Source organism: Dipodomys merriami, unplaced genomic scaffold, assembly GCF_024711535.1.
Source record: "Dipodomys merriami isolate MVZ:Mamm:240054 unplaced genomic scaffold, mDipMer1.0.p SCAF_70, whole genome shotgun sequence".
Taxonomy (NCBI): Eukaryota; Metazoa; Chordata; class Mammalia; order Rodentia; family Heteromyidae; genus Dipodomys; species Dipodomys merriami.
Genome location: NW_027206291.1, coordinates 5,589,315 through 5,829,864, shown reverse-complemented (window position 1 = coordinate 5,829,864; position 240,550 = coordinate 5,589,315). Strand labels below are relative to the sequence as shown.

Genomic DNA, 240,550 nt, shown 5'->3' with positions numbered 1-240,550 from the left:
CGACCGACAGGACTCGGAAAGTTGCGAGTTCAAATCCAACCGATGTACAGCTAACAAAACCATAAATCCCTGAGTGTAAGGTCCTTCTCCAGATTAGACATAATACTCGTTCATAATAAATAATACTGCTTATAGAGCATCTCTACGCACCAACTACTGGACACACAGTTCTGGCTCAGCAAATAGATGGTCCTTCCCATAAAGAGCTTTCTGTTTTATGAATTTATATATTTTGCAGTTCTGAGATGAAACCAACCCAGGGTCTCTCCCGGCTCTACCAGTAAGCCCCACTCCCAGTTCCAGTTCCAGTTTCATTTTAAGGAGAATCTTCCATTTGTTTGTTTGCTGATCATGAGGCTTAAGTTCTGGGCCTGGGCACTCTCCCAGAGTTTCTTTTTGTTCAAGGTGAGCACTCGTCCACTTAGGCTACAGCACCATTTCTGCCCTTTTTTTTGGGGGGGGGGGGAGTTGGTCATGGGACTTGAACTCTTGGCCTGGGCGCTGTCCCTACCCTCTTCAACTCAAGCCACAGTGCCACTTCCGGTTTTCTAGTGGTTTATTAGAGGTAAGAGTCTCCCGGACTTTCCTGCCCAGGCTGGCTTCCAACTACGATCCTCAGATCTCAGTCTCCTGAATTGCTATGATTACTAGCTTAAATCACTGCCAGGCCTCTTCCTTTCATTTTAGGTGGAATAGTCGAGATAATTGTCACAACATGAATGATTTAAAGCCAGGTGCAGGTGGCTCACACCTGTAATCCTAGCTACTCAAGAGGCTGAGAGCTGAGGATCACAGTTCAAAGCCTGCCCAAGGAGCAAAGTCCATGAGACTCTTATCTCCAATAAACCACCAGAAAACCAGAAGTAGCACTGTGGCTCAAGTGGTAGGGCACTCACCTGACCTAAAGAGCTGAGGGACAGCGCCCAGGCCCAGAGTTCAAGTCCAGTCTGACAAAAAAAAAAAAAGGAATGGTTAAAAAATATATATCAATGTCGTCAATGTCCCCTGAGTAGAGCATTATCAAATTGCATCTCAAAGCAAGGTCTTGAAACTGAGAGCTTGGGACCAAGGATTAGCTTAGATGTCTGAATGTATTTTTATTAAATTAACATTTAAATCACTGGGATTGGAGTAAATTGGTAAATAGTTAACTCAAAACCACAGGGGAGTCAGGCGCTAGCTACTCTGAAAGCTGACATCTGAAGATCTCAGTTGAAGTCAGCAAGAGTCCTTGAGACTCTTTATCTCCAATTAACCACCAGAAAACCAGAAATGGAGCTGAGGCTCAAAGTGGTAGAGCTCTAGCTCTAGCTCTGAGCAAAAAAAGCTCAAGGACAGTGCCTAGTTTCTGAGTTCAAGCCCCATGACAGACCAAAAACAAACAAACAAAGGAGGCTCCAGTGGCTCAAGCCTATAATCTTAGTTACTCAGGAGGTTGAGATCTGAGGACCACAGTTTAAGGCCAGTTTGGGAAGGAAAGTCCTTAAGATGAGACTCTCATCTCCAGTTAACTAGCAAAAAGCCAGAAGTGGAACTGTGTCTTACATGGGGACAGGGGCTGGGAAGGTAGCTTAGTGGTAGAGTGCATGAGGCCCTGGGTTCAATTCCTCAGCACCACATTAGCAGAAAAAGCCAAAAGTGATGCTGTGGCTCAAGTGGTAGAGGGCTAGCCTTGAGCTGAAGTGCTGAGGGACAGCACCCAGGCCCAGAGTTCAGGCCCCACAACCAACAAAAAATCCTAAGGGACAGTGCCCAACCCAAATCCCAGGACAGGTACACACGTGCACATGCATGTGCGCTTGCGCACGGGCGTGCGCGCATGCGCGCGCGCACACACACACGAGGAACCAAATGTTAGTGGCTCATACCTGTAATTCTAGGTACTCAGAAAGCTGAGATCCTCACATCTCACCAGTCCTGACAGGAAAATCCTTGAGGTGAGACTCTTGTTTCCAGAAAAAAGCAAGAACTAGAGTGAATCAAGTGATAGAGCACCAACCCAGAGCAAAAGCGCTAAAGGACAACACCCAAACCCTGAGTTCAAATCCCAGTACTGGCTTGCACACAAAAACTAAAACACAGGAGGGCCCTTGTTTTATAGTAGGATCCTGCCCTGGGTCCTCTACAGACAAGGCTAAAAATAAAGATGGATTCTAGATACTCAGGAGGCTGAGATCTGAGGATCACAGTTCAAAGCCAGCCAAGGCAGGAAAGTACATGAGACTCTTGTAAGCGCTTGGACAGGTAAAACTAACTCTCTCTCTCTCTCTCTCTCTCTCTCTCTCTCTCTCTCTCTCTCTCTCTCTCTCTCTCTCTCTCTCTCTCTCTCTCTTTCTCTCTCTCTCTCTCCTCTTTCTCTCTCTCTCCCCCTCCCCCCTCTTTCCCTCTCCTCCTCTCTCCCTCCCCCTCCCCCTTTCCCTTCCAACTGAAGGTAAAAGTATGAATGAGTTTAAGTTTAAACTCCTCCCCTGCGAGACCCTCCTGCTACCTAGATAGTGGACATGACCAAGTGCTCTCTCTGGGGGTAGGAAGTGAGGTAGATGGCAGTCCAGGTAGGTCTGGGTGGAGAGAGGGAGGGGCCAGCTGTAAGGCAGGAATTCCCCAGGCAGGGAGGAACTCAGGTCTGGACAGAGCTATGGACCAAAGGTGGGCATAATGCTTACAACTCTTATCTTTTTGGTTGGTCGTGGGGCTTGAACTCTGGGCCTGGGTGCTGTCCCTCAGCTCTTTAGCTCAAGGCTAGAGCTCTACCACTTGAGCCATAGCACCACTTCCAGTTTTTCTGGTGGTTTATTGGAGATTAGAGTCTCACTGACTTTGCTGCTGGGGTTGGCATTAAACTGCGATCCTCAGATCTCAGCCTCCCAAGTAGCTAGGATTATAGGCGTGAGCCACCAGTGCCCGGCTGCTTACAATTCTTATCTCCAAAATAAAAAAATCAGGATGGATTCACTTGCTGTAAAGTCAACGAAACTCAAACTATTACCTGATCTTACCAAAAATTAGAAGAGGTAACAGTCAATTTTACCCTCCCCCCAATTCCAAATGGAGAGAAACAAAAGTGGTAATGAAGTGCCCTCCCTCAATCACTACAGGAAAAAGTTAACTGTACAAAGATATGTTAATTTTTCTATAGTTCTGTTTCTCCTTTGCAAAGGGAAGTAACTTTTGTTCTTGTGTTGGCTTGACTGAACTCTCTCTGTTCTGGAGTTTCTTTTGCTCAAGACTAGACCTCTACCACCTGAGCCACAGCTCCACTGTGGCTTTTCTGGTAGTTTAGTAGAGTTAAGAGTCTCATGGACTTTCCTGCCCAGGCTGGCTTTGAACGAAGATACTCAGATCTCAGCCTCCTGAGTAAGAATGACAGGTATGGAGCTACCAGCACTTGGCTTTTTCTCTTTTCTTTTTTAACCTGTTGGTTCTGGGATTTGGACTTAGGGCCTGGGCACTGTCCCTTACCTTTTTCTTTTTTTTTTTTTTTTTTTTTTTTTTTTTGTCGGTCATGGGGCTTGAACTCTGGGCCTGGGCGCTGGCCCTTAGCTCTTCAGCTCAAGGCAAGCGCTCTACCACTTGAGCTACAGCGCCACTTCCGGTTTTCTAGTGGTTTATTGGAGATAGGAGTCTCACGGTCTTTCCTGCCCGGGCTGGCTTTGAACCGCGATCCTCAGATCTCAGCCTCCTGAGTAGCTAGGATTACAGGCGTGAGCCACCAGCGCCCGGCGTTCCCTTACCTTTTTCCATTCAAGGCTGGCCCTGTACCACTTGAGCTACAGCTCCACTTCCAGCTTTTTACTGGTTATTTTGCAAATGTAATCTATCAAACCATTCTTTTCTGTTATGGCTTCAAACTAAGAGTCTCTGAATTTTAGCCTCCTAAATAGCTAGAATTATAGACCTGAGCCCACATACCTATTAGATCTTAACTCTGTTTGGTTGGTTAATTTTAGGCGGGCCTGGGGCTTAAACTCAGAGCCTGGGTATTGTCCAGGAACATTTTTGCTCAATGCTATGGCTTGAGCCATACCTCTGCTTACCACTTGAGACACCCCTCTACTTCTGGCTTTTGGGTGGTTAATTGGTGATAAGAGTTTCAAGGAGGGCTGGGAAGGTGGCTCAGTGGTACAATACTTGCCTTGCATGTATGAGGCCCTGGGTTCAATTCCTCAGCACCACATAAGCAGAAAAAGCCAGAAGTGGTATTATGGCTCAAGTGATAGAGTGGTAGCCTTGAGCTGAAGAGCTGAGGGACAGCACCCAAGCCCAGAGTTCAGGCCCCAGGACCGACAAATAAGACTTTCAAGGACTATTACTGCTATAGCTGGTTTCTAACTGCAGTTCTCAGATCTCAACCTCCTGAGTAGCTAGGATTAGCCACCAGCATCCAGCTTAACTCCTTTTTTTGTTTGTTTTTTTGGTACCAGTACTGGGGGCTTGGACTCAGGCCCTGGGTACTGTCCCTTAGCTTTTTCATTTTTTTTTTTTTTAAGTTGGTCGTGGGGCCTGAACTCTGGGCCTGGGCACTGTCCCATAGCTCTTCAGCTCAAGGCTAGTACTCTACCACTTGAGCCATAGCGCCACTTCCAGCTTTTTCTGCTTATGTGGTACTGAGGAATCGAACCCAGGGCCTCATGCTTGCGAAACAAGCACTCTACCACTGAGCCACCTTCCCAGCCCATGTTCCTTAGCTTTTTCTGAACAAGGCTAGCACTGTGCCAGCTCTACTTCTACATTTTTAACTGTTAACTGGACATAAGACTCTCATGGACTTTCCTTTTAGAGCTGACTTTGAATCATGATCCTCAGATCTCAGCCTCTTTAGCTTCAACCAACAGGTGAATGGTCAGCACCAGGGCTAGATCCCTAACATTTTTTTTTCTTTTTCTTTTTCTTTTTTTTTGTCAGTGGGGAGCTTGAACTCTGGGCCTGGGCGCTGTCCCTTTGCTCTTCCGCTCAAGGCTAGCACTCTATCACTTGACCTATAGTACCACTTTGGGCTTTTTTCGTTTATGTGGCGCTGAGGAATTGAACCCAGGGCCTCATGCATGCAAGGCAAGCACTCTACCACTGAACCACCTTCCCAGCCCTAGATCACTAACTTTTGCTCTTCCTGCTTCTACCTAGGAAAGGCTGAGTTTTGCAGGTAAAACTCTCGGCTATACTTTCACTTTGTGTTCAGAAACCTCATCCAATCAGTTGAAGACCTTAAGAAAACAAAAGGAGATTTCCCCAGGAAGAGGAAATTCTGCCCTCACACTGTCTTTGGAAATGAGCTGCAATTTCAATTCTGGGTCTTCAGGCTGCTGGCCTACTCTGCTGAATTTGGACTTGCAGCTTACACAATCCAATGAGTCAGTTCCTTAAAATAAATTTCCCTATTTATTATGTGCGCACTCAGATCTATTTCTGGAGCTCTGAATAATAGCAGGGGAGCCAAGGCTTTACTTTCAATTACCTAACTTCCTTGGGCTTTGTGGTACACTCTGTAATCCCTGCATTTGTGAGGCAGAGGATCCAGAGTTCAAGGTTACTTATGAAGACCTTGTCAAAAAAAAAAAAAAAAAAAAAAAAGCTGGGGAGAGGAGATTGTTGGGAAGGTGGCTTAGTGGTAGAGTGCTTTGCCTAGCATGCATGAAGCCCTGGATTTGATTCCTCAATACCACATAAACAGAAAAAGCTGGAAATAGAGCTGTGGCTCAAGTAGTAAAGTGCTAGCCTTGAGCAAAAGATGTTCAGAGACAGTGCCCAGGCCCTAAGGTCAAGCCCCAGGACTAGCAAAAAAAAAAAAAAAGGTGATGCAGGTGACAGGTGAGGAGGCTGAGATATTTGGGTCTTGGTAGAATTATTTTATGGTTGTTGTTGATTCCAGAGTTGAACTCATGTCCTCATATTTTCCCTTGGCTTGTTTGCTGCCACTTGAGCCAATCCTCTAGTCTAGCTTTTTGCTGGTTATTTTGGAGTCTGATGTGTTCTCTGTGTGTGTGTGTGTGTGTGTGTGTGTGTGTGTGTGTGTGTGTGTGTGTGTGTGTGTGTGTGCCAGTACATGGGCTTGAAATCAGAGCCTAGGTGCTGTGCTTTAGCTTTTTTGTTCAATGCTACTCCTCTACCATTTGCCTGGATTGGTTTTGAACCCCAACCCTCAGATCCTCAGCCTCCTAATCATGGTTCAAAGCCATCTTGGGCAGAAAAGTCCATGAGACTCCTATCTCTAACTAACCAGCCAAAAGCCAGATATGGAGGGTTGGCTCAAGTGGTAGAACCCTGAGTTCAAGCACCAGTACTGGTACATTTTTTTTTGAGAGCTGGGAATGAGGTTTAGTGGTAGAGTGCTTGCCTGGCATGCATGAAAACCTGGGTTCAATACCTCAGTACCACATAAACAGAAAAAGCCAATCCAGGATTGAACTTATGTCCTCATGTTCTCTCTTGGCTTGTTGCTGTCACTTGAACCAAGCCTCTAGTTTAGCTTTTTTTTTTTTTTTTTTTGGGGGGGGGGGTCCGGTCGTGGGGCCTGAACTCTGGGCCTGGGCGCTGTCCCTCAGCTCTTCAGCTCAAGGCTAGCGCTCTACCACTTGAGCTACAACACCATTTCTGGCTTTTTTCTTTTTGCTTATATGGTGCTAAGGAATCGAACCCAGGGCTTCATACATGCAAGGCAAGCACTCCACCACTGAGCCACCTTCCCAGCCCCTAGCTTTTTTTTTTTTTTGTCCGTCATGGGGCCTGAACTCTGGGCCTAGGTGCTGTCCTTAAGCTCTTCAGCTCAAGGCTAGCACTCTACCACTTGACCCACAGTGCCACTTCTGGCTTTTTTCTATTCATGTAGTACTGAGGAATCGAACCCAGGGCCTCATGCATGCAAAGCAAGCACTCTACCACTGAGCCACCTTCCCAGCCCCTAGCCTAGCTTTTTGCTGGTTATTTTGGAGTCTGATGGGCTTTTTTTGTGTGTGTGTATGCCAGTACTTGAGCTTGAAATCAAAGCCTGAGTGTTGTGCTTTAGCTTTTTGTTCAACGCTGGCCCTCTACATTTGAACCTTGCCTCTACTTCCTGCTTTTTTTCTTTTTCTTTTTGGTGCTTAATTGGAGATGAGAAAGAGTCTCACAGATTCTCCCACATAGGCTGACTTAAAATCACAATCCTCAGGGCTGGGAAGGCTCAGTGGTAGAGTGCTTGCCTTGCATGAATGAGGCCCTGGGTTCAATTCCTCAGCACCACATAAGCAGAAAAAGCTGCAAGTGGCACTGTGGGTCAAATGGTAGAGCACTAGCCTTGAGCTGAAGCGCTGAGGGACAGTGCCCAGGCCCAGAGTTCAGGCCCCACAACCAACAAAAAATAAATAAATAAATAAAATAAATCACAATCCTCAAATCTCAGCTTTCCAAGTAGCTAGGATTACAGCATAAGCCAAGGAGGCCCAGTTATCATGGACTTTTCTGCTCAGGCTGTCTTTAAATCCCAATCTTGCAGATTCCAGCCTCCTGAGTAGCCAGAATTACAAGCATGAGCTACTACTGCTTGGTTTCCAAGAGGGATTATACTTGTAGTCTGTTCTCATCCACAGGTCCAGCTAAGTCCTCCTCCTGCCAGAGGTGTTCATGAACCACAATATGAACCCAGCTTTCATCTGTTCATTCTGCTCACCCCTCATCTACTCATCTGTTCCTTCACATAGCCCCCTACCTGTCCAGAACCAGCTCAGAACCCGGTCCAGAAGGCCTGATAGCTAAGTGCTTATCAGCAGTCAAGGCCTGGAAACCCGAGAAGAAACAGGTAGTTGGTCTGCATTTCTTTGGAGGAAGGGTCAGAGAACCTACTGTCCACTGAGAGGATGAGGCATCCCTAGTTTATTGGGAGAACCAGCAGGAGAAGGAATCTCTAGCTTGTCCCTTCAAAAGCCCAAATTAGCTGAGTGCCAGTGGCTCGCTCCTATAATCCTAACTATTCAGCCGGCTAAGATCTGAGGATCATAGTTCAAAGCTAGCGGGAACAGGAAAGTCCCTGAGACTCTTTTTTTTTTTTTTGTGGATGTTCGTGGGGCTTAAATTCTGGGCCTAGGCGCTGTCCCTGAGCTCTTCAGCTCAAGGCTAGCGCTCTACCACTTAAGCCACAGCACCACTTCCAGTTTTCTGGTGGTGAATTGGCTTTGAACCGTGATCCTCAGATTTCAGGCTCCTGAGCAGCTAGGATTACAGGCGTGAGCCACCAGCACCCAGCTTTCCCTGAGACTCTCATTTCTAATAAATTACCAAAAAAGCTGCAAGTGGAGCTGTGGTAGAGTGCTATCCTTGAGCAAAAGAAGCTTAGGGACAATACCGAGGACCTGAGTTCAAGCCCCAGGAATAGCAAAAAAAAAAAAAAAAAAAAAAAAAAATTCACTTTGTATAAAGGTCTTCAGTATCCAGAACCCCTTGGTGATATGCAAATCCACATTCACTTAAGGAAGTAAGGAAGTCTGTCCTCTAAAATCGCATGTGTGAACAGTTGAGCAGGATTCTATGGGAAAAAAATTATCTATCTATCTATCTATGTCTATCTATATATCTATCTCTGTCTATATATATATGTCTATATATATACATATATCTCTGTATATATATCTGTCTCTCTATTTATACATATATCTCTGTCTATATATATGCATCTATCTCTATATGCATATATCTCTGTCTAAAAATATACATATATACATATATCGCTCTGTGTGTGTGTGTGTGTGTGTGTATATATATATATATATATATATATATATATACTATTGCCATATTTTCTAAAAAAAATATTTTTGCCAGACCTGGGGCTTGAACGCAGGGCCTGGGCATTGTCCCTGAGCTTTTTTTGCTCAAGGCTAACACTCTACCATTTGAGTCACAGCACCACTTCCAGTTTTCTAGTGGTTTATTGGAGATAAGAGTTTCATAGATTTTCCTGCCCAGGATGGCTTTGTACCCTAATTCCTCAGATCTCAGCCTCCTGAGTAGCTAGGATTATAGGAGTGAGCCACCAGCACCAGGCTACAGCACCACTTCTGACTTTTTTCGTTTATGTGGTACTGAGGTACCAAATCCAGGGTTTCATGCTTGCTAGGTAAGCACTCTACCACTAAGCCACATTCTCAGCTCTCAAAAAACAATTTTTTTTTTTTTTTTTTTTTTTTTTTTTTTTTTTTTGTCAGTCGTGGGGCTTGAACTCTGGGCTGGGGCACTGTCCCTGCGCTCTTCAGCTCAAGGCGATCACTCTACCGCTTGAACAAGGGTGCCATTTCCGGTTTTCTAGTGGTTTGTTGGAGATAAGAATCTCACGGACTTTCCTGCCTGGGCAGACATTGAACTGTGATTCTCAGATCTCAGCATCCTGAGTAGCTAAAATTACAGGTATGAGCCACCAGCACCCGGCAAAAAACAATTTTTGTACTAGTACTGGTGCTTGGACTCAGGGCTCTACCACTTGAGCCAACCCTCCGTTTCTGGCTTTTTGCTAGCTAATTAGAGATAGCAGTCTCATGGGCTTTTCTACCTAAGATGGTTTTGAACCATGATCAGGAGGCTGAGGATCTGAGGATTGGGGTTCAAAGCCAACCCAAGAGGTAAAATCCTTAAGATTCTTATCTCCAGTTAACCACCAAAAATTCAGAAGTGGAGCTGTGGTTCCAGTGGTAGAGTGCTAGGCTTGAATGAAAAAGCATAGGGACAGTACCCAGGCTCTGAGTTCAAGCCCCAGTACTGTTACCAAAAAAAAAAAAATAGCCGGACACTGGTAGCTCATGCCTATAATCATAGTTACTCAGGAGGCTGAGATCTAAGGATCACAGTTCAAAGCCATCTTGGGCAGGAAAGTCTGTGAGACTCTTATCTCCAACAAGCCACTAGAAAACCAGAAGTGGCGCCCTGGTTCAAGCGGTAGAGTACTTGCCTTGAGCTGAAGAGCTGAGGGATACTGTCTAAGCTCCGATTTCAGACCCATGACCGACAAAAACAAAAACAAAAAAATAAAACTAAATGCATGTCTGTACCCCTGAATGTGGATGAAGATTTACTGTGTTATCTTCCCATGACTACCACATAATAAATTTCCTTTTTTTACCCTTCACTATGTCTCTATTTGTTATGTAGAGACAAGTGGCCTGACATAGAATTCCAGAAGTTTGGACCTACGAATTCAGTTTCTTCCTGCATATCTCAGAACCAGGCAGTGGCCTGAAGACAGAATCTCAGAGCTCAGAATGGGGATTGCCTCGTTGTAGAGCACTGCTGATCAAGTTCTGTTTCCTGGCTGGTGCTAGTTACCCATCATGCCTTTTTTTTTTTTTAAGTCTATCATAGCGCTTGAACTCAGGGCCTGGGGTCATAAGGCTTTAACTCTGGGCCTGGGTACTGTCTCTCAGCTCTTCAACTCAAGGCTAGCACACTACCACTTGAGCCACAGCATCACTTTAAGTTTTCTGGTGGTTTATTGGAGATAAGAGTCTCACTGACTTTGCTGCCTGGCTGGCTTTAAACTGTGATTCTCAGATCTCAGCCTCCTGAGTAGCTAGGATTACAGGCTTGAACAACTATCCACTTACAGTTTTTAAGTGATTAATTGGAGATAAGAGTCTCTCCTGGGGCTGGGAAAGTGGCTCAGTGGTAGAGTGCTTGCCTTGCATGCATGAGGCCCTGGGTTCGATTCCTCAGCACCACATAAGCAGAAAAAGCTGGAAGTGGCACTGTGGCTCAAGTGGTAGACCACTATCCTTGAGCTGAAGAGCTGAGGGACAGTGCCCAGGCCCAGAGTTCAGGCCCCATGACCAGCAAAAAAAAAAAAAAAAAAAAGAGTCTCTCCTGGCCTTTCCTGCCTAGGCTGGCTTTAAACTGCAAACCTCAAATCTCAGCCTCCTGAGTAGTTAGGATTACAGGTGAGAGCCACCAATACCTGTCTCTAAGCATGACTACTTTGTAAAGATGTCTCTGTCATGAACTTTGTGTTAATAAAACCTTTCTTATTTGTTTTTGTTTTGTGCTAGTACTGGGGGCTTGAACTCAGGGCTCTGCCTGTTGCTTAGCTTTTTTGATCAAGGCTGGTACTCTACCACTTGAGCGGGGCTTTTACTTCCTGCTTTTTGGTGATTAATTGGAACTTAGAGTCAGTGTCATGGACTTATTCTTCTGGGCTGGTTTGGAACTGTGATCCTCAGATTTCAGCTACCTGAGTATCTGGGCAAGAGTCACCTGCCTCCAGCAACAAAACATTTTTAAAACATATGTTTGGTGTTAAAGGTATGGCTCAGTTGGTAGAGCACTAACCAGTGAGTGAAGTAGCTACAGGTATGGACTTGGAGTCCCAGTCTCCTACCAAGAAAAAAAAAAAAAAGAAAAGTAATAAATCTTCCCTGAAAAACAACAACAACACTACAGACATATACAGAAAGTTGAGAAGGGGTGGAAGAAAAAAGGAGTACGGTGGGGGTTATCCTGGTAATGGACAGGAAGGCTCAGATGGGAGACAGGACTGCACCAAGGTACAGTGACAGCCGTGGCCTGATTTAGTCCCTCCAGTGTAGAGACGGCTATAAGCTTGCCTTGGAAACTAGGAGCCAGGGCTGCCCTGCCTAGCCTACTGCAGGAAGGAAATGCTGGCAGCTATTTTAAGCTTACATCTCTTAGGATTCATGCCAGAGCGGTATCCCAGGAAACAGACTCTCTCTCTCTTTCTCTCTCTGTCTCTCTGTCTCTCTTTGTTGTTTTTCTCTTTCCCTCCCTCCCCACCCTCCCTCCTTCCTACTTGCTCTCTCTGACTTTACCTTACCCAGTTCTACCCTCCTCCATCTTTCTGTCTGTCTCTCCCTCTTCTTCTTCTTCTGTGTGTGTGTCTGTCTGTGTTTGTGTGTCTCTTTGTGTGTTTGTTTTTGTTTTTACCAGTCCTAGGGCTTGAACTCTGGGCCTGGGTACTGCCCCTGAGCTTCTTTTTGCTCAAGGCTAGCACTCTACCACTTGAGCTACAGCACCACTTCCGGCTTTTTCTGTTTATGTGGTACTGAGGAATCAAACCCAGGGCTTCATGCATGCTAGGCAATCACTCTACCACTAAGCCACATTCCCAGCCCCTCTCCCTCTTCTTACTTGTCTCCCCCACCTTTACTGAACACACACACACACACACACACACACACACACACACACACACACACACACACACACACACACACACACACACACAAATACCCTGAGACCCTGAAGATGCTCAACAGCCAGGGACTGGCTCACAGACCCCTTCCCAGTGCATCCCGACCACTTTCATCACAGGAGAGACTGTTAAGCCATGTTCTACCCTGGTATGACCTTGGGCCCAGTACTCCTGGATCCTTTCCCAATCCAGTTCTCTGGGCCTCAATTTACAGCCTCGTGGCCTCCAGGCACCACCCTCCCTTGGGGTTTCCTCTACTCAGTGGTTAAGGGATGAATTTGTCTCCTGTTTAGCAACTGGCAACCACAGATAAACATTCATTAAGCTGTTCACTGCAAATTAGCATGTTGGAATCTGCTTTCTATGTATGTTAAACCTCAAGTCAAACAGAAAGAAGAAAATAAAATGAGCTGGAGCCAGACACTGGTGGCTTACGCCTATAATCCTAGTAACTAAAGAGGCTGAAATCTGATGATCCTGGTTGGAAGCCAACCAAGGCAGGAAAGTCTGTGAGACTCTGGAGGGTTTTTTTGTTTGTTTGTTTTTGTTTTGTTGTTGTTGTTTTGCCAGTCCTGGGGCTTGAACTCAGGGCCTAGATACTGTCCCTGAGCTTCTTTGGCTCAAGTCTAGCATTCTAATATAAGGGGGAAGGGTCTCCTAGACTGTCAAGGCCCTAGACTGTGTGAGAAAACTAAGCCAGATAATTGACCCTTCACTAAAAACAAAGAGATGCCCTAAAGGGAGACCTTAAAATGTATTTCACAACTACTTAGGCCCTATCTCCTCCTGCCTAATTAGAATGGCTCTTGCAGTACCATGTTGTGCATTCCAGTGATTACCTTCTGCGTGATTGATTGCCTCCTGCTTCAAGGGTGTAGCGCCTCAGAGTGCACATTGTGTATCCTTCTGTGGCTATCTTTATAATAATTCACCTGTAGCTATCTTTGTAATAATTCTCCTATAACTATCTTTGTAACAAGAATAGGGGCATAAGTCATTATGTTTCTGAAATGTACAACCCTCACTTGCTTCATAGTTCATGTCTTTATAAACTAAGCCCTATCACTGGTTCAGGGACACAGTTACAGCTCCCAAGTCTGCGCTATGTCCCTGGCTGGTCAGTTTGCTACACTCTAATAAAGCTCCCTGCTCCCAACTTTGGTCTCCATGATGGATTCTTTCTGCACCACCACCCCTCCACCCCCCAATTACACTACCACTTGAGCCACAGCACCATTTCCAGCTTTTTCTGTTTATGTGGTACTGGGGAATCAAATCCCAGGCTTCATGCATATGAGTCAAGCACTCTACCACTAGCCACATTCCCATCCCCTGTGAGACTTTTTTTCTTTTTTGTCAGTCATGGGTCTTGAACTCTGGGCCTAGGCACTGTCCCTGCGGCTCAAGACAAGCACTCTACCACTTGAGACACAGTTCCATTTTCAGTTTTCTTGTGGTTAATTGGAGATCAGAGTCTCAGGGACGTTCCTGCCAGGGCTGGCTTTGAACCACAATCCTCAGATCTCAGTCTCCTGAGTAGCTAGGATTATAGGTGAAAGCCACCAGTGCCTGCCCTTTAACAGTCTTGTAATAGAATGCAACAAAGGGAGGTTTTGTGTTCATTTGTTTGTTTGTTTTTCATTAGTTTTTGTGCTGGTGCTAGGAGCTGTCACTGGCTTTCATCCCCCCCCCCCCAAAATAGCGCTTGAACTCAGGGCGTAGTTGCTGCCCCTGAGCTTCTTTTGCTAAAGGCTAGCACTCTACCACTTGAGCCACAGTGCCACTTCTGGAATATTGGTGATTAATTAGAGATATATATCTCACGGACATTCCTGCATGAATAGCTTCTAACTGGATCCCCACATCTCAGCCTCTTCAATAACTGGGATTACAGGTTTAAGCCACCAGCATTGGCTGTCACTTTGCTTGTGTGCATGTGTGTTCATGCATGCCAGTACTAGAACTTGAATTCAGGCTGGGCACTGTCTGAACTCTTGCCCCAAAGGCTAGCCATAGCGCCACTTCTGGCTTTTTACTGGTTAGTTGGAGATAAAAGAGTCCCTTGGACTTTCCTGCCCAGGCTGGCTTCAAACCTCGCTTCTCAGATCTCAGCCTCCTGAGCAGCTAAAATTACAGGCATGAGCCCCTGGCTCTTGGCTCCCTGAGCTTTTTTGCTCAAAGTTAGTGCTCTGCTACTTGAGCTACAGCTCTGTTTTCAGCTTTTTGGTGATTAATTGGAGATAGTCTCATATACTTTCCTGCCGTGGCTGGTTATTGTCAGATCTCAGTCTCCTCAGTAGCTAGGATCACAGATGTGAGCCATTGGAGCTTTGTTTAAGTAACCTCCCCCCACCATTTTAGGATTAATGGAAGGCCTCATTATGGCTTTAGTTTACCTACTCAGGCCTGGAGCAAGAACTGTCCTGGGAAGGGACAACACGTCAAGCCCCTCACACTTCTATAAAACTTGGGCTCACAGAAAAAATCATTGTCAAGCTCAGTCTAGAGATGATCCATTTTCATTTTTATCAGTTGAACTCACCATATATGAGTGTCAGGAATAGTGATTCACACAGTTATCTCACCACTGAAGAGGCTGAGGCAAACGGCACTGGTGGCTCATGCTTGTGATGGTAGCTACTCAGGAGGATGAGTTCTGAGGATATCCTTTCAAGGCTAAGGTTTCCTTCAAGGCACAAAAGTATAAGAGACTCTTATCTTCAGTTAAGCACAAAAACAACCAAAAAACCTTGGAAATGCAACTGTGTCTCCAGTGGTAGAGTGCTAACCTTGAGCAAAAACAGCTTAGGGACAGTGCCCAGGATCTGAGTTCAAGCCCCAGGCTTGGCACCAACAAAACAAAACAAAAACAAACACCTGGTGCTGGTGGCTCACACCTGTAATCCTGGCTACTCAGGAGGCTGAGATATGAGGATTATGGTTCAAAACCAGCCTGGGCATGAAAGTCCATGAGACTCTTGTCTCCAATGAACTAGTAGAAAGCTGGAAGTAGCACTGTGGCTCAAGTAGTAGAGTGCTTCCTTGAGCTGAAGAGTTCAGGGACAGTGCCCAGGACCAGAGTTCAAGCCCCAGGGCAAAAAAAAAAAAGAGGCTGAGGCTGGAGGATCTCAAATTCAAAGCCAGCCTGGGCTATATAGCATGACTGTATCTAAAGAAAAAGCTTGGGGCTGGGAAGGTGGCTCAGTGGTAGAGCGCTTGCCTTGCATGCCTGAGGCCCTGGGTTCGATTCCTCAGCACCATATAAGCAGAAAAAAAGCCGGAAGTGGTGCTGTGGCTCAAGTGGTAGAGCGCTAGCCTTGAGCTGAAGAGCTGAGGGATAGCGCCCAGGCCCAGAGTTCAGGCCCATGACAGGACCCCCCCCCAAAAAAAAAAAGAAAAAGAAAAAGCTTAAGTGAAACAGACAAAACAGAAAATATAGACTGAGCCATACATCTAACACTGTCCTTCACTACTTATTTTCAAGATAAGATCTTGCTTCTGCTTGGACACTCTTGAGCAGTGATTCCCCTACTTGAAGCTTCCTGTAATTGCTAGGATCAGATGTGTGTGCTATTACGTGTAGCTTTGCTCAGTAGAGGTAAAGTCTCTGGCTTTTCTGCCTAATCTAGCCTAGGTCCAGGACCCTTTCAAAATCAGCTTTCCTCGGCTTACAGGCATGAGTCACCATTGTCCCAGCTTTGAAAGTGGGTTCTTTTCTTTTTATTTTTGGTCATAGGGTCTGAACTCAGGACCTGGATAATGTCCCTGAGCTTTTGTGCTCAAGACTAGAGCTCTACCAGTTTGGGACACAGCTCCACTTCCGGTGTTCTAGTGGTTAAATGGAAATAAGAGGTTGGGAATATGGCTTATTGGTAAAGTATTTGCCTAGCATGCATGCAGCTCTGGGTTTGATTCCCAGTACCACAAAAACAGAAAAAGCTGGAAGTGGCGCTGTGGCTCAAGCGGTAGAGTGCTATCCTTGAGCTGAAGAGCCCAAGGACAGCGTTCAAGCAAGCCCACAGTTCAAGCCCCATTACCAACACACACACACAAAAAGACCAAGATGGGAGGATCTCAAGTTCAAAGGGAGTCTTGGCTACATTGCAAAACCCTATCTAAAGAGAAAAACTTAAGTGAAACAGTAAGGAAAACAAACAAACAACAAGGACATTTACTTCAGGATTTTACTCACAAAAGTTTCATAAAGCCAGGCACCAGTGGCTCACGCCTGTAATCCTAGTTACTCAGGAGGCTGAGATCTGAGGATTGCGGTTGAAAGCCAGCCCAAGCAGGAAAGTCTGAGAGACTCTTATCTCCAATAAACCACTCAGAAAACCAGTGGCACTGGGACTCAAGTGGCAGAGTACTGGCCTTGAGCTGAAGAGCTGAGGGATAGCACCCAGACCCAGAGTTCAAGCCTCACGCCGGCAAAAAACAAAAACAAAAGCAAAAACCTCATAGAGTAGTCAGGTCCATAGAGACAAGAAGTAGAATGTGGGTACCAGAGAATGAGAGGGGAAGGGAATTCGTGTTTAATGGGGACAGAGTTTTAGCTTTAATTTAGGGAGAGAGAACATTGCCAAGATGGGTGGCAGGAAAAGGGGAACCAAAGTGTTCATGTGAACTAGGAGAGACTGAGGGAAGGTGTGACATTGTCCAAAAAGAAATGTACTTGTAGCCCTGTGCCAGTGGCTCACGCCTGTAATCCTAGCTACTCAGGAGGCTGAGATCTGAGATCAAAACCAGCCTGGGCAGGAAACTCTGAGAGACTCTTATGTCCAATAAACCACTAGAAAACCAGAAGTGGTGCTGTGGCTCAAGCAGTAGAGTGCTCGCCTTAAGCTAAAGAGCACAAGGAAAGCGCCCAGGCCCAGAGTTCAAGCCCCATGATTGACAAAAAAAAAAAAAAAAAAAGAAATGTACTCTTTTTTTCCCCTGTTAGTTGTGGGCCTTGAACTCAGGGCGTAAACAATGTCCCTGAGCCTCTTTGTGCCCAAGGATAGCACTCTACCCCTTGAGCCACAGTTCCACTTCTGGTTTTTGAGTGGTTGATTGGAGATAAGAGTCTCACTGGAACTTTTCTGCCTGGGTTGGCTTCCAACCAAAATCCTCAGATCTCAGCCTCCTGAGTATCTAGGATTACAAGCATGAGCCACTGGAGCCCAGCAAGAAATGTTCTCTTTACCTGACTTACCTAACTGTAGCCCCTCTGTATATCATCTTTATAATAACAATAATATTTTTTCAAGTATTCATGTGTTTGAGCCACCCAAGCATGTATTGCAAAATGAATAAAGTAGGAGGTGGTAAGGTAGCTCAGTGGTAGAGTGCTTGCCTTGCATGCATGAAGCCCTGGGTTCAATTCCTCAGCACCACATAAGCAGGAAAGGCTGGAAGTGGCGCTGTGGCTCAACTGGTAGAGCACAGCCTTGAGCAAACACACACACACACACACACACACACACACACACACACACACACACACACACACACACACACACACACACACACACACACACACACACACACACACACACACACACACACACACACACACACACAGATTCCAGGAAGGATTCAAGCTCTAAAGTTGTCAGAACTGGGCCTTTGATTAGCAAAGCAAAACAAATTTAAATTAGCAAAACAAAACGAAAGTGTAGCTGGGAAGGAGGCTCAGTGGTAGAGTGCTTGCCTTGCATGCTTGAGGCCCTGGGTTTGATTCCTCAGCACCACATAAAGAGAAAAAGCCGAAGTGGTGCTGTGCCTCAAGAGGTAGCCTTGAGCTAAAGAGTTCAGGGACAGCGCCCAGAGTTCAAGCTCCATGACAAAAAAAAAAAAAGGGCTGGGAAGTTGGCTCAGTGGTAGAGCGCTTGCCTTGCATGCCTGAGGCCCTGGGTTCGATTCCTCAGCATCACATAAGCAAAAAGAAAAAAGCCGGAAGTGGCGTTGTGGCTCAAGTGGTAGAGCACTGGCCTTGAGCTGAAGAGCTGAGGGACAGTGCTCAGGCCCAGAGTTCAGGCCCCACAACCGGACCAAAAAAAAAAAAAAAAAGCAAATCAAGATTTTAGTGGGGCACCACTGGCTCATGCCTGTAATCCTAGCTATTAAGGAGGCTGAGATCTGAGGATTGCCATACAAAGCTAGCCCGGGCAGGAAAGTCTGTGAAACTCTTATCTCCAATAAACCACCAGAAAACTGGAAGTGGTGCTGTGGCTCAAGAGGTAGAGCACTTGCCTTGAGCTGAAGAGCTGAGGGACAGCATCTAGGCCCAAAGTTCAAGTCCCTTGACCAGCCAAAAAAAAAAAAAAAAACCCACAAGTGGAATCCCAAAGGCTCAAGCACCAGGGAAGAGAAGCCTCTATAAAATTATATATATATATATATATATATATATATATTCATATATAATTTTTATAACTTAAAAAATAATTTTGTCAATCCTGGGGCTTGAACTCAGTGCCTAGGGACAATCCCCTAGCCTTTTGTTCAAGGCTAGCCACAGCGCCACTTCCAGCTTTTTCTGTTTATGTGGTACTGAGGAATTGAACCCAGGGCTTCATGCATGCTAGGCAAGCACCCTACCGCTAAGCCACATTCCCAGCCCTTGGGGAATGTTTTAGCACCATGGAGAGTTCCAAAGTGCTTAGAGTAAAACCACAGTCTGGATCCTTTGCCTGGGGGATGCAAAGATATTAAGAGGTGAAGCAGATGCTACAACCTCAGACTCTAGGGACTTTGTTGGGTACAGGAATTTGGTATGCCCTAAAATACCTCTTGACTCTGTGTGTGTGTATGTGTGTGTGCTCGCACACACACACACACCCGCTGTTACTGGGGCTTGAACTCAGGGCCTCATGTTCTCCCTTAGCTTTTTCCGTGAAGTCTGGTGCTCTACCACTCGAGCCACTCTATTTCGGCTTTTTGGTGATTAATTGGAGTCAAGAGTCTGCCCATATCAGGCACTGGTGACTTAGAACTGAAATAGAAACTCAGGAGGCTGAGATCTGAGGATGGTGGTTCAAAGCCATCCCAGTCAAGAAAGTCCATGAGACTGTGATCTCCAATTAACCACAAGAAAATGGAAGTGGCACTGTGGCTCTAAATGATAGAGAGCTAGCCTTGAGAGAAAAAGCTCAGGGACAGGCTGTAGGTCCTGAGTTCAAGCCCCACAACCAACCACGACCACCACCACAAACATAAAAGTCTGCCCTGGCTGGCTTTGAACCTCAGTCTCCACATCTTAGTTTCCTGAGTTAACTATTATTCGAGGTGTGAGCCACCAGCACCTGGCTCTTTCTTCCTCTCTCTCTTCCCTTATTTATTTTTATATTTTGCCATCCTGGGGCTTGAACTCAGGGTCCGGACACTGTTATTGAGCTTCTTTTTACTCAAGGCTAGCACTCTACCACTAATACCACAACTCTACTTAATGGCTTTTTCCTTTATGTGGTACTGAGGAGTCTAACTTCATGCATGCTAGGCAAGCACTCTTCCACTAAGCCATATTCCCAGTGCCTGCGAGACTTTTGTTGTTGGTGGTGGTGGTGCTCATGGGGCTTGAACTCTGGGCCTGGGCACTATCTCTTAGCTTTTCAGCTCAAGGCAAGCGTTTTACACTTGAACCACAGCACCACTTCCAGTTTTTCTGGTGGTTTTTATTGGAGATTAGAGTCTCAGGGACTTTCCTGCCCAGCTTGGCTTTGAAATTCGACCCTCAGATCTCCTGAGTAACTAGGATTACAGGCATGAGCTCTCTCTTCCTCTTGCTTTCTCTCTCTCTCTCTCTCTCTCTCTCTCTCTCTCTCTCTCTCTCTCTCTCTCTCTCTCTCTCTCTCTCTCTCTCTCTCTCTCTCTCTCTCTGCCAGTCCTAAGGCTTGAACTCAGGGCCTGGGCACTGTCCCTGAGTTTCATTTGCTCAAGGCTAGCACTCTACCACTTGGGCCATAGCACCACTTTTGGCTTTTTTCTGTTTATGTGGTACTGAAGAATCAAATCCAGGGCTTCACGTATGCTAGGCAAGGACTCTACCACTAGGCCACATTCCCAGTCCCTTTATTGATTGATTGATTGATTTTTGACATACTATATGTAGCCTCAAACTCATCATCTTCCTGCATCCACAGTCCTGGGATTATAGAGGTATGCCATCACAGAATCATTTTTATCAGGCTGGGAAGGTGACTTAGTGGTAGAGTGTTTGCCTAGCATGCATGAAGCTCTGAGTTTGATTCCTCAGTACCACATAAACAGAAAAAGCCAGAGTGGTGCTGTGGCTCAAGTGGTAGAGTGCTAGCCTTGAGCAAAAAGAAGCTCAGAGTGCCCTGGCCCTGAGTTCAAGCCCCAGGACTGGCAACAACAACAACAATAACAACAACAACAACAACAAAGAATACCCTTTAATCACACAAAACTGTAACTTTGTCCCTATTAAACACTGAATCTAGGGCTGGGAAGGTGGCTCAGTGGTAGACTGCTTGCCTCTCATGCATGAGGTCTTTGGTTCAATTCCTCACACTAGCAGAAAAAAGCCAGAAGTGGCGCTGTGGCTCAAGTGGTAGAGCCACCGGTGGCATGAGCCACCAGTGCCTAGCTTCTCATGAACTTTTCCTGCCTTGGCTATTTTTGAATCCAGAGCCTCAGATCTTAGCCTTCTGAGTACCTAGGATTACAGGCCTGAGCCACCAGTGCCAGGTGAATATCTTTGTTTCTTTTTATATGGGGTGGGGTAGTTTTGGTACTGGGTATTGAATTAAAATCTTCTCACATGCTTCCTATGTAGCTATACTCCCATCTACTATGTAGTTGAATATAGCAGAAATGCCCAACTCTGCACATAGCAAACTCTCAATGGTGGCTTGAATCAACCTCAATGGAAGTACTAAGATAATACAGAAACAAGAGCCAGTTGTTATACATGTAGTAGCTCATCCTGCAAGAAATATGCCTGTGATAATGCAAAGCTTAGAATTAAGAACAATTGGGCCAGGCACTGGTGGCTCAGGCCTGTAATCCTAGCTACTCAGGAGGCTGAGATCTGAGGATGGTTGTTCAAAGCCAGGCCAAGAAGGCAACTCTGTGATACCCTTATCTTTAATTAACCACCAGAAAACTGGAAATAGATCTGTGGCTCAAAGTGATAGAGCATTAGTCTTAGGCAGAAAATCTCAAGAACAGTGCCCAGGCCCTGAGTTCAAGCAAGCCCCATAACTGACCAAAAAAAAAAAAAGAACAATCAAGCCAAAAACATATCCATATTACATAGTAGCCAAAGACCTATAGGTGATCAGAGTTTAAGCTATTGAACTTTGGTGTAGCTTTCTTCCTCTTTCTTTCTTTCTTTCTTTCTTTCTTTCTTTCTTTCTTTCTTTCTTTCTTTCTTTCCTTCTTTCTTTCTTTCTTTCTTTTTGCCAGTCCTAGGGCTTGAACTCAGGGCCTGGGCACTGTCTCTGAGCTGCTTTTGCTCAAGGCTAGCACTCTACCACTTGAGCCACAGTGCCACTTCTGGCTTTTTCTTTTTGTTTTCTTTTTTTTTTTTTTTGGGGGGGGGGAGGTCTGGTCGTGGGGCCTGAACTCTGGGCCTGGGTGCTGTCCCTCAGCTCTTCAGCTCAAGGCTAGCACTCTATCACTTGAGCCACAGCACCACTTCCGGCTTTTTTCTTTTAGCTTATGTGGTGCTGAGGAATCGAACCCAGGGCCTCATGCATGCAAGGCAAGCGCTCTACTACTGAGCCACCTTCCCAGCCCACTTCTGGCTTTTTCTGCATTATGTAGTAATGAGTAATTGAACCTAGGGCTTTGTGCATACTAGGCAAGCACACTATCACTAAGCCACCTTCCCAACCCTGATGTAGCATTTGTTACACAGCATTTTTACAACTCTTGCTAACACAGAAGATACTTACCTCATTTCCCTGGCTGACTACAACGTTGTGCACTTGAGAAACGCAGTAAAGCCTAGTGGAGTTGAGAGAATCTGTTCAGGATGACAGAGTTGGATTCACAGGTAGCCTGCAAAAGTAGAAAAGTCTAGGGGCTGGGAAGGTGGCTCAGTGGTAGAGCGCTTGCCTTGCATGCATGAGGCCCTGGGTTCAATTCCTCAGCACCACATAAGCAAAAAGAAAAAAAGCCAGAAGTGGCGCTGTAGCTCAAGAGGTAGTGCGCTAGCTTTGAGCTGAAGAGCTCAGGGACAGCCCCCAGGCCCAGAATTTAAGCCCCACGAACATCCACAAAAAAAAAAAAAAAAAAAAAAAAAAAAAGAGTCTCAGGGACTTTGCTGTTCCCGCTAGCTTTGAACTATGATCCTCAGATCTTAGCTTGCTGAGTAGTTAGGATTATAGGAGCGAGCCACTGGCACTCAGCTAATTTTGGCTTTTGAAGGGACAAGCTCCCCCTCCCCCAAAAAAGCTCAAGGATAGTGCCCAGGCCTGAGTTCCAGCCCCAGGATGGATGCAAATATCAAAATAAATGAACAACATTGATGAAAGTGAACTAAGCAACTCAAGGGCGGTGATGGGAGGGAGGGAATGAGAGAGAGAGAACAGCTGATACTAAGCAAAAGGAAAGATATATATATAATATATATATATATCACTTGATTTGTAAAAAAAATAGTTTTATTGTTAAAGTTCAAAGAGTTTATTAGCAATGTAGACTAAGATAATGATGACTGTCATTGTGAAAATTAAAAGGTGTTTGTGACTTTAAAAAATTAATTACGCCGGGTGCTGGTGGCTCACGCCTGTAATCCTAGCTACTCAGGAGGCTGAGATCTGAGGATCATGGTTCAAAGCCAGCCCGGGCAAGAAAGACTGTGAGACTCCTATCTCCAATAAACCACCAGAAAACCGGAAGTGGCGCTGTAGCTCAAGTGGTAGAGTGCTCACCTTGAGCTGAAGAGCTGAGGGACAACGCCCAGGCCCAGAGTTCAAGCCCCACGACCGACAAAAAAAAAAAAAAATTAATTAATTAAAATATATATAAGTGAGCATATGGGGGTATAATGCAGTGACTCAGTGAATGCTCCTATAAAATGATGGCTGATCTGGTCCTTATTAAGCCCACTAAGCTCTCCGGTTTCTGATCTCCTCCAGCTCCACCAGCCTCTTTTTCTGTTCCTCCAAATGTTTAGCTAGCCCTTCATTTTATCTTGGTGTCTGCCTGGACATTTTCTAAACCTTCTCCTGGCTATGGTTTCTCCTTCATCTCTGGTCACTGCCAAGGATGGCATACAGTAGATATTCAGTATTTAGTTTTTGAATGACTGGGCAGGTGAGTAGAGGAAAGGATGGGTGGATATATGGATGAGTGGATGGATGGATTAATAGAGGGGAATTGATAGATGGGAATTGATTCCATGGTGGATCAAATATTGATAGATATATGAACTTCAGACAAAGTTCTGCAGCTCAAGGCACTTGTCTAAATCATTCTAGAGGAGCATCCCCTCTTTTGAGCCTGGCTAGCACTGCCCCCTGCTGGTTGCTTTGAAGGTTGCAGTCATCCCACCAACTTTTTTTTTTTTTTTTTTTGGCCAGTCCTGGGGCTTGAACTCAGGGCCTAGGCACTGTCCCTGAGTTTCTTTTGCCTAAGGTTAGTCCTCTACCACTTGAGCCACAGCACCACTTCGAGATTTTTCTGTTTATGAGGTGCTGAGGAATCAAACCTAAGGCTTCATACATGCTAAGAGAGCACTTAACTACTAAGCCATATTTCCAGCCCCCCACCAGCTTCTTCTTCCTTTTTTGGGGGGGGGGGTCCAGTCGTGGGGCTTGAACTCTGGGCCTGAGCGCTGTCCCTCAGCTCTTCAGCTCAAGGCTAGTACTCTATCACTTGAGTCACAGCGCCACTTCCGGCTTTTTTCTTTTTTCTTATGTGGTGCTGAGAAATCAAACCCAGGGCCTCAGACATGCAAGGCAAGCGCTCTACCACTGAGCCACCTTCCCAGCTTCTTTAGGGCTGCAATAATTGGCTCTTGTCCAAAGCCTTCTTGAGTCTTCAGAAACTTAAAATATTTCACTATAGCATATTCATATCCCAAGCAAGATAAAGATCTTTCTCATAGAACTTGTAAATGAGAGGAACTGGTAGAGACTTATTAAAAATTAAATAATGGGCTGGGAGCAGTTGGCTCAGCTATTCAGGAGGATGAGATGCAAAGATTGCAGTTCAAAGCCAGCCTGGGCAAGAAAGTCCATTATACTCTTATCTCCAATTAACCAGTAAAAAGATGGAAGTAAAGGTGTGATTCAAAATGGTAGAATGGGGTGAGAAAGTGGCTCAGTGGTATAGTGCTTGCCTTGCATGCATGATGCCTTGGGTTCAATTCCTCAGCACCACATAAACAGAAAGGGCTGGAAGTGACACTGTGTGGCTCAAGTGGTAGAGCTCTAGTCTTGAGCTGAAGAGCTGAGGGACAGTGCCCAGGACCAGAGTTCAGGACCCACCACCTACAAAAAAAAAAAAAAGGTAGAATGCCAATCTTGAGCAGAAAAAGCCAAGTAAAAGCAAGAGATTCTTTTTTTTTTTTTTTTTTGGGTCCGGTCGTGGGCCTGAACTCTGGGCCTGGGCGCTGTCCCTCAGCTCTTCAGCTCAAGGCTAGCGCTCTACACTTGAGCCACAGTGCCACTTCCGGCTTTTTTTCTTTTTGCTTATGTGGTGCTGAGGAATCAAACCCAGGGCCTCATGCATACAAGGCAAGCACTCTACTACTGAGCCACCTTCCCAGCCCAGCAAGAGATTCTTAGTTCAAGGTGGGCACTAGTGGCTCATGCCTGTAATCCTCGCTAATTAAGAGGCTGAGAATTGAGAATTGCAATTTGAAGTCAGTTGGGGAAAGCAAGTCTGGAAGGCTCTTATCTCCACTCTGTATGGTATTTCCATAATTTTAAAAAACATTAAAAAAAAAGACTCATCTCAAATTAAGCACCAAAAGAGCCAGATATGGAGCTATGGCTGAAGTGGTAAAGTGCTAGCCTTGAGCAAAAGAAACTCAGAGAAGATCCCCAACTCTGAGTTCAAGCCCCAAAACTGGTGCACGTGAGCACACGTGCGTGTGCACACACACACCCATACACACACCCACACATCCTGAGTTTAAGTGGTAGTTCAGAAACATAAACAAAACAGAATTCAGATAGAACATGTTTGTTTTGTTGGTATTCTTATGCCTATACTTGGGCTTGAACTCAGGGCCTCGTGTTCTTCATTGGCTTTTTTGCTCAAGGCTAGTGCTCTACCATTTATACGATACCCTTACTTTCAGCTTTTTGGTAGTTAATCGAAAATAAGAGTCTCACTGGATACTGATGGCTCACTCCTTTAATCCTAACTATTCAGGAGGCTGAGATCTGAGGATCGCCATACAAAGCCAGCCTAAACAGGAAGTACATGAGACTCTTATCTCCAATTAACCAACAGAAACCCAGAAGTGGTCAAGTGGTAGAGCACTTGCCTTGAGCTGAAGAGCTGAGGAACAGCACCCAGGCCCAGATTTCAAAAACCACGACTGACCTAAATAAATAAATAAATGAAAATAAGAGTCTCATAGGCTTTTCTGCCTAGGTTGGCTTGAAACTGTGATCCTTTGGTCTGAGCTTCCTGAGTAGCTAGAAATACAGGCATAAGCCTCCGTGGCCAACATTTGATCAGTTTTGATATATGTACATATACCCACAGGAAACCATCAATTAAATGAAGTCAGTGTATATGTGTGTGTGCCAATACTAGGGCTTGAACACAGGGCTTTGCCACTGTCCCTTAGTATTTCTCCTCAATGCTGGAGTTCTGTAAGAAAAGAAAAAAGAACAGAAAGGGAGACTGAATAGTCTAACCAGTTTTATCCAGGAGGAAAACCTTAGAAGGGCAACCAAATCGCCTTTAGTTCAACTGAAGGGGAAATGGCACATCTTCCTTACAACTAGGGGTTCTTTAAATATTAGGCAGAAAGAGTGAAGTCAGACCAGGCAGTTGGAACAAAGTAAGATGGAAGAGGGGTAGGTGAGCAATGTTTTGTGGTTGTTTTTTTTTTTTAATTTTTTATTTTGCCGGTCATGGGGCCTGAACTCTGGGCTTGGGCACTGTCTCTCAGCTCTTCAGCTAAAGGCAAGCACTCTACCACTTGAGCCATAGTGCCACTTTTGGCTTTTTCTGCTTATGTGGTACTAAGGAGTCGAACCCATGGCCTCATGCAGGCAAGGCAAGCACTCTACCACTGAGCCACTTTCCCAGCCCAGCAATGTTATTTTGACTGAGAAGTTTCAAAGTATCAACAGTATCTATGTTTTCTATGGGTGTCAGCATATTTTCTAAGACCCCCCAGGGTGTATTTTTCAGGGGAATTGAAGGGGAGATGTTTTAGAGGGGTCAGCAGCAAGGACAGTTCTAAGATATGGCTGTCAGGGGAAAAGTGAGTGCTTTCAGTTCAAGTCATTCTCCATCATGCTCTCCCATGTGAACCACAGCTCTGCTTCCAGTTTTGCTGGTTAATTGGAGATAAGAATTTCTTGGATTTCCTTGCCCAGGCCGGTTTGGTATCCAGATCCTCAGATCTCAGCCTTCTAAATAGCAAGGATTATAGATGTAATCCATGGGTCCCAGGATCCCAGGACTTACTCTTGGGCACCAATGGCTCACGCCTGTAATCCTAGCTCCAGAGGCTGAGATCTGAGGATTGTGCTTAGAAGCCAGCCCAGGCAGAAGGCCCTTGAGACTCTTATCTCCAATTAATTACCAAAAAAACCCAGAAGTGGAACTGAGGTTCAAGTGAGGTTCAAGTACTAGCCCTAAACAAAAAAAAGCTCAGGGATAGTGACTAGGCCCTGAAGTCAAGCCCCAGAACTGGTATGTGCACGCACGCACACAAACGTCTTACTTTTATGCCTTGACTGGCTTCACACCTTGATCCTCAGATAGCAGCCTTCTGAGTAGCTAGGATTATAGGTGAGCCACTATTACCCAGCCTCACAGACTTTTCTGCCCAGCCTGACTCCAAACCTCCATCCTCAGATCTCAGCCTTCTGAATAGATAGGATTACAGGTGTGAGCCACTAGTGCCCGGTTTAGACTGTCATTCTTAAGAATGAGGTGTCAGGGAAGGGGAATTCTAAGCACTACAAGGGTGCTGGGCAGTTTCCTGGCCTCCATCCACTCTGACTAGAACTTCTCTAGGTATGACAACCACACATCAGACACAGTTGTCACACACAGTTGAGACCCAGAAAATAATACTTGGTTTCCCCCTATAATACAGATAAGCAAGCAGAAATTCCAATGACATATGTTTAAAACCTATTGAGATCTTTCTGCAGAGTCAAGTCACAGCAAGATGTGCCTGGGCACTGTTCCTGAGTGTTTTTTTGTTTTTGTTTTTGTTTTTGTCGGTTGTGGGGCCTGAGCACTGTCCCTCAGCAATTTAGCTCAAGGCTAGTTAATGCTCTACCACTTGAACCACAACGCCACGTCCAGCTTTTTCTGCTTATGTGGTGCTGAGGAATCGAACTCAGGGCCTCATGCATGCAAAGCAAGCACTCTACTACTGAGCCACCTTCCCAGACTCAATCCCTGGGCTTCTCAAGACTAGCACTCTACCACTTGAGCCACAGAGCCACTTCCAGCTTTTTCTAAAGTTTGTGTGGTACTGAGGAATTGAATCAAGGGCTTCATGCTTGCTAAGCAAGCACTCTATCACTAAGCCACATTCCCAGTCCTGGAGTCCTTTTTTTTTTTTTTTTTTTCTTTCAGTCATGGGGCTTAAACTCTGGGCTGAGCACTGTCCCTGAGCTCTTCAGCTCAAGGCAAGCATCTACCACTTGAGTACAGCACCACTTCTGGTTTTGTTTTGTTTTTTTAATTGTGAAAATACTGTACAGAGGGGGTTACAATTACATGGGCAAGATAATGAGTACATTTCCTATCAAGAATTGTAGCCGCCTCCTTTGTTTCCCCTTCCCATCCCATCCTCCCCCCCCCCCCGCCACGCCCACTTCTGGTTTTCTAGCGGTTTATTGGAGATAGGAGTCTCATGGTCTTTCCTGCCTGGGCTGGCTTTGAACCATGATCCTCAGATCTCAGCCTCCTGAGTAGCTAGGATTACAGGCATGAGCTACCAGCGCCTGGCATGGCGTACTTTTTTAAAATGTGTGCTGTACTGGGACTGGAACTCAGGGCTTCATGTTCTCACTTAGCTTTATTGCTAAAGGCGATACTTGAGCCACAGCTTCAAATAACCAGCTTTTTGCCGGTTAATTGGAGATTAGAACTTCATGGGCTTTCCTGACTGAGCTAACTTCAAACCACAATCCTCAGATCTTAGTCTCCTGGGGAATTAGGATTATAGGCATCAGCCACCTGCTGCTGGCTCCCAGTGTCCTAACATCAGAATATTTCACCTCTCTCTCTCTCTCTCTCTCTCTCTCTCTCTCTCTCTCTCTCTCTCTCTCTCTCTCTCTCTCTCTCTCTCTCTCTCTCTCTTTCTCTCTCTCTCTTTGCCCAGGCTGGCCTCAAACTTTCATTCTCACAGACAACCTCTCAAATGCTGGGATTATAAGTGTATACCACCACACCTGACTCTGTATCAAATTTTGAGAAACTGATTGCTTTCTATAGCAGCTGCTCCATGCTACTTTCCTACCAGCAGTACACCCAGCTTCCAGTTTCTTCACATCTTTGCCAAGTGTTACATTTTCTGTTTCTAATAATGCCATATTCAATTTTAAATGAAGTTTTGAATTCAGTTACTCAGTATCACTGCCCACAGTTCAAATGCTGAAGAGGCACTGTGGCCAGCAGCTTCCATATTGAACCGTACCCTTTCAGACTGTAGAGTTGTGAATTAATTATTCACTCATCTGAGTTCCCATTCACTTAGGCCCAAGCTGTAAGTGGCTTTCTCTCTAGCAGCCCCTTGAGTCCTTGAGCCTTCAGGATTCATTCTTTTTTGTCCCCCTCCAAATATTTCTTTATTGAGATTGTTTACATAAATTTCATAATACTGGGGCATAGCTATACTTAGCTAAAGTCAAAAACACAGTTTAACCTTCACAATAATAATCATCATTATCTTACTCTACAAAGCTTATGAACTCTTTGAACTTTAACAATAAAACTATTTTTATTTTTTATTTATTTTTTTGTCAGTCGTGGGGCTTGAACTCTGGGCTTGGGCGCTGTCCTTGTGCTCTTCAGCTCAAGGTGAGTGCTCTACCGCTTGAGCCACAGCACCACTTCTGGCTTTCTAGTGGTTTATTGGAGATGAGAGTATCATGAACTTTCCTGCCTGGGCTGGCTTTGAACCGTGATCCTCAGATCTCAGCTTCCTGAGTAGCTAGGATTACAGGCGTGAGCCATCGGCGCCTGGCTAAACCAATTCTTTTTTTTTTTTTTTTTCCTTTCTTTTTTTGGTTGTTTTTGTCAGTCGTGGTACTTGAACTCTGGGCCCAGGTGCTGTCCTTCAGCTCTTCAGCTCAAGGCTAGCGCTCTACCACTTGAGCCACAGTGCCACTTCCGGCCTTTTCTGCTTGTGTGGTGCTAAGGAATTGAACCCAGGGCCTCATGCATGCAAGGCAAAACAATAAAACTATTTCTTCCAAATAATTTCTTTAGTTTTGCTTAGTATCAGCTGTATCCTCTTTCCTTCTCCTTCCCTCCCTCCCATCACCACCCTTGAGTTACTTAGTTCACTTTCATCAATGTCCAGTGCAGCTTATGGGGCCCTCTGGTGTATTTTTTTCACCTGCTTTCCACGGATTCTGTGCCCTCCTCCCAGCTTCCCTCAGATGTACACATGTATATACCATATATGAAGTAAAGAATATAGAGTAATCTAAAAATGATAAGACAAATTGAGAAGAAGTCCTTTGTTTCCTTGTCTTTGGGGTTCTTTTCAGTCTGCATATTGTTTTACGCACATACAAAGAGGTGCTTGGGTATTACAGTTTGGAGTTATTCTTCCAAGACTGACATTTTTTGGTTTCACGGTGTATGGGTAACTTGAGTCCTGTTTACTTTATTGTACTTCATTGCATTTTGAATCTAACTTCTGCATATCAAGGAGACCATGTGCAATTTGTCTCTCTGTTCTTGGCTTATCTTGCTCAACATGATTTGTTCTAATTCCATTCATTTCCCTGGGAATGCCATTGTTTTATCCTTTCTTATGGCTGTGTAAAATTCCATTGTATATAGGTACCACGATTTTTAGATCTATTCATCTGTAGTGGGGCAACTGGGTTGTTTCCATATCTTGGCTATTGTGAGCAATGCAGCAATGAACATGGAGGTGCAGGTGTCCTTGTCATATCCTGGTTCCTGTTGCTCAGGGTAGATGCCTAGGAGTGGTGTGGCTGGGTCGTAGGGTATGTCTATGTTTAGTTTTCTGAGGAAACTCCAGACTGCCTTCCAGAGTGGTTTATTAGTTTACATTCCCACCAGAAGTGCAGTAATGTTCCTCTTTCTCCACATCCCTACTAGCATTTGTCATCTGAATTCAGGATACACGAGTACGGTGGTAACTCAGGGTTGTAGGATTCATTCTTTTTGTTGTTTTTGTGAAACCTGGACTCAAACTCACTATCTGATACTTTGCTCATTGGCTGGTGCTCAACTGACTGAGCCATGCCTCCAACCCCATCATTCTGTTCTTTTGTTGTTGTTGTTTTACCAGTCCTGAGGCTTGAACTCATGGTCTGGGTGCTGTCCCTGAGCTGCTTCTGCTCAAGGCTAGCATTCTATCACTTGAGCCACAGTGATACTTCTGATTTTTCTATTTATGTGGTCCTGAGGAACTGAACCCAAGGCTTCATGTATACTAGGCAAGCATTCACCACTAAGCCACATTCCCAGCTCCTATCATTCTGTTCTTTTTTTTTTGGGGGGGGGGGTCATGGGGCCTGAACTCTGGGCCTGCGTGCTGTCCCTCAGCTCTTCAGTTCAAGGCTAGAGCTCTACCACTTTAGCCACAGTGACACCTCCGGCTTTTTCTGCTTACGTGGTGCTCAGGAATTGAACCCAGTGCCTCATGCATGCAAGGCAAGCACTCTACCACTGGGCCACCTTCCCAGCCCAATCATTCTGTTCTTTTTAATGCTGGTTCTGTAGTTTGAACTCAGGGCCTGGGTGCTGTCTCAAGTTTTTTTGCTCAATGCTAGCACTCTACCACTTGAGACACAGCTCCACTTCCAGCTTGTTTAGTGGTTAACTCGAGATAAGTATCTCCTGTACTTTCCTGCCCAGGCTGCCTTTGAACCAAGATCCTTAAGATTTCAATCTCCTGATTACTAGGATTACAAGCACAAGCCACCAACAACCAGCAAGACTCAGTTTTTTTTTTATATGTGTGTGTGCTGGTACTGGAACTTGAACTCAGGGCTTTGTGCCCTTGTTTAGCTTTTTTGCTCCAGGCTGGTGCTCTACCACTTGAGCCTCACCTCCATTTTGTTGGTTAATTGAAAATAAGATTCTCTTGGATTTGCATGCCCAGGTTGGCTTGAAATCCAGATACTCAAACTTCAGCCTTCTGAGTAACTATGATTATAGTTGTGAGCCATGAGTATCAGGAGACCAGAACTCACACTTGGCCCCAAACCTCCCCCCTCCCCGAAAACCAAGACTGGCAATGCATTTCAAGTTGGCCTTGAACTGGAGATCCTTCTGCCTCAGTTTTCCCCTTTCTGGATTTGATGATAATACTGGGATTTGAACTCAGGGCCTTGTGTTTACTTAGGCTGGCACATACTAGGCTAGGCTTCTGCCATGCTTCCAGCCTCCAGGTGCTGAGATTACATGTATGTTCCATCATGTCCTGTTTCAGATATTTTTTGTTTGAGGCAAGGTTTCCCAATGTAACCAGGCTATCCTTGATTCATAATTCTGCCTCAGTTTCCTGAGTGATGGAATTGTAGATATATACTACTATTTTCAATCTGTTTCAATTATTTTAAAGATAGGGTCTGGTGGGGATAGTGGGATGGGGAATGCCTGAATGCAATCTCAGTCAAAAATCTGAGGTAAGCCGGGCACCGGTGGCTCAAGCCTGTAATCCTAGCTACTCAGGAGGCTGAGATCTGAGGCCCATGGTTCAAAGCCAGCCCAGGCAGAAAAGTCCATGAGACTCTGATCTCCAATAAACCACTAGAAAACCAGAAGTGGCGCTGTGGCTCAAGCCGTAGAGCACTCGCCTTGAGCTGAAGAGTTGAGGGACAGCGCCCAGGCCCAGAGTTCAAGCCCCACAACCGCCCCCCCCCCCCAAAAAAAAAACTGAGGTAGGAGGATCACAAATCAGAGACCATCCTGAATAATACGAGATCCTGTCTCAAAAAAAAAAAAAAAAGGAAAAAAAATAGCAGGATGCTGCTGCTCACATCTTAATCCTAGTTACTCAGAAGGCTGAGATCTGAGAATCACAATTCAAAGCCAGACTAGTCAGGAAACTCCATGAGATTTTTTGTTTTGTTTTGTTTTGTTTTTTTGCCAGTCCTGGAGCTTGAACTCAAGGCCAGGGCACCGTCCCTGAGCTTCTTTTGCTCAAGGCTAGCACTCTACCACTTGAGCCACAGCACCATTTCTGGCTTTTTCTGTTTATGTGGTACTGAGGAATTGAACCCAGGCATGCTAGGCAAGCACTCTACCACCAACCACATTCCCAGCCTCCATGAGAATCTCATCTCCATTTACCACCAGAAAATTGGAAGTGGTGTTATAGCTTGAAGTGGCAAGAGCACTAACCTTGAACAAGCCCCACAACCGACAAAAGAAAGATTTCTGGGTGTTGTTCAAGGCTGGACCCAAATTCCTGGGATCAAACAATCCTACTGTGGGGCTGGGAAGATGGCTCAGTGGTAGAGTGCTTGCCTTGCATGCATGAGGCCCTGGGTTCTATTGCTCAGCACCACATAAGCAAAAAGAAAAAAGCCGGAAGTGGTGCTGTGGCTCAAGTGGTAGAGTACTAGCCTTGAGCTGAAGAGCTGAGGGACAGCGTCCAGGCCCAGAGTTTGGGCCCCACGACCGGACCCCCCAAAGAAATTAAAAAAGAAAACAAAACAAAACAATCCTACTGTTTCAGCTAACCAACTAGCTGAGACAACCAGAGTACTTCATCTTTGGCTAGTTAATTTTGTCGGTCGTAGGTCTTGAACTCTGGGCCTGGGCGCTGTCCCCCAGCTCTTCAGCTCAAGCTAGCGCTTTACCACTTGTGCCACAGCGCCTCTTCTGGTTTTCTGAGTGGTTAATTGGAGAAAAGAGTCTCAGACTTTCCTGCCCTGGGTGGCTTTGAACTGTGAATCTCAGATCTCAGCCTTCTGAGTAGTTAGGATTACAGGCGTGAACCACCGGCCTTTGGCAGGTTATTTTACTGTATTTTGTGGTAGGGAATCAAACTCAGGTCCTTGGTAGGCAAGCACTCTACCACTGAGCTACCTCCCCTACTTGTTTCTTTTTTCTTTTTGGGTCCTATCGTGGGGCCTGAACTCTGGGCCTGGGCGCTGTCCCTCAGCTCTTCAGCTCAAGACTAGCACTCTACCACTTGAGCCACACCGCCACTTCCGGCTTTTTTTCTTTTTGCTTATGTGGTGCTGGGGAATCGAACCCAGGGCCTCATGCATGCAAGGCAAGTGCTCTACCACTGAGCCACCTTCCCAGCCCCCCCTACTTGTTTCTATATTTAAAGTGGAGGACACATAGTTGAAACTTCTTTTTGAAATCAATTCTGATCATTCGTGTGTGTGTGTGTGTGTGTGTGTGTATTTTGTGAAACTGAAAGGGGCCAGATTGGTTCGCAGCAGCGTGGGTTTGGAGGTTCTCAGGTAGCGTCATCTTTTAGATTTAGAAAAGGCGGAGCTGGATTCTTCAGGAACCTGAGGGATGAGCGCCACGTGGAGCCACGCCCACAACTAGCTCCGCCCACACGAAAACTCTCCTATTAATGTCACCTAGCCAAGGGGCGGAACAGGCCTGCCAGCACTCAGGGGCGTGGTTAGAACCCGGAATAAGGAAGTCGATGGAGTTCCATAAGATACTGACCAATGAAAGAACAGGACTCCGAAAAGGAAGAGGAGGAACGGAGTAGTCAAAAGGGCGGTGTCCGCCTTGATATTGGGTTGCCTGTCGTCGTCAAGGAAACCGAATTTGAAGGGCGGGGATTCTAGGGAGGCGGGGCTTCCGGGGGCGGGCCGGCTAAGACCTGACGGCCGCTGTCAGCTGACCTGCCGCCATCTTGTCCGCCATTTGCGAGCGGCCGGGAGTGGGAGCGCGGGCCCTTGTCCAGCGGGTGGCCGCCCCTGCCGCTGCCGCTCCCAGACCCCGCCGCCGCTCTGGCCTGGGCGTCTGCTCCACCGCGGTGGCCGGCAGCACTGCGTTCCGCCGGCGGTAGGCGCGGCCTCCGGGCTTCCTTACTGCTCCCGGCCGGGGTTCTCCGGGGACCACAGCCCGTGGGCCGCCGCGATGGCCCTCAAGATGGTAAAGGGCAGCATCGACCGCATGTTCGACAAGAACCTCCAGGACCTGGTCCGCGGCATTCGTAACCACAAGGAGGACGAGGTGAGCCGCGCTGATCGGGGCTGCCTGATCTGGTTCCTGCCTGGGCCCTGCCTGCCTGGCCCACTCGGCCTCCAACCAGCCCCTGGGTCGCTCGCGAGGTGCTTCTCTGGTCTCGGGTCCGGCCCTGGCTGCCTGCCCCCAGGGGCTGTAGCCCGGCATATTCTCTCCTTTACCTTAGCGTCAATTCACCCTTGAGCAGCAGTTGTCTGTCCACTTGGGGGGCAAGTGTGTACATAGGCGGGGTGTCGGGCCCCGATGCTGGGTGCTGTTCTCAAAGCCTCAGTTTACTCGGAGCGAGTTTCAGGTCTGCTCTCACACCTCCACCAGGGACCCCACCCTCACCCAGCGCGACCTCGCAGGTGCCGTCTCACCTTAATGCATTTCTGAACCGGGGGTGCCTGTCCGGATCTCTAGTAGAGATCCCCCCCTTGACAAGCCAAACCAAGGGTCCACAGGTTCCTGCTGAAGGAAAGTCTTTTCCTTCGGCCGTTTTCTGGGGCCTGACAGTAAATCCCACTGGGGTTTCAGGCTCTAGACTCTGGGTCCTAGCTCCCAGGAAGGTAGGGCTGCTTATGGTTGCAGCCTAGGACACAAAAAGGAGTGGTTGGGGGGTAGGGGTGGGGGAGATCCTGGGATGAGGAAGCCAGCTTCAAACAACCTGAAAACCAGGGCTGGGAAACGGTTTTCCAGAAGTAAAATTGTTGCTGTGAGCTTCATTTCCTTACTCTCCATTCCCTTCCCCCAACTTGTGACCTAGATTAAGGAGAACAGAGATCGTGGCCACTTGCCTCTGGCTTCATTGAAGGATACCATTTAGGCTGTACAAGTAGTAAAGTCTTTCTACTGAACAGAGGAAAAAGTCCTGAAACAGGGCAGCTGTCTGATGCCTTTTAATGCCAGGTTGTTGGCTGAACCACTCACTGTGAGGGGTCATCATAAGAGGCGGAGAACCTGGTTCTCTGGTTCCATTCCAACCATTCCCTGGTTGGGGGATGGGGGAGTTCTGCTTTGTGGCCACATTGTTGCACTTTTCCTGATCGTGTGACTTCTGACATTGGTAAGGCTATTTTTTGCTCTGCCTTCCACTCCCCTTCTCTCCTGCCTACTGGTATGTTTCCTTACCTGGCTGCTTCAGTTACAATATATAACTAACCTGAGTGTCTTCTTTAGTTTCTAATGGAATGGAGGGAATAAGCTGATTGGCTATTACATGCTGATTGGAAATGCTGTTTTCTCCCCTAGGAGAAATTCATTATTTAGTGGGTAACTTGGACAACTTGTTTGGGTACTGTGAGTGAGGACAAATGACACACACTTTTTTTTTTTTTTTTGTCAGTTATGGGGCTTGAACATATCCTGGGCACTGTCCCTCAGCTCTTCAGGTCAGGGCAGGTGCTCTACCACTTGAGCCAGAGCCACAGTGCCACTTCTGGTTTGGTGGTTTATTGGAGATAAGAGTCTCATGAACTTTCCTGCCCTGGTTGGCTTTGAACTGCAATTTTCAGATCTCAGCCTCCTGAGTAGCTAGGATTACATGTGTGAGCCACTGCACCCTTCACACACACACAGGAGTTGTTGTTTTTTTTTTAATTTTTTTTTTAGTCCGGTCGTGGGGCCTGAACTCTGGGCCTGGGCGCTGTCCCTCAGCTCTTCAGCTCAAGGCTAGCACTCTACCACTTGAGCCACCTCGCCACTTCCGGCTTTTTTCTTCTTGCTTATGTGGTGCTGAGGAATAGAACCCAGGGCCTCATGCATGCAAGGCAAGCGCTCTACCACTGAGCCACCTTCTCAGCCCCACACATAGGAATTTTGACATGCTGCGTTACCTACCTGAGCTCCTCATCTCTCTCCTTAGGCAACCCTGGAACACAAAATAGTTGTATTTATTTATTTGTTTATTTAGTCAGTCATGGGGCCTGAACCCTGGGCCTGGGCTCTATTCCTCAGCTCTTCAGCTCAAAGCTAGTGCTCTACCACTTGAGCCACAGTGCCACTTCTGGCTTTTTCTGCTTATTTGGTGCTGAGGAATTGAACCCAGTGTCTCATGAATGCAAAGCAAGCACTCTACCACTGAGCCACCTTCCCAGCCCAAGGAACACACCATGGTTAGGATATTGTTCTGCCCCCTCTATACTAGGGTTTGAAATCAGGATCTTACTTCTTTTTTGTTTTTCTTTTCTTTTCTTTTCTTTTCTTTCGTGTGTGTGTGTGTGTGTGTGTGTGTGTGTGTGTGTGTGTGTGTGCGTGTGCGTGCGTGCGTGCGTGCGTGCGTGTGTGTGTGTGTGTGTGTGTGTGTGTGTGTGTGTTTTGGGTCCGGTCGTGGGGCCTGAACTCTGGGCCTGGGCGCTGTCCCTCAGCTCTTCAGTTCAAGGCTAGCGCTCTACCTCTTGAGCCACAGTGCCACTTCCGGCTTTTTTCTTTTTGCTTATGTGGTGCTGAGGAATCGAACCCAGGGCCTCATGCATGCAAGGCAAGCACTCTACCACTGAGCCACCTTCGCAGCCCATCTTTTTTCTTTTTTTTTTTTGTGGGAGACTTAAACTCAATATCAAACTCAGTATCTGATACTCTCTCATTGGAGGGTACTCTACCACCCATGCCTCCAACTCCTTGCCTTTTTATTTTTATTTATTTACTTTTTATTTTTGCCAGCCTCTCTGTGCTCAAGGTTAGCACTCTACCACTTAAGCCACTTCAAGACCCATGACTGACCCCCTCCCCCCCAAAAAGCACTGTGGCTCAAAGCAGTAGAGCACTACCATTTAGCAAAAAGAGCTCAGGGACAGCTGCCAGGCCCTGAGTTCAAGCCTTAAGACCCCTCCCCCCAAAAAAAAATGCTTCATAGAGTTTTCTTGCTACCCAAGACACCTGAACAAATATTTCCAGTAGTATGTTTTCCATAGCAGCATAATTTCCCCGAAATGTGTTCCCCCCACACACACCTTTTTTTTTTTTTTTTTGCCAGTCCTGGGGCTTGAACTCTGGGCCTGGGCACTGTCCTTGAGCTTCTTTTGCTAAAGGCTAGCACTCTACCACTTGAGCCACAGTGCCACTTCTGGCTTTTTCTGCATATGTGGTACTGAGGAATCAAACTCAGGGCTTCATGCATGCTATGCAAGCACTCTATCACTAAGCCACATTCCCAGCCCCCCAGCCTTGTACTTTTTTGTGTGTTTGTGCAAGTATAGGATGATCTGACTTGTGTTTCTGAACCTTCCTAGTGCAGCTGTCTAGGTTTTTAGCTGTTCCCTTTTGACAGGAACCTCAATGGGTCAGGCGTTGCTACATTTATCCTGCAGCATAGTCTGCAGATCTGGGGGATGAAGTTCACAGAGGACACCAGGAAGGACACTTAGCCCCATTGCCTGGTGCCTGGCTTTTAGAAGCTTCTGAAGATATCACCAGATTGAGTGTGACCCAGTGTGGGTCTCCCAGACCTCTAGTCTTGGGGAAGGGGAATTGAGGCTGGCTCACTTGTGCTTTATCTGCCAAAGAGCACACTGCACAGCTGCTCCAGCAATGTTTGAGTACAAAGGAACACCAGGAGGTCCTCTTGGCCTTGATGGACTTTGTAATAATCCCAGGGCCAACTGCGTAAGATGATTTTGACCAGTCTCATAGACATGCTTCTGGGGTCTGGAATTGAGCTTTAACGTGATACATACTGGCTAACTCCTCTTTTTCCCATGTAGCTGGGATGACAGGCATGGACCATCACACTCAGCTATTTGTGTGTGGTACTGGGGCTTGAACACAGATCCTGAGTGCTAACCCTTAGCTTTTTCACTCCAGGCTGGCACTCTGCCACATGAGCCACAGCTCTACTTCCACCTTTTTTAGTGTTTAATTGGAGATACGCGTCTCTTAGCCTTTCCTTCCCAGGCTGGCTTTGAATGGCGATCCTCAGATCTCAGCCTCCTGAGTACTTAGGATTCAGATGTGAGCCATCAGCACCTGGCCATTTCTGGCTTTTGGTAGTTCATTGAAGATAAAAGTTGCATAGACTTTCCTGCTCAGGTTGGCTTTTTTTTTTTTTCTTTTTCCCCTGTCAGTTATGGGGCTTGAACTCTGGACCTGGATGCTGTCCCTCAGCTCTTCAGCTCAAGGCAAGCACTCTACCACTTCAGCCACAGCATCATTTCCAGTTTTCTGAGGGTTAATTGGAGATAAGAGTCTCACAGACTTTCCTGCCCGAGCTGGCTTGGAACCGAGATCCTCAGATCTCAGCCTCCTGAGTAGCTAGGATTATAGGCATGAACCACTGGTGCTCAGCTTTTCAGCTATATATATATATGTAATTTTTGTCGGTCGTGGGGCCTTTAACTCTGGGTCTGAACACTGTCCCTCAGCTCTTCAGCTCAAGCCTAGTGCTCTACCACTTAAGCCACAGGACCACTTCTGGCTTTTTCTGCTTATGTGGTACCAAGGAATCGAACCCACCACCTCATGCATTCAAGGCAAGCACTCTACCACCGAGTCACCTTCCCAGCCTCTCCAGCTATCTTTTTGAGATAGAGATCTTAATAACTTTCTGCCTGAGTTGGCTTCCAGCTGTTACTCTCCTGATCTCTACCTCCTAAGTAGCTCTGAGATAGCAGATGTGAGCCACTGCTGCCTGGCTTTTTTTTTTTTTTTTGGTCGATTGTGGTACTTGAACTCAGGGCGTGGGGTGCTGTTTCTGAGCTCTTTTGCTCTAGGCTAGTGCTGTACCACTTGAGCCACTGCACCATTGCAGTTTTCTGAATGGTTTATTGGTGATAAGAGTCTCTCCGGCTTTCCTGCCCAGGCAGGCTTTCAAACGCAGTCCTCAGATCTCAGCCTCCTGAGTAGCTAGGATTACAGACATGAGCCACCGGCTCCTGGCCTTTTTTTGGGTGGGGGGGTGGTCAGTCATGGGGCTTGAACTCTGGTCCTGAGCACTGTCCCTCAGCTCTTCAGCTCAAGGCTCTACCATTTGAACTACAGCGCCACTTCCAGTTTTCTGGTGGTTTATTGGAGATAAGAGTTTCACAGACATTCCTGCCCAGGCTAGCTTTTTTTTTTTTTGCCAGTCGTGGGGCTTGAACTCTGGGCTTGGGCGCTGTCCCTGTGTTCTTCAGCTCAAGGCGAGCGCTCTACCACTTGAGCCACAGCGCCATTTCTGGTTTTCTAGAGGTTTATTGGAGATAAGAGTCTCACAGACTTTCCTGTCCAGGCTGGCTTTGAACCACGATCCTCAGATCCAGCCTCCTGAGTAGCTAGGATTAGAGGTGTATGCCACCAGGCTGGTGGCTTTTTTTTTTTTTTTAGACAAGATCTCATCACAAGCCAGGCACTGGTAGCTCATGCCTGTAATCCTAGCTACTAAGGGTTGAAATCTGAGGGTCATGGTTCAAAGCCAGCAGGGACAAAAAAGTTCCCGGGAATCTCTTATCTCTAATTAACCACTCAAAAACTAGAAGTGGTGCTGTGGCTCAAGTGGTAGAGTACTAGCCTTGAGCACAAAGAGGCTCAAGAACAGCACCCAGGCCTGGAGTTTATGCCACACAACTGACCAAACAAAACAAACGAAAACCTCATCATTGTGTAGCACTGGCTACACACTTGTTCCAGCCTACACTTTTGTTCCTTCTGCCTCAGCTTCCCAAATACTGGGATTATGAACACTTGCCCCTATATCTAGCGAAGGCCCATCCTCTTTGCTCTATCCATTTCCAGCACAAACTTAAAGATTTTTTTTTCTTTTTTTCCAAAATAAGGTCTGGCAGTGTTGGCTAGGCTGGCTTTCAATTCCTGGACTCAAGTAATTCTCACATCCCACTCTTCTGAGTAGCTATTTGAATCCCTTTTTGAGTCTTTTTTTCAGTGATTTCATTGACTTGATCTGGCCAGTCACCTGCTCCGCAGGTGCTGTCCATTGTTCAGGCAGGCTCTGTTTTCCTGCCAGTTCCCCTCCAGACAGGACCTTCTTCCCCAGAGGCCCTAACTTCTAGGTTTCTGCTGCAGCTATAGGAACTGCTTCCTCCTTTCAAATAATCTTACTGTTTTCCAGCCCTGTGTGATATAGAGACTTGAGGGTGACTTTATTGTGCTTAGGTAGATACTGGGCACCATAGATACCTGTCTGGGGATCATCCTCGATCATACAGACCTACTGTCACCACAGTGTAAGACGCAGGCAGAAGCCAGGCTGAGATCTGAGTGGATCATGATTTGAAACCAGCTCAGCCAGTAAAGTCCATAAGTTATCACAAATTAAGCGCCCCAAAACCAGAAGGGGGGCTTTGGCTCAACGTGGTAGAGTGCTAGCTTTGAGCACAAAAGCTCAGGGACAGCACCAGGCCCTGAGTTCAAGCCCCAGCATTGCTCCCCACTCCACATTAAAACAAGCAGGCAGGAAGATCATAGAGCAAGATGGGAGATGCTACTACTATGAAGAGGGAAGAGGGGGCCTTGAGCAGAAGGATTTGGGGCCTCTGGAAGCTGGAGCAGGTGGAACCCAAATCCTCTGGGAAGGACCACCAGCCCTACCTGGACCTTAGCCTAGTAAGGATTGTTTGACCCCTCCTTTTTTTTTTAATTGGTAGGTCATGGGGCTTGAACTCTTGGCTTGGGCGCTGTCCCTGTGCTCTTAAGCTCAAGGCGAGCGCTTTACCACTTAAGCCACAGCGCCACTTCTGGTTTTCTGAGTGGTTTATTGGAGATAAGATAAGTCTCACGGACTTTCCTGCCCCAGCTGGCTTTGAACTGCAGTCTTCAGATCTCAGCCTCCTGAGTAGTTAGGATTACAGGTGTGAGCCACTGGTGCCTGGCTGATTGACCCTTGTATTACGAAAGGTCTGCTGTTTCAACAACCATACTTTTTTGAGTATGTACCTAGATCAGTCCCTGGCTTTGCAGTCCCCCTTCTTCCCTGTGACCTTTCTCCTATGCCATGCCAAAAACTATGGCTCTGCCCCCTCCCATCCCAAGAACCTGATCCATCCTGGCTATTTGCCTCTACATTGTCCTGTATCATGGATGCCACATGTCTGACTTGGCTTATGCTCAGCAGCCCTTTTAGTAATACATTGTTCTTGTACAGGTGCCTGTTGCAGTGTGCTCCTTGGGGGCACTTGGGCTCTTGCTGCATTTTTCTGTAATATACTACCCCTGGCTTCACTGTTGCTTCTGCAGTTAGGCTCAACTGAACATCTAGGACTTTCAGCACCCAGACCTGTGAGAATAGGCAGGACTTGCAGCCACCTACCCAGTCCTTTCATCCCACTTCTCTGCTACCTCATCCTTATCACCATATTAACTAACTTGGTTCATGCCAAAGAAACTACCTGGAAGGGGTTAGTCTGGACCTGACTTCCTTGGGAACACACAGCACAGAAGTCCGTCGTGACTGAGGAGGAATGGGCAGGGGGTAGAAGGCAGGGAAAGGAGAAACATTCCTGTCCTGAGTGGGCCACCATCATCCCTGCAAGATGAGATGATGGGGATTCCAGTGCTCCCCAGTGTAGCCCAACATTGCATGTGTGGCTCTGGCCCCTGCTGCCCATCGGTGCTCTCTGGCATTCAGGACCACCGCTGACTACAAATAGTGCTGTCCCATAGAAACAATAACAACCACGGATGGTTTAAATCTCCCATTTAAAGCAATGAGAAAGAGCTGGGTGCTGGTGGCTCACACCTGTAATCCTAGCTACCTCAGGAGGATGAAATCTGAGGACTGCAGTTTGAAGCCAGCCTGGGTAGGAAAGTCTGTGAGACTCTTACCTACAATTAGTCACAGAAAAGCCAGAAATAGTGCTGTGGCTTAAGTGGTAGAGTGCTAGTCTTGAGCAAAAGAAGCTCAGGGACAGCACCCAGATCCAGAGTTCAAGCCCCAGGACTGTCAAAAAAAATTGAAAAAAATACATAGTGGTTTATTGGTACATACTTATAATCTTAGCACTTGCCTCAGGAGACTGAGGTGGGAGAATGGGGAGTTTGAGTTCAGTTAAGGCAACATTGCAAGACTTGGTCTCAAAAGAAGTCTGTGAAGCTCAAGTGGTAGAGTACCAGCCTCTAGAGCTAGAATTTAAACTCTAGTATTACTCCCCCCCCCAAAAAAAAGCCATAAGATACAGTTAATTATAAAAATACATTTGATCTAACACAATGTATCTCAGATCTTGGTATTTCATGACAATGTAGAGAGGCCATCTGACATGCTTGTTTGCCTGTTAAGTCTTGAGACATAGCATGTGATTGGCTCTCACACTTGGTTCTGATTAGCCACATTGCTATATGGGAGGCTGGGAGCTTCCTTAAGAAACTTGTAGCTCTGATGTCATGACACTCACTATCTGTCTGTCTGTCTGTCTGTCTCTCTCTCTCAGCCCCTGCTTGAATCCCAAGCATCTCAGCAGGACCTGGAAGTACAGACAGGACCTGAGTGCCACAGGAACTCAGAGGCTCCTTTGGACTCAGTCTCTGTCCCTTTTCTATCCTGTTTTCTTTTTTTTTTTTTTTTTTGGGTCCGGTCGTGGGGCCTGAACTCTGGGCCTGGGCGCTGTCCCTCAGCTCTTCAGCTCACGGCTAGCACTCTACCACTTGAGCCACAGCGCCACTTCCGGCTTTTTTCTTATGTGGTGCTGAGGAATCCAACCCAGGGCCTCGAGCATGCAAGGCAAGTGCTCTACCACTGAGCCACCTTCCCAGCCCTATCCTGTTTTCTTAGGACTTGCCCCTCCTATCATGACACATGAAGCTCTTACTTCACTGCCAACTTGTAGCTAACCCCACTTGCTGCCTCCTTTAGTGGCCTCTAGGCCTTCGCATACCTGGCCTGCCCATCCTCAGTTCTTCATGCTTGGTTGCTGGTATGGCCTCTGGCATATGCAGGACTCAGAAATACTTTTAGAACAATTATGAAAACACAGTATTACCTTGCAGCATCTGTTAGGTGTCCTGTCCTTGGGTGGCTGAAGAATACCGGTATTAGTGTGTAGATCTGTAAATGGAGCTTGTCACCACATGAACAGGACAATATTTCTGGGTTGCTGCATTTTTCTAGCCTTAACTTAGTTAGCATCACAGTATCTGCAGTTGGCTCACCTACTAGAGCCCTGCCCAGCAAACATGAGGCCTTCATTTCAAACCCCAGTATAGTCAAATAAATACAATACAATACCATACGATGGAATTTGTGTAAACACACATTTCACAATTGGAGCTTGATTGATCTCAGGGCTAGAGCACTGTCCCTGAGCTATTTTTGCTTAAAGCTAGCACTCTACCATTTTGGCCACAGCTCTACTTCTGGCTTTTGGGTAGGCTAATTGGAGATAAGAGTCTCATAGACTTTCCTGTGCAGGCAAGAAACCACAATCCTCATATCTCAACCTCCTCTGTAACTAGGCTTACAGGCTTCAGCCACCAGCACCTGGATCAGCTGAGTTATTTTAAGAGCAAGGTAGCCTAGGATAGCCTTGAGCTCTGGATCCTTTCGTCTCAGATTCTAGTGGCAGAATGACAGTTGTGTGCTGCCACCCCAGGCTCCTTTCTTTTTTCTTGCTGTGCTTAGAATAGAATCCAGGGGCTCGTATGCTAGGTAAGCACCCACTACTGAGCCATAGCTGAGATTTGATCTCAGGGCTGGACTCTGTCCTTGAGCTCTTGTGCTCAAGGCTAGCACTCTACTACTTGAGCCACAGCTCTGTATCTGGCTTTTAGGTGGGTTAATTGGAGAGGAGAGTCTCATGAACTTCCCTGCCCAGGATGGCTTTGAACCATGATCCTCAGATCTCAGTCTCCTGAATAGCTGGGGATTAGGCATGAGCCATTAGTGCCAGCTCGAGAAATTCTTGACTCCTGTTAACTAGCAAAAAGCCAAAACTGGAAGTGTGGCTCAAGTGGTAGAGTGCCAGCCTTTAGCAAAAAAGCTAAGCAAGAGAGCATGGCCCTGTGTTCAAGCCCCAGTACTGGTACAAAACAAAAACTCAGTCTTTGAAAAAAGTTGTTACACTATCCTCTTTAGTGAATCATAACAAAATTCTGTACCGTTCAGCACCAGAGATGCAGTGATGTTATTTGTTTGTGTATAATGGTTCTGGGGTTTAAACTCAGGACCTTGAGCTTCCTAGTGAGGCAAAAATTTTCAACCCAAGGTTGGTTGCAATTTGGGATATAGAACCTGAGAATACAGAGGGTGACTATGATCTTTTTATTCTAGATCATTTCTGTACTATCATCAGGTAATTATTTTCCTCTGCTTTTCTGGTAGAAGTGTTGTATGGAAAGAAATTTGAATGCCACCCTTTTTACAGCATTGCTTACTTTCATTGTAAATTGTATTCTGTCTGTTACCAGAAATGAGGGCTGTCAGGTCCTTCTAAAGGTCAAGAGGGAACCCCAGGAAGGCTTTGCATGTCCACCTATGTTCTGTTCCAACACCCATACACGTGGCATACATATGGGCTGAAATTGGTGTTCCAGTGATAGCGTATTTCATCTTGGAAAGAGCCTCCAGCCTGTTTCCATACAGGCTTACCCTGTGTCAGTCCCACTTACCAAATAAGAGAGGGACAGTTCCTTCACATGGGGTTGTCCTCTGATGTTTGCTTTTTAAATCACTGGCAGTGATGTCCTTTCTGGGAACAAGAACTGAGGGTCCTGGAATGGGATTTAGTAACTGGAAGCACATTGGAAGGATATGATGGCGCTTGTTCTATTGTGCCAAGTCTCAATCATAAACTATTCAAAAGGATATTCTGTGACTGGGAGGACACTGAGCTACTGTGCCCCCCCCTTTTTTTTTTGGTGTTATGCTCATGGTGAAGATCTCAGGTTGGGTCAAAGTGTGGTCCTGGGGTGACAATTATGACCCCAGAGAGCAGCCTGGAAAGGTATGAGGTCAGATCCCCAGGCTCTTTGGAATCAGGGCCTGACATCTGTGCCTTTCGAACTGGCCTTGGGAAGCAGTAGCTCTGTAGATGGTATGTTGGAGCAGGCAGCAGGACAGGAATCCAGTAATTGTGGCTCTTGGTCCCACTGTCAGATAACACAGTCAGATCTCATACATACTCATGGGCCAGATTTGCTGTCATGCATCGCTTGATCTGTGGAATCCTGGTGTGGGGTCCTCATATCCTATAGCTACCTCTTCTTCTCTCATTGGGATCTTCAGTTTCTCCACAGGGCTGACATTGGGATGTCTGCCTGTGTCATAGTGTGGTATGAGCCACTCCCAGAGGAGCATGTTCAATCACTTGGACTTTAGCATCCATCCTGTTCTAGTCAGCTTGTCTTGAGTAGTGTCTAGTTAGAGCTGATGAATTAGCATCTAGGAGCCTAAAAGAACCAAAGGTACGGGGGCAGGGAGTGTAGTTGTGGAGGTGGAGAGAAGGGATGGTAGGGGAAAAACAAAGGAGGAGGCAACAATGCTTGATAAGAACTGTACTCATTACCTTGCTCATGTAACTCTGTACAGTATTTTCACAATAAAAAACTTATTAAAAAAAAAAGAACCAAAGGTACAGGATACTGTACTTGGAAATCCTGCTGGCTTGCTCAGCAGCTACTCAGTACAACTAAGAAGTAGAATGTATGTCTGTCCACCATGGAATTGATAATCCAGTGTGCTGTCTGTGTGTATGATGGGATGTCATTACTGTCTAGGTCCAGAATGTTCAGTCACCTCTAAAGCACCATATTGTCATAAGCAGTCACCTCATCCTTTCTCTAGCCCTTGGCACTTACAACATTGACTTCCTATTTCGGGATGTTTCCTATCAATGGAACTGTACATTGTAGGGTCTTTGGTGTCTGACTTTCTGAAATGGTTATTATTTATTTTTTTAGTCATGGGGCTTGAACTCAGGGCCTGGGTGGTGTCCATGAGCTCTTCTGCTCAAGGCTAGCGCTCTACCACTTGAGCCACAGTTCCACTTTTAGCTTTTGTCGTTAATTAGAGATAAGAATTTCACAGACAAATGGGGCTGGGAAGGTGGCTCAGTGGTAGAGTGCTTGCCTTGCATGCATGAGGCCCTGGGTTCAGGCCCCACAACTGACCAAAAAAAAAAAAAAAATTCGCAGACAAGCTGGGCGTAGTGGCTCACGCCTGTAATCCTAGCTACTCTGGAGGGTGAGATTTGAGGATTAGGTTTCAAAGCCAGCCCGGGCAGGTAAGGCTGTGAGCCTCTTATCTCCAATAAACCACTCAGAAAACCAGAAGTGGCGCTGTGGCTCCAGTGGTAGAGTGCTCGCCTTGAGCTGAAGAGTGCAAGGACAGCACCCAAGCACAGAGCTCAAGCCCTACGAACAACAACGAAAAGAATTTCATAGACTTTCTTGCCCACATTGGCTTCAAACTGTGATACTAAGATCTCCTGAGTAGCTAGGATTATAGGTATGAACCATTGGTGCCCGCTTCCCTCCCCCCTAATTCTGGGGCTTGAACTCAAGGCCTGGGCGCTGTCCCTGAGCTTCTTTTGCTCAAGGCTAGCACTCTACCACTTGAGCCACAGCACCACTTCCGGCTTTTTCTGTTTATGTGGTACTGAGGAATCAAACCCAGGGCCTCATGCATGCAAGGCAAGCACTCTGTAAGAGCCACCTTCCCAGCCCCAGCTTTTTTATTTTTTTGAGACAGAGTCTCACTATGTATTCCAGGTTGGCTTCAAACTTGAGATCCTCCTGCTTTAGCCTCCCAAGTGCTGGGATTATAGACATCACCACTATGCCCTGCTTGAAATGATTAGACTGTTAGACATTTGTGACTTATTTTTTTCCCTCTTTTTAGGCAAAGTACATCTCTCAGTGCATTGATGAGATCAAGCAAGAGCTGAAACAAGACAACATTGCTGTGAAGGCTAATGCAGTCTGCAAGCTGACATATGTAAGTATCCCTCCGACTGCCTCTCGCTTGTACCCCTGATGTTGCCAGGCTTCCGAACTGTTCCACCATCCGTGCACCCATCACCTGTCCAATATTGACTGCTGCTATTCACCCTGCAGGGCTAACTCAGCCACATGTGATTATCACATGTCTAGTATGGTCAGGGGCACAGGCATGGCTGGCATAGGAGAAGCCCTTTCTTTAGCCTCCACTCTTCTCAGGATGTGCCAGGGAGCCTGGTGGGTGGCACAGATCTGGGGTCCCATTCTAGTTGTAGGTCAACAAATACCTGACTTCCCGTAGAGGTAGGGTAGTGAAGGGCAGTGTTCTAGGAGTCCCCCATGAAGGTCTTACATTATTATAGCTATAACAATGAGCCAATTGGCCCATCATTGATAGGAGCATTTTGGGGGGGGGAGAGTGATCGATCGTGGGGCTTGAACTCTGGGCCTAGGAGCTGTCCTTCAGCTCAAAGCTAGTGCTCTACCACTTGAGCCACAGCACCACTTCTAGTTTTCTAGAAGTTTATTGGCGATCAGAGTCTCATGGACTTTCCTGCTCTGGTTGGCTTTGAACCCCAATCCTCAGATCTCAGCCTCCTGATAGCTAGGATTACAGGAGTGAGCCACCAGCGCCCAGCTGAGCATTTTGTTTATTTGGGGTTATTTGAGATGAAGTTTTGTTACAGATCCCAGGGTGGCCTTAAACTTGGAATCCTCCTGCCTGTGCCTCCCTAAGTGTTGGGATTGCAGGTGTGGACACAGTAATGATCATGGTGGGAGAACTTTTAACTACAAATGCCATTATTTTCAGTTACAGATATTTATTGTCTTCTAGTGTTCATTGTTTATCTGTCTGTGGAGATTTATTTTTATTTTTATTTTTTACTTTTTTTTTGTCAGTTGTGGGGCTTGGACTCTGGGCTTGGTTGCTGCCTTTGCGCTCTTTAGCTCAAGGCAAGCACTCTACCACTTGAGCCACAGTGCTACTTCCGGTTTTCTAGTGGTTTATGGAAGATAAGAGTCTCACAGCCTTTCCTACCCAGGCTGGCTTTGAACTGCATTCCTCAGATCTCAGCCTCTTGAGAAGCTAGGATTACAGGCATGAGCCACTGGTGCCTGGCGTCCTTGTAGATTTTAAAAGCTTTTTCTTTAATGTGTAAGGCTGGAGGTGAACCTAGGGCCTTGTACATGCTCACTGAGCTACATCCTAACCTTCAGAGTCATTTTTTTTCTTTTTCTTTTTCTTTCTTTTTTTTTTTTTTTGCCAGTCCTGGGACTTAAACTCAGGACCTGGGCACTGTTCCTGAGCTTCTGTTTGCTCAAGACTAGCACTCTACCACTTGAGCCAATATCACTTCTGGCTTTTTCTGTTTATGTGGTACTGAAGAATCGAACCCAGGGCTTCAAGCATGCTAGGCAAGCATTCTACCACTAAGCCACATTCTCAGCCCTGTCAGAGTCATTTCTCAGGAAAAGAAATGAAAAGTCCCAGGTTGTGTCTCTGGTGATATTTGTGTGTTAAGACTGTGCATGGAGTTTGTCTTCCCTGTGCTTGGAGCAAATGTTCCATGTTACAGCTTAAACCTTTTGTCTCGCTTTGGCTTGTGAGTAAAAGTCACCGTGCCTCCCTTTTTAACAGTTACAAATGTTAGGGTACGACATCAGCTGGGCTGCCTTCAACATCATCGAGGTGATGAGCGCCTCCAAATTCACATTCAAGGTGAGGCTGGGGACAATGAGGGACTGTGGGTGTTGGGGTATGAGATCCCTGGGGGGAGAGGAGGGATCCCTCTACACTGAGCATCCCTGAAGGTCTCTCTGTGGTCAGAGGCACCACTGTGCGGGGTAGTGGGGGCTCACCCTTCTAGATAGTGTCCTTCACCCTTCCTGCTAATGGCTAGGGTATGTGATATATTATTACCATCCTTTCTGAGGGGGCATAACATCAGCATACTGAGCCCCATTCTAGCCACCACTTCTTAGATGGTGAGCCCATATCCAAGATGAATTTACCTGCTTTTAAACACACTCAGATGGGGTGGTTCAGTGTCCTGAGCATCAAAAATCAAACTATATTTTTGAAGTAGTGGTAATTCTGGGGCTTGAACTCAGGGCCTGGGTGCTATCCCTTAGCTTTGTTGTTCAAGGCTGGTTTTCTACCACTTGAGCCATAGCTCTATTGCTTTATTTATTTATTTATTTTTTATTTTTTTATTGTGAAAATACTGTACAGAGGGGTTACAATTACATGGGCAAGATAATGAGTACATTTCTTATCAAGCATTATAGCCGCCTCCTTTGTTTCCCCTTCCCATCCCTTCCCATCCTCCCCTCTATTGCTTTTTTGGTGGTTAATTGGAGATTAAAGTCTCATAAATTGTGTGTGCATGCGTGTGCGTGCGTGCCTGTGCGCACGCACATACATGTGCCACTTCTGGGGCTTGAACTCTGAGCCTGGGCACTGTTCCTGAGCTTTTGTTCAAGGCTAGTGCGCTACCACTTGAGCCACAGCTTTTTTTGGTGGTTAATTAGAGATGAGGCTCTCATGGACTTGTTTTTCTGCTTGGGCTAGCTTTGAACCTCAATCTTCAAATGTCAGCTTCCTGAGTAGCTAATAGCTAGGATTTAGTTGTGAGCCTCCTCCTAACACTTGGGTCAAACTTTTTTTGATTTTTTATTTTTGTTCAGGTCCTGGGGCTTGAACTTGGAGCCTTGGCACTATCTCCAAGCTTTTTGTTCAATGCACTTTTTGCTCACTATACCACTTAAGCTACTTCTCTCCTTCTAGCATTTTTGTGGTAAAGTGGAAATAGTCTCACAGACTTTCCTGCCCATGCTGGCTTCCAGCCATGATCCTTAACCAATGTGTTCAGCACACTTAGTTTGTTTTCTGTTTTTGGTTGTTTGTGGGGGCTTTTTGTGTTTTTGTTTTGTTTTTGTTTTTGTTTTGCTGGTCGTGGAGCTTGAACTCTGGGCCTGGGTACTGTCCTGAGCTCTTCAGCTCAAGGCTAGCATTCTATCACTTGAGCCATAGCACCCACTTCCAGCTTTTTCTGTGTATGTGGTGCTGAGGAATCGAACCCAGGGTCTCATGTATGCAAGGCAAGCACTCTACCCCTGAGCCACATTCCCAGCCCCTGTTGTTTTGTTTTTAATCTCTGACTTCTGAGTACCTGGATAACAGGTATGTCTTTTTTTTTTTTTTTTTTTTTTTTTTTGAGACGAGGGTCTCAGTAAATTGCCCAGGCTGGCTTTGAACTTTATTTACTTATTTATTTATTTTTGCCAGTCCTTATGCTTGAACTCAGGGCCCTGTGCACTGTCCCTGAGCTTCTTTTGCTCAAGGCTAACACTCTACCACTTGAGCCACAGTGCTGCCACTTCTGGCTTCATGCATCTAGGCAAGCTCTTTACCATTAAGCCAATTTTCAACCCAATTTGAACTTTTGATTCTCTTGTGCCAGTCTCCTTTAGCAACCCAAATTATAAGTATGTACTACCATGACTGGCTTAGACTTTCTTTTCTTTTATCTTCCTTTCTATTCTGTGCTGATACCAGGGCTTGAACCTTTCTTGCTTACAGCTGGCACTCTACCATTTGAGCCATGCCTACAGTCCAGCTTTTTGTTGGTTCATTGGAGATGGAGTCTTGTACGTTTTTCTGCCTGAGCTGGCTTCAAACCTTGATCCTTAGATCTCAGCCTCCTGAATAGCTTGATTTATAGTTGTGATCCACCAGCACCCAGCTATTATTTTCTTTTCAAGTGTAATATAAGCTTGTCTTTTTTTTGGTGGGGCTTGAAATCAGGGCCTAGGTATTATCCCTGAGCTTCTTTGTGCTCAAGGCTCTAGCGTTCTACCACTTGAGCCACAATACCACTTCTGGTTTTTGAGTGGTTAATTGGAAATCAAGAGTCTCATGAGGACTTTTCTGCCCAGGCCTGCTTCAAACCACAATCCTCATATCTTAAGCCTCCTGAGTAGCTAGGATGACAGGCATGAGCCACTGGCACCTAAGCTTGTTTTTTTGTTTGTTTGTTTGTTTGTTTGGGTCCGGTCGTGGGGCCTGAACTCTGGGCCTGGGCGCTGTCCCTCAGCTCTTCAGCACAAGGCTAGCGCTCTACCACTTGAGCCACAGCGCCACTTCCGGCTTTTTTCTTTTTCTTTTTTCTTTTTTTTTTTTGGGTCCGGTCGTGGGGCCTGAACTCTGGGCCTGGGCACTGTCCCTCAGCTCTTCAGCTCAAGGCTAGTGCTCTACCACTTGAGCCACAGCGCCACTTGCGGCTTTTTTTCTTTTTGCTTATGTGGTGCTGAGGAATCGAACCCAGGGCCTCATGCATGCAAGGCAAGCACTCTACCACTGAGCCATCTTCCCAGCCCCTGTAAGCTTGTTTTATGCCAGTAAATTTCTCAAAAATGACCTTGTATACATGGATGGTCTTTCATATATTTTCTTAGTCCAGGTGGCCAACGCTGACCAATATTTTCTGTCTTAAAGGCTCTATCTGCATGTCATTATCATGGTCACGTCATGTCTCATTCTACCTTAGGTGATATCCACCAGTGGTATCCACTGAACACTTGTCTTTTTTCTTTTTTCGGTCAGTCAAGGGGCTTGAACTCGGGGCCTGAGCACTGTACCTGAAGTCTGTTTTTGGTCAGTTGTGGGGCTTGAACTCAAGACTTGGGCACACACTGTCCCTGAGCTCTTTGCTCAAGGCTGGCGCTCTACCATTTTGAGCCACAGCACCACTTCCATTTTTTGAGTAACTAATTGGAGATAAGAGTCTTATGGGGACTTTTCTGCCTGGGCTGGCTTTGAATCATAATCTTCAGGTCTCAGTCTCCTAAGTAGTTAGGGTTCCAGACATGAGCCACCATCTCCTGACCTATCCCTGAGCTCTTCTGCTCAAGACTAGCACTCTACCACTTTGAGCCTCAACTCCACTTTTGGCTTACTGGAGGTTAATTGGAGATAAGAGTCTCATGGACTTTCTTGCCAGGACTGACTTTGAACCACAATCCTCAGATCTCAGCCTCCTGAGTAGCTAGAATTATAGCCACTGGCACCTGGCTTGCTTGCTTCCTTTCTTTGTTTCTTTCCTTGTTTGTTTGTTTCTTTCTTTCTTTCTGTCTCTGTCTCCCTCTCCCTCTCCCTCCCCCTCCCCCTCCCTCTTCCCTCCCTCCTTCCCTCCCTCCCTTCCCCCTCTCTCTTTCTCTCTCTCTTCCCTCCCTCCCTCCCTCCCTCCCTCTCTCTCCTTTCTTTCTTTCTTTCTTTCTTTCTTTCTTTCTTTCTTTCTTTCTTTCTTTCTTTCTTTCTTTCTTTCTTTCTTTCTTCCCTACCCCCCACTCCTGGGGCTTGAACTCAGGGCCTGGGCACTGTCCCTGAGCTTCTTTTTTGCTAAAGGCTAGCATTCTACCACTTGAGCCACAGTGCCACTTCCACCTTTTTTTGTTTATGTGGTACTGAAGATTCGAACCCAGGGCTTCATGCATGCTATGCAAGCACTCTACCACTAAGCCATATTCTCAGCTTTCTTTTTTTTAGTTAACATATATCAGTTGTACATATTATTGGAGATCAGTGTAATATTTGTAAGCATTCATATTGCAAGCACTGATGGAATCTAGTCTCTTTCTTCATACCAGTCATGATGCAGAAATGAAATACTATCGCTGTCAAGTAGGGCAGCTGCCTATACACAAGTATCTTAGAGCTTGGTATGCATTTCTTTTTTCTTTTTTTTTTTTCCTTTTTTGTTGGTCCTGGGGTCTGAACTCTGGGCCTGGGTGCGCTGTCCTTAGCTCTTCAGCTCAAGGCTAGTGCTCTACAAATTGAGCCACAGTGCCACTTCTGGCTTTTTCTGATTATGTGGTGCTGAGGAATCAAACCCAGGGCCTCATGCATGCAAGGCAAGCACTCTACCACTGAGCCACCTTCCCAGCCAGCTCTACCACTTTTGACTCACAGCTCCACTTAAGCTTTTTTGAGTGGTTAATTGGAGGTAAGAGACTTATGGGGCTGGGAATGTGGCTTAGTGGTAGAGTGCTTGCCTAGCATGCATGAAGCCTTGGGTTCAGTTCCTCAGTACCACATAAACAAATGGCCAGAAGTAGTGCTATGTCTCAAGTGGTAGAGTGTTAGCCTTGAACAGAAAAAGCTCAGGGACAGTTCCCAGGCCCTGAGTTCTAGCCCCAGGACTGGCTCCTCAAAAAAGAGTCTCATGGGACTTTTCTGCCCGGGCTGGCTTCGAACACCAATCCTCAGATCTCAACCTCCTGAGTAGCTAGGATTGTGAGCCACCAGTGCCTGGCTTGGGCCTGGCCTCTTCTGACGCAGCATCTGTTGGCTCCACAGCGAATCGGCTACCTTGCAGCCTCCCAGTGCTTTCATGAAGGCACCGATGTCATCATGCTGACCACAAATCAGATCCGAAAGGTAGGTACCCCAAAAACCTGCGCCCTGGAGTGTCTGACCCCCAGGGATGATCTTCTTGTCACTCCTGTAACATGGAGAAAACCTGAGAGCCTGTGGTTTGCTTAGCAAACTGATAGGGGTTCCCTGGAGCTGTTTTCTTCTCAGCAGTCATGATGACATGGTTCTTAGTAGGGCCAGTCTTTTGTGCTCTGTGGGTTTGTGAGGCTGACGTCTTGTTAACACAGCATCCTCCTCAGCTTGCTTTTCTTATTTCCTCTACCTGGTGCTTGTAGACTGGCTGTGACTGCTCCAGGTGTCCTCACTGGGGCTGGCTTTATGATCCTTTTCTTTTTCCCATTCTCCTCTTGTGGCAGTATTTGCCCTGCTAGAGTTGCATTCTCTTCCCTGCTACAACTGCTTTCTGCCCCTGATTTTAGGTGCATGTTGTTTTTTCTTAACCTTTTGAAATGGTTTTTGAGACGATAGAATAAATGTTTCCCCTTTGGCCTGCTATGTTGAGCATGTTTTCTTTCCCCCCTCATGATGGAATCAGTCATCACGAAGTGTCAGAGCATCAGAAGCCCACTTTTGCAGTGGGCAGCTGACCTCTTTTTATTTCCTAAAGGTCATAGCCCTGTGCTCACAAATCATGGGGAAAAGGGCCTAGGCTGGGGGATTTGGGGGCATACTGTAGAGAAGGGGTGTGTGGTGCCATTCTGAGCCACAGTGGTCTGGCAGGGTTCATGGTGCTGGTGAAGCTGGCTCTCAGCTGGTGGTTTAGGGTAAGACTGCAGGACTGCATCCTGCCAGAGCCACATGCCAGATTTGATGCCTCAGAATCAGGTGCTCAGTTGTAGGTGTGGGGCTCTAACGAGGCTCAGCCAAGTGTATCCCTGCCCACCCCTCTGTAGACTCAGACCACCTCCCTGACCAGGAAGTCTGCTTAAACTCAGTTGTGACTGAGGTGCTCCAGACCCTTCCAGCTTCCTTCATGGCAGAGTATACAAAGTGTCAACTTCACCAAGGAAGATTTGGAGATTTACCACTTCCCCTGTGCCATTTCCACCTTTGCCTCTTGCCACCCTGCCTTAGACAAATTCCTGTCATCACAGGCCCACAACCCACAGTAGTCTCTGTGTCCATTTACTTATTTTTATTTTGAGATGGGGATCTTGGCATGTAACATAGGCTGGCCTGGAGCTTGCCTTGGAACTCACCATCTTCCAGCCTGTGCTCTCCAGCTTCTGGTGTGCATCACTCCATGTAGCCCTGTGCAGATTTAAATAAAGCTGGGCACAAGTTGATCACTTCAGAAAGGCTGTCTAACTGGGCACTGGTGGCTCATGCCTGTAATCCTTGCTACTCAGGAAGCTGAGATTTGAGGAGTGCAGTTGAAAGCCACCCCGGGGAACAAAGTCCGTAAGACTTATCTCTAATTAACCACCAGAAAATCAGAAGTGGAGATACAGCTTAAAGTAGTAGAGCACCAGCCCTGAGCAAAAAGAACTTAGGGACAGCACTCAAGCCCTGAGTTCAAGCCCCACCACCAACCAAAAAAAAAAGAGAAGATGAAGAAAGAGAGTTTGCCCAAGGACCAAGCAAATAAGTAGTTGCCCACACAACAAGAAAAGGCCTTTGCTATACACAGGTGGTTAGTAAGGGCTGGGGTTCAAGGTGATAGGAAGAGGATCAGTGGAGGCTGCCTGCTTCTCATCTCTCAGTTTATCTCCTGTTGGGCTAAAAAAATAAGCTTAGCCTTATGTGAAGCTTCCCAGTATTTGGAAAGTAGGCAGAGTATTTGTTCCTGATTGTCAAAGGGAAAAAGGCCCCAATGGAAGTAAGAGTCCCTGGATCCCATCTTATAGGGCTCCTTGCGTCCCTCATCTGTGTGGACGCACACGGCTATGTAGGGGGTAGGCAGTCCTTGCCTAAAACTCTTGAGCCAGCATCTCTGTCAGTAAGGAACCCAGAGACTAGTTGGCTTTTTTTTTTTTTTTTTTTTGTCAGTCATGGGGCTTGAACTCTGGGCCTGGGCACTGTCCCTGTGCTCTTCAGCTCAAGATGAGCATTCTATTGCTTGAGCCACAGTGCCACTTCTGGTTTTGTGGTGATATATTGGAGATAAGAGTCTCACGGAAGCTGGGCGCTGGTGGCTCACGCCTGTAATCCTAGCTACTCAGGAGGCTGAGATCTGAGGATCGCGGTTCAAAGCCAGCCCGGGCAGTAGAGACCGTGAGACTCCTATCTCCAATAAACCACCAGAAAACCGGAAGTGGCGCTGTAGCTCAAGTGGTAGAGCGCTCGCCTTGAGCTGAAGAGCTGAGGGACAGCGCCCAGGCCCAGAGTTCAAGCCCCACGGCTGACCAAAAAAAAAAAAAAAAAAAAAAGAGTCTCACGGAGTTTCCTGCCCAAGCTGGCTTTGAACCATGATCCTCAGATCTCAGCCTCCTGAGCAGCTAGAATTACAGGCATGAGCCACCTGCTCCCGGCTGACTAGTTGACTGTAGAGTTTTCTGGTTCTCCACCTCAGACCTTACTTGTTCCTAGCTCTTATAGAAATGGCTATGAATCATTTTGCCTTGGTAACAAGGACCCAGAACACCGTGTGTAATAGATAGCCTGAGGGCACCTCTCTAACCTTTCTCCTTTCCTCTTACAGGACTTGAGCAGCCCCAGCCAGTATGACACTGGAGTTGCACTGACTGGTCTGTCCTGTTTTGTTACCCCAGATCTTGCTAGAGACCTGGCAAATGACATCATGACGCTGGTGAGTTTGCCAGTGGGCCCCCCACTGCTTTATCTTTGCCCCACAGATCTATGCCTGAAACCAGGGTTAAAATGTTACATCAAGTAAGTATAGCAAGTGAGACTGCCAGTGTGGGACTTTTCTGCCTGGGCTGGCTGTTGGTGTGGGACTTTTCTACCTGGGCTGGCTTTGAACTGTGACCCTCAGATCTCAGCATCTTGACTAGCTAGGATTACAGGCGTGCCACCAGTATCCAGTCCTCCCTCCATTGCCAAAATACTTTCCACAGGTTTCATTGTTATCTTCTATTTTCTTTTTCTTCTTCTTTTTTTTGCCAGTCCTGGGGCTTGAACTCAGGGCCTGGGCACTGTCTCTGAGCTTCTTTTGCTCAAGGCTAGCACTCTACCACTTGAGCCACAGCACCATTTCTGGCTTTTTCTGTTTATTGGTACTGAGGAATCAAACCCAGGGCTTCATGCATGGTAGGCAAGTACTCTACCACTAAGCCACATTCCCAGCTCTCTAGTCTCTGTTCTGTTTTCTCCCTTTCTCACTTCTTCCCTAACTTCCCTTCCTCTCCCTCACCTCTACCTCCTGCTCTCCTTCCCCCTCTCTATCAGGATGTAAATTAAGGGCCTCACACTTTCTGGGTTGGTGCTCTACCACTTGAGCCACATCTCCACACTGGCTTTTGTTGGTGAATCTCACAGGAACTTTTCTGTCCAGGCTGACTTCAAACTGTGGTCCTCAGATCTCAGCTTCCTGAGTAGCTAGGATTGTAGGTATGATCTGTTGAACCCCACCTTCTTTATTTATTTATTTTGCGTGTCCTAGGGCTTGAACTCATTACTGGGCCCTATCTGTGAGCCCCTCTGTGCTCAAGGCTAATGCTCTACCACTTGAGCCACAGGGCCACTTCCAGCTTTTTATGTTTATGTGGTACTGAGTGGTAGAGTGCTTGCTAGGCAAGTACTCTACTACTAAGACACATTGCCAGCCCCTCTTTTATTTACATTTATTTATTTATTTATTTATTTATTTTTGTTGGTCATGGGTCTTGAACTCTGGGCCTGGGAGCTGTCCCTGAGCTCTTCAGCTTAAGGTGAGCGCTCTACCTCTTGAGCCACTGTGCCACTTCTAGTTTTCTGGTGGTTAATTGGAGATAAGAGTCTCACAGACTTTCCTGCCCGGGCTGGCTTTGAAGAGCAATCCTCAGATCTCAGCTACATAAGTAGGTAGGATTACAGGCCTGAGCCACTGGTGCTGGCTTTGAACCTTGATCCTCCAGATTTCAGTCTCTTTGAATCACTATTATTATAAGAATTAGTGATCAGCTCATTGTTTTATTTTCCATTATTCCAGATCATTGCTGTATTTTCATGTATGTAAATACTTTAACTATATTCCACAGCATTACTGAGACAGGAAGGCAGGAGGGAGGCTATTCTTGGCCACTAGAAGATGGCTAGGACACAGGGAGGCAGGGTCAGTGCTAGTCTGTGGTCTTGGGGCTGGCAGGCAGCATGGGAGGCTGACTGGTCAAGAGCTTGAGGTTCTAGGTGGAGGAGATGAATTAGGGCCAAGGGAAGTGGGACTAAGGGTGATGTGAGGAGGTGAGCTGAGGCGATATGGGCAGGGCCACATGGCAGACCAGGTGCACCAGATGGAGAGTCATAAGTGCCTGTACTAATGTCCTCACTCTTTCTGCAGATGTCACACACGAAGCCATACATTAGGAAGAAGGCTGTGCTCATCATGTACAAAGTCTTCCTCAAGTACCCTGAGTCACTGCGCCCTGCCTTCCCCCGGCTGAAGGAGAAGCTAGAGGATCCTGATCCTGGTTAGTGGATAAAGACTTAGGGACTTGACCAGTGTCAAAAGGTTGTCAGGGAGTCCTGTGGTCAGGGACGGGTTAGGGCATTGAATATGGAAGTCACTGGAAGTCTCTATTGGAGCATTCTTCTGGCACTCTGTACTGGTAATCAGGAGACATGGCAGATTGACATGAGGCTTTACATGGCCTACTGGCAGCCCAGGGTCCTCCTTAGCCTGGATAACAGCATATGGTCCAGTACAGCCAACCCATGGCAAAGGCAGCAGAGCTCTGAATGCTTCTGTTCCATCCCTTTCCTGCCCCACCTCTGCCACCAGCATGGTGGCTATGCAGTTCAGGGGCAGTATAGAGCTTGAATCGTATGTGGGAGCTTTGCATAGCTGGTAGGTATTTGTAATGTGGCAACTGAGGTGCTATTTTAACATTTTCTTTCACCAAAGTTGTAATCTAGGATTGTAGTGTAGACAGCACCCTCCCAGTGATTGAGTGATACAGGCAGAAGGATTGATTGTCATTCAAACGTCCTAGATGTGCTGTGCCTCTGGAGTCCCACAGAAAGGTCAAGGAAGGGCATGGAAGGGAGGGCACACATCTTCCTTTGGCCCAAGAGCAAAGCAGTAAGCTGCATGGGCATCATGGCCTCTGTGTAGTCCACATGAGGGTGGCCAATAGGAGCCAAGTAGGCTGTAGCTGGCTGTCTCATAGAGAGAGAAAGTTGCCAGGAGGCAATGGGCAGAAGTCTGAGTAGTATACTGGAGGAACTAGGGCAAGTCAAGAACTGAACTGGCTGAAACAGTTGCTGGCCTGAGATACCTAAGACTATCTCTAGAAATGACAGTAAGGTAGCCAGAAATTAGTCACTCTAGAAAATACCTTCTGTTTATACAGTGCCTGTGTCCAAAGCCTGTATGTGACAGCATTGAATACAGCTTGACATAGGCCTGCAGAAGGCAAATTCCTGAGGTCCCTGGTCAGGAAAGAAGATGCTAACCCCAAGTATCATATGATATGGACTCTCTGGAATGTTGGCCAGTTAGAGCAGGAGACTCATCCTGATACCCATTCCCCTTTCCCCTCCCTCTCCTGTCAGATTGATGGCTGGCAGCCTGAGAAGCCATGCTCCTTTCCTTGCCTCCGGAGGAGTAGGTGAGGCGAGAGCCCTCAGTGGAACGTTCCCAGCATATGCTTCTGCTAAGGCTAGCTCCTGAAAAAAGAGCCTCACAGACTTTTCTGCCCACTCTGGCTTTGAACTGTGATATTCAGATCTCTCTTTTTTGAGTTGTTTGGTTTGTTTTGTTTTTGGGTCTGGTCATGGGCCTGAACTCTGGGCCTGGGTGCTGTCCCTCAGTTCTTCACCTCAAGGCTAGCGCTCTACCACTTGAGCCACAGCGCTACTTCTGGCTTTTTTTTTCTGCTTATGTGGTGCTGATCAAACCCAGGGCCTCATGCATGCAAGGCGAACACTCTACTGCTTAGCTACCTTCCCAGCCCCCTCCTTTATTTTTTGACGATATGGAGACTTGGACTTGGGCTTAGCCTTGTGCTTGTTAAGCAAGTGCTATACCACGCCACACACTCCAGCCTTTTTTGTTCTACTTATTTTTAGGTAGTATCTGAATAACAGGAGTGATAGACCCAATCAGTATACCCAGCTTTTTTTTTTTCTTTTTTGTCGGTTGTGGGGCTTGAACTCTGGGCTTGGGTGCTATCCTTGCCCTCTTCAGCTCAAGGCAAGCACTCTACCGCTTGAGCCACAGTGCCACTTCCAGTTTTCAAGTGGTTTATTGGAGATAAGAGTTTCAGAGACTTTCCTGCACAGGCTGGCTTTGAACCGTGATTCTCAGATCTCAGTCTCCTAAGTAGCTGGGATTACAGGCATGAGCCACCAGCACCTGGGTGTACCCAGCTTTTTATTGGTTGAAATAAGGGGTTTTTTTTTGTTTTGTTTTGTTTTTATGCCAGTACTGAGGCTTGAACTCAAAGCCTGGGTACTGCACCTTAGCCTTTTTGCTCAGGGCTGACACTTCCATTTAAGCCACCACTGTACTTCTAATTTTTTGTTTTGTTTTTTGTCATTGTGGGGCTCGAACTCTGGGCCTGGGCACTGTCCTTGAGCTCTTCAGCTCAAGGGAAGTGCTCTACCACTTGAGCTACAGCACCACTTCCAGTTTTCTGGTGGTTTATTGGAGATGAGTCTTTTTGCTGGTTGATTAGAGATCAGTCTTTCAGATTTGTCTACTTAGGCTGGCTTCAAACCTTGACTCTCATATAGAGATCAGTCTTTCAGATTTGTCTACTTAGGCTGGCTTCAAACCTTGACTCTCATATCTCGAGCTACTGATATAGCTAGAATTACAGGCAGTGAGCCACCAGCATCCAGCAGGATTGTGGTTTTTAGACAAGCCTAGACAAAAGTTCATGAGTCTTCAACAGATGCATGATGAGATGCATTTATTATTACTGCAACATGGGAAATGTAAATGGGACCATGTGTATATAGTCTAGGCTAGCCCAGGAAGAAAAATAACAGGCAACAAGGGCTAAGGGTGTGGCTCAAGTAGTAGTGCCTGCCTAGCAATTGGAAGGCCCTGTGTTTAAACCCTAGTACCACAAACACAATAGGAATTACGTTTACCCTAAACAGATGCAGATTTTTTTTCCTTTATGCTCTGAATAGTGTAGTATAACAACTATTTGCCAACCTACCATATGTGTTGTGTCGTAGCGCATATAAATCATCTAGTGGTAATTTAAAATCTTTGAGAGCTCCACACAGTGGTGCAATTACTAGAGTAATCCAGTACCCAGGAGGCTAAAGCAGGAGAATTGAGAGTTCAAGAGAGCTTGGGCTACATGAAATAACTCTTGTCTCTAAATAAGTAGGGAGGGAGGGTGATGTACACAGTTTCTGTTCAGTACCACATCATTGTGTATAAGGGAGTTGAACACCTGTGCATTTTGGTATCTGGTGGGGAATGATCTTGGAACTAATCCTCTGTGGATCTGGGGGATAACTGTATCTTGTGGGTGATACTTTGAAACTGTAAGTTTGCTTTTTCCTGTTAAATTTAGCAAATGTGGGGCTGGGAAGGTGGCTCAGTGGTGAAGAGTGCTTGCCTTGCATGCATTAGGCCCTGGGTTCAATTCCTCAGCACCACGTAAGCAAAAAGAAAAAAGCCGGAAGTGGCGCTGTGGCTCAAGTGGTAGAGCGCTTGCCTTGAGCTGCAGAGCTGAGGGACAGCACCCAGGCCCAGAGTTCAAGCCCCACGACTGGACCCAAAAAAAAAAAATTTAACAAATTTGATGACTCTGGTGATTAGCACTAACTGGATATGAAAGTGGTACTCTTCTGTTCTCTGCTCTATCTCCAATAATAGCTAGGAACCCTTTTCCTTTCCTCATTTCTTCTCTTATTTGAATCACCATGGACTCTAAATATATCTCCATTCTGTGGGCCATGATCTGTATAGTATTTGTGCCCAACTTGTTAAACATTGGCTGAGGGCTGCCCCTTTGTGTGGGTTCCTAAAAAATACCTCCTTTCAATTTTAAATTAAAATTTTTTGTGTGCCAAAACTAAGACTTGAACTCAGGACCTTGTGCCTATTGGTCAGCATTCTTTTTTTTCTTCTCTCTCTCTTTTTTCCCCCTTGGTCATGGACTTGAACTCTGGGCCTTGGCACTGTCCTTCAGCTCTTCAGCTCAACGTTAGCACTCTACCACTTGAGACACAGCACCATTTCTAGTTTTCTGGTGCTTAATTGGAGATGAGTCTCACTGACTTTGCTGCCCAGGCTGGCTTTGAACTGAGATCCTCAAATCTCAGCCTTCTGAGTAGCTAGGATTACAGGCCTGAGCCACTGGCACCCAGCTTGGTCATCTTTCTTGCTGACAGCTTGTGTCAGCTGGTTTTTTACACTTGAGCCATACCTCCAGACTGGCATTTTGCTGGTTAATTGTAGACAGAGTCTCAATGGCTTTTCTGTCCAAATTGGCTTTAAACCACGATCCTCCAGGTCTCAGTCTCTCAGCTACTTTCCTGATTGGCTGAAATTAAGGTATGAGATACTGGTGCTCACTTTATTGTATGACATTAGGAAGAATCTATTTCTCACAGTAGCCCTGGTTCCTTTGTTGGTAAATAATATTTGAGACTAGACCTGAGGGGTTTCAGTGTCATCAGTTCTGGGCCACTTGGCAGACAGAGCTAGAAGTATGTGTATGCTTACTTGTACACAGTTGTGTTAGTTTTTTTGTTGTTGGTGTTGGTGTTGCCAGTCCTGGGGCTTGAACTCAGGGCCTGGGCACTGTCCCTAAGCTTTTTGCTCAAGGCTAGTGCTCTATCACTTGAGCCACAGCACCATTTTCATCATTTTCTGTTTTTTTGTCAACTAGGATACCTAGTATTGATACCTTGCCCCTTGTTTGTGTGGACGTTTGTTCCATTGATGTGGATGTCCCACTCTTGATCTTCAGGGGTCCAGTCAGCAGCTGTCAATGTCATTTGTGAGTTGGCCAGACGCAACCCCAAGAACTACTTGTCCCTAGCTCCACTCTTCTTCAAGCTGATGACATCATCCACTAACAACTGGGTCCTCATCAAAATCATCAAATTGGCAAGTACTACCCTGTGCTGCTACCCTTCCCTGGGAGACATGATCCTACCTATGTGGTACCTGCTGCAGGCAGTGACTATGCTCTTCCCCCACTTTTTGGTGGTACTGGGATTTGGCCCGGTCCTTACCCTACTATCCCTGCAGTTCGGTGCCCTGACCCCTCTGGAGCCCAGGCTGGGGAAGAAGCTGATTGAGCCTCTCACCAACCTGATTCACAGGTAGGTTGTTTTTCAATTGCTCAGCCATCTCTGGGCAGTGATGCCTTGGAGATGAAACCCTATCTCCATTTCCCATCCCCTCCCTATCCTTGGGAATGTCACAGAGTCACTGAGCCAGATTCCCACTAAAAGAGAAGGCAAGCCCTGTTTAATTTTGACACAGGTACTGAGCAGCATCCTGGGGGCAGAGCTTTTATTCCTTGGAATTCCCCTTCTAAAAGCAGCAGTGAAAAGGAGACTGCTGGCAACACTCATATTGATTGGGCATTTGACAAGAGTTGGGGGAAGCTGTGTCCAGGTGTGAGCAGGTTTGGCTTTAAACAAATTGCCAAATTTGTGGAGAGGCTGCAGCCCTCAGAGAACACTACCAGGTAGCCCTGGGGTCCCAAGACTGTGGCACTGAACTACCACTGGTAGGCATTTACCACTCGTGGGCATCTACTACTTGTTGACATTCGTTGGGGGGGGCGGGCCTTGAAATCAGGGCCTGGGTGCTGTCCCTGAGCTTTTTTACTTAAGGCTGGTGCTCTACCATTTTAAGTCTCAGTGCCACTTCCAGCTTTCTGGTGGTTAATTGGAGATGAGTCCCACAGACTTGCCTGCCCAGGCTGGCTTCAAACTGTGATTCTCAGATCTCAACTTCCTGAGTAGCTAGGATTACAGATATGAGCCAGCCTGGTGGGCATTCTTGTCCTTCAGCCTTCTTTTGGGGTTCAGTGACTTGGGGTAGGAATCTCACCCCACGAGGATGTCACAGTGGGGCAGGCTCACCCATGCCTCTTCCTGGGTCTATTCTAGTTGTCAAAGTTATGGCTGCTATGCTGGCAATGTCCTCCTGTTCTTTCTAGAAGTGTCAATCACATGGGGTTCTAGGCTGCTGGAGATGTTGAAGGAGTTGAAAAGGCTGAGAATTGAGTCCTGGAACCTCTCAGAGTATCTGTCTTTGGTTATTAGAAAGAAGATTCTTTTTTGTCCTTTTTTTTTTTTTGTCGTGGGGCTTGAATTCTGGGCTTGGGCATTGTCCCTCAGCCCTTCAGCTGAAGACAAGCACTCTTATCACTTGAGCCACAGCACCACTTCTGGTTTTCTGGTGGTTTATTGGAGATTAGTGTCATGGACTTTCTTGCTTGGGCTGGCTTTGAACTGCAATCTTCAGATCTCAGCCTCCTGAGTAGCTAGGATTACAACTGTGAGCCACCAGTGTCAGGCCTTTTTTGTCCTTTGGACAAAGAATGCTGCAAAGTAGCTATGCTGATGCTATGGAGCAAAGGGTAGAAGACCTAGGACAGGTGTCTGGGGATGTAAGCGGAAGTTCAAGAGCCTGTGGACAAGATGTGGGAGGAGCCAGGGTCCTGGCATGGCCCCTGCCACCCAAGGAAATAGGAAGGCAGGCTGTGCCATGGAGTGAGAAAGGAGGGCAGGCTGATGTCAGATAAGGAGGGTCTATTATGCTCTCTCTCCCCCAGAAGACAAGTTAGTCTTGGACTCACTATGTGGCCAGGCTTGGAAGAGGGGCAATAGTGATGCTTTCTCTATGAGCCTCTAAGAGCATCTGATGCAGCTCTTGGGCTTGGGTCCTCAAATACTGCTTTCCTTCCTTTTTCCAGCACATCTGCAATGTCCCTTCTCTACGAATGTGTAAACACCGTGATTGCAGGTGAGCCCAGACTGACCACAGCTCCTGCCAGGCGGGTGGCTGTGTTAGTGAGAGGCCACCAGGCTGGATGATAAGGGTTATGGAGCTGGGGAAGTGAGGAGCTGGGGAAGGGATGGAGCTGTCCAGGCCTTTGTGGCCTCCCCTGGAGTCAGATGGCCCACCCCTCTTCAAACTTCCCATTGCCCCTCATGATATAGCCACAGCCTAATACCATCCTGTGTTTCTTTGCAAATGTAAGAGGTTTCCCATCTACCTGGAGCCAGAGTCCAGCAGCCCAGCACTCTCCTTTCCTGGTGGTTAGTACCCTACTGCTACCAATTTCTTCAGGCCCCTCCCACAGACTGGTTTTCTCTCAGTTAAAGCACAGCTGAGAATTTGTATGTTGCCACTATGTAATTAAGTGTTGGGCTCTGACACACTTGTGGCTTGACTCAGCCCTTGGCCTAAATGATTGAACTTTCTCACCCCCTGGGACCTAATCTGGCAGCATTGGAAGGTGGTCAAGCAGATCTGGAAGTTCAGGCAGGACTCATCTCAGGGCCATTCTCAAAGCTGCTCTTTACAGCAAATGGAAGCTGGGGAGACGAGGCATCTAGAATCCTCTCCCTGGGAGTCATACAGGACACATTACATCCCCAGCAATGAGCTGTTCCTCAGGAGCTCACAGAGACTAATGTTTTGAGGGAAATGTGGCCCCTCTGTATCATTTGTAACAGCAGCTTAGGCCCTGGAGCCTCTTCTCCCAGGGAAGGTAGAGCCCCTAGGCCAGGTCTCCAGACATCTTGAGGGCCAGGGCAGCCGCCTTCTGAACACAGGAAAACAATTAGGCTGAACAGTTTCCAGCCTGGTGGCATTGCCTCTTGAGTCAGTTCCCTGGGCAGGGGTGATGCCACATGCATGTGGGAGTCAGGTGTGTGGCTCAGGTGGCTGATCTGGGACCGTCCGTTCCAGTGCTCATCTCGCTGTCCTCCGGCATGCCCAACCACAGCGCCAGCATCCAGGTGTGTCCCAAGACCGACCAGGACCTGCATGGAGTCTGCAGTGGGCTGGAGGTCCTACAGGACTGCCAGGCCAAGCCATCTGTGCTTCTCCATGGGCTGAGCATTCTGCTTGAACCTCTTCCCTCCTCCAAGCTCACCTTAACACTGTCCAGTTCCACTATCCACTCCATTCCCACCACACTGCTGTCCTGTGCAGGGCATGTGCCCTGGCCCCAATTCAGATTCTCTGCACCTGTGGGGAAATGAAGCACTGAGGGAGTGAACATACCATGTGGGTCTTGATCTGGTGCTAATGTTGACTGCACTGCCCCTGGTGACCAGGGCTCTTCCCAGTCAGCTCAGCAAGCCGAGCTCCTTACAGCTCCATCCCCACAGCAGCCTCATGTCTGTCTCTTCTCTGTGTAAGGACAGCATCTCTGTCCATGAGTTGCACCTGTTGCTGGCCCTTGTGCAATGCTTCCTCCACTGTGGAGTGTAGCTCAGGAGCTAGCCTTGGGACCATTGCGATGGTCAGAGCCAAGTTTATTTTAATTGTACAGCACTTGTAAAAAAAGTCCCTGTGTGGTAGCCCTCTCCAGAGGGCGCCACTGTACCAGTGCACCTCCACTTGCCCCTCATGGGTCCTGCACATGGCCTATAGTGGAGGTTTGTTGGACTTACTGTCCAGTCTTCTCACTGGCATTTGTTGACCCACTGCTCTCCTGTGGCCCCAGTCACCAGTCCTCCTTGTTTCCAGACCCATGGCACCCATGTTGCTGTAGTGCCTCTCTCTGCATAGGGTTGTGTAGTTGGGGACAGAGGGGGGTGATGGGCCAGGGACAGCATCAGCTGAGTTCACTCTTACTTTTGGAAAGTGTAACCAGGTGGTTTTCCTCTTCTCAGCTTTGTGTTCAGAAGCTGAGGATATTGATAGAAGACTCCGATCAGAACTGTAAGTCATTCCCCCCTCTGTCACAAGCCTATGGGTACTTTCAGCTCTGGAGCATCAGAACAAAAAGGATAGGATAGAGTGTTATAGATGCTAGAGGTCCTTCTGCACAGACAGCACAAAAAGTCTAACACTAACTTCAGAAGTAAATCTCCTCCTCGCACATCCATACACAGTGGGCAATCCTTCTTGTGTCTCAGCCAGGTTTTCTCATGACTTCCTGGGCTGAGCTGTAGACTTTTATTCATGGGGAAGTTACTTTAGCAGCCCCATTCTAAGGAAACATGGAAGGTCTGCATCAAGTGTAACAAAGACATATAAAAAGATGGTAGCAGATGGTCAGAGCCACACCAAGGCCACTGCCAAAGGTCTGGTTCCAGTTAAACATGTGACTAGCACACGCATCCTTGGTTTTCAGGAAGGCACACAGCTGCACGACTGGTTTGCTTATAGAGCTGTGCCTTTGCCTTTTCTGTGGATTGTTCTAGTGAAGGATCTAGACTGGTACCATCCATCTGGCACCCGTGAAGTTTCAGATGACCGATTTGAAGGGAGGGGTTTGGTGAGTGCCTGGACCCAGCAGGGCTCAGTCATTCTGCTTAGAGCCCAAAAGGCTCATGAAGAGTGTGTCTCCTGCTTTGTGGACCACAACTGCTTATGCCTGCATGGTTTCTCAAAATCCCATGTGGCTGATCCACAATCTGTGGATGGGCAGCATAGCCTTTCTCAGTAAAACCCCATCAGAGAACCAGCTTCAGGTTCCTGAGCCTTAAACTCATTTGTAGCTCTTGGTGTAGATAACTGTTCTTGCCTAGATGCCTTCAGGCTTGGCTGCTGTCTTCTCTGCAGAATCAAAATGTGGGCTGACAAGGTGGGGACTGGTAAGCCCTACGGACATGAGACTCTGTATTGGGCCCACAATTACTTGCCATGTGCAAGCCAGGAGACCCTCCCATCTATGCTCAGGTTCTCAGGCCCACAGAACAGTTAAAAGTGGTAGACCCCCACCCACCCACTCTGTACTTCATGCCAGCAACACTCCTCTGTTCCATGCTGATGGCTGCTTGATCTCCCTACAGTGAAGTATCTGGGGCTGCTGGCCATGTCCAAGATCCTGAAGACACACCCAAAGTCTGTGCAGTCACACAAGGACCTGATCCTACAGTGCCTAGATGACAAGGATGAATCCATCCGCCTTCGGGCCCTCGACTTGCTCTATGGCATGGTGTGTGTCTTACTTGCCACAGCTCTGTTCTTTGTACCTCAAATGTGTGGTCTCAATGCCATTAGTTTCTGGGGTCAGCAGAGGGTACACACACATGGGAATAAGCCCATCTAGGGCCTGTGGATTTTGATTAGAGGGCAGAGGTGAGGGCAGGTGCACCTGCATGTGGGTGAGGTTCTACCTGTGGCCTCTGCCCTTGTGGGGACATGACCTTTTGTGTATGGATTTGTGAAAATGCTGCTCAACAATGACTGCCTCCTCAGGTATCTAAGAAGAACTTGATGGAGATTGTGAAGAAGCTAATGACCCACGTGGACAAGGCTGAGGGTACCACCTACCGTGATGAGCTGCTCACCAAGATCATTGATATATGTAGCCAGTCCAACTACCAGTATATCACCAACTTTGAGTGGTCTGTTCCCCATTGGCCTTTGCTTAGGGGGGGCCTGGTGTTGTGGTATACCTTGGTGCCTCTCACAGTCTCCTTGCCTGCAGGTACATCAGCATCCTGGTAGAGCTGACACGGCTGGAGGGCACTCGCCATGGCCACCTCATTGCTGCCCAGATGCTGGATGTGGCCATCCGCGTGAAGGCCATTCGCAGGTTCGCTGTGTCCCAGATGTCCTCACTGCTTGACAGCGCCCATCTGGTGACCAGCAGCACACAACGCAATGGAATCTGCGAGGTGCTCTATGCAGCTGCCTGGATCTGTGGGGAGTTTTCAGAGTAAGTGGCATGGGACCCAGTGATGGCAACCTGGTATGCCAAGGGTGAGAGAGGAGGACACAGGGACATGTCCAGGGTCCCTCATAGTCCGAAGCATACTAGCTTCCTGGACAGGTATTGTTCTAATGACCACTTGCCTCCCTCCACAGATCTGACTTTGCTGTCTACTGTTTCCTCTGACTTAAGAATAGAGTCACTTAGAGATTGTAGGACCCTCATAGTTGGCTTTGCCTGGGAGCTCTCCCCAGATGAGCAAGTTGCAGCCCCTCCTTAGGTCTAACCTCACCTTCTTGTGGGTAACAGAGAAACTTCTCCATTTACCCAGCTCCGGGATGGCTTGTTGAAATGAGGCTTCTCATGACAGCAGGCTGTGCTGGTGAGGCGCTGATACCATCCTGTCTCCTACCAGGTCCTGCTAGGAGCCCAAGGTCTCATACCAGGTTCCAGGTAGGACAGGTACATGGACCACATGGTCCTGAAAGTAGTACCCCTGCCATCATGGGAAACATAACCTTCTCTGAGAATACAAACTGGCCCTAGAGGTCAGGTGACAGGTATTGACCAAGGTGTAAACTTGGATCATTGACCTTGTTGAAGTATGGGGCTAGGAATGTGGCTTAGTGGTAGAGTGGTGGCCTAGCATGCATGAAGCCCTGGGTTTGATTCCTCAGTACCAAATAAAGTCCAGAAGTGGCTCAAGTGGTAGGATGCTAGCCTTGAGCAAAAGGAGCTAAGGGGCAGTGCCCAGGCCCCGAGTTTAAGCCCCAGGATCAGCAATAAAAAGAAAAAAAGAAAAGTGTAAACCGCTGGCTCACACTTTTAATCCTAGCCACTTAGGAGGCTGTGATCTGAAGATCCCAATTTGAAGCCAGCCCAGGCAGGAAAGTCTCTGAGACTATTATCTCCAGCTAGCCAGTAAACAACCAGAAGTGGAGCTGTGGCTTAAGTGATAGAATGCCATTCTTGAAAAAGCTAAGCAAAAGTGAGAGGCCCTGAGTCTAAGCGCCAGTACCAACACACAAACACAAAAACAGTGAATTTATTGTTACATCTTAAACTTAGGAGTTACCACACACAAATCTAGATACCTAATTTCTGGAAAGCAGCATAGGCCAGGCTCCATGTCCTGTCTTCACCACCCCTGACTTTCCTACCCCGTTCCCCACATCAGTTCAGTGTCTGCTTTGATGGACCCACCAGGAGTCAAGTGTAGGCACCTTACCTCTGGAACTCCAAGGGGCCTAGCCGAACTACAGATGTGTGCTTCTTCTGCTGTTAGTTTCATTTGCTTATTGGTTTGGTTTGTTTTTCCTCCTCCTGTTACTGAGATTTCAACTTAGGAGCTCACATTCATTCAACTTGCTTGGTCTGGACTGGAACTCTTTGTAGTGTTTTTCTGTTTAATTTTTGTTTTTCCAGTCCTGGGGCTTGAACTCAGGGCCTAGGTGCTGTCTCTGAACTTCTTTGTGCTCAAGGCTAGTGTTCTACCACTTAGGTTGTAGCGTTACTTAAGGCCTTTTGAGTGCTGTAAGAATCTTACAGACTTTCCTGCCTGGACTGGCTTCCAACCGTGATCCTCAGATCTCAGCCTCCTGAGTAGCTAGGATTATAGGCATGAGCCACCAGCACCCAACCAGCCCATCCTTTTTTGATAATTGTTTTGGAGATGAGTATAGCAGACTTCGCTGCTTAGGCTGGCTTCAAATCACAATCCTTTGGATCTCAATCCTCTGAATAGTTAGGATTACAAGTGTGAGCCAGTGATGCCCAGCTGCCATTATCTTGCCAGGAGAAATTTAACAATGATCTTTTTTTTCCTTTTCTTTTTTTTCTTTTTTTTTGGTCAGTCGTGGGGCTTGAACTCTGGGCCTGGGCGCTGTCCCTCAGTTCTTCAGCTCAAGGCTAGCACCCTGCTATTGAGCACAGTACCACTTCCAGTTTTCTGAGTGATTTATTGGAGATAAGAGTCTCAGACTTTCCTGCCCCGGCTGCCTTTGAACCATGATCCTCAGATCTCAAGCTCCTGAGTAGCTAGGATTACAGGTGTGAGCTGCTGGTACCTGGCTAACAATGAACAATTTTTGGTCACAGAAAAGAAAAAACAAAAAAATCACATGACATTGAGTCATGCCAGACAGATCTTCTGTGCTCTGTAATTGCCAGGTCTTTCCCCAGGCTCCCTTATCCCCACTTCTGGTACCTAGGCTATGATTGTTACACCTTTGTTGTTGTTTTTTCAGCTGTGTCCCCTTACATGCCATTATGGTTCCTGACCTTCCCCATCCCACCTCTCAGCCCTGGCACTTGCTTAGGGAACAAGAGCTCCCCAAGGTTGCCCATTGGGTAAGAAGCCCTGGGCTCTCTCTCCCTATCCCTGCCTGCTTGCAAGGTTCTGTGGGCAGGTGTACACAGCTGTCTCATGCGGCCGTTGTCCCCCAGGCACCTTCAGGAGCCCCATCAAACCCTTGAAGCCATGCTACGCCCCAAAGTCACCACCCTGCCTGGCCACATCCAGGCAGTGTACGTGCAGAATGTGGTCAAGTTGTACGCATCCATCCTGCAGCAGCAGGAACAGGCAGCAGAGGCCGAGGCAGCCCAGGAGGTGACCCAGCTCATGGTGGAGCGGCTGCCCCAATTTGTGCAAAGTGCAGACTTGGAGGTCCAGGAGCGGGTAAGGAACCTGTATATGGAAAACCTCACTCTGGAAGAGCTTGGCCAATTTCTAAGGCTCTGTCCCTAGCAGCAGCCAGTTATAGGGCTTTTTGTCCCTTTCCCAAAGTGGGTTGATAAAATACTTGTGTCACAACCTGTGCTCCAGCTGGTTAGCTTGGGGGTGATGGACCTAAGAGGCAGCCTTATACGTAGCTGCAGGGTCTAGGAGGTGGGGCCTTGCTTCCTGTCAGCTGTGCACAGCAGGAAGGTGAGGGCCCAGTAGCCTGATTTCTCCTGGTTTCTCCGAGGGTGCTATAGGTTCTTAATGAACCAGTCCACATACAGAGGTCCCTTTGCCTCCAGAAAGAAGTAAGTGTGTGGTTGGTTGAACCTAGAGATGCATAAAAGGCAGCCATGTACAGTTTGCTGCCTGTGATCCCTGCACTCTGAGGAGCTGGGTCTGTTAGTCCTGCCATGTTCCTGCTGAGCCAGTAGGGAGCCAAGTATCCAGAGGCAGCCTCCACAAGGCAGCACTGCTGGCTTGGTACAGATCTGGTGTGGGATATTTGCACTTAAGGAGCTAAGCTCCTTCTTCTTTTTTTTTTTTTGTCGGTCATGGGGCTTGAACTCTGGGCCTGGGCGCTGTCCCTCAGCTCTTCAGCTCAAGGCGAGCGCTCTACCACTTGAGCTACAGCGCCACTTCCAGTTTTCTAGTGGTTTATTGGAGATAGGAGTCTCATGGTCTTTTCTGCCCGGGCTGGCTTTGAACCGCAATTCTCAGATCTCAGCCTCCTGAGTAGCTAGGATTACAGGCGTGAGCCACCAGCGCCCGGCTTACTTCTTTTTTTTGCGGGGGGGGGGGGGGGGTTGGTGGTCGGTGGTGGGGCTTGAACTCTAGGCCTGGGCACTGACTGTGAGCTCTTCAGCTCAAGGCTAGTGCTCTACTACTTGAGCCACAGTGCCACTTCCATCCTTTCTGTTTATGTGGTGCTGAGGAATCAAACCCAAGGCCTTATGCATGCAAGGCAAGGACTCTGCTGCTCCACCTACCCAGCCCCCTAAGCTCCTTCTTGTCATGATCATTCTTTGTGGAATATTAGAAATAACTGTGGACATGGGTGGGTATATGGCCTTCACATGGAGTGGCCAGATAGAGCAGGCCCAGAGACCTGGCCCCTAAGCCCCCTGGGTGACTAAGCGGCCTCAGATTGAGCATCTGTCTATGAATTCCTGTCCCCTAGGCGTCCTGCATCTTGCAGCTGGTCAAGCATGTCCAGAAGCTGCAGGCCAAAGGTGTGCCTGTGGCAGAGGAAGTGAGTGCTCTCTTTGCTGGGGAGCTGAACCCAGTGGCCCCCAAGGCCCAGAAGAAAGTCCCAGTTCCTGAAGGGTAAGGACCCAGAGAGCCCAGGACTAAGAACGTGTGGCCATAACTGGATATTGCCATCCCCAATGCTGGGAAGAGACTGGGGTGTGGTTCAGGGGTGGGTGTCTGACTACATCCTGGGACCTGATATCAGCCAGAAAGAATCAGGATGGTAAGGGGATAGCCCCATGGATCAGGTCCTCAGGCACTTACATAGAGCCACACAGGGCCTGGTGCTGCCCTTCCTCCTTACCCCAGACCTCTGGGGAGTGGCTTGATCTTCCTTGGGTTTCCAGAACACATAGTTAGCACCAGTCTCCAGGGTCACTAGAGCTGCACATGACCCTGCTGTGTCCTCACCAGCCATCAGTCTTCCCACATCTCCATGTATTCTTAAGGGGGTAGAAATGTCCCCAGTCAGGATAGTCTGCAATTATGGTAGGGCAGGCCAGCTGACATGACCTTGTTTGGTGCAGCCTGGACCTGGATGCCTGGATCAATGAGCCACCCTCAGATAGCGAGTCTGAGGATGAGAAACCCAAGGCCATCTTCCATGACGAGGAGCAGAGGCATGTCCGGCATCGGCAGCCTGAGGTGGATGAGGAGGAACTGGCCCGGGTGAGTGGCCCCCATAACCTCATTCCCTTCCCCTCACCTGGATCCCTTTAAGACTGGGCCTCATGGCAGAGCACAGGTTCCTAATAGCACTATAGGAGTAGTGTAGGCTGACAGGAGTGTCTGTCCTGCTGTCCTCTTGGAAGCACTGGGGATATTTGACAGTTGGGTTAGAGCTACCTGCCACACAGAGGTCCATAGGTGCTGTCACCTCAGTCTGAGTTTGGTACTAAATAGCACAAGGTAGCTCCAAGACAAGAGGAAGAGCTTGAATCCCACCGTGTATCCCCATCTCCTGACCCCTGGATTCTTCTCTGCTGAAACTTTTGGTCCCCCCACTTGTCGTTGTTAGGAGAAAGGAGTACCACTTCCCACAAGCCCCCTCTACTTGGCCCTGCAAGTGGGGACCCAGAGGAGATACCCTCATGTTGAGCCATCTAGAGCAAGAGTTGATGATTAGGATCCCTGGTTCAGGATGGATAGATCCAAGGCCCTGTCTTGGCTCCTTTGGATAGGAGGCACTTCTCCTATACTTTTGGAACTGTTCCCGAGTTGGGGCATCATCATCATCCCTGGACATCAGTACTTGTTTCTTTCTTTCTTTTGTTTTGTTTTTGTTTTGTTTTTTGAACTCTGGGCTTGGGCCCTATCTGTGCGCTCTTCAGCTCAAGGCAAGTGCTCTACTGCTTGAGCCATAGCACCACTTCCTGTTTTTTAGTAGTTTATTGGAGATAAGAGTCTCACGGAGTTTCCTGCCCAGGCTGGCTTTGATCCTCAGATCTCAGCCTCTTAGTAGCTAGGATTACAGGCGTGAGCCACCAGCACCCAGCTTTTCTTTCTTTTGTTATGGGGCCTGAAACTCAGGACCTGGGAGCTGTCCCTGAGCTCTTTTGCTCAAGGCTAGCACACTACCACCTTGAGCTCCACTTCCAGTTTCCTGTTGGTTAAGTACACTACCACCTTGAGCTCCACTTCCAGTTTCCTGTTGGTTAATTAGAGATAAGAGTTTCATGGAGTTTTTCTGTCCCAGCTGACTTTGAACCACAATCCTCAGAGATCAGTCTCCTGAATAGCTAGGATTGCAGGCCTGAGCCACCAGTGCCCAGCATCAGCACTTCTTTCACTTGACATCTGCTTTTTCCCATGTAGGCCTTGGTTTCCTTGTTAGTAAAAGCCCAGTTGTAAAAATAACCAGACCCTCCCCTCCCCATCTGAGTCTTGGGGAACTGTTGGATGGTGGCCTGGGCACCCCATATTGTTCCACATGGGTTCACATTCAGGTCCTATCCTTGTAGCGTCGAGAAGCCCGGAAGTTGGAGCAAGCCAACAATCCTTTCTACATTAAGAGCTCTCCATCTCCGCAGAAGGTGAGATAGTCTCCTCTTGTCCTTGAGCTGGTACCATCTAGCCTCCCCTGACCCCAGCAACATGCTCTTTCTGCCCATCCAAGAAAGAGTGACATACTGTCCTCATGGACCCACTCAGCAGAGAGGCCACAGGGTCTTGCATTGGTGATTAGAGCCATCAGGATAGTACATGTCCTCCTGTGCCATGCCAGGTCCAAGCTGAGATGGTGCCTCCACCTAGATAGAGAGCCTACAGAGGGGGGACTTCCCCACTGCTCAAATGTCCTGTCTGGGTCCAAGGGTGGCACCCATCCCCTTCAGGCACAACATCCACCCAGCTGTCCCAAGAAGCACCGGCCTCACACAGGCAGGTGTCCTAGCCATTCTGCACTTTCTAGCCCATCAGGTCTCTGGAGTTTTCAGCTTTGTGGGCAGATGGAGTATAGTTAGGGACCACAGGTAATTGTGATGAACCAAAGGAGGCTTCTTGTCACCCTGAAAGATGTGGGGTTGCCTTGCTCTGGTGTTAAGCCAGTGTTACTTCAACAAAAAGTTACTCAAAGTTACAAAAAGGTTACTTGTCCTTCTGTAGTAGTTTTGTATCATTTCATTTCAGTGACAGAATTTCCCTGTCTTTACAAAACATAACACAGAGATGAGCTGTGTTCATTTGTCCATGGGCAACAAGCAAGACCCTTACTCCCCAGGGCATCAGGGATGTGCTCATGCAGGTGCATCCATGTCCCCAAGGCTTGTCCCCTATGTGTACATAGCCCCTTCGGGTGCTGTATTGCCCTGGAATTGCTCTTCTAGAGGTACCAAGATGCGCCAGGTGTGGAACACATTCCTGTGGTACAGATTGACCTCTCTGTACCTCTGAAAGTTCCAGGTAAGTACCTGCTGACTTCAGGTGGCATGTGGCACATGGGCTGTATCCAACCCCTGTACCTACCCCACCCAGTTCCCTGTACATTGCTCCCTGTGAGGGCTACCTGCAGGCTTTGGTTGAGCATCCTGCCCCATAGGAATGCCCATGTCAGACCAGTATGTGAAGTTGGAGGAGGAACGCAGGCACCGGCAGAGGCTGGAGAAGGACAAAAAGAAAAGGAAGAAGAAAGAGAAGGAGAAGAAGGGCAAGCACCGCCGCCATAGCTCATTGCCTACGGAGAGTGACGAGGACATTGCCCCTGCCCAGCAGGTGGACATTGTCACCGAGGAGATGCCTGAGGTCAGCTCTGCAACCTAGTTATATAAATGGGGGAGAAGTTCCCACATCCCTGTGTGGGTGGGGCTATTGGCCCTGGTAGAGATGGTCTTGCCTACATTACTCCAGTGGATAGGGACATTTGAGCCTTGCTGCCTTCCCTAGCCAGTGAGCAGGCCTGTCTTGGCATCTCACAGAGCAGAAAGAAAGGGGGCTGGCTTACTGTGAACAGACCCCCCCCCCCCAGTGTCTAATCTAGCAGTCTTGGTATGTGTGACACTGAGTGACATCCTCCCAGGCAGAGTCATGCATTGACCTCCCAGGCAGTTCTGTCATTTGACAGAGGGAAACCAGAGATTTCTTTAAAATCTGGTGGTTGCTGGTTAACTAGACCCTGAGTTCCTCTGTCTCCTCAGAATGCTCTGCCCAGTGATGAGGATGACAAAGACCCCAACGACCCCTACAGGGCTCTGGACATTGATCTGGATAAGTAAGTAAAAGGTGGGCAGGAATTCTGGTGTCCTACAGAATCCACAGACAGATGGGCTATGTACTGGACTAGGGCTACATGTGGACATGATTGGTGGCCAGTGGCCTTGTGCCATTGGAGAACTCAGGTCTTCCAGAAGTACTGAGGAGTTCCTAGGCCTGGATTAAGAAACATATGAGCCTGTAATCCTAGCTACTTAGAAGGCTGAGATCTGAGGATCACGGTTCAAAGCCAGCCTGGGCAGGAAAGTCCGTGAGACTCTTACCTCATATAAACCACCAGAAAACCAGAAGTGGTGCTGTAGCTCAAGTGGTAGAGCTCTAGCCTTGAGCTGAAGAGCTGAGGGACAGCGCCCACTCCCAGAGTTCAAGCCCCACGACTGACAAAAAAAAAAAAAAAAGAATGACCATCAGAGACTTGAGCAGAAATACCCTCATAGGCCATAATCAACTTTGGACTGTTTCTAGGTGTTCGGGATGTTCAAGCCGGAGGGGTATGTTCTGAGCTCCTGTGACCTTTTACCTCTTAGAGCATATAGGAACCTTGTAAATGCACAAAGGGCCAGGCAGTCGTGACAGCAGGGCCATGGCTGTGCATAGTGACCCCAAGTCTCTTTCCTCTCCCAAGGCCCTTAGCTGATAGTGAGAAGCTGCCTATCCAGAAACACAGAGATGCTGAGACCTCCAAGTCCCCAGAAAAAGAGGATGTTCCAGTGGCAGAAAAGAAGAGCAAGAAACCCAAGAAGAAAGAAAAGAAACACAAAGAAAAAGAAAGAGACAAAGAAAAGAAAAAAGAAAAGAAGAAGGTTTGCTGTGCTGGGTCAGGCAGGGCATGCTCTCAGCCTTTTGTCCCATGCTTCTTAGTACAATACAGCTGGTCTCTTGGTGACTCAGGTTGGGGATAATGAGGATAGAGACCCAGAGCAGGACTCCAGCAAATACCCTGGTATCCCACAGTATTTGGTGGGGGTTTCAGAGCCACAAAGAAGCTTTTTACTCCTTAGCCACACCTCTATCCAGAAAGGGTTTTTTTTTTTTTTGAGAAAACTACTTGAATGGCACATGCCTACATCAGCCTCGTGTAGCCATATTTTGGCTGTTGCTGGCATTTGGTGGTTGGAAGATCTATGGACATCCCTTTAGTACAGTAGCCAGGACTGGATGTTGTCCCTGCCACTTGGTTCAGATGTTATGCAGAGCAGTCACTCTGAGGCCTAATGGGAAAAGTCATAGCCAGGCACCAGTGGCTTATACCTGTAATCCTGGCTACTTAAGAGGCTGAGATAAGAAGATTGCACTTCAAAGCCAGCTGAGGCAGGAAAATGTAAGACTCTCACCCTCCAGTTAGCCACCAAAAATTGAAGCTGTGGTAGAGTACTAGTGTTGATCAAAAAAGCTTAGGAACAGTACCCAGGCCCAGAACTTGCATAGAAAGGGGTGGGGGAGCCAATAGGCAGCCATGCCATTCACCTTACCTTCCCCATCCACCTCCTGCACTGGACTCTTTCTGCTTTGACTAAAAGTCATTTTTCCATGGCTGCAGGGTGAGGACTTAGACTTCTGGCTGTCTACCACCCCACCACCTGCCACTACCGTCCCTGCACCATCCACAGTAAGCACCTGGTGGGTGGCTTGTGCTGGCCCCAGTATGTCCTCAAAGCTCTTGACTGGGCACTTTCTGCAGGAGCAAGTAGGGGGAATGCTGCTCCCTTCTCACCCTGGGTACAAGCTGGAGCCATAGATGAAGTATTAGCAACAGAGAAAGCGTGAAGCCTGATGCATATAGTCCTCAGCCAGGCCCCATGCCTTCCTACCCATGGCCAACACTTGGGTAGGGCCACTTTCTACAGGCTCCAGATAATTTGGAGGTGGAGGGTGTCTCAGATGGGAATAGGACTGGCAGAGAGGCCACCCAAATACCTCTTCCTTCTGTCTTAAGCCATGAGCTCTCCCAGCATCCTAGGATCCCCATGAGCCCCCAGCTTTCCTTTCCTGGCTCCCTGCAGGAAGAGATTGGTGTACATGCTGTCACCACCCCCAAAGATGAATGTGAGGGATCCAAGAGGGAGGAACCAGAAGATGAGGATGATGACGTGGAACATGACCAGGAGAGGGTGAGGCACCATGAGTGGGTGACTGGGTCATGGGGAGGGTCTGCAGTCACCCCAGAGGTTCTTTTTTTTTTTTAATAATTGAAGTTTCATTAATAATTTTTAAACTTCAACCCTTTAAAGTGTATAATGTATTTAAAGTACAATCTTAGTTGCACAGGACCTATGAAGGTCCAGAACATTCTATCAACCTAAGGAAGCTCTGTCCCATTGCAATTTTCTGGGCCCTTGTGACCTACATATCCACTTCCGGTCTCTGAATTTTCCTATTCTGGACATTTGCTAGAGCCACATACTAGGGGGCCTTTCCAGTCTCGTTCTCTGGTTTAGAGATGTGTATAAGTCCCTCTAAGTAGCATGCCTCACAGTCTCGTCCTGTTCATGCCTATGTGATGCCCAGTTTTTCCCCATAACAGAAATCCTCCAGGCATAAGAAGAAGAAACACAAGAAGGAGAAGGAGGAAAGATCCAAAGACAAGAAGAAGACCAAGAAGAAGCAGTCTGAGCAAGAGGAGGCGACAGCTGTGGAGCCAGTAGAGAACGGTGCAGCTGAGGAAGAGCCCATTCCAGTGAGGACACTTCTGCCACCCTCTTGCACCAGGGCTACTGCTCATGTAGCCCTTTGGGTCTTTGATTTGATTTGGGGAGAGTGCTGCAGATTCTGGGAACTCATCCTCTTGCAGACCAATAGTGGGACCCTCAGGGATTGGTGAGGCAGACCTTATGTTTTGGTCTGGGAGCCTGGGAGCCCAGAGTCTAGCACCTTGAGGGCCTGGTACCATGTAGTTCCACTTGTTCATAGGGAGCATGTTATACCTGGGCACTGGGTATTGCCACATCCCTGAAGTCCTTATCACCCACACCTTACACATTTCTTCTTCTTCAGCCCATGTCCAGTTACTGCCTCCTTGCTGAGAACTCATACATTAAGATGGTGAGTGATGGGTATGTTCCTGCAGGGACAGGGCTATCTTTTGTTGAAGCAAAGGGCTGTAGGGAAGGTTAAGGGGCTGCAGCAACTACAGGGCACATAAGAGGCTCCCACCATCAGCCCAGGTGTATCAGCACACATGCAGGGCCCTGTTCCCAGGGGAGGTATCGCTGGCAGAATCCAGACCCCAGATGTACTTCTGATTTTGTGACAGTACAGAGAGCACAGCTGCCTGAGAGTCAGTACTTTTTTGTTTTTGTTTTGTCTCCTTAACAACAAAAGACAGGAAAGCTGAGAGAGTGTGTCTGTATTGGTCTGTTACCTCACTATTTGAGAGACAGGCAGGAGGATCTTGAGTTTTAGGCCATCCTGGATTACATAATGAGGTCCTGTCACAATTTTTTTTTTTTTTTGGTCTGTCGTGGGGCTTGAACTCTGGGCCTCAGCTCTTCAGCTCAAGGCTAGCACTCTACCTCTTGAGCCACAGCACCACTTCCAGTTTTCTGACTGGTTTATTGGAGATAAGAGTCTCATGGTCTTTTCTGCCCTGGCTGACTTTGAACCGAGATCCTCAGATCTCTGCCTCCTGAGTAGCTAGGATTACAGGTGTGAACCACCGGCACCCGGCCTGTCACAAAATTTTAATTAATGAAGGCTGTGAGTATGGCTAGAGTGCTTGCTTAGCTTGTGCAAGAACTTGGGTTCAAACCCTAGTATAGCTCCAAACTTAAAATGAGTTCAGGCTACACCCAGACTTCCATCCAGGATGGGATGGGCAAGGAGCCTTCACAGGTGTTGAATGCAGATCACTTTCTTTTTTGGGTGGGGTGGGGGGGTGGGGGGGTTGGGCAGGGGGGTCTGGTCATGGGGCCTGAACTCTGGGCCTGGGCACTGTCCCTCAGCTCTTCAGCTCAAGGCTAGCACTCTACCACTTGAGCCACAGCGCCACTTCCGGCTTTTTTTTTTTTTTTTTGCTTATGTGGTGCTGAGGAATCAAACCCAGGGCCTCATGCATGCAAGGCAAGTGCTCTACCACTGAGCCACCTTCCCAGCCCATGCAGATCACTTTCAATCAGTACAGGAGCAGTTGTCATGGTCCTGGTGATGAATTCACACTCTTTGGCCTGTCACTGGGGTTCACACTCTCCCTTCACCCCACCCTTATCTCGTGCAGACGTATGACATCCAGGCTAGCCTGCAGAAGGACAGCCAGGTCACTGTGTCCATCATCCTGGAGAACCAGAGCAGCAGCTTCCTGAAGAACATGGAGCTTAATGTGCTGGACTCACTCAACACCAAGATGGCCCGGCCAGAGGGCTCCTCTGTTCATGATGGTGTCCCAGTGCCTTTCCAGCTGCCCCCGGGTGAGCCAACCTGCCCCTTCTGTGGCTTATACTGAGCGTGGTGAACTGAAGGAGGCCAGTAGTTTCTTCCCCACTCCACCCCCACCCCCCAGTCTTGGGGCTTGAACTCGGGGCCTGGGCTGAGTTCTGTCCTTGAGCCTCTCAGATCTCAAGGCCTAGTGCTCTACCATTTGAGCCACAGCACCACTTCTGGCTTTTTCTGAGGATTTTATTGAGAAGTAAGAGTCTCATGAACTTTCCTGCCCTGGCTGGCCTTGAACTGTGATCTTCAGATCTTAGCCTCCTAGGATTACAGGTGTGAGCCACCAGTGCCCAGCTTGAGGCCAGTGGTTTCTGATAACATCTAACTCCTGCTGCTTGCCCCCTTCATCCTTTGTCCATGTATAAGCAGGTCCTGACTCTTGAGGGCCATTGGAGGCCACGGGCCGTGAGGTCCTTGAGTATCTGGAACACGGTGACCCTTGGGCGGGTTATGATGGAGTCCCCAGGTTAGCATAACATTTGTAGGCTTTCCTTGTCTAGTGACAAAGGTTGTTACTTGTGGCATGGGGCCAGGACAGGTCTAGGCCAGATTTGAGGACATTGGTAGTTTTTTGTTCCTTTTATTTCTGCCCCATGTCCATGGTACTTCTCCGATTTCCAACCCACAGGGACCCTAGAGCCACTGCTAGGGACAGACCCTAGGGGCCCCAGCTGAGCCCCACAGGATCTCAGGCCCACTATCTCTCATCCCCACCAGGCGTCTCAAACGAAGCCCAGTTTGTGTTCACCATTCAGAGCATCGTCATGGCCCAGAAGCTCAAGGGCACACTGTCCTTCATCGCTAAGGTATATGCTGTGAACCCTACTCTCAAGGGACTCCTGTTGGCATGTCCTCTACAGGCTGGCAGCACCCAGAGCCCCACCAGCTCTGTGTCTCCTTCGCCCTGTCCCAGTGGGTGTTGGGCATACCCAGGAGAAGAAAGCACCTGCCTGGGGAGCCCCTGGCTCTCCACTCAGCTGCTGCCTTCCCTCCGCGCAGGATGACAACGGAGCCACCCATGAGAAGCTGGACTTCAGGCTGCTCTTCAGCTGCAGCTCCTACCTGATCACCACACCGTGCTATAGGTGTGTGCAACCCCCTTGGTTAATCCAAGCAGTTTTTTTTGTTTTTTTGTTTTTTTGTTTTTTTTTGTCGGTCGTGAGGCTTGAACTCTGGGCTTGGGCGCTATCCCTGCACTTTTCAGTTGAAGGTGAGCGCTCTACCGCTTGAGCCATAGCGCCACTTCCAGTTTTCTAGTGGTTAATTGGAGATAAGAGTCTCACGGACTTTTCTGCCTGGGCTAGCTTTGAACCGTGAGCCTCAGATCTCAGCTTCTTCAGTAGGATTACAAGCATGAGCCACCAGCACCTGGCTAATCCAAGCAGTTCTTTGGCCCTCCAGTTTGGCAAGCAGAAGGGCAGAGGCCCTGGGAATCTGCTGGGATTGTCTTCAGGCACCACAGAGCTGAGACTTCAGACTGTACTTGTATTCCCCCAATCCTGGAGGCTGGGGTTGCAGGGCTGATTCCTTCTGAGGCTGCCCATCTTGGCTCTTGATATGTGGCTCAGGTAGGCCTTAAGATCCCTACTTCAGCCTCTCCAGTTCTGGGTCATGGTCACCACACCTATCTTGTGTGTCTCTGTCTCTTTTTCTTTTCTTTTTTATTGGTCAGTCATGGGTTTTGAACTCTGGGCCTTGGCACTGTTCCTGAGCTCCTCAGCTCAAGGTGAGCACTGTACCACTTGAGCCACAGTACCACTTCTAGTTTTCTGTTGGTTAATTGGAGTCTCACAGACTTTCCTGCCTGGGCTGGCCTTGAACCGTGATCCTCAGATCTCAGCCTCCTGAGTAGCTAGGATTACAGGTGTGAGCCACTGGCACCCAGCTCTTGTGTCTTTTTTAAATACTTTTACTAGCATATATTTTTACAAAGGTAAATCACTGTGTGTGTGTGTGTGTGTGTGTGTGTGTGTGTAAAACTGCTAGTACTCTAGTATTCTACCATAGATTAAGGAATACCTCTCATCCATCCATCATCATCTCCCCCCCCCCCCCCCCCCCCCCCCCCCCCGTTAACTGGAGATGATGGATTTGTCTACTGGGGCTGGCTTTCACTGTTATTTTCTTTTCTTTTTTTTTTTCTGTCTGTCGGTTGTGGGGCTTGAACTCGGCTGGGCCTGGGTGCTGTCCCTCAGCTCTTCAGCTCAGGAGTAGCACTTTATCACTTGAGCCATAGAGCCACTTCCGGTTTTCTGGTAGTTCATTGGAGATAAGAGTCTCACAGAGTCACAGAGTTTCCTACCCGGGCTGGCTTTGAACCTCCATCCTCAGATCTCTCCCTCCTGAGTAGCTAAGATTACAGGCCTGAGCTACCAGCACCCAGCCAGTGTGTTATTTTCATACATGATCACTCCCATTATTACTCTTCATACTTCTTTTCTCCCACTTTGGTGTTTTTCTTTTTTTTAGTCTTTACTGGTATTTTTACAAAGTAGTCTTTACTATATGTATGCTATTTTACTATTTTCAGTATGTAAGAAAATATTACCCGGATCACTTTTCCCTTTTCCCCTCTTCTACTGGTGTCCCCCTAAAAAGTCTCCCTTTTACTTTTTTTTTTTTTTTTTGTCATTCATGGGGCTTGAACTCTGGTCCTGAGCACTTTCCCTCAGCTCTTCAGCTCAAGGTGAGCACTCTACCATTTGAGCCACAGCAACACTTCTAGTTTTCTGGTGGTTTATTGGAGATAAGAATCTCATGGCCTTACCTGCCCAGGCTGGCTCTGAATCATGATCCTCAGATCTCAGCCACCTGAATAGCTAGGAATACAGGCATGAGCCACCAGTGCCCGGCTTCCCTTTTACTTTTATGTCATGGTTTTTTTTTTTTTTTTTTTGGTCCGGTTGTGGGGCCTAGGCGCTGTCCCTTAGCTCTTCAGCTCAAGGCTAGCACTCTACCACTTGAGCCACAGCGCCACTTCCGGCTTTTTTTTTCTGCTTATGTGGTGCTGAGGAATCGAACTCAGGGCCTTGTGCATGCAAGGCAAGCGCTCTACTACTGAGCCACCTTCCCAGCCCTTTTTTGTTGTTTTTTTTTGTTTTGTTTTGTTTTTTGTCCGTCATGGGGCTTGAACTCTGGGCCTGGGCAGTATCCCTCAGCTTTTCAGCTCAAGCTGAGTGCTCTACCACTTGAGCCATAGCACCACTACCAGTTTTTGAATGGTTAACTGGAGATAAGAGACTCACAGATGTTCCTGCCCGGGCCTTGAACCACAGTCCTCATATCTTGGCCTCCTGAGTAGCTAGGATTATAGATGTGAGCCACTGGCACCTGGCAATGCTACTGTTTTTAGGTACATGTGTGACACTTTTTTGGGGGGGTGGGTGGTCCTGGGGCTTGAACTCTGGGCCTACGTGCTGCCCCTGAGCTTCTTTTGCTCAAGGCTCTTGCTCTACCACTTGAGCCACAGCACCACTTCCAGCTTTTTTGAATAGTTTATTGGAGATAAAGAGTCTCACAGGACTGGCCTTGATCCACAGTCCTCAGATCTCAGTCTCCAGAGTAGCTAGGATTATAGTACCAGCACCTGGGTATGGGTGTGTCTTGATCTCATCTTGTTATTAAGACACTAGTCAGATTGGAACAGGCCCCACCTCGATGATGCACTTTTGCCCTAAATGCCCTATTTCCAGTCAAACCTTGAGTTATCAGTCATTGGGTGCCAGCATTGAGCGTGTGGCTTTCTTTAGAAGAGGACGGAGCTCAACCAGAACATCTTCCTCACCCTGGAGATCTCCCAGGCCTCAAGTACAGCAAGGATGCCAGATGTTATCTATATCTTGTATCTTGCTGGATAGAAGCCCCAGCACCCAGACTACACACCTGTCATCACCTTGCCTGTATCCTTCCCACAGTGATGCCTTTGCCAAGTTGCTAGAATCTGGGGACCTGTGTATGAACTCAATCAAAGTCGATGGCACTAGTATGTCTTTCCACAACCTTCTGGCAAAGATCTGTTTTCACCACCATTTTTCAGGTAAGGATACAACATGGCTGTTTCAGAGTTTGTAGCATTTACCCACGTTTTCCTCATGGGGCCTGGTCCCACCTGTACTGCAGACCCCACCCTGACCCAGAATAGCTCATGTGTGTTCAGTTCTGAACCTCAAGGACTTGACAGAATACAGTGACTCCTGTCTCGGCCACCTACTGCTCTTCTTGGTCCCTTGGAACTGTGGCTGAGGTACCTCCTGGGTGGGGTCTTGTGCATGCAGGCAGGTAGGTGGACCTCATCTGGTGCTCTGTTACAGTTGTGGAGCGAGTGGACTCCTGCGCCTCTATGTACAGCCGGTCCATCCAGGGCCACCATGTCTGCCTCCTGGTAAAGAAGGTGAGTATAGGACATGGCCACAACACCATGCCAGGGAGCTGTCAGGCTTTTCCCAGTCCAACTGACACTGGAGAGAAATGTTTTCCCCATATATCTCTCTGTCAAGGAGGCTCTTTCTTGAGAGGCCCCCTGCTTGAGAGTAGGGGCTTTGCTGAGTGCTGGAGGCTCATTCCTGTAATCCTAGCTACTCAGGAGGCTGACATTTGAGGATTGTATGTAGTTTCAAACCCACTAGGCAGAAAAGTCTATGAGACTCCAATTAACCGCCAAAAAGCCAAAGCTGAGGTGTGGCTTGAATGGCAGAGCACTATCCTTGAGTATAAAAGCTCAGGGACAGCACAGTTCAAGCCCCAGGACTGGCACAAAAAGAATATAAATTTTAGTACAAGGTGGGTGTAGCCCCATGGCAGAGTTCTCACCCAACATGCACAGGCCCTCTAATTCCTCCCACACAGAGAGGCAGTGTCTCCTCATAGCTTTCTCCTCTCAGGGTGAGAACTCGGTGTCGGTGGACGGGAAGTGCAGTGATGCAACACTGCTCAGCAGCCTGCTGGAGGAGATGAAGGCCACACTAGCCCAATGCTGAGTACTGCCTGGAGCCCAGCCTGTGGAGGACACCCTGTCAATGGACACCAGATCTGACGTCTTGCCTCTCTCTCTTTTGTGGTGTACTGTCCTCACACCCAAGCATTAATTTAACTCCACTGTCCACTGTGTGACTTTTGAGACCCTATGTTGCATTGATTTATTATCCTTTTTTGACTCTACGTCCCTTTGGCAAGAAGTCCTATCCCAGTCCCCAAACTACCAAGGGGCTCCCTGGTTCTGCTTGCCACTGTATACTAGGGCCTGAGCTCCTTACAGTGTGGCCACAGGCCACTTACCAGGTGGTGGGACTTCCTGGGTCAGTGCCCAGTGGGCACCCCGATAAAGCCTGCCTCCAACAGGAAGGGTGGAGCTGACCTTCCTATGTCCTGTACCTAGGAAGCCCGACAGCTGCTTTTGTCCCCAAACATCCTGACTGGCTCTGAGGAGATGAACAGCTAGCCACCACCATGCTTCACTCTGCCAAACTCACAAGGAGAAAAGACCTGTTGCCACTGCCTGCTGTTTTCGTTGCTTGTGAGCTGACAGCAAGGCACTGAAGCCATAGGCTGGGCCATGGACAGAACCACTGATACCATGGACTGGCCTTTTTCTTGTTGGGACAGTATCTGGTCTCCTTGGGGGTGAGTGGTGGTGGCAGTGGCATGCAGTTTCATGACCATCTGCTTGTCACTACATACCACAAGGCTTATCCCTACATTATATCCATGGCTGTCTGGAGGGCCCTGGTAGAACTGGAAGCTCCATGTCTGGGTGGCTCATAGTGGAGGACACGGGTCCTGGATGCCCTTTACTTCCTGCTCAGTTGAATGAATGGGCTGCCCTTAGGCCGGGTCTCCTGGAAGGCGGCCTTCTGGGCAAAGCAGAGTGAGACCCTAGGTGGCTCCTCTGCATAGCCAGGCAGCCTGGTCACGTGCTGTACCTCCCTCAGGTGACAGTTCTCCATGACATTTTAACTGTCCTTTGATGAAACTGTCACTGTAGCATGTAGCGTAATCTATTACAGAATCCCGTGCCGTGATTCTAGAACTTTGAGATTGTATGATGTGTTACATAACAATTTATTTGCTATCGACATTCCCATATAAAAAAGACATATCACGCTGCTGTAATGATTTTTGTGTCAAGATGATCAATAAAATTGCAAAGCAGACATTCACGAGGTAACTGTCCTGCTAGTACCAGTGAGTACCCTCACCTTGTGTCAGTCCCCCACTTGGCCCTACAGGCTCCTGGGGCTTAGGTGGTACATGGGTGAGCAAGCCCCTGACCCCCACCTGTACACATTACCATCCTCCCTGCCATGGGAAAGCCATTGCTATGGGGCAGTGAGGCGAGGAATCTGGAGCTAAAAAGGCCAGCAGGAGAGTGACTAGCCTTGCCTCTGTGTTAAGTAGCCACAGTTCTACTGGCCTTATGGCTAGTGTAGACAGGGGACAAAGTCATGCTCAGAGGAAAAGAATGTGTCAAGTCAAACTTGATACCCAGATGCTGCCATGGCTGACCAGGCTCAATGGGAGGGGTAGAGCACTGACCCCAGGGTGCCAGGGCTGCCCTACCCTATTGTGCACCAGTGCCCTTTCTCAGACATGAAGCTGTCCCAAAAGATTACCCCCATCAGCCTTTTTCCATTCTCAATATCTAAGGCAGCCCTTGCTACATGAACATTGATGGTGTAGTTGGTGACCATCCACCTGGGGTAGGGTCCACTCACCACCATCACTACTATTCTCAACATCCCCATTATTGTTAGCCTTTTGGTTTTGTTTTAGTCTGTTAAGGGGCTTGAACTCCGGGCCTGTGTGCCACAGCTCCACTTCTGTTTTTCTGGTGATTTACTTGGAGATAAGAGTCTCACAGACTTTCTTGCCTAGACTGGCTTTGAACCTCTGTCCTCAGATCTCAGCTCCCTGAGTAGCTAGGATTATAAGCAGTACCCAGCCTGTTAACCCATTTTGTGTGGCTTTGACCTCCCAATATTGTGTCAAGGGTATCTACCCTGAAAGGATAGAGGTGTACTGTGTATTGCTCCCACACAGAGGTAGCAATAGGCCCTTAACTTTCCTTCTTGTGTCAGCAAGCACCCAGCCCAGGCAACTAGCTCTGCTCTTGGACTGCTAGGTGTATCATGTGACAGGATCCATAGATCCTGGGTCCCACTTAAATGACAAAAACTAAAATGCACTAAAACTAGCCTGGCTTTCACACAAGTCATTGTGTCATTGAAAGAACACACTTATTTCCTTCGCCCCCCCCCCAAAAAAAAAAAAACACTTAGACATGCTCAGGTGTGTCATGGTCCTGGAGCCCTAAGTAGGGCTTACTGGGCTTCATCAAGTCCTATTTGTGGGTCAGAGGCCTGAACCTACCTACTGCACTCAAGTGAGGATCTTCAAGCCTCCCAGTTTCTTTCTCCTGAACCAACAAAGCTGTTCTTCAGTAGTGCATGAGTGGCTCATGCCTGTAATCCTAACTACTCTGGAGGCTGAGATTTGAGGACCAACCTAGGCAGAGACATCCATGAGAACAATTACTTAAAATTAACTGCCAGAAAGCTAGAAGTAGAGCTGTGACTCGAGATAGAATGCCCATCCTTGAATGAAAAAGCTAAGGGATAGTGCTCAAGGTCCTGTGTTCAACCCTTAGTACTGACATGAGAGAAAAAAAAAAAAAAAAACAGTTCAATAAGAAATTAGGACGCTTTAATGGCCCCATCCAACTGTTCTATGGCCCTGCCTGGGGCCAATGCTATCAATACACAAACCCATCTCCCTCCCACAACCCCCAACCCAGGCTGAGCTCCACAAGAATAGAGGGGGAAATTCAATATGGCAGCCAGCTTGTTCCCAGTCTGGGATAGCTGAGCTGAGTCCTGACCCCTGTTGTAGCCTGAGGCAGGTCCTTGTCAGTGCTGGGTCAGACATTCAGAGACATTTTCCAAAGTCAGGTTGGCCAATTGCTGGGGCTCCAGACAAGTGAAGCTTGGTGATGTCAGGCTGTGCGGAACAAAGTGCCCTCAGTCCTTCCTTGCCTGCTGTTGCCTCCTTCCTTTATCTCTGCTGGGAGCCCTGTGCCTCCTCTTAGCCTGTTCCTGGGTCCCCAAAAGAGTCCCCGGAGGGTCCACCCACTGTCCCTGATACACATATGATGGGCCGTATTAGGACATAGGAGTGCTTGGTGGAAAACTCACTGTGGGGTTTGGATTTCTAGTTTAGGACATTCCCACCTCCAGAGTCCCCTGCTTCCCTCCAGCCTCCCTCTAGCCTCCCCTTCAGGAATACTCACAAGGCTGGGGTGGTTCTGCACATCCCAGGTGAAGCGATGAGGAAGACCACATGAGTGTGGCTGTACAGCAGAGGTCCAGCACATCCAGGCACAGAGTCCTGCTTATGGTGTCTACCCATCCAGCACCCCCATGGACCCAGAGGACCCCAGAGCACTCAGTTCTTCCCTCTTCCCTCCCCGTTCTTCCCTTGCAGAGGGCCCAGCCTTACCTCACACTGGTATTCTGGCTGAAAGATAGGATAGGGCTCCAGTTAAACCTTATTTTCTATTCTGGGGCTGCAGCTATATCCATGGCCCTTAGGTATCACTTCTGGGGCTCTGCCACCAGACTATGGGGACCCTTCAGCTAGGATGATCTGTCTCCCTCCTCCAGCTGAACTCAAGAAACTCTCAAGGGAGTTGAGAACTGAGTGGTCCCAGCCCCCTCCTTTATAGGCTCAGATGGGTGACATTCTGCCTCCTGGTGGCCCCTGTGTAGGTCCTGGGAGCCACCCTCTGCATATCACCCCCAAAGGTACTCACATACCCACACTGCCTCTGAAAAACTGATGTTGCATTCGAGGAGAGGGACTTACTTGTGCCAATTATTTCTGCAATGAAAATGAGTTTGGAGTTAGGGAGTCCTATAGTAACTTTGATCAGTGTCCCCCTCCTTGAGCCTAGGCCTGTGGGCAACCAAAACCCATCAACTCACAAGTAACTCAGAAGACCCTTTACAGCTGATTCCCACTGTGCTGATGACCTGTGGGGGACATAGGACTTGGAGGTAGGGTACTCCCCCAGCCCCAGGCCCCACCCTACCCAGGAGGTGATAAACCTGGGACCCCACAGATAGTAGGGTCCTCCATAGGTGGGGCTAACAGCTGAGCCCTACTCGCAGTTGTAGCCAAAGCAGACGACATGTGAGTCTGTGCAATTGGTGCAGGAGATGGTCTGATATTGGAAGATGCCTGTAATACAGGAGAGTTGGCCAAGAGCTCCCCTTAGGCCTTCCAACTTGAACACCCTGTTGCTGGGCCCCTCAGCCTGAACCCACTTACCACAATGACGCTGACAATCGATGCGGCCTGTGGGGGCAAAGAATAGCTCAGTGCCTGTCCTTGCGCCACCTGGGGCAGAGTCATATACGGGTTTCATGTGTGTCCATAGCCCAGAAGAAAGGGGCCCTTGAAATGGCCCTCAGAGTAAGATAGGGGGAAAAACACCTCAAGGGAGGATGATTTCAGTGCTCTTATTAGCATATTTGAGGGACTAATTTTAAAAGGTGCTGGTGACTCATGCTTGTAATTCTAGCTACTCAGGATCACAGTTTGAAGCCAGCCAAGGCAGGAAAGTCTGTGAGACTATTATCTCCAATAAACTACTTGGAAATAGCCGGAATTGGCTGTGGCTCAAGTGGTAGAGTGCTAGCCTTGAGCACACAGAAGCTCAGGGACAGCGACCAGGTGCTGAGTTCAAGCCCAGGATTGGTAAAAAAAAAAAAAAAAGGTGCTGGGGGGTGACATTTATCCTGGTGACCATATGATGAAAAAGATCCCACCTGGGAAGCTGCCTCAGTCTCACTTTTCCCTGGGTGACTGGGACTCCCAAATCCTCATCCCCAAAAGTCCTCAGTTCTGGAGGAATTCGCGTCCCTGGGCATCATCACCCCTTCCCCGAGCCGTCCTGTACTCACTTTCGATGATGGCATTCTGGATGAGGTGCACTTGGTCCCGGAAAATGGCTCGCAGCTCATTGGGAAAATACCCTAATGTGAGAGGCAGAGCGAGGAGGTCAGGCTTAGGAGGCGGTCAATGTGGGTGGGTCTTGCCTCGATTTCCCCACTCCTTACCTGGGAAGTACATTTTCCCCTGGTACAGCTGGTCCATCCTCTGGTACACGGCTTGGGCTACTTGGTCCAGCTTCTCCCGGGCTGCGAAGGGGGTTTTCGGGGGCAGGTAAGCGGGCCTGGGGCGGGGGTTCTCGAGGTATGTGGGTGGGGCCGACCCCGGGGATGGGTTCTGCACTCACTGATCTCCGCTGGGATGGCCAAGTGTAGTTCCTTCATCGTGTCCTGACTCCACTCGGTGAGCAGCGCCCCAGACACGGGGATGTCACCCACCCACCAAGACTTGAGGTTCACGTGGTGGCGGTAGAAGGAGAACTTCTCCGAGAAGTTGCCGTTGCAGTGCAGGCAGCCTTGGGCCAGCGCTGTGGCCATCCCCAGGCACAACAGCAGGGCCATGGCCCGCCGCTGCCCACCAACCAACGGCGCCGCCAGGGCCACGCCCTCCAGCCGCGCACCAACCAACGGCGTCATCAGTACCCTCCTCTCCACATACCCAACCAACGGCGCGCGCTCGGGCCGTAACTTCACTCCCACCCCCGGGCTCAGGCCCCGCCTCCAGACAAGGCCCCGCCCCCGGTCTCCACTGGGAAGTGACTAGCCAGTTCCGCCTCCAGAACCTCGGTCACTTAGATGTCAGTCATAGATCAGGCTCCGCCCTCGACTTGACCTCTCCTCCCCTTTACAGAGCCTAGCTCCAGGGCCATCAACACGCTACATCTCCTCTTCCTGGGCCGGCCTCTGCTTGAGGATCCGCCACACGCTAACAACTACGATATAAACTCCGCCCACAAGTCTCGGCCAATGGCGGCAGAGGCCAGTTCTAGTTGCTAGACAACGAGGAGCGCGACCTAGCGCTTTGTCAGAATCCACGCTTCCATCCGGGGCACCCCGGACCCTTGACGAAGTGTTTCTCCATCCGGGCCTGGCGGGGGAGGGGGGGAGTGAGGGGGGGAGGTCCTGTATAGGAAGTAGGTCCGGCCCGCGGGTGCGGCAGGGGCGGGGCTTTCGACTTGTCCTTCCGCAGGCGTGTCCCTCCGCAGGGCGATGGCCAAGGAGGGTGACGGGAAACTGGCAAGGCGGGAATCCGGGGTGCCAGGATCAAGGCGGGGGCTGTGAGGCGGTCAGGTGAGTCTCCAGGAGGATGGAGGTGGCGACGTGCCCAAGTCGAGAGCGCTAACCTGTCAGGGAGGGGCCAGAGCGGGCGGCAGGACAGGGCTGGGTGGGGTGAAGTGGCGACGAAGCCGAGGAGGGCGCTGAGTCAAACTGAACTGTGCTTTGGGGACCGGTGCCTCAGCCCTCCCTCCCCGGCTGGCTGGCCCAGCCCCGCAGGATGTGCCAGAAATTTCTTCCAGGAATTCCAAGCTCCCCCAAACCCATAGAGAGGTAGGGCGGTGCGCAGAACTGGTCCCTGTTGGTTGCTCTGGGTTACAGAGCAACTGAGCAGGTGGCCGGGTGGGTGAGGAGGTGTGGGGAGATGTCTGCATCACTACTTCCAGGACTTTAAAAGCCCTTCCCTGTCGGGGGCTAGTGGGAGGCTGCGATCTGAGGATCGCGGTTCAAAGCCAGTCCCCACAGATTCCAGAGGCTCTTTGGCCCGTTAACCGCCCAAAAGCCGGAAGTGGAGCATTAGCATTAGCCTTGCGCAAAATGCTAAGGGACAGCGCCCTGGCCCGAGTTCAGGCCCCAGGACACACACACACTCACTCTCACTCTCTATTTCTCTCTCTCACACACACACACCCCTACCTTCCTTGTGCACACACACACACACACACCCCTGCCTTCCTTGTGCTGAACTGCTAGGCTTGGATTTGTTTTAAAGGACCACGTTTCTTGTGCTGGGGATGGAATCAAGGGCTTTTTTGCGTAGTGGGCAAGCGCTTTTACAAACACTGCGCCACACGAAGCCCAAAGAACCATATTTCTTGTTTTTTGTTGTTGTTTTAAGTCCTTGAAGTCCCTGCACTGGTCTCTCCTATAATCGTTGCTACTCAAGAAGCTGAGATCTGAGGATCATGGTTCAAAGCCAGCCTGGACAGAAAGTCCCTGAAACTTTTCGGTCGTGGGGCCTGAACTCTGGGCCTGGACGCTGTCCCTGAGCTCTTCAGCTCAAGGCTAGCACTCTACCATTTGAGCCACAGCGCCTTTTTGTTTATGTGGTGCTGAGGAATCGAACCCAGGGCCTCAGGCATGCAAGGCAAGCGCTCTACCACTGAGCCAACTTCCCAGCCCAGTTTCTGAAACTTTTATCTCCAATAAACTACCAAAGAGCTGGAAATGGAGCTGTGGCTCAAGTGGTACAATGCCAGCATTATGCAAAAAGAGCTCAGGCCGGGCTGGGAAGGTGGCTCAGTGGTAGAGCGCTTGCCTTGCAAGCCTGAGGCCCTGGGTTCGATTCCTCAGCACCATATAAGCAAAAAGAAAAAAGCAGGAAGTGGCGCTGTGGCTCAAGTGGTAGAGGGCTAGCCTTGAGCTGAAGAGCTGAGGGACAGCGCCCAGGCCCAGAGTTCAGGCCCCACAACCGGACCCAAAAAAAAAAAAGAGCTCAGGCCACGTTTACCTCCCAGGACTGACCAAAAAAAAAAAAAAAAAAAAGCCTTTAAACTAGGAGGCCTGGGGGAGATTGGAAAATGGAGTTACAAAGCAGAAAATAGATTTTCAGAGAGAGACAGTGTTAATGTGAGGGATAAAATTTCTGTTCTTTATCAATGCTATTTTCTCATTTCTTTTTCCATGTGTTTCTTTCCTTGAACTGAGGCTTGAATTCTGTGTTCTTGCTTAGCTTTTTCCCCTCAAAGCTGGTGTTCTTAACACATGAGCCATACCTCTACTTCCTTCTTTTTTCTGGTTAAGTGGAGATAAGTGTCTGGTTTTTCTGCTCAGGAAGGCTTAGAACCTAGATCCTCAGATCTCAGACTCCTAAGTAGCTAGGATTGTTCCCCACATTTTTATATTGATATAACTGTCATAAAAATAAACTACCCACCCAGGCGCTGTTGGTGCATGCCTGTAATCCTAGCTACTCAGGAGGCTGAGATCTGAGGATCACAGTTCAAAGTCAGCTCGGGCAGGAAAGTCCATGAGATTCTTATCTCCAATAAACCACCAGAAAACCAGAAGTGGTGCTGTGGCTCAAGTGGTAGAGCACTTGCCTTGAGCTGAAGAGCTGAGGGACAGCACCCAGGCCCAGAGTTCAAAAATAATAAATAAACTATCCAGATTCAAAGCTCAAGATTGGTAAATTGTGAGGCACAGTTCACATGTGCTTTTGCGTATTTCCCAGCCCACATTTCTATTAGTATCTTCTAGTGAGACCTCTTTCCTATTACTTCATAAATTTGCAGAGGCTTTCAGTCGAATTTTCAGGCCTCTCCTGAAAATTCTCTGTCTTTCAAGACAGTCATGTGGATAGGCACCTTGGCTCATGCCTGTAATCCTATCTACTCAGCTTGGGCAGGAAAGTCCATGGGACTATTATCTCCAATTAACCACAAAAAAGGCGGAAGTAGAGCTGTGATTCAAGTCATAGAACACCATCACTGAGTGGAAAAAGCTAAGGGACAGAGGCTCAGGCCCTGAGTTCAATCCCTACTGCTGGTACACGTGCATCCTCATACACACAGACTTGTATACACACAGTCATGTTGCCTTGCTTGATATGCTCTAGGTTTTCTTTATTTTTTGTTTTGTTTTGTTTAACAATACCCAGGTTTGAACTAAGGGCTTCACCCTTGTTAGTTTAGTCTTGCTTGCTCTTTGATTTTGCTCGTTATTTGCACTGAACTTCCATTGACTGAACCTCAATCCTCCAATTCTCAGGCTCCTGGATTATAGGGATGGTCCACCTATAATGGCAGCAGTGCTCTAGGTTTTGACTGTGACCTCAAACTCATGTTATTTTACTGGGAGAAGGAAGGGGATCGTGTGTGTGTGTGTGTGTGTGTGTGTGTGTGTGTGTGTGTGTGTGTGTGTGTGTGTGTGTGTGTGTGTGTGTGTGTGTGTGTGTGTGTGTGTGTGTGTGTGTGTGTAACTTTAAGGAAGGGGATCGTGTATGTGTGTGTGTGTGTGTGTGTGACTTTAAAGGCCAGATCATAGGTGAAGCCTGAAGCTTAGTTATTGGATCATTTGGTTGTTTTAGAAGTATATAGGAGTATATAGGAAAGCCGGGCACTGGTGGCTCACGCCTGTAATCCTAGCTAATCAGGAGGCTGAGATCTGAAGACCTCGGTTCCAAATCAGCCCAGGCAGGAAAGTCCATGAGACTCTTATCTCCAATAAACCACCAGGAAACCAGAAGTGGCGCTGTAGCTCAAGTGGTAGAGCGCTCACCTTGAGCGCAGTGATGGCACCCAAGCCCAGCGTTCAAGCCCCACGATCGACAAAAAAAAAAAAAAAGGTATATAGGAGGCTCACTATCTGGTAATTCTAAGGAGGCTGAAACCTGGAAGATCCATTTTTGAAGGTTTGAAGCCTCAGGCAGAAAAGTCCATGAAACTGTCTTCCAGTTAACCAGCTGAATGTGAGAGTGGCTCAAATGGAAGAGTGCTTTTCATATCCAAGCAATTTAAGAGCGTGTGGTCCTGAGATAAGTCCCAGTACTAGCACTTGCACACATGCACACACATATAGATTTGAAAAAGTGACAGCTGGTGATAGCAGGCAGCATCTCAGAGGCACTCTGAAGTCAAGTGTCTGAGCACTTCTAGAATCCAGGTTCTTTTTTTTTTTTTTTTGGCCAGTCCTGGGGCTTGAACTCAAGGCCTAGACACTGCCTCTGAGCTTCTTTTGCTCAAGGCTAGCACTCTACCACTCTACATCCAGTATGTGGTACTGAGGACTTGAACCCAGGGCTTCATGCATGCTAGGCAAGCACTCTACCACTAAGCCACACTCCCAGTCCGAGATCTAATTATTTTATCTGTTCTTTTCCTTTTTTTTTTTTTTTTTTTTTTGGATGTGGCTGCTAGGAAATTTGGAACTACGTGTTTCTGGAGCTTTCCATAGCATTTATGCTTCAGCAAGTTTGTTTTGAATCTCTTCTTTCATGAAGTTTGTCGTTTTCTACTTTTGTTTACTCTTATGGTGATGAGGTTAGGGACTCATACATACTAGGCAAGTGCCCTACCACTCAGCTAATAATAATCCCCATCCCTTTTATTGTTATTATTATTTTGTGCCAGTATTGGGGCTTAAACTCAAAACCTCATCTCTCCCTTACCTTTTTCTGATCAATGCTGGTACTTTTGAGCCACATTTCTACTTCTGCTTTTTTTTTTGGGGGGGGGTCTGGTTATGGGGCCTGAACTCTGGGCCTGGGTGCTGTCCCTCAGCTCTTCAGCTCAAGGCTAACACTCTACCACTTGAGCCACAGCGCCACTTCGGGCTTTTTTTTTTCTGCTTATATGGTGCTGAGGAATCAAACCCAGGGCCTCATGCATGCAAGGCATGCACTCTACCACTGAGCCACCTTCCCAGCCCCTACTTCTGCTTTTTGATGGTTAATTGAAGATAAGAATCTTTTGGGGCTGGGAATGTGTCTTAATGATAGAGTGCATGTCTAGTATGTATGAAGCCCTGGGTTCTATTCCTCAGTACCACATAAACAGAAAAAGCCAGAAGTGGTGCTGTTGCTCAAGTGGTAGTTTGCTAGCTTTGAGTAAAAGAAGCTGAGGGACAGTGCCCAGGCCCTGAGTTCAAGCCCCCAGGACTGGCAAAAAAAAAAAAAAAAAAAAAAAACCTGGGCCATCAGAACTCAGCCTCCCTAGTAGCTAAGATTACAGTCATGAACCACAGCACCCAGCGTGTTTATTATTACAGTTTTTGTTGCGGGGGGGGGGGGGGGAGGGGGGAGGAGGGAGCAGATAGGGTCCTGGGGCTTGAACTTAGGGCTTGGGTGCTGTCCCTTAGCTTTTTGCTCAAAGGTCTGCCACTGAGCCACAACTCTACTTTCTGCTTTTTGATGGTGGTTAATTGGAGATAAGAGTCTCACAGACTTTCCTGCCTTGGCAAATTTTGAAACTATCCTCAGAGCTAGAATTACAGACATGTGCCAGCAGCACCTGCCATGTTTATTATTATTATTATTTTTTTTTTTGGTTTTTGTTTTTGTCGGTCATGGGGCTTGAACTCTGGGCCTGGGCGCTGTCCCTGAGCTCTTCAGCTAGCACTCTACCACTTGAGCCACAGCACTGCTTCTGGTTTTCTGGTGGTTTATTGGAGATAAGAGTCTCACAGATTTTCCTGCCCAGGCTGGCTTTGAACTGCAATCCTCAGATGTCAGTCTCTTGAGTAGCTAGGATTATAGACATGAGACATGGCACCCAGCCCAGGCTGGTCCAGAACTCCTGGTCAATAATGATCTTCCTCCTTCAGTTTCCTCAGTGGGTGTAATCACAGGTGTACACTACTTCCCGTAGCATAATGGAGCTTATCTTTAGAGTTGCTTTATTTAGCTTAATATCATAATTGAATTTATAGCACAAAGTTGCCACATACCCTGTGCAGGCACCTACAGGTGCATGACTCACCTCCCCCAGCATAATATGGTGGTACCTTTGCCAGTCACTGTTGAGCCACTGTCCTGTCACCCAAGTCCATAGGTGACATTAGGGCTCACTGTGGGTGTTGGGTATTGTTCAGGTTTGGACAATAGACAATCACATGCATCCACCATGGTACTGTCAGTACGAGGGTGCTCCTCCTCTTCATCCTCCTGGCACAGACTGGCCTTTTGTTTTTTGTTTTTGTTTTTGCCGGTTGTGGGGCCTGAACTCTGGGCCTGGGCTCAGTCCCTCAGCTCTTCAGCTCAAGGCAAGCACTCTACCACTTTAGTCACAGTGCCACTTCTGGCTTTTTCTGCTTATGTGGTGCTGAGGAATCGAACCCAGAGCCTCATGCATGCAAGGCAAGCTCTCTACCACTGAGCCACCTTCCCAGCCCATCCACTGGTCTTTTGTCATCCCTATGCTTTGGCCTTTTCTAGAATGCCATGTAGTTGGAGCCACAGGATGCCACTTGTTTACACTGGCCCCTTTCTTGAGTGACAGGCATCAGGACTCCAGCATTACCCATAACTCAGGATCTTTCCACCTGGGCCTTGCTGTGGAAAGGGGCCAGTTTTGTTTGTTGTTTATTTATTTTTGTGCCAGTACTGGGGCTTGAACTCAGGCCTTGGGTACTGTCCCTTAGCTTTCTCTACTCAAGGCTGGTGCTCTACCATTTGATCCACACTTTCAGTTCTGGATTTTTGTTGGTTAATTGGAGTTAATAGTCTCACAGTCTTTTCTGCCCATATTGGCTTTAACCCATCACCCTCAGATCACAGCCCCCTGAGTAGCTAGGATTATGGGTGTGAGCCACTGTCTCCCAGTTAAAAGGGGTCATTCTAATATCTTCCAGCTCTTGCCAGGCCTGCCATGGTGGCCTCTCAGAGTAAGGAGCTTTGTAACTGTTTCACGCTAAATTCTAATCTTCCCTCTCTCCTTCACAGACACCATCAAGATTGTTTTTTGGTTTAGTTTTTGTTTTTTTGGGGGGTCCAGTCGTGGGGCCTGAACTCTGGGCCTGGGCGCTGTCCCTCAGCTCTTCAGCTCAAGGCTAGCGCTCTACCACTTGAGCCACAGAGCCACTTCCAGCTTTTTTTTTCTTTTTGCTTATGTGGTGCTGGGGAATCGAACCCAGGGCCTCAGGCATGCAAGGCATGCACTCTACCACTGAGCCACCTTCCCAGCCCCTTTGGTTTAGTTTTAATGTTTTGATTTTGAGAAAGGGTCTTGCTAGGTAGCCCAGAAGATCCTCAATTCTGCTTCTAATTCACAGGTCCTGGGATTGTGGATATCACCATCATGTCTTCTTGCAAATTGTGGTGGGTTTTGATTTGGTTTGGTTTAGTTAATTATTTATTTATTTATTTTTGGATGGTTGTGGGCCTGAACTCTGGGCCTGGGCGCTGGTCCCTGAGCTCTTTAGCACTCTACCACTTGAGCCACAGCACCACTTCTGGCTTTCTCTGCTTATATGGTGCTGAGGAATCAAACCCAGGGCCTCATGCATGCAAGGCAAGCACTCTACCACTGAGCCACCTTCCCAGCCTATTTTAGTTTTGTTTGTTTGTTTGTTTTAAATGTGTTACTGAGAATAGAACTCAAGGGACTGATATTTTCATCTCTAGAAGATTTTTCAAAGTACCATTTCATTTCCTGGACTTGTTGTACCTCTCATATTTTCATCAAGTGTGTTGTATAAAACCCACATAGGCCCCAGGTTCTCTGAAAAGTTTGACATTTCTCATGTTTCAGGAGCCAGTGGTCTAGGAAGCACCTTAGTGTAAAATTCCCTCACCAGCCAGAATGAGCTGTACTGTGGGAAGTTTTAGGATATTCCCTGCTAGTGGGCGTAGCTTCTGTTTTCCTGGAATTCTGATTCAGATGCTTTAACCCAAAAAGGCAAAGCCCACTTCAGAAATCAGCTTCCGGGCTGGGAATGTGGCTTAGTGGTAGAGTGATTGCCTAGCATGTATGAAGTCCTGGGTTTGATTCCTTAGAACCACATAAACAGAAAAGGCCAGAAGTGGCACTGTGGCTCAAGTGGTAGAGTGCTAACCTTGAGTAAAAGAAGCTCAACGACAGTGTCCAGGCCCTGAGTTCAAGCCCCAGAACTAGCCAAAAAAAAAAAAAAAATCACCTTAATCTCTTTTTGGTTTTTGATTTTGTCTTACTTTTATTATTTATTTATTTTGTGCCAGTCCTTGAGACTTGAACTAGGAACTGTCCCCTAACGTTTTTACTCAGGGATAGTGTTCTATCATTTGAGCTACAACTCTACCTGTCTCTTTTTGTAGTTAAATGGAGATAAGAGTCTCATGGACTTTCCTGTCTGGCCTGGTTTTGAATAGTGATCCTCAGATCTCAGCTTCCTGAGTAACTAGAATTACAGACAGGAGCCACCAGCCGTGGCTGATCATTTTATCATTTTTAAATTGTTTTATTGTTATTATAAAGGTGATATACAAAGGGGCTTCAGTTACATAAGTCAGATAAAAAGGACATTTCTTTTTGGACAATGTCACCCCTTCCCTTGCTCTCTCCCTGTCCTCACCCACAAGTTGTCATTCTCAACATAATGTCTAGTGAGTACCACTGCTTCATTTGTTTACCTTTTGTTCCTCCATTTGTGTCCCTACACCCCTTATCCTTCCAAGACAGATAAACCAGACAAAAAGAAAACATAAACAACAAAGTAAAACCTCTTGTTTCCATTTCCTGGGGTTCATTTCAATAATTTTTTTTTTGTCATGAGACCTGAACTCATGACACGCTGTCCCCTCAGCTCTTCAGCTCAAGGCTAGCGCTCTACCACTTGAGCCCAGTACCACTTCCAGCTTTCTCTACTTATGTGCTGCTAAGGAATAGATCCCAGGGCCTCATGCATGCAAGGCAAGCACTCTACCACTGAGCCACCTTCCCAGCCCCTCATTTCAATAAATACTATCTTAATGATCAGAGGAACATAGCATTTGTCTTACTTTTAAACAGGGTCTTGCTTTATAGTCTAGGCTGACCCAGAACTGTCGATCATCCTCTGCCTCCACCTTCTCATGGCTGCGGTTATGCACTCATCATGTCCAGCTAATCTTAACTTGGGGGCAGAGCTCACTGTATGTTATATAGTATGTGTTTTTCTTGTCCCATTTTATGTGCCATTAAGAGCTGCCCTGTCTCATGGGGGCGCTAACAAAGCTTCCCCTCTGCATTGTGCACACTGGGGTTGGATTGTTCTCTAGGAGAGCATCCTGAGCAATGTCCTTGGCCTTCATCCAACTCCATGCCAGGTGTCCCTCAGTCGTTATAGTCACACAAATCCCCACACATGACCCATGGTCCCAGGGGGGAATGGTAGGAATGGCCACTGCTCCCATGTTGGGGGGAGGGCAGCACTCACTGGGCTACCTGGTAGGGCTGGAAGAAGGAAATGGGTGTGAAAAGCTCAAAGCAGGACTCTCCCATCCTTCTGTGGCAATGAAAGGTTTATTTGCCTCCCTCCCCCCCCCACACCCCACTCAAAACAATATGAGTCAGGCTGCCAGCTCTGTCTGGCTATGTTTCTGGTTTTAGAATTGTCCAGGTAACTGGTTGCACCCAGGGCTGAGTCCTCCAGGGACCTAAGCTAGGCTGAGCCCAGATGGGTCATGTATCAGGAACCCGCAGAAGCTTTCTGGGAAGTCCCTTATACAGCAAAAGAGGAACTGGAAAGCTACTGATCCGATGTAGAGGCACTGGGCCTTATCCGGAGACATATGTGGCTGTCACAAGTGGGGAGCCCCTAGCATGGAGTGGGTGGAGGGCAGAAATACTACTCAGCACTGTGTAGGGCCAGGACACCCCCACAGAGAATCGGCAGACCTAGTGTCCATGGTACCCCAGAGGAACCATGGTCTAGTGGAAAATGCACTGGATTTGGAAACCTTTTTTTTCTTTTTCTTTTTTTTTTTGTCAGTCGTGGGACTTGAACTCTGGGCTTGGGCACTGTCCCTCAGCTCTTCAGCTCAAGGTGAGCACTCTCCTGCTTGAGCCAGACCGACACTTCCAGTTTTTCTAACTGTTTATTGGAGATAAGAGTCTCTTGGAAGCCGGGCGCCGGTGGCTCACGCCTGTAATCCTAGCTACTCAGGAGGCTGAGATCTGAGGATCGCGGTTCAAAGCCAGCCCGGGCAGGAAAGACCGTGAGACTCCTATCTCCAATAAACCACCAGAAAACCGGAAGTGGCGCTGTAGCTTAAGTGGTAGAGTGCTCGCCTTGAGCTGAAGAGCTGAGGGACAGCGCCCAGGCCCAGAGTTCAAGCCCCAAGACCGACAAAAAAAAAAAAAAAAAGAGTCTCTTGGACTTTCCTGCCCTAGGTAGCGCTGAACTGTGATCCTCAGATCTCAGCCTCCTGAGTAGCTAGGATTACAGGCGTGAGCCACCAGGGCCCAGCTGGATTTGGAATCTTAAGGATTAAGGTTCAAGCACCACCTCAGACCCTTATCTATTTGCACTCAAGAAAGCAGTGACTTCAGCTTCCTAATCTGCAGAATGCTAGTTCTCTGCCTACCGGAAGTGCTAAATGTCATGGAGATCTTCCCAGTGTACATTATTATTGGCAGCTCTCAAAATGGGAGTTAAAAGTTGGGCATGGTGGCTCATGCTTGTAATCCTAGCAACTCAGGAGGCTGAGATCTGAGGATCGCAGTTCAAAGCCAGCCCAGGTAGGAAAGGCTGAGAGGCTCTTATCTCCAATAAACCAGAAAACCAGAACTGGCACTGTGGCTCAAGTGGTAGAGCACTCACCTTGAGCTGAAGAGCTGAGGTACAGTGCTCAGGCCCAGAGTTCAAGCCCCATGACCAACAACAACAAAAGAGAGTTAAGAATTGTCACCTTGGGGCTGGGAAGGTGGCTAAGCAGTAGAACGTTTGCCTCACATACATGAGGCCCTGGGTTCAATTCCTGCGTACCACATAAACAGAAAAGGCCAGAAGGGGCACTCTGGCTCAAGTGGTAGAGGGCTAGCCTTGAGCTGAAGAGCTGAGGGACAGTGCCCAGGCCCAGAGTTCAGGCCCCACGACTGGACAAAAAAGAAAGAAAGAAAAGAATTGTCACCTTTGCCCAAGGTGTTGGTGGCTCATACCTGCAATCCTAGCTATTCAGGGGACTGAGATCTAAGGATCATGGTTCAAAGCCAGCTTGGGCAGAAAAGTCTGTAAGACTCTTATCTCTAATTAATCACTAAAAAGCCAGGAGCTGTGGCTTAAATGGTAGAACTCTAGCCTTGATTCAAAAGCACAGGGACTGTGCCTGTTTTCTAGAGCCAGGCAAAACAGATTGACTTTCAGTGGCCAAGAAGAAATAAAGGTGTGCTTTCTACCTGGTCTGCCAGACACTTTACACCAGGGGTCTTATCCCTGCTATATGGTACTCATATAAAAGAAAGAGAAAGAAGAAATAGTGTCCCAAAGAACAAAGCATTATTTCTGCACCTCTGCATGTATGTGTGTATCTGTCCAGGCTTTCTGAAATCCTCAGATCTCAGCCTCCTGAATAGCTATGATTACAAACATGAGCCAACAGGCTCAGTTACTTTTTTGTTTGTGTTTGCAATGCTAGGTATGAACTCAAGGCCTCAAGCATGCCAGACTAGTGCTCACCAGTAAGCCATACCCCAGCCCCAGGATTAAGGTTTTCATGCAGAGGGGGCTCTAGATCCCTCACTGCCTTAGTCAGTCACAGGACAAATTCTAGGCTTTGAGCATATTCCAGCCAAGTATTGGGCTTCCAGGCTGGGAGGTTAGTGTTGCACACTGATCAAGTACATGGAGCTAACCTCTAAGCTTAGGCCCTGTTCCCCACGATGGTGACAGGATGTGAAAGACTCCGGAAGGAAGTGGGTGACTGTGGGTTTGTGAGCTGCCTGCCACACCTCAGCCAGGGAAGGGTCATGACAGTTGGTTGTCTGTATTGTTGTGCTTTACTTTCAGAAAAAGAAAGGGGTGGGGGAAGGAAAAGGATTTATGCAGGGGGAGCTTGTCATATTATCTTTTTTCTTCTTGAAGTTTCCAAGTGTCTTCTGTCTCATCTATCCTAGGGAAGACCAGCAGAAGAAGAGATTTTGAGAAGCTGTTGTAAGTACACTAAGAAGATTGAAGAGGAAAGGAACCCCAAAAAGGTGACAACTGAGACTTGGGGGGGCAGTGATGGGGAGATTGTCATTCAGGCCCAGCCTGGCCTCCTATCACAGTCTGTGGGCAAAAGCAACTTCCCATAGCCAGAGACCGCCCCTTGGGGTCGTAGAAGCCATGTTTATTTCTGACAGAAACCTTTGACTTTCAAAGGGCTTATTCCCTTTCAGGAAATTTCTAGGAAAAAAAAAATACTTTCACCTAAAAAAAAAAAAAAATTCTCCCATTTTGTAAAAGTAGCCAAGAGTGGCAGCACTTTACCCATTCTAGAACATTTTCTAGAACAATCCTGATAGATGGGCATAATGTTGTAGAGAAGGCCTATGGAGATCCTTGGTGGTTTGGTAGGGACATGACCAGAGGGATTGGTCATCTTCTCCCTGAGGCCCAGCCTGGGAGACATCTCCAGAGACTATGATAGTGCCACAGGGGCTGTGGAGGCCCCATAAGATGCCACATCTGGTGACAGACTTCTTTCAACCTGTTCTATTCAGGTGACACTAGTGGAAGGAACTCCCAAAACTATCCCCCAGAAAAGCCCCAAAATAAACAAGAGGGCTGCCCCTGGCCAGTGGCAAGTCAGGACAAATGAGGAACCCAGAGACAAAAGAGGAACATTGGACCCTGCTAATTTCTCCTTAGTGGAAAGAGGCTAATAGCCATATCCTGTGAACAGCGGGATGACGTAGCTGGACCTCCAGTAGACAGTCTAGGGCTTCCTTAGTGGCAGATCACCTAGACAGGAGTAGATCACTGGAAAGGTTGGCAGCCACAGCTGAGGAATACCAGGAAGGCTTGGCCACCCTGATAAAGCTGGAGAATAGCCAAGGCTATACTGATGGGGCGCCTCAAACATGGAGAAGCATGTTACCATACGTTGGACGAGATGGAGGAATATTGGAATCTCTGGCAGTTAAAGTGCCAGGGAGGCATGTGGCACCTCCACCCATGCAGTCAGGGTCTGTGCCCTGTCCCTCTATCCATCAGCTATGTGAACTGAGGTGCTGGCTGCCATCTAACATGGAGGGTTCACCGGGTGATGCTGCCCTTAAGGGCAGTGATATCTGAAGAGATATCTGAAACCATACGTGGTTGTCATGATTGGAGAACCCCTGGCAAAGAATCTTGCTCAGCCCCCTACAAGGCTCAGAGAACAACCTGGCTGGGTGCCCACTGTACCCACGGGAGATCAGGCCTCAACTGAATCCTATGTAAAAAGGAAGAAAGCATTTTCTTAGAAAAATATGAAGTGCACTGGATGCTGGTAGCTCATGCCTGTAATCTTAGCTTCAAAGAAAGCTGAGATCTGAGGATCATGATTTGAAGCTAGCTCAGACAAAAATCCATGAGTCTCTCATCTCCAATTAACCACAAAATCCTGGAGGTAGAGCTGTAGCCCAAGTGGTGGAGCACCATCCTTGAGTAAAAAAAGTTCAGGGAGCCGGGCGCCAGTGGCTCACGCCTGTAATATTAGCTACTCAAGAGTCTGAGATCTGAGGATTGTGGTTCAAAGCCAGCCCGGGCAGGAAAGTCCATGAGACTCTTATCTCCAATAATCCACTAGAAAACCAGAAGTGGCGCTGTGGCTCAAGTGGTAGAGCTGAAAGAGCACAGGGACAACGCCCAAGCCCAGAGTTCAAGCCCACAACCGACCATAAAAAGAAAGTTCAAGGACAGTGCGCCAGAGCCTGAGTTCAAGTCCCAGCACAGCACAGAAAGAAAAAGCATGAGAGAGAGAGAGAGAGAGAGAGAGAGAGAGAGAGAGAGAGAGAGAGAGAGAGAGAGAGAGAGAGAGAGAGAGAGAGAGAGAGAGAGAGAGAGGAAGAAAGGAAGGAAGAGAGGGAGGGAGGGAGGGAAGGAGGGACCAAGGGATCAAGGAAGGAAAGGACGGTTCTAAAAGCTGGAGTCTGACTAGGGGTGCTTTCAGATGCCCACAGTGTCTAGGGACTCCCTGCACTAAAGTAGAAGAAAATCGGTTGGGAAAGGATTTTGATATGGACCATCTAGGATCATTTGGGGCCCACGATCACTACAGGATCTTCAGAAGAAAGAGTCTGGAGGGGAAAGACTAAGAGGCCTCACATTGCTGGCTTTGAAAAGGAAGCAAGCAAGCAAGCAATCAAACTGGGCCACACCTGTAATCCTGGTATTAGGAGGCTGAAGCAAGAGGATTGTGAGTTCATGGCCAAACTGTACTTCATAGTGAGATCCTGTCTCAAAACAGCTGACAAGGCTAGGGGCTGGTGGCTCATGCCCCTAAGCTGCTCAGCTGCTCAGGAGGCTGAAATCTGAGGTTCCTGGTTTGAAACCAGCTTAGGCTGACAATTTCAAGATTTCCATCTCTAACCCACAAAAAGCCAGAAGTAGAGGCATGGTTCAAGTGGTAGAGCAACAGCTGTGAGTAGAAATAGCTAAGTGAATAAGAGTGTGAGTCTTTTTTTAAGCCCAGTACTGGGGGAGGGGGGGGGTTGAACGTGCACACGCACACACACACGTTTATATAGCAATGGAACCCTCAATCCATGATTGGTAGGAATGTAGCATGGCACAGCTGCCATGGAAAGTGGAAGTTCCTCCATAGGAGAAACAGAATCCCCCAATTCCATTCTAAGGTACATCCAAAAGAATTGCTCAGGGACAACACCTAAGCCCTAAGTTCAACCACCACCACCACCACCACCAACAACAACAACAACAAAAAAGCTGTGCTAACAATTGAGGTGACCTCTGCTACGGGGGCATGAAAGAACTACAGAACTGTAGGAGTGGCATAGGGAGCCTGAATACTGAATCAAGGGAGATGGTGGCCTCTAGAAGCTGCAAGAAATGGAGGGCAGATCCTCCCTGAAACCTGCATAGGGTGCAGCCCTGCCACACTGGAGCTACCATACCCTTGGAACCACAAAAAGGAAGGGGTTACATATATTTATTCTTAGGTACCTGGTCTGTGGCACACTGTAGGAGACAGTGCACAGGACAGGACCAGTTAGTTACATAGTTACAAGTGACAAAAACTTGACTCCAGCAACATAAAAGAAAAAAGCCAGGTACTGTGGCTCAAGCCTATAGTTATAGGCTGGGATCTGAGGATCACAGTTTGATGCCAGTCCAGACAAGAAAGTTTGTGAGACTCTTACCTCCAATTAACCACCAAAAAGCTAGAAGTAGCCGGGTGCCAGTGACTTACACCTGTAATCCTACCTACTCAGGAGGCTGGGATCTGAGGATAGCGGTTCAAAGCCAGCTGGGGCAGGTAAGTCCATGAGACTCTTATCTCCAATAAACCACCAGGAAACTGGAAGTGGTGCTGTGGCTCATGTGGTAGAGTGCTAGCCTTGAGCTGAAGAGAGGAGGGACCACCCAAAGTTAAAGCCCCATGACTAACCAAAAAAAAAAAAAAATGTACTCTTTACCTGACTCAATAATTTTTTTTTTGACAGTCCTGGGGCTTGAACTCAGGGCCTGGGCACTGTCCCTCAGCTTCTTTTGCTCAAGGCTAGCACTCTACCACTTGAGCCACAGCACTACTTCCAGCTTTTTCTGTTTATGTGGTACTGAGAAATTGAACCCAGGGCTTCATGCATGCTAGGCAAGCACTACCACTAAGCCACCTTCCCAGCCCCTGTACATCACCTTTATAACAATTTAATTTTAAAAAAAGGAAGTAGATCTGTGACTCAAGTGGTAGCATGCCCCACCTTGAGTGAAAAAGCTTAAGGGACCCCACTCAGACCCTAAGTTTAAGCCCCAGGACACACACAAGAAAGAGAGAGAAAAAAAGAAAACAAGTGTCAGGGATTAATTATAATATTGCATGTGGTTATTTATGACCAGCTGACTTTGCTACTCTCCATCATTACCCTTTCTACTGCTTCCTCTTTGGAGCTCCCCAGAGTCCCCATTTTGTGACCTACCTTCCCTAAGGCCCCAGGTGCCACATTCAAGCCTTATCTGCCTTCCCAAGTGGGCATAGCCCGTGGACAGGGCTATGTAGGAAGATGACAAACGGGTATTGTCAAGGGACAGGGGCAGTAGCAAACATGAGGCTAGTGATAAACACATTCTGTATATCCTGACAAGCTCATGGTGTATCATACGAGGTATCCACTGCTGGATGGAGTCACCTACTGTGATTGCCAGAAAGGTATTGTGGGGAGAAGAGGTGGCTAGGTGATCTCAAGCATGGACTCAGGGAGACAGGTAACCAGATAAGTCCTTGCTTACAATCATCTCATCTCTCTAGTGCCAGCAGGCATCCAACAGGTTACCACTGAGACATAAACAAGTTCCCTGGGGTCTCACTATTGAGTTCATGTCCCCCAAATTGAGGTCCACATGGGATCGTTCAGTGCTGCCATATTTGGAAGGACAGTCTTTGAAGATGTAATTTAGATAATGTCAAACTGGAAAAGGACAGGTCCTTGCAGTGGCTGGTAATTTGGACAATCACCAGGGAAAGAGCACAGAGAGAGCAGGAATTCCATTCTTGAGGCTGGAAGCCTAAGGTCAATGTGTGGACAGGGCTGGTTCCTTCTGAGGCTGCCAGGGAGAATTTACCTCTGCCTCAGGCCTCTCCTACCTCGCATCTGATGGTAGCTAGTGAGCCATAATGCTCCCTGGTTTGAAGTCATGTCACTGCAGTGTCTGAGTGATTTATCTTCTCTGTTCTCTCTCTTCTGTGAATTGAGGACCTGGAGATGAGGGTCTCAGAGGCTTTTCTGTCCAGATTGGCTTCAAACCATAATCCTCAAATCTCACCCCTCCTGAGAAATTAGGATTACAGGTGTGATCTACCATGCCCAGCTCACCTCTGCATTATTTTGGATTTAGGGCACTCAACTAATGCAACTTCACCTTTTTTTTTTTGTCATGGGGCTTGAACCCTAGGCCTGGGTACTGTCCCTCACCTTTTCAGCTCAATGCTAGCGCTCTGCCACTTAAGCCACTGCGCCACTTCTGGTTTTCTGGTGGTTAATTGGAGATAAGAGTCTCATGGACTTTCCTGCCCGGGCTGGCTTTGAACCGTGATCCTCAGATCTCAGCCTTCTGAGTAGCTAGGATTTACAGGTGCGAGCTACTGGCGCCTGGCTCTCATGGTTAATTGAAGATGAGAATCTTGCTGACTTTCCTGCCCCAGGCTAGCTTTGAACCGTGATCCTCAGATCTCAGCCTCTTCAGTAGCTAGAAGTATAAGCATAAGCCATTAATGCCCAGCATAACTTCATCTTTAGATTTTCAACTTTCTCACATCTGCAAAGACCCCTTTTCAATAGATGATTGAGTCCAGGGGTTTTATGCATCATCAGGATGTGGGCACTGACAGCCCTCTGCATCCCCCCAGCACAATAGAAGCTCAGTTTCCTCCCCCATATTGTTACCATATTGTCAGAAGACATGCCTGGAGCAGTGAGTCCAGATGCAACTGCTCTAGGTTGGGGCCATGGTTATTAGTGTTGTAAGCATTCAGGGTTCTGGACTGTGCCACATAGCTACTTATTCTAGGAAACCAGCCCTAGGGAAGGTCCTCATTTTGTTTGTATCCTAAATATCCCTCTGTGTGTTTCAGATCCCAGGAGAGAGAACAGGTCCAGTGCTATTCTCAAGGCCTTGGGAGTGACTCAACACAGGCCTCCATCCTGCCCTTAAGGTGACTCCAACAGTAGGTGCTACCAAAATGTCCAACCCCTTCCTCAAGCAAGTTTTCAACAAGGACAAGACATTCCGGCCCAAGCGCAAGTTTGAGCCTGGCACTCAGCGCTTTGAGCTGCACAAGAAGGCACAGGCATCATTGAATGCGGGGCTGGACCTGCGGCTGGCCGTGCAGCTGCCCCCAGGTGAGGAGCTTAATGACTGGGTAGCCGTGCATGTGGTGGACTTCTTCAACCGTGTCAACCTCATCTATGGCACCATCAGTGATGGATGCACTGAGCAGTCCTGCCCCATCATGTCTGGGGGCCCTAAGTATGAGTACCGCTGGCAGGATGAGCAAAGGTTCCGGAAGCCCACTGCGTTGTCAGCACCCCGGTACATGGACCTGCTCATGGACTGGATCGAGGTACAGATCAACAACGAGGACATCTTCCCCACCAACGTTGGTGAGTTGGGTGGCTCTCAGGATCTTGATTTCTTCCTCATGCTGGTGCTGCTTGCATGTGGTCCCAGTGACCTCAGAGCCTGAGCAGACATCACAAAGACCAACCAGCTGGGTGCTGGTGGCTCCTGCCTATAATCCTAGCTATGCAGGAGGCTGAGATCTTCGGATCATAGTTCAAAGCCAATGAGACTCTTACTTTCAATTAATCACCAGAAAGTTGAAAATGGAGCTATAGCTTAAAGTGGTAGAATGCTAGCCTTGAGCAAAAGAAACTTAGAGAAGTGCCCAGGACCTGAGTTCAATCCTGAGTTCAGGACTGGCAAAAATAAAGAAAAGAAAGGGGGCAAAAAAAGAAAAGAAAAAAGGAAGGACCAACCAGTCTCTACTTCCTATTCTCTTTTTTTTTTTTGCGGGGGGGGGGGGATGTCGGGGGGGGGGATGTCAGTCATGGAGCTTGTCTTTTTTTTTTTTTTTTTTTTTTTGGTCTGGTCATGGGGCCTGAACTCTGGGCCTGGGCGTGCTACCACTTGCCATAGCACCACTTTCGGCTTTTTTTTTCTGCTTAAGTGGTGCTAAGGAATTGAACCCAGGGCCTCATGCATATAAGGTAAGGCAAGTGCTCTACCACTGAGCCACCTTCCCAGCCCTGGAGCTTGAACTCTTGAGCCTGGGTGCTATCCTTCAGCTCTTCAGCTCAGGGTGAGCCCTCTACTACTTGAGCCACAGCGCCACTTCCTGTTTTCTGAGTGGTTTATTGGCGATAAGAGTCTCACGGACTTTCCTTGCCCAGCCTGGCTTTGAACCGTGATCCTCAGATCTTAGCTGGCATGAGCCCCCAGCACCCAGCCTATGAGACTCTTATCTCTAATTAACCACCAGAAAACCAGAAGTGGTGCTGTGGCTCAAGTGGTAGACCACTTACCTTGAGCTGAAGAGCTCAGGGACAGCTCCCAGGCTAAGGTCAAGCCCCATGACCAACAAAAGAAAAAGGCTCATGGACTTTCCTGCCCAAGCTAACTTTGAACTGCAGTCCTCAGATCTCAGCCTCCTCAGTAGTTAGACTTATAGATGTGAGGGGCTGGGAATGTAGCTTAGTGGTAGAGTGCTTGCCTAACATGCATGAAGCACTGGGTTCAGTTCCTCAGTACCACATACACAGAAAAAGCTGGAAGTGGCACTGTGGCTCAAGTGATAAGAGTGCTAGCTTTGAGCAAAAAGAAGCTCAGGGACAGTGCCCAGGCGCTGAGCTCAAGCCCCACAACCAGCAAAAAAAAAAAAAAAAAAAAAAGAATTATAGATGTGAGCCACAGGTACCTGACTGGAATGCCACTTTCTTTCCCCCTTTCATTTTGTTTAAGGATGGAGCCCAGGGCTTTGCATGTGCTAGACAAGCACTTAACCACTGAGGCACAGCCCAGCCCCGTTCACTGAAAGTATCAGTTGAGGATTCACATTACATTAACACTCAGCTTTCACCTCTGTCAATTCCAGAACATTCCTGATTCCTGGTTCTGGTCCAAATATTGTCCCATAGTTCCCAACACTTGTTGCAGTGTCAGTTGCATACAAGAGCCCACATGCCTCCCAGGGCACCAAGGGAAAAGACTGGTCACTCAGGGCTTATCCCCTTCTAAGAGACATTGGCTCAAGGTGGTGGACAGAAGTCCTCATGGGCAAGCAACCTTGTATCTCTGAGAAAATCCTGACACACAGCCAAGGAAAGGACAGTGTGTAAGGAAAGTATCAGAGCTGGGTGCCAGTAGCTTGGAATCCTAGCTACTTAAGAGGCAAGAGATCTGAGGATCACAATTCAAAACCAGCCCAGGCAGAAAATCTGTGAGACTCCTCAGTTTACCAAAAAAGCCAGTAGAGCTGGCTGTGGCTCAAAGTGTTAGAGTGCTAGCCTTGAGCATAAAAGCTCAGGGAGCCAGGTACTGATGGCTCATGCCTGTAATACCAGCTACTCAGGAGGCTGAGACATGGGGCTAGGAAGGTGGCTCAGTGGTAGAGTGCTTGCTTTGCATGCGTGAGGCCCTGGGTTTGATTCCTCAGTACCACATAAGCAGAAAAAGCTGGAAGTGGTGCTGTGGCTCAGCTGGTAGAGCACTAACCTTGAGTTGAAGAGCTGAGGGACAGTTCCCAGGCCCAGAGTTCAGGTACCATGACTGGCAAAAAAAAAAAAGGAGGCTGAGGGGCTGGGAAGGTAGCTCAGTGGTAGAGTGCTTGCCTTGCATGCATGTGGCCCTGGGTTTGATTCCCCAGCACCACATAAGCAAAAAGCTGGAAGTGGTGCTGTGGCTCAAGTGGTAGAGCTCTAACCTTGAGCTGAAGAGCTGAGGGACAGCACCCAGGCCCAGAGTTCAGGCCCTATGACCGGACCCAAAAAAAAAAAAAAAAAAAAAGGAGACTGAGACATGAGTATTGCAGTTCAAAGCAGCTGGGGCAGGAAAGTCCCTGAGAATCTTTTTTTTTTTTTTTTTTTTGCCGGTTGTGGGGCTTGAACTCTGGGCCTGGGCACCGTCCCTCAGCTCTTCAGCTCAAGGCTAATGCCCTACCACTTGAGCCACAGTGCCACTTCCAGATTTTTTTTCTGCTTATGTGGTACTGAGGAATCGAACCCAGGGCCTCATGCATGCAAGCAAGCACTCTACCACCTTCCCAGCCCCCTGAGAATCTTATCATCAATTAACCAGAAAACTAGAAGTGGTACTGTGGCTCAAATGGTAGAGTGCTCACCCTGAGCTGAAGAGCTTAGGGACAGCGCCCAGGCCCAGAGTTCAGGCCCCATGACTGACAAAAAAAAAAAAACCCTCCAGGATGGCACCCAGGCCCTGAGTTAAAGCCAGGACTAACACACACACACAAAAGGAACAACTAGGAATAAATCCTGGGCAGCATGAAAGAGGTCTTGAGATGAAGGAAAACATATCTTTGGTCTCATTCTTCTAGAGTGATGCAAACCAGGGAAGGATGCACAAAAGCTATATTTCAGGGAAATGAACCTAAAGTCTGTGTGGTCAGACAAGGGGGTGGATAGTGCCTGTGACCTGCCTCCACATTCCCTCACTCGCCAGATCCTCTGGGCCCAAGTCTTTGGGGTGTCCCAGCACTTGGCCTGTCCTGCTGTGGCCCCAGGAACAGCCACTGTGGCGCTCCAGTTAGAGAGGTTTTTCCTCTTCTCCTTGTGGGAACTTGGTGCAGCACAACATAGACATGAATAGAGTTTTTCAGCCTTCCCCCCTACCCCCCACCCAGTCCTGGGGCTTGAACTCTGGGCCTGGGCACTGTCCCTGAGCTGCTTTTGATCAAGGCTAGCACTCTACCACTTCCTGAATACTTTATTGGAGATAAGAGTCTCACAGACTCCTTCCCTGGGCTGGCTGTGAACCACGATCCTCAGATCTCAGCCTTCTAAGTAGCTAGGATTATAGGTATGAGCCACTGGCGCCTGGCCTCCAACCTTTTTTTATTGGTTGTTACTAATACAATAGAGTATCACTATGTCACCCTGGTTGGCTTCAAACTCACAATCCTCCTGGCTCAGCCTCTTACATGCTGGGATTATAGGCCCACACTCCTCTGCTATAAAAGGAAAAACAGAGGCCTACATTGGTTATACTTCCTTGGGTGCAGTTCAGAGTTGTGCTCAGATCATAGACTTAAATGGAGACCTGGCCAGGTGCTGGTGGCTTATGCTTGTAATCGTAGCTACTCTGGAGTTGGAGATCTAAGGATAAAGGTTCAAAGCTAGCCCAGGCAGGAGAGCCCATGAGACTCTTACTTCCAATTAACTACCAAAAAAGCCAGAAGTAGAGCTGTGACTCAAGTGATAGAGCACTAGCCTTAAGCACAAAAGCTCAGAGAAAGTGCCCAGGCCCTGAGTTCAAGCTGCAGGACCAGCACGCGCACACACATACACACACACAAGAGAGAGACCTAGTTTCAGAGAGGATTTGCATTTCACAGCTTCCAGAGGTCCTGCATCCCTTGGCTCTGGACCCCTTCCTCAGAGAAGTCCCATAGCATCCTGTCTCTTAATCTCTTTGCCTTTGACTTCCTGTTTCCTGCCTCTTTTGGGGCTCAGACCATCCAGGACAATTTCCATCTTAAATTCCTTAACTTGATCCCATCTACATAGTTTCTCTGCCACAGGTAGCAGGTCTGAAAACTCAGGATTAGCTTGTGGATATCTCTGGGCCTTAACTACCAATCCAATGGCTGGAGAAGCACAGTGCTCTTCAGCTGCATCTCTAGAAGATGTGGTCTAGGTACCCATGGGTAATTTATGTCTGTCTATTCACCAGTGGGCACTTGGTGATGTTGGCTGGATTAGATGATCCACAGCTACCCCTATCCTGGGAGAAATGCTTAGCTTATACATTTGTAAACCAGTGCTCAGTACCCTGAGAGGTTTGTAGTTTCCTGGACTGAGTAGGACAGGAAGCCATGGTGGGCAAGGAAGCAGCCAAGACTTTAAGGGAGTTCCCTGAAATCTCTGCAAGAAGATGTGAGCTGGGCACTTGTGACTCACACCTGTAATTCTAGCTACTCAGGAGGCTGAGATCTTGGTTCAAAGTTAGCCGAGCAAGAAAATCTATGAGACTTTTATCTCCAGTTCATCTCCAGAAAGCTGGAAGTAGAGTTCTGGCTTAAGTGATTGAGCACCAGCCTTGAGCAAAAAAGCTGAATAAGAATGAGGCCCTAGGAGGCTGGGAAGGTGGCTCAGTGGTAGAGTGCATGCCTTGCATGCCAGAGGCCCTGGGTTCAATTCCTCAGCACCACATAAGCAAAAAGAAAAAAGCCAGAAGTGGCGCTGTAGCTCAAGTGGTAGAGCGCTAGCCTTGAGCTGAAGAGCTGAGGAACAGCGCCCAGGCCCAGAGTTCAGGCCCCATGACCGGACCCAAAAAAAAAAAGAGGTTCTACCGGCAACAGTGGCTCATGCCTGTAATCCTAGCTACTCAGGAGGCTGAGATCTAAGGATCGTGGCTCAAAGCCAGCTCCGATAAGAAAGTCCCTGAGACTATCTCCAGTAAACCACTAGAAAACCGGAAGTGGCACTGTGGCTCAAGTGGTAGAGCACTTGCCTTGAGCTGAAGAGCACAGGGATAGCGCCCAAGCCCAGAGTTCAAGGCTCAAGACCGACCAAAAAAAAAAAAAAAAAAGAATGAGGCCCCGTTTAAGATCCAGTACTAGCACAAAAGAAGACCAAGGAGGGGCTGGGCCACAAGGGGACACAGGCAGGCTGCTGTTCTTGTCCTGGATAAAGAAGCTCCTTTCCAGGGATGATAGGACTCAACACTTGGCTTCAGGAAGAAAGTCATCTTGGGCCGTAGGACATAAGTTTTGTAACCCCAAACAAGTAAGTGCCATACTGACTCTGAGCCTCATGGGTTCATATATTTGTGGTTCAAAGAAGTAGCATGGGCCAAGTATCGGTGGCACACAACACCTGTAATCTTAACTACTCAGGAGGCTGAAATCTATAGATCGCAATTCAAAGCCAGCCCAGGCAGGAAAGTCCATGAGACTATTATCTCCAAGTAATCACAGAAAAAGCCAGAAGTAGAGCTGTGGCTCAAGTGGTAGAATGCTAGTCTTGAACAAAAGAGCTCAGGGACCATATCCAGGTCCAGAGTTCAAGTCCCAGGACTGGCAAAAACAAAAAAAAAGAAGGAACATGGAGCCAGGCGTCCGGGGCTCATGCCTGTAATCCTAGCTACTCAGGAGGCTGAGATCTGAGGATTGCAGTTCAAAGCCAGCCTGGGCAGCCTGGGTCCGGTCGTGGGGCCTGAACTCTGGGCCTGGGGCGCTGTCCCTCAGCTCTTCAGCTCAAGGCTAGCGCTCTACCACTTGAGCTACAGCGCCACTTCTGGCTTTTTTCTTTTTGCTTATGTGGTGCTGAGGAATCGAACCCAGGGCCTCAGGCATGCAAGGCAAGCGTTCTACCACTGAGCTACCTTCCCAGCCCCTCTGTGAAACTCTTATGTCCAATAAAGTAATAGAAAACCGGAAGTTCTGCTATGGCTCAAGCAGTAGAGTGCTCACCTTGAGCTACAGAGCACAGGGACAGCACTCAAGTCCAGAGGTCAAGTCCCAGGACTGAAAAAAAGAAGAAGAAGAAGAAGGAACATGGTCTCAGGGCTGGTCCCTCTCTCCACCCATTCAGGCACACCGTTCCCCAAGAACTTCCTGCAGGCCGTGAGGAAGATCTTGTCTCGGCTCTTTCGTGTCTTTGTGCATGTCTACATCCACCACTTTGACCGCATCGCCCAAATGGGCTCTGAGGCCCATGTGAACACCTGCTACAAGCACTTCTACTACTTTGTCACCGAGTTCAACCTTATCGACACCAAGGAGCTGGAGCCCCTGGTGAGTGGCAGAGTGCAGGCTGTGGGTGGAGGGGAGCCTCCACGGTGCCCTATCTTCTGGGTCAGCCCCTAGGCTTGAGATTTGGAGTAGAAGCATTGCAGATAGGGCATCCAGGAGGTGGCCTAGAGCCTGCGTCTTCAGCAGGAGGGGTTCTACCCTTATGTTTTTGGATAGCTGTGGAAGGGGTAACAATGTATACCTCAGGTGCCTAGCCTAGATGTTCTCAGATTGTTGAATATCTAGTCTTTTCTGAGAGTCTTGTGTGTGTGTGTGTGTGTGTGTGTGTGTGTGTGTGTGTGTGTGTGTGTGTGTGTACACATACGTACGTACGTATGTGCTTGCGTGTGTGCATGCGCACACACCCAAGCTAGGATTTAAACCCAAAGCCTGGGTATTGTCCCTTATTAGCTGTTTTGCCCAAGGCTAGCACTCAACACTGTGTCACAACTCACTCTCAGTTTTTTCTGCTGATTAATTGAAGATAAGGATCTCATAGGCTTTCCTGCCTAATCTGGCTTCAAACTATGATCCTCAGATCTCAGCCTCCTCAGCAGCTTGTATTCTAAGTGTAAGCCCAGATTTTCTGGGTTTTATGGATATAAAACTCACATAAGCTGGGTGCCGCAGTGGCTCATGCCTGTCTCAGAAGGCTGAGATCTGAGGATCATGGTTCAAAGCCAGCTTAGGCAGGAAAGTCTGTGAGACTCTTTTTTTTTTTTTTTTGGGTCCGGTCGTGGGTCCTGAACTCTGGGCCTGGGCGCTGTCCCTCAGCTCTTTAGCTCAAGGCTAGCACTCTACCTCTGTGAGACTCTTATCGCCAATTAACCACCAGAAAACCAGAAGTGGTACTGTGGCTCAAGTGGTAGAGCGCTTGCCTTGAGCTGAAGAGCTCAGGGACAGTGCCCAGGCCCAGAGTTCAAGTCCACGACCAACAAAAACAAAACAAAACATAATTCAGCCACTTTAGAATATGACTCATCACCACTTACCACATTGTGCTATGCACCCACCACCTCTGTGGAGTTCCAGAACAAATGTCTCTAAAAGTAGCCTTCCCCAGAAGCATTTACTCCACCCCCTCCCTAGAGAACTGTTGTGAGGAAAAGAGTCCACCTCTCAGAGACAGCCCATGTAAAAAGATGACTTTATTGGGGAAATGGAAGCTGACTGGCCAGGGACGCAGGACAGACTCGAGAGCTGAAACTGTAACCCTGAACAGCCCACAAGCTAGGGTTTTTTTGTTTTGTTTTGTTTTGTTTTCAATCGTGGGGCTTGAACTCTGGGCTTGGGCGCTGTCCTTGCACTCTTCAGCTCAAGGCAAGCGTTCTACCACTTGAGCCACAGCACCACTTTGGTTTTTGAGTGGTTTTATTGGAGATAAGAGTCCTGACCAGGCTGGCTTTGAACCGAGATCCTCAGATCTCAGCCTCCTGAATAGCTAGGATTATACAGGCATGAGCCACTGGCGCCTGGCAAGCTAGGGTTTTTTAAAGGCAAAATCGATGTGGTCAAGCCTAGCCACATGCAGGTGGCCAACGGGATTGTAACACACACAAAAAGATTGCATATTTATGTCAGTGGCCAATGAGGTTACAGTCCGTCTCATAGTCATTGTTTGAACTAACCTATCATTTGGTTTGAATTGGCATGTGAATTTGGGGTCCCCACACAAAGCAGGCGGATATTCTTACTCATGGGGGCTGTACATTCCAGAAACATAATGTCATATGCCCCTGCACCTTTGAAGCTGGGGGCTGTGACAAAGACAGCTACAGGAGATTTACTACAAAGATAGCTACAGGAGGATGCACAACGTGGCACGGTATGAGATAGCGCCGAAGTCCGTGGGAAATGTGTTTTAAGGTCTCCCTTTATGGCCTCTCTTTGTTTTTAGTAAAGGGTCAATTTCTCAGCTTAGTTTTTCTCCCACAGTCTGGGACCTTAACAGTCTAGCAGACCCTTCCCTCCTACAAGAACCACAAATCCACTTCCTGTCTCTGGATTCACCACATCAGTGTGGATTCCCTTGAGGATGGATAGGCCTTAGATAGCAGGACTGGGGTCCCTATGTCAGGGGCTCCCCTGTGACTGCTGATGGCAGGATCCTAGGACTTTTCAGGTGTGCATAGGCCCTACTGGGTCTGGGCTTGGAGAAATCAGAGGGGATACAGGATGGGGCTGCATCCTGGAAAGTTGTGGCACTGGCCTGGATCTCCCTCTGAATGGAACCCTCGTTACCAGCCCTGGCAGAGCTGGAAGGTTGGATGAGTTAGTTGGTTATATAAGGCAGGTTGGAAGCTGTAGCCCAGCACTGACAGCCCACATTTTCTTTCTTTCTTTTTTTTGTTCTGAGCTTGGGATTCAAACCCAGTACCAGAGGCTTGCTCATTGGCTGCTGCCTCCAACCCCATTTCTTTTTCTTTTTTTTGTGGGTCATGGGTCTTGAACTCTGGGCCTGGGCGCTGTCCCTCTGCTCTTCAGCTCAAGGCTACCTCTCTACCACTTGAGCCACAGCATCATGTCCGTCTTTTTCTATTTGTGTGGTGCTGAGGAATTGAACCCAGGGCCTCATACATGCAAAGCAAGCACTCTACCACTGAGCCACCTTCCCAGCCCTTCCAACCCCATTTCTTTTTGGTGGTATTGAGGTTTGAACTCAGGGCTTTGTGCTTGCTAGGCAGACATTCTCCAACCTGACAGCTCACTTTTTACTGTTTTTTAGGATTGTTTAGGGTTTTTCTGTGCCAGTACTGGGGCTTGAACTCTGGACCTTTTGCTCTCACTTTGCTTTTACACTCAAGGATAGTGCTCTACTATTGAGTCACAACTCCACTAATGGCTTTTTGGTTGTTTATTGTAGATAAATGTCTCACAGACTTTCTTGGCCAGGCTGACTTTGGACCACAATCTTCAGATCTCAGCCTCCTGAATAGCTAAGATTACAAGCATGAGCCACCAGCATCTGGATGGCAGCCCACTTTTTTTTAAGGGTAGAATTAATATTTTATTGTTATTTATAATCAGGTAAATTGAGTATATAATCTCCATACTTCATACTTTTGTAAATTAAAAAACTCATAAGTTTTCAAACAGCTAATGGACTGGTAATGTTTTTCAGAAAATGTGACTACAAGCTGGGTGCTGGTGGCTCACACCTGTAATCCTAGCTACTCAGGAGGCTGAAATCTGAGGATCATGGTTCAAAGCCAGTCTAGGAGGAAAGTTCATGAGACTCTGATCTCCAATAAACTACAAAAAAACCAGGCCCCACGACCAGAACCCCCCCCCCCAAAAAAAAAGAAGCAGCTCAGGGACAGTGCCCAGGCCCTGATCAAGTTCAAGACCTAGGACTGGCAAAAAAAAAAATTCTCCCACCTTCTGACCCTTTTAAAAAAACTGGAAAATTGGCTAGGGGTTTAGCCCAGCGGAAGGGCGCCTGCCCAGCACGCACAAGGCCCTGGGTTCAGTCCTCAGCCCTGGAAAAAACAAACAAACAAACAAACAAAAAACTGAAAAATTGGCATGCATTTGACATCACAGTCTGTAGCCATATCCTGACAGTCATCCACATTGACTTTGAGGACTATCACATTGGGAGAATTTACAGGGAAGGCATGAAAGAAAGGCTTGATCATTTTTCAAGGCCCATACCATGTGGCTGAAAAGTCAACTACTACAAGTTTATCTCCTGCAGTGTCCAAGGCTTCCTGAAAGGCATCCTGGCTCTCTTATCTGCTTCAGTCATGGGGCTTGAACTCTGGGCCTGGGCACTGTCCTGAGCTCTTCAGCTCAAGGGGAGCTCTCTACCACTTAAGCTACAGTGCCACTTCTGGTTTTCTGGTGCATTATTGGAGATAAGAGTCTCAGGAGCCGTACACTGGTGGCTCACCCCTGTAATCCTAGCTACTCACTCAAGGCTAAGATCTGAGGATCATGGTTCAAAGCCAGCCCAGGCAGGAAAAGCCATGAAACTCTTATCTCTTATCTGGTAGTTTATTAAGCTACCAGAAAACTGGAAGTGCCGTTGTGGCTCAAGAGGTAGAGTGCTAGCCTTGAGCTGAATAGCTGAGGGACAGCACCCAGGCCCAGAGTTCAAGCCCTACGACCGACAAAAAAAAAAAAAAAAAGAGTTGTCTAACTGTCTTTGGCTTTGTTATGTTGGTCCAGACAGAGACTAAACTTAGCCCACAATTGGATAACAGAGTCTGGACACCACAGAGGGTTTGCCGCTCTGGGCTGTTGTGAAAACATGGTCCTTGCTCTATGCCCCCTGTGTTTCTGTGTGTTAATGTGACACCTTTGTGTGTGTGTCTATGTCTGACATCCTACTCATCTTAACAGAAGGAAATGACCTCTCGGATGTGCCACTAAGAGCCTAGGATGCCCCGGTCTTGGAGACATCTTTGAGATATGCAGCCAAGCGACTGTGAGACCATTAGGAGTCCGGTGGGGACTATGGATCCTCCTTTTCTTCTCTGGGAGCAGCAGCCACAAGTCCTTACCACCTCCCTGAGTCCTGTGCTCCTGAGCTGTCAGCAGGCGGTCTGAACTTGAACTCTGCAGTGTTCTGTGCTCTCAGCGATGGGAAACCCACTCTGTCCATAAACCACAACACCCACAGGAGGTGGGAGAGCTCAACCTCCACCCTGCACCCCCCACCCCCTTACCCCCCCCCGCCCTGGTGGCCCTTCTCAGACTTGTACCCCACCCCCATGCTAACCCTATCTTGACCTCTGACCTTGCACCTGCAGCTCAGCCTCCTACTTTAGAGCTTCTATGGCCCACTAACAGGTGACTTTTCCAGAGGTACGACCAGGCTGCAGTGCCCCCCTCTTCTCCCCTGTACTTCCATAGCATTCCACTGTCCAGGTTAGGACTCCAGGTGCTGGGCCATGTCATCGGCACCTTCCCCTATTACAAAACTGTTTTTTTTGGTCAATTGTGGGGCCTGAACTCTGGGCCTAGGCGCTGTCCCTCAGCATTTCAGCTCAAGGCTAGCGCTCTACCACTTGAGCCAGTGCCACTTCCAGCTTTTTTCTGCTTATGTGGTGCTGAGGAATCAGACCCAGGGCCTCATGCATGCAAGGCAAGCACTCTACCACTGAGCCACCTTCCCAGCCTCAAACATTTTATTTTTATACAGTCTTGCTTATAACGATCTTGAGGGTTTTTTGTTTGTTTGGTTGGTTTTGGTTTTTTTTTATCAGTCATGGGGCTTGAACTCTGGGCGTGGATGCTGTCCCTGCGCTCTTCAGCTCATGGCAAGCGCTCTACCGCTTGAGCCAAAATAGCACTTCCAGTTTTTTCGTGGTTTATTGGAAATTAGAGTTTCATGGACTTTCTTGCCTGGGCTGGCTTTGAACCATAATCTTCAGATTTCAGCCTCCTGAGTAGCTAGGATTACAAGCATGAGCCACTGGCACCCGGTTTGAGTTTTTTTTTTCTAGGTGCTGGTGGCTCACACTTATATCCGAGCTACTCAGGAGGCTGAGATCTGAGGATCATGGTTCAAAGCCAACCCTGGACAGAGAAATTCTTCATCTCTAATTAACCAGCAAAAGGCCAGAAGTAGAAGTGTAGCTCTAGTATTAGAATCACCAACTTTGAGTGAAAAAATTAAGGGGCAGACCCCAGTCCCTGAGTTCAAACCCCAGTACTGGCACACACACACACACACACTACATATATATGTATATATATATAGTGTGTGTATATATATATATATAGAAATATATATATAGTGTGTGTGTATATATATATATACTCATATATATGTGTATATATATAGTATATATATACACTATATATGTAGTGTGTGATATATATAGTGTGTGATATATATAGTGTGTATATCTATACATGTGTGTATATATATACATATCTATGTATATATATAATTTTTATACAGTCTTGCTTACAACCATCTTGACATGTTTTTTAAAATGTTTTTGCCAGGTGCTAGTGACTCATGCCTGTAATCCTAGCTAATTAGGAAGCTGAGATCTGAGTATTGAGATTAGATTTGAAGATAACAGCCTGGATTGGCTGTTATCTCTTATCTCCAATTAACAAATGGTAGAGCACCAGCCTTGAATGAAAAAGCCAAACCAGAGTATGAGGTCTCTTGGTCTGGGAAGGTGGCTCAGTGGTAGAGCGCTTTCCTTGCATTCCTGAGGCCCTGGGTTCGATTCCTCAGCACCACATAAGCAAAAAGAAAAAAGCTGGAAGTGGCACTGTGGCTCAAGTGGTAGAGCGCTAGCCTTGAGCTGAAGAGCTGAGGGACAGCGCCCAGGTCCAGAGTTCAGGCACCACGACCGGACCCAAAAAAAAAAAAAAAAAAAAAGAATATGAGGTCTCAAGTTCAAGCCTAATACTGGCACACAATACAAAAGGTTTTGTTTTGTTTTTGTTTTCTTTTTGTCAGTCCTGGGGCTTGAACTCAGGGCCTGAGTGCTGGTCCCTGAGCTTTTTTTGCTCAAGGCAAGCACTCTACCACTTTGAGACACAGAGCCACTTCCAGTTTTCTGGTGGTTTGTTGGAGATGAGTCTCATGGAAGGGGCTGGGAAGATGGCTTAGAGGTAGAGTGCTTGCCTTGCATGCATGAGGCCCTGGGATCCATTCCTTAGCACCACATAAGCAGAAAAAAAATCTGGAAGTGGTGCTGTGGCTCGAGTGGTAGAGTGCTTGCCTTGAGCAAGTTCCCAGACCCAGAGTTCAGGCCCATGACCGACCAAAAAAAAAAAAAAGTCTCATGGACTTTCCTGCCCAGGCTGGCTTTGAACCGCAATTTTCAAATCTCAGCCTCCTGAGCAGCTAGGATTACAGGTATGAGCCACCAGTGCCAGACTAGTTTTTAACCAATACATTGTGGCACCCTCTCTCCCCCACCCCATTTGGACAGCCCAAGACTTGAGTTCCTCCAGCTGCCTTTCTTCACTCATCACTGTGAACTTTGTAAAGGCCCTTTATGGGTACCCTCCCTTACTCCCCAGGGGCCAGGCCACAGGACCAACCAAACTAAAGCAGACCCCGAGAGGGTCTGTGACCAAAGGGATTGTTAGTGGACCTTGACCCCCAAGAATTGTTGTGATTTCCCAGTGTCCAGGAAGCTCAGAGCTGAACAAGTGCCATTAACAGAGTGTCACTGACTGAGCTTGAAGCTCTGAAACTCACTCTCAGAAAGTTCTTCCAGAAGCCACCAGCACAGGTGGGTACTGAAGCCCTGGGTGGACCCAAAGGCCAAGCCTCAAGAGCCTCAGAGAGCCAGGAGTGGCTTAACTGAATGTATCTCCTACTCACAAACACCGCAGCCAGACCCTACCACCACTGTGCCCACCACACTGATGCCCTTGCAAGCAAGCAGCCTGCCCAGGGGAAAGGTCCTCCTGAAGAAGTCCTCGTTCCTCTTACTCTATCCTGTCCCTGAGAAGCCCTTCCCTACCCTCATATAGACATCGAAATAAAATGTCATTTTCATACCCAGAGCTGCTGGCTATCATTTATTTGTTACCCCAAAGAGTGCCTGGGGGCCCCAGACAGATTTTAGAAGAGAAGTCACTGTAATTATCTCTGGATGAGGCACTGGTGGCTCATGCCTATAATTCTAACTACTCAGGAGGCTGAGATCTGAGGATCATGGTTCAAAGGCAGGAAAGTCCATGAGATTCTGATCTCCAATTAGCCACCAGAAAAATGGAAGTAGCACTGTGGCTCAGAGTGGTAGAATGCTAGCCTTGTGCCAAAAAGCTCAAGGACAGTGCCCAGATCCTTAGTCCATGACCGACCAAAAAAAAAAATTTGGATGTAGTTTATATTTCAGAGGTTGGGAGGACAGAAGCAGAAACATCTAGAAAAAAAAAGGTTGAAAACTAGGCACTGGTGGCTCACACCTGTACTTCTACCTACTCAGGAAGCTGAGGTCTTAGTATCACGGTTCAAAGCTAGCCCAGGCAGAAAACTCTGGGAGACTTTTTCCCCCACTTTGGTCGGTTGTGGGGCTTGACTCTGTGAGATTCTTACCTCCAGTTAACCACCAGAAAACTGGAAGTGGAGCTGTGGCTTAAAGTGGTAAGTGCTAGCCTTGAGCAAAAGAGCTCAGGGACAAGGCCAAGGCCCTGAATTCAAGCCCCACAACCAACAAAAAAAAAAAAAAAAGCTCAGAGACAGTGTCTAGGCCTTGAGTTCAAACCCCATGACTGGCATGCACATACACACACACATACACTCACACAAATCCTCCATCCCTATTAGTAGTCACTCAGCCCTTGGCCCTCATGAGTCCAAGTACCTAGGCCCTGGTTCCAAACCAATGACTGACAAAAAAAGAAAAAAAGAGGTTGAGGCACTGATGAGTAAGGGACCTCACAGACTTCAGTTTTTATTTTTTTTTTAATTTATTTATTTTTTTTGGTCCGGTTGTGGGGCCTGAACTCTGGGCCTGAGCACTGTCCCTCAGCTCTTCAGCTCAAGGCTAGTGCTCTACCACTTGAGCCACAGCGCCACTTCCGGCTTTTTTCTTTTTGCTTATGTGGTGCTGAGGAATCGAACCCAGTGCCTCAGGCATGCAAGGCAAGCGCTCTACCACTGAGCCAACTTCCCAGCCTTCAGTTTTTATTTTGTCTGAGTTTCCTTCCACTACAACCCAATCTCTACCTTATTTGTTTTATATAACTAAAGGCCAGGCACCAATGGCTAATACCAATAATCCTAGCTACTCAGGAGACTGAGATCTGAGAATTGTGTTTTGAAATCAGCCAAGACACGAAAGTCCATGAGACTGTTATCTTCACTTAACCAGTAAAAAGCTGGAAGTGGAACTGTAGCTCAAATGGTAGAGTGCTAGCCTTGAACACAAAGGACAATGCCCAGGCACTGAGTTCAAGCCCCAGGACTAGAGGAAAGCAAGGAAGCAAGCAAGAAAAAAGGAGGGAGGAAGGGCAATAGTGGTTCATACCTGTAATCCTAGCTACTTAGGAGGCCTAGATTTGAGGATCACAATTCAAAGCCAGCCCAGGAAGAAAAGCCCATAAAAGGCTGAGAATTGGCTAAGTGGTAGAGTGCTTACCTAACTAACATGCATGAAGCCCTGGGTTTGATTCCTCAGTATCAAACAGATAAAGCCAGAAATGGTGCTGTGGCTCAAGTGGTAAAGTGCTAGCCTTGAGCAAAAGAAGTCAGGGACAAGCCCTTCAAGCCCCAAGACTGGCAAAAAAAAAAAAAGTTCATGAGACTGTATCCAATTACCCTCCAAAAAGCAGGAAGTAGCGTTGTGCCTCAACTGGTAGAGTACCAGTCTTAAGTAGAAGAAACCAATATGTGAAAGGCTGAGTTCAAACCTATACTGTCAAACACATGCACAGGATGTAGCTTGGTGGTGAGCACTTGCCCTGCCTGAGTCTATCCAGTATCACAAAAAAAAAAAAAAGAAGACAACACAAAAAATGGTTTCAGTAGCTCCTCTCAAGATAAAAATTCCAGTTGGAGCCGGCACTGGTGGCTCATGTCTGTAATCCTAGCTACTCAGGAGGCTGAGATCTGAGGATCACAGTTCAAAGCCAACCTGGGCAGGAATGTCCATGAGACTCTTATCTCCAATAAGCCACTAGAAAACCAGAAGTAGTGGTGTGGCTCAAAGGGCAGAGCACTCGACTTGAGCTGAAGAGCTGAGGGACAGTGTCCAAGCCCAGAGTTCAAGCCCCATGACCAACTAAAAAAAAAAATTCCAGTTGGGCACCTGCAGGTCACAACTGAAACTCTAGTTACACAGGAGGCTGAGATCTGAGGATTGAGATTTAAAGTCAGACTGGGAAGTAAAGTCCATGAGACTTTATTTCCAATTAACTGCCAAAAAGCTAAAATGGAACAGTGGTTCAAGTGGTAGAGCACCAACTTTGAGCAAAAAAGCTAAGGCCAGCACCCAGGCCTTGAGTTTAAGGCCAAGGACATACACCAGAAAGAAAGAAAGAAAAAGGCTAGATTGAGGGGCTGGGAATGTCGCTCAGTGGTAGAATGCTTGCCTAGCATGCATAAAGCCCTGGGTTTGACTCCTCTACCACATAAACAAAAAGCAGAAAGTGGTGCTGTGGCTCAAGTGGTAGAGCACTAGCCTTGAGCACAGAGAGGCTCAGGGACAGTGCCCATGCCCTGAGTTCAAGCCCCAGGACTGGCAAAAAAAAAAAAAAAAAAAAAAAAAGATTGAAAGGGAACAAAGGGGTGATCTGTGTCTCTACCATTGCTATCCAGCTCTGTGGCTTTAGACTTCTGACAAATTTACACTGCAACTTCTTTATTTTACATGCAGAGTGTGGGGACAGAACTCTCTAAGTCCCTTTGAATGTAAAATGCCCTGGTTCCAAACCCAGAACTCTCTAAGTCCCTTTGAATGTAAAATGCCCTGGTTCCAAACCCAACAGGAGAGTCTCAACTAAGAGGTCTTTAAGCCCTTAGTGTGGGCTTCTTACCTCAGTGGGACCAGTAAGAGGCACCAGGCTTCAGTAGGTGGGTGCCTACAGCCCTGTACCTGCCAGGTGTTGTACTGTGGCTCCTCATCCCTAGAGGGCGCTGCAAATCGTGGAAGGAGAAAAGCCCAAGGTGAGGCTAGTGGAAATTTCCAAAGCCTCCTGGGATCTTCTCCTGGCTGGGGAACAGCAAAACTGAGATATTCTGGCTTTAGATATCCGCCACGCCAAAGACATTCTTTTTTTCTTTTTTTCTTTTTTGCCACTCATGGGGCCTGAACTCTGGGCCTGGGCACTGTTCCTCAGCTCTTCAGCTCAAGGCTAGTGCTCTCTACCACTTGAGCCACAGCGCCACTTCCAGCTTTTTTCTGCTTATGTGGTGCTGAGGAATTGAACCAAGGGCCTCATACATGCAAGGCAAGCACTCTACCACTGAGCCACCTTCCCAGCCCCGCCAAAGGCATTCTTAAGACATCAGCTCTTAGCCGCACACCTGTGGCTCACGCCTGTAAATCCTAGCTACTTAGGGGGCTGAAATCTAAGGATCTCGGTTCAAAGCCAGCCTGGGCAGGAAAGTCCACGAGACTCTTATCTCCAATAAACCACTAAGAAAACCGGAGGTGGTGCTGTGGCTCAAGTGGTAGAGCTCTAGCCTTGAGCTGAAGAGCTGGGCACTGTCCCTCACCTCTTCAGCTCAAGACTAGCACTCTAGCCGGGTGCCAGTGGCTCATGCCTGTAATCCTAGCTACTCAGGAGGCTGAGATCTGAGGATCACAGTTCAAAGCCAGCCTGGGCAGGAAAGGTGTGAAACTCTTCTCTCCAACAAACCACTAGAAAACTGGAAGTGGCGCTGTGGCTCAAGTGGTAGAGTGCTCACCTTGAGCTGAAGAGCACAGGGACAGCGCCCAAGCCCAGAGTTCAAGCCCCATGACCGAGAAAAAAAAAGACTAGCACTCTACCTCTTGAGCCACAGCACCACTTCCAGCTTTTTCTGTTTTTGTGGTGTTGAGGAATTAAACCCAGGCCTCATGCATGTGAGACAAGCACTCTACTACTGAGCCACCTTCCCAGCCTACTTCTGGCTTTTTTGTGGTTAACTGGAGATAAGACAACCACACTTCCTGGCCCATTGCTGTGGGGCAGGGTCTGGAGCTACAGAGCTGAGGTGGGTCTAAGCAGGCCAAGGCTCAACCAGAAAGAAACTACCACCCACACTCAAGGGGCCATACTAGTCGGGATGTAACCACAAAAAGGGGGAGTGGCAGCTAGTGCAGTCTGTACTGCATAAGTATCATCTTGCCTTTCCTCTCTAGGTGTAAGTGGCAAGCCCAGAGGCTCACAGTGACTAGGATTCAGTTCACATGAGTGAAAGAGGGCCCTGGGCTGTGGCATGGCTCAAGTGGTAGAGCCATTGCATAGCAAGCATTCAGTCTCTGGGTCTATTCCCCAACAATACCACACACACACACAGTGGTTGAAATTTTCATCTCCAGAGACTGAACTGAATGTTCCTTTTTTGTTATTTAGGGGAAGGGGGTGGATTCAATCATGGGGCTTGAACTCAGGGCCACAGTACTATCCATGAGCTTTTCTACTCAAGGCTAGTGCTCTACCACTTTGAGCCACAGCCCCACTTCTGGTTTTCTGGTGGTTAGTTGAAGATAAGAGTATCACGGGGCCGGGCACTGATGGCACTAGTATGAGGATCAGAGTTCAAATCCAGCCAGGGCAGGAAAGTGCAAGAGACTCTTATCTCTAACTAACCACCAGAAAAACAGAAATGGAGCCTGTGGCTCAAAGTGGAAGAGTGCTAGCCTTTATTTAAAAAAAAAAAAAAAAAAAAAAACTCAGGGACAATGCCCAGACTCTCAGTTCAAGCCCCACAATTAACCATAAAGAAAAAGAAAAAAAAAAAAAAGAGTCATGCACTTTCCTGCCCTAGCTGGCTTCAAACCATGATCCTCAGATCTCAGCTTACTGAGTAGCTAAGATTACAGGCGTGAGCCACCAGTGCCCAGCCTTTATTATCTTCTATGTGTGTGTGCGCATGCACATGCACCTAGGCACACACAGGAGCATACTAGTATTGGGACTTGAACTCATGGCCTCATGCTCTTGCTTAGTTCTTTTGCCAAGGTTGGCACTCAATCACTTCGGCCACAGCTGCACTTCCAGCTTTTTTGCCAGTTAACTGGCAATAAGAGTCTCATAGACTTTCCTGTCCAGGCTAGCTTCAAACCATGATCCTCAGATCTCAGCCTTCTGGGTAGCTAATCTTATAGGCATGAGCCACTGGGCATGTGGCTACTTTGTCCCTTGAGTTCACAGCAGCTGACAGTAGTGTCTTCCTCTGAGTTTGAGTCTCACATATTCCCAGCCCTGTACTCTCCCTACTGTCTGTGGAGCACGTTGGGATGACCTTTGCCTCTCTGGCCTTCATTCACCTGTTGGGCAAGAAATGAGCCAAGCACTGAAATCCAGGAGTCTTGCTGTCCTGACATCCACCAGGAGATGTCAAAATTGCCTGGGTCAGAGCTGGGAATGTGGCTTAGCATGCAGGAAGCCCTGTTTTTGATTCCTCAGTAGCACATAAATAGAAAAGGCCAGAAGTGGTAGAGTGTTACCCTTGAGCAAAAGAAGCTTAGGGACAGTGCCCAGGCCCCAAGTTCAAGCCCTAGGACTTACACCACATACACACACACAAAAAGCCAGAGTCACCACACACCACACACCACCACAGGGTACCCTAGGGCTGCAGCTATATTAGTGAAACTCCTTTGTTGAGGTGAAATTCACACACCATTCCATCCCTTCATCTGAAACACCAAGAAATCTTGTGTGTGTGTGTGTGTGTGTGTGTGTGTGTGTGTGTGTGTGTGTGTGTGTGTGTGTGTGTGTGTGTGTGTGCTCTTTAGCTCAAGGCAAGCGCTCTACTGCTTGAGCCACACTGCCACTTCCAGTTTTCTAGTACTTTATTGGAGATAAAAAGTCTCATGGACTTTCCTTCCCGGGATGGCTTTAAACTATGATCCTCAGATCTCAGCCTTCTGAGTAGCTAGGATTACAAGTGAGCCACCGACGCCCGGCTTACACCAGAAGTTCTTAATGCTCTTGCTATGCTGTGCAACAACTATCTCTGTATAGTTCCAGAACATTCCATCACCTCAAAAGATGCCCAATCAAGTTGAGTGCTGGTGGCTCAGGATTGTAATCTGAGCTCCTTAGGAAGCTGAGATCTGAGGATCTTGGTTTGAAGAGCCATCTGAGGCAGAACAGTCCCCATGAGATTCTTATCTCTAACCACTCAAAAACAAGCCTGGAGTAGAGCTGTGACTCAAAATGGTAAAGCACTAGCCTTGAGCAGAAGAGCTCAGGGATAGTGCCCAGGCCCTGAGTTTAAGTCCCACAACTGCCAAAAGAAAAAAAGAAAAAAGAAAAGATGTCAATCATCAGGCACCAATGGCTCACGCCTGTAATCCTAGTCACTCAGGAAGCTGAGATGAGGATCACAGTTCAGAGCCAGCCCTTGAGACTCTTATTCAAGTTAACCACCAAAAAAGCCAAAAGTGGAGGGACTGGGAAAGTGGCTCAGTGGTAGAGCGCTTGCTTTGCATGCCTGAGGCCTTGGGTTCGATTCCTCATCACCACATAAGCAAAAAGCCGGAAGTGGCGCTGTGGCTCAAGTGGTAGAGCGCTAGCCTTGAGTTGAAGAGCTGAGGGACAGCGCCCAGGCCCAGAGTTCAGGCCCCACGACCGGAACACCCCCCCCAAAAAAAAAAAAAGCCAAAAGTGGAGCTATGGCTTAAAGTAGTAGAACTCTAGCCTGTAGCAAAAGAGCTCAGGGACACAGCCGAGGCCCTGAATTCAAGCCCCACAACTAACCAAAACAAAACAAAAAAATTCAGCGATAGCAGCTAGGCCCCAAGTTCAAGCCCCATGACTGGTACATACACATATGAGCACACATACAGACACACACACACACACACACACACACACAAATAGATGCCCCATCCCAATTAGTAGCCACTCAGCCCTTGGCCCTCACAAGTCTATGTCCTGTCTTTGCATTCACTGGTTCTAGATATTGCCTATGGATGGAGCCATACACTGCCTTTTGCTTCTGGTTGTATCACTGAACATGATGTCCTGAAGGTCCCTCCACCTTGAAGTGTGTGTGCCAGCACCTTATCCACATTCCATATGTGGACAAGCACACTGTTGATCTGTTCCCCACTCACTGGGCACTGGGCTGTCCCCACCTCCTGGCGTTGTGCCCCCCCACGTGTCCAGCACTGGTGTTTGGGCTGCTGTTTATTGTGCACTTCTGCTGACCTCTGGTACCACTGCCCCTGGGAGCCACCCCGGGGGCGTGGCCCACGATCCTAGATATTTCTGGGGCCTCTGCCCTCTTTCCAAGCCAGAGTCAGCGGATAGTAAACAAACCCCACTGATGTACGGCTCTGCCTGCCCACAGCCCTGGGCAGGGCCTCTCCTCTGAGAAGAACCACTAGGGAAGAAAAGAGCTACCCATGAGCCCGGGGCCCCCAGGCTCCTGTCAACCTGCTGTCCAGCCCCAGGGATCAGACTGAGCTTTGACAATAGGAGCTGCTGACCTGCCCTTCCTATGACTAGTCTGGCCTGGCACAAAGTCAGGCTCTGTTAATTTCAAACCCCTACAGCTCAGCCCTGCTCAGTGCTGGAAACTTCTTTATTTGACCAGATGCCAGCTGTTGTTGTGATCTCAACCTATTTGAGTGACAGGCACAAGGCTAGGAGAGGCCCTCACAGCCAGGTCCCTTGAGGGTCATGACACAGGGAAGTGGCCAGGGTCACCACAGACATCCTGCAGCAGCTCAATTCTCTGTTTTCCCAACCCACGTCCATGGCCAGGGCTAAGCTGACCACCTGCTTAGCCAAAGTGAAGGCTCAGGATGGTGAAGAATGGAGATACCTATTGCTAGACTCAGAATGCAGCCGTGCTGGTTACCTATTAAAGCAGCCACAGGAAACCAAGGTCTTCTGGTTCCACCTGTAGGGCCAGTGGACTCAGCTGTGCTGTTCTCCTGGGCCTGCAGAATGAAGTAGATTTTGTAGCTCATAGCAACATCATCTGTCAGTTCTAAAGGGCACTGGTGCTGGGTGCTAGTGTCTCACACCTGTAACCCTAGCTACTCAGGAAGCTGAGATCTGAGGATCACAGTTCAAAGCCAGTCTGGGCAGGAAAATCTGTGAGACTCATCTCCAATGAACCATTCAAAAACCGGAAGTGGAGCTGTGGCTCAAAGTGGTAGAGCACTAGCCTTGAGCCAAGAAAAGAGCTTAGGGACAGTGAATTCAAGGGGGGGGGGAAGAACCAAAAAGGCCAGAGAACAGAACCAAGTGATTAGAAAGTCACGAAGTGACTTACACGGTCCCTTTAAGAGGAACAAGACTCTCCTCTCCGCCCCAAAAGGACAGGTTCATTGGCTAGAGTGCAACCCGTGACCACACCTCCTCATTAACTCCCTGAAATGACATTGGTCTGATGTGCAGGCCCCGCCCATCGCCCTGTTGGAGCTCGAACAACCCTTTGGTTTGCTGACGCAAACTCGTTGCTCCAGTAACTGCTCCCCGCCCCCAGGGCAAAGGGGCCCTGTCCCCAGAACTAGAACGCGTGCGCCGTGCGCCTCAGTGACTGTCTGAAGCTTGCAGCTTTCAACTTAAGAGTCCAAGGCGTGCCCTGTGTATCCCTGTTGTCTGTCCACGCAGAGCAGAGGACAGGGGGCGCCACAAAGGCCTGCCCACAGAAAGAGGGGGTGGGCAGAAGAAGAGGAGGAAGCGAAGGAGGCACCTCCCCCAGGCGGCTGAGGTCCTTGCACTGGATCCGACTTGGTGCTTGTAGCGGCCTGCTTCGAAGGGTACGGGGAGGCAGGACGCTAGTGACACGCCAGACAGCAAGAAAAGCTTGAGGATTCAGCCACACAGCCAATCCACTCAGGAGGAAGGCCAGCCTGGGTCTGTCCTAGGAGTCCTCTACCACCCAACTTTCCTTCCCCCTCCCTTCCAAGGCCTGTGACTGTGAAGAGATCTGGATCTTACTCCAGTCTGTCTTCTGCCAGCTGCCTGTGCCCTACTTCAGTATTCTCATCTGTAGAATAGGAGTGGGGGGTCCCAATTTAGGGCCTTAGAAACATTGAAACTGAATACACACTTCTGAACAAGAGCCTGACATCAACTCCACTGGGGAGGTAGAGAAGAAGTCCAGGTCAGTCAGGGCAAGTGGGAGCTCCAGGGATGATCAGAGGCCTCCCTCTTTGATTTTTGGCTTTGTGCCCACCATGAGACTTCAAGGCCTTTACTCCCACCTGGCTTTCTTGCTCAAGGATGGTGCTCTACCATTTGAACCACAGCTCCACTTCAAGCTTTCTTGGCAAGATAAAAAGTCTCTCAGATTGTCTGCCAGGGCTGGCTGTGAACTGCAGTCATCAGATCTTAGCCTTATTTGTAGGTAGGGTTATAGACACGCCTGTCCTCTTTTTCCCAGCAGCATAGCTTCTCTCTTCACCTTTGGAATCCTGCCTCCTCAAATGAGGACCCAGAGATGACACTGGGCCAGGGATGATCCAGAATGATCCCTAATCCAGAATCCTTAGCTTGATCCCATCTGCAGAATCCCTTTGTCCATGAGACATAACATGGCTAACCCCCTCCCAGTATCTGCACATGCACCTGTCCAAATTAGGGACTCTCGTACAAGATGCTCCAAGTTCCTGTTGGATCTGGCACCTGATAACCAGGGTTCCCTGGGCTAAAGCTCCTCCAGGGGACATCACAGGGTAGTAACTCTCCGGAGGAAAGACAAGGAGGAGGCCAAATGATAACAAGCTGCCTTGTTTCAGGTCACTGGAACAGGAACATGGCTTTTGGCCATCTGCTGAGCCAACTCTGCTTAGCCACAGAGCCCTGACTCCACACCTCCCTTAGGGACAGTGCAGTAACTGAGCCCGAGGGAGGCAAGACTTGATTGGTGTTTCTCTGGTCACCTCAGGGCAGGCCCTAGGGCTATAATCACAACTGGGAAGTCCCAGCTCCTGGCCACACAGCTCAGACTCTCCCCACCCCGTCCCCAGCATAGGATAGCAAGGGCCCTGGCTCCATCCACACTTCTGTACTTACTGGGATAGCACAGTGAGTCAGCCAGCAGGAAATACCTCTTGCAGCCACTTGCATCAGCTGTGCCCCATAGCCAAAGTGGCCAGTTTAGGATGGTCCTCTTTGCATGTTCCACCTTCAGCTACAGGCCCTCCAGGGAGCCACCACTCCCATCCCTGAAGGGAGAAGGGAGCAGGCAAGGATGGGTGAGGAGCCATTGGATTTAGCACTGGCCCCACAGTACCCAACTACAATCATGGGCAAGGCTGAGCTTTGTGGTGGTAGTGATAGGATATGTGTTAGGAAAATGGAGGAGAAAGGAAGGAAACAGGCTGGACTCAATCTCAACAAGCTAGGACTGTTTATTTCCAGCAAGAGACACAGACTTTCCCAAGGGTATGAAGGTTGGAACTGGGGAGGGGGATTGGAGTCAAGATTTTTATAAGGTCTGAACTGAGCCAGGCACCAGTGGCTCATGCCTGTAATCCTAGCTACTCAGGAGGCTGAGATCTGAGGATCAGGGTTCAAAGCCAGCCCAGGCAGGAAAAGTCCATGAGATGCTTATCTCTAACCATCAGAAAACCAGAAGTGGTGCTGTGGCTCAAATGGTAGAGCACTAGCCTTGATCTGAAGAGCTCAAGGACAGTGCCCAGGCCCAGAGTTCAAGCCCCACAACCAACAACAACAAAAAAAGGTCTGAGCTACACAAGGAGACAGGGGTTACATGAGTTTAGAATGGGAGGGAGGAGGAGGATTGACTGCAGGTGTGGGCAGAGAATAGCGTAAGTATTCCCTTATCCAAGGTCTCCAGCGTTTTTAATGTTCAAACAGCTCTACATCTGTCTTGCCTAGACATTTTGACCTTCACAGTGCTTAACCCTTTCCTGGCCTCACAGCTTGGCCTTAGAGCCTTACAATGGAATGTTTACAGCCAGGCTCAGGTCAGATTGTTCTGCTTGTGTCAGGTAGTCTACGCATATCTTTGTTGGCTTGCCTGGTGTCTGTATGCACCTGGGGAAACAGGGTGGGAGTCAATCCTTCATATTCCATCTTTGGACACATAGAAAGAATGGGCCAAGAGGGGACAGGCAAGTCCTTCAGTGTGTGTGTGTGTGTGTGTGTGTGTGTGTGTGTGTGTGTGTGTGTGTGTGTGTGTGTGTGTGTGTGTGTGTGTGTGTGTGTGTGTGTGTGTGTGTGTACCAGTACTGGGGCTTAAAATGTGTGTGTGTGTGTGTGTGTGTGTGTGTGTGTGTGTACCAGTACTGGGGCTTAAAATGATGGCCAGTCCTTGAGCTTTTGTGTTAAGGCTAGTGCTCTATCATGTGGGCCACAGCTCTACTACCAGCTTTGTGCTGGTTAATTGGAGAAAAGAGGGCCATTAAAAAAAAAAGTCTCAGCCGGGCGCTGGTGGCTCACGCCTGTAATCCTAGCTACTCAGGAGGCTGAGATCTGAGGATCACAGTTCAAAGCCAGCCTGGGCAGGAAAGGCTGTGAAACTCTTCTTTCCAACAAACCACTAGAAAACTGGAAGTAGCTCTGTGGCTCAAGTGGTAGAGTGCTCCCCTTGAGCTGAAGAGCACAGGGACAGCGCCCAAGCCCAGAGTTCAAGCCCCACAACCAACAACAACAAAAAAAGTCTCATGTCCTTTCCTGCTTGGGCTGACCTTCAAACCTTGATCCTCAGATCTCAATCTCCTGAATAGCTAGGATTACCGGAGCCAGGATTACTGGCTCCTGGTTGGCTGAGCTTTCTGGGTTCCAGCCAGTCAGGGCATAGGAGGAAGCAGAGGCACCCTCTTCATCAGGCCTGTCATGCATGCATCATTGAGGTGGGTTCAGGGACACATGAGTTAGTCCCCATGATCAATGGGAGAAATCCCAGTCATTATGGACAAGGACCCTTTCCCAGCTGTGTGATCCCGAGCAAATAGCTGTGAGGGTGGCAGAGGTGGTCTAGGGACCCAGGACATACTGGAGCTGGCCCACAGGAAAAGGAACACCCTGAGCATCCTGTAGGCCCAGGCCATGAGACATTTAACAGACTAGCTGGAGCAGGGAACAGTAGGCTTGGACTTGGGAAAATGGACATAGGTTCAAAAGGTCAGCTGGTAAAAAACCAGGCACTGAGGGGCTGGGAAGTTGGCTAAGTGGTAGAGTGCTTGCCTTGCATGCATAAGGCCCTGGGTTCCATTCCTCAGCACCACCATAAGCTGGAAGTGGTGTTATGGATCAAGTGGTAGGGCACTAACCTTGAGCTGAAGAGCTGAGGGACAGCACCCAGGCCTAGAGTTCAGCCCCAATGACCGATAACAACAACAACAACAACAAATGGGCACTGAGTCAGGCACTGGTGCTCACTCCTGTAATCCTAGCTACTCAGGAGGCTGAGATCTGAGGATTGTGGTTCAAAGGCAGGCCAGGCAGGTGAGTCTTTAGACTCTTTATCTCCAAGTAACTATCAGAAACCCAGAGGTAGCACTGTGCCTCCAAGTGGTAGCGTACTAGCCTTGAGCTAGTAAAAGCTCAGAGACAGGCCCTGAGTTCAAGCCCCATAACTGATACCACCAACACCACCACCACCACCAACAACAACAAGTTAGTGCTAAAGACAAGTGGTATTGACACCAGATCCATACAGTAACAGAGCTCTGGTGCTCAGAGGGTCTTAAAGCCCATCTCCCACATACTCTATATAGCTGCGCCAGCCCTTCTTGTCACCATATCTAGTCCTATTCTCCAGGACTATTCTCCCACCATCGAGAGAGGCCAAGATCCTTGTCAGGGTTGACTCATACCTGCTCAAGGTACTAATGCCCACTGTGCCCAGGTGGGGAGGGAGGTAGAGCCTGGCTGGGCAACATCCATGGGACTCAGGCCCTACCCTGCCTTAGAGTAACCCTCCCAGCCTTGATCTAGAACTCTAGGCAGGCATGAACTAGGCTTGGTCCTAGGAAAACTTCACGATGATGCCCAGACATGGCTCAGGAGGTTCCTTTGACCAGTAGCAGGGTGCAAGTGGAGGAGAGAGACAGAAGCCTCTAATATCATCCCCCACCTTGCCCTGGCCAGGTGCTAGTCTTGGGTACCTTAGAAGTAGTTTCAGGCAAACAGAGTGGTACCGTGTTTGGCAGCCAGGCCAGAGTCAAGGAAATGTGGGAGCATTAAGGTGACCAAATCTTGTCCTTTTTGTATGTATGCCTGTACTAGGGCTTTGAACTCAGGCCCTAAGCACTGTCCCTTAGCATTTTTGCTCAAGGCTGGTACCCTACCACTTGAGTCACAGCTTCACTTCTGGCTTTGTGCTGGTTAATTGGAGATAAGAGTTTCATGGATGTCCCTGACTGGGCTGGCTTTTCACGGAGATCCTCAGATCTCAGCCTCTTAAGTAGCTAAGATCATAGTCACCTGGTTCAGAGCCTCTCCTTGTGGTAGGGAGCTCATGAACTTTCATGTGTGAGTTTTTTGGTAAAGGAGGATCTGGGTTGCTAAGGGAAGGAGGGAAAGAAAGGGTGAGTGAGCAGGGTGTGGTGGTTCATGCCTGTAATTCCAGCCTTCCAGCCCTGGTGGTACATGCCTATAATTCCAGCAATTGGGAGTCGGAGGCAGGAAGACTGAATTTGAAGCCAGCCTGAATTACACTGTGAAACCCTGTTTCAAAAATGTAATGGTGAGCGGGGGAGAGAAATCGGGAGGAAAAAAGGAAGGGGTAACGATGTTGGACAAGAAATGTACTTGGGCTGGGAAGGTAGCTCAGTGGTAGAGTGCTTGCCTTGCAAGCCAGAGGCCCTGGGTTCGATTCCTCAGCACCACATAAGCAAAAAGCGGGAAGTGGCGCTGTGGCTCAAGTGGTAGAGTGCTAGTCTTGAGCTGAAGAGCTGAGGGACAGCACCCAGGCCCAGAGTTCAGGGCTCATGACCGGACCCAAAAAAAAAAAAAAAAAAAAAAAAGAAATGTCCTCATTACGTGTGCACTGTATCCCCTCTGTACCTCACCTTTCCAAAAAAGTTCAATTAAAATTTTTAAACAAATGTAATGGGGAGCACTTGCTTAACATGGACATGGTCCTTCCTTTATTCCCAGTACTGAAAAACAAAAACAAAACAAAAAATGATGAGGGACGGATGAGAGGAAGGAAAGAGGGGGGCAGGGAGGGTCCCCACAGTCAGAGAATTATGCCAACTGATGCAGGATTCTGGAGCCCTCTATTACAGCCCCACCTCACTTCCTGTTTGCCTCCTTTGTGAAGACAGCACCTCCCCGGGCCTACTTCAGCTCTAGTCCCCAATGGGCAGTCCTGAGGGAACCGCCCCTAGGAACCTAGGAGGCTATAGGTTTCCTGGGCTCTTCCCGTCTACTCTGTTCCTCACTCCGTGCCTGTCTGTCCTTTGCCTGGGTCACCTTCACAAGCCAGTCTGGCCCCACTCAGGAAGGACAGAGGAAACGCGCTGGAGCAGAGGTTAAGGCTCAGACTTCCTGCTTCTGCCCGGCCACACCTTCCACTCAGGGAAGGAGAGCTCCCCCTGCCGCCCCAGCCCCCTACGACTCAGCTGGGAGCTCTCTGGACACCCAGCTTGTCTGTGAGCTTCACTTGTAAACAGGGCGTCTGTCTGGAGGAGGAGACTGGAGACTGGCAGGGTTGATGGCAGGGCTGGCAGCTAGCCCGGGCAGGGCAGGGCAGGGCTGCAGTCCCTGCCTTGTGCATTGTACACACACCCCACTTCCTGTTCCCACTGGCCGTCTCCCTTTGGGTGCAGACTGGTGGGGCCCTGGCTGTCTTCAGAGGAGCTTTTTTTTTTTTTTTTTTTTTGTCGGTCATGGAGCTTGAACTCAGGGTCAGGGCTTAGACGCTGTCCCTCAGCTCTTCAGGTCAAGGTGAACGCTCTACTACTTGAGCCACAGTGCCACTTCTGGTTTTCTAATGCTTTATCGGAGATAAGAGTCTCATAGACTTTCCTGCCCCAGCTGGCTTTGAACCATGATCCTTGGATCTCAGCCTCCTGAGTGTAAGGTCTGCACAGGGACATCTCCCTTTTGGCTAAGTTTCTGCCCAGTATCTGTTACCTAGGTAACTGGCAGACCTGGGAGCAGTCGCCTTCCCCTCCTGCTAGGTCATATCCTTGGCCACCTCTGGTCTAATGCCTCCCCTCGGACCCTAGGAGGATCTCAGACCCTGAGGTCACATCCAGATCCATGTGGCCACACCTCTTCCCGTCCCTGGCCTAGATAAGTCCTGGCCCAGAGTTGGGTCATCCCTCTTCCTCCCACCCCCCTTGCCTTTTCAGCCATGCTTCTCCACCATGCATGGCAGGGGCAGCAGTTCGGTAAATAAACTTCTTTTCCTGCCTGAATAGCGCATGGTGTTCTTATCTGCTACCTAATGAAACCTACCTATTTAATAGACCTTACACTGAGTAGCTAGGATTACAGGCGTGAGCCACGGGCGCCCGGCTCTCAGAGGAGCCTTTTTACTCATCACAGACATATTGCTTAGCCCATCTATAGGTTCCCTAATCTGTTTGTTGGGGGTGGGGGAGAATTTGTACATGCAAGCTTACCTGAGGCCTGCACATGACACGAGTGTGCAAGAATGTGGGAATGCAGAACCCATCTGTGTGGACACCAGACCCTCTGAGCAATCACAAGATAGCTCCCGCCCAGCGTGTGTGTGTGTGTGTGTGTGTGTGTGTGTGTGTGTGTGTGTGTGTGTGTGTGTGTGTGTGTCGGGGGGAGTGCTGGAGCTTGAACTCAGGATATCATGCTTTCAGCTGGCTTTTTCTTTTCTTTCTTTTTTTTTGCTGGTCCTCCAGCTTGAAATTGGGCCTGAGCTCTGTCTTTGAGCTTCTTTTGCTCAAAACTAGTGCACACTTAAGCCATAGCACCACGACTGGATCACGACTGGCTTTTTCCAAGTATTAGAGATAAGTGTCCCACAGACTTTGCTGCTTGGGCTATCCTCAGATCTCAGCCTCTTAAGTAGCTAGGATTACAAGTGTGAGCCTGTCACTCTCCTGAGCACTGTGGATGTCAGGCCAGGTTGTTCTCTAGGTATATCCTGAGCACTGCAAGATGCTAGCTGCATCCCTGGCCTCAACTCCACTCCAGGCAGGAGTTCCCCAGGTGTGACAGCCAGCCACAAATGTTCTCAGATGTGCACAAACATCTGTTTGAGGGCACATCCCTCCTCCAGACAGACCTCCCTTCCCCATGGAAGAAAGGAGGGAATCACAAGGGTAGGCGCCAGCCTGCCCTTATGGATAGAAAGGTAGAGCACCAGCCTGGAGAAAAAAAAAAACAAAAAACTAGGGGCAGTGTCCATACTTTGAGTTCAAGCCTCAGAAATGGCATTCACACTCTCTCTCTCACACACACAGGTCTTTGCAGATGTAATTAATAAAGCATATGTAGGCATTTTTAGAAATGAGTCTTGAGTTTGATATGGTGGTACACACCTGTGATTCCAGCTACTCAAGAGTCCTCAGAAGAGACCCTGTCTCAAAAACAAAATACAAATAAAAGGGCTAAAGCATGGCTTAAATGATAGAACACTTGCCTAGCATGCACAAGAGGCTTCTGGCTTGATCCCCAGTAGAGGAGAGGGGAAGGCCAGGGGGAGAGATGAAACCTGAAGGACTCACTCTATTCAGGGTGGCGCTGATGCAATGGCAGGCATCTTCATACCTAAAGAGAAATTTACACATAGAGACACTAGGAGACAGCTGTGAGACAGAGCCACAAGACAAACAATGTCTGGAGATCTCAAATGTTGGGAGAGGCAGGAAAGACCATTCCTGGAGCTTAAGAGGAAGCCTGGCCTCAAACCTGGCTCTTGGACTTAGGGTTACAGAGGATCACAGAACAAATTCCTTTTGTTTAAAGCATCCAGCACATGGCCTCTTGTTATAAGAGCCCCTAGAGGGGCTGGGAAGGTGGCTCAGTGGTAGAGTGCTTGCTCTGCACCACATAAGCAAAAAGAAAAAAGCCGGAAGTGGTGCTGTGGCTCCAGTGGTAGAGTGCTAGCCTTGAGCTGAAGAGCTGAGGGACAGCACCCAGGCCCAGAGTTCAGGCCCCACGACCAGACCCCCCCAAAAAAAATAAGAGCCCCTAGAAACCATACATACAATCCTGAATGCTCACAATGGCACATACCTTTGCAAATCATGTTCAATCAGCACCTCTGTGTACCAGGTATTGGATACATATAGGGGACAGACCTGTGCTCTTGAAGAACTGGTGTGTAGCCATACTCAATACACAGAAGCACATGCATGGCATATGATAGCAAAGCTTGACCTCTGCATGCAGATAACACATACCAAAAAGCAGCCAAGATGGAGGCAAGGGTGGGAGGGGGATGGGGAGGAGAGGAGAGCAGTGGGGCCTCTTCTGAGCAGGCAGGTTTAGCAGCTCTACCCAGGACACACACACACACACACACACACACACACACACACACACACACACACACACACACACACACACACACACACACACACACACACACACACACACACACACACACACACACACACACTCTCCTTCCCCATCCCCCTCTATTGCCAAGAACACTAACAACTGAGGGGAGGGGCTGGCTGGCTGGGGAATTCCCTGAAGCCTCCTCCACAGGAGGGGGAGGGGGTCAGCCTGCAGGACAAGTGGACAGCTCAGGGCTTGATTGGGCCACGGGAGGAATGAATAGTGTAAAGCTTCTAGGAGACAAGCTGGTGTGGTGAGGGAAAATCCTTTAGGCAACAGGACTCGGAGGAAGCTATAGACACCAAAGGTTCTGCTTTTTTGCTCAAAGTTGGTGCTCTCCCACTTGAACTACAACTCCCCTTTCTGCTTTTTCTTGTGGTTAATTGCAGATAAGAGTTTTATGGGTATTCCTGCCAGGGCTGGCTTCAATGGATCCTCAGATCTTAGCCTCCTGAGTAGCTAGGATTACAGGCTTAAGCAAACGTAGTACTTGGCTTCTAGCAGAATTGGAATGGTTTTTTAACCTCCTGTCCAGCTATGCACACACCAGGGGCTTCTATCCAGTCAGTAGGGGATCCTGGTTTCCCCTGAAACGCAGTTCCAGGACTGAGGAAGCCTCCTCCCGTCTCTGTCCTCTCTTCTGGTCACTATTAACAAGGGAGTAAATTTTTGGGGAGCTTCCTGGAGGCATTCCTGTTCCCTAGGCAAGAGGCAGGATGTAGGCCGTGGTGTCCTCATCCTGCATTAAAAAGGAGGGAGGAAATGGGTCTCAAAACGTTCTGAGGTGCATGGTCTAAGTATCTTAGGTCGCAGCAGTCAGGCTAGGGGATCTTGTCCTGCAGGACTGGGCTCGTGGTCATAGTTCCGCAGATCTCCGAGCCTCGGGAAGTCCCGAGAACCCGCCCAAGTCCGCCCACACCTCCCGCCGGATGGGTACTAGAAATGGGTAGCCGGAGCCCCGTATGCCCTACTGCGCAGGCGCAAGACGGTCTTCCCGGACCCAGAACGCGCAGCCTCACACTGCGTCCCGAGCGTCCCTCAGGCTCCGCCTCCCGCCGCTCATAGGGGGCGTGGCCAGGGCCGGGGCTGCGTCGGGGGGCGGGGCGAAGCCAGGGCCGGGTCTATAAAAACGGCGGCAGCGGCGACGCGCCCGGCTCCTCTCGGCGGCGGCAGCAGTAGCCCTGGCAGAGGAGTCCGCGGAGGTGGCGGCGGTGGCGGCGCTGTTCCCCGCGCGGTCCGCGGAGCGGGGTCCGGGCTGTGCGACGTCGGGCGGAGGCGGCATTGCGGCCCCGGCCCGAGCCCGATCTCGGTGAGCTCTCCTCCCCCGGGGCTCCCCCCTCCCCCCTCCCGGCGCCGACCCCGGGCTGTGTGTGGAGAGCGGGCCCCACCGGAACCCTCGCCGCCTGCTCGGGGCCGCGCTCCCCGCAGGCTAGCCGCCGCCGCCGCCGCCGCTCACCGCCCTCTCTCTTTGTCTGGTCTGCCCCAAGGGTCGCCTCCCCGGCCGCCCCCCGCCCCCGGGCCGCCCCCCGGGCCCTGCGTCCCCTCCCCCGCTGGCGGGGCCCGGACAGAAGATGGTGCAGAAGAAAACAGCCGAACTTCAGGGCTTCCACCGTTCGTTCAAGGTGAGGGCCTGTCTGTGTTGAAGGGCTGCTGCGGGACTGGACCACCAAAGTGGCCCGTGTGGGGGGACCAGAGCCCGTCCCGGAGGAGGCTCGTGTAGCCCGCCTCCTCCCCCCCCTGCCCTCCCCCGCCCGCCTGTTCCTGGGACTGTCCCAGCCGGGTGTGCGCTGAGAGGGAGGGGTCAGAAAGCCGCAGCCCTGTCTCCAGCTCTGGCCTGTGAAATCTCCAGGAACCCCAGTCGGGCCTCGGAGCCCCCCCCCCTTCTGCCAGGAGCTGTGTAGCTCCCCTACATGCCCCAGCCATGTGTGTGCTGGTGTAAGGGGGGCGAGAAGAGCGGGGGTCTCACTGGGCCACAGTCCAATCTCCTGTGCTCTGTGTGATTCCCTCCTCCAGCAATCCCTGGGGAGGCCCTCGTTTTCCTGCAAGCCCCAGCTGGTTGTGCCCTGTTTGGGAGGGATCAACAGGCCCCAGCCCTGTCCGCCCCTTTGGCTTGTGAGGACTTACTTTCAGGAATCCTTGGCGAGGTTGGTCCCCTGACTCTCACCCCCTGGTGGCCTGGGGAGTGATTGAATGCCCCTCCCCAGATACCTCAGGCCCAAAGTGCTATTTCCTGTCTGAGCGGGAAGTTTCTGCAGAGGCTTGTGACTGCTGATTCCTGGTCTCAGATGAGTGAATCTTGGGGTGGTGAAAACGGCAGGTGCTTGGGCTTAAAGCCCCCGCGGGGCCTGGCCCTGGGGACGCAGTGATGTCAGTTTGACTGCCCCACCCGACAGGCTGGGTTATGTAATGGCTTCCCTGGGCTTCCTTGGGGGCAGGGACCTGTTGCCCTCTTACAGAGAAGGCAGGACTTGTGTGTATGTATGAGAGAGTGTGTGTATGTGTGTGTGTAGTGTACACATTCACCCACATCAGTGTGGGAGAAGTGTGTAGTGCCTAGAGAAGAATTCCCAGGCCTGTCCAGCCAGTGTCTCCAGCCAGTTGCCCCACCCCTTCTCTACATGCCTGTCATCCCTGTTTCTCCTAGGGTAGCCATGCCTTGGCCAGCAGCATGTAGGGGCTGGGGCTTAAGAGGGATGGATCTGAGAGGTCACTTATAGTGGTCTTTCTTGGAGCTGGGTGGAAGCTAAGACAGGGCCAGCACGGGGCCAGTGAGATAGCCAAAGCAAACCCGAGTTTTCTGGATGGTTCCAGCCACCTCCTGCCAGGGCCTGCTGACTCAAGGCCCACAGCCAGACCCAGGGCAGGCTGGGACTAGGCTACCCACACGGTTTAGGATTGACTGCAGGCTGGCCTCTGCATGGCCTACGCATAGCTGTGTCTGGACAGTGGGAATGCATCAGGGAGGCAAGAGGGGGAATGGACAGAGGTCCTCTGGCCAGGAGACTGCCCTCCAGGTGGCTAGGGGCCCATCATTCAAGGACTCTCCTCCCAGGATTCCCCCAACCATCCCCCCCCCCACACACACACACATGGCTGTTTTCTTGGAACAGTCTGCAACATAGCAGAGAATCACATTTGCCAGGTCTCCTGGGTTTATCTTCCATTTATTTAATTGTTATTTTGGTTTGGGGGGATGAAACCCAGAACCTCAAACACACTAAGTGCTAGGTGAATGCTCTGCTACCAATCCATACTATTTTGTGTTTGTGTGTGTGTATATCTCTGTGTGTATGTACACACATGTGCATGCATGCACCAGTACTAGAGCTTGAACGCAGGGCCTCATGCTCTTGCTTGGGTTTTGCACTCAGAGATGGCACTCTGCCACTTGAGCCATGCCTCCATTAAGCTTCCTAATTTTTTTTTTTTTTGTCAGTTTTGGAGCTTGAACTCAGGGTCTGGAAGCTGTCTCTGAGACTGCTTGTGTTCAAAGATAGCACTTGAGCCACAGTGCCACTTCCAGTTTTTGAGTTGTTCATTGTTGTTAAGTTGGAGATAAGAGTCTAATGGGGACTTTACTGCCTAGGCTAGCTTTGAGCTGCAATCCTCAGAGCTCAGCCTCCTGAGGCTGGGAATGTGGCTCAGTGGTAGAGTGCTTGTCTAGCATGCATGAACCTCTGGGTTCAATTCCTTGGTACCACATAAACAGAAAAAGCCAAAGTGGTGCTATAGCTCAAGTGGTAGAGCACTAGCCTTGAGCACAGAGAGGTTCAGGGACAGAGCCCAGGCCCTGAGTTCAAGCCCCAGGATGGCAAAAACAAAAACAAAAACAAAAAACTCAGCCTCCTGAGTAGCTAGGATTACAGGTGTGAGCCGTGGGCACCTGGCAAATCTCCTAATTTTTATTTATTTATTTATTTTTAAGGTTCTAAAGAGGAGGATCCAAGATAGGACCGAAAATCCCTGTGGGTGAGGGTGACCAAGCCTGGTGCCCTGGCCCTTGTAGATCTGTCCTTTCATTGGATAAGGCTAGAAGCTCAGACTGGGCCCAGTGGCCTCTTAGCCCTTTTCATCCTTAAGAGATTCCTAGAGTTTGAGGCAGCTTAAGATCTCAAGCCTCATGCCCACCCTTCCTCCTAGTCACCTGCCTTGTATGGTTGTTACTCTGGGGTTCTGGACAGGGTGCCTTATCTGAGCACTAGGTGTGCATGCTTCTCTGCTTGGTTGACTGGGGTTCCTTCTCTGCCAGGCTCCTAGCAACTATCTGCCAGGGCAGTGCAGTGAGGAGGTAGGGAGGGCCTAGACTGCCTTTCATTCCTGCTGGCCTCCCCTCTGGGATCAACCCATTGACTGTGGTGCCTTCTGCTCTCCTTAGGGTCTCCTAGAGGGGGCTTCTCTGTTAGATGGCTCTCCTAGATGTCCAGGTTCCCTGGCTTACCCTGCTATAGCTCTGTGCCCAGCTCTCAGGCAGACAGTCTCAGCCCAGTATGTCTCATTGATTTGTGGAAATATATTTATTTCAGCATTCTTCTGTTCAGGGCCAGGAAAATTTTTCTCTTGATTTTTCAGCCTCCATCTTTTCTGTTCAGGATTTCAAACCCTCCTTCATACCCTGTGTTGCTTTGTTACCTACCTAAGCTCTAGGCATGAGCTAGAACCAAATGGTTGTCTTAGTTAGCAGTTCAGGATCTGGAGGAGCTCCAGGGGTGACCCACAGTACTGGAGCTAGGAGTGACATAGCTAGTCTCTGGCCACCATCAAATATGACGCTCTGTGTGCTCTGGTAACTGCTGTAGGATCAATTCTGTGTTCTCAGGAGAGGGCTTGGATGCACAGAGCAGGTGGTGATCATGGGACACCACATACCTGTGAAATCAGGTGACTCTCATCTCTGTGGCCTTCCAGAACACCAAGCATGGTAGTCACAGATCCTCTAAACAAGGAAAGAGCAAGAGCAAGCTATTTACAGGGAGGAGAGGGAGCCCCAATTCAGAGGGAAACCAAGATCCCAAAGGCCGTGGGCTGCTTGCAGTGTCATCCACGTAGGGCTCAGCCACTCTGATACAGTCCAGGAGGCCACTGGGAAAGCAGATTGGCAGCCCTGCCTGAAGGCTGCTGCCTTGCCACATCCCAGTTCTGAGATCATCGGGCCTCGGAGGCTGTCTCCTTTCTGTACATAGCTCACTGAGACCCAAGCTGTGTCCCTTTCATTACTCAGTCCTGGGCTAGAAGTGGAAAGTCAGGTTTCTAGCTGGGCACAGGTTTCTAGATGGCTCATCTATAATTCTAGCTACTCAGGAGGCTAAGGTCTGAAGGTTGAGGTTTGAAGCCATCCCATCTGTGATACTCTTCTTTCCAATTAACTACCAAAAAAGCTGGAAATAGAGGTGTGGCTCAAATGGTAATGCATTAGCCTTGAGCAAAACTGCTCAAGTACAGTGCCCAGGCCCTGAGTTTAAGCCCTAGGACTGGCCAAAAAAAAGTCATTTTTCTCATGGTGGACATAGTGAGAAGTGACCTTGGCACTAAAGGATATGGAGCAGCATCCCTGGCCTTCACCCACTCCATGCTCAGAACATGAAGCATATGACAGTTGTGATGGCCCCCTACATGCTCGGTGTCTCCTGGGGAAACCCCTGGATAATGGAACTCATAGACCCCAGGAGATACTATTTCTGACCAGTGCCCTGCTAAGGACTTAGGACACTACCCACATTGAAAGCCACCCACTTTGTGTGGTGAAGAGAGGAGGTCGTTCCTAAGAGGTGGAGTCCCCTGCTTCCCCACCTGCTTCCTGATTCTGTGTGTTGGGGCCCAGCCTGAAAGGCTGAGCCTCACAGCCCTCTCCTAACCTGCAGGGGCAGAATCCTTTCGAGCTGGCCTTCTCCCTAGACCCGGCCCACCACGGTGAAGCAGACTTCAGCCCACAGTGCGAGGCCCGCCCTGGTGAGGGCCTGAGGGGGAGGGGTGTGGTGCCCAGGGTTCTCTTGGCAGAGGGGGAGGGTGGGGTTCCATGGGAAGCTAGGCTAGGCTGGGCAGCTCATCCTGAGCCTGTGCACTCCCCCACCCTAGACATGCCTGCAAGCCAGCCTATTGACATCCCAGATGCAAAGAAGAGAGGCCGGAAGAAAAAGCGATGTCGTGCCACAGACAGCTTCTCAGGCAGGTTCGAAGGTGAGCGGGGTTGCAGGTTGGGGTATCAGGGAGATAGTACTGGGCTCTGCCTCCTCACCCCTTCCCTATGCCTCTTAGATGTCTACCAGCTGCAGGAGGATGTGCTTGGGGAAGGAGCCCATGCCCGAGTGCAGACCTGTGTCAACCTCATCACCAACCATGAGTATGCTGTCAAGGTGAGCTATCCTGTCACCAGGGTGGCATTCAAGCTCCTAGACAACAGCTGGGGAAAACCAGTGTCTAAAAATGGCCCCAGGCCTGGTGACTCAGGCTACCCCATGAATGCAGGTCAACTCTGCCAAGCCCCAAGTCCCAGCGGGAAGTGACCATTTTCTCTGGCCCCCGTCTACCCCATACACCAGTGGCCAAGGACCTGTGGCTGTTGACAGCTGATTAGAAGCTGAGCTGGCCTGCTGAGTCTTTCAGATTGTGTCCTAGCTCTGAGTCTCTTTAGTCTGAGGAAGACAGTTACTTAGAGGATTGCTTTCAGGGACCAAAAGGCAATGTCATCAAGTAATGTAGCATAAACTTATAATCACAGTACTTGGAAAACAGAGCTAGACCCTGTCTCAGAAAATAAAACCAAAAACAGTGGTGTCAAGTTGGGCTCTGGTGGTTCACACCTGTAATCATAGGTACTGAGGAGGCTAGATCTGCGGACCACAGTTCAAAGTCCATGGGACTCTTATCTCTGATTAACCACCAAAAAGCCTGGAGTAGAGCTGTAGCTCAAGTGGTGGAGCACTAGCAATGCCCAGACCCTGAGTTTAAATGCTAGAACCAGCAAAAAAATAAATAAAGCAGTGGTGTCATATGTAAGCCTCAGAGGGAGCTGCAAATTTGAGAAAACCAGTACAGGCCTGTGAAGGCATCTTTTTTTTTTTTTTTTTTTTTTCCTCTCCCTAGTCCTGGGGCTTGGACTCTGGGCCTGGGCACTGTGCCTGAGCTTCTTTTGCTCAAGGCTAGCACTCTACCACTTGAGCCACAGCACCACTTCTGGCTTTTTGTGTGTGTGTATGGTTCTGAGGAATCAAGCCCAGGGCTTCATGCATGCGAGGCAAGCACTCTACCACTGAGCCACCTTCCCAGCCCCATGAAGCCATCTTATGTCTTCCTGTCCATCCGTGTATGTACCCTCTGTGCCCTGGGTATGTGTAACAATCTGGAACTGGAGCCCTGAAAAGGACCTAGTGTGCCACAGCTCCGTGTTCTGAGAAGCCTTCCAGGTTTCCCTCGTGACCCTACATCCAGTTCCAAGCTGGATGGTGCTGCTAGAGGGCTGGCGGCCCAGGCAGGAGGGCAAGTGCCCCCTGGTGAGTGGGGTTGGCTAGAGGCCTGTAGGCCCTGGTTAATTAACTGTCCAGGCCTGGATTGTGGCTCCTGCATCTTAGTGTGACAGGAGGAAGAGAAGTAGAGTCTCGTCATGTGGACAGTAAGAGAGGCTAGGTCTGAATGGCTGGTCCCTGTCCCCAAGGAGCCTCGTCATCCTAGTCCCCTGAGCCAAGGTACCAGAAAATTAGACATGCAGGGCAGGCTTCCATCTTAGCACTTTCCTCCTAGTGACCCTTTAGGGGAACCTTGCTTCCTGAGACCTGGTTTGACAGAGAAACTGAGTCACCCTGTGTGGCTTCATTGTTACCTTGTTGTAACTTGGCATAGTCAGTGCTAGAATCTGGAGATCTGTCTCAGTGACATTGAAGTGTGATGCTAGTGGGAAGACTTCGCCTGAATTTGGGAGACTAGGAGGTAGAGGAGAGCCAGACTGGGTGAGCAGGACAGCCACAGTACTATGGGGTTGAGGAATGCTGTCATTTCACACAGGGGTCTCTGCCCCTGTCTGTGGTGCCCACTCTCCTCAGGATCATGATGGGGTTCACTTTTATCCAGAACTATTCAGAGCACTCCAGCTTCGACTTTCAGCAGAGGCTTCATGAGAGGGTATCTTACAAGTTCCCTTTCTGGGACAGCTGTGTTTGTCACAGGCCATACAGGACAGTATCTAGGCAGTGGGGACCCCACACACAGACTAAAATAGTAGTCACTGGCCTCTGACCCACCAGGTGAGGGCTAGCATGAACATCCCTGGAAAACATCCTAGCCTGGGCCTGCGGAGAGCTTAGAGGCCTGTCTCCTACTCTGAAAGCAAAGGTGGCTAGGGCCCTGTGGGGAGGGAGCACAAACTCTCCAGGATGGGGGAGGGTGGTGAGCTGCCTGACTGCCTTATCATCTCTTGCTTTCCCTTCCCTGGCTGGTGCTGCTGCCAGGGAGGCATAGTGCCCCCTGCTTGTGCTGACACCTCAGTTCTCACTTCAGCAAATTCCAGGCCCCAGTAGGAAAGCCCTGCTTTTCTCAAGTTGAAAAGTAGAAGCTTAGATAGTGGAATTGCAGGCAGAGTCCAGGGAAAATCAGGGGCTGGGGGGAGTATCTTCTGCCTCTTTTGGGTTGTGAGTGGGTGCTGCTGACCTGGGTGATGTCCTGTCTCCCGCCTATTCCAGATCATTGAGAAGCAGCCAGGCCACATCCGCAGCAGGGTTTTCCGGGAGGTGGAGATGCTGTACCAGTGCCAGGGACACAGGTAAGGTGACCTACTCCGGCCACAGTGCTGGGCCCCAAGCCATCTTTCCATGGATGAATGGGCCTGAGTACCACATCACCCAGCAGAATGCTGGCCAGGCTCAGCTGGGTGTTGTGGGTGGGCTCAGTAGTGGGCAACTGGCAGTTCCAGATGGGCTGGGTGAAAGTGGGCCCATGGTCCCAAGTCCTTGCCTTCCTATGGGCAGATGGCGCAGGTAGGGTTGCACTTCCTCGGCTGGACAGCAAGCAGGTACATAGAAGCCTCAGAAAACCTCAGCTCTTCTCCTGCCCCTACCCCATCTATAGGAATGTTCTAGAGCTGATTGAATTCTTCGAAGAGGAGGACCGCTTCTACCTGGTGTTTGAGAAGATGCGTGGTGGTGGGTAGGGGCTCCTGGTGAGGGGTAGGGGTGAGGGAGACATTTCCAGCTGGGTCCTTGTGGCATTGCAGCTCAGAGCCACCTGAAAGGACCTTTCTGACTCAGGAGGGGGCTTGTGGGATGGACCCAAGGAACCTAGTAGATTTCCTGCCAGGGTAGAGATGAGCACGGGATGAGCCCTGAACCCTGGGGGTGACTAGTGTTCTCACCACACTTTGCTCTAGGCTCCATCCTGAGCCACATCCACAAGCGGCGGCACTTTAATGAGCTGGAGGCCAGCGTCGTGGTGCAGGATGTGGCCAGTGCCTTGGACTTCCTACACAACAAAGGTAGGTTGTGGAGCCAGCCAGGATGTGCAGCCCACCTAACCAGGATTCTTAGAGATGCTTCCATGCCTAACCCCCTGCTCTGTTTCCCCCAGGCATCGCCCATAGGGACCTAAAGCCGGAGAACATCCTCTGTGAACACCCTAACCAGGTGAGGCAGATAACCTGCCCCAGGCCCAGGTGGGTCGCCCTTAGGAGTGTCCCTCCATAGGCCCCAGGGCTGGACCCCTTCCACAGCCCCCTGCTGACCCTCCAGGTGTCCCCAGTGAAGATCTGTGACTTCGACTTGGGCAGCGGCATCAAACTCAATGGAGACTGCTCCCCCATCTCTACCCCAGAGCTGCTCACACCGGTGAGGGCTGCAGGGCCAGAGACAACCACAGAGGGGTACAGGGAGAGGCTGCATAGACCCAGGCCATGCTTACATGACTTTGAGATACTTGTGCAGGCTCTGCAACTCTGACCTGCGGAACTTCCACTTCCACCTAGCAATAGCTTTGGATTGGCTGGGTGGAGAGTGGGGAATGGGTTCTTACCCCCTCCTGATTGGACAGGGCTGGAACCCAGCAGCAAATACTGATTGCAGTGGTGAAGATGAGAGTGGAGGCAGGTTCAAACGGGGAGGGGGATGGAAGAGTCAGATTCCTTGCATCCACTTAACAGGTCAAGCTGAATATGAGGGTGGAGCTAGTGGGTTTTTGGCTTGAGTTCCATGTACCTGATGAGTGGGTGGGAACAGGCCTGGTAGCTGCTCTTAATGGCCCAATTAGCAGAGATGGGGAGGCTACTGTTGCTGAGCTGCAGTGGGCCTAGGCTGACCTCACCTTCCTGGCCCGCAGTGTGGCTCCGCGGAGTACATGGCCCCAGAGGTGGTGGAGGCCTTCAGCGAGGAAGCCAGCATCTACGACAAACGCTGTGACCTGTGGAGCCTGGGGGTCATTCTCTACATCCTGCTCAGTGGCTATCCACCCTTTGTGGGCCACTGTGGCAGTGACTGTGGCTGGGACCGAGGGGAGGCCTGCCCTGCCTGCCAGGTGCATTCCCACCCTGGTGCTAACCTAACCTCCCCAGAGGGGCCAGCGTCCACAGGGCAGTGCAAGACCTCCTTCCAGAGTTCCGAAGACCAGGGGAGAAAGCACACAGGTCAAGGGACACACAGGTCAAGAGGTGGTTCAGGATGACTGTCCACAGTGTGAACTTAGCATTCATGACTTGTATCTCCCTGGAGCCAGGCTGCTGAGCTCCCTTTTTAAAAATCGAGCCACGTGGGCAATGTTTTCAAAGTCAGCTCTGGATACCTCCCCACACATACCTCTTTTATTCTTTTTTTGAGGGGGGTGGAGTGGGGGTGTGTGGTACTGGTCCTAGGCTTGACCTCAGGCTTGAGGATTGTCCTTGAATCTTTTTGCTCTAAGGGTAAAGCTCTACCACTTGAGCCACATCTCTACTTTTGCTTTTTGGTGGTTAATTCTCCAATTAACCACTTTTCTGCCTGGACCCGCCTTGAATTTTGGTCCTTAGATATCAATCTCCAGAGTAGCTAGGGTTACAGGCATGAGCCACCAATACCCAGCTCCTGCCTTTTTGTGTCCTCCAGAGCCACCAGACCCGTCAGCTGGTCCCAGGACCCTGGCCCCTCCAGCTTCCCCTTACCCTCAACACCCTATATTCTGGATGGCAGGTTTCACATCCCTCTCTACATGTGAGCCAGGTCATAAGTTAGGGTTACCTAGTCAGGTCTGGGAGTCCCTGGCAGTCAGTGGTATCCAGGTCTTCCCTCGGGGGGCGGGGGGGGGGCGGGAAGGTTGCAGGGGATGTGGCCATGGCCTTGCAAGCTCACTGACTCCTCTACATCCTACCCCTAGAACATGCTGTTTGAGAGCATCCAGGAGGGCAAGTATGAATTCCCCGACAAGGACTGGGCTCACATCTCCTTTGCTGCCAAAGACCTCATCTCCAAGCTGCTCGTCCGTGATGCCAAGCAGAGGCTGAGTGCTGCCCAAGTCCTGCAGCACCCCTGGGTGCAGGGGGTAAGCCCCAGCATGCCTATAAGAAGAGGGGGATGCCCATCTCCCTCCAACTATTGATGGCTATATGTCACAGCAAGTCTGTGGGCACTCTAGCAGATACATCAAGCCTAGGTGTAGATCTCCAGGGCATAGCCCTGAGCTATGAGGGCAGCTAAAATCCCCACTGTCCACCTAAAAGTCAATTGGGGCTGCTCAGAGAATCCCCACCACGCCGTCCCTGTGCCTGAGTTGCGAGGTCAGCAGGTAGCACGTGCTAACCAACCTCAGGGGCAGGGCCAGCGTACCCTCTGGCCTGCCAGTCTGTCTGGGAAAGGCTGGACATTTCCCCAGGCTTATGAAGGCTCAGCTGCCATCCCAAGGGAGTGAGATTACAGGAAAAGCAGCAAGCTTTCCTAATAGCAGAAAACTGAGGTCTCTTGGAACCGCAGACAAGGGCAGCTTCAGACCCCTTCTGGAAACATCCAAGTCTTATTTGAGAATAGAGGCTGGGAGGACTTGGACTGGAAGCTGTCCACTGGATCACTCCCCCCCCCCCCCCACACACACACACAGGAGTACATCAGAATATTAGCAGGGCTGCGGTCCTGCTCCCATCCTCAGCGTGGCTTAGGTTCCCTGGCCCCATCTGCACCCAGCCTCTCAGGTGGGAGATTGGCTGGGAAATTTACGGCTTCCCTTGGCCACATTCCTAATTAGCTCTTTGGGGTGGACTGGCATGCTCTCTAATCCTGGCTATGCTGTCTCATTGCAGTGTGCCCCCGAGAACACCTTGCCCACACCCATGGTCCTACAGAGGTAAGGCTCACCTCCAGAGGTGGGGTGGGGACTACACGATTAGACTTCTCTTTCTGTGGTGCTGGGGATGGAGCCCAGGGTCTCCCACGTGCTAAGCATGTGCTCCACCATTAAACTGGCCCTTCAGCCTTTTTGAGATGTACAAGTATTCATGGGGAAAAGGACTGCAAGCACTTGTATGGCCTGGTACCATGTGACTCCACAGAGCTCCCAGTTGGGAGCCCTGGTGTCCAGAGGGGCCCAGGTGATAGGGAGGGATCTTGCAGCCCTTATCCAGGGCACTATGAAGATCCTAATGACTTGGGAAGCAAGGAAGGATGTATTGTGGGTGACCATCTTCTACCTTATCCTGTTCCAGAAACAGCTGTGCCAAAGACCTCACATCCTTCGCAGCCGAGGCCATCGCCATGAACCGGCAGCTGGCCCAACGTGAGGAAGATGCGGCCGAGGAGGCCCAGGGCCAAGGCCAGCCCGTTGTCATCCATGCTACCTCACGCTGCCTGCAGCTGTCCCCACCCTCTGAGTCCAAGCTGGCCCAGCGGCGGCAGAGAGCCAGCCTATCTGCTGCCCCTGTGGTCCTCGTGGGGGACCATGTGTGACCCCCCCTCCTTCTCTGGCCCCCTGTACATAGGTCGCCCCCTTCCCCCGTCAGATCTAAGGTTTTTAAGCTATGGTGGCGGGGACCAGGGGCTGCCCTCCCCTCTGGTTGCATTTCCAAGCACTGAAGTCAGCCAGAGGGCGTGGGTTGGGTTTTTTGTTGTTGTTGTTGTTGTTGTTTTTTAACAGGTTTTTGCTGTTGGGTTTTTTCCTTTTCCCCCATCCCTCTTCCAACTTTTTTTTGTTTTTGTGCTCCCTTCCCCCCCTCCCCCTTAATGGTGTTTAAAGCAAAGTAAGTGCCCAGAAGGAGAGCCGAGGGCGCGTGGAGGGCGTGTGGCTGGGGAGTGCCTGCTACGCCCCAAGATGCTCGCCTGTACTGTGAAGGTCTCAGTGCGCCACCCAGCCATTGGCACCCTGCCTGATGTCTGCCCCCTCCGCTTCCAGCCAACTTGCTGTCTTCCAGTGCAGGGAGGGCAGGGGGCTACAGGGTTACCATTCCCATGCCCCCCTCCCCAGCCCTCAGTAATTTCAGGGACAGTCTCTCCTCCTAGTGACAGAACAGTAGCCTCTTTATCCCTCACACCCAGAGTACCCTGGTTGGGCAGATCGGGGGCTTCTTGTTCTTGTCTCTGGAAGGAGGGCCTGGCAGGCAGGGTGGATGATAGCCCACCCACTGGACTCCCCAGGCCCTGGGCCCAGGTTGGCCCATTTTCCCTTTCCTGGTGAGAAGATGACAATCGAGGCTTTCTCTCAGGTCTGTCTGAGCAGGCCCCTGCCTGCTGGACATGGCCTGGCTGGACCTTAAATTGCAACTGACATAGGACAAGCTGCCCCCTCCCCACTCTCCCCACTCCCCCAGGAACTGAAGTTGGAGTAAGAGGGTTGCCATAGTAGCCTTGTCCCCAGCTGGTTCCAAGATGGGTGAGCCACTGGACGGGTGCCCATCCGCCAATGTGGGGTCCCAGAGTATCTTCCCACCCCAGGGCACCCACGTGCCCCTTCTCAGGGCTCAGCTTGACCATGGTCGTATCCTGAGTCTGGCATTTGGAAGTTCTGTTTGGTTCCCTTATTCTCAGAGCTGGGGCCAGACCCAGAGGTTTCTAGACTCTTTTCCTGCTCCCAACCCTAAGGGCAGCGATTTAGGTGTTCCCACCTTCAGGAAAAGGGCTGCCACTGCCTCAGCTACCCTTGGGGCACCCAGGAAAGGCTGGAATGGTCTACTGGGGGACCTTGCTAACTCTCCCCCAGTTCCATCAAGGCCTGGTCAGCCTGACACTGGGCCTGGGGATACCACCGCCTGGGCCTGGCCGTGAACTACTATGCAATACAATTCCCATTTTCTACATTATACGGCCCTGCTGGTCAGGGGGACCGCCCACCCCAGCCCCAGGTCTGCTCAGGTGTCTCCAGGGCAGGGATTGTAAACCCCCCCCCACCCCCCACCAGCCTCAAACCAGTCAGGATTTGTCTCATTTAATGTTTTGGGATTTTTTAAAAAAATATTTTATTTGCTCCCCCTCCCTGATCTCAAAAGAATACTTGAATGTTGGAGGGGCCTTTGTGGGGGGGGGAAGGGGAGCTCAGAAAAGGTCTGTCCACCCATCTCAGCCCTCCCCTTGGTCTTGTAAGATTATTGCAGTCTGGTGGCCTGGTGATCCTTTGCTCTTGGGCCCCCTACCCTCCTGTGTGTACTGGCCTTTCCAAAGACCCCTGGTGGGGCTGGAGCTGCTTGGCCACACCCCATCTCTTCCCCCATCAGTGATTCTGAGTTTTGCACCTGGGGATTTCTCTGCCTTTTTGTATAAAAGAACAAATGGACCTTTCCCTGCTGCAGGTGCCCATGGCCACCTTACTCCAAAAGGCTCAACAAGGAATAGCTTTGGGTTTTCTTTTTTCCCCAGAGGTGGGACATTGTCATTTTTCTTTACTCCTCTACCGCCTCCACATTTTGACCCGGGGACTGCTTAGAGCCTTTACTGTGAATGACTGGGCGGTGCATGGGAAGGGACCGGCCAATAACAAAGTGGTTCAGAAGCCACACATACAGATTTTAAAAAAAATAAAAACTTTTTTTTTTTTTCCTAAGTGGGGCGAAGACATCCAAGCACTTTATCTCCATTGTATCAGGTGAACTGATAGAGCTCGAAAGTTCCTTTACACCAACGCCAGAATTTTGTATTCTGTTTTGTAAGGATTTAATAAAACTCATAAAAACCTGCCCTATGTGTGCACTTGGTTTTCTGTGATTGTAATGGTCTGGACAAGCCTGCAAACAAGTGAGCTGCCAAGGCAGGATCCAGAGGGCCTGTGGGGCAGCGGAGGCGGGGAGGGGATTCTTGCCAAGTAGGAATTCTGGGCAGGGTATGTCATGTCAGAGAAGGCAGGACTGGGAAGGGAGAAGCAGGGTCTGAGAGAAGGCATCTGGTTCCAGCCAAGCACCCCCAAAGGAGAGGACCTCACATACTGGAGGAAGAAACAACCCTAAAAGCAGTAAGTGGGAATAATCTCAGTATTTGAGACATGCAGACTACACTGGGGATATGGATCCTAAGAAAAGTGGGCCTCCCAGGTTTTTTCCTTCCAGTCCTGGAGCTTGGGTTCAGGGCCTGGACACCGTCTCTGAGCTGCTTTTGCTCAAGACAAGTAGTAAATATTAACCACTTGAGCCACAGTGTCACTTTTGGCTTTTCCTGTTTATGTGGTACTGAGGAATGGAATCCAGGGCTTCGTGCATGCTAGGCAAGCACTCTACCACTGAGTCACATTCCCAGCCCCCTGGCAGCTTTTTCTTAGCTAACAGTTTGAGATAAGCCAGGTACTGGTGGCTTTTGCTTGTGACCCTAGCTACTTGAGCGGCTGAGATCTCAGGATCTCAGTTCGAAGACAGCTCAGACAGAAAAGTCCTTAAGACTCTCCAATTAAACATTAAAAACTAGAAGTGGATCTGTGGCTCAAGTGGTAGAGCACCAACCTTGAGCAAAACAAGCTCAGGGACAGTGCCTAGGCCCTGAGTTCAAGTCTCAGGACCTACACACACACACCACACGCTCCAAAAAAATTAGCCCATAGTTGTGATTAGACATGATTTTAATGTGACAAGATCCGGCATGCACATACCTCTTTGCCCAGCTGGGGCATTCAGGAGAGTAAGACCAAGCACTAGCACCAGCAACCAGGCAGGTGGTGACTACATTTGCCCAGATGGAAACTGGCTAGACCTGGTTACTGGACCTTTGAAGACTCCAGGTTTCTCCAGCGCCAGGGTTTTCTTACCACTCTGGAGGAAGACAGACGTGGAAGGGGCGGGCTCAGCAGGCTGAGAGAAAACCACAAAAATAAAATCTAGAGCAACGGCTTAGAGGACAAGCTGTTCCTGGCAGGAGGCTGGAGCCAGGGAGCGGTCGCCGCATGACCTGGAAGGGCAGGGCAGGGCGGGATGCCACCTGGGCAGGCAGACTTGGCATGTGGAAGCCATGCCACACACACACACACACACACACACACACACACACACACACACACACACACACACACACACACACACACACACACACACACACACACACACACACACACACACTACCACCACCACCACCACCACCAGGCACAGGAACAGGGAAGCCAATCAGAAGCCCTGAGGATGGAGGGAGGGTGGAGGTTGGACAGAGCTGGTTCTCATACATCCACCCATTTACTCTTTCACTCAGTGTCTGTGTAGCAAACTCATGTAAAATCAGAACTGGAGCAGGGAGTTGGTTATTCATGCCTACCTGCTCAGGAGGCTAAGATCTGAGGATCATAGTTCAAAGCCAGCTCAGAAGTCCATGAGACTCTTATCTCCAATTAAACACCAAAAAGCTGGAAGTAGGGCAGGAACAGATGGGAAACACTGGGAGAGGACAAAGGAAGGAATGGCAATTGTCCAAAGAGAAACATAATCATTATCTACCTTATGAAATGGAAACCTCTCAGTACATCGTCTTTATAATAACATTGGAAAATAAATAGTTGGAAGGTGTGGGCTTAGGTAGTAGAATGCCAGCCTTGAGCCCAAAGCTCAAGAACAGTACCCAGGCTGTTCAAGCCCCAATACCAACACCCCCTCCCCCCCACACCCTGCAACATCTGTTGTTGACAGAGAAGAGTCCCTTAGGCAGGAATTGGAGCTCCAGGGGTCACCTCAGGAAGTGACCCATGAAAAGGGACTGAGCTGAGCTAGCCTATAAGCATAGCTATTCAAGACACTGAGATCTGAGAATCCCAATATGAAGCGAAGCCAGTCTGGGCAGGAAAGGCCATGAAACTCATGTCCAATTAACCACTAAAAAGCCAGAAGTGGAATTGTGGCTCAAGTGAGAGTGCTAGCCTGGAGCTAAAAAGCTCAAAGATAGTGCCCAGGCTTTCAGTTAAAGCCCAGGACCATGGGGGGGGGGGGGGGAGAGGGGGGGTAACTGAGGCAGGGAGAGGGGGGTGAGGGAGCTAAGCTTTTGGCCTATGCCAAAAGCAAGGCTTGGGAAGGAAACATGGAGTCCTGGTGACAAAGTATTCCAGAGCTGTGGGCCAGGGGTATTCAGCTCCATACTGTGGGCAATGGGAGCCACAGGAGGTGTCAGAATAAGGGTAAGTCATGGTTATTCTTTTTTCTTTCTTTTTGTCGGTCGTGGGGCTTGAAATCTGGGCCTGGACGCTGTCCCAGAGCTCTTCAACTCAAAGTGAGTACTCTACCACTTGAGCCATGGTGCCACTTCCAGTTTTCTGGTTTACTGGAGATAAGAGTCTAATGGACTTTCCTGCCCAGGCTGGCTTTGAACTGGGATCCACAGGTTTCACCTTCTTGCATAGCTAGGATTACAGGCTTGAGTCCCAGGTGCCTGGCTGGTTTTAAGTCATTAGAAGAAGGGGGTATGGTAGTCCTAGCCTGGGGTCATGTGAGTGAGGGGGACAGAAGAGATGGGTTTTAAAAGACATGCCTAGGAGACAAGACCCAAAGGGTGGGAGAGTGAGAGGGGAACAGATGGCAGGGAAGATTCAACTGGGAGAAGAGAGACCTCAGGGACCCAATCAGGATGGAGATCTGCTCCCAGCCAGAGGAAAGCGGGTAGGCGAGTCTCTGATCCTTCTGCATCCTGCTCAGTCCCTTTAGGACGAACAAAGGGAGTGAGAGGGGATTCATTCTTCCTCCAGAAGATATGCCAGGAATGTTCACTAAGCAGCCCAAATGTTCACTTAGCAGCTGATTTGTTAGCCACATCCACAGCGTGCACTTGTGTGCCTGCATGTGCATGCGCGCGCGCGCACACACACACACACACACACACACACACACACACACACACACACACACACAATGTTAAAAGGTAAACTGAAAGCCAGGTACTGGTGGCTCACACCTGTAATTCTAGCTACTCAGAAGGCTAAAATCTGAGGATCATGGTTCAAAACCAGCCTGGGCAAGAAAGTCTGTAAGATTTATCTGCAATTAACCACTAGAAACTAGAAGTGAAGCTGTGGCTTACAGTAGTAGAGTGATAGTAGATAGTATTAAGCAAAAAGGCTCAAGGACAGTGCCCAGGCCCTGAGTTCAAGCCTCATGATAGACAAAAATAAATAAAAATAAATAAAGGCACTGATAGCTCATGCCTGTACTAGTTACTCAGGAGGCTGAGATCTGAGGATCCTGGTTCAAAACCAGCCTGGGCAGAAAAGACTCTTACCTCCAAGTAACCACCAATAAACTAAGAGTAGAGCTGTAACTCCAGTAGTAGAGTGCCAGCCTTAAGCAAAAGAGCTCAGGGACAGCACCCAGGCAGTGAGTTCAAACCCCAGGACTAGCACCAAAAGTAAAATAAAAGGTGAATTGAGTCAGGCAAATTTCACAATTTACTTTAAAATGCCCCGAGGATAAAGCACCTGTGATTCAGGCCTATAATTCTAGTTATTCAGGAGGCTAAGAGCTGAAGATCAAGATTTGAAGACAGCCTGGGAAGGAAAGTCCGTAGGACTGTTATCATAATCAACAAGCAAAAAGCTGGAAGTGGAGCAGTGGCTCACGTGACAGAACACTAGCCTTGGGAAAAAAAAGCTACAGAACAGTGCCAAGACCCCGAGTTCAAGCCCCAGTCCCAGCACACACAAAAGAAATGAAATAAAACAGCCACAGTACCCGCCCAGTCTACATCAGGTCTGATACATAGTAAATGCTCACATATATATATATATATGTATGTATATGTATATGTATATGTATATGTATATGTATATGTATATGTATATATGTATGTATATATATATATATGCTATACATACATATATGTATAGCAAATGCTTATATTAATAGGAGAAAGCAAGAGAAAATATCACCTGTCAAAAAGCAAAAAAAAATTTTTGTGCCAGTCCTGAGGCTTGAACTCAGGGCCAGGGCACTATCCCTGAGCTTTTCTACTCAAAACTAGTGCCCTATCACTTGAGCCACAGCTCCATTTATGGCTTTTTGGTGGCTCATTGAGATAAGAATCTCAAGGGCTTTCCTGCCTAGGATTTCTTTGAATGGCCATTCCTCAGATCTCAGCCTCCAGAGATTACAGGTATGAGTCCTGTTTTTGTGTTAGTCCTAGGGCTTAAACTCAGGGCCTTGTGCATTGTCCCTGAACTTCTTTTGTTCAAAGCTAGCATTCTATCACTTGAACCATAGTTCCATTAGGGCTTTTTATTGAAGGGGGGTTGGGAAGGGGTGGTATTTTAGTGCAGGTAAGAGTCTCATAAACTTTCCTACCTGGGCTAGATACAAACCAAGAGCCTCAGATCTTCCTTCCCTGAGTACTTAGGGTTACAGGCATAAGCCACAGGTGCCTAGCTCTCTATTTATTTATTTATTTATTTATTTGTTGGTCGTGGGGATTGAACTCTGGGCTTGGGCACTATCCCTGCGCTCTTCAGCTCAAGGCGAGCACTCTACTGCTTGAGCCACAGCACCACTTCCAGTTTTCTAGTGGTTAATTGGAAATAAGAGTCTCACGGACTTTTCTGCCCAGGCTGGCTTTGAACTATGATCCTCAGATCTCACCTTCCTCAGTAGCTAGGATTACAGGTGTGAGCCACAGATGCCAGACTTATTTTTATGTTTTTAAAACAAAGATAAATAGGCCCTGAGAAAAGTTGATGGGAGAAGACTTGTTACATATCTGACTACCACTAGCTAGCACTCTACCACTTTGAGCTACACCTCCACTTCTGGCTTTTAGGTGGTCAAAGATAATAGTCTCACAGACTTTCCTGCCTGGGTTGGCTTCCAACCAAGAGCCTTGGATTTCAGCCTTGTGAGTAGCTAGAACTTACAGACGTGAGCCACTAGACCCCAGCTTCTGATTTTTTAAGTTACTTTTTTAGTTTTCATGATTATTTAGTTGTACAAAGAGATTTCAGTTCTGTAAGTCTGATTGAGTACAATGCATCATGATCATTGTCACTTCTTCCATCTTTCTCCTCCATTTATCTGGTCCCATCCTTATTATGATGGTTTGTTTGTTTGGTTGTTTGTTTTCTTCAGTGTCATGCATTATAGTATAGATAATACTCCAGTGTGACAGCCCAAGAATGACCAGAGTCAGAGGTAGGTGAGGTTAGGAAATGCCATCTTGGGCTGGGAATGTGGCTTAGTGGTAGAGTACTTTCCTAGCATGCATGAAGCCCTGGGTTCAATTCATCAGTTCCACATTAAACAGAAAAAGCTGCAAGTGGTGCTGTGGCTTGTGTAGAGTGCTAGCCTTGAGCAAAAGAAGCCGAGGGTCAGTGCCTTAAGTTCAAGCCTCGGAACTGGAAAAAAAAAAAAGAAGAAGAAAAAAAGAAAAAGAAATAACAAGCAAGCAAGCAAACAAGCAAGAAAATGCCATCTCCCCTCCTGCTCAAGGATGCTTTGGTACAAATCATAGAAGCTGCAGCTGTGGGTTGAAATCCTAAGGGCCTGACTAGTGCTGTGTGCCCTCTAGAGGCAGGGCTGAGCTTGGGTACAAGAGCTCAGGTAGAAACTCAAAATGCTGTGTGTGTGTGTGTGTGTGTGTGTGTGTGTGTGTGTGTGTGTGTGTGTGTGTGTGTAGGTCTTGGGGCGTGTGTGTGTGTGTAGGTCTTGGGGCGTGTGTGTGTGTGTGTGTGTGTGTGTGTGTGTGTGGGTGTGTGTGTGTGTGTGTGTGTGTGTGTGTATGTGTGTAGGTCTTGGGGCTTGAACTCAGTGCCTGGGTGCTGTCCCTGAGCTTTTGTGCTCAGGGTTAACATTCTGCCACTTGAGCCACGGCTCCACTTCCAGCTTTTTGGTAGTTAATTGGAGATAAGAGCTTCACAGACACTCCTACTTGGGCTGGCTTGCAATTTCCATCCTTAGATCTCAGTCTCCAAGTGGCACTGTGGCTCAAGTGGTAGAGCACTAACCTTGAGCTGAAGAGCTTAGAGACAGTGCCCACATCCTGTTCAAGCCCCACAACCAAAATAACAACAAGAACAACAACAACAAAAACCCTCAGCCTTCTGGTAACCAGGATTATAGGTATGAACCACTGGTATCTGGATACTTTAAGCTGTTTTTTTTGGTGGTACTTGCATTTGAACTCAAGGTGTTGCTCTTACTAGGCAGGTCCTCTACCATTTGAGCCATACCTCTAGGCATTCTAGCCATTCTTGCTTGAATTACATTTCTACTACAGTCTCATGTTTATGCCAAGACTGGCCCAGATTGGAACCCTCTTATTTAGGCTTCCCACAGAGCTGTCATGGTAGTGTGATAGGGCACTCTATGACAAATGTAACTCCATCTTGAAGATAGCACTGTACCCCCACCTGTGGGACCAGTTCCTTGAAGTTTGACATTTATAAGAAAAATGTGCTCAGTGTCCCCTAGAAACAGGTCATAGAAATGGGTCATAGAAATGGATCATACTTGTTTAAGGCATCATTTAGCTTCTGTAACGTACTGCTTGGCTTGCACCTGCAGGACAGAACCGTTGGACTTTCTACTCCTAAGCAAACAAAAAAAATGTGGGTTTTCTGCATGAAAGGAGCCCTGAAAAAATCCTAAGCACTGTACTTGGGGACCCATTGACCCAGTGTAGTCACTGGCTGGCTAATAAAGACTTTCTTTTTGGTTATACTTTGGTCCATGAGATCTTCTGTGGTGGCATACCTCAAAACATTTTTGGAAGCCAGGTAACGGTGGCTCACTCCTGTAATTCTAGCTACTCAGGAGGCAGAGATCTGAGGATCATGGCTCAAAGCCAGCCCGGGCAGGAAAGTCTATGAGACTCTTATCTCCAATAAACCACTAGAAAACTGGAACTGACGCTGTAGCTCAAGAGGTAGAGCACTGGCCTTGCGCTGAAGAGCGCAAGGACAGTGCCTGGGCCCAGAGTTCAAGCCCCATGACTGACCAAAAAAAAATTTGGAGGCCCCAGCTAGATGCCCAGAGACTGAGACCCTGGACTTCGGGTTGTCTTGGCAAGTGGTCACGGCTCAGAAGGGGCAGGTTGGGCCAGATTCCCAGGGGAGGAGCAACTTGAGATGTTCCAGGACCCTGAGAACTCTGGCCATGGTTCTTGGATGTCCTGCTGATCTGAGATACCTGCACCTTATTATTATTATTATTATTATTATTATTATCATCATCATCATCATCATCATTATCATTATTATTTGCCAGTCCTGGGGCTTGAGTTCAGGGATGGGGCACTGTCTCTGAGCTTTTTTTTTTTTTTGGTCAGTCGTGGGGCTTGAACTCTGGGCCTGGGTGCTGTCCCTCAGCTCTTCAGCTCAAGACTAGTGCTGTACCACTTGAGCCACAGTGCCACTTCCGGTTTTCTGGTGATTTATTGGAGATGAGTCTCATGGCCTTTCTTGTCAGGGCTGGCTTTGTAACTCAATCCTCAGATTTTAGCCTCCTGAGTAGTTAGGATTACAGGTGGGATCCACCGATGCCCAACTTCTGAGCTTCTTTTGCTCAAAGCTAGCACTCTACCACTTGAGCCACAGTGCCACTTCCAGCTTTTTCTGTTTATGTGGTATTGAGGAATCGAACCCAAGGCTTCATGCATGTTAGGCAAGCACTCTACCACTAAGCCACATACCCAGCACCCAAATTATTTCTGATATCGTAGAAAGTCACCTGATTCTGTGAACCTCCAGAGGTAACTTTGTTCTGTTTGGGGTACCCTTTCTGAAGAGGCTGCAGATGTCTTCCTTTAGGAGAGGCTGGATGTGGTCACAGATCCAGTGTCCAGGGACTAAGTGAGATATCACTGGTCCCCTGTAACTTTGATTCAAGTCCTGGTGTGTAATTTTTTTTTTTTTTTGCCAGTCCTGGGGCTTGAACTCAGGGCCTGGGCACTGCCCCTCAGCTTCTTTTGCTCAAGGCTAGCACTCTACCACTTGAGCCACAGCACCACTTCCAGCTTTTTCTGTTATGTGGTACTAAGGAATTGAACCCAGGGCTTCATGCATGCTAGGCATGTACTCTACCACTAAGCCACATTCCCAGCCTACCTAGTGTGTAATTTTGACTCAAGTCCTGGTTGTGTAATTTTTTTTTTTTTTTTTTTTTGTCGGTCGTGGGGCTTGAACTCTGGGCTTGGGCGCTGTCCCTCAGTTCTTCAGCTCAAGGCGAGCGCTCTACCACTTGAGCTACAGCGCCACTTCCGGTTTTCTGGTGGTTTATTGGAGATAGGAGTCTCATGGTCTCTCCTGCCCGGGCTGGCTTTGAACCGTGATTCTCAGATCTCAGCCTCCTGAGTAGCTAGGATTACAGGCGTGAGCCACCAGCGCCCGGCTCTGGTTGTGTAATTTTGACTTGAGTCTTGGTGTGTGCTTGAATGGTAGCCACTGAGTGTCTGTTTTGTCATTGTTTCCATTGGTATTTGTCTTCTTTGTGTTAACTTTCTTAATAATGGGAGGAGGCTTGAGTTGTCCTAAAACCAGCCTGAGGAAAGTGGGGCTGTTGCTCAAGTGATAGAGTGCTAGCCCTGAGCTGAAGGAGCTGAGGGACAGAGCCCAGGCCCAGAGTTCAAGCCCACAACTGACCAAAAAAAAAAAAAAAAAAAGCCAAATGCCAGTGGTTCAAGCCTGACTCAGGAGGTTGAGATTTGAGGATCACAGCTCAAAGCCAGCCTAGGTAGGAATGTCTGTGAGACTCTTATCTCCAATTAACCACCAGAAAACCAGAAGTAGCGCTGTAGCTCAAACAGTAGAGTGCTTGCCTTGAGCTGAAGAGCTCAGAGCAGTGCCGAGGCCCAGAGTTCAAGCCCATGACTGACAAAAAACAACAACAAAGAAAACCTAAAACTACCCTGAGGTTTATGCTCAAACATTTTAGAGATGGATTTGATGATGAAGCAGATTACAGTGTCTGTTTCTTCTCAGGAAAACTCCAGACATATAGATATGTCCCCGAACCTGGGACATATAGATAGCTCTCACAGTCTGGCAAGACTGGAAACCTTGGCCACCCTGATCAGTTCCCCTACATTGAATGTTGGTTACTTTTATTGCAGAAACCTCCACCTTGGTTGAAAGCTTATGTCCTTTCCTCAGGCATCCATATTCTCTTAGTTCAAATAAAAGGAGAAACCAAAACTGCCACCAGTACTGTCAGCTCCCCAGGAGGAGGCTGAACTTCCTCTAGCCTAGGCACCCCAACAGTCCTGACCTGGAAGGGCAGCCTCCGTCAGCAGGGGAGGACCAAGTTTCATCTTCCCTTCCCACATAGAAGCAGCTCCACATACATTGAGAGGAGACAGAGCAGCTCCAGACACAGGGAGACGAGATGGGCCATAGGGGAGGCCTGAGCCACTTCGAACCTCCCCTGAGCGAAGCCCCTTCTTCAGGAGCTGACCATCAATGCTCTGATGCCCGAGGCACCCGCCACTTTTTGGTATATGTCCTGTTCTCCACCAGTGATCTGTATAATTGGAAAACTCAAAATCCTCCATTTTCTCTCCTTTTCTTTTTTTATTATCTTTAAGTAGTTGTACAAAGAAGTCTACAAAACAGTGTATGAGTACAAAGCGTCTGACAACATTATCACCCATCTCTCTAAACCCATCTCTTCTCTCACTTCTTTTTCTTTAATTGAGTTTATGTGATTAATAAATTTCACATATTTCACAATATTGTGGAATAGTGATAGAGTCACAAACACATTTTAATTTTCATATGGCAAATTGTCATTATCATGGTCTGTACAGTTTGTGAATTGTATGAGCTTTGACATTACAAGTTATTTTTTCCACATCAGGTGATGTTCATATTTCTTTCCTTTTGCTTAGTGTAGGCTGTTCCTACTTATTCTGTTCCTTCTCCTGGCTTCCCTCTGTTGTGTGCATATATCTACCATATATATGGTCCAGAACATGGAGTCATTTAGCAATGATATGACAAAATGGGTGACTGTCCTTTGTTTCTTGAGTCCTGTTAAAATCCTCCATTTTCTGAGAAACCTCAGGTACTTGTGAGTCTTCTTGAAATTGTCTTTACACCCAATCAGCCCACTTGGGATGACTGTCAGCAGCTCCTGTGGCCAAGAAGTGAGACTGGATCAGGCTAGAGAGCAGGACGATTGCTTTGGGGTGCATTGCAGAAAATCTCCCTGACAGGGACACCCGTTTGAGGCATGTTTTCCTTTGGAGAGGCCTGCCTGGGACCCCAACACTGTCCAAGGTAAGGAGAAACTAGACAACTTTCATCAAATTCTGTTAGGGGAAATAAAGGCAGCTGCTAGGAGACCCACAAGCTCTCTAAAGTGAACAAGGTAGGGGCTGGGAAGGTGGCTCAGTGGTAGAGCGCTTGCCTTGCATGCCTGAGGCCCTGGGTTCGATTCCTCAGCACCACATAAGCAAAAAAGAAAAAAGCCAGAAGTGGTGCTGTGGCTCAAGTGGTAGAGTGCTAGCCTTGAGCTGAAGAGCTGAGGGACAGCGCCCAGGCCCAGAGTTCAGGCCCCACAACTGGACCAAAAAATAAATAAATAAATAAATAAATAAAAAGTGAACAAGGTAAAATCAAGAACCTCAAGAATTGCCCTCTGGGTTTCTGGAGCGCCTCCAGGAAGCCTCCAGGGTCTATACCCCACCCCCAATCAACCTGGATGCTCCCCAAAACCAGCCAGCCATAAATATTGCCTTTGTCAAGCAATCAGCCCCAGATATTAGAAGAAAGTTACAAAAACTAGAAGAAGGGCTGGGAAGGTGGCTAGAGTGGCTAGAAGGTGGTAGAGTGCTTGCCTACCATGCATGAAGCCCTGAGTTCAATTCTTTAGTAACACATAACAGAAAAAAACAGAAGTGGTGCTATGGCTCAAGTGGTAGAGCACTAGCTTTGAGCAAAAGAAGCTCAAAGGCTGTGCCTAGACCCTGAGTTCAAGCCCCAGGATGGAAAAAACAAAAACAAAAACGAAAAAACAACACTAGAAGAGTTTAAAGGTCTGACTAGGTCTCAGTTGTTGGAGATTGCCCAGAAAGTCTACAATAACCATGACTGGACAGAGGATAGGCAGAACAAGAAGTTGACTAAAGTTATCTTAGCAGCCCTCTGGGAGACAGACAGGGAGAGATTTAAAGAGAAACACACACACACACACACACACACACACACACACACACACACACACACACACACACACACACACACACACACACACACACACACACACACACCCCAAAGAAAAAGGAAGCTAGACAAGAATTAATGTGTCTACTGTAAACAAAAAGGCCACTGGAAAAACCAATGTCCAAGGGCTGGGAAGGTGGCTCAGTGGTAGAGCGCTTGCCTTGCATTGCATGAGGCCCTGGGTTTGATTCCTCAGCACCACATAAACAAAAAGAAAAAAGCCAGAAGTGGCGCTGTGGCTCAAGTGGTAGAGCGCTAGCCTTGAGCTGAAGAACTGAGGGACAGCGCCCACGCCCAGAGTTCAGGCCCCATGACCGGACCCAAAAAACAAAAAACAAAAAACCAATGTCCAAATAGAGGGAAGCAAGAAACGCACCCGGTCCTCCAACTTGAGGAGGCATGATGAGGCCAGGGTCCATCCCCCTGAGCCCAGAGTGATAGCAAAAGTTGGGGGCAAACTGGTTGAGTTCCTTGTAGACACTGGAGCATCCCACTCAGTACTAGAGAAGACCTTGGGTACTATCACATCCCAGGGGATAGCCATTTAGGGAGCAACTGGAAGAATGGCTTCATTTCCATGGACCACTTCTCAGATGGTAGACCTGGGGCAAGGTACTGTGATCCGCTCCTTTCTTATTATACCTGACTGCCCATATACCACAATGGGTAGAGACCTCCTTCAGAAACGGGAGGCTACAATTTCCATTGGGGAATCAGAGACTCAGTTAACCCTAAGAAGGGGCCAGGCCCCAATCAAAATCTTGGTGACCTGCCAGCTATCTGAGGAATATCACCTGCAGCCAAAACTAGTTCCCAGCCCTCAAAGTATCTGCACCTGCTGAAACAACTGTCTTCCCAAGTTTGGACAGAAAGCAACTCACCTGGCCTGGCTGCCCACTGACCTCTAACTGTTGTTCAGTTATTGAGTTTGGCCACCCCTATCAGAGTGAGGTAATACCCTATGAGTTTAGTGGCAATACGGGGAGTTGAAGTCACCATAAACTGATTGAGGGAAGCAGGAATACTTGTCCCATGTCATTTACCTTGGAACACTATTACTCCCAGTCTTGAAGCCCAGAACCCAGGACTATCAACTAGTGCAGGACCTCGGGGAAGTTAATAGGCAGGTCAAGACTCTATATCATACAGTCCCAAACCCTTATACTCTCCTGAGCCTCCTTCTGCTGGAGAGGCAAACCTATACTGTCTTGGATCTAAAAGATACCTTCTTCTCCCTGCCTCTGGCTCCTGTCAGTCAACTCATTTCGCCTACAAACGGACTGACCCCGAGGGGGGATGCACAGGTCAGTTAACCTGGACCAGATTGTCTCAGGGTTTCAGAACTCTCCAACCTTGTTTGACAAAGCCTTGAGTGCTGATTTTGGGGGTTCTGCCAAAAATGTCCCCAAAACACCCCACTTCAATATGTTGCCTTTGAGACAGAAAAACAATGAAGAAGGGCCACTGAAGGACTTTTGGAGACCCTTTAGGCCTTGGAGTGCCAAGTTTCAGCAAAGAAGGCCCAGCTCTGTAGGCACTGTGTCATCTATTTGGGGTATAACCTGATAGGAAGAAAGCACACCCTCTTTCATCTCAGTGATTTTGCAAATTTCTACTCCAGAGAACAAGAAGCAGGTATGAGAATTTCTGGGGGCCAGTTGGCTATTGCTGCTTGTGGAGTCTAGGGTTCACTAAAATTGCCAACCCCACCCCCCACCCCTGTAAGCCAGTCTGAGGAGAACACAAACTCTGGAGTGGACTGAGACGGAACAAAAGGCTTTTGAGATGCTACAGAAGACCCTTGGGTCTACACCAGCTCTGGCCCTACCAGATGTCCCAAAGTCTTCTCACTTATTTGTGAATCAGGCAAAAGGGATAGCAAAATGAGTCCTTAAGTCCTGGGACCCTGGAAGCAGCCAACCTGTCCAAAAGACTGGACCCAGTGTCCACCAGCTGGCCTGCCTGTGTTTGAGCAGTAGTGGCCACCACTATGCCCGTAAAGAAGGCTGACAAGCTGACTCTGGGCCAGAAACTTTTGCTGAGGAGGGTTTTGCTTAGGAGGATTGAGACCCTCCTACTGGGCACCCTAGAAAGACAAATGTCCAACGCCCAGGTAACCCACTATCAGACACTTTTCTTGGACCAGCCCTGTATAAAGTTCTGCAGGGCCTCAACACTGAACCCAGCAAGCCTATTGCCCAATGATGACCCAAAACAACCCCTGCATGACTGCACCGAGGTAACTGATCTGATTCAGTCCACCAGACCAGACCTGACTGATGTCCCATTGCTGGAAGCAGATGAGGTACTGTTTACAGAAGGAAGCAGTTTTGTTCAGGATGGCATAAGGTATGCTGGAGCAGCAGTAGTCACAAGGAACCAGACTATCTAGGCCCAGTCCCTCAACTGAAAAACATCAGCTCAGAGAGCTGAACCCATAGCACTGGCACAGGTGCTAAAATGGGGAAGGGACAAAGCCATAACAGTGTACACAGATAGCTGGTACTCATTTTGCTACTGCCCACGTGCATGGAGTTCTGTATAAAGAGAGAGAACTTCTTACCTCAACTGAAAAAAAAATTAATTTGGTAGTTAAAGGCCTTTTGGCTATCCAAGGGATTAGTGATTGTGCATTGTAAAGGACACCAGAAGGAAAAGTCACGTGAAGCCCAGGGAAATACAGCAACAGATCTGGCAGCTAGGGATGTGGCCCTAGAACCAGTGGGGACTCTCCAGATTCTGGTAATGATGCCCAAACCAGATCTGCCTCCCAAGCCCTCCTATACATCAGATGAGAGGGAATGGGCAAAGCATTTGTGCTTCAAGCAAGAAGAAACAGGTTGGCCGGTAATGCCAGGTGGGGGACCTGTTCTCCTAACAGCACTGGGAAAACAGTTGGTGACTCAACTCTAGCAGATGATGCATCAAGGAGCCTCAAAGCTTGCTGAGCTCCTCTAAGACTCAACTACATTGTTAAAAATGTTACAGCTAGAGCTGGGAATGTGGTAGAGTGCTTGCCTAGCATGCATGAAGCCCTGGGTTCAATTCCTCAGTACCATATACACAGAAAAAGTTGGAAGGGGCGCTGTGGCTCAAGTGGTAGAGTTCTAACCTTGAGCAAAAGAAGCTCAGGGACACTGCCCAGGTCCTGAGTTCAAGCCCCAGGACTGGTTTTAAAAAAATGTTACAACTAGAAACCCTACTGTGCTCAAGTAAACCCAAAGGGGAAAAGAAGAACTCCAGAAGGCAAAGCCATACTGAAATCAACCCCACTGCCTTCGGATACTGACACCTTCTGGTATCTGTAGACACTTTTTTAGGCCGGGCAGAAGCTTTTCCCACCCAGACTGAAACAGCTTCAATAGTCACCAAAAAGCTATTCCAAAAATCAGTTTCTAGGTTTGGCCTACCACTTATCCACGGGGCCGACAACATCCTGGTTTTCACAGCCAAGACATCCCAACATATGATAAGGCATTAGATATTACTGATAAAATACATTGCCAATAGACTACAGAGTTCAGGGCAGGTAAAAAAAATAAATAGGACCCTTAAAAAAACTTTGACCAAGTTGGGCAACAGAAGCTCACGTTTGTAATCCTAGTTACTCAGGAGGCTGAGGTCTGAGGATTGTGGTTCAAAGCCGGCCCGGGTAGAAAAGTCTGTAAGGTGAGACTCCTTTTTTTTTTTTTTTTGTTGGTTGTGGGGCTTGAACTCTGGGCCTGGGCACTGCCCTGACTCTTCAGCTCAAGGCCAGGGCTCTACCACTTGAGCCACAGCACCACTTCCGGTTTTCTAGTGGTTTATTCGAGATAAGAGTTTCACAGACTTTCCTACCCAGGCTGTCTTTAAACTATGATCCTCAGATCTCAGCCACCTGATTGCAGGCATGAGCCACTGGCACCTGGCCCATGAGACTCTTTTTTTTTGGGAGGGGGGGTTTCCAGTCATGGGGCCTGAACTCTGGGCCTGGGCGCTGTCCCTCAGCTCGTCAGCTCAAGGCTAGCGCTCTACCACTTGAGCCACAGCGCCACTTCCGGCTTTTTTTCTTTTTGCTTATGTGGTGCTGAGGAATCGAACCCAGGGCCTTGAGCATGCAAGGCAAGTGCTCTACCACTGAACCACCTTCCTAGACCCCACGAGACTCTTATCTCCAATAAACCACCAGAAACTGGAAGTGGAACTGTAGCTCAAGTGGTAGAGCACTCACCTTGAGTTGAAGAACTGAGGGACAGTGCCTAGGCCCAGAGTTCAAGCCTCATGACCACCATCACCACCACCAACAACAACACACCTTTGACCAAACTAGTCTAAACATAGGCAAAAGATGGGCCAATTTCCTTCACTTTGCCCTCCTTAAGACCAGATGTAGTCCCTATCAGGAGGGGTTTACTGAGAATAAAGTCATGTTTAAAAGACCACCCCCAACCGTCCCAAAGAGATGTCCCCTAGGCCCCAGGCAAAGATTACTAACTTTTCCTTTCTCAAGTCATTGCAGGCCCTCCAGTCTACTCTGAAGACTATTCACCATGGTCCCAGGGACAAATCACAAGCCCGTGCTCGAGCCGGTCCACAAGTTCCAGCCAGATGATCTGGTGTGGGTTAGGAGAATCCCTGTATGGACTCTGGAGCCAACCTGGAAGGGGCCTTATCTTAGGATTGTTACCATACCAACAGTGAAGGTGGCTGGGGTTCCCTCCTGGACCCACCATATGTAACTAAAGGAGGTGGCAGACAAAAAAGGAAGATAGGTAGCCGGGCGCTGGTGGCTCACGCCTGTAATCCTAGCTACTCAGGAGGCTGAGTTCTGAGGATCACGGTTCAAAGCCAGCCCGGGCAGGAAAGTCAGTGAAACTCTTATCTCCAATAAACCACTAGAAAACTGGAAGTGGCGCTGTAGCTCAAGTGGTAGAGCGCTATCTTGAGCTGAAGAGCTGAGGGACAGCACCCAGGCCCAGAGTTCAAGCCCCACGACCAACAATAAAAAAAAAAAAAAAAGGAAGCTGGACCATTTCCCAAACCTCCGAGCTGCTAAAAATAAGACTGAAATAATTATGTTCATATTAGGGTTCCTTCTTCTCCCCAGGGACAGGCATTTAGCAACCACCATCACCAGACATGGGCATAGCAACTCAGAAAGACAGGGGATGCTCCTTGCAAATGTCACCACTGACAGTCAACCCATCTTTAAGGTCGATCTTTGCTCACTAATAAATCCAGTTGTTTTTACCTCCTAGAGGGACAGTTGGGAGTGCAAGCCTATGGATGTAAAAATGTAAATGTAAAAAAAAGTTATCAGGGGGCTGGGAAGGTGGCTCAGTGGTAGAGCGCTTGCCTTCTTGCATGCATGAGGCCCTGGGTTTGATTCCTCAGCACCACATAAGCAGAAAAAGCCAGAAATAGCGCTGTGGCTCAAGTGGTAGAGTGCTAGCCTTGAGCTGAAAGCTCTGAGGGCCAGTGCCCAGGCCCAGAGTTCAGGTCCCACAACTGACCAAAAAAAAAAAAAAAAAAAGTTATCAGGCTAGGCGCTGGTGGCTCACACCTATGATCCTGGCTACTTAGGAGGCTGAGGTCTGAGGATCATGGTTCAAAGCCATCTCAGGCAGGAACATCTGTGAGACTCTTTTTTTTTTTTAAATAAGTTTTTTATTGTGAAAATACTGTACAGAGGGGTTACAGTTACCTGAGCATCTGTGAGACTCATCTCCAATTAACCACCAGAAAACAGAAAGTGGAGCTGTGGCTCAAGTGGTAGACCACTTACTTTGAGCTGAAGAGCTCAGGGACAGCTCCCAAGCTCAGAGTTCAAGCCCCACAACTGACAAAAAAAAAAAAAAAAAGAAAGAAAAAAGAAAAAATGTTATCAGTCTATGTACATCAATAGCACGCTATGTCTGTCAGGAAGATGGGCATTTCCACTGTGCTAGATGGGGTTGTAAGACGGAGGCCTCGTGAAAACATGTAGACTCATATCTGGGTGGAAAGACAAGAGTTACCCCCAACCTGCCACCCTGGCAGCTGCAATCCCATGGCCATCAAAGTTCTAGCCTGCAACACCATAAACGGTCCCTTTTGGGACATGAGGAGGACCTGGGAAATAAGACTATGTATAGGGGCTGGGAAGGTGGCTCAGTGGTAGAGCGCTTGCCTTGTATGCCTGAGGCCCTGGGTTCGATTCCTCAGCACCACATAAGCAAAAAGAAAAAAGCCAGAAGTGGCGCTGTGGCTCAAGTGGTAGAGTGCTAGCCTTGAGCTGAAGAGCTGAGGGACAGCGCCCAGACCCAGAGTTCAGGCCCTACGACCAAACCCCCCCCCCCAAAAAAAAAAAGAAAAGAAAAGAAAAAAAGACTAGTTTTAACAGGCTGAAACCTGGAAGATAGATGGACTATACAAAGAAGGTTTCCTTTCTGGGACACCCAACCCATAGGTCCAAATAGTAACCTTTTCCTACCTATGCCAAAAAGACCTGACAGTCCCCAGCAACCCTCTTTTCCAGTGACCCAGGGGCATCTGTATCTGCTGGGGCAACCCTGATTGCCTGAACCCAAAATCCTGAGGCCAGTCCCTCCATGCTGGACATGTTAACCAAAGTCCATAAACTTCTAAGTCATTCTGAACTGAGCTTAAGGCAGGACTGATGGCTGTACTTGGATTCTAAACCTTCTTACTATGTGTAGGTGGGGACAATCTTAACCATCATTCTAGTTAAAAATCAGATTGTGACTGGAATCATCCTCAAATCACCCTAGGGGACCTACAAGGTGTTGTCTCATCCAAATATGATGTAAAGAAATCTCCCTGTGCAGATGCCTACTATGCTACCCTGCACACAATAAATGCTACAGGTCCAAGAGATTACTACCAGGCTCCTAAATCCACCTGGCTAGCCTGCATAAATGGGCTGACTAAATGAGTAGCTTCTGATTTACTAAAAAAAAGTGTGTTAGGTGCTGGGAAGGTGGTTCAGTGGTAGAGCGTTTGCCTTGCATGCATGAGGCCCTGAGTTCGATTCCTCAGCACCACATAAGCAAAAAGAAAAAAGCCGGAAGTGGTGCTGTGGCTCAAATGGTAGAGCGCTAGCCTTGAGCTGAAGAGCTGAGGGACAGCGCCCAGGCCCAGAGTTCAGGCCCCACGACTGGACCCCCCCCCAAAAAAAGTGTCTTAGTCCATATTATCCCCTAGTCTACATCTGCAGCAGGAAAGAGGGACAAATTCACTTTAATGTGGATGCAGGACCAGCCGGAAACCGTAGAGCAGTTCCCTACATCCTAGTTCCTCTTTGAGGGGGAGCAGGATCTCAGGCTTAGCAGCAGTAGGGGTGTCAGGTCTGGTAACAGGGGACAAGAATTTTTAAAAATGAAGTATTAGGGCTGGGAAGGTGGCTCAGTGGTAGAGCGCTTGCATGAGGCCCTGGGTTCAATTCCCCAGCACCATATAAGCAAAAAGGAAAAAAGCTGGAAGTGGTGCTGTGGCTCAAGTGGTAGAGTGCTAGCCTTGAGCTGAAGAGCTGAGGGACAGCGCCCAGGCCCAGAGTTCAGGCCCATGACCGGACCCAAAAAAAAAATCCCAGGTAGTGTTGGGGCTGGGAATGTGGCTCAGAGGTAGAGCGCTTGCCTTGCATGCATGAGGCCCTGGGTTCAATTCCTCAGCACCACATACACAGAAAAAGCTGGAAGTGGGTGCTATGGCTCAAGTGGTAGAGTGCTAGCCTTGAGCTGAAGCGCTCAGGACAGTGCCCAGGCCCAGAGTTCAAGCTCCACGACCAGCAAAAAAATAAAAATAAAAATAAATAAAAAATTAAGTACTCAAAGCTGGGCACCGGTGGCTCACGCCTGTAATCCTAGCTACTTAGGAGGCTGAGATCTGAGGATAACAGTTCAAAGCCAAAGTCCATGAGACTCTTATCTCCAATAAACCACCAGAAAACCAGAAGTGGCTCTGTGGCTCAAGTAGTAGAGTACTCGCTTTGAGCTGAAGAGCTGAGGGACAGTGTCCAGGCCCCACAGTTGAAGCCCCACAACCACCACCACCAACAACAACAAAAAAGACACAAATCTGACATTTGATACCAGTCCCTGTTTACCTGGTCCCCCTGGCTTACCACTGAGATCACAGTCCTAGCCGGCCCTTTGGCCCTCTTGCTCCTAGTTCTAACAGTAGGACTAATTATGTCAGAAAAAAAGTAAATGCAGTAAAGCTATGGTCATAGAAAGTAATTATGACCCCTTGCCCCAGTGTGAGTCAATGATTTGACCTAGGCTGCTAGAATCAGTGGGGAATGTGATAGAGAATCCTATGAAAAATGTGACTCTATCTTGAAGATAGAACTGCATTCTCACCTGTGGCACCAGTTCCTTGAGGCTTGGCATTTACAGAAAAATGTGTTCAGTGTAGCTTGGAAAAGGGTCAGAGAAATGGGTCATAAAAACGGATCATGCTGGGTTGGGAATGTGGCTCAGTGGTAGAGTGCTTGCCTAGCATGCATGAAGCCCTGGGTTCCATTCCTCAGTACCACATACACAGAAAAAGTTGGAAGTGATGCTGTGGCTCAAGTGGTGGAGTGCTAGTTTTGAGCACAGAGGACCTCAGGAACAGTGCCCAGGTGCTGAGTTCAAGCCCCAGCACTGCCATAAAAAGAAAAGAAAAAAAGAAAAAGAAATGGATCATGATTGCTTAAAACTTCTGTAACTTCTCTCTTGGTTTCATCTGTAGGAAAGAACCATTAGGTACTTTCTACCCTTGAGCAAACAAAAATGTGGGTTTTCTGTATAAAAGGAGTCCTGAAAAAAACCCTCAGCACTACACTTGGGGACCTGCTGGCCCAGTGTAGTTGCTGGCTGGCTAATAAAGACTTTCTTTTGGCTGTACTCTGTCCATGTGGTTCTCTCCGGTGGCATACCTCACAACAGTAGGGGCAAGCCACCACACCAGACTTTTTTTTTTTTTTTTTGGTTCACGACCATGGGGCTTGAACTCTGGGCCTGGACACTGTGCCTCAGTTCTTTAGCTCAAGGCTAGAATTCTATCACTTGAGCCACATCGCCACTTCTGGCTTTTTCTGCTTATGTGGTGCTGAGGAATCGAACCCAGGGCCTCATACATGCAAGGCAACACTCTACCACTGAGCCACCTTCCCAGGCCCCACACTAGATTGTTTTTTTTAATTTTTTATTGTAAAGATACTATACAGAGGGTTACAGTTACATGAGCAAGGTAATGAGTACACTTCCTATTGAGCATTGTTACCCCCTCCATTGTTTTCCCCCTACCATCTCTTCCCTCCCTACCTTCCCCAAGGTTTTTTTTTTTTTAATTGTGATTAAGTGATTACATAATTCCCCAAATTTCACAGTATTGTGGAATAATGATGCTCATTTAAAGTCACAAGTTCATTCTAACTTTCCTGGAGCAAATTGTCTATCACAGTCTATAACATATAATGGTGTACACATGTTATACACCATACATGTGATCAGCAGCATGGGGATATTTAGTAGTGGTTTGACCAGATGAATGGGAGTTCTTTGTTTCTTAAGTCCTGTTAATTTTGTCGTATCACCTAACATTTTGGATTTAGCATTCACTTATCAGGGAGACCATGTACCATTTGTCTCTTTGCTCTTGGCTTATCTTGCTCAACATGATTCCTTCTAGCGCCATCCATTTCCCTGCAAATGCCATTATTTTGTCATTTCTAATGGCTGTATAATATTCCATTGTGTATACATATCACAATTTTTGGATCCATTCATCTGTGGTGGGGCATCTGGGTTGTTTCCATATCCTAGCTATTGTGAACAGTGCTGCAATAAACATCATACCAGATTTTTTATCTGTTGAGATGAGGCCATGTGAATTTTTTACCTATGCTGGCCTTACACTTTGAACTTCTAGATCTCCTCTTCCCAAGTACCTGAGATTACTATTGAGGGCACCTACCTGGCCAATTCTTTTCTTAAATATGCCATGATTCTATCCCAGCATCAAAGAGGAAAAAAAAATCCTAAAACAAGAAGGATGAAAGGCAAATAGTTCTTTAAAAAGGACAAAAATGAGATATGCATCAAGGAGTTATATAAAGTGTCTTTTAAACAACTTGATACTATTCCTGCTGGGTCCTGATGGTTCATGCTAGTAACCCTAACTATTCAGGATGTTGAAATTCAGAGAATTGCAGTGTGGGGGCAGCCTGGGCAGAAAAGTCCAGGAGAGGGACTGGGAAGGTGGCTCAGTTGTAGAGTGCTTGCCTTGCATGCATGAGGCTCTGGGTTCGATTCCTCAGCACCACATGAACAGGAAAAAAAAAAAGCTGGAAGTGGTGCTGTTGCTCAAGTGGTAGAGTGCTAGCCTTGAGCTGAAGAGCTGAGGGATAGCGCCCAGGCCCAGAGTTCAGGCCCCATGACCGGACCCAAAAAAGAAAAGTCCAGGAGACTCTATCTTCAATTAACCAGCAAAAAGCTAGACTGGAGGTGTGTCTCAAGTGCTAGAGCACTAGCAGAACAATGGTGAGGTTCTAAGTTCAAATCCAACAGAAAAGGAAAACAAAATAAACAACAAAAAACAATCTATTATTTCCAGGAACTGTTGGCTCACAACTATAATTCTAGTTACTTGAGAGCCTGAGATGTGCAGATTACAGTTTGAAGCCAGTCTGGGCAGGAAAGTACATGTAACATTTTTTGTTGTTGTTGTTAGTTGTGGGGCATGAACTCAGGGCTTAAGGTGCTATCCTTGAGCTTTTTCTGCTCAAGACTAGCACTCTACCACTTTGAGCCACAGCTCTACTCCTGGTTTTCGTGGTTAATTGGAGATAAGAGTCTCATGGACTTTCCTGCCCAGGCTGGCTTTAAACCACAATCCTCATATCTCAGATGCTTGAGAAGCTAGGATTATAAGTATGAGCCACCAGCACCCAGCTTCTCTGTGACTTTTTTTTTTGCTAGTCCTGGGATTTGAACTCAGAGCCTGGGTACTGTCCCTTAGCTTCTTTTGCTCAAGACTAGTGCTCTACCACTTGAGACACAGCACCACTTCCTTCTTTTTTCTGTGTATGTGGAACTGAGGAATTGAACCCAGAGCTTCATGCATGCTAAGCAAGCACTCTACCACTAAGCCACATTCCCAGCTTTTTGCTGTGACTCTTTTCTCCAATAAACTATTCAGAAAAAGCTGGAAATGGTGCTGTGGCTCAAGTGGTAGAGTTATAGTCTTGAGCAAAAAAAAGACAGAGCTCAGATACAGCACCCTAAGACCAGCCCTAAGATCAGCACCAAAAGACAAACAAAAACTATTATTGTTTCCCCAGACAAAAATCCTCTTTATAGACAGTCTGTCAAATAGCCATGAGCTATATTTTTGTTTTCTTTGAAAGTAAAATGTTAGCCAGGCACCAGCGGCTTATGCCTGTAATCCTAGCTACTAAGCTGAGATCTGAGAATTGTGGTTCAAAGCCACCTGGGCAGGAAAATCCATGAGACTCTTACCTCCAATTACCCACCAGAAAACCAGAAGTAATGCTATTGCTCAAAGTAGTAGAGCACTAGTCTTGAGCAAAATAGCTCAGGGACAGCACCCAGACCCTGAATTCAAGCCCCAGGACTAACTAACTAAACAAATAAATAAAGTCTTCAGGCAATGACTTGCACAACTGTTAAAGACCCATTTCAGATACAGTATGTGTAACTAAAATCTCTATTAAGACATGGAAGGTAGGTGCTGGTGGCTCATGTCTGTAATCCTAGCTATTCAGGAGGCTGAGATCTGAGGATTATAGTTTGAAACTAGCCTGGACAGGAATGTTCATGAGACCTTTTTCTCTAATTAAGCACATAAAAAAGCTAGACGTGGAGCTATAGCTCACATGGTGAAGCTCTAGCCTTAAGTAAAAAAGCTCAGGGTCAGCACTTAAGCCCTGAGTTCAAGCCCCAGAGCCAGCATACACACAAAAAAGATATGGAGCTGAGTGCTGGTGGCTACTCAGGAGGTTGAGATCTGAGGATTGTGGTTCAAAGCCAGCCTAGGAAGCAAAGTCCATGAAGCTCTTACCTTCAAGTAACCAACAAAAAGCTGGAAATGGAGATGTGGCTCAAGTGGTAGAGTACCAGCTTTGAGCAGAAAATCCAAGAGATTATGAGACCCTGAATTCATGCTCTAGTGCTTGCAGAAGAAAGAAAGAAAAAAGGAAGGAAGGGAGGAAGGGAGGGAGGAAGAAAGGAAGGAAGGAAGAGAGGAAGGGAGGGAGGGAGGAAGGAAGGGAATGGGAAGAAGGGGAGGGAAGGGAAGGAAGGGAAAAAGAAAGAGAAAGAAAAAGAAAGAAAGAAAAGAAAAGGAAAGAAAGAAAGAAAGAAAGGAAAGAAAGAAAGAAAGAAAGAAAGAAAGAAAGAAAGAAAGAAAGAAAGAAAGAAAGAAAGAAAGAAAGAAGGAAGGAAGGAAAGCAAGCAAGCCGTAGAAGATTCCATCGGTCCTGGAAGCAGAGGCACAGTCCCCAAACATGTCTATATCTTCATGGAATCCGAGGCTGTCACCTCCCATGGCAGAGGGGAACCTGCAGATGAGATTGTGGTACAAATCCTGAGCTGGGGGCCATCCTGAATCATCAAGAGCCAGTGTCACCACAGGGACCTTATAAGAAGGAGGCAGTCGGATCAAAGGCAGAAAGAGACTGGAGGATGCTTGCACTGCTGCTCTGGAGAGGGAGGAAAGGCCCACAAGCCAAGGAATGAGGGGCCTCTGGAAGATTCAAGAGTTGGACATGAATCCTCACTGGTGCTGCTAGAGGACCCAGGCATACCCCACCTGGACTATATCCCAAAGGGGTCCATATCAGGCTCCTGACCCCAGAACTCTGAGGAAACATATCTATGTTGCTTGAGATTGATGTTTGTGATAATGTGTTACAGCAGTCACAGTAAAATTCATATACACTTCTATACATGTCCTTCATATTCCTTTCCTGTTTTCTTACCCAACACCAGTGAAGCTTCTGAGCCTCTCAGCAGTATACATTATATACTAAGAAGTCATAGAAACTATTTGGTGAGGTGACTATTCAAATAATCACACAGTGAAAGGTGTTATTATAAGAGTTGCAAGAGGAAGTGGTGCTGTGGCTCAAGTGATAGAGCTCTAGCCTTGAGCTGAAATGCTGGGACAGTGCCCAGACCCAGAGTTCAAGCCCCATGACTGACCACAAAAAAAAAAAAAAAGAGTTGCAAGAACAAAGTCATTAATGGCCACCAGGGCCAGATTTAGCAGTTACATGCCTTTGGCCTCAAGTACAGAAAACCTGACTCAACTTGCTTAACACTGTAAAGATATTTATTAGCTCAGACTAAAAACTTGGAGCTAGAGTGGCCTGCAGGCATGGAATATCAAGACAGTTCAGTCACATTATCCTAGATCCAGATTCAGAGCCCACTTTTCTCCATCCCTACACAGAACATGTTTCTTCAAACCCCCAACCCTACCTCATACTTCCTGTGCAATGAGAGTCTCATCTTACAGCTGGGACTGGTTGCGTTTTTGTTCTTCAACCAATAACCTGTGGAGAGAGAAACTCACATTCACCATATAAATCACCATATCACAGATATGTGTGTGTGTGTGTGTGTGTGCATATGTGTGTGTGTATGTGTGTGTGTGTGTGTGTGTAGGTGCAGGTGTGCATGCATGCGTACGTGTTATTACTGGTACTTGAACTAAGAGCCTTATCTTTTTCACTCTGGCTAGTGCTCTATCATTTGAGCCACATCTTCACTCCTGGCTTTTTGCTAGTTAATTTTCTGCCTGGGCTGGCTTTGGAGAATCTGGATCCTCAGGTCTCAGCCTCCTAGTCACTAGGATTATAGGTGTGAGCACTAGGAACCTAACTTGTAGATTTTAATTTCAACCAGCAGTTACCACACTGTAAGACCAGCATGATCTTACCTTTCATGTTGGTCTTTTCATGTTGACAGATAAAAGATGTTATTATAATCAAAATCTTCAGAAACTCACATGCTCACATCAATAATAAAAGGAAGCTAGGGTGCTGGTGGCTCACACCTGTCATTCTAGTGACTCAAGAGGCTGAGATCTGAGGACCACGGTTCAAACCCAACCCGGGCAGGAAAGTCTGTGAGACTCTTACCTCCAATAATTATTCAGAAAAAGCCAGAAGTGGTGTTGGACTAGCCTTGAGCACAGGGAGGCTCAGGGACAGTGCACAGGCCCTGAGTTTAAGCCGCAGGACCAGCAAAAATGAATGAATAAATAAATAAAAGGAAAAAAGAAAGATGATACTTTGGGTAGAGGGTTAAAATTTTCCTGTTTAAGCCTGGTGCCCATGGCTCACATGTGTAATCCTATCTACTTAGGAGACTGAGATCTGAGGATTGTGGTTCAAAGCCAGTCTGGGCAGGGAAGTCCATGAGACACACAAATTTCTTGCTTAGAGTGAGAAAACATTTTCTATAAGTAGCCAGAGTCATTTTTCTTTTTTCTTTTTTTTTTTTTTGGTCCGGTCGTGGGGCCTGAACTCTGGGCCTGGGCGCTGTCCCTCAGCTCTTCAGCTCAAGGCTAGCGCTCTACCACTTGAGTCACAGCGCCACTTCCGGCTTTTTTTTTTGCTTATGTGGTGCTGAGGAATCGAACCCAGGGCCTCAAGCATGCAAGGCTAGCGCTCTACCACTGAGCCACCTTCCCAGCCCCAGAGTCATTTTTCTGTACTTATTAGTACTCAGCTTTGCCATTCATGAGAGGAAGCAGAAAGTGGATGGGGCTGTGTGTCCATAAAACTTTATTTACAACTCCAGTGGGCTAGATATGGCTCCCACAGATGCAATAGCTGCTCAAGATTCCTGTTATGAAGTTTTATCAGATATCAGTTAAAAAAAAAGCAACAATGATTCACAATTTCTGATATTTATTTATTTATTTTTGGTGCTGATCCTGGGCTCTTTTGCTCAAGACTAGTGCTGCACCACTTCAAGCCTCAGCACCATTTCCTGATTTTTTTGGTGTTTGTTTTTTATTGTTGTTTTTTGTTGGTCGTGGTGCCTGAACTGTGGGCCTGGGCGCTGTCCCTCAGCTCTTCAGCTCAAGGCTAGCGCTCTACCACTTGAGCCACAGCACCACTTCCAGCTTTTTCTGCTTATGTGGTGCTGAAGAATCGAATCCAGGGCTCATGCAAGGCAAGCACTCTACCACTGAGCCACCTTCCCAGCCTGATTTTTTTGGTGTTTAATCAGCTATAAGCATCTCACAGACAACAGGAGCCTGTGACTCACCCTCGCTACTCAGGAGGCTGAGATCTGAGGATTGTGGCTCAAAGCCAGCTTGGGCAGGAAAGTCTATGTGACTCATCTCCAAATTAACCACCAGAAAACTGGAAACGGTGCTGTGGCTCAAAGTGGTAGAGCACTAGCCTTGAGCAGAAAAAGCGCATGGACAGTGCCCCAGCTCCATGACTGAGCAAAAAAAAAAAAAAAAAAAAGAACCACACAGACTTTTCTCCCTGGGCTGGCTTTGAACCATGATTCTTAAGATTTCAGCCTTCTGAGTAGCTAGGATTACAGGCATAAGACACCAGTGCCAGGAAAAAAAAATTTTTTTTTTTTAAACCAATCGTGGGGCTTGCACTCAGGACCTTGGCACTGTGCTGAGCACTTTCTGCTCCAGGCTGGTGCTGCACCGGTTGAGCACAGTGCCACTTCCGGTTTTTGAGCCGTTTCTGGGAGCTCAAGCTCTCACGGGGACTTGTCTGCCCAGACTGGCTTTGAGCCCTGGTCCTCGGCCTCCGGAGTAGCCAGGATTACAGGGGTGAGCCCCCAGCAAGGATCGCAAGCGTGTCATCTGAACGTCCGGGGAGCTCTGCGGGTGGAGACGGGCCCAAGCTCAGGGCCTGAGCTTCTGGGCTGCGGAACCCAGGTCTTGAGGTCCCTGTGTAAACTCAGACCCAACGTCTGGGTGGGATCCGGGGTGAGCGTGTGAGCACCACGCCCCCCCGCCCCGCAGCCTCCGCAGGCCACGCCCACTCGTTCTCTCCTCCGCCCCCCCCAACGCCCCTCACTTCTCCCTCCCCTCTGCCTGCCCCTCCCCACCCCCTCACTCGCCCCGCCCCGCCCTCCTCCCAGCCCCCCCCTCGCCCGCCCGGCCTCTCCTCTCCCTCTCTTTCCATGCCCCTCCCTTCCCGGCCTCCGCCTCCGCCTCCTCCGCCCCTCCCCCGCGCCGCAGCGACAAGATGGCGGCGGGTGGCAGCGGCGGGCGCGCGTCGTGCCCGCCGGGGGTCGGCCCGGGCGCGGGGGGCGGCCCCGGGCCGAGCGCCAACGCGGTGGCTCCGGCCCCGGGCAACGCCGCCGCCGCCGCCGCCGCCGCCGCTGCCGCCGCCGCCGCCGCCGCCGCCGCGGCGCTTCCCGGGCCCCCCGCGCCGTCCCCGCCGGGCCCCGGGGCGGACGCGCAGGCCGCGGGCGCCGAGCGGGAGGAGGCGGCGGGCTCTGGCGCGGGGGCCGCGCTGCTGCGCGAACCCGTGTACAACTGGCAGGCCACCAAGCCCACGGTGCAGGAGCGCTTCGCCTTCCTCTTCAACAACGAGGTGCTGTGCGACGTGCACTTCCTGGTGGGCAAGGGGCTCAGCTCGCAGCGCATCCCGGCGCACAGGTGGGCCGCCGCGGCCGGGCCCCGCCCCGCCGGCCCGCGCGGGAGCCCCGGGCCCGCTCCCGCCCCGGGCCCTGCACCCATCCCCGGGCTCCCCGCTGGCTCCGGGCCCTGCACCCATCCCCGGGCTCCCCGCTGGCTCCGGGCCCTGCACCCATCCCCGGGCTCCCCGCTGGCCCCGGGCCCTGCACCCATCCCCGGCCTCCCCGCCCCGGGCCCTGCACCCATCCCCGGCCTCCCCGCCCCGGGCCCTGCACCCATCCCCGGCCTCTCCGCCTCGGGCCCTGCATCTGGGAGCCCCGGGCCTTGTCCCCGAATTCCAGTCCCGGGCCCGATTTCCCTGCACCCGCGAGTCCCAGGCCCTGCCCCCTTGACACAAGGCCTGCACCAGGGACTAGGCCCTACGCCTGGGACCCTGCACTCGTGAACGCTTGGCCCTGCCCTCCTAGTCCCGGGCCAGACCCCCGACCCCGGGACCTTGCACTCAGGAGCCATGGGCGTGCACCCTTTGACCCGCATCAGGTTCTGCACCCAGGATCCCTCCCACCCTATACTGCCTAGGCCTGTACCCACCCTTAACCTCTCTACCCTGGGACTCTGCACCTGGATCCCTGATATCCCATGCTGGGATCTGTACCCTTAGCTTGGGCCTGCACCGGAGATCCCTTCTCTCCATGTCCTGCCCCCTTCCACCCTGGGATTCCTGTACCTGGCGCCTCCCTGTCCCAACTCTCCTCTAGCTCGGCCCTGCACCCCTCCATTCACCCCTGAACCTGGACTTGAGACCCTCTTCCCTGGGGTCCCTTATACTCATCACCCTCTACCATCCAGCCCCTTACCCTAGTACCTACGCCCTGGAGGCTAGGCCCACCAACCTTTCACCTCTGTTCCGGCTCCCCCATCTCAGATCCTGTCTCCATACTCTTGTTTTCCTGCTTGTCACCCATTGAACCTATGGCCGTGGTGACCTGACAACCCCTGCTACTTCCTCATCCAGAACCTCAGGACCCTGACCCTGCAGTGCCTATTAGACCCTTCCATCTCCTGGCTCTATTCCAACAGCCTGGACCCTACTACCACTGCTTGCAGCTCTCAGACTCCCTCCTGGGTCCTCTCCACCCTGGGTGTTAGTCAAGGGTGTACTCCCCAGGTTCCCCCTGCCCATTCACTGGCCCCTCCTCATTTTGGTCATGGCGGGGGTCGGTGGGGCACAACTGAGGCATGGGGGAGGGGTACTGCTGCTGACTGCCCTGGAATGTTCCCCAGCCCGCCTTTGAAGCCCACCCTTCCCCCTGACCTATGGCTTGCATTGTGCCTGTGCTCTGGAGACCCTCCTGCTGGCTTCTACCTGTGCCTTTCTGTACCGCTGAGTCTTGTGGCTTTCCCCAGGGGGGACCTACCTACAGAGGGGATCCCCAAGACTTTTATCTGCACTGAGCTGCTGCTCAACTGGGCTTGGGCTCCTTCCCTGCCCCCCCCCCCACCTTTCCTGTCATCTAGAATATCTTGTCTTGTGTCTTCTACACAGCTGGAGCTCTTTAGGGGTGGGTAGGGATTAGAGACTCAGGGTTTCTGTGAGGGACAGATGCCACCTCCTCCCACTCCAATGCCCATGACACATGTACTTGGTGCATTTAAGGGGTCATTGTCTTGTTGGCAAAGTGGGTACCTAAGAGGTAGTATGAGGGGCTGGGAAGGTGGCTCAGTGGTAGAGTGCTTGCCTTGCATGCACAAGGCCCTGGGTTCAGTTCCTCAGCACCACATAAGTAGAAAAAGCTGGAAGTGGCACTGTGGCTCAAGTGGTAGAGCGCTAGCCTTGAGCTGAAGAGCTGAGAGACAGCGCCCAGGCCCAGAGTTCAGGGTCCATGACCGACCAAAAAAAAAAAAGGTAGTATGAGGATCCCTGTGAGAAGCAGGGCAGGGGTGTGTTCCAGTTGGATGTTGAGAGGGTAGCGTAGGGTTCCAGGCTCAAGGACGTGTAGGCCCAAAGTCTAGAGGAGTTGGGGCAGGTGGAAGCGACAGCAAGGCCAGAACTGAAGAAGTGAGGGAGCATTGTGGCCCAGAGTGGTGCGATTGACTTTGAGACATATTAAGAGCCCGTGCAGTGCTTGCAGAGACCAGGGGGCGTGGTGGGCATAGCAAAAGTGGGAAGTGGGGGGTTCAGCTTCTCTGGGGAGGAGGTGCTTACATGCAGTGGTGTGAGAAGACAGCTGAGAAAAGATGGCGGTAGAGACAGTATCAGAGCCACAAACCCTGGAAAAGGCAGGAAGGACCTCTTTGGAACCCAGGAGGTGGTGTGTGGTGGTTATCTTGACTTCTGGCTTGAGTGTTAGGACCAATAGCCATAGGGCAAGGTTTTAGATCTGTTACATAGCAATAGAAGGTAATATTACAAGAGGTTCTCTGTGCCTCAGTTTACATACCTGTGACTGGGTGCTGCAGGCTCAACCCTGTACTCCTAGCTACTCAGGAGGCTGGTATCTCTGGGTTGGGGTTCAAAGCCAGCTGTGGGAGGTAGGAGGGGAGGAAAAAAAAAGCCTGTAACACTTTTTTCCCATACCAATTAACCACCAAAATCCAGAAGATGGGCCCAGGGCTTGTCCTCAGACAGGAGGGTCTATACAATGTGGGATTTCCTAAGGTGACAGCTTTTATGGGGTGAGGGCAGGTCTCTGCATCCTTCCCCCATTCCCATCCACCTCGAGGCTTAGCAACTGGCTGTCAGGAATGGGATGGAGAAGGGAGGATGGGAAGGCAGGGACCAGGTGGTCAGGATCAACATCACAGCAGGTGATACCCTGTGAGTGTGGGGAGCTCCTGGTAGCATATGACAAGGTGTGTCAAGTGAAACTCATGACCACAGTTTGCTGAATGTCAGCAGCTTACCCTGTCTCTCACCCGAGGAGTTATGAATGGGACCTGATTTGATGAAAAAGCCTTAGAAGTTAAAGTCATCAAGGTGAGACCTCCCGGTTTATCCAGGTGGGTCTTAAGTCCTGTGACAGCCTCCCTGTAGCCACAGCCTCCCATGCTGGAAAGGCAGGAAGGGTTTCTATTGAGTACAGGACGGCTAGGCCCCCTCACACCCGGATCTAGGCCTCTGGACTCCAGGAAGAAATTCCTGTGGTTTTATTTATTTATTTATTTTGTCAGTGGTGGGGCCTGAACGCTGGGCCTGGGCCCTGTCCCTCAGCTCTTCAACTCAAGGCGAGTGCTCTACCACTTGAGCCACAGTGCCACTTCCAGCCTTTTCTGTTTATGTGGTGCTGAGGAATCGAACCCAGGGCCACATGCTTGTAAGGCAAGCTCTCTGCCACTGAGCCACCTTCCCAGCCCCTCCTGTGGTTTCTGTAGGGTTTTGTTTTGTTTCTTTTTGCAGTGTTAGGGTTGAAACTTGGGGCCTTGCATATGCTAGACAAATACTGAATTCCTGTGGTTTTCAGCCATCTATGTGTGGTCCTTTGTACCTGACAGAGGGAAGGATGAGAAAGCAGACATACACATGTCGGATGGCTGGCTGGTCCTCTAGACAGTGACAAAGAATCTGTCCCAATCCAGAGGACACTCAGAGGGCCTGATGATTAAATGCCAGATAGGCCCTGGAGACAGTCCTGGGGCAGAAAAGACATTAGAAGAAAGACCAGTGATGTCAGTTTACTTTAAAAAGCTTAATTGCACCCAGGTGCTTGTTGCTCCTGCTTGTAATCCTAGCTAGTCAAGAGCCTGAGTTATGAGGATCACAACTCAAAGCCAGCCCAGGAAGTAAGTCCATGAGACTCTTAATTAGTCACAGAAAAAGTGGGAAGTGGGCTGGGAAGGTGGCTGAGTGGTAGAGTGTTTGCCTTGCATGCATGAGGCCCTGGGTTCGATTCCTCAGCACCACATAAGCAGACAAAGCCAAAAGTGGTGCTGTGGCTCTAGTGATAGAGTGCTACCCTTGAGCCGAAGAGCTGAGGTACAGTGCCCAGGCCCAGAGTTCAAGTCCCATCACTGACCCCCCCCCCCAAAAAAAAAAAAGTAGGTCAAGTGGTAGCGGGCTAGCCTTGAGCACAAAAATTCCAGGATTGGTACCAAAGAAAAAAGCTGAATTGAGGAGGGAAAGATTAAAAATGAAAAAGCAAATGGGACTGGGAGTGGTGGACCCATCTGTAATTCTAGCACTTGGGAGATTGAGGCAAAAGAATCTCAAGGTAGAAGCCAGCCTGGACTGCATTGTCTACAAGATCCTCCGATCTCGAGTGACTAAGATTACAGGTATGAGCTACTAGGGCCCAGCATTCTCACAGGGCTTAAAAGAATATTTTAAGCGCATAGATGGGAGCCTTCTGTGTACTGGTCACCCCAGTGAGAAAAATATCTGATACTCTGTGGTGGAACCTAGAGGAAGGCAGAAGTCCATGAAGTAGCAAGTGTCACTTCAGCTTCTCCTGGACAGCAATACGTTATTTAGCTACTGTCACTTTGTGCTGTTTTGAGAACAGTGAACAGTTTCTTTTCAATTGTGTTATTTTGTTCACCTGTACCTGGGTTGGAACTCAGGACCTCAGACTTGCTTGACTGGTGTTCCAGAGCCATACCTCCAGCCTGATTGTTTGCTGGTTACTTTGAAGATTAAGTCTTGTGGACTTCCTAAACTTGCTTTGAACAGTGGTCCTCCAGATTCTTAGGTGAAGGTCTCCTTCTTTACTAAGTTTCTATGCAGTGTTGGTAGGGGGAGTTATCAAACATGTTTGTTGGGTTTTGGCTTATTTAATCTAACAGCTGGTTTTGTAGACAATAATATGTACTCAAAGGACAGTTCCCACAGTCTAGTTTTGATTTTTTGTTGTTGTGGGGCTTAAACTCGGGGCCCAAGCACTGTCCCTGAGCTTTTTCACTCAAGACCAGCACTCTACTGCTTTGAGCCACAGCCCTACTTCCAGTTTTCTGATGGTTAGAGTTGGAGATAAAAGTCCCATGGACTTTCCTGCTGGCTTTGAACCATGATCCTCAGATCTCAGCCTCCTGAGTAGCTGGGATTACAGGCGTGATCTACTGGCATCCAGCTTGATTTGTGTGTGTATACCAGTGTGTGCCAGTGTGCCAGTGGCTCAAGGCTAATACTCTACCACTTGAGCCATACCTCCACTTTTGGCTTTTTTTTTTGTCACTAATTGAAGAAAAGAGTCTCAGGGACTTCCACGACCCTCAGATTTCAGCCTCCTAAGTAGCTAGAATCACAGGCATGAGTCACCACTGCCTGACCTGAACTTTTTTTAATTTTTTTTTTTTTCCTCAAGGCTAGCACTCTACCACTTTTCCACAGCTCCACTTCCAGCTTTTGGTGGTTAATTGGAGATGAGTCTCATGAAGCTGGGCGCTGGTAGGTCACACCTGTAATCCTAGTTACTCAGGAGGCTGAGATCTGAGGATCGAGGTTCAAAGCCAGCCTGGGCAAGAAAGTCCGTGAGACTCTTAACCTCCAATTAAAACAAAACAAAACAAAACAGGAAGTGGCACTGTGGCTCAAGTGATAGAGTGCTAGCCTTGAGCTGGAGAGCTGAGGGATAGTGCCCAGGCCCAGAGGTCAAGTCCCACAATCAGAAGGAAAAAAAAAAAAAGTGACGGATTTTCCTTCCCCAGGTGGCTTTGAACAGGGATCCTCAGATCTCAGCTTCCTGAATTGCTAGGATTGTACAGGTGTGAGCCACCAGTGTCTAGCTAGAAGGTTCCCCCTTTTTTTTTTTAAAGTCAGTCTCGGTGCTTGAACTCTGGACCTGGGTGATGTTCCTGAGCTCTTCAGCTCAAGGCTAGCTCTCTACCACTTGAGCCACAGCACCACTTCCAGTTCTGGAGGTTAATTGGGAATAAGAGTCCCACGGACTTTCCTGCCTGGGCTGGCTTTGAACTGTGATTCTCAGATCTCAGCCTTCTGAGTAGCTAAGATTACAGGAGTGAGCCACCGCTACCCATCAGGGTTCCCCTTTTGATGGCAGCTCTCTATGCCATTCCTGTATTGAGACAGTAGGTGTGGCCTCTAGCACTGTGTGCCGCCCCTCACATTCTGATGAGATGTGTAGTAGTCCCATCCTCATTCTACCTCAGGTATTTCCTGCCTTCTCTTGTGCTTTTCCTTTCAACTGTGGGTTATTTATAAGTGCCTTATTTAAATGCCAGACATTGCAGCATTTCCCAGATGTCTTTCCATTATTGTTTTCTCCTTCCCTCCCTCCCTCCCATCCTCTCTCCCTCTCTCCCTTCATCCCTCCCCTCCTTCCTTCGTTCTTCCCTTCCTTTTTCTTCTGTATTTTCTTCCTGTTTTTTAATTTATGGGTACTGAGGAACCGAACCAGGCCTCATGTATGCTAGGCAACACTCTACCACTGAGCCACATTCCCAGCTCTGTTGGTTTATTTCTTAATGTGTGTGTGTGTGTGTGTGTGTGTGTGTGTGTGTGTGTGTGTGTGTGTGTGTGTGTGTGTGTGTGCTGGTACTAGGGCTTGAACTCTGTATTTCTTGCTCAGTTTTTTTGGTTTTTATTTGGTGCATGTTTTGGGGCTTAATTCAGGGCCTGAGCACTATCCCTTAGCTGCTTAGCTAAAGGCTGGAATTCTGCCATTTGAGCCACAGCTCCACTTCTAGCTTTTTGGTGGTTAATTGGAGATAAGAGTCTCATGGACTTCCCTGCCCCGTCTGGCTTTGAATCGTGATCCTTAGCTCTCAGTCTCCTGAGTAGCTAGAATTATAGGTGTGAGCCACCAGAGCCTTTTTTAATTGGACACATAATAATTGTGCATCCATACTGATGGGTGCAGTGTGGTATTTTAGTAAATATATGCAATGTTAATTATTGCATCAGGGAGAGTAGTCTGTTGATAACCGCTGTTGGGGACATTCAAAACCTGCAGATTTAGGCAGTAAGTGAGCATGACTTCCCATCATTGACGCTATGGAATGCCAGGACTGGCTCCTTTCCTCTCATGCCCATGTTGATTTTTTTTTTCTTCTTTTTTTTTGTTGGTCGTGGGGCTTGAACTCTGGGCCTGGGTACTGTCCCTGAGCTCTTCAGCTCAAGGCTAGTGCCACTTCTGGTTTTCTGAGTGGCTTATTGGAAATAAAAGTCTTATGGGGGCTGGGAAGTTGGCTCAGTGGTAGAGTGCTTGTCTTGAATGAATGAGGCCCTGAGTTTGATTCCTCAGCACCACATAAGCAGAAAAGCCAGAAGTGGCACTGTGGCTCAGATGATAGAGTGCTAGCCTTGAGCTGAAGAGCTGAGGGACAGCGCCCAGGCCCAGAGTTCAGGCTCATGACTGGGGGGGGGGGGGGGGGGAAGTGTCTCACAGACTTTTCCTGCCCAGGCTGGATTAGAACCGTGATCCTCAGATCTTAACCTCCTGAGTAGCTAGGATTATAGGTGTGAGCCATTGGTACCTGGCCCATTTTGATTTCTAATTGGTTTCCTTGTGTTTGGAGAGCATACTTTGATTTCAGCAGGAGGCCAGCCTGTGCTATACTGCTAGACTGTGTCTGAAAAAGAAAATGGTACCATGAAACTATAAATTAGTATAAACTATACTATTATACAGAAACAGACAGAGGAAAGATCATTGTGTGGTCTAGAAGGTTCCTTGGCACAAAGATGAGTTCCCTACCCTGAGGCTTCTTAAACCCTGGATTAGGGGTTTTTATGGAGGCTCTTGCTAGGTGAAGTCACCTGCGGCTTAGGTAGCTCAGGTCTTTAGTCTTTAACTGGCTTCCAAAGGTACCAAGTTTTTTTTTTTTTTTTTCAAGTTGTTTCTATCTGATCCCTTTACAGCTAATTGTGATAATAGGAAGTATATGCATCTTAAGTGGGGTTTGCTGTGTTATTGCCCCACCATTCATCTCCATAAATTGTCTCCATGTAACCCTAACTCCTATCCTTCCCTACCCCTGGCACCCACTTCTTGTCTCTAGTGATTATAAGATACTCCTGTGGGCTGGGAAGGTGGCTCAGTGGTAGAGTGCTTGCCTTGCATGCATGAGGCCCTGGGTTCGATTCCTCAGCACCTCATAAATAGAAAATGCTGGAAGTGGCGGCGATGTGGCTCTAGTGGTAAAGCGTGCTAGCCTTGAGCAAAAAAGCTTGGGGACAGCACCCAGGCCTTAAGTTCAAGACTCAAGACTGGCACAAAGGAAAAAAAAAAAAAAAGATACTCCTGTACATGATGTCTGCAGGGTTCATCCTTCTATTTGGCTGATTTCACTTATTGCCCGGACCTCCAGGGCCATCATAGCTGTCACAGGTGGCAGGACTTCCTTCCTTTCCATGGCTCCCTAATGCTCCACATGTGTGACGGACTGTACCGAGTGTGTCTGTACAACTAGGCTCCTCCCACCTTCTCTCTGCTACCGTTCCACTGTTCTGGGCACCCATGTGTGTGTTTATCTTACCAGGGGAGACTTGGAAGAGGCAGAATGCCTGGGTGGGTAAAAAGGTGCTGAGGAGTGGGTACCAGAGTGCCTGGAAGCAGAAGGCTGCTGGGATGTGTAGTTGTGTGGTAGAGCTCTCCCCATTTGAGGATGGCCATTGCTGCCAGAGTGATAGACTGGACACAGCAGAGTGGGTTGTGTGGTGCTGGCCCACATACCTGCTAGTAATGTCAGGTGGTGGTATGGCTCTGCAGATGTGTCAGGGCCCATGGTTCCAGCCATCCCTATCCCTACTTCCTGCAGTGGGGTTTTTTCTGGTTGTTTTTTCCTCCGACCTTGGGGCTTGAATTCAGGACTTAAGCACTCTCCTTTAGCTCTTTTGTTCACGGCTGGTGCTCTACCACTTAAGTCACAGCTCAACTAAAGACTTTTTTTGGGTTAATTAGCAATAAGAGTGTCTCATGTCTCATAGACTTTTCTTTCTAGGGTAGCTTGGAACCATGATCCTCAGATCTCAATCTCCTGGGTAGCTAGGCTTACAGGCATGAGCCACTGGTGCCTGGCTGCTTTTGGGCTTTGAGCAGCCACTTGTGACAGGTTTTCCTGTGGATGACCCAGATGTGTGTGTGTGTGTGTGTGTGTGTGTACGTGTACGTGCGCTCGTGCGTGTGCGTGCACGTGCACCCCTGTATGCATGCCAGACCTGGGGTTTGAACTTGAGGCCTGGGCTCTGTCCTTTAGCTCTGTTGCTCAAAGCTCTACTACTTTGAGCCAAAACTCAACTTCTGGTTTTCTGGTGGTTCATTGGAGATAAGAATCTCACAGACAGGCTGGGAAGGTGGCTCAGTGGTAGAGTGCTTGCCTTGCATGCATGAGGCCCTGGGTTCGATTCCTCAGTACCATATAAGCAGAAAAAAAAAAGCCGGAAGTGGTGCTATGGCTTAAGTGGTAGAGCGCTAGCCTTGAGCTGAAGAGCTGAGGGATGGCGCCCATGCCCAGAGTTCAGGCCCCAAGACCGGACCCCCCAAAAAAAAGAAAAAAAAAGAAAAAAAATCTCACAGACTTTTCTGCCTGGGCTGCCTTCATTGGGTGAACCTGAGATCTCAGCCTCAGGTGTAGCTAGGATTGCAGGTGTGAGCTCCCAGCCCACTTGTTGGTGTGTGGTTAATTGGAGATAAGAATCTCATGGACTTTCCTGCCCAGGGCCCAGTTCAGCTGCTTTTTAAACAAGAAAAGACAGATGCAAACTATTTCTAGCACAGAGTTGTGTTCTAGCAAAGTCGTGGGCCAGAGAGCTGACTGCAGTGATGAGCAGTCCAAGTGCCCTGTTCCCCATGGGAGGGAACAGGAGCTTCAGGCTGTGGGTCTCCACAGATACAACAGCCAAAGTAGGCGAATGAGGCTGGACTCCATGACCCTCCTGGCCCCACCTGTAGCCTGGAGCTCTGGGTGCCCTGGCTTATGGCTCTGTCTCTTGTTCCCCCACTCTCTTCTTCCTCCATGTTTCATATTCACATTGTCCTTACTTTACTTCATTCCTCTGCAGAGACCTGGATACATGTACTCAGGATGTTGTGTCGCACCTGGCCTTCATTTCCAGCCATGGGCTGGAATGGAGTTGAGGGTTGCCAGGTGCAGCTCACGCCTGTAATCCTAGCTACTCAGGAGGCTGAGATTTGAGCATTGTGGTTCAAAGCCAGCCTGGGCAGGAAAATCCGAGAGACTGTTAATTCCAACAAACCACTCAGAAAACTGGAAGTGGCGCAGTGGCTCAAGTGGTAGAGCACTAGCCTTGAGCTGAAGAGCTGAGGGACAGCGTTCAGGCCCAGAGTTCAAGTCCCACGACTGACAACAACAACAACAAACAAAAAACGTTGAGGGCCTGGTAGTGCCAGGGAAGGGCAGAGTGAAGCCTGGGAGCAGAAAAGAGAGAGAGGGGGCAGGGGCTCCCCCCCTTCCATAGACTGTGTTGAGCCTGTTTGTCACAGTAGAGACCCTAGGAGGAGGAGACGTAGAGGCCTTGCAGCCCCCAAGGGACAGACTGCAGTGAGGAGGCCAATAAACTAGCAAAAAGCAGGAAGTGGAGGTATGACCCAAGTGGTAGGACACCAGTATGGAGCTTTTGGAACAGCGAAGCAAAAGGGTTAGGAGTGCGCAAGCAAACCAATGAATGAGGGAAGAAGGGAGTAAAGGATCAAGTAAAAGAATGGATGAGTGAAAGGTGAAAGGAGAATTAATGAATGAGTGAACCCATGGGGGAGAAATGATGGACACAGAGATGTAGTAGTACCTTTGCATGTGCCCCTGCTCTTCTACGCTGGCCCCTGCTGTCACCTCCCCCCATTCCAGAAGAATCCACTTCAGCTTACTCTGGGCAGGTGTTGGCTGAGGCAGAGTCCTCCAGAAGAGGCTGTGACCAGGAGCGCAGCCCTTGACTGCCTCGAGGCCGCCAGCAAGGCTCACCGGTGTCTTCTCTCCTGCCTTAGGTTTGTGCTGGCCGTGGGCAGTGCTGTCTTCGATGCCATGTTCAACGGGGGAATGGCCACCACATCCACTGAGATTGAGCTGCCCGATGTAGAGCCAGCTGCCTTCCTGGCTCTGCTCAAGTAAGCTTCCAGATCTTTCTAACTGGGGTTGGCAAAATGTAGAATAGTCAGAAGACACATAACTGGGTGGACCAGCTCCCAGGCTCATCTCTTAAGATTCTTTAACTCATTTTTATTTCAATTCATTTTTTTCGTGGTACTTGGTTTTGAACTCTGTGCTTGTTAGGCTGTTCCTCTTCCATTTGAGCCATACCGCTAATCTTGTTTTGTATATGTATGTGGGGGGTGGGGGGAAGGGAGGGCAGTGTCAGCATCAGTACTGGAGATTGAACTGAAGGCCTGGCACTGTCCTTTTGTTTTTTGTTTTGTGTTTTTTGGGGGTCCGGTTGTGGGCCTGAACTCTGGGCCTGGGCGCTGTCCCTCAGCTCTTCAGCTCAAGGCTAGCGCTCTACCACTTGAGCCACAGCGCCACTTCCGGCTTTTTTTCTTTTTGCTTATGTGGTGCTGAGGAATCGAACCCAGGGCCTTGAGCATGCAAGGCAAGCGCTCTACCACTGAGCCATCTTCCCAGCCTTGGTTTTTGTACTCAAGACTAGGATTCTGCCACTTGAGCCATAGCTCTCTTCTGGCATTTTGGTGGTTAATTGGAGATAGAGTCTCAGACTTTCCTGCCCAGCCTGGCTTTGAACTTCAATCTTCAGATCTCAAGCCTCTTGAGTAGCTAGGATTAGGGCATGAGGCACTGGTACAGCTCTGGCCTTGTTTTTTGCTGGTTGTTTTGTAAATGGAGTCTAGCAGGATGGTTTTGAACCACAATCCTCAAAGTCTTAGCCTTCTGAGGTAGCTAGGATTACAAGGAGGAACCATCAGCACCCACCTTATTTATTTGTTGTGGTGAGTACACTGTCAACTATTCACCACTCTGCTCTCCTTCACCACTACAGTTAAATATTGCGGGGGTTCAATTTTGGCCACATGTGTGGCCCAGTGTCCCTCACATTTCTTCCAGGGTCAATTGTATATTCAGTTATATGACCATCACTTCTATCTAGTTCTAGATCACCCCTAAAGGAAACCCCATCCTCATGAGCAGTCACCCCAACTCTCTCCCACGCCTCCCAGTCCGTAACCTCTTAAGACTCTGAATCTGCTTGTTCTAGCCATTTCCTATCAGTGGAGCTGATACTATGGGACCATGTGTGTGTGTGGTTGAGTGCGCATGATGTCATCAAAGTCCCTCCATGCTGGGCTTGTCAGTATCTTGTGGCTGTGGCCTGTGTGTAGTGGACTGCACACTCCATGATGGGTATTGACTGGTCCTCTGATGGTTGTGTGTTGTGATGTAATGGGTGTTCATGTAGAAGTTTTTTCTTCCTTTCTTTTTTTTGCTGGTCATGGGTCTTGAACTCAGAACCTGGGCGCTGCCCCTGAGCCTCTTTTTATTCAAGGCTATTGCTCTACCAATATAAGCCACAACTCCACTTCTGGTTTTCTGGTAGTTAATTGGCGATAACAGTCTCACAGACTATCCTGTCTAGGCTGGCTTTGAACTATGATCCTCAGATGTCAGCCTCCTAAGTAGCTAGGATTATAGGTGTAAGCCACTGGCACATGACTTCCATGTGGCCATGAGTCTTTCCACTCTCCTGGAAAGGGGTTTGGAATTCATAGTGTCCTCTCAGAGTAGGAAGGACATGCTGTGGTTTGTTTGTTTGGTTTTGTGCCAGTCCTGAGGCTTGAACTTAGGGCCTAGGTTCTGTCCCTGAGCTTTTTTGCTCAAAGCTGGCCCTCTACCACTTGAGCCAGAGATCTACTTCTGGCTTTTTAATGGTTAATTGGATATAAGAGTCTCATGGATTTTCCTTCCCTGGGCTGGCTTTGAACCTAGATCCTCAGATCTCAGCCTCCTGAGTAACTAGATTACAAGTATGAGCTACCTTGGAAGGACACATTTGGAAGGTCGCCCTCCTTGGACACTTTTGGTGACACCATGGTACCTCATCCCTAGCTGCCCTGCTTCCTGCCCCCTTGCCTTGCTATTTCTATGGGATTTTCTCAGTCAGCCCCATTGCTGCCCATGTTCCATGTGTTAGGGATAGAGGACGGTCATAATAGCCATGAACAATGGGGCACAGTTTGGCCTTTGGAGTTATGTTATTCACTCCGGAATGTAGGAGGCTAGGCACTGGTAGCCTATTCAGGATGCTGAGATCTGAGGATTGTGGTTTAAAGCCACCCTGGGCAGGAAAGGCCATGAGTCTTGTCTCTCCAGCTAACCACCAGAAAGCCAGAAATGGTGCTGTAGCTCAAAGTGGTGGAGCACTAGCCTTGAACAAAATGGTTTAGGAACTATACTAAGGCCCTGAGTTGAAAACCTATAACCCACAAAAAATAAAAATAAAAAGAAGAAAGAAAAGAAAAAAGAGGGAAGTAAAGGTAAGCCAAGTTGGGGAAACGTTGCTGGGCCCTTGGGAGCAGTGCACCTGCCTGCCCCTCCTGGCATCCCCTGCTATGGAGACATGGTTCGGGGGCATCAGGGCGGGGCTCATCTGTGCATGGATTCAGCCTCATGGGTGGCAGCCTACACTAGACATGCTGTTTCTGGAAGGATGGACAATCACAAACATACTCTTTTTTTTTTTTTTTTTTTTGTCGGTTATGGGGCTTGAACTCTGGGCCTGGGTGCTGTCCTGAGCTCTTCAGCTCAAGGTTAGAGCTCTACCACTTGAGCCACAGCGCCACTTCCAGTTTTCTCCTGATTAATTGGAGATGAGTCTCACATAGTTTCCTGCCCGAGGTGGCTTTGAACCACAACCCTCAAATCTCAGCCTCCTGAGTAGCTAAGATTACAGGTGTGAGCCACGAGTGCCTGGCTTCTGGAAGGACTTCTGGGGTGGGTGGCTGTCTCCCTCTAGCTGGAGGTCACCAGGTGCCATCTGCCTCACAGTTGTCCTGTCCCCCCTCAGGTTCCTGTACTCAGACGAGGTACAGATTGGACCTGAGACAGTCATGACCACACTGTACACAGCCAAGAAGTACGCAGTGCCCGCTCTCGAAGCACACTGTGTGGAGTTCCTCAAGAAGAACCTGCGGGCCGACAATGCGTTTATGCTGCTCACGCAGGTGGGAGGGGCATGGCTGGACCAGGTGGGAAATGAGTGTCATGTGGGAAATGGAGGTCGTGTTCCACTGGCTGTGGGGAAGGAGTCACAGGGTACACGCATCTCTGCAACATCACTTTTCCTCCCAGGACAATTTTCTACACCAGTCTGTTCATAGTCTGTTTCCTGGCCTCCCAGTGGATGTCTTGGCACAGGGAAGAGGCAGGTTGGCAGGAAGTGGCTGAGGATCACAGGGGCTCAGATACTTTCAGGCGGACCAGGCAGATCAGGAACAGGGACAGCAAATGGTAGCACATGGGAGCCGCCAGCTCCTGGTCTGGCCTTGCTGAGGCAGCTCGCAGGCAGAGGAGGATGGGACCACTACTGCTTGAGTCCCCTGCTCAGGCCGCCCTGGGGACAAGGCTGTGTGACCATGACTTGAAATTTGAGTAGATGATGATGATGATGATGATTTTGTGTGTGTGCCATCCAGGGTCTTGAACATGGCCTGGGTGCTCCCCTGAGGTTTTTTGCTTTTGTTTTTGCCAGTCCTGGGGCTTGAACTCAGGGCCTGGACACTGTCCCTGAGCTTCTTTTGCTCAAGACTAGCACTGTACCATGGCACCACTTCTGGCTTTTTCTGTTAATGTGGTAGTGAGGAATCAAACCTAGGGCTTTATGCACTCTATCACTAAGCCACATATACCCATAAGCTTTTATGTTCAAGGCTAGCACTCTGCCATTTGAGCCACAATGCCAGATCTGGCTTTTTGGTGGTTAATTGAAGATAGGAGTCTTTCCCTCCCAGGCCAGCTTTGAACTGGAATTCTCAGATCTCGGCCTCCTGTGTAACTAGGATTACAGGCATGAGCCACCAGTGCCCAGCTTATTTTGTTTTTCTAAGACAAGGTCTCACTACATTGCCCAGGCTAATCTCAAACTCCTGAGCTCCAGAAATCTGGCCTCCCGCTGTCACCATGCCTGGCTGGAAGCAGGGTGGCAGAGCCATTGTGGTCCTATACTACAGGTGCTAATGTTCCCCACATCTCTCCAGGCACGGCTCTTTGATGAGCCACAGCTGGCCAGCCTGTGTCTGGAGAACATCGACAAGAACACAGCTGATGCTATCACTGCGGAGGGCTTCACCGACATTGATCTAGGTGAGTGAGTGCTCCAGGCTGAAGCAACTCAGGGTCTCAGAGCGCTGGTGGGAAAAGAGTAGGCATGGGCGAGGCTTGAGCCCCAGGAATAGGCACCTACCTTCTAGGATGAGATAGGGCTTGAGGTGGTTACAGACTCAGTGGCACCTGGCAGTGGCAGGCATGGCTGGGCCAACTACAGATGCTCCTGCCTTGGGTCTCAATAGGCTCTTCTGGGAGACCCCTGGTCCTCTTAGAGGGAGTCAGTGCATGGACTTGACCTGCAAAGGGCTGAAAGGACTCTATTTATTTTGGGCACTGTGTGCTAGTAATTTTTTTTTTTTTTTTGAGTCCGGTCGTGGGCCTGAACTCTGGGCCTGGGCGCTGTCCCTCAGCTCTTCAGCTCAAGGCGAGCGCTCTACCACTTGAGGCACAGCGCCATTTCTGGCTTTTTTTTTCCTGCTTATGTGGTGCTGAGGAATCGAACCCAGGTCCTCATGCATGCAAGGCAAGCGCTCTACCACTGAGCCACCTTCCTAGCCCTGTGCTAGTAATTTCTATCACCATACTTGAGTCTCCCCATCAAGGGCAGTAGGACAGGGAGCAGGTGTGGCCAAACATGGGCAGAAGACTGAAGTCAGCTCATCAGCTGTGAGGCTGGTGTGCACATGGGGCTTGCACACAGCCTGGCAGGGGTGCTGGCTGATACTTGAATTCACAGCGCACTCCTGCCCACAGACACACTGGTGGCTGTGCTGGAGCGCGATACCCTGGGCATCCGGGAAGTGCGGCTGTTCAATGCGGTAGTCCGTTGGTCTGAGGCAGAGTGTCAGCGGCAGCAGCTACAGGTGACGCCAGAGAACAAGCGGAAGGTGCTGGGCAAGGCCCTGGGTCTCATCCGCTTCCCACTGATGACCATAGAGGAGTTTGCAGCAGGTAAATAGTTTGGGGCGAGGGGCCTTGTGCGGGGGCCTGCCCTCATCCACCCTCTAACAATAACTGTTGTAGTTATTGTGAGGAAGCTGGGAGAACACATAAAGCCTACAGATGGGCGTGTATCTCAAGTGAATGCCGCTCATCAATCTGTATGTTCACTATTTTCTCTCACCCAGTCCATACTGGCCATACTGTACCCATTACCTGCTTCTAGTGTCCTTCTGCTTATCTTGGGGACATTGGCTCATGTGATGGGGTTTCCGCATCTTGAGCTGAGGCTCAGGCCCTAGCCTTGTAACAAGGCTCCAGGCAAGGACAAGTTGGGCTGCTGTAGGACGACAGGGAGGGATCAGGGAAGGACAGGACATGCCACACTCATGACTGACTGCTCCTGTGGACACCCATGTCCAGGGTTGTGTGGCACTCGCCTAGGCCTGGAAGGTTCCAGAAGGGGCTTTGTGGTGCATCCTTGTGGTAGGTACAGAATTGTTCTCCCTCCTTTCCCCAATCCACACAGTGCTGTTCTTGCCTGATTTAAGGTTGCCAGATTTAGCAATCAGCATGAATACTTTTCTAGTACAAGTTTCTCCCACACACTACTTATCAAAAAAAAAAAAAAAAAAAGTCATTTCTCATCAATCTGAAGCTCAGGTTCATCCTGCTGACCTCTGTTTCCTCTGGGAAGTCTCCTAGCCCTGTGGGTGTGGGAGAGTGGCTTCCCAGGGTCTGTGGGTCTCAGGTGTTAGAGATGGCTCTGCTAAATCCTTGGTGGTCCTCTTTGCAGAAGACTGGCCTGTGGTCTGGACCAGTGACCCAGCTGCAGGGGCCGGGCCCTCTAAGGTCCATGACAGGTCCTGGGTGCCCGAACAGTTTCCTGAGCTTTGTAACTGGTTCTGTGCCCAGTGCCCAGCCGTGTCTGTAACTCTTAAGGCTCCAGCAAGATACAGGACCAATTACAAGAGTATCATGCAGACTCTGAATCCAGCCTCTTGGCCACAGACCTGCCCCTACCTGCCAGCCTCCCCCACATCCTTGTCTCAGTATCCGTGGTTCCAGCCACATCTCCTGGGGACCCTGTAGCCCTGATGCTATCAACCTGAGGGAGGAGATGCCATATCCTTACCTCAAAGGCAGTGGAAGAGTTTGCCATCCCCCATTTCCCTGTCATCCCACAGCACTGGCTCAGTGTAATCTGCTCCTGGGTCCCTCCTTTCTTGGCTTTGTGGATGTAAGCTGTGCAGCCTTTGAGCCAAGGACTGTGTTGGTCATGGGAGCCACTGACCCCCTGGCTGATGACTCTGTGCATGGCCAGGCCAAGCATAGCATCCACCTGCTGTGACTTGAGGCTGTTCCTGCAGTGGGAGCTGTAGGATCTGAGGGCTTCAAGGGTACACAGAGCAGGGAATACCCAAACTTCAGGACAGATGGATGGCATGGTGGTGGGAATTTTATCGTGCAGGAGCTTCCTATGTTACATGGTTTTAAAAAATTGATGGGTCCACCTTGGGAGGAGTGTGTCCTTGGTGCATCCCACATCTCCAGGGCTCAGCCCTGCCTTGCCCTGCCCCTTCGCCTGCAGGCCCCGCACAGTCAGGTATCCTGGTGGACCGTGAGGTGGTCAGCCTCTTCCTGCACTTCACTGTCAACCCCAAACCCCGTGTGGAGTTCATTGACCGGCCGCGCTGCTGTCTGAGAGGCAAGGAATGCAGCATCAACCGCTTCCAGCAAGTGGAAAGCCGCTGGGGCTACAGTGGAACCAGTGACCGAATCAGGTGTGGACAAAGGAGTAGGCAGAGCACATGGCCCTAGGTGGGACTTCGGAGGGCTCAGGGAGTGAGGGGGAGCCAGAGAAGGCAGCGGAATGCAGGGGTGGGGATCTTCCTGGGGGAAATAGATCTGTGCCCACCCCGTAGCTCGAGGCTGCCCAAGGGTTCTTCCCACCCCCGCCCAGATCCCTTTTTGTCCTTTCTGTTTGGCCCACATCTGGCAGCTTGCCCTTGTCTGTCCCTAGATAGGGTCAGCAAGTGTCTACACCTTCCACAGGTTCTCGGTCAACAAGCGTATCTTCGTGGTGGGCTTTGGGCTCTATGGATCCATCCATGGACCCACTGATTACCAAGTGAACATCCAGGTATGTACCAGCACCCTCCTATCCCCCAAGCCCTGGGAGTCCAGGCATGCCTGGCCCAGGTCCTGTCTATACCCATCTCCCCATATGGCTGGAGGAGTGTTCCCCATTCCTCATCCCAGCCTCAGGAGCTGAGCAGCCTTCCTGCCCCTAGATCATCCACACGGACAGCAACACAGTCCTGGGCCAGAACGACACTGGCTTCAGCTGCGATGGCTCCGCCAGCACCTTCCGTGTCATGTTCAAGGAGCCAGTGGAGGTGCTGCCCAACGTCAGCTACACGGCCTGTGCCACGCTGAAGGTGTGTGTGCCTGTGGCTGTGGGCCATGGTGCCTGCTAGCCAGCTGGATTTGGATCTGTCCAGAGGCTTCTCTGGCACCCCCTCCCAATCCAGTAAGGGCTCAGCCATCCCTACCCAGGCTGGGTCCTCACTGTTTCCTTCCCCTGCCAGGACGCTAGGGGGTCCTGATCTCGCTGTCTCCCACCTCCTCTAGGGTCCAGACTCCCATTATGGCACCAAAGGCCTACGAAAGGTGACCCATGAGTCACCCACGACAGGGGCCAAGACGTGCTTCACCTTCTGCTATGCTGCTGGGAACAACAATGGCACATCTGTAGAGGACGGTCAGATTCCGGAAGTCATCTTCTACACCTAGACCCACCCAGCCAGGCCCTGAGGACATCACCTAGGCCAGCCTTGCCAAGTCCTGTCCATGGAGGATGGCAAGGCCTTGAGGTCATTTCCCACACTTAGGCCATCCACAGCGTGACCCCAGCTGGCCTCCCTCAGCCACATCCACTCCCTGCCACCTTTCTCAGCATCTCAGAAGGGGTGTCCCTGTGTCCACACAGGTGACAGGTGTGGCTGCTTGTTCAGAGGCGCTGGGAGGTACCTGCTACAAGCTGGGGCCCTGCCAAGACAATCCCACAGCCTCAGGGGATCAGGGCTGTGCCTGGGGTCCAGCCACTCAGGGCCCTCAGCCCAATTGCTGGGGCAGGGCTCAGGAAGGCTGCCAGCTCCCGTTTGTCTTGTTTAACTGCACATTGCAATGCATTCAGATCCCCATTTCTCTGCCAGCCAGCACTAAGGCAAGGAGCTTCTAGAGCCATTGATCTGGGTCTAATGGGCCTGGCCTGCAACGTACCCAAGGCCACCCTGATCCCTGGCCTGACTAGGTGTCCCTACCTCCAGGATGCTGCCCGAATCCTGGGAGCACTCAGTGAGGAGTACCTGCCTGCACTGTCCTGAAGGGCAGCTCCTGGTCTTAGTGACAAATGGTTTGTCTCTGCTCGTGTCACCAGTGGACCAGCTGAGGCTGGCCTCTCCCAGCCTCTCGGGAAGGCCCTGCATGGCCAGGAGACAGGATGGGGTATGAGCCCTGCCTGTGCCTGGAGGGATAGTGCTGCTGCTACAGGTTGGGCCCCATCTAGATGCAGCACAACCCCAGCTGGCCAGATGTGGGGCTAGGGTTGCCACCCACTGCCCCCCTAGTACATACTGCAGCCCAGGCAGCCACCAAGCACCCTGTCCAGAGGTGCTGGACCATGCAACTCCTAGCCTCCAACCCCCACCCATGTCTCCACCCCACTGATTCCTTCTGTAACCCATATCTTCCCCAAAGCCATGGGAGGGGTGCCCTCCTCCACACCAGTCCCCAAATGATTTTTCTAAGTAAAGGAAAGAAAAGCACCTGCTCAGACCTCCTGTGTGCTGCTTTCCACTGGCACCACTGGCATAAAAGGTGGTCTCCAGATCCCCCTGTGCTTTTCCTAGGGCTGGGTTCCCCCAGAGAAAGGGGTGTTTGGGAAGCAACAATCTACATGGCAGAAGGATTCAGGGTTTTGAGGCACAGCTGGGAAAAAGGCAATTGCAGAAATGGATGTAGTGGCACATACCTGCAATCCTAGCGCTGGGAAGGCTGAGGCAGGAAGCCTGAAGTTCAACGGGTAAGACGGTGTCCCAGGCTGAAAATGCGGCTTAGTGGTAGTGCTTGCCTAGCATAGATGAAACCCTGGGTTCAATTCTTCAATAGCAAATAAACAGAAAAAGCTGGAAGTGGTGCTATGGCTCAAAGTGGTGGAATGCTAGCTTTGAGCAAAAGCAGCTCAGGGCCAGGCGCTGGTGGCTCACACCTGTAATCCTAGCTACTCAGGAGGCTGAGATCTGAGGATCATGGTTCAAAGCCAGGAGGAAAGTCTGTGAGACTCATCTCCAGTAAACCACTCAGAAAACTGGAAGTGGCTCTGTGGCTCAAGTGGTAGAATGCCAGCCTTGAGCTGAAGAGCTGAGGGACAGCACGCAGGACCAGAGTTCAAGCCCCACAAACAACAACAACAAACAAAAGCAGCTCAGGGATAGGGCCCAGGCCCTGAGCTCAAACTCCAGGACTGGCCAAAAAAAAAAAGGGGAAAAAAATCTTAAAAGCAATAAACATTACACCAAATTAGGATTCTGCATCCTTCAAAACTCAAAAACAGCCGGGCACTGGTGGCTTACGCCTGTAATCTAGCTACTCAGGAGGCTGAGATCTGAGGATCAGGGTTCAAAGCCAGCCCAGGCAGAAAAGTCCTCAAGACTTATCTCCAGCTAACCACTAGAAAACCAGAAGTGGCGCTGTGGCTCAAGCAGTAGCACATTTGCCTTGAACTGAAGAGTGCAGGGATAGTGCCTAAGCCCAGAGTTCAAGCCCCATGACCAACAGAAAAAAAAAAAAAACCCCTAAAATAGTAGCATTGGATTTAATCCTATAATTAGATCAAGTGAAAGCCACTCAATGAGAAGGAAAGGAGTGTTGGATTTGGATTGGCATTCACCCACAAGTACAGAGGAAACTATCTCAGATGCTGCTAGACAGGGTGCAGTTCTGAATCAGGAGGTGGTTGCTCCAGGCCCACTGTTCTCAGACTGGTAAGATTGTTAGACATGCCAGGAAGACAAAACCCTCAAGTGTCTATCAGGAAACACCTTTACATAGATACAGGTAAAATGAGAAATCATGAAAACTAGCAAGTATTTTGAATACACTAAAATTTGAGGATCCTGCCAGAGAATTGAGAATGTATTGTGTACAGATGAGACGAAGGGCTTGGTTGGGGGCTAGTGGCTCACGCCTGTAATTCTAGCTACTCAGGAGGCTGAGGTCTGAGGATCCTGGTTTGAAGCTAGCCTGGGCTGCAAAGCCCCATGAGACTCTCACCACTCAAAAACCAGAAGTGGAGCTGTGGTTCACACTAGCCTTGAGCAAAAAAGCTCAGGACCGGGCTGAGAGGGTGGCTCAGTGGTAGAGTGCTTGCCTTGCATACATGAGGCCCTGGGTTCAATTCCTCAGCACCACATAAAGCAAAAAGAAAAAAAGCCAGAAGTGGCGCTGTGGCTCAAGTGGTAGAACGCTAGCCTTGAGCTGAAAAAAAGCTCAGGCCCTGAGTTCAAGCTCCACAAACAATAAAAAGAAAAAAGGGCTCAGGCTGGGAACATGGTTTAGTGGTAGAGTGCTTCCTAGCATGCATTGAAGCCCTGGGTTAGATTCCTCAGCACCACATAAGCAGAAAAAGCTGGAAGTAGCACTGTGGGTCAAGTGGTAAAGCACTAGCCTTGAGCACAGAGAGGCTCAGGGACAGAGCCCAGGTCTTGAGTTCAAGCCCTAGGACCAGCAAAAAGAAAAAAAAGAGCTCAGTGGTAGAGAGTTTGCCTAGCATGTGTAAGGCTATGGGTTGTATTCTCAACACAGGAGGGAAGGAGGGAAAGAAAGGAAAAAATAAGGACGTTGGCTCAAAGCAATGATCAAAGCTTACATCTCAAGAAATCAGAAAATGGGGCTGGAAAGGTGGCTCAGTGTTAAAGAGTGCTTGCCTTGCATGCATGAGGCCCTCAGTTTGATTCCTCAGCACCACATACACAGAAAAAGCCAGAAGTGACACTGTGGTTCTAGTGGTAGAGCACTAGCCCACAGCTGAAGAGCTGAGAGATAGCGCCCAGGCCCAGAGTTCAGGCCCCAGGACCGACACCCCCCCCAAAAAAAAAAAATCAGAAAATTATGCCAGGAGTGGTAACACAGTCCTATAGCATTAAGGGAGGTGATGCAAGGGGATTATAAATGTGAGGGAAGGAAAAAAAATCAGTATCAACAACAAACTGAACCTCCCTAAGAGAAATAATGAAATAAAAACGCAAACATCAAAGAGAAGATATGAAACTATGGAAAGGTATCCCCACAAATGTACAGACTCACGGTGGCAAAAAGGGCTGCAGTTTCTAATGAGGATGAAGGCTGTTCATGGCTAGCTGGTAGAATAATAGTCATGAAAAGGAGATAGGTATCAGGGTCCCTACAGAAACCACACACTTACCTAAGAGACGTGGAGGCAGATCTGAAGGTCTACCGTGGAGCACAGAGAACAGAAAGCATGCTCCTAGGAGAGCAGAGGCTAGCAATGCTTAGCATGGACCTCAAACAGTGCTGAGTTAGCACTGGGCAAGTTGCAAGGAGAGAAAGCAGCAGCTGGGAAAGTGATGACCATGAGGCTGGTGGGCCAGACGTGGGTGGGAAGCTAAAAATTGGCCAGGTTTTCTTCCTGGGACTTGTGCTTAGTGACTAGATGGGGAGGCTGGGGGCAGCACAGAAGTGCAAGACAGAGCATAGAGCCTGGAATCTCGCTGTATTAAGCAGCCAAGGTCCTATCAGGATGCAGGACTGGCACTAAACACCACTAGACCTATACTCAAAGCATCAGAGTCAACATGAATTGAAACAGAATGAATTGGTAACTCTGCCTAACCAGCAACCATATTTATCAAGTGGGAGGCCCTAGGGGATCTCAATCTGCAAGACTACAACAATAATAATAATAGGTCAAACTGGGCACTGGTGACCTACGCCCCACAACCAACAAAAGATGAATAAAATGGAATTGCCTCTGCACCCCACATTCCTGCTCCATGTGGAACAGACTTGGACATTTTGACAACAGCTGGTTTTCAGGGATTGAAAACCATTCCAGTGACTAACTGAGACACTGGACCTTCTGGGCCAGTGTTCTGCTGCCACTACTTTGTTGTTGTCAGTCATGGAGCCTGAACTCTGGGCCTGGGCGCTGTCCCTCAGCTCTTCAGCTCAAGGCTAACGCTCTACCACTTGAGCCACAGCACCATGTCCAGCTTTTTTTTTCTTTTTGCTTATGTGGTGCTGAGGAATCAAACCCAGGGCCTCATGCATGCAAGGTAAGCGCTCTATCACTGAGCCACCTTCCCAGCCCCTCGTTTTGGTTATTTTGTTGAGACTATGTGACCCAGGCTGGCCTAGAACTTGTGATTTTCTTGCCTCAGCCTCCCAATGGTGAGATTATAGTTAACACTGTGCGTGGCTCCCCCGCCCCCCCTCCCGTTGTTGGTTGTAGGACTTGAACTCAGGGCCTGGGCACTGTCCATGAGTCTTTTGCTTAAGGGTAGCACTCTTCCACTTTTGAGCCACAGTGCTATTTTCAGTTTTATGGTGGTTAATTGGAGATAAGGGCCCCATAGATTTTCTTGCCTAAGCTGGCTTTGAACCGCAATCCTCAGATCTCAGCCTCCTGAATACCTGAGCTACCAGCGCCTGGCTTGGAATTATTTCAGAAGGGAGAAGGTAAGGTAAGGAGTGACAGGAGCACCAGTATACATGTGTGGAGAAGGTAAGGGAGAATGACAGAGGGGAGAAATTATACATGTGTGGAAAGGTCACAACGAACACTTTCCCTCTGTGCAACTAATGTATACTAGTTTTTAAAAAAATCATTAAAAACCACACAAACCTTTCCGGTGGGAGTCCCCGTTCGGTAGCAGAGTGTAGAAATGCAAGACACCCTCGTTTCTTCCACTTCCTGCTTTTCCTTCTTGAACTGCTTTCTGTCCTCCTGCGTTGCTGACCTAGGCCGGTTCTTCCATCTTGAAAGCCTAGCTGTCCATCCTTGGGCTTCCAGGTGGCTATTGGCGGGAGGATTCCCTCTCCTCCCCTCCCTCTACCTACAGGTCCTGCAGGAAGCTGAAATGCACCCAGCACTTGGGGAGCTATCCTTCTGCTAGCTTCTAAACTGGACAGTGCTTTTGTAGGGCCTCCCCCTCCCTGTCCAGCTGTGGGGAGAAACACTTGAGAAGGGAGGGAAGGATTCACCCTTGTCCTTAGGCATGTCCTTAGCCATGGCCATCGGCTTTGCAGGAACTACAGCTAAGACTGAGCTTTGCTTTCCCCACCCCTAACATCTTTTCTCTGCCCCACTCAGTGTGGTTTTTGGGGGCTTCCTGCCTCCTACTGCTTTTCTAAGGAGGCAGTGAGGAGTCCGCACTCATCTGGCCCGGCTGCCTGTTTGCATTCTGCTTCCCAAAGACACCACCCTAGTCCCCGCAGCTCCTCAGCACCCTGACAAGAGTGTAACTGTTGTCAGCTTTGAGTTGGGTTCTAGAAATACCAGGCCGCACTTGGGAGTGGTTTCACTTTTCTTTTATTTATTTTTTTTTAAAAAAGCCCCTAAATTCTATGGCTTCAAGGAAGCATCAGAGAAACGTAAATGCCATTTCTGTACACTTTGTAAAGCAAGAATTATGTTTGAACAACCACCACCCCCAGGGACACCCAGGTGCCTCTGCCCTGGCCATTTGGGGGACCAAAAAGGGGCACCCCATATCACACTGGCTGCCCTCTGCCCCGTGCCCTCTGCAGGGCTGAGTGGGGGCATTAAGGCGATTTTTAAAAATCTGGCATCTCCTGGACCACAGCCTCCTGCAGCACAGCAGGGGCACAAAGGGACCCATGTGCTCAACAGTACAGTGGCTGCCCGCCTCCCGGGGTCCGGGGCACCTGGGCATAGCCTCCAGAGCAGGTGTATCAAGAAGCACCTGCCTGACAGGTGCAAGCTCCACAGGGCTGGGCTGCGGCAGCCGCACCGGGCGCCGAGCTTTGGTGCAGCATTTTGGTTGCGAGGCTGACTTTGGCCGCAGCTGCGGCCCCACCCTGACTTCCCCTTTGGTTTTGGGGAGGCCCAGGGCTGGCCTCACCCCAGCAGCAATGCCTGAGACCCTCCTGGGCAGCCGGTGAGTTGGCTCAAGAGCCTCTCCCAGGCTGGGCCTGTCCCCCCTGGAGAAAACGGCCTTTGGATAGAGGGAGACAAGCTGGACTTTATGAGGCTAACGGGAGTGGGCGGCCTGGGCCTCCGGGGCCACACTATGCACTTGAGCATGGGCGGCAGGAGGGGCGAGCGCAGGGTGGCCTCTGCTTTGTTCCTTTTATCCTTGTTTTAAATAGTTAATGCTCTCGGAGGGGAGGACTAGACACGGGTGTAGAAATTTCAGCCAAAGTCTTACGTGAAGGAAGTGACCCCACGTCCCGGGGGTGGGGGCCTGTGGCCGTTCTGGGCCCTTGGAGTCCCACAGTTTGCGCCCTGGCTTTGGCTGGGCTTGGACCCCGGGCCGCTGATGGACCCCCTAGGCGTCCTGAACAAGCGCCTGGGGCTGCACGGAGAAAGTCACAGCGCTGCAGGCACCTGGGTCATTTGTGCCGCTGCAATGATTTTCTCTTCGTCCTCTTGAAGAAACAGCAGCACCTAGGGAAGAGCAGGGAAGTAAGGGCAGTGGGAATGGGCTAGCTGCAGGACCAAAAGACATCCCCACCCCTAGAGCCCTACCCAGAGCCTTACTTGGTGTCATCGGCCACCTCTACCTCTGCAGGGGCCGTGATGGGGGCATTGGAGTGACCAGCTGTGGGATCATCTGCGTTCAGCTCTCCATTGGTAGAGTTCAGTGCCTAGAGGGCAGGGGAAGTAAGGGAGTCATGCCAGCCTCTGGACCCTTGGATGTGGGAGTCCCAAAGGACAGGCACTCACCTGGTTTTTGTTGTGTGGCTGGGCTTTGTCCCGGTGCTGGGGCTGGGCAGGGAGGTCAGCGTGAACGGTGCCAATGGGTGTTGGCTGGGAGAAGAGGCATCAAGATGGGCCAGGAGGGCTATTGCTCCCACCTACTCTGTCAGGCTCCCCTGGCCTACTATCCAGTGGATGGACACCTCCCCGCTCATTCCTTATTGTGCAGGGGCTGGCTGTGCCCCCCACCTACTGGGGGGGCACGTGGCTCACCCCTATCACATAGGGGGCTCCTCACCTACTCTCACCCCATCACTTCTGCTCCCCCACTTCTTTCATCTACAAGGCATCCTCTCTGTACCCCCCATCACCTATGGGAGCTTCCTACCTGCAACCCCATCACCTACGGAGGCTCCTCCCCCACCCTCTCACCTATGGGGTCTTTCCCTCCCACTCCAATCACCACGTATATCACCTACCAGGCTCCCCTCTTCTCCTCACCACCTGCGGGAGCACCCTTCCTATACCCCTCACCTAAGAGGAATCACCACCTCCACCCATCACCACTGGGTATGGTACATCAGTACACACTCCCATCGCCTCCAGGGGGCGCCCCATACACCGTCATTATTTACAGGAGCTCCCCACCTACACCACTCCCTAAGGGGGCTTCTACTACACTCCCATAACCTACCCAAGGGTTCCTGAATACCACACCATGTCCACTACTGGGGCTCCCAGACCACCTACCAGAGGCTTCCCAGCCCAGTCATACTCGTAGTCGAACACGTAGCCGCTGCGGTCAAAGAGGTCAGTGAAGAGCTTCCTCAGGTAGTCATAGTCCGGCTTCTCAAAGAAGTCCAGGCGGCGCACATAGCGCAGGTATGTGGCCATCTCTTCTGCAGAGGGCGCATACAGGGCAAAGTGAGGCCTGGCTGGGGCACTATGGACAGGGGTGTGAGCTGGAATACGCAGGCCTCACCTGGGAAGCTCTCACACAGCACCTCGATGGGCGTGGCCCGCTTGGTGTCACCGATCTTCTGGTACCGCTCTTTGAGTGTGTCGGCCTGCAGGGGACCATGGTCAGCACTGCCCAGCTCAGTCTCCTGCTCCTGCCTCCTCCCTACTCCGAGTCCTGGTCCCTACCTTGAGTCCCTGCCAGGGCAGGCTGCCACGTAGGAAGTACATGAACATGTGGCCCAGTGCCTCCAGGTCATCACGGCGGCTCTGCTCTGCGGACAAGAGCGGGAACAGCAGGCTCAGTGCGGCCTGCAGCCTCCAACCCTCACCCCCTTGTGCTCCCCACGGCGCTCACCCTTGCCCAGGTGTGTGTTGATGCTCATGTAGCGCGCAGTGCCCGTCAGGCTCTTATGCTCGCGGTACGGGATGTGCTTCTTGGTCTCAGGGTCGATGTACTCCTTAGCCAGCCCAAAGTCGATGATGTGGATGGAGTGCTGTCGCTTGGTCCCCGGGCGCCCCACCAGAAAGTTCTCCGGCTTCACATCTCGGTAGATGAGGCTCTTGGTGTGCACATACTCCATGCGTGTGATCTTGGGTGGGAAGGGGGCCTTAGCAGAAGCGGACCCCAGTCATGCCTCCTCCCCCCCCCGCCCCCCAACAACTCCACACCTCCCTCCCCTTTGCCCGCACCAGCTGGATGGCAATCATGAGCACCGTCTTCAGCGTGAAGGTGCGGTCGCACAGGTCAAACAGGTCCTCCAGGCTGGGCCCCAAAAGCTCCAGCACCATGGCGTTGTACTTCCCGCAGGGGCCGAAGTAGTAGACCTGAGGGACTCCCTCTGCAAGGAGGAAACAGCTGCGTCTAGGCACCATACCCTGCAGGGGAACCAGTCTGCTGCCCACACATGCCCCTTACCTGCAGTGCTGAGCTGCTTGTAGAAACGGTACTCCAGGTGCAGCTGCGGGGCCCGGGACTTGATGGGCTCCTGGGAGACAGGGCTCAGTTAGCAGCCCCCCAGGGTCCCTATGGGGGCCACGGAACTCCCCTCCCCCTAACCACACAGGAGAACAAACTCACCAGTTTGATTGCCACGTACTCGTTTGTATAGAGGTTCTTTCCTATGGAAACAGAGGACATCAGGATTATAGGGCTCCTGGCCACTGTGCCCACACTGTCCTCAACCTTCACCAAAATCAGCACCACAGGCTCATGTCTGTCATTCTAGCTTTTCAGGAGGCTGAGATCTGAGAATTGCAGGTAGAAGCCAGTCTGGTCAGGAAAGTATGTGAAACCGTTTAACCACCAAAAAAGCCAGAAGCAGAGCTGTGGCTCAAGTGATGAGTGTTACAACCTTCAGCAAAAAAAAAAAAAAAGCTCAGGGACAGCACCCCGGTAGAATTTAAGACCAGCAAACCCCAGGACTGACACACACACAAAAAAGCATCTCCATCCTGGGTACTAGTGGGCCTACTCTCCTGGTGCCAAGAAAGGAAAGGGCAGTGCTGGGCCAGGGCACATCACCCTGTGAAGACTCCCTCTTGCTCAAGAGGCCCTGCTGTATTCTCCCTGTCTCCTTGGGCCTAAGGAGCCCAAAGTTGAGCCAAGAGCCCCAAGCTCTGCTCTGGGCTTCCTACCAGTGGTCCAGAATGGGCAGGCTGGTTAGGCCAGAACCCCTTCCATGCTTAAGGCAGAGCTCTCCAGGCCTGCATCCACCACTCCTAGGCTCGACAATGGCCCAGGATGAGGATTACTTGCCAACAGACTGGCAGAGAGGTGGTGGTAAGTTATTAACTTCCAGGGAACTGGGCCCATGAGGGTGGTGGGATCCTACCTCTATGTTTCAGAGCCAGCCTCTATGTGTCTTCACAGAATATGCATATCCCATATGTATCTGCGCGTGCCCAGTCTCCAGGCTCTGCACGCCCCACCCGTAACCACCTCAGAGTTCTGTCCCAGATGGATTCCAAAGCTGGGCCTTTGGTATGCTGCTTTCATCGTGCCTGCCACCCACTGCAGGAAGAGCTTCTATGTCCTCCTGGCTTTGCTGCAGGACAGCTGGGGGATCTGAAGACAGCAGGTGTGGAGACTCTGCTGAGGGGATCAAAACTCCATTCAGAAGCTGAGATCCCCATGGTCACAACCCTACAGGCCTCTAGGCTGCAGTTTGTCCTCGATGTTCTGATGTGCTCGCAGACACTCTGCCATAGCTCTCTCTGGACTTGTTATGCTTAAATGCTGCCTTGCTGTCCAGGTGCTTGTTTCCAACCAGAGCCAATGGTCAGTTAATTCACTGGTGTCCCCAAATAGCCTGTAGGATCTCATCAAGCCTGTAGCGGCACTGCAGAAGGTGACATCTTGAGAACGCAGCAATGGCTCCTCTGTGAGCCAGTGAGCTGAGCGTACTACCCTCTGGCTTGGTCCCTGGGTTGCTCTGCCTCTGTGAACTGCTAATATAAAGAATGCTTAGCAGCAGAAATTCTGTGCAGAAACTGTCTGCTCGCCCCAAGACAGGGCAGTGAACATGCTACACTAGCTTGCCACCTCAGGATTTATTTGTTGTTCTGGGCATTTTTTGTTTGATTTTTTTTTTGTTCCAGTACTGGTACTTGAACTCTAGGCCTGACATTTTTCACTTGGTTCTTCTACTTAAGGCTGGTGCTCTACTATTTGAGCCACAGCTTCACTTTCAGGTGTTTTGTGTTTCATTTTTTTGGTGCTGGTCGTGGGGCTTGAACTCAGGGCCCTGGCTGCTGTCCCTACTGCATCACTTGTAGCTTTTGGGGGTACTTTATTGGAAATAAGGATTTTCATGGACTTTCCTGCTCTGACTAGCTTTAAACTGCAATCCTCACATCTCAGCCTCATGAGCTGCTACAATTTAGGTGTAAGTCACTAGTACTCACTATTTTTTGGATGATACTAGAGTTTGAACTCAGAATGCTAGGCTAGCACTTTACCACTCAGCCACATCTCCAACCCAGTTTTTTCTTTTCTTTTTCTTCTTCTTCTTTTTGCTTGTTCTTTTTAGGACAGGGTCTCACTTTCCACCCAGGTGTACACCCAAGCCACCATCCACTTACTCAAGGAATCCCCTCACTGAGAATCTTACCAACTTTTCTGCCAGGGCTGGTCTGGTTCTGAACTGTGATTTATAGGTGTGAAACACAGCCGAACACACAGTTGGGATGCCTTATTTGTAGAAGCATTCCCAAGTCCTAGACACAGCACAGTGCCCCTCCTACTGGTGTCACCTGTGATCAAGTTCAGCATCTATTTCTGGTCTTCTTTCCCTTTAGAGGCAGGTTCACACAGAAATGCCTTCACCTCCCAGCAACAATACCCCATCTAACCTACCCCACCAGACAGGATGCTTGATGGCTGTGGAGAAGCCCCAAGAAGGCAACCAACATAGGATGACAAGGCCATGTGTAAACTGTTCCCGCCTCCTGCTGCAGCAATCTGAGGAGCTCTGATCTTGTCCCCAGCTCAACCTCAGCAGATGCTGGATTGTTTCTAGGTTGCAACTCTCATGAGTGGTGCAATGCAGTAAGTCCACAATACAGGCTCACATGCGCCATTCTCTGAAGAGCTGCTACTTCATCAGTCTTCTTTCGGATTTTGTCTGTTCACATATTTTGCCCACTTTTCAGTGGATCATTAATCTTTTTCCTGTCATGGCTTTTTTTATGTACTCTGGGAAGATGCTCTGTGAACACCTGCTTCACCATCTGGAACCATTCACAATAACCCCCTCCAATGTCTCATGAGCAGCCATTTCCAGATGTGATGACACTTCCCTGATCAATCATGTCTTATGGTGATTTTTTTTTCCTACTGTGCTTTATTGAAGAAACCTTAGGCAGACACAGCCTCCATATTCTGGCTGCCTAAGACCTGCCAGAGAGCTGGGTCCCTAGAGGAGAGCTTGGGTTCAAGTGAAACATGTACACAGGCACATGAGGTCTTTGTGGACTTAGGACTGGAGGAGCTCATGCTCAAAAAGCCACTGCAGCAATTATGGTCACACAGGCCTGACAGATGGCAACTCTGAAAGTGGCTGTGGGCCAAGGAAGGATTCTGGATTTACACTGATGAGAAGATGCTGGAGTTCCAGCACCCAGGACATGAACACCTCCCCAAACTGCTGACATCCTCAGAGAAGGACGTTTAGTTCTATCCCTAGACACCCAAACAGAAACACCTGAACGCCCTTTAGCAGATAGACAAAGAAATAAAAGCAGAGTACATGCTATAAGCAGACAACCCCACAGCAGTTTGCAGTGAGCAATGACTGGGACATAAGAACATGAAGCCAGAGGCCAGGCTAAAAAGAACTGTAATTTACACAACTTGCAAAAATAAAAGCCACCCACAGCCCATGTGGACTCTCAGCTGTATAGAGGGACCTGCACTGCTTAGCTACTGCTCCCACTGTCCAAGCACAGGACCCAGGCCAACCATGTCCCTAAAGATGGATAAGGTCACCCTCCAAGTTGCCAGAAGATAGTGCTGGACATGTGATTGTGTATAAGTAGGTCTATGTCTGCATAAGCTTGTGTGTATGTCTGTATGTATGCAATGTGCATACCACCACACTCACAGCTGTGTTCTTCTATGTATATGTGCCTTTGTGTGAGTCTACACTGTGCATCTCCCTGTCTGCAAGTGTCAATGTGTGAACACAGGTGCATGTCTTACGGGCAGTAGGGAAGGCTCCATCTTTTGGCTAAAAAACCTGAAGCTGGGACTTTCTGAGGCTGCAGGCAGGAGGCTCTGCATACAGGGTGGTAAGAGGTGAAGACCTAGGGTCTCAGCAAAAGGTCATACAGGGGGCTGGGAAGGTGGCTCAGTGGTAGAGTGCTTGCCTTGCATGCATGAGGCCCTGGGTTCGATTCCTCAGCACTACATAAGCAGAAAAAGCCAGAAGTGGTGCTGTAGCTCAAATGGTAGAGTGCTAGCTTTGAGCTGAAGAGCTGAGGGACAGCGCCCAGACCCAGAATTCAGGCCCCATGACCAACCAAAAAAAAAAAAAATTATATAGGCTCAGGACAGAGTTTCAAGCTGGCCTTATGAGGACACTAAGTAAAGCCACTGAAAAGAGGCTTTCCAAAATCACACACCTCCTGGGACACGTGGCCACACTAAACCAGAGACCCCAAAATTCTCAGAGCTTGCCATGTGCTTGTCACAGAAATCAACTGCTATAACTCTCATACCAGTCCGTCAAGAAGCAAATGTCACCACTCCATTTACAGGTGCAGAAACAGGTGAGTGGGGGCTCCAGCGTGGCTGCTGCCCTGGGGTGCAGCCAAGTCGCATACATCCCATATGCCTCAGTCTCCCTCATCTGACCACTCAAGATGGAGGCTGGGTGCCTGATGTGGTAGTCTGGCATGGAGCATGTACCAAGTCCCCTTGCCTGGTGCCCAGGATCCCCATACCATCTGAAAGGGTCAGGGGTCTGACATGGCTGGGATTCCAGCAGCTTCTGGGAACAGAAGCCTTCCATGGATGGATGACCAGAAAGACTGGGCCTGACCTGACTTGATAAGAACAGAGCTCCTCAAAGGCTGGCATGCTGACACCTGAGGGCAGGCCTCTGCCAAGGAGGGAATCTGGCTTAGGGTCCTGTGTGTTCAGGGGTACCCACCTCAGGCTTCAAGTGTATGCCCCAGGTGGACCAAGCATTCTGTGCCAATGAAAAAGGTACACAGGGCTGGGAAGGTGGCTCAGTGGTAGAGTGCTTACCTCGCATGCATAAAGCCCTGGGTTTGATTCCTCAGCACCACATAAACAGAAAAGGCCGGAAGTGGCGCTGTAGCTCAAGTGGTAGAGGCACTAGCCTTGAGCTGAGGGACAACACCCAGGCCCAGAGATCAAGCCCCATGACCAACAAAAAAAAAGAATAAAAAGGTACACAGTGTGGCACTAGTGGCTAAACGTGACCAGGGCTCCCCAGCTGCTTCCAGATGGTCCTGCAAACCATGCCAGGATTTGTCCAGCTTAGAAATCAGGGGGAGGGAGTAACTACTGTAAATAAGCAGTCAGCTCTCCCCATCAGCTTTGTGTGGCTTGTCTGTCCTGCTCCTCGCAGGTCTTAGGAGGGGCCAGGTCCGAGCTTTCTTCCTAAAAAACATCCCTAAATGACCTGACAGTTCCAGGGATATCGCTAGTGGTGGGGGTCAGCCTTACCAGCTCAGCCTGTTGGCAAGACCTCCCAGTTCTCCCTGCCATTGCACAAGTGGGGGACTTACCTAAGCGAAGCTCCCCGAAGTTGCCACAGCCTATCTTCTTGCCAACTCGGAAGTTGGGGCCCACCATCAGGACCCCTGAGCTGGTCCCCGAGCTCCGGACGCCATGGCTGCTCCGGCCCCCGCCGGTTTTGGACATTCTCTGGCCCTCCTCCAACTCCCCTTTCCCTCCTTTCTTGTCAAAATCCATAAGTTTGTGGTACCCTGGCCTCTCCACGGTGACTCTGCTCTGTGCAATCCCGAGTCTACAAAACCTGAGGTCACCACTCTGCGCTAATACACCATCACACCAGCTGTGGGTGGCCTTGCGGCTCCCAGCTAATGACACGCAACCACGCTCGTGGGCTCAGCCGCGGTGCTCATCTTGGTGGCCTCAGGGTTGCTTGCAGAGAGAGGAGACATCCTGCTGACAGGTCCCACAGCCTCAAATCTCGTGGCACCCAGCTGCAGAGAGAAAAAGAAAGGGGAGAGGGAGGGGAAGAAGGGAGGGAGAGAGGGAGAGAGAGGGGGAGAGAGAGAGAGGTCAAGAAGCTTGTGAGGACATCACAGACCACCATGGCTCCCTGTGGGGTAGACTGGGTGAGCAGGCTAACCAAGTACAGCACCAGGACACGTCTCCTAGGAGGCTATGTTTCCAGAAACATCTTTGGAGATCTGAGACAGGCCAATATTCCTGCCCTAGATCTTATGTGAGGGACCCATTACCTACCTCCTACCTAACCCCCACAAATCCATCATTAACAGAAGAAGTCAGAGATCAGATTGAAGGTTGTGACCTCAGGCACATGGACTTCCCAGGGGGAAGATAGGGTGGGTAGTCTAGACCAAGTGGCCAAACAGCAGAGGCCTATGAGAGGCTGAAGTGTGGCAGATGGCCTCAAATTCAAAAAGCCCGTCTGCTGGTCCTGGTCTCTACTCTAAGGATTGCTGTAAGAGTGGGAAGGTGACAGGTGACAGAGCAGACAGGGCTCAGATGGGGACAGAAGCCTCCGCACCTGACCTCAGACAGGCCTCTACTGCCTCTCCATCCCAGGAAGAGCACTGACACAGTGAGCGGGTAGGCTGTGGAAGCAGGGAACTATAACTGTGCAGCCCAGACGTGGCTTCTCCAGAGGTCATGGTGGGAAGCCCAGACAAGCGCTGTGCAGAGTGGTAGGGGAAATGGCCTGGCCCTACACTGAAAAACAGGCTAAGAGGGCACAGAAAGGAAAACAGCCCAAAGAAGGCCCAGGTAGAAAAGGGGCAGAAATCTGCCCTGAGATGCCCTCCCCACAGCTCAAGTGCCCGAATGGCTCCTCCTAGAACCTCACTCCCTTCAGACTTGGCCTGCACCCACCCATAGACCATCTTGACAGTCCTTGTCATGCCAAGTGCAGGCCTTCACACACAACCTTCACACCACCAGCTTCTGCTGCTCCCAGCTGGAGCTCCCTATATCGGAGCCTCCAGTTCTCAAGCCCCTGGGCTAAAGGAACCAAATTAAAATTTTTTCTGCTACAGAGTACTGGGTGTGGTAGCAGAGGCTACTGGACTGGAAAAACAGAGGCAGGAGGATTATGAGTTCAAGTTCCGTCTGGACTACATAGCAAGACTCTGTCTCTAAACAAATCCAATTAATCTGCTCCATCAGAGACCTAGGTTCAATGCCAAGCATCAAAACCACAAGGCAAGGCTGGAAATGTGGCTTAGTGTTAAAGTTCTTGCCTAGCACACATTAAGCCCTGGGTTCAATTCCTTGGTACCACATAAACAGAAAAAGCCGGAGTGGCACTGTGGCTTAAGTAGTAGCCTTGAGCAAAAGCAGCTCAGGGACAGTGGCCAGACCTTGAGTTCAAGCTGCAGGACTGGCAAAAAGAAAACAAAACAAAAACAAAAACACGAATCCATCTGCTCCTTCAGGCTTTGCAGCTATGAACTGAGTGCCAGCAGAGCTGGGAAGGGCCTTGCCTGCCAAACTGACCCCTATGGGTTCATCCTGCCTACAGCCCCACCCAGCACTAAGCCTCATGCTTAGTGCAAGGACATAGCACCCCCCCCCCCCAACTGTAAATAGTTGAAAGAGGAAGGAAATGAGAGGAATGGAGACCAAGGACATCAAAGGTTCTTACTAAGCAAGGTGAACAGTGAGTGTCAGTAACAGAAGACCATGTCGCCACAGGTCTTGCCAGTTTCAGGTTAGCTTGAACAAGAGGGGCTCTATACAGACCCCAGCGTGAAAGTGCCCCAAACTTCCCTCTTGGAGACCCTCTTAAGGTAAGCAGGCAGGCAAAGGGCCTGCCTAGGTAGTATGACAGGATTCTTACAGCTGTCAAGTTCCAGGAGAACAATGCCATCTGCACTCTTCTGTGCCCAAGCCTCCATCTGGGTTGCCCATTCTCTTCAACATACATAGTGGAAGGACTGGTTGCAAGTGGACCCAAGATTGAGAGCCAGAAATAGGGACTATGACATTGTCAAACATGATACAGCTACATGAATGTGGGAACACAGGGAGTGAAGTCTGGGAGTTGTAGTTCTACAGGTCTCTCTGGCACTCAGGACTACTGAACAGTACCCATCTAGGGGCTTTTCCACCTCCCCAGAATAAGGGTAGGTGGGGGGTGGGGGTGGGGGGGTCCTGGGCCCTGTACCTGCTCCAGGGCACTTCCAGCTCCTCCCTGGAAGAAGGCCACAGGGCAGGGTCCTCTGGGAACCAGACCAAGGGCAGTGCCTGGATCTTGGGAACACCTGCTGGAAAGCCCTCAATTAGTCCATTCCCCAGAGCCACAGATGAAAGGAGACATTATCACAAGTGGTAGAGCTCCTGGCCTGGTGTACTCACATCCACACTCAAGAGCATGCTGACACTCAGATGCAGCACAAACTCTCAGACAACAGCATACTGAGGCCCTAAGAAATGTCAGCCCAGTGGCCCATATCAGTTCTGGCCCCAACAGAACTAAAACACGGCTTGCCTAGCATACATGAAACCCTGGGTTTGATTCCTCAGTAGGACATTAACAGAAAAAACTGGAAGTGGTGCTGTGGCCCAAGTGGTAGAGAGCTAGCCTTGAGCAAAAACTCAGGGACAGCGCCCAGGCCCAGAGTTCAGGCCCCACAACAGACAAAAAAAAGAAAAAAAAAAAAATCAATGGAGCTGAGTGTTGGTATCTATCTCACATCTGTAATCCTAGATACTCAGGAGGCTGAGATCCGAGGATCAAGGTTCAAAGTGAGCCGGGGCAGGAAAGTCTATGAGACTCATCTCCAACAAACTACTCAGAAATGGCTGGAAGTACTATGGCTCAAGTGGTAGAAGACGAAACTCAGGGCCTGGACTCTATCCTTGAGCCTCTCTGTGCTCAAGGCTAGCACTCTACCACTTGAGCCACAATGCCACTTCTGGCTTTTTCTGTTTATGTGGTACTGAGGAATCGAACCCAGGGCTTCATGTATGCTAGACAAGCACTCTATCACATTCCCAGCCCAGAGCACTAGAGTTGAGCCAAAGCTCAGCAACTACACCCAGGCCCTGAGTTCAAGCCCCAGGATCAGCGTGCACGTGTGCATGCGTGCGAGTGCGCGCACGCGCACACGCACCCACGCACCCACGCACCCACACACACACACACACACACCTTCCAATAGGGTATCATATATTTCATTATTTGTAAACCAGGGGCCAAAGATCTGCACAGAAAAGCATACATCAGAACAGGCAAATCCAGAGGCTATAGTGTCAAGTGATCAGGTTATCACCCCTAGTTACACAGGTACACACAGAATTGAACAGGTACACACAGAAACATGTGTATGAACATGCAGCAGCGGAGGGTAATCCAGTGTCTGCGATGGGTGAATGGACACGGTGTGGTGGTTCTCCACACTAGAGTATCACTGAGTCATGAACAGGAGTAAAGTTTTGATACACTACAACAGAGGGATCCTGAGGACTCTCGGGGAGAGAACAAAAACAAAAGGCCACACACTGGTCTGCTTTCCACAGCAGATACACCACCTCACATCCCCTCAGTGGGTGAGGGCTCAGGGTCTCCACCCCTCCCCTGCCCTCCTTTGTTCACAGCCACCTGGTGGGAGATGCTGCTGCACCAAGTTGGATTTGTATTTCCTTGCCTGAACTGTGGCGGGCAGCCAGCTCTGTGCCGGTTGGCGCTGAGCACAGGGAAGCAGTGGGAAGTGTGGTTGCAGGTGAGTGACCACTGAGCACATGACATCCCTGCCTGTCAGTTTCCTAGAAATATGACTCTCTCCCTGCTGCTCAAGAAGGGAAGCACAGGTAGCCAATGGCTAAACATCAACCTCTTCCCTGGGCACTCTGAGAACCTCTGTACACAATCAGTGGTGCTCTCCCATGTATTCAGGAAATAGTCTCCTTTCCTCTTCTGAAGCCCATCTCCCTGTGGCCCAGGGCTTTGGCATTATGTGGTAGGGAGACGGGCTGCAACAGCACCTGTGTGTGTCACTAGCTAGTGCTGGGCCACTTCTGGAATGCCCAGCAAGGCCTTTGTGAGGAAGAAAGGACATGACAACCAGGCCCAGATGCTCTTCTGCACACCTTAGCCCAGCAGGATACCCCTGAAGCATGGATATCTTCAGGCTGAGCCAGTGACTGCCTTTAGTCACACCATGCTCCTCACCCATTGAAGCCACAAGTTGGACCAGCTCCTTTGACAGTGCTGAGTTACCCATGGCCAGGCTTGCTCCTGCTCATACACCTGGAAGTGGCATCTGCTGCCAACAGCACAGTAGTGAAGAGGCCCTAGTGGCACCCAGCAGCCTGGAGCCATAAGGTTCCTGTCCTGAGGGATTTCATGAGAATGAGATGGTGCCCGGTCCAAGCAAAGGAGCCTATACAATGAAGCTGGGGGAGGGAATGCCCTCATGTCTGCCAGGGAACACCTGTACTTACTGAAGGATAGCATAGGCTAAAACCAGAAATTCAGCGACCCAGCCCAGCACAGCCAGCATGGACACACCCTGACACATGGGCAGCTCAGCATAAGCAGGCCTACCTTCTTCAGAAAACCTCTGTATGCCATAGAGCGAGTCACTGAGATACACATGCCTGCACTGAGATGCCCACTCAGAGGTTGCTTACTAGTAGGCCTGCAGAAAGCGCACACGCACGCACGCACGCACGCACGCATACTCCCCAGGCCAACATGCTTACATCTCCCTGTCTCCAATATCCACACAACCAGAAGAGACTTGGCACATGCAGCCATGACTGCCTACAGAAGACCAACAGGACACCTGGTGAAATGATCCATCACCTTGGGGACACATATAGCGATGGGAAGGGTGAGCAGGTCTAGCCAGAAGAGTAATACAAGCCAGAAGTGATACAAGTGTATATCTGGACTCTGTCCCTGCCTGCCATTGAGCCTTATAATCCTTGGGCGTTTCTGATGGGAACTTAATGATTTTTTTTTTCCTTTTGGTTGATCATGGCACTTGAACTCTGGGCCTGAGGTCTGTCCCTCAGCTCTTCAGCTCAAGGCGAGTGCTCTACCACTTGAGCCACAGCACCAGTTCCTGTTTTCTGGTGGTTTATTGGAGATAGAGTTTCACAGCTTTTCCTGCCCAGGCTGGCTTTGAACTGGGGTCCTCAGATCTCAGTCTCCTGAGTATCAAGGATTATAGGCGTGAGCCACTGGCACCTGGCTTCTGTTTTTGTTTTTTGGGGTTGTTCTTTTTTTTTTTTTTGAGACAGTTTAATGTCATCTTATCCTAATAACAAGCTTGTGGGGTAGGTAGGATAGGCAGTTTTAATCCCAAGTAAGAAGCTGTGGCTCCAAAATTAAGAGATTTTGCTGGGCGCTGGTGGCTCGCGCCTGTAACCCTAGCTACTCAGGAGGCTGAGATCTAAGGATCACAGTTCAAAGCCAGCCTGGGCAGGAAAGTCCGTGAGACTCATCTCCAATAAACCACTAGAAAACGGAAGTGGCACTATAGCTCCAGTGGTAGAGCACTTGCCTTGAGCTGAAGAGTGCAAGGACAGCGCCCAAGCCCAGAGTTCAAGCCCTATGACTGACAAAAAGAAAAAAAGAAAAAAGAAATTAAGAGATTTTGACATGACCTAAAGTGATTGTACTTGTCGGTTTCAGCTCTGACATGGAAACTGTTCTCCAAGTCAGAACTTTGTAATTCTTCAATCCCTGGGCCACAAATGAGCTCAGGCTTATGCAACTCCATTCCTAACCTGAGTTTATTTCTGTGTTTGCGTCCTTTACAAGAGACATGATTATGGAAGCTGAGGGGCCTGGTGACAGATAGCGCAAGGGACTAGGTTGGGGGCTGGTGCTTGAGCTGGGAAGTCTGCTCTGACTCAGCATTTAGTCAGGAGGGGCCTGTTATAGACACTTAGCTTTCGATTTAGCCAGGTACTCGTGGCTCAGGCCTGTAATCCTAGCTCCTCAGGAGGCTGAAATCTGAGGATCACAGTTCAAAGCCAGCCCAGGCAGGAAAGTCTGTGAGACTCTTATCTCCAATAAACCACTAGAAAACCAGAAATGGCGCTGTGGCTCAAGTAGTAGAGCACTTGCCTTGAGCTGAAGAGCTGAGGAACAGCACCCAGGCCGAGTTCAAGCCTCATGACTGACAAAAAAAAAAAAAAGGAGCCATGGTTTAGAAGATATCACATACCCAATTTAAGACATGGTGGCAAGCCCTTGACAGCAACTCATGTTGGGTGCCCAGTTGTAATCCTAGTTGCTCAGAAGGCTAAGATCTGAGGATCAAGGTTCAAAGCCAGCCCAGATAGACAAATCTGTAGATGTTGCCACCACAGTAAAATGCAAGTGAAAGCATGGCTTAAGTGACAGAGTGCCAAGTATGAGCAAAAAAGCCAAGTAAGAAACCTTGAGTTCTAGGGGCTGGGAAGGTGGCTCAGTGGTAGAGTGCTTGCCTTGCATGCCTGAGGCCCTGGGTTCAATTCCTCAGCACCACATAAGCCAAAAAAAAAAAAAGGAAAAAGCCGGAAGTGGCACTGTGGCTCAAGTAGTAGAGCGCTAGCCTTGAGCTGAAGAGCTGAGGGACAGCACCCAGGCCCAGAGTTCAAGGCCCCATGACCGGACCCCCCCCAAAAAAGAAACCTTGAGTTCAAGCCCCAGTATTAGTCCTTCCCCCCTCAAAAAAAAGCAACTCAGTCGAGCACCAGTGGCTCACACCTGTAATCCTAGCTACTCAGGAGGCTGAGATCTCAGGATCTCGGTTCAAAGCCAGCCCAGGCAGGAACATCATGAGACTCTCATCTCCAATTAACCACCAGAAAACAGGAAGTGACACTGTGGCTCAAGTGGTAGAATGCTAGCCTTGAGCTGAAGAGCCCAAGGACAGCTCCCAGGCCTAGAGTTGAAGACCCATGACCAAAAACAAACAAACAAAAAACACTCATACCACACAAAGGAAGGCAGGAAAGGTCCATGAAGCAAGGGATACTCAGAACTCAGTCACCAGGCAACCCTGAATATCCCATGCCTGTGCCCAGGCCCTGGACAGGCAGAACACCTCACGCCAGGCCTGCCATAAGGTTATTTTAAATGTGCTTTAGACAGAACCATTCCAGACTAAGACTCTCTTGAAAACAACTTTGGATAAAAAAACACAAACTGAATTCTATGGGAAAAAATTGGAGATGAAGAGAAAATAGGCCCCAGGAGGCAGAACATTGCCAGCCAGCATCATAGGAGTCTAGGGGCCAATACAATGATTTGTACATGGAACAAGTATCCGCTGGGTCTGAGAAACTGTCTCTTCACGAAGCAGTGATTTGTCAAGTTCCAGATAAAACAGAAGCTGAGATAGGCTTCTGTTCATTGAAGATACACTATTAGCCACGACCCAGAGGGGCAGGCCTGGGAGATGTGAGGACAATGTGGGCATTAGGAGGGTCTGGGACTTCAGGGGGATAAAACTCTGACTTTGCTGTGTGCTGGTGGCTCAAACCTGTAATCCTAGCTACTCAGAAGACAGAGATCTGAGGATCACTGCTCAAAAAGCCATCCCAGGCAGAAAAGTCCCTGTTGAGACTTTTTTGTTTGCTGGTTGTGGGGCTTGAACTCAGTGCCTGGGTGCTTCCCTTAGCTCTTTAAGCCACAGTGCCATTCCTGTTTTCAGGGGTTAATTGGGGGTAAGAGTCTCACCGGGACTTTTCTATCTGGGCTTGCTTTGAATCCCCATGGTCAGATCTCAGCCTCCTGAATAGCTAGGACTACAAGCATGAGTCCTGTGAGACTTTTTTGTGTGTCTGTTGGTTGTGGAGCTTGAACTCTGCGCCTGAGCACAGACCCTGAGCACTTCAGCTCAAGGTCAGCACTCTACCACTTGAACCACAGGGCCACTTCTGGTTTTCTGGTAGTTAATTGGAAATAAAGAGTCTCATGGGGTTTCCTGCCTGGGCTGGCTTTGAGGTGAGATCCTGAGATCTCAGCCTCCTGAGTAGCTAGGATTACAGCCATGAGTCACCAGCACCCAGTTCAGTTTTTTTTTTGTTGTTGTTGTTGTTTTGTCAGTCATGGGGCTTGAATTCTGGGCCTGGGAGCTGTCCCTCAGCTCTTCAGCTCAAGGCTAGAGCTCTACTACTTGAGCCACAGCACCACTTCTGGACTTTTCTGTTTGTTTATGTGGTGCTGAGGAAGGAACCCAGGGTCTCATGCATGGAAGGCAGGCACTGAGTGAGTTTTATAAAGAGTTTCTAGACATGCTTTGGAAAAGCACTTTCAGCAAGTCAGGCTGTGTGCCTACTGCCAGGTCCAGCAGGACTCATCACACCCTCAAATCTAGCACCAGCAGTATACCTGGCCGGTGTCTGAAGTCGCAGACAGGTGGGGAAGTTCCCACACCTCACCCTGGGACGGTACTGTGGGCTTCTTGGGGCTCATCTCCACCAGGCTCAGATCTCACTGTGACACTCTAGTCTGTCAAGGGAGACCCTGCATCCCTTGTTCACAGGGAAGCTGAGGCCCACAACAGAAGCACTTCTACCAGAGCTAGGGTCAGCAGTAAGCGGGGTGGACCCAGGACACCTTTGCTTACCTCTATCTCCTGACTCACAGCTCAGCAGAAGGTAACACATGTAGTTCTATCCTGGGTACTCAGGCCAACCAGAATATGCTCTGTGAACACTGCTTCAGTCAGTCCCAGGTGGGAAGGAGCAATAGGCAAAAGGTCTCAGGAGATCTTCTACATGGGGCACTGACCACATCTAGCCTAGAGCCAAGCATGGAGGAACCCTCAAAGCAGTGAGCCATCACACTGTTATGTCTCCTAATCACTACACCCCAGGGCCAGAGGGCATGCTGACTGTGGTCCCAGTGGACACAGCAGCCAGATGAAACAGGACAAGTGCCTGAATTCCTCCTGTGCCCATGTGGCCCCGTTTTCCTATACATTCCTAGTATAACCAATGGCACCCCAGTGTGCACTGCCCATTCTGCCTGAGCCTTGTGGGCAAGGGAGCTAGTCAGTTCCAAAGGCCTATTCATTGAAGATACACTAAGAAATGGCCACAACTCATAGGGGTATGCCTGAAAGATGTGAGGACAAATGTGGGAGTCCTAGGGAGAGTCTGGGAGTACTCAGGGGGAGGAAACCCTTATTTTTTGGGTGCTGGTGGCTCACACCTCTAATCCTAGCTACTTAGAAGGCTGAGATCTGAGGGTCGTGGCTCAAAGCCAGCCCGAGCGGAAAAGTCCCCGTGAAGCCAGTGTGAGAGAAGAGGACAGGGAGATGAAGGGCATGAGCCTACACACACCCCGGCTGGAATCTTGCTGCTTCTCTTCCACAAATAAGAGCTGTTATTTTCAGGCTCAACTTTAGAAGGGGCTAACCCAGTCCAAGCTGCTCCTGGAGGACCAACATCACTGGGGGCTCAGTGACCACTGCCAGTATGCTACCCAAGGAGTAAGGGACTTACTCACCCTGCCAGGGAGGGAGGGGAGAACTAGAGCTCTCCACATGAACCCTCATTCCCAGTCCTAGGGCAGTGGGTGTTAGACACACCTGAGTGGGGGCAGGGTGACCCTGAGACCCTAGGGGAACAGAAATATCACCGTAAGTCCTGGCCCAGACTGAGGTTTAGAGCTAAAAATACCCCAGAGGGAAGGAGGGGCCACTAAGCTCTCACTCAGCTCTAAATAAACCCTGAATCAGCCTACCCACAAGGCCCACAGTCCAAGCTCTTCCTCCATGAGGCGCAGAGGAACTGGTTGCCTGGCCTAGGCAGAGAACAGACACAAAACCAGGGGCCAAGACACAATTCAAAGTGGGGAACCTCCCTTTTCCTGAAGCCAGCCTTAGGTGCCTTACCTGCCCTGTTCTTTTTGGGGTCCTCCATCTTGCCAGGGCCTAGGCCACCCCCCTGCTGGGGCCCGGGCATCCCTTCTGTGTCTCCACTCAGTGATGTCACAGTCCTTGGGCTGACATCATCAACATAGTCCCCAGTCTAGAGCTAGTGCCAATCTGAGGAGCACAAGCTAGAAAAATCCCCATCTCAGAAGCACCAGGTCTCAATCATGAATCCTGGCTGTGGCACAGCCAATTCTGCACTAAATGATATTTCTCATGCCCGAAGCCAACAGGCTTGAGCCCCAGGTTGGGATGTGGCTTCTGCACTGTGCACCCACTAAGAACCCTGGCTGGAGAAGCAGGTGAACCAGGCTGTAGCTGACAAGCCAGCAGCCAGGAACATCTTATAACCAAAGCAAGCAGGAAGGGCCCTGACCAGCCTTAGCCTACCCCATCCAAGGCATGCAACAACCTGGGCAAGGCCAACATCAGGGTACCTTATGCAAGATTCTCATAGGTGAGTTGGAGAAAGCTCCAACTCTCAAGAGTCAGCAAGACAAAGAAGAGACCCCCCAAGCCCCACCTCAGGGCCTGAGAATAACCAAAGCAAGAGAGAGGCCATGGAATATAGTCCTGGGGGTTGAGAGGCTTGCAAGACTCACACAGGTGCACAAGGAATGCCACCTCACAAGGGAAGGACCGTTATCCTAGGAGAAGGTGAGGTCCAGGGTCAAGACAACACTATGCCCCAAAAAGGTGCCAACAAGCCTTACCCTGATGCTACCTGAAGAAACAATCTGGTGGAGAGCTAGTCCCAGAAATAAGACTTTGTCACAGCAGCACTGTCGGCAAAGTAAAGGCAGGCCAGGCCACGTGCACAGTGAAGAAGGCAAAAGAGTCTCACTGTGAGGACAACTCAGCTGGGCTCTGGCCTGTGGTACAGCATAGGCTCCCAGATGTAGCTGGTACTGGGACCTTTGCATCACACAATGGATGACCTCATTTTAGCAGCCAGGTTAAAGATGCACAGGGAAAAATCTCTTACACCTGGCCATTATCTAGAGAAAGATGCACACATGTGGCCAGTGTGACAAGTGAGCCTGCTCAGGGCTGAGCTGGAGAGAGGTCCTAATCATCTGTGTGGCCTCTTAAAAGGCATGCAACTGCTTCAAAGTTTAGAAGAGGTGTTATTGACCCAGAACCCTGTCTTCACTAATCACACAGAAGGCTCTACATCATTAAGGCATCATGGCTGGGCACTAATGGTTCCTATCTGTCATCCTAGCTATACAAGAGATTGAGATCTGAGGATTGTCGACCAAAGCCAGTACAAGCAAGAAAGTCCATGAGATTCTTTCTCCAAGTAACTACAAACAAACAAACAGAAACAAACAAAACAACAGAAAGTAGATCTGTGGCTCAAATAGTAGAGTGTTAGACTTGAGCAAAAGACTTCAGCACCTAACACACAGACACACACACAGACACACACAGACACACACACACACACACAAAGAGCCACCAGCCAGGCATTGTGGTTCAAAGCCAGCCCAAACAGGGAAGTCCATAAAGACGCTTATCATCAATAAACTACTCAGAAAAAGCCAGAAGTGGTGCTGTGGCTCAAAATGGTAAAGCATTAGCCTTGATCAAAAAGAAGCTCATGGACAGTACCCAGGCCCTGAGCCTCAGGACTGGCAAAAAACAAACAAACAAACAAACAAAACTAACCCCTTTCAGATGAGCACTATGACATAAGGAAAGGTAAGATTCATGGGCTGGGAAGGTGGCTCAGTGGTAAAGCGCTTGCCTTGCATGCCTGAGGCCCTGGGTTCGATTCCTCAGCACCACATAAGCAAAAAGAAAAAAGCCGGAAGTAGTGCTGTGGCTCAAGTGGTAGAGCGCTAGCCTTGAGCTGAAAAGCTGAGGGACAGCGCCCAGGCCCAGAGTTCAGGCCCCACGACCGGACCCAAAAAAAAAAGGTAAGATTCAGAAAGCAAGTAACTCTGGGGTCTGGTGACAGGAGGTAGCCCACCATGTTATTCTCTGTATTTGGGAGCACTTGAAAATTTCCATAGTGAAAAATTGAAAAAATGCAGAGGCTGGAATGGAGGGAGACACAGGGAAGGATGGTGACATTATGGGGACACAGGAGGAAGAACAGGGTCTAGTCCCTTCCTCCACCAGACAGCAGAATGTATTTCAAGAGGTGGGGGGACCCCAACTTTTGGGACTGACCTTCCTCTCTCCTCCCACTCAGGGTGTGGCTTCCAATCCTAGGGCTTTAGCAGATCACACTGAAATCAATGAAATTCCCTAGCCCAGGGAGTCTCAACTGATTTTGCCCCCCAGGGATATTGGACAATATCGGGGACATTTATGGCCGACAGGAGACATAAGGAGGCTCCTAGCATGGAGTGAGTAGAATCCAGGGATGCTACTTGGCATCTTGCAGTGCCCAGGACATCCCATAGAGAATGACCTGGCCCAATGTACACAATGCTGAGGGGAGACATTTACAAACTCATGCAACTGGCTCACAATTCCTCCCCCAAGAGGGCAGTGGGAAGACACAAAGTTATGTCATCTGTGATCAGAAACATATATATATATATATATATATATATATATATACACACACACACACACACACACACATGTAAATATATATACACATAACCAGATACAAGCAGACAACAGAGTCTAGAAATATGTAAATCAAAGAGTAATGGGCTGGGTTCTGGTGGCTCATGCCTATAATCCTAGCTATTTAGGAGGCTGAAATCTGAGGATCTCAGTTCAAAACCTGCTGGGGCAGGAAAGTCCATGAGGCTTACCTCTAGTTAACGACTAGAGTGAAAAAGCTCAGGGACAGAGCCTAAGGCCCACCCCATCCCCCATGCATATGTATGTAACTTGGGGCCCCTGAGCAGATGTTTTTGTGTTTTTCCTATTTCCCACAATACATACAAAGAAAAGCCAAGCCATGGACAAGCTTTTGTGGGCCATGGAGATAGTTAGGAAACTCCCATCTGGCCAGCCACAGGTGGGAAGAAGTCCCCGAGGGAGCCAGACAAGCCCCAGCAGACAAGGATAAGTCCCAGCCACTAGTCCCATTCCACTTCACCCTGGTGGAAAAGCCTGAGGGTGAAAATGGAATCCTTCTGGCAGTGTAACCATAAAGGAAAGGCAGATCTCTCACAGGTTCAGTTAGTTAGCAGGGGCTAACTAACACCTGACTCCAGTTGGGGAAAGTGGTTGGGTGACACAAGGACTATGAATGAAGCTGCAGTAAATAGTGGGCCCAGAGCTGACCAACAACCAGGTGAAGTGGGACTATGTGGGCTAAGGAAGATGCCTAAGAATCAGCTCCTTTCTGTGCAGGACCAAAGACCAACGCATTACACTGGCTACTGCATTCCTCCTCTCATATGGGCCCATCCCTAATCATTCTGGCTTTTAGGACAGGATTTCAGAGGGATGCAAGGTGAGCACCCACAGTCAATACTGTAGTCAAGCTGTAGAAACCAGTGAGCTGGAGAGAAGCAGGGCCAATCCTCAGGGCAGCAGAAGAACTGGTAAACCACCTGCCAGCCTGTTTCAGCAGCCCAGGGCACCGCCCCAGAAGTGGAGAAGTGCCCTGACATGTGTGACACCTTTTCTAGCAGCTCTGAGGGGCTCCCTTCACACTGTTGGCCTCTGGTAAACCCCTTATAGCCTTTTTCTGGGGGCGGGGGGGTGCGCTGGTCGTGGGGTTTGAACTCTGGGCTTGGGCGCTGTCCCTGCGCATTTCAGCTCAAGGAGAGCGATCTACTGCTTGAGCCAGAGGCACTTCCATTTTTCTGGTGGGTTAATCGAACATAAGAGTCTCACCAACTTCCCTGCTTTGAACCGTGATCTTCAGATCTCAGCCTCCTTAGTAGCTAGGATTACAGGCGTGAGCCACCAGCACCCAGCCTTATAGCCTTTTTGAGATGAATAACTCCAGGACTTCTCAGCTTCAACTTCCTGAGGGCCCATGTTAACTTTCAAAAATTAAGAACCACAGAACAACTGCTTCCTGCCAAAAAGGCTCCATGGCACTGACTAGCAACCTGTGGGATGCTGTCGAGAGGCCTCTGAGGCCACTAGCACTGAGCTGTAGGACTCAGAATGTGCCTGGTCCTGCCTTTGCCATACCTCATTATCAACAGCAGCTCAGAAAACACAGCCAGCAATTCCCCAAACAAGTTCACAGCCCACCAAGCACCCCCGCCCTTTCCCAAGGACCCCGTGAGCACAGCCACTAGGGACCCAAGCCCAGTCTCACACATATTCACCATCTTACCTAGGACCGAGAGGAGTCAGATGGAAAAAAAGACAGGGGTCACTGTGGGTTATCTGAGGTCTAAGGGTCTTCAGATATAAGGTCCCTGAGGAAGGCAAGGCCATATCCTCATCTGGTCTCAAAGATTTGGGGGGGGGGTGGAAGAAGAGATGGGAAGGTGACTCAGTGGTAGGCTTGCATACATGAGGCCCTGGGTTTGATTCCTCAGCACCACGTAAGCAGAAAAGCCAGAAGTGGCACTGTGACTCAAGTGGTAGAGCACTAGCCTTGAGCTGAAGAACTGAGGGACAGTGCCCAGACCCAGAGTTCAGGGGGGATCCTCAGGGGTCCAAATTCCCTCTAGCAACTGGCATGGCAGTATTGAGTAGCTGAAATTCCCAGAACTGAGTGTTCCCTTTAGGCACAACTATTTTAGCATTCCAAGGTAAATTCTAAGTCACCAACTATATCTACCTCTGACTTTTAAACATCTGGTAACCCCAGGCCATCCCATGGATTACAGTAACCCAGGACCATCAAGCAGGGCCAGTACTGCTCAGCTCCTCACTTCTCAAAGGAGCTGGGGAAGCAGAGTCTGAGCCATCAGGGAACAAGCCTAGAATGGTTCTTCCTCCAGCAGGCCCTGGCCCTCCTCTACCTCTCCAAGAAACCGATGGTTCTTGGTTCCAGAGTACAGGCCCACTCCCTAGTAACCTTCTGTCCACCTTTACCTTGGAAGCTCCTTGGCCTTTTGGTCTCACTTAAAGAGTTGAGGCATCTTCATGTCTGGCCAGTGGCAGCCTCTACCACTCACGCTCCCCCCACTTTCTTCGTTCAACCATGGCCCACACACAGCATTCAGAGACTTGTACTTCTCCAAAAAACCTGGAACTTCCATAGGGAGCTTGGAGAACAGACTTCATAGTCTGCCTGTCAGCTCATCCCTGTAACATGTGGTCAGGAGTTAGAAAGAACTTATTTAACAGGGTACTGACCTAAAACTGTTTCAAACCTTAGGGCACTGAGCTACCCAAAGGGCCTGGGCATGGGCAGCAGGAAAGAGGCTTCAAGGAGGCTCTGGGCTGCCCTCTGAGGGATGATGCAGGGGAGGGGATCCAAGGCAGACTGGTAGGGACTGTACCTCAATCCTTGAGCCTAAACTGGAGCTAACTCCTGTGCAAAGAAGCTACTCAAAGTGCTCAGGCAGCCAGGCACCAGTGGCTCACGCCTGTAATCCCAGCTACTCAGGAGGCTGAGATCTGAGGATCGCAGTTCAAAGCCAGCCTGGGCAAGAGAGTCTGTGAGACTCTTATCTCCAATTAACCACCAGAAAACTGGAAATAGTGCTGTGGCTCAAGTGGTAGAGTGCTACCTTGAGCTGAAGAGCTCAGGGACAGTGCCAAAGCCCAGAGTTCAAGACCCACAACCAAAAAAGAAAAAAAAAGGTGCTCAGGCAAGCAGTCCCTCACCCCAAAAGAACAGCTTAAGAGCTGTGAGCAGCTGCAGCAGAGAGAGCCAAGGTGTCACGACATCTTGGCCACTGTCTCATGAGAGCATGAGAGCAATTTACACCAGATGGCCTCAGCTGCTCACCTGAGCATGGTCCCACTGAGCATGGTTCCCAGACAGGAACGAACAAGTAGTGGCAATGTGTGGATCCTGGCAGAGAAGAAAAGGTGCTCCATGTTAATGGGGCCTAACTTCCTTATAAATCTGGCAGTCTTGTTAGGGACAGAAATGGACATAAGACAAAAGGGAAGACCTGATGGCTGTGGGCTTCTAGACTTGGTTCTGTCTGACTTCCTGCCACCCAGAGGCCACCATCTATGACATCCTCTGGGACAAGAGTATAGAAAAGACAAAGAACATGTGGGTATTATGATAGCCCTGACACTCTACAGAAAAGCTAGAAGTAGACAGGCACATGGGAGCCACAACAGGCCCTGCTCAGGGATGAGTGAGACAGCCTCAAGGTCCTGCCTGCAAATAGACTGTCAGCAGTCAGAGAGCATCTGATCCAGTGAGGTGATCAGGTGCAAGGCAAGCCCACTCAATTAGCTTAGTCTCTGCCACGTTGAATATGCATTTCTGCAGTTAGCAGCTGGTAGACTCCACCTTAGCCAGTGCCTGTGAGTAACTGAGCTCTGCCAGGGTATCAGAATAAGGCCAGCCCCTGGCCCTGTAAAGCCAAAGCTGTTCCTGGAGGTCTACCTATACAGAAGTATTGCTGGCTTGGCTCAGTTGCTGGAAAGGATACAGAGGGGGGTGGTGAGCAGAGAAGACACCAAGAAGGTGGGAGCAATGGGGCCATCCAAGACACTTCCAGGCTTTCTCAGTACAGGACCTTCCTAGTTTCTGCCAGCACCTACTGGCGGCATGGGTGACTGAAGTCAGTGACCCCAGGTCATCCTCTACTGATAAGGGTCAGCAAAGCTCTTCTGTAAACAGAATACAGCAGCCATCTCACAAAAGCCACACAAGGTCCCACGCTCAGGAATTCGCTGTATACTCAAGAAACTCTCCTAGGGTTGGGAATGTGGCTTAGTGGTAGACTGCTTGCCTACCATGCATGAAGCCCTGGGTTCAATTCCTCAGTACCACATAAACAAAAAAAGCCAGAAGTGGCACTGGGCTCTAGTAGTAGAGTGCTAGCCTTGAGCAAAAAGATCCTTGAGCCGGGCGCTGGTGGCTCACGCCTGTAATCCTAGCTACTCAGGAGGCTGAGATCTGAGGATCGCGGTTCAAAGCCAGCCCGGGCAGGAGAGACCGTGAGACTCCTATCTCCAATAAACCACCAGAAAACCGGAAGTGGCGCTGTAGCTCAAGTGGTAGAGCGCTCGCCTTGAGCTGAAGAGCTGAGGGACAGCGCCCAGGCCCGGAGTTCAAGCCCCATGACCGACCAAAAAAAAAAAAAAAAAAAAAAAGAGCCTTGAGCAAAAAAGAGGCCCTGAGTTCAGCTCCAGAATGGCAAAAAAAGAAAAAAAGAGAAACCCTCCCAGACCAGCTTAGACACCCTTGCTTGACTTCCAGTATGTGGAAATGTCTGTGTGACTTCCTGCTGTGAGCCTAAAACCAACAAGCAACAACAGCATCTACCTGGGAGCCTGTACACACCAGCCAGCTAAAGCTATCTGGCAGAGCCAATGCCCAGCATGAGATGGCTACTGAACCTAATGAGGTATCAGCCATGTGGCTGAATAGTGAATAAAGCTACAGCAATTGCATCTTGCACAATTTCCAAACTAAGGTCTCCTTCACATGGGCCCCATCTGCCCTCCCGGATATGAAAAAGTCATCAGCTTGCAGAGACTGACTTGTCCAATGCCTCCTAAATACTCAAAACTATGCAGCACTTGACACCAACAGGACCTTCTCTCTTCCCCATCCTACCCATCACTCAAATCAGAGACTTGATGGACAGTGAGTCTTGGTAGATCAAAGGGGCTGATGGTTGCTCAATGGAGATTCAAAAGAAACAGCAAAAGCCACTTGCCAGTGACTCTGGCTTATAACCCTAGCTACTCAAGAGACTGAGATCTGAGGATGAAGACTTGAAGCCAGTCTGAGTCCATGAGACGTATCTCCAATTAACCACTAAAAGGCAGAAGTGGAGCTGTAGCACAAGTGGTGATAGAGCTCTAACTAACCTTGACAAAAAAGCTCAGGGACAGTGCCCAGAGCCTGAGTTTAAGTAATAGGACCTACACCCATACACATCCATACAAAGAAAAGGACAGCAAAGGCACACATTTCCCTCCATGGATACTCCAAGGGGAAATGCCTGCTATCCTGAAGCCTAGCCTGCCTGCCTCTCATGTGGGCACCACACCTAAACATTCCCAAACATGAGTGGCTCCATGTCTGGCTGGCATACTACACACCTGCCCTGATTCCCAAACTAATGGCTGGCATGCTGGCTTCCTCAGTCTGGAATAAGCAAGGAGGAAAACTCAATTACAAAAACCTTACCTACTTCCTTTTGCAACAGAGGTAATTACTGTATAATTAAAAAGGAGGAGAGAAGAAAAGTAATCAGTAATTCAAAGAAATCTGTCTGCACAAAATGCCGAACAATCATTGAGTGTGCCAGGCTGGTCTAACCTCCCAATGGTGTCCAGAGCCCACAGGAACAATCATCTCCCTTTCCCCTGAGAGGAACTGGGAAAATCAGATCAGACAGGAGGCCACTTGACACAAATCAGGGCAAGTTCCAACTAGACCCATGGCACAACTGTGGCCACCAGCCGACTCACCAGGGTTTTGCCTGTGTGTGTGTTTGTGCGTGCGCGCGCATGTGTATGCGCACTAGCAGGGAAGGGGGAAGGAGGGGGAAGCCAGTGCCTCCTAGATTTTACCCCATCCATCTCACTAGAGGCTCAGCTGGCCTCTAAGACCCTAGATCTGGCCATCCCCCTGGGACTCCCTTTGACGATCCACACCCCTCCCATTAGCTCCAGGCAGCAGAACTCCTCAAGTGTGTGTGTAGGAGGGGGAACTAAACACAGCATCTGTGCTCTGGAGACCCCAGGGCAGGCAGGTGTGCCCTGGTGCCTGAGTGCTCCTGTGCTGCCTGGGAACATCATCAGTCAGCACCACCCAGCTCTAGTGGAGACACAGCTGAAAACAAAAACAAACGACTAGCGACAACCTCAAACTTCCCCCTTTTAAACCTGCTGGGCCCTCACATAATCTGCTCTCTTCCTGAGGCCCCCTCAACAGGAACAACCTCACCCCCAACTTTTATTGACTACTAGTTTAGTTCCCCTGCGGGTGGCTGGGTTTCCCCTATACCAGGGAGGCCTTTGTACCTCTCCCATCAATCTCACACCCACCAGCTCCCAGAATCACCGCGGAAAACAGGACCAACCATGTTCCATGTGTTCCTGGAGGTGGGAACCAAAGACTCCAGTAGGTATTGCCCCGGAGGATAGACTTGCAGACATAAGTCCAGGCCTGGGCAATACCGTAGAGGGAACAGAAGAAAATGCTGGCCTCCACCTACACACCACCCTCTGGGCTGCTTCCTGCAAACAGTGCCATCCGGAGGCCAATGGGATAAGAATCAGTTGCCCCTCATAGCTAGCTTTGCCCAGAATGCAACGGTCCCTGAACAGTCTCTCCACTCCCACCCTCTTATTGACAAAGTCATCCCTCAAGAAAGTTGAGGCAGAGGGGCCAGGCGGGGATTTGTAGCGTGCTCAGACAACTTCACCCCTCCCTCCCTCCCAGATCCCTGTGTTTCCGGAAAACAAAGCCGGTGGCCAGAGCGGAAGGGGGAGGGCGCAACCAACCCAACCCAACCCAGAGTTCCCAAGTAGCACCCGCAACAGGTCCCCCCCACCAGACCCCCTTTCCCGCCAGTCCTTCAACTCTTTCTCTCAAAAGCTGCAGAACCACGAAGGGAGGGGGGAGGTACTCCAGCGTGGGGAAGGGCTGGAAGAGGAAGGAGGAGCCAGGCCCAGACAGCAGGAAGCCATGGCACCAGGTGGGCAGAGTGGAGGAAGCCTAAGGACAACAGAGGGGAAAGTGGAGGGACACATGAAGGTGGGAGGGGGTTCTAGCACCGGAGGTGCAGGAAACTCATGGATAGGTGAGCTGGAGACCAAGGGTCAGTGGAGGGCAGTGGGGTCAGCCAGTGGGGGTCAACAGGGTGGGGTTTAGAGTGTGGTGGACAGGGGGCAGGGCCTGGAAGTGCGAAGCAAGGGGCCGGCGCGATGGGGGCAGCCGCGATCCACAACAAGGGGTCGGCGGGGTGTTAAAGGTGGTAGGGTCCCAATGTGGGGGTGGGGCTCAGGAGGGAGGGAGTGGAGTCCGGACCTCAGGGTCTGTGGGACCCCGAGATCAGTGCCGGGGATGGCTGGGAGTCAACAGATTCCAGAGCCAGGGTTCAGGCAGGGTCTAGGGGACGGTGGGGTCCCGAACGTGGGAGCAGGGGTCACGGGAGGTACCAGGAACCGGAGCTCAAGGTATGGGGGTGGCGGAGTCCAAAGTCCTGGGGTCCCGAGAGAAGGGCGGGTCGTGAGGGTGGGGTGGAGGTGGGGCCTGGGTCGGCAGGACGGGCGGGCACGCGCGTCGTTACCTGCGCTCCGCCTGGGGCCCGCGGGCGGTGGCGGTGGCCGGCCTCAGCAGCGCGGCGTCCCCCGCTCCGGGCCCCGCGCGCACTCGCGCTCCGGCTCCGGCTCCGGCGCCCGCTTGGGCCCCCGCTCCGGCTCCCGCGCCGCCGGGGCCGGCCTCGGCATGTTCGGCGGGAGGGCCGGGCTCGCCGCTCCGCCGCGCCCGCTCCGGGGCCCGCGCGCCTTACGCCGCCAGCGTCGGCCAGCGGGGGGCGGCGGCCTGCGCGAACCACTGCGCAAGCGCGGCTGGGCGGCGGAGCGCGCGCGCTGTCCACGTCACAGCGCGGGGCGGGGCAGGAGAAAAGCTAGGCAGAGGGCGCGCCGCTTTGCGACAGCGGAGGGCGCCGCGCGACGGTCGTCCCACTTTACGGCCGTGCTGAGGCTGCCTGGCCGCTGTCCCCCGGGGACGCTGGAGGCGTGCGGCCGCTGGGGGTGCGCGCGGGCGGGAAAGAGGCAGAATGGCTCCCCAATACCCTGTGGGCGGACCTTCCGCCTTCCGCCTGGCCCCGCCCTCCGTCGCCATAGCGACGCGTGGCCGGGAGCCACCGGGCCTCCGCGTCTGTGTCGTCAGGGTCTCACCACCTGACGTCACAGAGGGTGGGGCCTGCGTGGGCGGCGGCTGGTGTGGCGTGGGGACGCCACTACTAGGTGCTTCGATTTCCTGGACTTGGAGAAGGGGAGAGTTAAAAACAGTAGTTTGCACCGCAGAACAAAAAGCAACGTGTATGCATATATATAATGTATGAGTATAGTGTAGTCCGTGCGCACCAGGTAAAGAGCCAGACCTAGGCTTCTTGGTAACCAGAGCCGGAAGATCACTGCAGAAGGGTGGGTGGTCCCCAAGGTGCAGAGGGTTACCTGGAGTAAGCAGGATTACCTGTGAAGTGCCTTGCTGAGCCTCCCCTGCTTAACACAGGCCCCACACAGTAAGCACTCCATGGCAGCTTTCTAATTGTTTGCTATGCCTTGTCTCTCTCCTGCACTAAAGAAAGAACTTTGGGGGAGCGGGTGACTGGCCACAACACAAACACCCCCCTCACCTCCCAGTGAATCCCTGTTCTACACAAGGACAGAGCGGCTGAAGAGGAAGGGCAGCTGAAGACTCATGGCCTTCCTACTTACCCCACTACCTCCCAGGTGTGGGCATGGCATTTGTAAAATACAGAGGAGACAATTCATTCAAATATGTATTAAGTGCCAGCCAATGGCTCTGGGAATAGAACAGTGAGTGAGGCTCTTGGCATGGCTTCCAGGGAGTCCTCAGTCCTTGTGGGGGGGGGGGGGGGGGAGAAAGAGGCCAGAAGAAAACTAAATGGTAAGATGGTTTCAAATGACACTAGGCTAGTTAATAGCAGGGTGCCTGGGGAGGACTCCTGGGGCCAGATGGCCAGAGTAAGCCAGACCCTAAAGGCTAAATGCCAGATGTGATAAAATGGAGAGGATTCTTGCTTTCATACAGGGTCTCTTAGGGCTGAAAAAAAAAGAAATGGAGTGGGGCTCTAGTGGCTTACATCTATAATCCTAGCTACCAGGGAAGCTAAGATCTGAGGATCACAGTTAAAAACCAGCCCAGGCAGGAGGTCTGTGAGACTCTTTTCTCCATTTAACTAGCAAAAAGCCAAAAGTGAAGCTGTGGCTCAAGTGGTAGAGCTCTAGCTTTCAAGGGAAAAGCTCAGGACAAGGCCCAGGCCCTGAGATCAAGCCCCATGACCAAAATCAAACCAACAACAAAGGGCTAGGAAGGTGGATCAGTGGTAGAGTGCTTGTCTTGCTTGTATGAGGCCCTGGGTTCCATTCCTCAGCACCACAGAAAAAAACTGGAAGTGGCACTGTGGCTCAAGTATCTCAATACTTGAGCTGAAGAGCTGAGGGACAGCATCCAGGCCCAGAGTTCAAGGCCCATGACCAACAACAACAAAAAAAAAAAAAAAAAATTGCCCTCATCTGTATACCACACCATCCAGAATAAGTCTGAAAGCAGAGCTCTGATTGGTCCAATCTAGAGGAGAGAGAGTCCCAGATTCCGGGGACCTGTCTTATCAGGTGGGCAGAGAATGCACAATTATTCTTCTTT

General features: G+C 49.3%; 6 protein-coding genes across 11 annotated transcripts; 4 read left to right on the top strand and 2 right to left on the bottom strand.

Moving 5' to 3' along the window:
* Positions 1-34,376: 34,376 nt before the first annotated feature.
* On the top strand, positions 34,377-87,160 carry Ap3d1 (adaptor related protein complex 3 subunit delta 1). Its single transcript, XM_070007931.1, has 32 exons — positions 34,377-34,687; positions 47,439-47,534; positions 49,176-49,256; positions 53,895-53,975; positions 56,614-56,721; positions 58,411-58,540; positions 63,011-63,150; positions 63,295-63,368; positions 64,976-65,025; positions 65,977-66,026; positions 66,909-66,957; positions 68,034-68,179; positions 68,443-68,591; positions 68,675-68,905; positions 71,345-71,576; positions 72,799-72,944; positions 73,397-73,538; positions 74,831-74,902; positions 75,695-75,770; positions 75,907-76,109; positions 76,502-76,575; positions 77,203-77,380; positions 78,118-78,186; positions 78,581-78,688; positions 79,102-79,254; positions 79,572-79,619; positions 80,791-80,980; positions 81,720-81,808; positions 82,002-82,087; positions 84,917-85,038; positions 85,313-85,392; positions 85,883-87,160. Exons 1-32 carry the CDS (start codon positions 34,592-34,594, stop codon positions 85,976-85,978), a joined length of 3,645 nt encoding a protein of 1,214 aa, XP_069864032.1. The 5' UTR covers positions 34,377-34,591; the 3' UTR covers positions 85,979-87,160.
* Positions 87,161-88,678: 1,518 nt separating this feature from the next.
* On the bottom strand, positions 88,679-91,988 carry Izumo4 (IZUMO family member 4). Of its 2 annotated transcripts, none has more exons than XM_070007921.1 (10): positions 91,294-91,982; positions 91,115-91,195; positions 90,959-91,030; positions 90,324-90,350; positions 90,158-90,233; positions 89,978-90,025; positions 89,859-89,873; positions 89,493-89,510; positions 89,284-89,298; positions 88,679-88,994 (listed from the first exon to the last, which is right to left on the bottom strand). In XM_070007921.1, the coding sequence occupies exons 1-10, from the start codon at positions 91,580-91,582 to the stop codon at positions 88,904-88,906; spliced, it is 732 nt and encodes a 243-aa protein (XP_069864022.1). In that variant the 5' UTR covers positions 91,583-91,982; the 3' UTR covers positions 88,679-88,903. The 2 variants fall into 2 exon arrangements, 1 of the variants encoding a protein (XP_069864022.1); XR_011368890.1 differs by having other exon boundaries at positions 88,939-88,994; positions 89,810-89,873; positions 91,294-91,988.
* Positions 91,989-92,115: 127 nt separating this feature from the next.
* Positions 92,116-123,764, top strand: Mob3a (MOB kinase activator 3A). The gene is made up of 5 exons (XM_070007922.1): positions 92,116-92,236; positions 103,729-103,809; positions 109,389-109,917; positions 116,083-116,285; positions 120,627-123,764. Exons 3-5 carry the CDS (start codon positions 109,497-109,499, stop codon positions 120,654-120,656), a joined length of 654 nt encoding a protein of 217 aa, XP_069864023.1. The 5' UTR covers positions 92,116-92,236; positions 103,729-103,809; positions 109,389-109,496; the 3' UTR covers positions 120,657-123,764.
* Positions 123,765-142,523: 18,759 nt separating this feature from the next.
* Positions 142,524-156,445, top strand: Mknk2 (MAPK interacting serine/threonine kinase 2). 4 transcript variants are annotated; one of them, XM_070007897.1, is made up of 15 exons: positions 142,524-142,659; positions 142,838-142,972; positions 147,209-147,296; positions 147,423-147,512; positions 147,603-147,700; positions 150,020-150,099; positions 150,405-150,478; positions 150,703-150,807; positions 150,900-150,955; positions 151,061-151,156; positions 151,644-151,838; positions 152,402-152,506; positions 152,670-152,834; positions 153,586-153,629; positions 153,988-156,445. In XM_070007897.1, the coding sequence occupies exons 2-15, from the start codon at positions 142,922-142,924 to the stop codon at positions 154,226-154,228; spliced, it is 1,488 nt and encodes a 495-aa protein (XP_069863998.1). In that variant the 5' UTR covers positions 142,524-142,659; positions 142,838-142,921; the 3' UTR covers positions 154,229-156,445. The 4 variants fall into 4 exon arrangements, with proteins under 4 accessions (XP_069863998.1, XP_069863997.1, XP_069864000.1 ...); XM_070007896.1 differs by having other exon boundaries at positions 147,423-147,524; XM_070007899.1 differs by lacking the exon at positions 147,209-147,296 and having other exon boundaries at positions 147,423-147,524.
* Positions 156,446-184,079: 27,634 nt separating this feature from the next.
* Positions 184,080-204,429, top strand: Btbd2 (BTB domain containing 2). The gene is made up of 9 exons (XM_070007887.1): positions 184,080-184,496; positions 195,371-195,490; positions 198,397-198,553; positions 199,586-199,691; positions 200,409-200,606; positions 202,186-202,378; positions 202,650-202,737; positions 202,889-203,035; positions 203,229-204,429. Exons 1-9 carry the CDS (start codon positions 184,081-184,083, stop codon positions 203,388-203,390), a joined length of 1,587 nt encoding a protein of 528 aa, XP_069863988.1. The 5' UTR covers position 184,080; the 3' UTR covers positions 203,391-204,429.
* Positions 204,430-209,192: 4,763 nt separating this feature from the next.
* Positions 209,193-238,644, bottom strand: Csnk1g2 (casein kinase 1 gamma 2). 2 transcript variants are annotated; one of them, XM_070007882.1, is made up of 12 exons: positions 238,443-238,644; positions 217,774-218,214; positions 212,597-212,637; positions 212,435-212,504; positions 212,209-212,357; positions 211,874-212,108; positions 211,705-211,790; positions 211,541-211,625; positions 211,309-211,457; positions 210,586-210,669; positions 210,400-210,506; positions 209,193-210,306 (listed from the first exon to the last, which is right to left on the bottom strand). In XM_070007882.1, exons 2-12 carry the CDS (start codon positions 217,958-217,960, stop codon positions 210,252-210,254), a joined length of 1,248 nt encoding a protein of 415 aa, XP_069863983.1. In that variant the 5' UTR covers positions 217,961-218,214; positions 238,443-238,644; the 3' UTR covers positions 209,193-210,251. The 2 variants fall into 2 exon arrangements, with proteins under 2 accessions (XP_069863983.1, XP_069863985.1); XM_070007884.1 differs by lacking the exon at positions 238,443-238,644 and adding an exon at positions 228,079-228,124.
* Positions 238,645-240,550: the final 1,906 nt, after the last annotated feature.

Bases quoted from the DNA above. Each gene is read 5' to 3' on its own strand.
- Ap3d1 (XM_070007931.1), top strand. From the start codon at position 34,592: ATGGCCCTCAAGATGGTAAAGGGCAGCATCGACCGCATGTTCGACAAG. The intron at 66,958-68,033 runs GTAAGTCATTCC...ATCTCCCTACAG, and splicing joins AGAAGACTCCGATCAGAACT to TGAAGTATCTGGGGCTGCTG. The intron at 68,906-71,344 runs GTAAGTGGCATG...GTTGTCCCCCAG, and splicing joins ATCTGTGGGGAGTTTTCAGA to GCACCTTCAGGAGCCCCATC.
- Izumo4 (XM_070007921.1), bottom strand. From the start codon at position 91,582: ATGACGCCGTTGGTTGGTGCGCGGCTGGAGGGCGTGGCCCTGGCGGCG. The intron at 90,234-90,323 runs GTAAGTGGGTTC...CCTGTATTACAG, and splicing joins CGATTGTCAGCGTCATTGTG to GCATCTTCCAATATCAGACC. The intron at 90,026-90,157 runs GTAGGGCTCAGC...TGTCCCCCACAG, and splicing joins TGCTTTGGCTACAACTGCGA to GTCATCAGCACAGTGGGAAT.
- Mob3a (XM_070007922.1), top strand. From the start codon at position 109,497: ATGTCCAACCCCTTCCTCAAGCAAGTTTTCAACAAGGACAAGACATTC. The intron at 109,918-116,082 runs GTGAGTTGGGTG...CCACCCATTCAG, and splicing joins CATCTTCCCCACCAACGTTG to GCACACCGTTCCCCAAGAAC. The intron at 116,286-120,626 runs GTGAGTGGCAGA...TCATCTTAACAG, and splicing joins CCAAGGAGCTGGAGCCCCTG to AAGGAAATGACCTCTCGGAT.
- Mknk2 (XM_070007896.1), top strand. From the start codon at position 142,922: ATGGTGCAGAAGAAAACAGCCGAACTTCAGGGCTTCCACCGTTCGTTC. The intron at 147,701-150,019 runs GTGAGCTATCCT...CGCCTATTCCAG, and splicing joins ACCATGAGTATGCTGTCAAG to ATCATTGAGAAGCAGCCAGG. The intron at 152,835-153,585 runs GTAAGCCCCAGC...GTCTCATTGCAG, and splicing joins AGCACCCCTGGGTGCAGGGG to TGTGCCCCCGAGAACACCTT.
- Btbd2 (XM_070007887.1), top strand. From the start codon at position 184,081: ATGGCGGCGGGTGGCAGCGGCGGGCGCGCGTCGTGCCCGCCGGGGGTC. The intron at 198,554-199,585 runs GTGGGAGGGGCA...ACATCTCTCCAG, and splicing joins CGTTTATGCTGCTCACGCAG to GCACGGCTCTTTGATGAGCC. The intron at 202,738-202,888 runs GTATGTACCAGC...TCCTGCCCCTAG, and splicing joins ATTACCAAGTGAACATCCAG to ATCATCCACACGGACAGCAA.
- Csnk1g2 (XM_070007882.1), bottom strand. From the start codon at position 217,960: ATGGATTTTGACAAGAAAGGAGGGAAAGGGGAGTTGGAGGAGGGCCAG. The intron at 212,505-212,596 runs GTGAGTTTGTTC...CCTGTCTCCCAG, and splicing joins AGTACGTGGCAATCAAACTG to GAGCCCATCAAGTCCCGGGC. The intron at 210,670-211,308 runs GTAGGTGGTCTG...CTCTTCTCCCAG, and splicing joins ACTGGGCTGGGAAGCCTCTG to CCAACACCCATTGGCACCGT.